General features: G+C 37.6%; 2 protein-coding genes across 4 annotated transcripts; both read right to left on the bottom strand.

Moving 5' to 3' along the window:
- Positions 1-27,267: 27,267 nt before the first annotated feature.
- On the bottom strand, positions 27,268-36,298 carry GFI1 (growth factor independent 1 transcriptional repressor). The gene is made up of 7 exons (XM_035020139.1): positions 36,228-36,298; positions 35,874-36,080; positions 35,380-35,562; positions 33,124-33,611; positions 32,876-33,013; positions 31,665-31,830; positions 27,268-28,664 (listed from the first exon to the last, which is right to left on the bottom strand). The coding sequence occupies exons 2-7, from the start codon at positions 35,986-35,988 to the stop codon at positions 28,486-28,488; spliced, it is 1,269 nt and encodes a 422-aa protein (XP_034876030.1). The 5' UTR covers positions 35,989-36,080; positions 36,228-36,298; the 3' UTR covers positions 27,268-28,485.
- A 23,901-nt stretch (positions 36,299-60,199) lies between these two features.
- On the bottom strand, positions 60,200-261,142 carry EVI5 (ecotropic viral integration site 5). Of its 3 annotated transcripts, XM_035018029.1 has the most exons (21): positions 260,889-261,115; positions 247,353-247,426; positions 225,954-226,183; positions 201,369-201,558; positions 200,494-200,718; positions 199,644-199,718; positions 193,780-193,905; positions 191,373-191,516; positions 190,182-190,271; positions 189,981-190,078; positions 176,915-176,975; positions 167,657-167,710; positions 165,787-165,819; positions 165,077-165,223; positions 145,499-145,633; positions 142,663-142,803; positions 141,346-141,504; positions 130,597-130,743; positions 121,799-121,894; positions 91,045-91,140; positions 60,200-64,529 (listed from the first exon to the last, which is right to left on the bottom strand). In XM_035018029.1, the coding sequence occupies exons 3-21, from the start codon at positions 226,100-226,102 to the stop codon at positions 64,218-64,220; spliced, it is 2,478 nt and encodes an 825-aa protein (XP_034873920.1). In that variant the 5' UTR covers positions 226,103-226,183; positions 247,353-247,426; positions 260,889-261,115; the 3' UTR covers positions 60,200-64,217. The 3 variants fall into 3 exon arrangements, with proteins under 3 accessions (XP_034873920.1, XP_034873921.1, XP_034873922.1); XM_035018030.1 differs by lacking the exon at positions 247,353-247,426 and having other exon boundaries at positions 260,889-261,142; XM_035018031.1 differs by lacking the exons at positions 165,077-165,223; positions 165,787-165,819 and having other exon boundaries at positions 260,889-261,111.
- Between the last annotated feature and the right edge of the window lie 12,499 nt (positions 261,143-273,641).

Raw genomic sequence — 273,641 nt, 5'->3', positions numbered from 1 at the left:
AAATAAGGGTACTAGTTACTTGGGAACCGACAACTCCTTTCAGAAATGCTGCCGCTGTCTGAGCCACTTGTCAGTCCTGAGGTGTGGGCGAGACAATTCATACAGCTTAAGGTTGAGCAAGATGCTTACTATGCGCCTGGCACTGTGGTCAGCATTATTGGCCCGTTGTCTAGGAATTCTCACAACCAGAGCACACCCAGGATGAGTTATCATTAGCTAGCTCTGTTTTCCAGACGAGAATCAGCTTCAAAAACATTGAATGACTTATCCAAGATCTCCGGACTCATGAGTGGCAGAGCTGGGATTGGAACCCAGACAGTCTGACCCTCTGCTCTTTGCCTCCCCTTGAGAGCGCCAGTGATTGTGAAGTGCATCTCTGGTCTGTAGTTCTACAGATGAAGGGAATGAGATTCATGTTGCTGACTGGGGAGGTTTTATGTGTCTGTGGCCAAAGGTGACCTCTTAGGTTGATCCTCTTTGCTATCTCATGCGATACTAGGAAATGCTGCTTGTGAGGAAAGTAGAACTAAAAATAAATGTAACCAAAATAAACTTATATTAAAAAAAAAAACGTTAAAAAAAGAAGTCGATATTTTATCTCTTTTTCAAATGGAAAGAGAATACAAAGTATATGAAGGTGTGGACTCAACTGATAGAATCTTTGTCTCCCAAGGGCAGAAAAAACCTGAGGAGATAAATCGAGCACTTGATACCCATTACAGACTATGCCCGCTTGCTCCAACCTTCCTTAACCTACTCTTTAACTAGAATGGGTCTAAACACATGACATTTTAAAAGAGGTTACATTAATCAAATAGTTAACTTTGAGAACAACCGATTGTTTTTAATTGAACTAATCATTTTTTTCTAGATCTGATTCTGTGTTAACAGAAGCCATTTATCAAAATATAATTTCCAGCTTCCCAGTCACTTAGCCTAGAAACCTTCAAATTATCTTAGTCCCTGAATCCCCTTTGCTAGTCACATCCTCCTCAAAACTTTCAGTGGCTCCCCTCTGCATTGAGATGGCCACCTACCTCTAGCCTGGCGTTTTAGGCCCTCCTTGATCTGTCCCAGCATAACTGGAAGCTCAGTCGTGGGAGCCAAGAGAGCGCAAAGTCTAATTCCATCCCCACTACTGAATAACTGAGGGGATTTCCCTTTTCTGTAGGCCTTAGTGCCTTCATCTGGAAAATGAGGGTGTTGGGATAAATGACTCACTGGTCCTTACAATAGGAACATTCTTTGCATCTGCCCCTTGAGCCTTCTTTCCTGTGTATTCCCTTCATATACCGCATGCTTTAGCCCCCACTATACCCAGGACCCAGCACATGCCCTGCAGAGTCCTATCTCTGCCTTTCTGCCTTTATCAGGAATGTCCCTCCTCCTTCTTCTCCAGACGACCAAATCCTTCGCTTAAAGACTCACATATAATGCCAACTCCCTCGTGAAGCTTCCTTGATTTCCTTGTCGGGAAGTCACTTATTCAGTCTAGGAATTACATAACTTGGTATCTGACCCTCCTTTTGAGCACAGAACCATATTTGGATTATTTATATATCTTCAGGGCCCAGGTTATCTTTGTATCCTCCCCAATGCCAAGCAAAAAGAAGGCATTTAATTTAAAAGCAGCAGGTAATGAAATGAAATGTTAGCTGGTATTAACTACCAGCAAGTAGAAAATGCTTATTAAATGTGAGCTATTGTTTTTAATACCAATGATAATTATAGATGTTTATTGAATGAGTGGAATGAGTGAAATAAATTGCAAGCCAAAAAAACCCTATGAAAATATGCCAAGTTTTGTTAGGCTGGGTCTCAAGACAAAGTAAAAGGACATACACTCCTTAGTAACATCCAGGAAACTGAGGCAATATTTGGGGTCAACTTTTCTAGTTGTATGCAGGTAGACATGTTTAAAATTTAAAGAGCTACAGGAAACTTAAAGCTGTGAACAAGTAGTCTATATCAGATTTTAATCTCAGCACTTTGAAATTCTCAGTTGCAATAAATATCCTCACATATTGAGTACTTTTTAAAAATTTAAACTCTAAAGTAGAAAAAATAACATGACTTCTTTATCAACTTAACCAAAAATAACACATAAATAAATTTCAAATTTGGTGGTCAAATATTACAGTGAGCTAGCTCAAGTATTTTATTTTATTTTATTATTTTTTTAAAATATTTTATTTATTCATTTGAGACACAGAGATACAGAGAGAGAGAGAGCATGAGCAGGGAGAGAGGCAGAGGGAGAGGGAGAAGCAGGCTCCCCGCTGAGCCAGGAACCTGATGTGGGGCTCGATCCCAGGACCCCCGGGATCATGACCTTGAGCCGAAGGCAGACACTTAACCATCTGAGCCACCCAGGCGCCCCATAGCTCAAGTATTTTAATATGTTAATGCCTACAGGTACATGTCCTACTGAGAACAAACAGAGCATTACCAGTGAATGAAGGCAATGAGCTACTGTTGCAGGCTGTGGAATATCTGCAGCTAGGGAACGAAAATGTCTCTGTCTTGAGGAAAAACCATTTGACCATGAATGCAGCTCTGTACCAAAACCTCACCTTGGCTAATGAGAGGGTGCAACAGCAAGACCAGGGGGTCAGGAAATGGAGAAATGTCTCCCCATATTCCATCCCACTTCACCCCAACCCCAAATAATCATTGCTAACATTTTGGCATACGTTCCTCCTTTTTTTTCCCTGTATGTGCTAACTTTATTATTGTTACTATTGATTTTTCCAGAATAGGATCATAGTTTATATGCCGCATAGAGACTTGCTTTGCAATAAGTCAAAATCCTAGCATTATGCTATATGGATGTGCCCACAACTTTGCTGATGTGTGTTTACTGATAGTCCACAGTTTTAAACAATGCTTTGGTGAACATCCTTGTACACATATCCTTTTGCTACAACACTGCTTTCTGACAGGGCTGACCCCATCTTTAAGAGCTTCAGAGGAGGAACCTTAGTTCAGCAGTTTTTTTTATTGATAAAAGAGTCAATCAGCAGAGCAGTTTCAAGGCAGATTAGATAGAAACCATACTTGGGAACCGAAGGACTCACACCACACCCAAATTCAAAGGGTCTTCCCAGGAGGCTCTCTGCCCTTCTCCCTCAGCAGCTATCACACCTACCAGGTTTATCTTTGGAAGCTGAGCCAGTTATCTTCCATACCCAAGTTCCCTCTGCAACAAGTAGATCTGGAGGGCATTGATCACAACGTGTGTAAAATGCACAAAGCGTAGGCATTCGCATCTATGAATTAGAATTTATTTCATTCTACTCATTCGCATCTATGAATTAGAATTTATTTCATTCATTATTTCATTCATTCCACTCATTCAAGAAGTTTAATATTCAAGACATTCAGCTGAGAAGGGTGTATTTGAAAAGTCTTTGTGTAACTGGGGGAAAGGAGAGTGGGTTGGTTTGGCAGCTTACATACATACTGTCTAGCAGTGTGTTGGTGCAGAGCTCTGAGCCTGCCAATTCTTCCAAGAGCCTCTGGAATTCTTTCCACCCTGGCTGGGAAGGGTGTCTTCAACAAGTCTCCTCTGGGTGGAGGCTTTGCTTTGACCCTGCTCAGTGGCCTCCAAGTTTGTCAGGCTCTGGTATGAGCGAGAAGAGCCACTGCTTCCTATCTGGTGGGGCCTGAATTTATTGTGAGTTAAAGAGGGCAATAAACCATTTCTTTTTTTTTTTTTTTAAGATTTTATTTATTTATTTATTTATTGGAGAGAGAGAAGAGAGAGAGTGCGCGCGCTTGTGTGCATGCATGGGGGGGAGGGGCAGAAAGAAAGGGAGAAGCAGACTCCCTATTGAGGAGGGAGCCCTATGAGGGTCTTGATCCCAGGACCCTGAGATCATGACCTGAGCCGAAGGCAGATGCTTAACCGACTGAACCACCCAGGCGCCCCAGTTATTACTGTTACTTTTTTTCTCTTTCTTGCTTTATTTACCTTCTCTTGAATTGATTTTTTTTCTTTTTCTAATTCCATTTCTCTCTAATTGGCTGGAAAGTATGTGTGCTTGTATTTATTATTAAGAGAATTAAACTAGCTAGTTTAGCATGCTGATTTAACAAAAGCTGAAATTCATATCTTTACCTTATTCCTAAATAATCAAGAACCTTGTATGATTTTGGGGCGCCTGGGTGGCTCAGACGGTTAAGCGTCTGCCTTCAGCTCAGGTCATGATCTCAGGGTCCTGGGATCGAGTCCCGCATCGGGCTCCCTGCTCCTTGGGAGCCTGCTTCTCCCTCTGCCTCTCTCTCTGTCTCTCTGTCTCTCATGAATGAATAAATAAAATCTTTAAAAAAAAAAAAGAACCTTGTATGATTTTAATTCTAGTATAAGCCCAGTATTTTAATTCTATTTTCCCTTCAAAAATTAAGAGTATGTTGTTACATTATGTTGTTCCATAATCAGTGTTTGCTGAGATATGCCCTCATATTTACCAAAATGTTTTTGTTCAATGGCTTTTTTTTTTTTTTACATCTCAGGCTTTTCATTTTTTTATTCTGCTAAAGTATATCCTTTATGATTGCATTTAGTGATTGTCTTCAGGTGATGCATGCTCTCAAGTTATTGAAGGGGAGGAGTTGTTTTTATTGATTTTGTTTTGTTTGCCTGGAAAAAATATTCTTTATATGATCCTTTTTTTGGAATATAGCTTCGTTGAATGTGGAATTCTAAGTTGATGGCTATTTTCTCTAACACCTTGAGGAATATCTCACATATTCTCTTTCTTAACTGCTCTTATAAAATGAAATGTCAGTCTAATCGCCCTTTTTTATAGGTGGTTTTCTTTTCTCTTTGGCTGCTTTAAGATTGCTCCTGTTTCTCTCTCTGTCTCGCATAGATTTGTTTGTATTCTGCTGTTTCACTATGATGTATCTAGGAGAGAATTTCTTCTTACATATGTTGCTTGAGATTCACTGAATTTTCTGGATCTAAGAAACACTGGCTCTTTTACATTCTCATTCTTTTTTTTTTTTAAGATTTTTATTTATTTGAGACAGAGCGAGAGCGAGAGAGAGAGCACAAGCAGGGGGGAGGAGCAGAGAGAGAAGGGGAAGCAGACTCCCCACTGAGCAGGGAGCCCATGTAGGACTCCATCCCAGGACCCTGAGATCATGACCTGAGCCAAAAGCAGATGCTTAACTGACTGAGCCACCCAGGCACCCCTACATTCTCATTCTTATATCCTTCTGGAACTCTGTTGGAAATTCATATTTTAGTCTTTTTATAACATACCCCTTTTTTATCTCACTCTATTACATGTGGATAAGTTCTTTAGATCCATTTCTCTAATTCTTTCTTCAGCTATGTCTGGTTTCTTTTGAATACATTGATGTATTTTTATACAAATTTACTGAGGCATAATCAACATACAATACACAACACATATTCAAAGTATACACTTTGATAAATTCTGACACATACATACACACTCATGAAACCATCACTACAACCAATATAATAAATCCTTCACCCTTCAAAGTTTCTTCATGTCTTTTTTTTTTAAGATTTTATTTTTAAAGTAATCTCTATGCCCAATGTGGGGCTTAAACTCACAACTCCTTGGTGACACACTCCACCAAGTGGGCCAGCCAGGTGCCCCTCCTCATCTTTTTGTACTGCTTTTCTCCAGTTCTTCTCTACCACTACCCTTCACCAAGTAACCATTGGCTCACTTTCTATCATTATAGATTAACTTGAATTTTGTAGAATTGTATACATATGGAATGATATAGTATGGCTCCTTTTTTTTTTCTTGTCTGATTTCCTTCACTCAACAAAATTATTATGAGGTTCATCCATGAACATTGTTAGATCTATATATAGTTTATTTATTTTTATGGCTGAGTAGTACTCCATTGTATGGATATGCCACAGTTTTCTTACCTTGTCACTTGTCATTAGACATTTCCAGTTCATAGGTATTACAAATAAAGTTACCACAAACATTCATGTGCATCTTGTTATGGACATGTGCTTTCATTTTTCTCAGGTAAGTATTTAGGAATGGAATATCAGAATTATATGGTAAGTGTATATTTGACTTTTTTAAAGACACTGCCAAAGCGTTTTCTGAAGTGGTTGCACAATTTTACATTCCTATCAGCAGTGAATGAGAGTTCCAATTGTCTACATCCTTGCCTTTATATGGTATTATGAGGTTTTTTACTTGTGGCCATTCTATTAGCTATGTAGTTATATCACATTGTGGTTTTAATTAGCATTTCTCTAATGACTAATGCTGCTGAACATCTTTTCCTGTGCTTATTTGCTATCCATACATCTTTAGTGAAATGTCTGTTTAAATATTTTACCTAGGGGCGCCTGGGTAGCTCGGTCAGTTAAGCGCATCTGCCTTCAGCTCAGGTCATGATCCCAGGGTCCTGCTTAGCGTGGAGTCTGCTTCTCCCTCTACCTTGTCGCTTCCCCTGCTTGTTCTCTCTCTCTCTCGCAAAAATAAATAAAATCTTTAAAATAAATAAATAAATGTTTTACCTATTTTTAAATTGGGTTGTGTCTTTATTATTGAATTATTATAATTCTCTACATATTCTAGATAAAAGAATTTTGTCAGATACATATTTTGCAAATATCTTCTCCCAGTCTGTAGCTTATCTTTTCATTTTTAAAATTGTGTTCTTTGAATGCCAAAGCTTTTAATTTTTTTTGTTTTAATTGGTTATTTCTTTTTTAATTTCTTCTATTTTTAACTTTATTTTATTATGTTATGTTAATCACCATACATTACATCATTAATTTTTGATGTAGTGTTCCATGATTCATTGTTTGTGTATAACACCCAGTGCTCCATGCAGTACATGCCCTCTTTAATACCCATCACCAGGCTAACCCAAAGCTTTTAATTTGATGGAATCTAATTTATTGATGTTTTCTATTATAGTCATGATTTATGGGGGGTTTTTTTGAGATTTTTATTTATTTATTTGTCAGCGAGAGAATGAGAGCACGAGCAGGGGGAGTAGGCAGAGCAGGCAGAGGGAGAAGCAGGCTCCCCACTGAGCAGAGAGCCTGATGTGGGACTCGATCCCAGGATCCTGGGATCATGACCTGAGCTGAAGGCAGACGCTTAACCAACTGAGCCACCCGGGCAACCTATAGTCATGATTTTTGTGTCATATTTTTTAAAATCTTTGACAAAGCCAAGGTAAATAAGATTGTCTTGTATATTTTTATATAGAAAATCTATGTTTTAGTCAATAATACATTAATTTTTTTTATATGGTAGGATGGAGAGTCAAAGTTGGTATTTTTCCATAAGGCTACTCAATTTTTCCAACACTATTTGCTGAAAATATTATTCTCCTCCTCTCCTCCCCATTGAATTACATTGGTACCTTTGTTAAAAATCAATTAAACATATATGCCTGGGTCTCTTTCTTGATTCTATTATGTTATGTTCATTTGTTTGTCTAACTTTACACCAATACCGTACTGTCCTAATTGCTGTAGTTTTTTATTTTTATTTTTTTTAAAGATTTTATTTATTTATTTAAGAGAGAAAGAGAGCATGAGAGAGAGATCATGAGCAGGGGGAGGGGGAGAGGGAGAAGCAGACTCCCTGCTGAGCAGGGACCCCCACACACACACACCCTGCCCCGACACAAGGCTCAATCCCAGGACCCTAGGATCATGACCTGAGCTGAAGGCAGACACTTAACTGACTGTAATTGTGGATTTATCTATTTTCCTTGCAGTTTTGTCAGTTTTGCTTCATGTATTTTAAAGCTCTATTTTTAGTTGCATAATATTTATGATTGTGTCATTTTCTTGAGAAACTGTCTTCTTTATCTCTATGAAATGTCTCTATCTTTGGTAATATTTTTGCTCTGAAATCTGTTTGGTCTGACGTTAAAACAGGCACTCCAGCTTTCTTTTAATTAGTGTTATCATGGTATATCTCCTTCCATTCTTTTACTTTTAACCTATTTGGTTCTATATTTAAAATAGTTTTTTTTTTTTATTCAGCATATAATTAGAACTTGCTTTTTCTATCCATTCAGATAATCTGACTTTTTTAAAGATTTTGTTTATTTATTTGATAGAGAGAGAGAGAGAGAGCACAAGCAGGGGGAGGGGCAGAGGGAGAGAGAGAGGGAGAAGCAGACTCCCGGTGAGCGTGGAGCCCAATGTAGGGCTCCATCCTAGGACCCTGAGATCATGACCTGAGCGGAAGTCAGACACTTAAGTGACTGAGCCAGCCAGGCACCCTGATAATCTTTGACTTTTATTTTATTTTTTTTAAGATTTTGTTATTTATTTGACAGAGAGAGACACAGCGAGAGGGGGAACACAAGCAGGGGGAGTGGGAGAGGGAGAAGCAGGCTCCCCCCTGAGCAGGAGCCCAATGCGGAGCTCGATCCCAGGACCCTGGGATCATGACCTGAGCCTAAGGCAGACGCTTAACGACTGAGCCATCCAGGCGCCACCTGATAATCTCTGACTTTTAATTGGGATCTTTTCTTTTTTTATTTATTTTTATTTATTTATTTTTAAGGATTTTATTTATTTGACAGAGACACAGCGAGAGAGGGGACACAAGCAGGGGGAGTGAGAGAGTGAGGAGCAGGCTTCCCGCCGAGCAGGGAGCCCAATGCGGGGCTCCATCCCAGGACCTTGGGACCATGACCTGAGCCTAAGGCAGACGCTTAAAGACTGAGCCACCCAGGTGCCCCTCTTTTTCTTTTTTTAGAAAGAGAACACAAATGGAGGGGGAGGGGCAATGGGAGAGGGAGACAGATTGAATCTTAAGCAGGCTCCACACCGCCTGATGCAGGGCTTGATCTCACCACCCTGAGATCATGACCTGAGCCAAAATCAAGAGTCAGACGCTCAACCAACTGAGCCACCCAGGCTAGTAGTAGTCTAGTAGCCACTAGACATTTATGCCTGTTAACATTTAAAAATCAGTTCCTCAGGCACACTAGCCAAATTTCAAAAGCCACCTGCGGCTAGTAGCTGCTGTATTGGACAACACTGGTTTAAATCATTCACCTTTACATATAATGGAATTATTGATATGGTTAGGTTTGAGTCTCACATCTTGCTATTTGTTTTCTATTTATCCTATCTTTTCTTTGTTTTCTTTTTATTTCTGGAAGTTCTATTTGCTTTCAAATCTGCTTGGTCATTCTTTATTGTCATTATTCTCTGCTCATAATTTCAAATAGTCACTTAATTTCCTTAAATATATTAAACATAGGTATTTCATATTTTGTGTCAGTTCCAACATCTGAAATATTTGTGGGTCGCTATTTGCTGAAATTTGTTTCTGATGGTTCTCATTCATGGTGTCTTATTTTCTTTGTATATTTTGTGATTTTTTTTTAAAGTTGTCCATTTTAATTGGAACCAACCAGTAGGAATTCTTTTGAGATCTGAACTAAAGTTAAATTCCTCCTGAGAAATTTGCACTTGTTTCTATCAGTTTCCTGGGGTGATACCAATGTGGAACTATAATTAGATTAAAATTTTAACTTAAAATTCCCCATTTAAACTAAAATGAATCCTGACAGAAAACACCTGTGAGGACCAACTGGGTTTGTGAATTCTCAAGGGGGAATTCTGTACCTTCACCAAGGTGAAGATAGGCATTTCTTCATTATCTCCTGTGCAGTGTGATTTCTTATTCAACCTTGCACTGATGGTGTGATAAGGTGGCTTTCCTATCAGATTCTCCACCTCTGTCCTCCTACTTTAACTCTGGGCTCCATGCTCTGCTTCCTCCAGCTGTCAAGGAGGAAAGACTCTCTAGAGTTTGAAAAAAGCCTCAGGGTGATAGCTGGCTTGGCAGATTTCCTACTTTCATTACTGGTTTTGAAATCAACAAATTCTTTACTTTGGATGTATTTACAATTATTTAAAAATATTTTACCCACGGGGCACCTGGGTGGCTCAGTCGTTAAGCGACTGCCTTCGGCCCAGGTCATGATCCCAGGGTCCTGGGATTGAGCCCCGCATCAGGCTCCCTGCTTGGGCGGGAGGCCTGCTTCTCTCTCTCCCGCTCCCCCTGCTTGTGTTCCCTCTCTCGCTGTGTCTCTCTCTGTCAAATAAATAAATAAAATCTTTAAAAAATAAAAGATAAAATAAAATAAATAAAAATATTTTACCCAGAATTTTAGTTGCTTCAAACTGGAGGGCTGCTCAGGATATTTAATCCACAATACTACCACAAGAAATGGAAATTTCCAGCTCTATTATTTTTCAAATTGAGTGTTAGGTGATAAATTTCAGAGCTAATTGTTAACAATAATAGCGTAATAACTATTATATGTTTGATGCCTGCTCTGATTCAGGCATTTTGCACATATAATCTCCGATCTTCACAATAATCCTACAAGCAGGTATTATTCTTTTCATTTAACAGATAAAGCAACAAGGATTGAATTATCCAGTCACGCAACTAGTCAGCAAAAGAACTTGAACTCTGCTCTTTGCTCTTTTCACTCTGCAGAGTCTTTTTTCTTTTCTTTTTTTTTTTTTTAAAGATTTTATTTATTTATTTGAGACAGAGAGAATGAGAGACAGAGAGCATGAGAGGGAGGAGGGTCAGAGGGAGAAGCAGACTCCCTGCCGAGCAGGGAGACCGATGCGGGACTCGATCCAGGGACTCCAGGATCATGACCTGAGCCGAAGGCAGTCGCTTAACCGACTGAGCCACCCAGGCGCCCCTGCAGTCTTTTTTCTTAATATTGAAAATACACAGTGGCTTTTATATTTAACAGCAGGCGGTGAAAGCAGGTTGAGCAGAGAAGAGATTTTAAAGGATAAGATTTTCCCAATATCTAGGCTCCCATCATTTTACCCCATATCCCTGAAACTCTTCATCAGATTCAAAATGCTCTGCAGTGAAATGGTCATGCAGAAACTCACTTCATTACATTAGAAGCCAGAACACTCAGAACTCCCTATTCCCCTGCTATTTCCAAAGCTCCAAGTGATCTTTATTTGTGTGAGACACAAAACCAGTTCTTTCATCTGAATTCTGTTCTAGACCCCAATTTACCTAATAGGACTTTCTTATAACTGCAGCCTATAGATGTCATTTTTCTTCATTTTGGGGGGTTGGTGGCTTTTGTCCTTAGCAGCTGTGGCCTTTGACTCTATCTGGGTTTGCAATCAGGAAGCTGTGATACTTCCTGAGACTGTTCAGGGTACAATTTACACAATACAAATTGAGTTCACTTTCTTCACTTTGGAGTTGCCCTGGGATCCTGAAAGGGTTGACCATACTTTGTCCAGTTTTCTACAGGTTGAACCCAGCAGTTGGTGAGAACCAACCTCTGTGGTTTACAACCACTTTTATTTCCTGGGCAACATACGTAGAGAATTTGGAAAGAAGGCAATGATTAGGTTGGAGTCTAGAAAACCGTTAAGAAGGAGGAAGTTTATCAACTCAGTGGGAGTAAATCTCCAAACCACCTTCAGAATGCTAACACGCACACCCTGTTTCTCATTGCCATGCCCAATCAACAGGTTGTTGAAGAAACCAACCCAACACTAGAGGCAGAGAGAAGTTGGAGAAGAATCATCATTTTTAGATACTCAGATTCCTTGGCCAAAGAGAGTCAGGAATGGCATTGATTGGTGCTACTTTTTATATACAAGCTTCTTCATTTGTGAAATGCTCCCAAAGCTGTGACCATCATTCTGTATTTAAAAGTTGTTTCCCTGCCAGCTACATTTTAAAACTCTGTGATGAATTAACCTATTTTATATTTATTTACATAATATTTATACCAATTTTAAATAGTGTTAAAATTTTTGATTAATTATTCCAATGACTAAAAAGAAAGAAAAATTGTGTAACATGATAGAAGTACTAATTATCACTATAATGGCAATCATAGTACAATATATAAATGTATCAAATTAATATGTTGTACACTTCAAATTTATACAATGTTGTATGTCAAATATATTTAAATTTAAAATATCTTTATAAGCTTATTACTGAGTTTGTGTGCTAGGAGTCTTGTTTCTGGGCCTTCCTCCATAGGGTCCTATCTTTGTTCATTCTGGTGAGAAGACTGGGGTAGGAGAGGGGCAAAGACACAAGTCAGAGTCTGTGTGAGCAGATTTGGTAAAGAGAAATGGGTGAGCACAGGAGTGGCCTAAAGTTTGGGATCATGTCTGAATTAGAAGTGTTCAGCTTTGCTGGTCTCCACGAACAATGATGATCCAGAACTAAATGTCCACCATTCACTGCCTGACTACCAGAAAACATAGTGTTTTTGACAGTTATAGTGTCTGTCCTCTGAAATCCAAAATATTGCTTTCCTAAACCCCACAAAGTCCCTGTGAAGTGAATGAGTAGTATTGGTGTTCCCATTCCCACAGAGAAAGGGGTGGGGGTAGATATCTAGGCATGAGACTGCTGACTCTCATTAAGCTGAACTATCTCCTCACCCATCACACCCACAGAACACTAGGCTTCAAATCTTGACTCCAACACTTGGTACCTGTGTGACCCTGGGCAAGTACCTTTCTGAGTTTCAGTTTTCTCATCTATAACACAGACATAATGACAACTACCTAACAGGAATTTTGAGTTGGGAAAACACTGGCAAAAAACTCGACACATTATCAGCACTTAAGACATGTATGTCTCTTCCCTTCCCCCACAGTTCTCAGAGCCTAAGTTGTCATTGCATGTTTTCTATACTTGGAATGGGACAAAAGTATCTGAGTATCCCTGAGGCTGGCATATATGCAGTCAAGCCACACTCCATTGAAGACGTGCTAAACGAGGTATTTAAGAAAGTGACCACATGGGGGAATAAAAGAGACATTTATAATGGCAACCAAAACAGAAAAACCCACAAGGACACAATGAAAACTGAAACCACAATAATCTCTAAATAGAGAAGTAATAATTGTAGCCTATATTTAAGTGTACGGGAAGCAAGGGTTTGGGGAGGGGGGTGCCTGCCATGGAGATCATGCTTATTTTTTCCAAGTTTGTGGAGACAACTAGAGCTGATTTTTTTTTTAAGTCACAAAATGTTTCAGCTCTTTCTAGTCTTACCCCAAATGTATACAAATAAAAGAAGAACTAAAGCATGATGCTGAAGGGAATGTGCTAGGGCTAGGAGTATACAGGTAGAGTCAATGGTATTGATAAAATTCTAGTTTTTAAGCTTGGACTGGGATCATAGTTGTTCAGTTTTATTATTATACCTACAATTTACAATTTCATTACATATATTCTTTATGTAACAAATGTTACATAATAAAAATTTTAAAGTGAATTGGAAATTGCTCAGTGAGTTCCACAGCCATAAAAAAGAATAATCAATATCTACAAGGAGATTCTATCTGCAATCAAAATGATATGTGTAGTCCCACTTCCCAAATGCTGCCAGAAACATATTTGCATTTCTGATTTTAGAATCAGTAAGTTAGTGAGCAAAGAGAGTATAGCTTTACCTCTGGACACCAGTAAAGTGCTGGATCAGGTGTCTCATACAATTGTATTTATTCAGGGACACAGAGAAGCTTGGGTCTCCAACAGGTAGATGGAAATAACTCAGGTGATGGAATCAAAGGGCACCAGGCAGTGCAATAGTCTCAGGCTTGGGAAAGATGTCTGTAAATTGTAGCCCTCGGAAATGAGTGACTGATTTCTTAAATATCCTTGTGAATTGTTTGAAAGAAGAAATATACTTCTGTTAATTGAATGTTTGGGATTTAGTAAGTAAGATGATCAGGATTTCCAGAATAAAAATTTGTCATGATCTAATTGAGAAATAAAACCAATCAATGACATGAACTGGCCCCAGAGAAGGGTGCAAATCATCTGAGATCAGCCTTGAGAGCCGGATTACCTGGTTCTGTCTCTCTATACAGCCCTGATGAATATAACACTTCATAGGAATATTGTTAGGATTAAATGAGAAAATGTATGCAGAGAACTTAGCACAGTTCTTAGTAATCAGTAATTCTTTTTTTTTTTTTGAGAGAGAGAAAGAGAGAGAGTATGTGTGTGTGTGCGTGGGGGGGGGGGGGGGGGGGGAGGGCAGAGGGAGAGGGAGAGAGAGAATCTTAAGCAGGCTCCGTGCCCAGCGTGGGGTTCGATCTCATGACCCTGAGATCATGACCTGAGACGAAACCAAGAGTTGGTTGCTTAACTGACTGAGTCACCCAGCTGCACCTCAGACTAATTCTTAATAAGTGGCAGTTACTAATATTAGAACATATCAATAATGATAAAAATATTAATGATAATAGGACTATTTATTGAGGCCCTTCTCTGTACCAGGCTCTTGACATATATGATAATGATATTTTTGCTCTTTTTTTTCTTTTTGCTCTAGATTTACCTTATAAATGTGTTTAATTTATAAGGTGGGTGGTGAGTAAAGGAAACCAGATTTTTCGAAGAGATAATCATCACAGTGAAACTGAAAGCATAAGCTAAGGAGAGATCAATCACACCTTTTTCTCAGGGACAAAAAGAGCTTTTGGATATCCACATTGTATTTGATACACAAATAAGGAGTAAAGCTAATTCCTATACAACATGGGACTAAAAAAAAAGACAGCTACACTCTCTAGTTAAAAGATGGCTGCTCATACTCTGAAATTGGCCATCATCCCATGTGGATACAGCTTGGCACGTACTCTACTATGATAATGTGGAGAAAGTGCAGCTCAACCAAATGCTGACAGCAGATGCTCTGTGGCCTGGAGAAACAGTACTTGCACTCTTAATGTTAACCTTTCTGGGCTCCCACACTTAGGTTAAACCATGAGGGATAGGCTGTTCCTAGCCTCTTGCTCATTATTCTGAAGTTCTTAGTGTCGATAGTAGACTCAGGTAAGATTAAAACATTACTCAGTAGGTAAATACATGAATGTATTACTAACATACTTCCCCCAAGAAATTCCATTGGCCTAAACTTAGACTAAAACTTCAACAATTTTTAAGTAATATTTATTCATTCAAAAAAAGTATTTTCTATATGCTAGGCACTTCTATAGGCGCTGAGGATGCAGTAGTAAGTAAAACAGACATGATCACTGACTTCATAGAGTCTAAAATCCAATAGGGAGTCAGGTAATAAACAAGAAAACGAACAAATTGCAAGTCATCAGAAAATGCAGAAAAGAAGAAAACTTGTGAACATAATTACTCTGACACAGCTCAGCCTTTTGTGAAACCCTCTAGACTCTCTGGGGCTGAGTGTATATAGTCTGGGCCCCTCTGGTACTCTAGAATCTTAGGGAATGAGCCCAAGTGGTCATCACTTTTCACAGCATGAGAATTGGAAGAAGAGAAGATGAGGAAGAAGTTTCATAGCCAGGGTAATATTTGCATACACACCTGGTAAAATGGGGCTGGCACCATGACCTAGGGTAAGACTACACCCTGCGAGAGGTGGTCATCTTGATCTCTGGGAACTTTAGGAAGTGAATAGACTTCTTGGTGAATAAAATCCTCGGGGGCAACACCGATCACTGTTCTTCACTATTGGACTGTAAGAGATCCTCTCCAATCCAAGCTGGGTGTTTTCAGGGCTCAGCCAAGTGTTTTGATAGGATTACAGAATATAAATGGTCAGAGCTGGAAAGTCCCTTAGAGAGCACTCAGTCCATCCTCCTCACTGTACAAAGAAGGAAACAGGCTCAGAGAGGGGATAAGCCCAAGTTTAAAAGCTACTTAGGGCTCTGGCACAGACTGGCTAGATGCTCACCGGTCCCCATCTTCTCTTCCTTGGCACAAAGGAAGATTACATTTTCCAGCCTCCTTTGCTTGCTTTGATTGTGATCATGTATTGGTGTTCTGGCCAATGGAATGTGAACAGGAGTGACCTATCCCATTATCCGGTCTGTCTTTATAAAGTCCCCACATGATCTAAATCTCTAGCTTTATCGTCAGCCAGCCAAATGCAGATAATCCAGCAGAGGATCCCAAGAAATCCTTAGAAGATGGCAGCACCATTCGACAACCACAGATGGGGGTGGAGATCTCTCAATCACCTGTGAAGGCAGCAACCTGAACACACCCAAACCAATAAATAAACTTCATTGTGTAAGCCACTGAATTTTTGGAGTAGTTGTAGCAACTAGCGCTCCTTACTCTGACATATACATACACTGGCAGTTTAGAGACTGTGATGGTTAATTTCATGTCTCGGTTTAACTGGGCCATGAGGTGCCCAGACATTTGGTCAAGCATTATTCTGGACTGTCTGTGAGAGTTTTCTGGATGAGATTAACATTTGAATTGACAGACTGAGCAAAGCAGATTTTCATTCTTAATGTATATAGGTTTCACCCAATCAACCGAAGACCAAACCAAGTGAATAGAACCAAAAGACTCCAAGGGACCTTCGCCTGCCTGATGAGCTGGCACACTGGTCTTCTTCTGCCCTTGCACTAGAATATATAGCATCACCTCTCCCGGTTCTCAGGCCTTTGGAATCAGACTGGAGCTACAAGGGCTCTCCTTCCCAGGTCTCCACTGGCTGACTGCCAATCTTAGGACTTTTCAGCCTCTGTAATCCCATGAGACAATTTCTCATAATAAATAAATCTCGCAATCTCTCCCTCTCTCAGAGAGAGAGACAGAGAGATAATACTACCGGTTCTATTTCTCTAGAGAACCCTGATTTATACAGAGCCTGTACAGCAGACCTCTTGACTCCCGATTCAATGCTGTTTTTCACAAAACTATATGGCTTCTCTAAGCTAAAAGAGGGAAGATTCCCCAGGAAGCTTCATACCCACTTCCCATACTTGGAACCTCCCCGTCTTGGACCAACAGTGACCAGTGAAAAAGAAATCTCCATGTGGCTGCCAGGGGATCCCTAGGGATATACAAAGGATAAGTTCGTGGGTGCTCTGGGATCAGCTACCCCTTTAGCACTAGTGCGTGGACTGCACTGTGTCCTCCAGTCTACTGTTCACTCTTTCATGTGCCTGTTAAGAGCACATGTGCCCAACAGTCTGTCAGCTAGAGAACTCTATTTTATTTTTTTCTGAGAGAGAGAGAAAGCAGGAGAGATGGGCAGAGGGAGAAGGAGAGAGAGAATCTTAAACAGGCTCCATGCCCAGCATGGAGCCCGATGCAGGGCTTGATCTCATGATCTGAGCTGAAATCGAGAGTCCGACGCTTAAACGACTGAGCCACCCAGACGCCCCTAGAGAACTCTATCTTGATCAGTACTTCTGCATACCAATAATGACCTGAAGCTTGAATTGTGAACCAAGTAAAAATTCAGTAGTAAAGTTTTAGTGTAGTATAACTTCCTGTATTCTGATTTTCGTTAATGTAATAACCCATACATGGTACAAACATAGAACCACAGTCCATTAACACAAACTTATAAGCATCTACTGACGAGAATTCCTTATTGGAATATAAAATGGAATAATCTGGATCTCTTTTCCACAGCTCCCCGATGTTAACACTCTAAGGAGTGAAAGGACTTAGCTGGACATTCCTGAAATACACCTCTATAGCTGTCAGTTTAGATAAATCCTTAGAAAAAAAGGAAGGGCTTAAAAATCAGAGAACCTTTGGATTGGAAAAGTTTTAGAGTTCACTTGATTCTATCTTTATTTTTAAATTTTTATTTTAAATGTTCTTTTTTTCATTTTATTTACATATATTTTTCTTTTTAAAATTTAAATTCAATTAATATATAATGTTCTTTTATATAGTACCTAAACATGACACAACCAATGACCATGCAAAGATAAATCAGAAAGATGGTATGCAAAAATACGATACTGTTGTGGGATTCCCTTGGCTGAGTTAAGAACTTATTGTTCTTGCTTATTGGAGTCCTGTGAACAATTTTAGTGAAAGCAAAGAGGAAGTCGAGTTTGTGTGAAATCTCTGGGAATGTATGTCCAAGGGGTGAAATACAGACAAGTTTACCAAAAGGTAATAAAAGATTGGTTTCTGACTCTTCCAAAAAGTCATAGGAGTTATCCAGTTAGCCCTCCTTACCCTAAAAACAACTAAGGAATTGCAATTGCAGCAAAATCTTATAGAGGCATGCCATTCAGTTCTATTTCTCAGAAAGTGCAATCTAGAAGTTGTCTAATTCATGTTAAAAGACAGAATTGAAACTGCGCTTCCTATTTTACCAAAAATAAAAAAATTCTCAATGAAGTTCATAAAACTAACATCAAGAAGCAAATCTAACTTCCTGCTTTTGTTTCTCCTCTACAGTTACAACAAATTCAGGCTTAAAAAAACTGAAAATTGGGATTTTTTCCTTGAATACCAGAAAATGAACAGGCAGAGTAAAGCTGTATGTTACTCTTTTGGACAAAGTAATTGAGTACTTTTCTCTTCCAAATGTGTGTGTGATCAGAAGGACACACACACACGCATACACACGAGCCCACACACACAAAATCAAACAGTATCAGAAACCAAAGTTTTGATTGGAAATTATATTTTACTCATGTCTGAAAAATTTCAAAAAGTAAACAATATTTAGTTGATGCTTTTTACAAAGATACACACCTAAAGCATAAGGACAAAGAAAGCGTCAAAATAAAGGATCGGAAAAATACTACGTAAAAACCAACCAAAAGAAAGTTGGCATAACTATATTATCATTGGTAACTAGGAAACATACATTCTTTTCAAGCACACATTATCTATAAATATTGATCATGGATAAGCTTACAAAGTAAATCTCAACAAATATCAGAGATTAGTATCATACAGGTCATGTTCTCTGCTCAAGATGTAATTAAATTATAATTCACTAATAAAAAAATTACTGGAAAAAATGATTGGAAATTTTAAATGCACTTCTAAGTACTTCTCTGTCAAGTAAGAAATCTTATTGGATAAAACGTAAAAATAAATGACAAGAAAAATATGCTGTAAAAGACAATAAAATAGAGACGTTTGACAAAATTGGCAAGAAAAAGATAATGGCACAAATAAACAATATTACAATGAAGTATTGAACATAATTTTAGGTATAGAAGAGATTTTTTTGAAATCAAAGAATACTATGATTTTTTATAATATTTCATACAGTTGGGGTGCTTGGGTGGCTCAGTTGGCATCTGCCTTAGGCTCAGGTAGTGATCTAAGGTGTTGGGATCAAGCCCCGCATTGTTTAGGGCTCCCTGCTCAGCGGGAAGTCTGCTTCTCACTCTCCCTCTGCCCATGCCCCACCCCCACCCCAGCTTGTGCTCTCTCCCTCTCTCTCTCAAATAAATAAAATCTTAAAAAAATTTTTTTAAATAATAAAAAATAAAGCATATACTCTTTCATACTGTTTTCATACTGATTTTTAAATATAGTGGCAATTAATTTCTTAAAAGAAACAGAACTTCTCCTGAAATATGTAATCTATTATAGCTGGTTTAAGAAGAAAGCAAAAATCTAAATAGAACTATTGTCACTAAAGCTTAAAATATACGCTCCCCTTTCCCTTTACAGACACACACACACACAGACACACACACAGAGGCCCAGATGAGCTCTATCAAACATTCAAGGAACATATAATCTCAGTCTTTCACAAACTGTTCCAGAAAACAGAAAAAGAGGAAATGCCGTCCTACTCATTTTGAAATGAGTTAAACCTTAATATCAAAATCACTTATGGGTAGTATAAGAAAGAAAGATTAAAAGTCAATTTCACCAATAAGCATAAATGCAAAAATCCTAAATAAAGTTCAGCAAACGAAATCAGTAATGTAGATTTTCAAAATAACCAAGTTGAGGTTTGTTCCCCCCAGCAATACAAGGATAATTTAACATTAGAAAATCTATAAATGTCATTCACACACTGACAAAGTAAAGAATAAAAGCCATCAGATTTAGAAATTAAGTAACACACTTTTCTCAACAGATGCCTCAAAATTATACAATAAAATTAAATACCCAGGCACACAAGCAGAAGTTCTTACCAAATAGAAATAGAAATTCCTAACCTGATTTTTAAAAAGTTGTCTATTAAAACCTACCCAAAATATCACACTAAATTATGAAAAATTAAAAGCATTTCCCTGGAAGTTAGGAATAAGAAGGATGCCTCTTATTCTGCCTTTGTTCAATACAACCTTGTCTAGTGCAGCAAGTCAAGGAGAATATGTTAGAAAGGCCAAACAAAGCTACAAACATTTGCATATTTTATGACTATCTTACATAGAAAAATCTGAAATAATCTACAACAAGCTAAAAAGGAGGTTCAGCAAAGTTATAGGATACAAGGTCAATTTACAAAAAAATAACAATTTTGTTCCCATATACCAGCAGCAGATAGTTAGAAAACGCAGTTTTAAAAAAGAACTACAAGAGCAATGAACAAATAAAAAGAGAAAATTATGCCAAAAATTAGTAAATGTTAGTAAAAGACGTAAAAGAAGACTTAAATAAATGAGCAATATACCTTTTTTATGGACAGGAGGAATTAATATCAAATCGATTTCCATTCCCCCCTATTAAATAATAAATGAAGTGCAAATAAAAAATCCAACAGAGTTTTTCACAAGCAAGAGCCAAGATATTCCTGAAGAGAACAAAATAGGTCAGAGAGAAGCCTTCCTTACTAGCCACTAAGAGTTTATTATAAGTTAAGATGCTATGAAAAAAAAAAAAAAGAAGACACAATGGCTTTGGCATACAGATGGACAAAATGACCAATGGAACAGATAAGGAAGCCCAGAGATAGAACCATACAGAAATAGGAACTTGACATATGACAGAAATGGCTTTACAATTAGAGGGAAAAGAATGTAATCTGCAATAAATAATTTTGGAGTAATTGATTACCTATGTGGGAAATTTTTTTTAAATTAGATTCTATTTCATGTCATACACATAGAAGTAGATTAAAAAGCTAATGCTAGGGGCACCTGGGTGGTTCAGTCAGCTGAGTGTTCAACTCTTTGTTTCAGCTCAGGTCATGGTCTCAGGGTTGTGGGAGCCCTGGGTTTTGATATCTGCTTGCAATTCTCTTCCTCTCCCCCCTCCACTCTCACGCATAGGGGTGCCCATGCATGTGTGCACTCTCTCTCTCAAATAAATAAATAAATAAATAAATAAATAAATAAATAAAATCTTTTAAAAAATAAAAAGCTAATGTTATAAGCAAACATTTTAATGTTTTTAGAAGAAAATATAGGGAATGAGCTTATGACCACCAATCAGGGAAGAGTTTCCTAATTAGGATATAAAAAGCACAAACCACAACCTGAAGACTGATGTATCTGACTACATTAACACAAAAAATAAACAAACCCTTCCTTCAACCAAAACAAAAAGGCAAGCTACAGGCTGGGAGATGTGGGCAACACATTTAAACTAGCAGAACAGTGAGTACTTAAAATACATTTTTTATTTTATTTTATTTATTTATTTGAGACAGAGAGAATGAGAAAGAGAGAGCACATGAGAGGGAGGAGGGTCAGAGGCAGAAGCAGGCTCCCCGCCGAGCAGGGAGCCCGATGCGGGACTCGATCCAGGGACTCCAGGATCATGACCCGAGCCGAAGGCAGTCGCTTAACCAACTGAGCCACCCAGGCGCCCTAAAATACATTTTAAAATATAAATTGATATAGGGGCTACTGGGTGGCTCAGCTGGTTAAATGTTTGACTTCAGCTCAGGTCATGATGCCAGCATCCTGGGATGGAACCTCGTGTTGGGCTCCCTGCTCAGCGGGGAGTCTGCTTCCCCCACCCCACTCCCTGCACTCCCCCCCTCCCATTCCCTGCCTCCCTTTGCTCTTCCCCCAAACCCATGCTCTCTCTTTCTCTCAAATAAATAAATAAAATCTTTAAAAAATAAAATAAAATATAAATCGATGTAAAGCAAACAACCCAACTGAAAATGGACAAAGTACATGAACAGGCATCTCACAGGAAAGGAAACCTGTCAGGCCAATAAACTTATAAAAGGATACTCAACCTCACTAGGAATCAGGAAATCCAAATTACAATAACATTTCACATCCATCTGATTGGCAAACATTTTTTTTTTTTGATTGGCAAACATTTTTAAAGTCTGACAATACCAAATGTTGGTAAGGTGCAGAGAAATAGGAATTTTCCTACACTGTTGGTAGGAACGTAAATTGGTACAACCACTTTGGAAAGCAATTTGGTAATTTTAATCATTTCCACTCCCAGGAATATACTCTAAACAATCTTGCTCACAGGAGATATGTGAAAGATTGCTTGCTTCAGAATTGTCTGTAATAGGGAATATGGGAAATAACCAAAACTCTCCCAATAGGAGAATACAAAAATAATCACCAAGTATTAATACAATGGAATTCTTTATGCAGCAGTTAAATAAATGAACAAAACTGCATGTACCCAATGGACAAATCTCAAAAACAAAGTGTTGAGCGAAAAAAAAAAAAAAAAGATAAGGTGGCAGAAAGATACATACACTATGATACCATTTATGCTAAATAGTATTATATATAGTTTATGGTAATATGTGTAAGTAAAGGTATAAAAATAGTCATGGCAATGATATGTACCTATTTTGGTATAGTGGATGCCTCTGACGAGAGAAGAAAGGGAAAAGGGTTAAGGAGGAACATATTCCACAAGATATTCAATCATGTCTGTAATATTTTAAAATAAAACCTGAAGTAAATATGGCAGAATTATGTTTATTATATTATTTGTGATTTCTCATATGTTTGAAATGTTTTATTTAAAAAGTGACTAACTTCAAAGTAAAACCAGGAAATATATTATCTAAATGACTGATAAAATCCTAATAACTACTAAAATTCCAATAAAATTTAATCATTAAAATTGTCAAAATTCTCATTGTAAAATATAAAAATTTCAGTTTTAAGTAAGTGTCCATATTATAAATAAGTATGAGCTATCTAGACATAAACTGTAAATTACCCTGATCACAGGGTTTAAAATATAAAATATAAGTATACATACATGTAGGTAAAGATTGAAAAGCAGCACTAAAAATAAATTAACATAAACTTTTAAGCTAGAAGGGTTTGGGTGAAATTTCTTTAATTTTTTTTATTTTTAAAATCTGACTTAATAAAGGAAATGTTGCTAAAATAAATGTATTATGTACTTTCTGAAAAGTTTTTTCCATAGAAATAATATAGGGAGAAATGAAGGGGGGTAAATCAGTGGGGGAGACGAACCATGAGAGACTATGGACTCTGAGAAACAAACTGAGGGTTCTAGAGGGGAGGGGGGTGGGAGGATGGGTTAGCCTGGTGATGGGTATTAAAGAGGGCACGTTCTGCATGGAGCACTGGGTGTTATACGCAAACAATGAATCATGGAACACTACATCAAAAACTAATGATGTAATGTATGGTGATTAATATAACATAATAAAATTTAAAAAAAATAAAAAAATATGTACGGATAAAAACAAAACAAAACAAAACACCTCTACTAACCTTATGCCAGTAGAGTTAGGGACGTCTTAGGAATTATCAAGTCAACAACCCAATTTTATTTTAATGAACATGGGAGTAGAGTTTTGGCATTTATCGAACTTCCCACAAATATCATTTATTTCTCAAAAACAACCCCCCCCCCTTGAGGTAAAAAGTATTCTTAGCTTGATTTTTCAGAGGAGGAAATGAAGATCTTGAAAGATTTAAGTGATTGGCTCAAAGTCATGTAGTTAATTAGAGGAAAATTGGTACTAGCACTCAGATCTCTCACACCTGGCCCCATATTTTTCCATGTCTTTTTAAACAGAAATTTAAAGTACAGAAAACTTCAGAGAATATTACAAATGTTTAGCCACAAGTCAGAATTAACAAATGTTGAATTTTTGTCATTTTGCTTGAGAATATTTTTCTTTTAGATTAAAAAAAAATCAGACAGTTGAAATCCATTTTGTACCCCGAGGGCTCCTGAGAGATAATCAATATCAATTTGGTGGGTATCCTCCTGGTCCATACCTTTCCATTTTAACTTCGGATATGCATCCATAAATAAGTTGTTTTTGCAGGGTTTTTTTCACCCAACATGTTTTTTGAGCTCTATTAGGTTAATGCATTAAGTTCAGTCATCTTAATTGCTATGTGATATTCTGTTATATAAACATACAGTGCATTCTATTTATTCATTTCCATTCTCCTACTATATATATTTAGTGCTTACTCAATAAGCATATGGGGAAGTGTTCTGGGAGTTTTTATGTATTAGCTTCCTTAATCTTCATAACAAATCCATGTGGAAGGGTTGTTATAACCCCTGTTGTACACAATGACGAAACTAAAGGAACAGACAAGGAATGTGCCCAAGGTTTCACAGCCAATAAGCAACAGATCCAGAATTCAACCCCAGAGGAGTTGAATCCAGAGCCCCTACCCTTGACTTCTGGGCTACATTACTTGAGCCTACTGCTCAGGCATCTTTACCGTACAGCCATCCCTGTTGTACAAACACTGTCCCCAGAGCCCTGCCATCCCCTGGTAGGACTCTGCTTGAGTCTATGGCCAGCACGTGTTCTGACTGATTGGCGCCTGTACCTACTTTATGGCTAAGTATTTTGAAAAGCATGCCCATTCTTAATTGGCTAGACACTTAGGTTGTTTTCAATTCTTCACCCCTACAAACAAGAGAACCTAGAAATAGACATGCTGAGTCATAGATTATATGCATCCAAGGTTTTACTAAAAACTACTGATTGCTCTTGATCACTGGTTTTACTAATGAACTAATAAACTATATTAATACGCTTAAAAAAAAAAGAAATAATATAGCCACAGAGATTTAAACAAATAGTTCTCTAGAAATATATAGTACAAAGTAGTCAAGTCCTTTCAGGCCTTCCTCTAAATTCTTTTCTTTCTTTTTAAATGATCAGGTTAAACAAACAGGCACACAACAAAATGATGTGGGTCAAATCACTATCGCCACCCAATTTTCAAGGGCAATGGCAGTCAAGAATTCACCCAGAACTGATACTTTGCTATGCCTTTAATTAAATTTAAAACTCAATTGTTCCATTCGTGTCTCAAATCAATCAGATGAAATTCACCTTTTACGTGGCCTGAATCCTGATAGCTCGGCACACTTGATAGGTAATTTAATCATCTCTGGTGTAGATGAACGCAAACTCAAATTAGCTAGTGAAAGAGTTGGTCTTCTCTGAGATAGCTGTGCTTTTCCACTTTTATGCAAGAGCTGAGCTTCACCAACTGGCTAGCTGGAGGTGTTATTAAAAATTTAGTGAAAGAAACAAAGGTGTGCCCTGGTGTCTCTTGTTACCCTGTCTACTGTTACTCGGGCAGACAAAAGGCATAGAGCCTGCCTCATGAATAATGTGACATGGAATATTCACGATCTATTTTTAATGGAGTCAAGTAATAACATTAAAAGAGATATTTGCAATCTTCAAATTTCACACGGTAACAGTCACAGTAATTTGTTTTGATTCTGAACTGAGGATATCAAGATGTATTTTTTTTTCTCTAAAAAGGCATACTGTTAACATCAAAATTACAACTTCTCATTTATAGCATAAACAAGGATTACGAAAATGGCCCAAAAGTTCTAAATGTTGTAAGAGAAGGACAGGACAGATAACTAGATTTCAATCAGTCTACTTACCTCTCAATGCAACTTCTTTACTTTTCAAACCAGGATGGAAATAATCAACCAGTGTGCACAGTGAATTCTGTAAGGACATTTTGTGATCTTTATTCATTGGGAATTTTGTTTCCCAGGACACTAGGAAGAGGTTCCTGGATGCTATACCTGTTCACTCATCAGTTCAGGAAAATTATCTTAAACATTATAAACAAATTTAAATTTTGAATGACAGTAAAGTGACAGGGAAAGGCATGGTATTGAAAACCAGGTGAGCACAGCCAAGGACTGAGATTTGGAGAGACTGGAGAAAAGCAGTTTCAAAGCCCCTTTACCCACCAACTCCAGAGAGTCCTGTGTTCAATTGGTTTCCTTCAATTTCTCTTCCCATTGTGCTCTAGAAAGCAGAGCCAGTCAGGATGAAGCAGGGATTTTATTGTCTTTGCTTATTTACCTATTACGTCAGCAAATACCTATTGATCTCCTATTGTGTGCCAGGCACTGTTCTGGGAGCTGAAGATTCAGCAGTGACCCAATAAATAAAGCTCCACAGGACACTGTGCTCACTGCTGTGTCCCTACCACCTAGAACAGTGCCAGGCACATACTAGGTACTCATCAATATGTGTGAAGTTGATTTGAATTGAAAGGGACAATCTACTGGTGGTCACCATGAGCCAAGGCATACTTTGGCTGGGAGACGTTAGAATGAACCCAAGTAGTCGGGATTTAGGTCAGAACCTTATTCCCTTATTCTTGGTTTCATTCTCGTAAAGGACTGCTTCAAACCAGCAAGAAACTCCCACAGGTGGGATAGAGCCAGAAATAACCCAAATTCCAATTTTTACTGCCCCTGATGCGTCTTTAGATTGAGACTTGCCTTAGGTGAGGCAACTAACCAATATCACATACTTTCTCTCCCTTCCAGTCTCCACAGAATCAAATAGTCCGGGTTGGATTGGGATGACAGAACCATATCCACATTTTATGGTCAAGGAAACTGGAACCAGGGAAGCCAAAGAAGTTGTCTAAGTCACACAATATATTGGTGACAGAGCTGTGACTAACATTCAATTTCTGGACCTAAGACCTGTGATTTCTTTATTTATCTGGGAGCCTTCGGCCTATAAAAAAAAAACAAAAAACAAAAACCCACCCACCAACCAACCAAACTACAAAAACAACCCTGAAGTCCTCAGAAGTACCTATGTTCATGTGGGACCACTAGGGACCACTAGGGACTTTAGTTTTGTATACCTAGTTTTTCTGTTAAGAAAGAAGGATCTTTGAGGTATAGAAGGAAAAAGCAAATGAAAATCGGAGCAATTGCATTTTACTCTCTTCTGGATATTGGCTTGCCTGCTTTAGTTTTAATACCCCACAGTAGTTTCTTTCAGTGCCAACTCCCACTACAGACTAAAACAAAGGTCTTTCCCCAATTCCCTGCCTAAATGAAAAGCAATATGTCAGAGTCTTTTTTTTTTTAAAGACTTTATTTATTTATTTGACAGAGAGATAGAGAGAGAGCACAAGTAGGCAGAGTGGCAGGCAGAGGGAGAGGGAGAAGCAGGCTCTCCGCCAAGCAGGGAGCCAGACGTGGGGCTCGATTCCAGGACCCCGGGATCATGACCTGAGCTGAGGGCAGCCGCTTAACCGACTGAGCCACCCAGGCGCCCCAATAGGTCAGAGTCTTAATACTTTATTAACTTAAAACATCATTCTAATAAATATGTATTAACAAACATAATGCACTCCAGAAGATCTAAAAACATTTACAAACCTCATCAAAGTAAAAATACCACTTTTTCTTCTTTATAGTACACATGGAGGGTCACTTCACATGCCTGCTAGCTTAGACATCTTAAAAATATCAGCTTAACATTAAAAAACTGAATATACACATGAACCTTGGAAGTATCTGTTCAGCTATTTTGTTGTTGTTGTTGTTTATTCTTGATAAAATCCAAACGTGTCAGAAAAGAAGGGTCAAGATTTTGTTTCATCTTCTCTGAATTCCCTAGGAGGGAAAAAGCAGATCCAGCCACTTGGAGGAGGTGCAACTGTTAGCTTCTGAAGGGCAGCGGCCGTAACTTTAATCTCTGGCTCCCCCATACCTAGCATAGGCCTGGAACCTGGTGGTCAACAAACACCTGCTGAGTGAGGGGGTGGTATCTTGTCCAGAGGTGTTGCTCTGTCCTCCCAGCTCCTCAGAGGGAGCCTTCACAAGCCTCCTGCAGAAAGGACTCTCCTGTCCTCTCACCACCAAGTCCACGCGTCTTCTGCTCCTGCTTGGAGCAAGCTGGACGTGTATTTTGTAATTTCAAAAGCATGAAACTCCTTCCCCAAATCCGTTTCTGAACTAGTCTTCGAGTGGGAGAATTGATCCCTCCAAGATTTATAGGCAGCACCCAATAGAAAGGGGTTAACAGACTCCCCAGAAAGAAAAAAAAAAGTAACACTCATTTTTCATTCTAGATAAAAACATTAGCATGTGTCCACCTTGTAAATGGTGACCCCTCCTCTTCCACACAAGTATCTGGGGTGGGGCAAGAGGAGGGTAAAAACCTGAAGGATTTTCCTGTCTGTGGAGCAGGGCTGGGAATGTGAAGAACTGCAGGGCCCGAGATTTTAGCTGATCTCCCCTTGACTTCGAGTCTTCAGGTGTCGGGGAGCCTATTTGGCGTGTCCAAAGCCCAGTGAGTCATTTGGTTCCCACTCTGGGCTGAACTTTGAAAGGGTAACTTATCCCTTCTTGCAGTTCCCAGAAGTAAGGTGAAGGGGCTCACCCTGCTGGGAGTTTTGGACAGGACTGAAGGGCCTGAGAAGTCAGACGTGGATGGTGGCAAGTGGGGAGGCTGCCCTCCGTAGTGTTGTGTAACTCTGCTTGCAGCCAGTCAGGGCCTTCATTTGAGCCCATGCTGGGTCTCCCGGTGCCGCCTGAGGTCCACCTTCCTCTGGAAGCCCTTCCCACACAGGTCACAGCCAAAGGGTTTGAAGCCTGTGTGCTTGCGGCTGTGGGTGATGAGGTTGGAGCTCTGGCTGAACGCCTTCCCACACACCTGGCATTTGTGGGGCTTCTCACCTGCGAGGAGGGAGGAGGGGAGGGGAGGAAGTATGAGCTTATGATCAAGCTAGAGGGGATTCACTGTGACCCACATGCTCTTGGCAGCAGCTGGCTGCACCACAGTCTAAGGCCTTCAAGCAACTTGGAGGGTGACGTGTTGCAACGCAAGTCCTGGGAAGTCATGGGTGCACCAAGTGAAAGGGAGACTTTCTGAGTGGGGGTTCCCAGCAAAAGGCCTCAAACCGTTTCCTGCTAAACGGAAACAGCAAAGGCCACGTGCCCAGACTCACAGCTGAATCCACCCTGGCAAGACACCCCTGACTTTAGAAGCAGAGAGCTCCCACAGCAGATGTTCAATGTGGGGGTGGGGGCCATGTGACTCTGCTCTAATTCAGAGGAAGTTTTCAAATCTGAGTTTCCAAGTGGGTGTTGGTTTGTATGGACCAGTGAGCCTGCCTTCCTTCTTGCTTTTGAAGGACAATAGAATGTATCTGAAGCATAGACATGTCTCAAAGTCTTATTTTCAAAACTCCACATTTGGGTCACAAAGTATTTCTTAAATAGCGGATCCTTTCCAACTTGATTTTATTTTCTTTTTATAAGGATTCTTTATATCTTTGCAAGTCTTCACCATAAATTAATAAGTAACAAAGAGAAAAAGTGTCAGGGGCGCCTGGGTGGCTTAGTTGGTTGAGTGTCCGACTCTTGGTTTTGGCTCAGGTCATGATCTCAGGGTTGTGAGATCCAGCCCTCTGTCAGGCTCTGTCCTCAACACAGAGTCTGCTTGAGATTCTTTCCCTTTTCCTCTCCCTCCCCACACGCTCTCTCTCTCTCTTTCTCTCCCAAATAAATATCTTTTTCAGTGTTGCTGTTGTTTCCTTCTTTTTATAACCTTGTAGAGGAGAAAAAATATCTTTTACCTCTACTTTTCTAAGTTCTAGACTGGGACCCCTGTAAATAAATAAAAATCTTAAAAAAAAAAAAAAGAAAGTTTTGTCTTCCCCCCAATTCATGTGCTGTTTAATATTTGGGTAAATAACATGAATTTCCAAAGAGCCTCAGCATGTCATTATTGTCAGGGCTTGGTCTTGGAAAAGTGCACAAAATAGATGAGGTTTGTTTTTGAGGAAACTTCTGTCCCTCTTGCGGCACCCCTTTCTGCCTTCATGCTTCAGATTTCTTTAATAAGGAGCCACCCATCAAAATTTAGCCTATCCCTTTAGGGTCAAATAAATCTGAGAAACAAATTCTAGGTACGATGTGAATGTTTGATAAAGACTTAATGTTTCATTCAGTCAAGATCCTAGTTGTATTTTGGGCGCCTGGGTGGCTCAGTCGGTTAAGCGTCTGTCTTCAGCTCAGGTCATGATCCCAGGGTCCTGGGATTGAGCCCCGCATCGTGCTCCCTGCTCAGCGGAAAGCCTGCTTCTCCCTCTCCCTCTGCTTGCTGCTCTGCCTACTTGTGCTCTCTCTCTCTATCTCTCTGTCAAATAAATGAATAAAAGCTTTTTTAAAAAAAGTAAAAAAAAAAAATCCTAGTTGCATTTTGGTAAGGGTCTTGAATACCTTTACTCAAAAGGAGTGAGTTAACAGAAATTTCAGGTAAGGGGTCATGATTAAAGTAGGATATTTTTCTGGGTTTTCAGAAACAAATTTTCTGAAATTTGTTTTAAATCAGTATTCATATTCTGGAATAAAATAGTCAGAATTCTGGGTCTCTTGTTCATGTCTTATTTACTATTAAAGAAACTGCTCCTGGCATTAAAACTGCCACCGATATACAATCAAAATGTTAGGTAAAGATCCCAGGATTGGAATCCAGAGCATTCCATGGCCCCAAGATTTACTCTCAGTCTGACCTTCGGTAAATCATTTCATCACCCTGAGTTTCATCACCCTAAGGCTACTTACTCGGGTGGCAGTGAGGATCAAAAGAAGGGATGGGGCACCTGCATGGCTCAATCAGTTAAGCATCTGACTCAGGTCATGATCTCAAGGTCCTGGGATCAAGCCCCATGTCTGGCTCAGTGGGGAGTCTCCTTGTCCCTCTCCCTCTGCCCCTCCCACTCATGCCCTCTTTATCTCTCTCTCAAATAAATAACTAAAATCTTTTTTAAAAAGGGAGGGATAGATTTTTTTTTAAGAAGGGATAGGTTTGAAAGCAGTTTGTAAATTATGAAGTATTATAATAGGTGAAGATTTACCATTATTATGGCATGAACTTGCTGATATTTTGAAAAGGGCAGTAAGTGAATAGAAGCTTTCTATATCTACCAACCCTCATGACACTGAAAATAGAATACAGTAAACAGTGGTCAAGATAATAGACATTTGAAGTCAGGAATTTAAGTCCTGGCCCTGTTGCTTGCTATCAGGGCCCTGGACAAGTACCTGACCCTTCTGTGCCTCACTTGCCTCATCTCTAGAATGGGGATAAGGAATAGTCTCTACCTCCCAGAGTTCTTGTGAACATAAAATGAGATAATGCATTTAAAAAGTGCTTAGCAGACAGCTTAGTAATATTTACCATTGTTTTTTCCTCCTCAATCAGAATAAGCTCTTAGACTGCAAGAAATGCAGCCAAGAGACCACACATAAGGCTTCCTGCTTCCCTAAAAGGCTGGGTGGGAGCCCTGGAGAAAGAGCTCACTCTCTGGTGCTTAGTAGTTCACCCAGAGCAGGCAGCAGTTGGAGCAGCAGCTAAACTAGAGGAAAATAGTCTTTGCAAAGATAGAAAACCTGAGGTTGGCCAGCTGAGTGGTTCTTCAAATGCAGCCCCACACCGAGGCCCCTCTGGGGAGAACCTTGTATGTAAATGAATCTAAGAGAATCTGCCTCCTTGTTTTCTTGAACACACTGCAGTGATTAACTCCATCTAGAAGGCCTCATCTACCACTCACTCTGTAGCCAGAATATCAGAGCTAAGGTGAATTATACTGGCCTCAGGAGGAAGAACAATGCTCTTCCATGCCAGCCTTCCCCAGGTGTTTTCAGACAAGCCAAGGGCTTTCAGCTTACCAGTGTGGATGAAGGTGTGTTTCTTCATGTCTGACTTCTGGTGGAATCTCTTGCCACAGTACTGACAAGGGTAGGGCCGGGTGTCTGAGTGGATGAGCAAGTGTGTAGACAGCGTAGATGACCTCTTGAAGCTCTTGCCACAGATCTTACAGTCAAAGCTGCGTTCCTGTGGATAGAAAGATGTGGCATTCCTATTGTAGTCATATAGGCTGCCGTCTTCTTCACCACCAACCCGACCATAAAATCCCCCCAAACCAGGGCTCTCCCTTCCTTCAGGCTCCCCCTCCACTTAGCCTGCCCCATCATCCCTGGCTCCAGATTTATTTCCAACCTCCACCCTCCCTCCCCACCCCAGCCTCTTCCCCTTTAACACTTTTTCTACCCAAACACTTTTCACCCACAACCCTCCACACCCCATGGCAAAAATGTATCCCCACCCTGCTTTTTTGACACCCATTGACAAACACTTCACCCTCCTCAACAGGAGGCTTAGACCTCAGTCACTTGAGACCACTGCGCCCTCTAGCCCTTGTTGAGAGAGACTGGAGAATGGTACTCTTTTTAGTAAATAAGTTTCTGTAAGTAAGCATTCACTTGTCATAGTTACTTGTGTACTTAATTGCTTATCTACCCTCGTCACTCAGCTAAACTGAAAAATTCCGTGGGGGCATCCTGTCAGGGACCTGCTGTGTTACAGGATTCTCAAGAGCCTAGCAGCTGGAAGTTGGACAACAAATACTAATAAAGAAATGCATGAAATAACAGCAGGACAAATATGCTTCTGGATGCTCTCAATGAGTTGACATCCCTTCCTTTCAGTTGGGAGGGGTCAGTCAATACAGATTAAGTGACAGCCATTTGGTGAAAAGAAGTGAGGCAAAAAAACCCAAAGCTAATAAATCTGATATATCAGCAGCAAGGGCGCATAGAAACCCTCCTCAAACCCAAAGTAATGATCTGGATCACCCTCTGGAGGCTTACAATGATGTGACACCAAACTCTAGGGCTGCCTCGAAGCCTGAGCCGGCCACCTTTCCCTACACACCCACATCTGGGCAAAGGGACATGGTGGAGGAGACTGGGGGCAATCCGGTGAAGCCCAAGGGAAAAGCTGCCAGGAGGAGAGTGGCCGGTGCTGCACGGACAAGCAGAACATCCCCGAATGTGAAAACCTGAACAGGGCCGCGCGCGGCCATACGCCCCGCGCTTACCTGCGAGTGCACGGCTTTATGCTGCTCCAGGCTCACCGCGTGCCCGAAGGTCTTGCCGCACATTTCGCACGCAAAGGGTCTCGTGCCGCTGTGGGACCTGCGCACGTGCACCTCGAGCCCGTGCGGCGTGGAGAACACCTGAGGCGGGTGGGGCCGGGGAGAAGGCCGCTGAGAGGGGCCAAGGGGCATGGGCCGGGGGCGCGGGCGCGGGCGCGGGGCCGACGAAGCCAGGCGCGCGGGAGCCTCACCTTGCTGCACTTGATGCACTTGTAGGAGCCGCCGCCCAGTAGCAGGCGGGTGCACAGCAGCTCCGACTCCACCTTGACGCCGGCGCCCTTGTCCGCGTGCAGCCCGTGGCCGCGCTCCGCATACAGCCCTCCCGCCGCCGCCGTCGGCCGCTCGTACAGCCCCGCCGCCGCGGGCCCGAAGTCGCCGTAGAGCCCCAGGCCCGCGCCGCCCGCAGCGCCACCTCCTGCGCTGCCTCCCCCGGGCGCCCCGGCCCCCGCGCCGCCCGCAGCCCGCTCGGGGCCGTAGAGCGCCGCGGGGTGGCCTGGCTCCGGGGCGCGCTCGCAGAAGAGGCCCAGGCCGGCGCCGCGCTCCAGGGCCGCGCACGGCCGGTAGCTGTGCACCAAGTGCCGCAGGTCAGAACCCGCCAGGCCGCTCCAAGAGTACGGCTTGAAGGGGAGGGGCAACGGCTGGGCTTCGTCCAGCGAAGGGCACGCCGACTTCTCCGAGGCTGTGGAGGCACAAGGGGGCGTCGGGTTAGGCTTCACACGGCTGGGCGAAGGCCGCCCGGCGGCGTCTGCCAGTCGCCCGGCGCTGGGGGAGTCCTCCGTGCGCCAGACGCCGCACTAGGTGCCATGACGCCCCCAGGATAAAACGCGGACCCGGTCTCTGGGGCCTCGAGGATCACTGGAGGCGGCAGGGCGGCGAACGAATAGTTAAAATGACATCGGTCGAGGAGATGGGTAAATTTGGCGCCAGGGCAGCGGAAACGACGTTAAGAGGGTCCTTTCTGGCGGGACCCGAGCACTTCGCGGTCCCGCAGAGAAAAGCGCGCCAAGCTGTCTGTGCTGGAGAAATGTTCTGAGCTGAGCTAAGCGGGAGAACGTGGCCACAGTTAAGGTTTGGACAGCGCTCCTGCGCAGAGGGCCCAGCGCCCAGTGCCAACACTCTCCCGGCCCCTACAGGTTCCCCACTCCGTCCTTTTTCTTTCCGGGATAGATAAGGAGGGAGGGGAAAGGACCAGTAAGATGCGGCCTGGCCTACCGAAGACATCTGTTTGAAAAAAACGGGAAGGTGTTAACATTCCTAACAGTTATTAAATAGCCAGTGCAGGTAGCAAAGGGGCAGTGGGAAGAGGGTTTGGAGCTTGAACTGCCTGCCAAATACTCCTATTCTCATTCCTGTCATAGTTTTATGGGGGGGAAATCCAAATTTTTCATTAAGGTTTAGCCACCACCCTCCAGGGACATGGCTTTCCCATATTCGTGGCCTTCTGCACCCCCTGCACAACGTGAATTTTGCTAAAACCAAATACCCAACGTATCCTTTCTCCATTTGCATACGGATTTACAAATCTGTTCCCACCCTACACTCCAGGCTAACCGTTTCAGTGACAGGCTGCACCCCAAGTTTCAGTCGCAGAGATTCTGGAAGCACCCAGTCTTGCAGGGCCGTGTCCTGCACAGCCAAGAAGAATCCCCCACTCGCAGGCTCCCAGACACACTCGCTGGAGTTATGGCTTTAGCCAAGTCAACGCACTGAGTGTGGGATGGGGTTGGGGCTGTCTTTTAAAACTAGTGAATGCAATCTGGAAATGACAGGCACTTGGCAGAATCCGGCTAGTTTGCGTTCTCCTTCCCTGGCCCGAAGCCAAGGCTTGCTCCCACCCAACGTTTTCGCAAACCTCAATTGCTGTCTGGAAATTAAGCCCACGGACTGGTCCCCAAGACTAGGCCAACCCAGCAAAACGAAAACTGAAACAGGCCCCCCGATCCGCGCCTACGAAGACTCAGAGGAGGGCAGAGATTTTTCAGCCCCACCCGTCCCTCTTGCTTGGCACCCAGCTCTGCCAGGACCGTTGCTGCGGGAGCCAGAGGAAGTTTTAAAGACTGACCAGGTCTCCGTTTGAGACTCGGAGGTCTGATTTTGGGGATCCCAGCTCTTTCTAAACAGTGAGCTGATGAGAAAACGAAATGTCGAGGTTGCTGTCGGTCAAGACGACTCATTTATTTTCTCTCACCCACCATCTCTGCCAAACGAATCTTAACGAATGAACAAGCCGGGTCCAGCCGCCTCGGATCCAAGCAGCAGACCCTGTGAACAGGCTAACTCGGTCCCGGTTCAGAAGCCACATGCCTCCCCCATGGGCCCCCTTACCCCATAAACAAGCGCTCTCCTCTCGGAAAGACTCTCTGCCATCCATTTAGCATTTCTCCACCCAAAGCCGCCTCAGTTTATTCCTTGTCGCCTCGGCCCCAGAGCTCCCAACGGGTTCCTACCTGGAGACACAGAGGGCGACGGAGGCCTCCAGAAGTCCTCAAACTCTGAGCTCCGGTCGCAGACGCTGCCCTCACAGCTGCCCGGGGATGCGGAGGATCTCTCTGGAACCTCGGTCAACTGTGACTCGGGGGACAGACGACGCCGGGGCTCTGTCTTCGCCCCGTCTGCGCTCGAGGTGCTGTCTGCGGAGAGGAGGGAGGACAGGAGCTCAGGCTGGGCCTGATTGGGTTCTGAAGTGGCGCCCCCCAGACCGTGGCACCCTGGCGTCCTCCTCTTTTCCCAGACCTGGCTGGGAACCCTTCCGGATCCGAGGGCGGGAGCAAAGAGGCTGTGGCACCTAGGCGACAAGCCCGGAAGGGACCCGGACGGTAGGAAACAGAAAAGGCAGCAAAGGGGGCATCAGGGTCTCCCTGCCGGGTTCCTGGGGGATGGTGTGGTGGGGCTCAGAATCTACATCCCTGGGAGCCCCGCCCGGCCCCCGCGCACTCTGTACCTGCTCCGCCTGGCGCCAGGACATTCTCCAGGCGGAGGGAATAGTCGCGTCCCGGGGAGCGCGGCTGGTGGTAACTGTGAGCCTTCTTGCTCTTGACAAGGAACGAGCGCGGCATGGTGGTCGGGCGCGCTCTCCACTCCGCTCCCTGGAGCCGCAGTCAGCCCACTGTTACCCGGAGCGCTTGCTCAGCCCCAGCCAGGCGGAGACCTGCGAGAGGAGAAGAACCGGGTGGAAACGCGGGTCAGCACGCTCCGGGGCCCGGGACTGGGCAGCCGGGTGGAGAGAGAGCTCCGGCCGGGAGGAGGGAGGAAGGCCCACAGGAGGAGGGGCTTTGCCCCGCTGCGCCGCGCTCACCAGGTGGCACTCGGACAGGTGGCGCGAGCCCGCCGCCGCCGCCACAGCTGAGCGGTAAAACCCGTCCCGGGGCCCAGGCTCAGGCCTCTTCCTTCTGCCCTGCCCACACCCCTTGGCCCCTCCCCTTCCCTCGCAAAACTCGCTCTGGCAATCAAACTCTCCGGAGAGCCGATGTCCCCAACTGGCCAGTTACCCCCGCTCGACCACTCACTGCCTGCCTGGCCCTGTTTTCGGGCTGGGGAAGAGGGCAGGGACGCGCTGATCAATTTAAGGCCGAGGGATGTGTTCGCGCTCGAGGACCGGGAAGGGGCTAGAAGCCAAGCCCTTCTGGAGCCCGCTAGAAACTGGAGGGGGGTGGGAGGGGAGGGGCGCACTAGGCAGGCTGAGGAGCTGGGTCGGGTGACAGCAGCAGAGGAGCTGAGGGCAGCAGAAGCTGGAGAAAGAAAGGCAGGAGAGAAGAGGAACAGGAAGGTGGTGGGAGGGGGTATGACAGAGGACCGACCCCGGCCCCTGGTGGAACTCGCATCCCGGTGATCTCCCTCGCCCCTCACTCGTGCCTCACGCGAGGAAAAAGTTGGTCTGGAGACGCAAGTGCGGCGGAGGCAGGCAAAGTCTGGGGCAAGACACCCCAGACCATGGACACCTAACCTCGGAAACCAAGTCCTGGGAAAAAAGCACTTTTCGTTCTGCTCACCGAAAACCTTGTTTAGGGGAAGTCGAGCCCCATTCGCGCGCGCTGGCTGTGAACTGCGCTGTGGCTGGAGTCCGCGGAGAGCCAACAGTTCAGCGGCCGCGGAGAGCGCAGGGTGCTCTGCCGCGGCCAGAGCGCGGGGGTCCAGGCGCGGGAGGGAGCTAGCTGCCCGCGGCGCCGTTCTCATTAACCCCCAATCAGTTCACCTAATCCCGGGGTCGAAACCTGAGCCCGGCAGTGAGGCGGGGCAGCGCCTCCAGCTCGGCGCGGGGCTGCTGGGGGCGGAACCAGACGGGCTACTCGGTCTGGGGAAAACGAATTTGCCTTCCTCTCGATGGAGGTCAGGTTCACACGGGAGCTGCAGGCTCTTCGGGCACAGCAGCTCTCCAGGGTCTTGTCTAGTTCAGGAACAAGTGTGCTGGGGGACCACGGGCCGGAGCAAGACCCTCGTCCTTGGCCTTCGCGAGGCTTAGGCTGCCAGATTAGGAGCTGCGTGGCTCTCAGGGCAGGATGCAGGACACTAAGGCTGCCCGTTGGCGCTCCGAGCTCAAAACGAGTTCTCAGGGACTGGTTCCCTAGAGGGCATTCCACGTCCCACTGTGTCCCCCTCCCTGGGGGTGGAGCGGGGATAGGCTCGGGAGAAAAGACGGCTGGGGCATGTAGCGGAATCTCAGGAGAGCTTTCAGGAGTCCTAAGAGCCAGAAGGCCCCTAGGAGTGACGGTGCCACCTGCCCCCGTCTGAGTCCGCCCCTAAGGTCGGAGGTTTGGAGGTGCTGGGGCTGCCCCAGGACGCAGTTCTGCCACCACAGTTTTCCCTGGGCCTCTGCTTGCGCCGCCACTTCGGCCGTATAATTAGACACCACAAACGTAAAAACGAATTCCTTAGACAGCCATGAAACTCAGAGGTAAAGGAATACGGGGTGAAACGGTCTCGAGGGCCCTCGTGAGGCTTGGGTCTGCGTCGGCGCGAAGTCGGGCGGAGGTGGGGACAGAGGGGGAACTGTCCGCGCGGGCGCTGAGCCTCTGCTGGCTGGGACCGCGCGGAATCAGGAGGGCACCGAGGCGTCCTCTCCACCCAGGCCGAGCCCCGCGCCTCTCTCTCCTGCTGGCTGGCCCGGCCCGATCCTGGGAGAGCGGAATGGGTTGGGGGTGGCAGGGACGAGGGCTGAGCGCGTGGGAAGGCTACCTGGCGCAGCAGCTGGCGGCGGGAGGGCGGGGCGCCCCCCAGCGCACGCGGCCTGGGGCCTCTCTTCACGGTCTGGGCCCGGGAAGGCGGGAGTGGAGGCGCCGACGGGCAGCCTCCTGAGCCCAGCTGCCACCGCCTCCCCACCAGATGTTTCCTTCCCGGATGAATCCTGCTCCCCTGCGCCAAAATCCCTTGCGGATAGGGTTCTCGGGGCTCCCGCACAGGGGCCAGCAGCCGGGGGGGATCCCGGCAGCGCCCTCTGGTCGCCCCCGCAGTGGCGCTGCCCCGTTAGTCCCCGCGGCCGCCCCCACCAGGGGGGCAGGCGCAGAACAGGCGCAACAGACCTACCTGCGGGGTCAGGGCGCGGGCACTGCGCTCCGAGAGTTTTCAAACTGAGTTGCTTTCGGGAGAGACTGCGCTGTCTCTCTCTCTCTTTTTTTAATCTCCTTCCGAGCTCAGCCCCCAAAACCACAAGCTTCACTTCCTGAGCGTTAAGGAGTAGCTCTCTTAGCCCTCTCAGACCTGCCCCCCCCCAACCCCCAGTCTGGGCGCGCTCCTTTGCGCAAGGGGCTAGGAGGCGGACAGGGGCCCCGGCCTTTTCAGCCGTCCTCCCAGGAGGTCCTCGGCGTTTTTGCTCTGTGGGACTGCGGGGGTGGGGAGACCCGGAGGGCCCAACACCCAGGCCCTAGAAATGACTCGAAAGAAAATGAACCATTCTTGGCTCTTGGGAGACTTCCGCAGCGAGAAGAAGTCACAGATTCAGGACACAGATTGACTGGAGCGCCGGGGAGTGGGAGCGCCAGCTCGGAGGAGGTCTCCCCGCCCCTGTGGCCCGGGACGCCTCCACCCCCACCCCAACCCCGCCGCCTGCTTGGGCAGTGCCGCCCCCGGGTCGGGGCCGTGAATCACCACCCGCCAGCGGTGTCGCCGGCCTGGAGCCCGGCGAGTGGCCGCGGCGTCCGCAGAGCGAAACCTGCCCCGCTGCCCCGAAATAGCTTGTTGTGGAAACACTTCGGGATAAATACGCCCAACAAGGCTGAAAATACCTTGACACCCAATCCGAGAGGTTTGCTCATTTCCCTTCGGATTTAGGTAATGGTTAAATTTGGAAGAGGTGGGCGAGCGCCGAGCCCCCGGCGGAGAGGGCGCTGGCGGCGCGTCCCGCGGGCGCCCGGCTAGGCTGGCGGGCGCGCCCTCCCCACGCCGTGCTCCCCCGCGCTCTGCCGGGTCCCCTCCGCCCGCGGCTCATTTCCGGTGGTCGGAGCTGCGAAATTAAAGACTGCGCGGGAGGGAGAGCGCGGGGGCAGCGGCGGGGGCAGCGGCGGCGGCGGCTCGGCTGACCCCGCCCTGCCCGGGCCAGCCCGGGAGAGCGGTACCTCAGGCACCTGGTCCTGAGAGGAGCGATACAGCGCCATAAAGGCACCACCCCGACGACTATTGAAGAGTAAATCTTCGCTCGGATTGTGTGTTCCTTGAGGGTAGGCACGGATCTTCACTATTATCTCCCTGGTACGCTTTAAGAAACGTCTGTGGACTGAGTAAATGAATGAATGGAGTTAAGTAATTCTATTAATAGAACAGGGGGGAAAATGTAAGCCTCACCCATAAATAAACAAATGCAGCAACTTCCAACGCTAGATGTCTGCCATGATCCATAGAGTGTGGCCTGTTGTGTATGCTTAAACCTGAACCCTTTCCTGACGGGGGTGGATATCGTGATTACGTTACTTTCCTAAGTGAATTGAGTGAGATTTTGATCACTACTTCATGCACAGTTAAGTCTCCAGTGCCAGAAGGGAGAAGGGAGTGTTGCTCCTCATTTCTTGCAGAATAACGTACCATATTTTAGATTAAGCCAGCGTTATCATGGAAAAATAAGGTCCTTGTAGCCGTTTCGCTAGAGAGAAATATTTTTTAGAATGATTTTTGTTTGGTAAACCCGAAGATTTGCAGAAAATATTTGGGTACTATGGCAGTAGTTCAAGCATGTTTTAATAGATTAGACATTTTATATAACAATGGTCCTACACCTACTGTGTGCCAGGTGCTGGACTAGACACATCTTAATAGTCTGCTTAGCTATTCTCCTTACACTGCTGTTCATTTGTTCAACACCCCTTTCCTTATAAATTGGTTAGCACCCAGAAGTAAACAATCTTAACCAGAAGGATTACAAATATTGAATAAACTGAAGGGAAATTAAGGCATTTTGTATATAAGCTTTTAATTCTTATATGCTTTGTCCGGGCCTAAAGTATAAAAATTTCAAAGCAGTCCAAAACAGATCTTTCCCTTATTCCTTCTATCTTATGCAACAGTAGAAAAAGTTTTAAAAGAAAATTGTAAATGGAACAAAAGAAAATATTATCAACCAAGTTCTAGAGAAATGGTTGAACCATTTCCTTTACACATGAGCAAGTTCAAAGTCAAAATTTCTTGAAAAGGTGCTGTGACTAGTAGTTTAGTTGAGTGTTGCTGTTTGAAGTCTCAGAAAACTTGAGGGAGGCTATGAAGGGGACAAATAATCACCTTGTATAGTATCACTTTAGAATAAATCCCTTTCATTCAGATTAAACCTAGTCATCTTGCTTAGTTTGCCATTCACCTCCTCTGAATTTGCAAAATAAAACTGAGGACTGGAACAGGGACACCCAGAGAAAAGCAAGCGGGTGTGAGATGGCACAGAATTTCTCTTTATAATCTTTTAAGTTTTGAACCAAATGGGTGTATTACCAATTCAAATAAATACACATAAAAATATCTGACTAGAGAGATCAGGTCATTTCCCAGGTGTATAGTGTTGACTCCCACACTTAGGGGGAACAGAGGAGAAAATAAAAAGAGGGGTACCCAGAAAGGTTAAGAAACGTGCCAAGGAGCAGCTAAGAGCCAGCACTGGAAATGATGATACAATGAACTTGACTTCCCGCTACTTCAAACTACCTCTCATTTACCACTAAACGGAGAACGAAGAGAATAAGACTGCCCTGCCCCCAAAGTGCACATTTTCAAAAGCTAGAAAATATCCCTCCCCCAATGTGTTCCTTTGGAACTGAAATAGATCTAATGGTAAGCAGAATTAGGCTTAGAGCATAATTTTCTATATATACTGGTTTTCCAAAAAGAGGGTGTAAAATTTGCTATTTTGTCAGTAATTTATTAATTATTATTAAATAATAACATATCTGTAGATGCCAAAAGACAAATGATGTTCTTTATATCACAAACATTTCCAAGCCCTGGCCAGTGGCCCATTTATTTCAAGTAGCATCTCAAGATCAGAATTCCCCTACAACAAAAGATTTGAGACTTTTTAAAAAAAGAAAATTGTAACAGGTTATTGCCAGTTTCTTGTTTATATTTTCACAAAGCTTTACAGCTACCATCTCTGTTCTTTTTGGGGTAGGCATAAGAAGAGTGGGGATCTTGAAACCACAGAAAGGGGCAATGTCCCCCTTTCCAGCATACTTTTCTGTAGTGTTTGCCTCATTTGATGCTCACAGCAATGCTCCCAAGGAGGGGAAAGAGTCCAGGCTTTTTGCAGATAGTCCTTCATTGAAATGAGTCTGTTCTGCCAGTGAGTAGCCCTGTGAACTTGGGAAAGTTAGCTCAACCTTCCCAGCCCCAGTTTCTCACCTGTAAAGTCAGAATAACTACTTACCTTGCAAGACCATGGAGCAACCCTGTGATACCCGCTCTTCATGGGTTCCTCTGGGCCCCAAGAATGGACTAATTCTCCCAGTGAGGGTGTCTTGGGTTTAGCCTTCTTGTTCCACGTCCTGCTTCAATTTATTCAACTTTGCATAAGTAAACTTCATTATAGTAATTTGCAGGGGCTTGGATTTTTTTTTTTTTTAAATCAGAGGTCAGAAGAAAATTAATCAAGGATCAATTTCCATTTCTAGATATTCTGTAGACTTATTTAGGGCAAGTTAAGGGAGTAACTGTGTCAGGACTTAGTGTGCCCATCTTTAAAACAGGAGATGCCTCCCATGTGTCAAATACCCTGAGCTATTGGCTGAGAGTAGCTATGGAAGACATACTGAAAGTAAAATCAATGTTTAATAAACACAGTAAAAAAAAATCACAGGATGGGACTGGACATGAAGCTCCTTCATAAGCCAGACAAGAGATTTTTGTGTATAAGAAGGCAATGGTTTATTTTTTAAAAATATTTTTTACTATAAATTATCACATATTTAATTTGATAAAGAAAAAAAAGAAGAAACCCCAGTAAAACAACATTCTACTATTTTTGCTCTGCCTTAAAAAACCCCACATAATTATAACCATATCATAGCTACAAAAGCGTATTCTTTTTTCAGTGAATATTATAGTCATATTTCTATTCTCTTTATTTTTCAGATTTTCAGTAAAAATAACAAAATTATATAAATAAAAATCATAGCAATCATTTTCCTTGCTTTAATATTATCTTCCACCATTCTCTATTGCTAAAATAGGATTCTATAATCAAGATTACTATAATTCATGCAATCACTCCCATCTAAGTATTTAGCTTGTTTTCAGTTTTTACTATTTTAAATAATGTGATGGGAAGTTTTCCAGATATAGTTTTGCCCACATTTTAAATTGTTTCTTTAGGATATATTTTTAGGGGTGGAATTTCTGGATCTAACAATGAATATTTTTAAGGCTCTTGATACATACCAGAAAAAAGTGTTTTGGATAGCATATTTATGTAATGCATACACCAAAAGAATTCATATCACTTAACAAATAGTTAACAGATTATAAAAATCAACTATGGAAGAGTTAGACCTTGGTTAAAGACCAGACATTGAACAGGTCTTTATTTTGTACACAAGAAGCATTTGTTAGACAGTGGTCATACCCTGTCATATTGCCATGGTTTTTTCCTCTTGGTATTAAAAAATTATTTAACTTTTGTCTTTGGATTGGCTGTTTTGGTGAGTGTAGTCAGATAGAAATACAAGTTTTATATATTTTCTAAATTGTATGAGTTCAAAGAAAATAAATGCGGAGTGATAATTGTGTGATACCTAATTCAAGTGTTAGGTAATATAATTGTCTCCCTTCTACTCTTGTGAGTGGCAGGCTATCAAAATAAAATTCAAATGACACTGTAAGTCAGAATAAGATTAGATGGTATCATCATTTATGGAAAATGGGTAATGCTTTTTTACCAACATATGCAAAAATTGGGAAATGGGGTAAAGGAGAAATTTGGAGATAAACAAATTAATATAAGACTTACGCTATGAGTAAGACCCAATCTCGTATTAATATTTGGAACCTCTTCTAACAAAAAGAAAAACATTGTTTTCTTTTAATAAACATTTTGGGACTGATATATTTAAATGTTGTCACATTATAAAATATACTCTATTTCTATGAAAAATTTAAATTACACTTTTACATTAAGGATTTCAAACATCTGAAGACATAGAGGCGCTCAGCTTTGGTGTTCAGAGTTCAAATAAGAACGTTGTTAACCTCACCACATATATATTTTTACATTGTTCCTAAGAACAGATTGAATAAAGTGTCATCTTATGTGTGGGCTGTATGAGATGACTCTTCATAGAAACATACCCAGTGTGAACTTTTATGGAAAAAAAAAAGGAGTAGATTTTACTTGGTGAATGGAAAATGTAATGAGAGAGAAATGTAGAATTATTTTTCTTTTGAGTTTTTCATCATTTCCTCCAGGATGTTTGGTTATCATTTTACTCTACCCCAGATGAAACACTTCCCTTTAAAACAGTAGAGCCTCTATATTGTAACTTTTAAAAATTATTCACAAAACACAGCTCCCCTAGAGGCAATGTCTGACCCCATCCTAAAGGTAAGGTAGGAGCTGGGGATCCTGGAAACCTTAGGCCAGCTGTGAGGCAAATCCCTGGGCAGACCGCTAGAACCCACTGGGTGTTCTAGCCCTGCTGCAGCTTGCTGGCCTCATGGAGGAGTTGCGAAGGTTGAGAGTTCTCTGAGGCAGGCATTAGAGTCTCCTGTTTCCTGCATAAGGACACCAGTGTTTAAAAAGCCCAGGTTCGGGGCACCTGGGTGGCTCAGTTGTTAAGCATCTGCCTTCAGCTCAGGTCATGATCCCAGGGTCCTGGGATTGAGCCCCGCATCGGGCTTCCTGCTCGGCGGGAAGCCTGCTTCTCCCTCTCCCACTCCCCCTGCTTGTGTCCCCTCTCTTGGCTCTCTCTCTCTGTCAAATAAATAAATAAAATCTTAAAAAAAAAAAAAGTCCAGGTTCTGATAGCTACTAGCTTTTTTTTTTTTTTAAAGATTTTATTTATTTACTTGACAGAGAAGTAGTGAGAGAGCACAAGTAGGCAGAGCAGCAGGCAGAGGGAGAGGGAAGCAGGTCCCCTGCTAAGCAGGGACCCCGATGCAGGACTCGGTCCCAGGACCCTGGGATCATGACCTGAGCCAAAGGCAGACACTTAACCAAATGAGCCACCCAGGTGTCCCATAGCTATCAGCTTTTTAAAACCCAATCAAATCTGTTGATTCCAAATCTTGTCTCTTTCTACCAAACCACACTGAATCAGTAGATTGAGTAAAGAAGATTGCCCTCACCGTTAGCTGGCATCATCCAATCTACTGAAGGCCCTAATAGAACAAAAAGGTGGAAAAGAAGGGGGACTTCTCTCTCTGTCCATATCCATCTTTCTTATCTTGAGTTGGGACGTTCATCTTCTCTTGCCCTCCCGGTTCTGGGCCTTCAGGGTTCACGTATACCAGCAGTCCTCCAGTTCTCATGTGTAACTGGAGTTACATCATCAGCTACCCTGATTTCCAGGCATTTGGAGTGAGAATGAATTCTACCACTGGTTCTCTGGCTCTCTAGCTGGCAGAATGCGGCACTTCTTGACCTCCAATAACAGTGTAAGCCAATTCCTGTAATAAATCTCTTCTTATGTACAGGTATCCCCTGCTTTTCAAAAGTTTGCTTTATGCCACTTGCTGTTACAAAAGGCCTAGTTAGTACCTGTTTTTGCTAACAGAAAGGAATCTGAAGAGAATCTTGACTTGGGTGTATATCTATGTAAAAATTAACCAAGCTAGAGTCTTAAGATTTATGTCCTTTTACTGTATGTATAACATACATACATATATTCAGTTTATAAAAAAGAATAAAACACCAAAGACTTGACTTCTAGAGCTGTTTAAGAGGATATGAAAAAAGGCAAAAAAGTGAAAATAGTATTCAGCATATTTTGCATCAAGCACTTTTGGAGGATGCACTCATCCCTGAGCAGTGAGAGTGGTCCCACCAAGCTCCTTCCACAGGAACGGCACTCAGCATCTCAGCATTAAGTTGCCATAGCTTTTTTTTTTTTTCTTTTTGAAAGTTTATTTATTTATTTTAGAGAAAGAGGGCACGAGCAGGAGGGGCAGAGGGAGAGGGAGAAAGAATCTCAAGCAGACTCCCCGCTTAGCCCAGAGCCTGATGCAGGGCTCCATCTCATGACCCTGAGATCAAAACCTGAGCCAAAACCAAGAGTCAGAAGCTTAACTGACTGGGCCACCCAGGTGCCCCAAGCTGCCATAGCTTTGAACTGTGTCTGTGAGCATCTGTGCTTTTTCTGGACTGATTTTATTTATCTGTCAGCAAGATGCGTTCTAAGGTATTAGAAAAGCCTAAGAGAGGTTATTTTTGGGGTTGGGGAACACTCAAAAAATTTTCAATATAAATGAATGGTAATTGCTTTTTTGCTTTACACCATCTCAGCTTACAAAAGGTTTCATATGAATGCTCTACTTTAGGATAGTGGGGAAAACCTGTATGTCTATATATATCCTATTGATTCTGCTTCTCTGGAGAACCCTGACTAATACAACCTGTTGACACATTGCAGTTTGTGCTGCAAATCTGAGACTCGAGTAATATGAAGCAGGGGTTAGGATTTTGGAGCATCAAAATATTCTACCAGTTGCAGAAGAATGTGATCTACTTTTTGCATAAAGACATTTTTGCTTCTGCTTTGGGAAGTATTTTGCAGTTTGGATTGTAGAAAGGCATTGATTTTGGAATATTCTATGATACTTCTCTTACCAAAACTTAATGTCTTTGCTAGGAGTCTCTGAGGAAGGAGTCAGAGAGGGTAGGTGGAAATTTTCTTTCTCTTTCTTTCTTTCTTTCTTTCTTTCTTTCTTTCTTTCTTTCTTTCTTTCTCTCTCTCTCTTTCTCTCTCTCTTTCTTTCATTTTCTCTTTCTTTCTTAATTGCCAAGTTGAGATTAATACTATTAACTATTTTTGGTACCAAGATCAGATATATTTTTCCCTGGGGTCCTAAAAAATGGTTATTGTGTTTTCAGATATCCTTAAAATAGATGCAACAAAAGTTGCTGTGTCTCATAACACTTGATATACATTGTTGGCATCACACAGAAGTACAATTAGGTAAAAATTATACTTTGGGAAACTATGGCACTGTCTAGCAAGGTACCAGCTGTCTATTGATCTGGTTTAATCCATGGATATGTTTTAGCCTAGACTGTCTGAAAAAAATGCATAAGCTGATGTATACTTTGAATAATCCTCCCTGAAAATTGCTTCTCCCTACTGAGTTTTTAATAAATATTGGATGACAAAATGAGATTATACTCCCAGCTAAATCCTGGAATGTAGCTGTTCTGAGTTGTCAAAATTCAGACACATACACCTTAATAGACAATTCAGAGTAGAGTATGCCTTATTATGAAAGCTGAAGTATGAAGGATAGCTGGCTGTTTTAAAGGCTTTTCTCGCCTACAAGGGAAAACCAAAGTCAGGTGTAAGGTTTTCTCAAGGAAATTGTTTTAAGTCTGCCTATCACACAAATGAGACCCTAAAACATTACTTCCAAAGAACATGGCCAAAATAATATTCTTCCAATTTTATATTTTCATACAGAAAAGCTTAAAGAATAGTATAATGAACATCCAAATAATTTCAGCTAGATTCAGCATCAATATAATCTTAATATGAAAATACCTTTTAAAAATATTAACACCAAAATAAAATCTTAATTAAGCATGCCCAGGAGTCACAACTTGCTACATCCTGCCATACCCTATGGGATCAAGTATTTGTGATGTACACAGAGGTAATTAAACCAAATATAACATTGTTATATCATCATAAACTAGTTACAAGATGAGAAATATCTACCAAGTACCTACCAAATGTAAATTTATTTTGCAAATATCTAACTTTTCTGGCAGTGATTAGTCAAGAGAATTTTGTCAGGAGCTCTGAGTTTGAGATAGTAAGAATTATCTTATCTGCATATAGAATAGTGCTTGTCTTTCTGTTTTGACAACAGAAAGAGTTGCCTTGCTAATCTACAAAAACTATTTTGTTGCTCAGGTTCTTTCAGATTGAATATAAGTGTTAATAAGGGGCAGCAGAATAGAGTGTGTCTGTGTTGAACTTGTGTAGTTGGCCCCATAACCAATTCCTGCCAACAGACCCAACGGCTGAGAAAGTTCAAAGCAATAAATAGTAGAATGTTGGAATATAACAGAAAATTCCTATCTAAAGTCTACCTGGGGGGGCCTGGGGGGCTCAGTTGGGTAAGCATCTGCCTTTGGCTCAGGTCATGATCCTGGATCCCGGGATCAAGCCCCGCACCAGGCTCCCTGCTTCATGGGGAGCCTGCTTCTCCCTCTCCCTCTGCCACTCCCCCTGTTTGTGGGTGCGCTCTCTCTCTCAAATAAATAAATAAAATCTTTTTTAAAAATTAAACAAAACAAAACAAAACAAAAAGGCTGCCAAGCCCAACACGGGGCTTGATCCCAGGACTCCAAGATCATGACGTGAGCTGAAGGCAGACACTCAACCAACTGAGCCACTCAGGCACCCTAGTGCACCTGGTCCTTATGTATACATTAGCCTGATAAACCCAGGTTCGATATTTGTCAATCAAGCTAATAACTAATTTATATTTGTTGTTAACTATGAGATTGTGCCAAGTTCTTTCACCATTTCATCTCATTGAATACAACAACCCTTGAGATAGGCACTGTTATTATTATTCCTATTTTATGGGTAAGGAAATTTTGCCCAAAGTCATACAGTTATTTAATGGCTTTCAAACCTAAGTGATTTTAGGGCGCCTGGGTGGCTCAGTCGGTTAAGCGACTGCCTTCGGCTCAGGTCATGATCCTGGAGTCACTGGATCCAGTCCCGCATCTGGCTCCCTGCTCGGCAGGGAGTCTGCTTCTCCCTCTGACCCTCCCCCTCTCATGTGCTTGCTCCCTCTCATTCTCTCTCTCTCAAATAAATTAAAAATCTTTAAAAAAAAAAAAAAAACCTAAGTGATTTTGACATTAAAGCCCAGACTTTTAACTGGTTATGCTGTCCCCCTATAGTAAGCAAACACACTAAATGGTCTTTTGTTCAGGCTGGCTTTATAAAAGATAAGATAAATGATGCTATTCTGCTGGGTATGATCATGCTTGTAGATGGAACAGATAAGTAATACCACTTGTTTATAAGGATCAGAGCTTGTAATTTACAGTAATTCTTAAACAGCTCTAGAAATAGTCTTGGGTGCTTTATTCTCTTTTATAAACCTTTATTGATGTATAATTTACATACAAAAATATTGCATAAATCTTAAGAGTATAGCTTGGTTAATTTTTACTTAGATATATATCTAAGTCAAGATCTAAATTTCCAGCACATCAGGTGCTTTATTGAATTCATATTTTTAAAAGATTTATTTATGTATTTGAGAGAGAGAGAATGAACAGAGAGAGAGGAAAAGAACCCTCAAGCAGACTCCCTGCTGAGCATGGAGCTTGATGCAGGCTCCATCCCAGGACCCTGAGATCATGACCTGAGCCAAAATCAAGGGTCAGGAGCTTAACTGAGTGAGCCACCCAGGAGCCCCTGAATTCATATTTTTAATTTTTTTTCCAAATAATTTCAGCTAGATTCAGGTGCCCCTGAATTCATATTTTTTAATCAGTTGCTTCAAGTGAAAGACCGTTACTGAACTCCAATTAGAAACTGACTTGTGAGCTACAAAAATCTAGGCCATCGACTATGGTTTGTAGAGTTAGGTACAGTGAGCCTCCCATGAGCCAACTCACATCTGGGCTACAACCCTTCCTCTTGCCTCCAAGACTGTATTTAAATTTCCAAATCTAAAGACCTGAAACAGTTTCTCCCACATGTTCATAGAAAAGGTTTTATTTTTTGTGTGGGTTTTCTTGGGGGGAAATATCAAACATATATATAGGGAATAGTAAAATGTACCCTGTGTACCCACCATGGACTTCAACAGTAAATCTATGGCCAGACTTAAACATATCTCCCCTCTCCCTTCTCCCCTTCTTCACCTATTTTGAAGTAAATCCCAAATATCATACCATTTCTTCTGTAAATATTTCAGGATGCATCTATAAAGAATAAGGACACTTATTAGAAATAGCTTTTGAGGCAAAGAAAATTATAGAAATCTTTACTTTTATAGTGAGGTTAGGTGGTTATTCCAGATTTGGTTTTTGTTTTTTGTTTTGTTTTGTTTTGTTTTGTTTTTTATCACTAAGCCTACTAAGGTTTTCTTGGCTCTCTTCTAGTCCTTGACAAATCCTGTCTAGGAAGGTGATACCTTCATTTTGGTGAACACTGGTTATGAGTTTTCTATATCCAAAGCAGTTTATTTAAAATTCAGCTAATAATAATCAATGGAACAGAATAAAGAGCCCACAATAAATAAACCCACAATTACATGGTCAATTAATCTTCAACAAAGGAGGCAAGAATATGTAATGGTAAAAGACAGTTTCATCAACAAATGGTGTTGGAAAAACTGGATAGCTACATGCAAAAGAATGAAACTGGACCACTTTCTTAACCATGCACAAAAATAAACTCAAAATGGATTAAGGACCTAAATGTGAGACCTGAAACTATAAAAATCCTGGAAGAGAGCATAGGCAGTAATTTCTCTGATATTGGCCATAGCTGCATTTTTCTAGATATGTCTCCTGAGGCAAGGGAAACAAAAGGAAAAATAAACTATTGGGACTACATCAAGATAAAAAAACTTCTGCACAGCAAAGTAAACAATCACTAATAGACAACCTACAAAAGAGGAGAAGATATTTGTAAATGACATATCTGATAAAGGGTTAGTATCCAAAATATATAAAGAACTTATACAACTCAGCACCCAAAAGACAAATAATCCAATTAAAAAAATGGACAGAAGACATGAACAGACATTTCTCCAAAGAAGACATCCATATGGCCAAAAGATACATGAAAAGATGCTCAACAGCACTCATCATCAGCAACATACAAATCAAAACCACAATGAAATATTACCTCATATCTGTCAGAATGACTAAAATCAAAAACACAAGAAACAAGTGCTGGCGAGGATGTGGAGAAAAAGTAACCTTCGTGCACTTTAGTGGGAATGCAAACTGGTGCAGCCACTGTGGAAAAACAGTATAGAGGTTCCTCAAAAAATTAAAATTAGAACTACCTTAAGATCCAGTAATTTTACTACTGTGTATTTACCCAAAAATATAAAACCACTAATTGGAAAAGATATATGCACCCCTATGTTTATTGCAATAGCCAAATTATGGAAGCAGCTCAAGTGTCCATTGATAGATAAATGGATAAGGATGTGGTATACATGTATACCATGGAATATTACTCAGCCATCAAAAAGAATGAAATCATGCCATTTGCAACAACATGTATGGAGCTACAGAGTATAATGCTATGCGAAATAAGTCAGAGAAAGACAAATACCATATATCACTAATATATAGAATTTAAGAAACAAATGAACAAAGGAAAAAAGAGACAAAGGAAAAAACAGACTCTTTTTTTTTAAGTAGGCTCCATGCCCAACATGGGGCTTGAACTCACAACCCTGAGATCAAGAGTCACATGTTGTACCAACTGAGCCAGCCAGGTGCCCCACAAAAAGCAGACTCTTAACTTTAGAGAACAAACTGATGGTTATCAGAGGGTAGGTAGGTGGGGCAATGGGGTAAAGAGATGAAGGAGATTAAGAGTACACTTATGGTGATAAGCACTGAGTATAGAATTGTTGAATCACTATACTGTACACCTGAAACTAATATAACACTGTATGTTAACTATACTAGAATTAAAATTAAAAAATAAAATTCAGCTAATGGTAAATCACTGGGTGTTTGAAAGCTCTTGGCCACCTTACTCTTCTCAGTGCCTTGGCCATGCTAATCTAATGCCTCCGTATCACAGCTCTAGGACAAGGATGCTTTTCATTAAGCCAGAGAAAAGATAACTCTATGTATAATCCGAAGTATTTGTTCTAAGGATGGTTGGAAGCATAATAGTGTTAATATATGTTATAACTACAGTCTATGAAGCTATCTCTCAGATTAGATAGGAAAATTTCCCCTAAATATATTTAATACCACAAGCTTCCATTTATAATGAATATGTCTTCAGTTTTAAATTAGATTATTTGCTTCCAAAAGTATGTTCTATAAGGAAAATAAACATTTTTTTTTAAGACTTCATTTATTTGAGAGAGAGGGAATGAGGAGGGGCAGAGGGAGAGGGAGAAGCAGACTCCCTGCTGAGCAGGGAGCCTGAATTGGGGCTTGATCCCTGGGCCCTTTGATCATGACCTGAGCTGACTGAGCCACCCAGGTGCCCCAAAAATAATCATTCTTTTATATTACTAATGGAAATGTTAATTTGTGGAGGGTAATTGACATAATGTATCACAAAAAAGTATTCAAAATACCTAGGAATTCAGTTTTTAATAATATATCATAAGGAAATAAAGGTGTGTGTTACAACTTACTTTAAGCAGTTTCATGGCAATAATAGGGAAACATGCCCAACAATGAAACATTGGTTAAATAAATTTAAGATTGTTTATATGATGTACAGCCATTAAAATATGTAAAAAAAAGTTAAGTTAAAAAATCAGGTCACATAATAATGTGTACATATAGTCTCAATTCTGGAAAATGACTCACTAAATAAGGAAACCAGGAGAGAAAAAGACAGGCAAATTAGAGGATCAATCCTGGGGCCCCAACATCTCACTAAAAGAATGAGAAAGAAAATTATCACAGAAATAAGTAAAATGTTTCCAAATCTGAAGGACATAAGTCTTCCTATTGAAAGGATTCAGTAAGAGCCCAACACAATGAATGAAAAAAGCCCCCATACCAAGGGACAGCATTGTGAAAGAATGCAAAGACATCAGGGGACATTGGGCAGTCTCTGCCATACTGCCCAAACTGTCAATCACATAGAATAAAAACATTTTCAGGCAAGCAACATCACAACATTTAACTCCATGCACCTTCCTTGGGATGTAACTGGAGGATGTAGTATAATTTATCTATAATTTGGTATTGATGACAAAGATGAGAAAAATTCCATCACTTATTAGCTATATAACCTTGGGCAAGTGACTTTGGCTCTTTGTGCATTAATTTCCTCATCTGCAAAGTGAATTACACTATTGTGAGGATTAAATGACTTAACATAGAAAAAGGACTTAGCTAAATGCAATGTGGTGTCCTGAATTAGATCTTGGAATAGGAAAAAAAAGGACATTTGTAGAAAAACGGGGGATCTAAAAGCCTACAGTTTAGTTAAAACTATCATACCATTAATAATTTCTTATTTTGACAGATGTACAAAATTTATGTTAGACATTACATGAAGGTGGTTAAGGATTATAGGGGAACTCTGTACTATCTTTGCAACTTTTCTGTAAGTCTAAATTATTTCAAAATAAAGGTTTATATAAAAAAAGTACTTTACCCCTACCTCATATGATATACAAAATGGATCATCAATCTAAATTTAAGAGCTAAACTCTCAAACTCCTAGAAGAAAATATAGGGACCTTGAATTAGGCAATAGTTTCTTAAATATGACACCAAAAGTACAAGCAACCAAAGGAAAAATAGACAAAATGGATTTCGTCAATATTAAATACTTTTATGCATCAAAGGATACCATTTGGAAAGTGAAAAGACAGCTTATGGAATAAGGAGACAATATTTGCAAATCATACATGATAAGGGACTTGTATGCAGAATAAAGAATCTTACAACTCAACAACAACAAAAACCCCAACCCAATTAAAAAAAATGCATAAGGGCTTTGAATAGACATTTCTAAAAAAGATAAGGGCTGGTATCCAAGATCTATAAAGAATGTCTCAAACTCAACACCCAAAAAATAAATAATCCAGTCAAGAAATGGGCAGAAGACATGAACAGACACTTCTCCAAAGAAGACATACAAATGGCTAACTGACACATGAAAAAATGTTCAACATCACTGGCCATCAGGGAAATACAAAACAAAACCACAATGAGATACCACCTTGCACCAGTTAGAATGGCAAAAATTAACAAGACAGGAAACAACAAATGTTGGAGAGGATGTGGAGAAAGGGGAACCCTCTTACACTGTTGGTGGGAATGCAACTTGGTACAGCCGCTTTGGAAAACAGTGTGGAGGTTCATCAAGACATTAAAAATAGAGCTACCCTATGACCCAGCAATTGCACTAATATATATTTATCCCAAAGATAAAGATGTATGAAAAGAAGGGGCACATGCATCCCAGTGTTCATAGCAACAATGTCCACAATAGCCAAACTGTGGAAGGAGTCGAGATGCCCTTCAACAGATGAATGGATAAAGAAGATGTGGTGCATATATACAATAGAATATTATTCAGCCATCAGAAAGGATGAATACCCACCATTTGCATCAACATGGATGGGACTGGAGGGGATTATGCTAAGTGAAATAAGTCAAGCAGAGAAAGACAATTGTCATACGGTTTCACTCATATGTGGAATATAAGGAATAGCATGGAGGACCACAGGGAAAGGGAAGGACAACTAAATGGGAAGAAATCAGAGAGAGAGACAAACCATGAGAGACTCTGGACTCTGGGAAACAAACTGAAGGTGACAGAAGGAAGGGGGGTGGGGGGGAATGGGGTAACCGGGTGATGGGTATTAAGGAGGGCACATGTTGTAATGAACACTGGGTGTTATACACAACTAATGAATTGTTGAACACTACATCAAAAACTAATGATGTACTATATATTGGCTAATTGAACATAATAGAAAACAATCTAGACTCTTCCCCTCCACACACAAAAAGATACACAGAGTCATTAAGCACATGAAAAGATGCTCAACATCATTAGTCATCAGGGAAATGCAAATCAAAACCACTATGAGCTACCACTTCATACCTACTAGGATGCCTAAAATAAAAAGGACAGACAATAATAAGTGTTGATGAAGGTATGGAGAAATTGGAATCCTCATACATTGTTGGTGGAATTGTAAAATACGGCAGACACTTGAAACAATTCGGTAGTTCCTCAAAATGTTACCAAAAAGCAGAGTTACCATATGACCCAGAAATTCCACTTTTAAGTATGTACCCAAGAGAATTGAAAAACCTACATCCACACAGAAATGTATACACAAATGTTCATAGCAGCATCATTCATGATAGCAAAGAATTAGTAACAACCCAAATGTTTATCAAGTGATGAACAGATAAAAAAAACACTGGAATATTATTTGGGGTGGTGGGAGGAATGAGATACTGATACATGCTACAACATGAATGAGTCTCAAAAACACTATGCTAAGTGAATCCCACACAAAAGGTCATCTATTGTATCATTCCATGTATGTGAAATGTCTCAAATAGACAAATCTATAGAAACAAAGTAGACGGGCACCTGGGTGGCTCAGTTGGTTGGGCGACTGCCTTCGGCTCAGGTCATGATCCTGGAGTCCCGGGATCGAGTCCCGCATCGGGCTCCCTGCTCGGCAGGGAGTCTGCTTCTCCCTCTGACCCTCCCCCCTCTCATGCTCGCTCTCTCTCTCTCTCTCAAATAAATAAATAAAAAATCTTAAAAAAAAAAAAAAGAAACAAAGTAGACTAGTAATTGCCTAGTAATAGTAGGGACTAGGGGAAGAAGAGAATAGAGAGTGACCACTAATGAGTATGGGGTTTCTTTTTTGGGGTGATGAAAATTCTGAAATTGATATGAATATTCTGAAATTGGTAGGAGCCATTGTCATTAGTGATTGAATAACTGTGTGCATATACTAAAAATTATGTAATTTTATACTTTAAAGGGCCAAAAGTTTTGGTGTGTGACTTACAATAAAACTTTTTTTAAAATGTATTTAGAATAGTTAACAAAGTAAGCACCATGTTTCCAAATATTCACCGCTTCTCTCTGAGGGTGTCTGAATCATGTGACTTACCTTAGCCAATGAAATATGGCTGGAAGTGAAATATATCACTTCCTGGCAAAAGTTTTGGGAGCCAGCATGTTGTTCACCATATCACTTTTCCCTCTGCCCTAATCATCAGCAATGTTCAAAATAGAAGTGGCTTCACCAGCCCAGGTCCTAGAGTAAAAACAGTGGAGGGCAGAGCAGTGGGCAACTTTTGATGGACATGTAGCATGAGTCAGAAAAGATGCTGTAAGCCACTGAGATTTTAGGGTATGCAATAACAACAACAAAAACAAGAACAACAACTGGGATTATTACCACCACTGGCAGAGATAGGAAATAGAGACCGTCAGGCCAGCTCCCCAAACAGCATATTTATGTGGAAATATCATGTTGACACCAGGAATATGGAACTGAAATGCAATGAGAAGTCAAAGCAGGAGAAGGAACATTCAAATCAATAACCATTTTCTGAGTGGCCTGTATTGATTGGTTCTGGGGATTCAGAGACGCAATGCACAATCTCTTCTAGCAAACACTGAGCACTTAATCACTTACTACCTGCTAGCCCTTTTGGGTTTGGGCACGTGTGTTGTCTCCAGTCTCACCAAAGAGCAGTTTGGTGATGAACAAGAAGTTTCTCCAATTTTGACCCACAAATAGACAATTCTATTTTAGAGAAATTAGTGAAGCAAATGAAAGGCTGTGGGATACGTTTAAAATAGCTACAGATTGTTCAGGGCTGTGAGCCAGACCCAACAGCACACCTTCCCACACGCCCCACTTGGCCTTGTGATTACTCAAATCGCAGCACTGGCCCGGGCTGCTGCCTGCCAGGAACACCCCTCCCAAGGACAGAACTGGAAGGTAGTTTGCCAGGAAAGGGAAGAGTTGGACTGTACCTGGGGGGAAATGCATGACATTTACCTTTGTATTTATAAGTTTATGCTTCACGTCATGACCCCCCAGTTTGGTTTTCCACCTCCTCCCCTGGCAGTTTGCGGCACTGGCAGGAGCTCAGCCAGGCTGAGGAGGGGTTGGGGAGAGGGACCCGGCTCAGAGACTTCTTTAGGCTGAGCAGCCTAAACCGGACCAGAAGCTTATCTGGTAGTGGGAGGCTGCAGAGATGGACATTCATTCATGCACCAAAGCTTTTAAAGTTTTTGTAAATGGAGCGTGGTTGGTCCAATCCTGAGCTCTGGTGACAGGCACAGGGGCAGAAGCTGGACCTTGAGACCTACAACACAGAAGTGACAATGCAGGACCGTGGGGAGTGGATGCTATCTCTTCTACCCACAGGAAGAGTCAGCCTGGTCAAGGTTAGGCAGGCTCCCGCACAACTGTGTCTTGAAGGATGATGTACAGCAAACACCAAGAGGGGCATGTAGTCCAGTCCTGGGGTGGGTGCAGAGGTGACACCAGAGACCAGAAAAGCCTCTGCCTGAAGAGGAAGAAGAGCCCTTGGCCAGGGAGGAGACACCAGGTTCAAGGCTCGATGACTTGACTGCTCTGCTCCACTCTCTGTCCCACCCCCTGAAGCAGAGGCAGGGAACAGTTAGGGGCTCCCAGGTGCGTCTCAACTGCCACAGCATCTTTCAGCTTTGGAGTCTCTCATGTGTACAGTATGCATTTCCTTTAAAAAAAAAAATCAGAGAAACAACATCTTTAAAGTCAACTGGTTTTTTTCCACCTAGCCCTGATCTCTCCTATTACCGAGGACAGCCTCAGAGAAGATCCCGCACAGTCTCTGAACAAGTGGCCAGCCTGAGTGACAAGGGGGTGAGGACACAACAGCTGATAGATCTTACATGGACATGGTAGCAGCTACCTTGTGAGAGTCAATTCAGGACGATTTAGAATGGTTCTCTGGGCCTGAAATCCCCCATACTGGTTGAAGAGGCTTCATTTCTAGACATCCATGGTGAAATCTAGAATGCAGGAGGGATGTGGCCATGCACTCAAATCAGGAGATATTAGCACCCCTGTATGAGCAGGCCATTAGATAGGAGATAGTGGGGCACACCAGGCAGTTGTGACAGGAGTCATAGGCCCAGCCATGGGCAAATGGGGCTTCTGGATGGGCGAGGAGCAGGGGAAGCGGTCAAAGGAGACCATTCCCCTACACTAGACATAACCTTTGAATTCTCATGACATTGTATCTGTACACTTGCATCTCTCATTCCATGTGTGAGGACAGGAATTGGTCTGCCTCCTCTTTGGCCTCCTCATCAGTGCCTGCTGCATGTCTTATGCCAAAGCAGTGGTCAGGAATTAAGAGATCCTGGGAGCTAGGTTGGCTGCATTGGGATTCTGGGGTTTCCACTGACATTTTTATTTCCAAAGATGTTATTTAGCCCATTTTAATAGTAAACAAACTGAGGTAATGTGATTTATTCAACTATGCATTCATTCAACAAACATTTATTGTGAGCTAAAGCACTATTCTGAGTAACTGGGGATAGAGATGAAAATCATAAAGCTTTTAATCTAGAGTGGGTCGACAAAAACAAATGAAGACGTAAAATGTGTAGAATGTCAGACGGTCGTCAATGTTATGGAGAAAAATAAGTCTGGGAGGAGACTTAAAAAGGAATGGTCAGAAAAGTCCTCCCCTGGGGGTGATACCTGAGCAGAAACCAGGAGGAGGTGGGGAGCTAGCCTTGTGGGAACATGGCCAAACACCATTCCAGGACGGGGAAGGCTCTGGATGGGAGTGTGGTATTCAAGAAGCATCAAGGAGGCCATAGAATTACGTGATTTGTCCAGGTTTCATTAACACAAAGCTTGAGTCCCAGTCTAGTGTTAGAAATCTACATCTAGGGGCTCAGTTGTTAAGCATCTGGCTTCGGCTCAGGTCACGATCCCAGGGTCCTGGGATCGAGCCCTGCATTGGGCTCCCTGCTCAGCGGAAAGCCTGCTTCTCCCTCTCCCACTCCCCCTGCTTGTGTTCCCTCTCTCGCTGTCTCTTTCTGTCAAAAAATAAAATCTTAAAAAAAAAAAAATCTACATCAAAAAAAATTATTTTTCATGGGCCCCGTAAATTTTATAACTATTCAGATTTGTTTTTTCTCTCTTCTATATATCTTTATTTGAACGTATTTAATTATAAGCTGACTTTAAGTTATTAACATGCCTAATTTTTTTTACCGTTTTAATTTTTAAGTGTACAATTCAGCAGCATTAAATACATTCAGTGTCGTGCAACCATCACCACCAAAGTCCATTTTCAGAACTTTTCATTACCCCAAGCAGAAGCTCCTTATCCATTAAACAATAACTCCCCTACCCCCCCAAGCCCCTCTTCCCTTGTAACAGCTACTCTCTTTGAATTTGCTATTCTAGCTACTTCATATCAGCAGAACCATATTATGTGTTGAGCTTATTTTATTTAACATGTTTTTAAGGTTTATCCACATTGTGGTATGTATTAGAATTTCATTCTTAATAGTTGAGTAATAGTCCATTGTATGTATGCCACATTTTATTAACTCATTCACCTGTTACTGATGGTCATGTTGTTTCTATCTTTTGGCTATTGTGAATAATACTATTATGAACACTGGGGTACATATCTCTGTTTGAATCTCTTTTGAGTATATATCTAGAAGTGGAACTGCTGGATCATATGGTAATTCTATGTTTAACTATTTTGAGGAACTGCCAGATTTTTTCACATTGGCTGCACCATTTTACATTCCCAACAATGCATGAGTTCCAATTTTTCCATATCCTTGCCAACACTTTTTTTTCTTAATTCCCATCCTCATAAGTGTGAGGTGGCACCTCACTGTGGTTCAAATTTTACTTTTCTTACTATTAGAGTCAAATTTGCGATCTGTCTTTAATAGATGCATATATTTTTAGTTTTGGTCCTAGCAGCTTATTGTTTTTTGACCCACTTCTAAATTTATACCACAGATTCGCAACGAGGGGTGATTTCCATTCTCAGTCCTCCTTACTGGGGACACTGGCAACAACTGGAGACCTTTTGGGTTGTCACAACTGAAGAAGGGGTGGTACTGGCATCTAGTGGGTAGAAGCCATGGATGCTGCTGCACATCCCTACAACAGAAGGGAAAGCCTCCTGCCACAATTTGGCCTCAAATGCCAGTACTGCCAAGGCGGACAGACCCTGGGTTACAACTGTCTTGTCATATTTCATATGCCTTTGTAAAGTGTCTTCAATCCTTCAGGAACAAAGAATATATAGTGAACTACTGCTTCTGAAGTAAACAATGTTAACATTGTGATAAAGATGCAGAAAGCATAACTTTCTTTTCATAATAACATATTTAAATTATATATTTGAATATACTTATTAACTTAGTTGCTAATCGATTCAATCACCTAAAAGATAAAAATATCGCTATTAATACTTTCAAAAAGTTAGCATGTTCCCGAAAGAAATAATAAAGCTAGATATCTTGCCTTTCATTAAACTGAAAAATCTCATGTACCAGGCTCTCTGGCACTAATTATACATGGTGGACCAGATGGATATGGTCCCTGTACTCATGGAGCACAAACCTCATTCATGAATAGGTGATGTTAAGCCAAGCATTGTTTGTTTTTTTTTTTTATGATTTTATTTATTTATTTGACAGAGAGACACAGCGAGAGAGGGAACACAAGCAGGGGGAGTGGGAGAGGAAGAGGGAGAAGCGGGCTTCCCGCGGAGCAGGGAGCCTGATGCGGGACTCGATCCCAGGACCCTGGGATCATGACCTGAGCCAAATGCACGCTTAACGACTGAGCCACCCAGGTGCCCCAAGCCAAGTATTGTTAATAGTGTATTGATGCCTCTCCCCTTTTAAGGTGAATAGTTTAAGGAAACAGAAATTCTTATAAAATGAAAAACTTTAATAATTGTTTAAAGCAAAGGCACAAGTAGACATTTCAGGTTATCATACAATGTTACAATAAGAAATTCCAACAGTAAAATGAAAAACATTATAATTTTGCATCTCTATAGTATATCTAATGTATTATTCTATTATCTTTTCTTTGGAGTGAAAAGAGAGGATAGGTAGATCAATGGATGTGATGTAAAAAGTTGGATTATAAATAGCATTCACTCCACTTTTAACCAGGAATTTTAATTTCAGGAGAATGAATTAAATTAAAATTAATTCATTTTAAAAAACTTACTGTTTTGTTAATGATGGAGCAGCAGTAACTTTCAGGCTAAAGCACACTGTTTCAATAAAGTAAATCCTTGATTTCATAAAACACTAGCAGTTGACGTCTGGTACTACACAATCATTAAGCTGGCCATGAAAGGGCTTCACCGAAACACAATTCATATATTTATTTTACTTTAAATCTGAAAATGATAGTGTATTATGTAAAAAGATAAAGAAGAATATGGAACCAATTCATTTCTTATGATGTTAGAAATAAAATACTTAAAAAGGTCTAGACCTTGTTTTCAAAGGCACTATCTGGAGAGTAACAAGCTGCATCATGCTCAGAGCTGTTTTTTTTTTTTTCTTCCAAACTAGCTTGCCAGTTGAGACTTGTCGTCTCAATTAGTCATCAAACATTGAGTACCTAATATCTATCAATAGAAAGGGTAGAAATTGTGTAACATATATCTTTGACTGCTTTTTTCAGGAAGAAAAAAATTTACCTTTGATTCTTAAAAGGCTGTTGAAATATTGGTTTGATCTAAAAGTTCTGTTTCATCACCTCAGTGCGATTTCCATTTTATTCAGATCACCTGTAGCTTCTACTTGTAGCGTTTCAACCTAGATGGCAATAACACCAGGAAGGTAACTATCCTGAGAGAGAGAGAGAGAGAGAGAGAGAGAGAGAGAGAGAGAGAGAGTGTGTGTGTGTGTGTGTGTGTTTATTTTATTCACTTAATTCCTCCCTGAATATTGTCCAGCTCTAAGTGTTAAACTGAGTAACATTTAAATGACACAAAGTAATTGTGTCAGGGATTAAATAAAATCTATCAAGAGAACATTCTCCAATACCTCGAAAGTCTTAATTTGAAGGGCATAGCATCCTGGTTGCATCCTAAAAACCAGGAAGATTCTAAACCCTTCTAAGGAGTATTTGAATCAAAGTTCTTGAATGAGACGATTGTTGTTTCTAGTTTTTCCATTGTCCAAATTACAAGAATATCAATGGATTAAGGTTTACTTACCATGATTCTTTTAACACCCAATTCCTAACCAGAAAACAGTACTTAGGAAATTCTCTAAGAATATCTTTCAGATTCAGAATTCAAACATGGTTCTCGAAAGATGTTCTTATTTTAAAGTCAGATTATAACATCGGCTCATTGAAGCATACCTTAAAGGTCAACATGCCTGTTTGAAAGAGCCACAAATGCCAATAGTGCCAAGGCGGACAGACGCTGGGTCTGGGATTCTGGAATTCTTCCCTTTCTGTCTCCATTTCCAAAGGGAGAGATATCCTTCCAAATTTGTCTTTGGCATCAAACAGCGGGAATATTTTCCACTTTGAATAGCTGTGAGTTTAAGATCCACTAGGAAATTTTAGTCTTCCAAACCATTAGTTCAACAGCAAAAGCAAATCGTCTGATCTCCTGAGACAAACTTAAGACGCAAGCCTACATTTTAGAGGGTCTGCAAACTTTTTCTCTAAAGTGCCAAACGGTAGATATTCTGGGCTGTTTGTGCACTACAGTCTCCGTTGTCTCTACTCTGCCCTGGTACACGAAAGCAGCTGCAGACAATATGTAAGTGGATAAGCATGGGTAAGCTCCAATACCATAGTTTTATCAATACTGAATTTCAGAGGATTTTCATGTGACACAAAATATTATTCTTTTGATTTTTTCCCCCAACTATTTAAAAATTAAAAACCACTCTTAGCTGTGGGTCATGTAAAAACAGGAACCTGGCTGGAAGAGCCTTACGGCCTGTAGTTGCTGACCCTTGGTCTAGATCAATAGATTTCTTATTGTGGGGGTGAAACCAATCATGTGGCCATGACTCATCTTATTTTACCTGGGCATCAAGAGCTTCTAGGCTGATAGTAATGAACCCCAAAAGAGAATCCTAAAAGCACCAGACGATTCTAATAGACGATTCAAGTAGAGCTGTGCAGAGTTTGAGTGTTGATACATCTATACCCAGATACAAATCTATATATATTCAGGAAACACACTTAAATCACATTAATTGTCAGAAAAGCAGAGAATTGAGAAATTCATTAGCTGAACCTTTTCAGCTTGGTGTCAGAGAGATCTTGATTAAAACTTTGGCTCTGCTACTTACTAAATTGTAACCACAGGTAAATTACTTAACCACTAAAATTTAACCTGGTGATATGGACACAACAGGCCTATTTTCAATCTTGTTTCTCAAGCAAATAGCGACAAAGGGCTTGCTAGAAAAGCCTAGTTTATCATGTACCATAAAGTTTAACTTCTGGCTTTAGACACAAAACGATTTTGTCTCTTCTACTCCATTCTGTCATGTAAAGTTCTTTTTCTGCAGGCACCATGTTGTACAAAAGTGTACCTTCATATATACTGAATTCTACTTTCCTCTTATCCTTGAAGGCTATTGTTGTCCACAGGCTGCTGATGAAAATGGAAGTGGAAAGCATCCAGTCAACACACTCTTGTTATCTTTACGTACTCTAAGTGTAATTTGGTGCTTCCACCAATTTATCAAAGACAGGCATTCAGGTTTCCAGGGAAAAAAGTCTAGATGATAAAAAGGAAGAATTGGTAGGAAAGAATTCTTATGGCTTTATCTATGGATTAACTAGAGAATCTGAAGATAACGTTCATAGATTATTTGCAGATACAATTTTTGTGTATCTTGGACCTCAGTCCATTGCTTAAATTATATTAAGTAGATATTAGCACTTAGTAATATGTGCTATAACCTCTTTAATCATGAAAAATTTATTGTTATATACACATGAAGCAAAATATGTCACCAGTAGTGTTTTTGAACAAGCATTAGTTCACTTATGAATCTGCTAGTGTTGAATGCTAAGCAAAATACTAAAGCTATTAAAATATTAGTGTTTGGTTTTATTTTCAATTTTCTTTTAACCTAGTATTTACAGAAGTCCTGTTAGAATGCTGAAGGCAGTCATTTGGCAACATGTACATTCTCCATATAAAATGATTTTCAATGTGGGTGATGTAAATTTATAAATATGTACAAAAACCCCATTTATCTGTAGTTAACCTACTACTCTGACCAGTAGGCAACACATGGAAGCATCATATGCACAAAAAAATTAAAACAAAACTTAAAACTCTCAAGACAGATGACCATTCATTTGTGTTTGTAAAATTATATGGGGAAAAAAAGGCATTGTATTTGGGAGCTTTCAGTGGCCCACTACTAAAGCAGTAATTTTAACTGAAAAACAAAAAACAAAAAACAAAGAACCCAGAAACACTCCCCCAACACAAAAACACAAGATAAATTAGATGTATATCTTGGTCAAATGTTTGTAGACAGCTGCCCTGAAAACAAACTAATAAATATGCAATTTGTTGAATGAGCATGAAATATTGCACTAGAGCAGTTTTGTCTGAAGAAAATTCAATTTTCCATAGTCCTGAACTCCAAAATGCTTCCCACATATAAACTGCATTTTCTAAACAAGAAACATTAATATTCAGTAATACTGTTAGAACCTTATTTTTCCCATTAACCATATTCCAGTCTACTTTATGGCAATGGTAAGTCAGTGGTGAAGATTTGGCAAAGATAAAAAGGCAGATAAGACTGTAAAATATATATATATATGTATATGTATATACGTATGTACATATGAAACAGGTATGTTCCAAAAACCCTTAATCATATGATAACTGATCCCTTAAAAAACCCCACAGTCTAGGTCACAGTGATGGTCAGACAGTGGTTGAGTACGACTCTCTTCTTGGGGGCTGCTCCTTTCGAGCCATTTGGTTGCTGTCTCTTGTCTCCAACACACTGTCTTCTGTTTCGCTTTCACTACCATCTGCCACAGTGGGGTCCAAAGACATCGGGCCAGATTTTCTGTGCAAAGGAAAACCAACACCACTTTCCCGTAAGGAATTATCCATAAAATCTTCATCAGAGGAATGGAATGATTCATCATCTCCTATTAAATGGTTGACAATGTGGATTCCATCAAAAGGAGGCTGGCCTGAGAAGACCCTCTGGCCTTTTAGGCACCTGAGCTGTCAAAACAAAATCCAAGTTAATATACTCAACTAGGGGAAACACATACACCAAGAAAGCAAATGTTTCATGTTTAAGAAAGAAGATACCTTGTCTTTTTTTTTTTTTTTGCCATTTGTAGATAAAATAGTAACTATCAATTTTTATGTGCCTCCTATGTGTTATGTAATAGGCACGTAACTTGTTATTTTAATTGAATTATCACAAGAGTCCTGTGTGGTAGATTTTATCATCCTCATTAGAAATTAGGAAATGGAAACTCAGGTAGAGATACTTGCTGTGGACACATAGCTAATAGCAAAATTTAGATTCAAATTGAACCTTCATTATATTACAGATAATATAATGAACTCCATGCACCCATCACCTAATTTCAACAACTAACATCATGGACAATCCTGTTACACTATACCTCTCCTGTCCCTGGATTACTTTGAGGTGAATCCCAGACATTCTATCAGTTTTACGTAAATATTTCAGCATGCATATCTAGAAGATGTGGACTTTAAGACCATACTCTGAACTATCACACACATTGCCTCAAGAGCATGTCCCCATAATAATGAAAATCAGTTACAAACACTGAAAACTTGCTATGAATCTCCATCCTATTATAATATTCCAAAGACCACCAAACCACTATCAGTTACTCTGGGCAGGAATGCGTCTTCCTACTAATGAGATTTCTCTCTGCATGGGAGGAATGAGTAGTATATAATTTTGCCTTCCCTCCCCTACTCCTCCCCAGGGAGAACGAGCAACTTCTCTCGTGAGGGAATAGGGGAGAGAAATGGCATGTATTGCTCAGCTATTTCTCTTCTCTTTCCACCTTTCAGAACCAGATTCTGGCTATCCCAGGAGCTTCACATGGCCAGACCTTCATGTGGACATCACATGCTACCTGTTACTGGGTGGGCAAGTCTGACTAATTCTAGAGCTCAGCAATGAAAAATCCATTGTTGTCACCAATCTAAACCACATTCTCCAAAACCAGCTTTTTCAGGATTAAAGGTGACTTCTTTCTATCATCTCCTATTTCTTTGCCTAAGTTACCTTAAACTCCCAAACCTGCCGCCATGGATATTACCACTTCTACCACCATATAATTGAGACGTCAGCCCTGTCGTCCTCAAGAGCTTAGGTTTTAAATAGGAAATTTAATTTTGATAAGGTCACTTGTTTAATTTCTCCCACACACCATGAATTTTCTCCTACAATAGAGCAGAAGAGCTAAAAACAAAACAACCAAAACAATAATTGAAAAAAACTAATTACCAAAATCTCCCTTGACTTGCAAGAATTTGGCTGAAATAGGTCCCATGCCTCCTACCCTTCTCATTACTATTAACCTTCAACTTTGTTTCTCAGGGACAAATTCCTGGTCACTCACTATCTTTCAAATCTTAAGATAAAGCCTGTGTGAAATATTCAGGAAATATTACATATACTTTCAAAACTAACGGTTCTGAGAGTAAAGACACTACAGCCTTGCCATACACCTGCCAGCTCTCCTGACAGACTTCCGGGAAGAAGTGAAGAAACATCAGCACTTCCCTGCTGGGCTGTGAACAACGGGAAACAAGAAGGATGCTGAGACTCCGGACAGTGATGTCTGCCTCAGACCTTCAACCCTAAAGAAATCCCTATGCCCTGGGCCAAGAGAATAAAATTACAGTGAGGTACGAGGTACTTTAAGTAACACCGTCTCCCTTGGCAGGGCAGAAAGGATCTAACCTCGGAGTTGAAGTTTTAGGGAAAGGGCACAGAGCGCCACAAGGACCTCTCGATAGCTGTCATACCCACTGCCTTACTACAACTGTCACGTGCTGATGCAACATCCTATCACCACGTTGCAATACACAATTCGGAGCTCCAAGTGTTAGATTAAGTCAGTTAATCTCCTCCTTTCTTTTCTTCCCAGACCCTTTTGAAGAAATAATCTGGAACACGTGTCTTCCTTTTCCCTGGCTGTTACCAAAGGAGTACGGCAGGGGAACCACAACTTCCCAATTGTTTGGAAAGCTGTAGCTCTAACAGATTTTATTGCAACTAAAAAACTGCAGCCTCTCATCAGATGTAATAAGTCACCTCAAAATATTACATAAAACTCACTCTAGGTGGAGGGGTCATTTCCTCAACGTCAAAGGGGATGCAACTAAAGCTTCTTTATTTGAGAACTGCTAATAAAGAATAGCAATAGCATAAAGGAATTTTGGAGAAGAAAAAGGTGAAGGCAAGGGATTCTCTGGTAAAACTGAAGCTATCCCTTCATTATCTCTCAGACCCAGGAGTGTGCTCACTGGTTCTGAGAGGAAGGAGGACAATTGCACAGGAACTCCAGGGTACTAAGTACCTGTAATGTGCCCTAGAAGGGGCTGAACTTCAGGTGAGGATGTGCTGTGAAGAGGGGTTTGGCTAGAGGAAGGCCAGAGCTGGGCCCTCTAACGTGCAGTCTTGGGTGTCTGGATCTAAGAGCTGTACTGCTGATCCTATTACTAGACTTTTAGACTTGACAGTTTTCTCAACCCTACATACCTGCTTCCACAGATGTTATTACTGGTAGCACACTTAGATTAGCATATCTCAAAATATGGTCCACTGACCATCTCCATCAGGATAACCAAAGACGATTATTAAAAATGCAGAATCCATACCCAGATCTAAGGAATCAAAATCCGGAGAGTAAAACATTTTTTTTTTTAAAGTTTATTATTTGTTTAAATAATCTCCACACTCAGCGTGGGGCTCGAACTCACAACCCTGAGATCAAGAGTCACAGGCTGCACTGCCTGAGCCAGCCAGGCGCCCTGAGAGTGAAACAATCTTACAAGCATCTCAGGAGATTGTGATAGCTCGGTTTGAGAAATCACTGTGGTAGATATTCTGTTCAAATCAAATGAGGCTGAGTCAGAAAGGAGTTGATTTACCTGAAATGGTAATTCTTATTCACAATAAAAGTGCTTCTGAACAAAGAACAACTGCCTGTGTGTGTCTGGTATACAGAAATGGATGCAATCTTTCAGTAGTACAACCAACCTGTTCGCAGCCAAATCCACTACCTGGTGGGTGAAACAAGGGGCAGCCTGTTTAAATGCGTTTTCCTGAAACTTTCTCCTGGTATAGGGTAGGACCCAGGAATGTATATGTTCAAAAGACCTGAATAATTTTGATGCACATCCCAGGGTAAGGACCACTACTTAGGCAATGTTTTGTCTGTTTGGTTGGCTTTGTTTGGTATCTCCTTTGAATCAATCATAGGATCAGGAATCTGACAAAAGCTACTGACTCTCTTTCTTGAGAAGTACATATATATACTTTAGCATACCCTTCTGCAGCCCCCTGTCTTTTCTAATTTTTGGTGAAAGACTGTTGGGACATCTTTATGAAGCAACAACAAAACAACTAAACTTTGTGAAATGCCAGTAACACACTCATATCATGAAAAAGATTTAAAAAGTATTATTTTTCTAGGTGAAATTAGACACAGGTTTTAAAGTCACTGAATGTGAATGGAAGTACTTTTGAGATTCACCAAGAAAACAGAGGGACCAGGATTCTTTGGAATTTTAAGCAAAGGGACTCTTCTCTGGTGAATCTTGGGATTTCCCCCAAAGAAGTGTCTCAGCTAGATCATAGTCAACAAACCCTATCCAGGCATTCAGAACTTCCTGCCAGCTCTTTAAGTTCTCCACGCCTAAAGTTTGAGCAGGGAGTCAAATATTTGAAAAAAGCACCTAAGAGATGCTAGGAAAAAAAAAAAAAAGGCAACTAGGAGGAAACAGACTATTGGTGAAAAGAATCTTTAAAAATCATTTATTTCCTCTGAAGAAACTGCATCCATGTGTAAAAAAAACAAAAACAAAAACAAAAAAACCAGAATGCTCTAAAAGAGGTTTCAGACATAAATTTCTCTGACCTGAAAGACATGAGCTTTGAGACTGAAAAAGCCTATCAAGTATCCATCATGATGGATAAAAGTAGACTTATACGATGGTACCTCACAGTGAAATTTCAGGACACTGGGAATAAGAAAAGATAAAGCATCCAGCCAAAAACAAAAACATGTTGTATATAAAAGATTAAGAATCACGATAGGGGTACCTGGATGGCTCAGTCCATTAAGCCTCTGCCTTCGGCTCAGGTCATGATCTCAGGGTCCTGGCTCCCTGCTCAGCAGGGGGCCTGCTTCTCCCTCTCCCTCTGCCCCTCTGCCCTGCTTGTGTGCTCTCTGGCTCTATCTCAAATAAATAAATAAAATCTTAAAAAAAAAAAAAGAATCACAATGATATTAGACTTCTCAACTCTAAAGAGAGTAGAGCAAGGCCTTCAAAATTCTGAGAAAAAATTTCCAACATACATTTAAAAAACTGTAATTACAGGGGATAATTTAGTGGATTCCTGTGTTGTCATCACCTAGCTATTTGGAAGCAAATGAAAAAGGATTTTTATGTTTTTTTCTCTTAATAAATACGATCACATTTATTTTCAATAGCTTTTATTCTGCCACCAGGAATATTTGAGCATGCCTATTATATCCAGCCTTGGCCAGCATGACCATTACATATTTTTCTTCATTATAATATGCACTATTATTGTCACTTGGTTTCTTTGATTACTGCTGGGATGGTTGAGAGTTTCTTTTGTTTTCTTTTTATCCCAGTATAGTTAACATATAGTATTATATTAGTTGCAGGTGTACAATATAGTGATTCAACACTTCCATACATCATCCAATGCTCATCACAAGTGCCCTTTTTAATCCCCATCACCTATTTCACCCATCCTCCTGCTCACCTCCCTCTGTTAACCATCAGTTTGTTCTCTATAGTTTAAGAGTCTATTTCTTGGTTTCTCTCTCTCTTGAAATGCAGTTTTTAGGGCGCCTGGGTGGCTCAGATGGTTATGCGTCTGCCTTCGGCTCAGGTCATGATCTCAGGGTCCTGGGATTGAGTCCCGCATCGGGCTCCCTGCTCCTTGGGAGCCTGCTTCTCCCTCTGCCTTTCTCTCTCGCTCTGTCTCTCATGAATAAAAAAAAAAAAAATCTTTAAAAAAGAAATACAGTTTTTAAATAATGTTAGCCTATTGTACTAGAAGAGGTCTTAGAAAAATATAACACATAATCTAATTCTGGAGTCCTTACTTTTGGGAGAATGTTGATGATGTTTAACAGCACCCTTTGACTTCCTAATTCTCCAGATCAACAATTAATAAACTGTGTTATATATAAGAACCACCTGAGATTTATTTTAAAAATATATAGATTTTTGGGCCCTCCTCTCAGACACCTGGATTCAGCAGGCAGGACTCAGGAATCTGTATTTTAAACAAGTACTCCAGGTAGTTCTTTTTTTTTTTTTTTTTTAAAGATTTTATTCATTCATTTGACAGAGCAAAAGCATAAGCAGGGGGAGCTACAGAGGGAGAGGGAGAAGCAGGCTCCCCACTGAGCAAGGACTCCAATGAGGGGCTTGATCCCAGGACCCTGGGATCATGACCTGAGCTGAAGGGAGAGGCTTAACCAACTGAGCCACCCAGGCGTCCCTCCAGGTAGTTCTGAATAGGATGATCCATAGATCACATTCTGAGAGACACTGCTCTAAATGGGTCATATTTAGGGATTTACTATATCAGGATCATGTTAAGAAAATTTGGTAAGGGTAAATAAATTTGAACTTAAGATGTTCTTGTTAATTTATCCCTGCCATTATCACTGTCATATTTTAAAAATACAATGGCCTAATGTGGACACACAACTAACTTGGGGGGAATAAATGAAAATACAAAGAACTAGAAGGCTAATAAATATTTTAAGATATGACACCTTCACCATCTAGTTTCAAATCTAGTTCCCATGGGGTAAGTGTTTCAGAGGATTCATCACTGAGGAACACCATCCAGTTTTAGACATCTCAACATCTCAGTTTATAACAAAGTGAGAGAACATGTGTGTTTATAAAACAGAGTCAGAGCCTTCTCTCCTCCTCCTCCTATCAAATGTCAACCTTCAAATTCAAACTTTATTCTGAGGATCAGCTTCATATTCAGGTGACAGACTATACCTTTTAAAGGATAACATGTCTAACTTTAGGAGTACAGTTCTAGCTTTACAGCCCTTGATTTTCTTAAAGATTTATTTATTTATTTCATAGGATGGGGAGGAAAGAGGGAGAGAGAAACTCAGCCTCTGTGCTGAGCCTGATGCAGGGCTCCCTCTCAAGACCCCAAGATCAGGACCCAGCCAAAGCCAAGAGCCGGTTGCTTAACCAACTGTGCCACCCAGGCGCCCATAAGCAGCCTGATATTAAAGAGTATATTCTGTATGATTCCATTTAAATAGTTTAAAAAAATAATTTAAAAACAAGAAAAAAAAGGAGAAAAATTTGGAGTTCAGTAATAGATAACACAAAGTTCATTAAACTTACTCTCCTTGCATTTGTGAACATTTGAAAATTTCCATAATAAAAACCATGCACATTAAAAAAATAAGGTCATCAATAAAATCTCTCAAAAACATTTCCAAGTTCATTTGTAGCTGACCATTTGATAAGCAGTTACACTCACCATAACAAAACCCCAAATAATCCAATGACAAAAACCAAAAAAATAAAAACTGCTTCCTTTACATTTTAAAGGTATTTCTTTTTTGTTTTCTGGTATTATTTTGATATTAGTAGTTAAAATATTAGCATTTTAATAATTTTATAGCATATTTAATACACCAATAGGCATAAATATTTTCATAAACTTTAATACTGTATTGATTGACACATACATATATTTGAGTGTATTATTTATGGGTAAGTTTTTTCCAAGTTATAATGAATACTTAAAATCAGCACTGTCTGGACGGCTGCTGTACACACACACTACCACTTCTGTCAGCCTCTCCAGAGGCGGACTGTTTCTTAATCCTTTTTGTATCCTAGAACTCAGTACTCTGACTTGACAAGAGTGGGCACATAAGAAATATGGATGAACTACACTGAAAAGATAACAGGATTCTCGAGAAAGCCCTCCGGTACTAATTATTCATCTCACCCTTTTTGAAGAAGAAGAAGAAGAAGAAGACAGAGGGGAGTGCTAATATATGAGACCCCAATAAATGCACTGTTTCTTACCTGATATGGACTGCTTCATCATGTTAGGCATGAAGAGACACAGTAAAGAAATAAAAACACAGAATTTGTTTAAATAATACTTAAGATATGCTGACATACTCATTACAGCTTAAAAAGCTAACAAAATCTTAACCTCTCACTAGCTTCAAAGAGATTGGATTTTAAGATTTCTCTGCATGTATTCAACAATACTGACCCAAAGAAAGTATTTAGTAATTAGAAAAAGAAAGTGTTAAGATATTATACAACTTATGAAGAATATAGCACAAGAGGCAGTATAGCTAATAAGAAAACAGGAAACTGTCATGTTCATAGTCTGATGAACGTAGGTTTTGACAGGAAATAGCAGAGTTTCTAACTGCATGATAGTAAAAATTCAAACACTAAAAACTAGTATTAAAACTTATTACAGCTATTTCACATAAAGATTATCAGTAAAATTTGAAAGCAGGGAGAAAACCCTGCAGGAATGAATATTCTGAAGGCCCAAAGGACTTCATAATCATTAAAGATACACAAGTATTTAAAAAATTTCTCATTAGTCTACTTCATTAGCTAAACCTCTAGAGGTTAAGATAGAAGTTTCTTTTGTAAAACAGAGAAATGTTATAGCTTTAAAGATTTGTAGCCTTTAAATATAACTTCCTAATAAATAATAGAGAAATCTGTGCTGAGAAATTTGATCACCTGGGCTAGTGTCCATGTGGATAGAGTACACATGTTCTCTATGTGTCTGCTTTCTTCTAGTAATTTTAGAACACTGGTAACTTGAAAAGGTTTGGGTTGATTTTTGCAGTTGATTTTAAAGAGACACAACAGATTATTCTTCCTCAATTTTAATGTGTAGGGGTAATAAAATTAATAATAAACTCATATTTATATGAGGTTTTACAGTTAAAAGTGCTTCCATGCATATTATTTATTTCAAGTTATTTCAAGTTAAGAAAATTTCCCCCGTGTGTGACTGGAGGCTGAATTGTACAGACAACTACCACTTTCTGAGATTCAAAAGAATAAGAAGGGCTGCACTGAATATTCTGAAAGACAATCAGTCCACAACAAAGTGGAAAAAAGTCATCCACACACCAAAAAAACCCCTAACCAAATGAACTTTGATCACTACCAGACAGGGTTTAAACCATTTAAGTGAGTCATGTGATACCAAGCGAACTGCAAAACAGATGCAGTTAAGTTTCCAAGACTGAGTCATATCAGATTATAAAAGCTCCTATTTGTACATTTGGGTTTATATAATCAATCTTTGTAAAACACTGAACTATCCTTGTTAATGCTAAATGTAACATTTCTGTAAGTGATGTATAAGATATAAAATTTTATATGAGAAGATGGACATAAAGTTCAATAATCACAAAGATTTGTATTTCTAAGTTCTAGAGGCTTTGCTTTCTTTCTCCAAAGCATAATCGGTAATTTTGTTGAAATCCTTACATAATAGTTTAATAGTGTTCTCAGTTTTCAAAATGTAAAAGGGAAATGATGTGCTAGATTAATTCTCAATTATCAGCTTCTTTCAAAAATGAATTGGACACATGACAAAGATTAACTAGCCATAAGCACCCAAACCAAAAGATTTCCAGTGAATCAGAACAGGAAACCAATAAAAGCAATCAATTGGAGGTCATGACTTTTTGATCATTGTATTACGTAGACAGGAGCAAAAATTCAGACCTAGGGAGTACTTAAAAGTAGATTAAGTTGAAAAACTCAAGAATTTTTTTGAAATAATACAAAATAGACAATGTTGAAAGTGGTTCTGGCTTTAAGCCAAGTAAATTATTTTTAAAAACCAGATAAAGCACTTAAAATTTAAAAAACATACAGATTCTGTGTTAAATGTATAAAATGCAATAGTTAAAACTCATGCTTTTAAAAGCAAAGAAAATATATGTACCCACAATAATAAGTGAAAAAGGTGGGAAGGAAAGTCTGGCACTGAAGAAATTTATATTGTGCATTTGTTACCAGAGAAGGAGAGAGGGGGAAGAGTTAAGTCATTTAGAAAGAACTCTTAGTCTTTCTATAGTGTATACTTAGATTTATCCAGTATACTACGGCAAACAAAATGAAACTGCTTGGTACTCTTCCTGGCAGCTGACACATCTTGATAAAATTGAAACCATTAACATTATTTAGAAGGTACTATAATGTCAATGGTGATGAGGTTAGGAATATATGAGCTTCTATGTAAATTTATGACCAATTACAGGAAATAAATCACTTCACACTTGTTTCACTCTGAACTTTTAAAGCTACATCAAAGTACATTTCATTTGATTTAACCTTCAGCTGAAGCACTGAAAAAATTCAAATGTTTAGTAAAACATCCTCATCAAAACAAAGTACTTCTTTTCTATCTGGATTGAACCATTAAGAGGAATCATTCTTCTCTAAGCTAAGATCATAGGTTTTCTCAGTCTCTCTTATTCAAATTTTAATCACTTATCTGATAAGGGACTTATATCTAAAGTATATAAAGAACTCTTACAACTCAATTATAAAAAGACAACCCAATTACAAAATGGGCAAAGGATCTGAGTAAATATTTTTCTAAAGAAGATATAGATGGCTAATAAGCATATGACAAGATGCCCAATATCATTAGCCACCAGACCAGGAAAACACAAATCAAAACCAAAATGAGATGACATTCATAGTTACTAGGATGGCTGTAACAAAAAGGAGAGATAATATCAAGTATTGGCAAGCATGTGGAGAAATTGGAACCCTCATACACAGCTGGTAGAAATGTAAAATGGTACAGCTGCTTTGGAAAACAGTATGGCAGTTCTTCAAACGATTAAACAGAGTGACAATATGACCCAGCAATTCCACTAGTAACATTCAAGACAAATGAAAACATATGGTCACAATGAAATTTGTACATTGAATGCTCACAACAGCATCATCTATAAGAGCCAAGAGGTGAAAACAACCCAAATGTCCATCAACCAATAAATGGATAAACAGAATGTGGTATACCCATTTGATACAATATTACAAGGTAATAAAAAGGAATGAAGTACTGATACATGCTACAACATGAATGAACCTCGAAAACATTATGCTAATAAAGAAACCAGTCACAGATGACCATATATTGTATAATTCCATTTACATGAAATGTCCAGAATCGGGAAATTTGTAGAGCCAGAAAGTAGATCAGTGGTTGCCTAGGGCTGGGGGAAGGGAGCATGGGGGAAATGAGGAATGACTGCTAATGGGAGTGGTATTAGTTTTTGGAGTGATAAAAACATTCTAAAATTGTGATAATGGCTGCACAACTCTGTGAATATACTAAAAATTACTGAATTGTACACTTAAAATGGATGAACTGTACTATATGTGAATTATATCTCAAATAAACCTATTTTAAATATATACATTTTGTGGGTATGTTTCCAATGGAGATTTGCCACATTGAAAATAAATAATTTTCTATTTAGGAAATGTAGAAAATCTGATTTAAAAAAATTCACCAACAATGTTTAATCTTCAACATCCAATTTTTTCCTCAAGAGAAAAAATGAAGTGGTGGCTACCTTCTCCAGCTTCATTTTAATAGGCAGAAAATATTTGCAGTAAAAATATTCTGCTTTAGACAGAAGTATTAAGTAAAAGATGAATGCATTTGTAACATTCAGTTTTTTCCAGAAACTAAAATTAACTCCTGATGGAAAAATAATTTTAAAAATACATAATATACATGTATAGCCACAGACTTACACTATTTTGTCACTGAACACAAAATGAGTTTTCAAACAGAAAAGGTTAGTATCCCTCTCTTCCTCATTCTGGGGTGCTCATAGGCTGCTTAGTTAAGATTGGGCACTTGTAAACCACATGACCTCATGAATGCTATCTTATCATATCACAGGTTCCTCAGACTGACCACAACAACTTAAATCAGACAGGCAGCAAAGTAGCACTAAGTCTTGACACATATTATTGGTATGACATTTTAGCTGTCCAGTTCGTGGGGAGTGAAAATCTGATTATCTCAAGTCCAACTGCATCTGTGAGATAGGGTCCATGAAAGGCACATGATTTACTGCACTAAAGACTTCCAACCACAATTTAAAATTTTTAGTTTTTGTAAATCTGAGGGAGCTAGCTCATCTTTTATCAATTCTCCTTTAGTTGACACTTAGTTAAGTTTGTAGAACACATTTACAAACATTCCTAGTTTGAAAAACTGTCAATACAATGTTTTTGTTTCTTTTAAAAACTAGCATTTTAAAACTGAATTACTTGTTGCAAAAGAAAACAAGGTTTTAAAAATGATTGGCTATATTTCAAAATCTTGGCATAGCTGAAGAAACTGGACTTTTAGATTTAAGAATATATAACACTAAAAAACAAGTGTGAAGTATTGGGTAGCTTGAATAATAGGAAGAGAATATCTAAATTAAACTGAATAGATTCAAACTCACTCTCAAATGCACTGTTTGGGCCAAGGTCTTAAAGAGAATATAATTCAAAGCATAATCAAGGAAGAAGACTCTATTTTATGGATTTCCTCTCGTTTGATTAAGAAAGCTTTACCCTCAGCCATCAGATCAATCTCTCTGAAAGCTATTTTCAGAACCACACACGACAAACTGATCAGGCTAAGCCTCTGGTTTCAGAAGTGTCCGTCTCTACTGATTTCCCTGTTATTTTTATAGCTGCTCCTTCTCTCTCTCTTGAGCTCGTTATTTGCCTCCAAACCTTTGCATATGATGGCCTCTCTACCTAAATACTCTTCTACTCTCCTTTTTCTGGCTATCTTCTTTTTTTTTATTATTATTATGTTATGTTAATCACCATACAGTACATCATTAGTTTTTGATGTAGTGTTCCATGATTCATTATTTGCGTATAGCACCCAGTGCTCCATGCAGAACGTGCCCTCTTTAATACCCATCACCAGGCTAACCCATCCTCCCACCCCCCACCCCCCTCCCCTCTAGAACCCTCAGTTTGTTTTTCAAAGAGTCCATCATCTCATGGTTTGTCTCCCCCTCCAATTCCCCCCCCTTCATTCTTCCCCTCCTGCTATCCTCTTCTTCTTCTTTTTTTTTTTTTTTAACATATAATGTATTATTTGTTTCAGAGGTACAGATCTGTGATTCAACAGTCTTGCATGTCCTGGCTATCTTCTATTCCTCCTTCGACATAGTTTAGGTAGCTCCACGCCCAGAGACTTTGGACACATTTCTAGGCCACGGTGCCACGTGGTTCTACCACAGCACTGTCCATACAGACTGTTCTCCCTACCAGTCTGAATTCCTTCACAATTGGGACAATGACTTCTAGATAACTAGCCCAGGATGGGGATGGAAAGCACTTTAAAGATTATTTAGCATGACTTCTTTAGGATGCAGTAAATGAGACAAGGCCTGAGGCATGCTTGGGAGCTAAATGATATCCAAATGCTCACTGACTGAATGAATATATGAAGTAAATTGGCATCCTAAGGGCACACAGTTAATCAGTGGTAGAACTAGGCCTAGAATTCAGGTCTCCTGACTCTAAGCTCAATGTTCCAAAACTGATAGTTTCTCAACCATGTGTAGTAAGTTCTTTTTGGAGAACAAAGACACAAAATTCAGAAACAAAACTAAACATCAAATTAAAAAAACAAACAAAATAATCCGGAACTGTTATTAAGAATTTGATAAATTACACATATATCTATAATTTTTCCTCTCTTCTCCCTTTTATGGATGTGTTTAGAAATACTGGCATGATAATGAACGGAGAAAGTAAGAGTTAGATGAAGAGTAGGGATAATTAGTTTTTTTTTTTTTAAGTTGGCTCCCATCCAGCTGGAGCCCAACAGAGGGCTTGAACTCATGACCCTGAGATCAAGACCTGAGCTGAGATCAAGAGTTAGACGCTTAACCAACTGAGCCACCCAGGAGCCCCAGGATAATCAGGATAATCAGCTTTTGAATAAGTGAAAAAATTTAAAAATGAATACACAAGTCTTGAAACCTGAGTATACGAGTAAGTTCACTGGACTTTAAAACTGTAGCTCATTTGGTTGCTCACATCAGGCTGAATGAAATCTTTAAGCATATCCTATTAGTTTCACTTAAATGTTAACAAGTACATCTAATTCTGTAGTCATGTTAAAATCTTACTGGTATTGGGGCGCCTGGGTGGCTCAGTTGGTTAAGCGACTGCCTTCAGCTCAGGTCATGATCCTGGAGTCCCGGGATCGAGTTCCGCATCGGGCTCCCTGCTCAGCGGGGGGTCTGCTTCTCCCTCTGACTCTCTTCCCTCTCGTGCTCTCTGTCTCTCATTCTCTCTCAAATAAATAAATAAAATCTTTAAAAAAAAAAAATCTTATTGGTATTATACATATTACTGAAATGTTTTTTTTTTAATTATATGGTTTATTTGTGTGTGGTCTAAGTCAACTATTAACCATGTAATTCATTGCAGGGGAGAGAGACAATCTTAAGTAGGATCCACGCCCAGTGCTGAGCCCAATACCGGGTTCAATCTCACAACCCGGAGATCATGACCTGAGCTGAAATGAAAAATCGGAGGCTTAACTGACTGAGCCACCGAGGTACGCCTGAAATAGTTTTAAGCATTTGTATCTTATTTTTCTCATGTCTAAGATAGAAGAATATGCTATTAGATGGTGTTTTCATGGGAATGCTAATGGAATAAGTCTCTTCTATCCTTAGTCAATGAAATCTATTTAAGAACTGCTTTATAAGCAACTAAAAAACCTGTCACTACAGGTGTTATAGTTAGTTCTAGTTTCTTTAAGAAATGCTTATTATTGGGGCACTTAGGGCACTTAGGTGGCTCAGTTGGTTAAGTGGCCAACTCTTGATTTCAGCTCAGGTCATGATCTCAGGGTCCTGGGATCAAGCCCTGAGTCGGGTTCCACGTTCAGTGAGGAATCTGCTTAAGGATTTTCCCTCTTCCTCTTCCTCTGCCCCTCCCCTCATTTGCCCTCTCCCACTCTCTATCTCCCTAAAATCAATCAATATTAAAAAAAAAGAAAAAAGGAAACGCTTATTATCATCTGCCTTTACTTCTCATAACCTAAGTGGTATCTGACATCCAGTTTCCCTTAAGTGGTTTTTTATGACTTCCATTTCCAATCTAATTGTTGGAACCACTTATTAAGCAATTTATAGATTAGTACTAATAGACATTGTCTCACTACAATGCATTTGAAAATCTAGCTATTCTCGTTTACTGTAAAGTACTATTTAAAAACTTGCCACTTAGTGGGGCGCCTGGGTGGCTCAGTCGGTTAAGCATCTGCCTTCGGCTCAGGTCATGATCCCAGGGTCCTGGGGGGGATCGAGCCCTGCATCGGGCTCCCTGCTCGGCAAGGAGCCTGCTTCTCCCTCTCCTCCCCGCTCCTGCTTGCTTGTGCTATTGCTATCTTTGTGTCTCTCTCTCTCAAATAAATAAATAAAATCTTAAAAAAAACCCCAAAAACCAAAAACCAAAAATAACCTTGCCACTTAGTACCAGAAAACACAGAAGTGCTCAAAGACTAATGGGGTTGTAGAAAAAATAGATACTAGTTGAAGAAAGAAGAGAAAAGAAAAGAAAAGAAAAGAAAAGAAAAGAAAAGAAAAGAGCAAGAGAGAGAGAAAAAAAGATAGAGATACTTGAAAGAGTTTCTACTGGTCAGATTCAGGACAATTTGAATACCAAGAGAACTGACTGAATCCATGAGTTCATAGCACTGTGTTAGGATTTTTGAAAGACTCTAAGAAATATAAGGCTGAATAAGGCACAATCTTTGCCATCAAGGAACTCACAGTTTAGCTTGTCCCTAAGCATCAAGGACAGTACAACAACTCTTAATCAAAATAAACAAAATTATGTGCTGTGTTATCTCCCATTTCTGAACTATTAAGTACTCACTATCAGTATCAACCATACAGTCTTTGTTAAATTAACTGTTCCACTTTTCCCCTTCAGATTGTAAATTCCTTGAGAGTAAGACTACACTGTACTTTGCATAGCATCTGGCACAATATCAGAAAAATATCCCATCTGACACAGCTTTGTATCCAAGTCTGACTTTACAATTCTAACTGGTCTTGTTCCTTGGCCAGTGGAACATTGTCTCTTAAGGTTATTTATTTGGCCCTTTAATTCTGAGTACCAGATTCAAATCCCTCATTTCTGATTGATTCTATAGTCTCTAAATTGGCTGTTTACCCAGATTTCATCCTAAAAATCTCTTAACTCTTTTGAGGCTTATCCTTCCCTAGTCAATACCCCTAAGAGGCTTCTTTCCTGGGTATCTCATCCTCTCTAGGGTCTAATTCCCTTTCTTACTTTGTTTTTTATTTTTAATTTTCCTTTTTTAAGTGATTTCATTATCTCACCTTACCGTCCTCTACCAGACCCATCTTTTTTGTCATGTTTGAGGATTCAACTCTAGTTCTTCAATGAAATTGTCATCATCAGAAACACATATTTTCATCAGCAAATTTAAACATCTTTTTTTACCTATAGTAGGAATAGGATACATGCATAGAGGCATGTAATTGGGTCGAACACCACCCCCTTCTATGAATACAGCATAAAACTGGAAAGTGGTCTAAAAGTCTTGAATAAAAAGTAAGGTACCCTGTGCACCCTGATGTTTATAGCAGCAATGTCCACAATAGCCAAACTGTGGAAAGAGCCAAGATGTCCATCGACAGATGAATGGATAAAGAAGATGTGGTATATATACACAATGGAATATTATGCAGCCATCAAAAGGAATGAGATCTTGCCATTTGCAACGACGTGGATGGAACTGGAGGGTATTATGTTGAGTGAAATAAGTCAAAGAGAAAGACATGTATCATATGATCTCACTGATATGAGGAATTCTTAATTGCAGGAAACAAACTGAGGGTTGCTGGAGTGGGGGGTGGGGTGGGAGGGATGGGGTGACTGGGTGATAGACACTGGGGAGGGTATGTGCTCTGGTAAGCGCTGTGAATTGTGCAAGACTGTTGAATCTCAGATCTGTACCTCTGAAACAAACAATGCAATATATGTTAAGAAAAAAAGAAGAAGAAGAAGGTAGGGGAGGGGAAGAATGAAGCGGGGGAAATCGGAGGGGTAGACGAACCATGAGAGACGATGGACTCTGAAAAACAAACTGAGGGTTCTAGAGGGGAGGGGGGGGGGTTAGCCTGGTGGTGGGTATTGAGGAGGGCACATTCTGCATGGAGCACTGGGTGTTATGCACAAACAATGAATCATGGATCACTACATCTAAAACTAATGATGTAATGTATGGGGATTAACATAAGAATAAAAAAAATTAAAAAATTAAAAAAGTAAGGTACCCTGCGTGGGATTATTATAGTTTTTTCTCTGTGTTATATATTCTTTTTGGAGGCAAAGAATAAATGGAAAGATGTACAGCCTTGGAGATTTTAAAAAATTAATCTAGAAACAATTCCTGGAAGTTTGGTCACAACTTAAATAATAAACTCTTGCAACAGAATGTATTGAATAGCTGATCTGATTTATGTCCTTGGGTAAACTTGTATTTCTTAAATAATAGGTATATATGAAATTGGGTTAACTATTTTTATCTAGTTCTATGTTTCTGGGAATGTCAAATTTGGCTAGAAAATCTCAGTTGCCTCTGTTTTCAGAAAATCATCTGATATTTAAAAGTTAAGATTTTAGTAGCACCTACTGGAAACTGAGGCAGAATCTAAAGGGTCAAGTCACATCAATTCTCCAGTTTCAGATGGAAGAGAAATCCAGAAACTGATGCTGGAAGAAAAGTAAAGAATACTAGGTGGTAGTAAAGTTCTACTAACCAGACATTAGGTTCCCATCTGAAAGAAGTAATTAATTTAATTAAACCATTGTGGAACTCCTCCTACATCTCACATGTGACAGTTCAGTGAGTCGGCAGGACTGTGGCAGGGCAGAGGGATGTAGCAGATCAGTCCGAATGCCTGGGCAGTAGTTCCGTCTCTGCCACCAACTAGCTGTGTAACTTCGGGTAAGTCCCTTAACTCTTATGCCCTCAGCTTCCTCATTTAGCAAGTGAAAAACTAGATAAACTTTAAGAACATGTCTGGCTTAAAAAAATGTGAATCTGAAATCTCAGCTTTATGTCTTCTACACAGTGATATTATTGTAGACATTAAATATTGTACACTGTACAGTTTTATCTTATGACTTCAAATAAGATAAACTAATTATCTGAGATTAAATGGAACATATAAGAGGAATAGGAATAACAACCCCCATTTAAAGAAGTCATTAAGAATGGATTTTTAATCTATAAATGGAGGTTGTAAATTTTAAAAACAGTGCTAAACATTTTTTAAAAGATTTTATTTATTTATTTGAAAGAGCGAGCACAAGCAGGGGGAGTAGCAGGCTCCCATGGAGCAGGGAGCCCGATACAGGACTTGATCCCAGGACCCCGGATCATGACCTGAGCCAGAGGCAGACACTTAAACGACTGAGCCACCCAGGTGCCCAGAGCTAAACATTTAATTTGAAGAGCCTTTTTTTTTTTTTAATTTTATTTATTTCTCAGAGAGAGAGAGAGCACAAGCAGGGGGAGCGGCAGGCAGAGGGAGAAGCAGACTCCCCACTGAGCAGGGAGCCTGATGTGGGGCTCCAGCCGAGGACCCTGGGATCATGACCTGAGCCGAAGGCAGATGCTTAATCAACTGAGCCACCCGGGTGTCCCTAATTTGAAGAGCCTTAAAGCAATTTCCATAGGAGTACAAATATGATCTCTCATTATCTACATAAGACCTTTTGGCAGCAGAAAAAAACCAATTTTCCTGTAGTGAGGCTTTTGTGAGCTCCTGCATGATACTTTACATTGCTTTAACTAGAGAAAAAACAAATTTAAGGGAATATGTTTTTTTATTAAGAAGTTGCCACATTGGGAAACTGGACACTTTTTACTGTAACAATATGCATGAAAGCTTATAACTCCATGTATTGAAACTTTTTTAAACAATAATTCTAAAATTAAGATTCAATTATCAACAGACATCAATACAAAAGATTATTTCTGCCTCCACCAGTACACTGTCACTATCAATGCAGTTTGTAAAAATGTCAATTCTTTTTTAGGTTATCCTCTGTGAACTAGGTAATATACTTGGGGTTTTGCAAGATTTAAAAGGAAATAAAGACTGGTAGAAACAGTCAATACAGAATAAGCATACAGTTAAAAAACCAAAAATATTACTATTCAGTTTGAAATAAAGAGAAAAAAATAGCTGCCAATAATTAGAGCCAAATTACTAAGTTCTTTTCTACCGTTAATATTCTGATTTTAATGCTAGATGAAGATCAATGTTAAATGAATCTTTAAGCTCCTTTAAAAAAATTCAAGTTCGGGGCACCTGGTGGCTCAGGTGGGTTAAAGCGTCAGCCTTGGCTCAGGTCATGATCCTGAGATCAAGCCCCGCCTGGGGCTCTGCTTCTCCCTCTCCTCTCTGTTTGTGCTCTCTCTTGCTATCTCTATCTCTCTCAAATAAATAAAATCTTAAAAATAAAATAAAATATATTCAAGTTCAAGTGATTTTATTAACTACTTTTAAACTGGGAATGTAGAACAAGGGAAAAAAGATTCACAGTTACAAAAGGGTAGTCTGTCATTTGATTCCGAAAGTTCCTCATTTCAAAAATTCTAGTTTAATAACAAGTCAGTATACACATTAAATATACTAATAATGGACAGGGCATTCAAAATACTTTTTGGTAGATATTTTACTAAATCTATAGCTCAAGCATACATAAACAGTTATCAGAATTTAAAAGAGTACTTACGTATAAATATTTTCTAAGTCAAACTTCAGAATGGGCTTTCTTTAGATTTCCTTTTATTTATTCAAACTCCTAATTTTGTATTTGGCTGGTAGAAATAAAAGAAGATTCTTGGGGCACCTGGGTGGCTCAGTTGTTAAGCGTCCGCCTTCAGCTCAGGTCATGATCCCAGGGTCCTGGGATTGAGCCCCGCATCGGGCTCCCTGCCCGGCGGGGAGCCTGCTTCTCCCTCCCCCACTCCCCCTGCTTGTGTTCCCTCTCTCACTGTGTTTCTGTCAAATAAATAAATAAAATCTTTAAAAAAAAAAAAAAGAAGATTCTTGGAACATATGATAACTTAAAAAACTGTCTCCTCAACAAAGAAAACAGGATGACAGAAGACCTGGGTAACTGGGAATGAGCACAAAGGCTATCCTTAAAATGAAAGTTGGCTTCATCTACCTGGGTTGTATGTTATTTATAGCATCCTATAATAGTGTTTTATGTTGCTTTGTTTTTTGGACAGCTTTGTCCTGAAACAGCTTACATTTCTTTAAGTTCTTCAGGAAGGGGGGGGTCTCAGTACTTGTTCAGTGACAATTCCTCTTGTCAAGTTTTTTTCATAAATCATCCATCATTGTCTGATAAATGGTAAAAAAAAAAATGCTGAAGATATCTTTCCTAATACATTCATTCTTCAGCAGGACCAGGGAAGTTTATAATCTAATTAAAATAACTATGTTGAGGGTGCCTGGGTGGCTCAGATGGCTAAGCGTCTGCCTTCAGCTCAGGTCATGATCCCAGGGTCCTGGGATCGAGTCTTGCATCAGGCTTCCTGCTAGGCGGGGAGCCTGCTTCTCCCTCTGCCTCTCTCTCTCTCTGACTCTCATGAATAAATAAATAAAACATTAAAAAAAATAACTATGTTGAAATGCTCCCTTCTTGAAATTCCCCTTTCTGGGGCTCCTGTATCCACAGTCGCTTGTTTCCCCCCTATCCCACTGGTAGTTTTGATCTCCTTTATTGGCTCTCTTGATCTTATAGGTCAGGAGTGCCACAAATTTGCTCCTAGAACCCCTTCCCTTTACCTATGAATAAGATTTATATGCCAATAACTACTATACCTATTTTTAGCCCCAACATCTTTTTAGAACCTCATACATATCCATTGACCACCTCGTATTTTCATTTTAATGTTCAATAGGAATCTCAATTTTAACATAAACTGTAAAACAGAGCTCTTGATATTCTACCCTTCCCAAGTTCAGTAAATGGCACCAATCACTCAGATGTCAAGCCAAAAATCTCTGGAGTCACTGACTGTTTTATCTTATGTCCCTCATGCAATCCATCAGCAAGTTCTCAACCTCTAAAACTTATCTTTAATACATTCCACTTCTTCCATCCTTCTAAGCCACCTTTGCTCTTACCTAGACTATATTAACAGCCTCCATTTTCCTGTTTCTAGTCTTGCTCTCCTACAATCAATTCACCATATAGCAGGCAGGACAAATCAGATCACATCACTCTTTGCTTAAAACCATCCAAAGGCTTCCCACTGAACCAAGAATAAACCACAGTCTATTTATCCTGGCAAAAAAGCACTATATAGGATTTGACCTCAACTATCTCTTTAATCTTATCTCATACCATTTTTTTCCCCACCCTCCACTATACTGTACCCGCCACATTAGTATGATTTCTCATGAAGTCCACTACATTCCCCCCAAGGTCTTTGTGCTAGTTGTTTCTTCTGCCTGGAATGTTCTTTCCACTGATTTTTTTTTTTTTTTTATGATTTTATTTATTTGACAGAGAGAGACACAGCGAGAGAGGGAACCCAAGCAGGGGGAGTGGGAGCGGGAGAAGCAGACTTCCTGCTGAGCAGAGAGCCTGATGTAGGGCTTGATCCCAGGACCCTGGGATCATAACCTGAGCCAAAGGCAGACGCTTAACGACTGAGCCACCCAGGCGCCCCTCCACTGATTTGTGCACATCAGGAAGCTTCTTAGCATTCCTATCACAGCTTTTATGTTACCTTATTAGCAAAGCCTTTTGAAATCATTTATTTGTTAAATTCTTTTTCCCATGGAGTATCTATTACAGGGCAACGTTGTTCTAGGTGCTGGGGGAAAAGTTACCCAAGTACACATTAAAACCATAATGGGAAACCTCTTCCCAGACAAAGAATGACTAAAATTAGATAAAGACAGACAATCCTACATGTTGATGAGGATGTAGAATAAGAACTGTCTTCAATGCTCATGGAGTGTAAAATGGCATAATCACTTGCAGCAATGTTCTTAACAGACCAAACTGGAAATAATTCTAATGTTCACCAACAAAAAGATAAATAAATTGTAGTATATTTATACAAAGGAAAATTACACAGTGATGAGAATGAATAACCTATAGCAACAACATGATTAAATTTCACAATTTAAAGCCAAAGAAGCAAGACACAAAATATATACTATAAGCAGCCATTTATATAAAATTCAAAAACCTAAACTATTGTATTAAAGTTGAGATCATGGTTATCTTTGAAGAGGAGGGAGTGAGTAGTGGTTGCAAGAGAGTATATATGGGGCTTTGAGTCTATTTCTTGGACCTGGGTGGAAGTTACATGGGTGTGATCACTTTGTGATAATTTATTGAGCTCTAAACTTGTCACCTGAGCACTTTCCGCCATGTTGTACTTCTATCAAAAGTCTTTAAAGAGTTTGTTCTTTAAATTGTTCAATTTTTATGATTATGAACACATTCTACTATAGAATATTAAGGATAACAGCTGGTCTATAATAGTTGATCATACTCGAAGGTTTCGTTCACAGATAAGCAATGAAGAAACTGTTGTTTGATCTCACCATCAGAAATAGTTGTGGCTCTCCTAACAATTGGTCTGTTTTCATTATACATTCTCTCTGACATATTTAAAGTGACTAGGTTTCCCCCTTTTTTGTGTTGACTGCTGAAAACCTTAGAGCCAAGCTTGAGGTCCACTTATAAGAAATAGATACTCTTGTGGTATGCATTTTTGTATGGGTCTTATTCATGGCTTCGTATTACACTCCTACAGTTTTCTTTCCTTTGTCTCACAAAATGTCTGCATCATTTACAAACTTGTTTCATTATGTCTAGAACAAGGCAGGGTATTTATTAATGAACAAAAATGCTCTAAAGGTTTTTTTTCTTTCTTTTAAAAAAAAGTATAGTTTGTTTTGGTTTTACTTCATTCTAAGTTTAATACATCGCAGTCAAATGAAAGTCCTGCTTCAAGCTTCTGCTACTTATTGATCATGTGACTGTGGACATGTTATTTAGCCTCTCTGAGACTATAAAATGGGAATAATAATTTTCACAGGATAATTGTGAAGATTAAAATAATCATCCAAAGTATCTACACCCAGTTTAGCAACTACCATTAGAAAGCTTAATGAAAAAAGGGAAAACTTCCTCTATGTAGAAAACTTACTAAGCAAATAGGACCAGAATTACTTTTGTGAGATTTTAAGGACATAAAGCATATTAAAACTAATATGACATTATAAAAATTCAGCAAAGCTGTTTAATAAAAAAGTATTTAATTTTTAGCATAAATGAATTATCTTTAGACTGGAATAAATTTACCTATTCCTACAACATCCACCAGAACATATCACATCAAGAACAAGTGAAAACATAACCTATATCCAAAAACATTTTCAAATCAGCTGTTTAGTATGCATTTTCCTATAAAATAATACTGTAAATGGCAGCAAGGCTCCAAAGGGCCCAGAGAAGCCTAGTCAACTGGTAAGTTGGCTGAACCATAAAATTATACTTCTCAGTATGTCTATACCTACATGAGTCCTGAGTATATTTCTTTTAGCTTCTAAATGAGAATAACTTTCTACTTTCTTCTAGCTCCCTTTCCCAGCATTTAGAAAATAGTCATTGCCTTCAGTGGTCAGTAGCTATAAGAAGACAGACCTATGTTGCAAAGTACATGGCTTATTCATTCCTAGAACCTACAATTTTGGTTTATGTATCTGACTTACATGTTCCTGATGCCCAATCTGCGTGACAAATTTCTTCTCATTTTTCAAAACCCAACCCAGATGCTGTTACCATTTTATTCCTATATGTTTCAAAGGAGGCATAGCATATGGTAGTTAAGTGCATGAATGGGCTTGGAGTCCTATAGTCTGAACTAACATCCTACTTCTACTACTAACTACTGTATGACCATGGGGAGTTATTTAATACCCCAGAACCTTAGTTTTATTACATGTAAAACATGAATAATAATGATGCTACCTACTTCAAGGAATGTTGTGAAGAAACAATGTAAGTATAACATTTAGGACAGTGTCTGGCACAGAGTGACTATTAAATGAATGGTAACCACTATAATGTAATATTTTTCATTATGTATTACAATTCGTTTATTTGTATACCGGTCTCTGCTGTTAGTCTGTGAGCCCCTTGAGGGACTGTTTCAATCTTTATTTGTAGTTCTAAACACAGTGCCTAGGAGGTGCTATGATGATAGATGTTTGGAAGGGCAGGAGGTGGGGAAGATGGAATAAGGAAAGACTTGAACTGGGATCCAGTTTCTTTTCTATGTATGCCATGAGGACAGGATGTACAGATACAGGAGGATTTAACCAAGGCTCTTGCCAGATCTGGGGCAGCAAGGGTTTCCGCAGTGGCTTCTATGAAGGTCTTGGCAGGGTATGAGAGGTTCCAAGTTAAAACATTCCTATGTGAAGTAGGTAAAATTAGGAGCATAATTAGTTAGGTGGTGACAGCAGGAACTGCAGGGGTTGGGAGTCAGAGAAGGCACTTGGATGGATCACAGTAAACTGCAGGAAGTGAAGATAAATCTCCATTTGCTATGCTAACAGGGAAGGAGAGGGAGCTCCCACGGCTAGGTCAACTGAAGAATTCACTTACTGGATGTATGCAAATTAATGTTTCAGGGAGGAACAACATAGTTAAAATACTGTCATTAATTGCCATTCTTTAAATTTTTAAATATTGATGACATGTTTTCTAATCTAATGTCTGTAAACAGCACAGAAAAGGATAGGCCAAATTTGATTCAATCCTGGCTCAACCATTTACTGCTTGTATAACCCCGGCAAGTTACTTAATTATTGTGAGTCTGTTTTCATATTTATTCAACTGAGAATACTACCATCATGTGGGATTATTATGAGGGTTAATAATAATAAATATGAAGTATCTGACACAATGCTTGACCAATAGAGGGTACTCAATAAATAGTAACTACTATTGTTATTTTATAGATCTGCAGTTTCTGTCAACATTTCCCTCAGCATTTTGAGAAGTATAAAAATCAGCTAGTAGAGTGACTACTAACAGTCACATGTTCACATATAACATTAATATTTGAAAGTTAATTTTATGGTGAAAGCTAAAGATTCTGGCAAACTAACACACAAGGCAAAAATTAATTTGGAGAGATTAGACTGACTTTGGTTACAGGCTTTTTTCCTCATTGTGAAGTGCTATAGCACAAGAATGAAAATCACTAGAGTAATAAAGTGATACCTTATGTAACCCTCTTAAGAAGCTGGTCCAACCAATAGTAATGTGTATAGTCAGTGCACTCGTAACTATTACCTTGGTTTAAAATTTCACTTGTTTTCACTTAACCTTTCTTTAGTTGTAAAACTTTGAAACAGGTGAATGTATTAAAATCTGCTCCGAAAACATAATGAAAAGGAACCTTTAACTGAAGACCTATAATGGTTTCATTTTATCTAGTAAATTTAATCTCTTCTAGCTTTGAAGATTCACCATAAGCTGGTTCTATTCAATCTGCCCTTACCTCCCACAACTTAATCACATTAATTCTTAATCGAGTCTGGCCTCTAAATCCCACACCCATGCTGGCTCACTCTCACCTCTGCACTCTTGTGTGGTCCCCAGCTGCACTATACTCACCCTCTTCTCTACACATTTTCTCACTGGGGCCTGCTTAAGCCCAGGACCTGCGTACTTTGAATAACACAATTAGCATCTCATCACAAACTGTTCTAGTTTGTAATTTACACAATATAGCTCTTTATTTTAACGGTAGAAAATTTTACTCAATTAATTTTCTTTCCATGTTTGTGCAAGACAAACAATTACTTTCACAGGCCACACAAAAAAAGTGACATTAAAGTGAGACCTCTCATGAACTGTTTTCTGCCAGTCCTGATGAGGAGATTATCATTATTTTTAGTTAAGGTACATGACAGGCAAAATTAATGTTGGCTGATTTTTAGACGAGTCTTGGAAATAAAGTCAATCCCTATACAATTTTCTTAATTCAGCAACATTAAAGCTTTCTAATCACTCTAAGTCAAAATTATAAAGGGAAGATGGCTTTATTTTAGTCAAAATTTCCTTTTGAGAAAAGCTTTTGAACACAAGGAATAATTCCTAGGGTTCTCAAAACAATAAGAATTTCCAGAACATCTTATTTGTAACTTGTTCTTTCACACATGGCTATTAGATCAGAAGAGATTATAAAAACTGTACACAAATAGGTAAAGATTATACACAATCTTGAATCCCTTAAATGCCATCATGGTTGAACATCAGAGGAATGACCCCCCAAATTTCAGGATAAGTTAAATTAAACCACATTTAAGATTTATCATTTTTGTTAATGTTTTGTTTCTCCATTCAGAATTTACTTAGATTGACTACCTCCAGGAGGTATTACCCAAAACACTCAGACCTTAACTGAAGGGTGTAATACCAGGAAAGAGTAATGTCCAAACTTTTTCCTTTGAGGTTTAAATTAATTTAGTGGTCAAAATGAGTTTCTTTCTTAACAAATGAGGTTATGTTACCTACCCAAATCTTTTCAATGTGAATAAACCTTATTGTACAAATAATTCAAGATAAGAAACATGCTTTTATATTCATGTTTAGATAAGTACTTATCATTAGAAAATAATAAAGGACAAGGAAATTGACCTAGAGCTACATTAACAAAAAGTATCCCTCTAATCAAACACATTAATTTAAATTACTTAGTAGAGTACTTAATAATACTATCTGAAAGTTTCATGAATCGAATCTCACAGATTCAAGGTACTGCCAGTTTAAAAAGTGTTTAGATACTAAGAAATCTGTTAACTGATATTAGGCAAGTATCCTTTTTTGCAATCTCAGTAACACCACCATGAAGGGAGTAAGAAGACAAGAGTAAAAAGACTTCCCTCTATCCACAACGGTAAATAACACTGATCTATTTTAAAGGTATAAAGAAAACTTTAGTTTAATTGAAGTAACTTATGACACCTGGACAAACTATCAAAGATTTTTAGATCACAATAAAAAAAAAATTTGCCATGCAAATATTAATTGAGCATTTTAGATCATGATAAAAAGGTTTGAGGAAAATTAATTCTCAGTATTGGAACAGAACAATTCTTACTAAAAAGACAATTTTCTAAAGTATTATTAATCATAAACAGGGATTCATAGAAAATATTTATCATGAAAGAGTCAGTCATAGCCGGTAATAAACCAGTAATACAGTGTTGTTACAATACAGAGGAAGGAAGAAAGAAATATGTGAAGATCAAAATTCATCACTTACCTCATGATTCAGCTCTGCTATCTGATCTTTCAGTTCCCTAATATACTGGTTAGAATCAGACTTGTTAAGCTGTCCTTGAAGCTTTCCTTCTTCCTTCTGTTTTGTGACAATAAAACAAACCAAAAACAAGAGACAACTTTCACAGCATGTACTCAAATATTTGAAGATATAGGACAGCATAAGGGCATATCCTTTAACTGGCTAAATTCTGAACTAATCTGTTCTCCAACTATCTCTGGAAAGTAATTTATAGTAAACTACACTGAATATTTCCAAATAATGCTTAGTGGAAGTTGTTTACAACACATACAGCTTATAAAATGTACCTTTTGAGGTAGGTTTTTAGAAAGTAGGTTTTAAAATGTGCTGTAGGTCCTGTAAAATTACCTTGAGAGTAATGGGTTGTACTGTAGAGCACGTTCCAACATGGAGATCTCTATTGCTATCTTTTCATCCCCAGTAAGGGACCCTGGACATCGTCTGGTGTGGCCTTCTAATTGCAGCCAAATACACGCTCTACTTTCCTTCTATATACCTTCTCCTAACATCCTTGGCAGGAAGAATGAACTAGAACTGCTCCAGTAACAGAATGGGTGGCTCCCCTATAAAGTCAGGGTACCATTCCAACAGAACTGCTCTTCTGCATTAACTGTCCTTCCCACCTGGATTGCATTCTCATATACCCTTCCTCTGTTCTTCAAATCCTATCGCATTAGTCTTACAAGCCCACTCTTTTTGTTTTTCTGTTCTTCTCTTTGTGGCAACCTGCCTTAAAAGTCTTTTCTAGAATATGGCCTGCTGAAGCAGTTTAACTAATAATTGTGTAGAGATAAAAGAACAACTATAGTTCCTACAGGCTTTAAAACATTTCTTATATATTTGAACACATGAATATCACATATAATCACCTAAGTGCAAAAAAGTTCTAATTTAGGGGCACGTGGCGGGCTCAGTCAGTGGAGCATGTGGCTCTTGATCTTGGGGTTGTGAGTTCGAGATGCACGCTGGGTGTGGAGATCGCTTAAAAATAAAACCCTATGTAAAAAATTAAGGGGGGGGTGCCTGGGCAGCTCAGTCGATTAAGCGTCTGCCTTCGGCTCAGGTCATGATCCCAGGGTCCTGGGATCAAGTCCCACATCGGGCTCCCTGCTCAGCGGGAAGCCTGCTTCTCCCTCTCCCTCTGCCCACTGCTTCCCCAGCTTGTGCTCTCTCTCTCTGTCAAATAAATAAATAAAATCTTAAAAAAAAAAAACTGTCTAATTTAACAACTATATTCCAAAGGTTCTAGGCTTCTTAAACATATTCAACAGACACCTTATGATTTTTAGCTATAAGCCTATATTTAAGAAAAAAAATTTTTTTCTGAAAATTTAGTTAAAATATTGGTTTGAGCCAAAGCAATCCTGAGAAAGAACAAAGCAGGAGGTATCACAATACCAGATTTCGAGATACACTACAAAACTGCAGTGGTCAAAACAGTATGTTACTGGCAAAAAAAAAAAAATAGACACATAGATCAATGGAACCCCAGAAATAAACCCATGATTATACAGTCAATTAATCTATGACAAAGGAAGCAAGGATATACAATGGGGAAAAAACAGTCTCTTCAATAAATGGTGCTGGGAAAACTGTATAGCTACAAGCAAAGGAATGAAACTGAACCACCTTTCTTACACCATACATTAAAAAAACCCGCAAAATGAATTAAAGACCTAAATGGGACACCTGAAACCATAAACATCATAGAAGAGAGCACAGAGAGTAATTTCTCTGACATTGGTTGTAGGAAAATTTTTTCTACATGTTGTCACCTAAGGAAAGGGAAACAAAAGCAAAAATAAGCTGCTGGAACTACACCAAAATAAAGAACTTTCTGCACAGCAAAGGAAATCATCAACAAAACAAAAAAGCAACAAAACAAAAAGGCAACCTCTGAATGGGAGAAGATATTTGCAAATGACATATCCAATAAGGAATTAATATCCAAAAAACCAAATTAATCTAATTAAAAAATGGGGAAAGGACTTGAGTAGACATTTTTGTAAAGAAGACATATAAATGGCCAACAGACATGTGAAGAGATGCTCAACATCACTCATCATCAGGAAAATGCAAATCAAAACCATGTGAGATATCACCTCACACTTGTCAGAATGAGGGCTAGAATCAAAAAGACAAGAAGTAACAAGTGTTGATGAGGATGTGAAGTACAAGGAATCCTCATGACCTGTTGGCGGAATGTAAATTGGTGCAGCTACTGTGGAAAATAGTATGGAGGTTCTTCAAAAAATTAATATTTCCACTACCGGGTATTAACCCAGAGGAAACAAAAACACTAATTCAAAAAGATATATGCACCCCTATGTTTATTGCAGCATTATTTGTAATAGCCAGGAAGGAAGCAACCTAAGTGTCCATCAACAGACGAACAGATAAGGAAGATGTGATTTATACACAATAATTATATATCCATAAAAAAGGATAAGATCATGTCATTTGAGACAACATGGATGGATGGACCTAGAAGGTATTATGCTAAATGAAATAACTCAGATTGAGAAAGACAACTACCATGTGATTTCACTTGTAAGTGGAATCTTAAAAAAAAAAAAAGGAAAAAATGAATAAACACACAAAAAGCAGATTCAGACATGTAAATACAGAGAACAAACTGATGGTTGCTAGAGGGGAAAGGGGTGTGGGTTTGGGCAAAATGTGTGAAGTGGAGAGGGAGATACAGGCTTCCCGTTATGGCATGAATAAATCACAGGAATAAAAAACAGAGCGTAAGGAATATAGCCAATGATACTGTAATAGCAATGTAACGGGACAGATGGTAGCTACATTTGTGGTGAACATAATGTATAAACTTGTCAAATCACTAAGTTGTACAACTAAAACTAATGTGGCATTATGTATCAGTTATACTCAATTAAAAAAAGTAAAAAAGGAGAAATATTAATTTGGCCAGAGAAAGGTAGAACCAAAACAGCAGAGACACTGACTCAGAGTCCTAATCATCTCTGAAGCCTTAGGTATCTGTTTTTTCATTTATGTGAACGAATAAAGTCCCTTTATTATTTAAACCAGTTTAAATATGGGTTTCTGTTACTTGCAACCAAAGTAGTAATAGCTAACATGTCTTGAGAACTTACCAGACTTTCTCAATTGAGATTCCCCCAAGTAATTAAGCCCTAACACCAAAGCATCGTACGCAATGAATTAACTTCTCTCCTATGCATCTAAATTGGTACTATGTATCATCCTCAGAAGAATTGAGAAAATAGTTACTCAAACTATTTTCTGTAAGACTTAATTTCTCTTGTGCAACACTGGTAGAGAGAGACTGGGGCTAACAATATGCTAGGAACTGTTCTGTGCCCTTTACATGTAATCATCACAGCAATGCTGTGTAATAGATATTATTATTATTTCTAATTGAATGAACCAACAATTGCCTAAGAATTACATAAACAGTTGATACATTTTTCTCTCTAGCATTCTAAACATGAGAAACACTGAAACAGGCAAGAATATATGGTGATTTATGCAAAGGACCAAACAAATTAGTTTTCTTGGATTTATTTAAAATCTCATGTCTTCCTTGAATATTTATTTTAGCCCCATTATTTAAATGGGAATCACAATATAAAAAGAAATGAAGATAAAATGCTACAGCATACTTTCATTTATGGCCCTAAACTAATGACTCATATTATCAATTTATAGTTGTCTAATACTATTTACATGTAATTATGCCTACACCTGATTTTTAATCACTCCCCATTTTAAATATTTCAGAAACTCAGAAAAAGAACAAAAGAATAATATAATAAAGACTAATAAACCCATCACCCAAATTCAGTCTGTTTTATGACTACCTTATTCCATGATTTCCCTTGGTTCTAGACTTATTCCATCTCAGTCCTGTATATTCTCAAAGTAGGAAAAGATTATGTCAAGCAGAAGGGAATAAGTAGTGAGTGAGTCAAGAAGGAAGAAAAGGAAGAATGTGGAAAAGAGAAAAAAAAAGGAGAGAATATTCGCCGACATAAAGGAAGCCATTATTTTTATAGAATGTATTTTCCAACTCCCATATGTGATATGAGGAATGGCAGCCACAACTGAGTAGGTAGATATATTTCCAAAGGGGACAAATTTGATGAGAAGCACTCCTTTGAGTTATGTGTTCAGCTGTCCTCTTTGATGGCTTTTGAGTCTAATTTTAGCATCATGCCATATTAATTGCCTTGAAATATCTGATTAAATGGAAAGTGCAATCAACTACTAGGAAGAAATCCTTGTGGATGAGATGGAAAGGCCAGATATTTGTGGTTTGGAATCAGATTTAGAAAAATTACCTTTAAATCTGGTCCCCAGTGAAGGCGAAGTTCTTGAGGATTTTGGATATCCCATAGCAAGAATATCATGCAGGACAAAATAAAATTCTCAGGGTGAATAAAATTACAAAGTCCAAGGTAAGTTCTAATGTTGTGAGATAGAAGTTCAAGAATGCAAAATACTTTAGGTTTGAAAGGCTGTCAAATGACCAATAACCATAATTAATACCAATTCTTTCCTATAGGGAAACCTGTATGAAAGAAAAGTTTGGCATGATAAGAATCATTAAATCTGCTTTACAAAAAGTGACTAAGTGACTCCAAAGATCTGTTTCCTCCAAAGGTGGGTCTTAGTAAGGTTTAGCCAAAACTTTTACACCTAGATTTCTTTAGAGGAAAGGCAGTATTTAATAAAAAACAGAGCAACTGAGAAATTTTACAATAAAGAAATGGAATGTTTTAATTTAGGGGGGAAAAAAAAGATTCCTGAAAGATATTTGTGAAAATCAAAGAAGCCCTCTTAAAGACTTTCTGACTAAAAAAACCCATGTGTTCCTTGAATTTCTATTCATTGTAGAAAAAAGGTAGAATTTCAAAGAGAAAAACTTTATATATTTGATGAAACACAATTGCATATAATTGTTCCTTTATATTTAAATATTACTGTATATAAGTTTAATGTTAGGTTTCTTCTGAAAAGCTGTTACATACAGAAAGTCAAAAGTTTACCAAAAAAAAAAAAAAATCTCCGATGCCCATTAAACCATTATTTCTGTAGACACACACAAACACACATATACCCAAGTAACAACTTGTAAGGCACACTGACTAAACTGAGGGCAAAGGAAGGGTAAATAAGCAGCTCTGCACTCTAGCAGTTGACCCCATCCCAGCACAGTTGTCACACATTAGTAGCAAGCATACCAGTGTGATAGACACACCAGTCCGAAAGCTCTGAGTTAGGTATTCTAACAGTCCGCTTTAAGGGAATTTGGCTGGTACTTCAAAAACTGGAGTAAACTGAGAGATGTCCTAAATGTTATTTAATAAATTAAAATATATAAATCACATTTTATCTAAAAGTCTGTGGTTTTCATGTTCTGCAAATGGGCTCTCATTTAAATATGCTGATTCGAAGCTCTTTAGGGTCCTCTTTAAAGGTAACTAAATACACATTTACAATGCCAAAAAAATTATCCAGTTAACTATTATATTCTAAAAAGTGGGCAATTTAATTTCACTTCTGATGTTTAAAATTCTTTTTTGCAAAAATTTTTATAGCCTTCTATTTTCAAGCAAGTCCACATGATTCTTTCTGATAAGCAGGTGGGAAAATGTCAGCTATACTAATAAATTTACCAGGAACCTGGATTTTTCTTGGACGTTTTCTTTTGGTCTAGCTGATAACAACAACAGATTGCCAGTTAAGTGGTTTCCTAAGCAAAACTAATTAGGTAAGTGACAAACTTAAAGAGCTCCAACACATCAACAAGTTTGGTAATTCTGTAATTTCACTGAACAGACCTTAAATGTACAACTTTTCATCTTGTGATAAAAGAAACTTTACATTAAGAGAACATAAAGTAATATTTATAAAAGGCTTAAATTCACTTTCACTCTTGGATCTTTCAGTAATTATTTTAGCAATTACCATCATGACGTCTATAATAATCTAATTCATATTAAAGCCTTAAGCTATAGAGTTCTATGTATGAGTCTCTTAGTCAAAAGGTCATCAAAAACCTAAAGATATGTATGTATGTTTAAGTGATTAGGGATAGAGTATAACAACTTTAACTTACTCTGAAATGTATCAAAAAATAAGATAGCTTGAGTGGTGGATGGATAAGTAACTAAGGAAGCAATGGATAAAAGAAATATATAAAAATATAATTCCAGGGGTGCCTGGGTGGCTCAGTCGTTAGGCGTCTGCCTTCGGCTTGGGTCATGATCCCAGGGTCCTGGGATCGAGCCCCGCATCGGGCTCCCCGCTCTGTGGGAAGCCTGCTTCTCCCTCTCCCACTCCCCCTGCTTGTGTTCCCTCTCTTGCTGTGTCTCTGTCAAATAAATAAAAAAAAATCTTTAAAAAAAAATATTAATTCCAGAATGGAGGTGGTGGATGTTCACTATACAACTCAACTTCCGTATGCTTGAAAATTTTCATTGTAAAACACTGGAAAAAGTCATCAATAAGAAACAGTACATACCTAACCCCTCCCCCCACTAGAAAGCAAGCACTTAGTCCATACTGTAGTTCATTTATATATATGAAGAGGTATTTATCTCCCACAGGTTACTTACTGATTCTTCATCTAAAATCTACCTGTTGCTCTAAGATTAGTACCTTCTTCATATTTTACTAGAAACTTAAGAAACTGAAAAACATTAAAATCAAATTAGTACTTCATTAAAACAATATAATTTTAGACTAGGCTTACAGTTCATCTCTACAGTATTTTAGAGTAGATTTTATGGTTACATCAAGATCTATTTTCTCTCCTTCATTATGTAGTGGTCCTAGGATAGGAATTATCTCCATCCTTAACCCCACAGGTAAGGCCCTGATTGGTAGGGTTGAAGCCAAACAGGATAATCACATCTGTCTGCACTGTAGCTGGTTCGGGTTTTGCTCAAATAGTGTGACTCTCAAAACTTTTACTGGAAATTATGGGTTATAGCTTCTTACTCCGGATATTATAATAAGTAGGTATAAGGCTCATTTGTTAGCCATTTTAACACAATGAGAAAAACCTCCTAAGGATAAAAAATGAGAAGGAGAAGGGCACCTGGGTGGCTCAGTCAGTTGAGTGGCTGACTCTGATTTCAACTCAGGTCACGATCTCAGAGTCCTGAGATCGAGCCCTGCATCTAGCTTTGTGCTCAGCGGGGAGTCTGCTTGAGGATTCCCTCTCTGACCCTACCCCTACTCTCACACACGCACGTTCACACGCACGTTCTCTCTCAAAAATGAATAAACCTTTATTTATTTATTTTAGATTTTTTACTTTTATTTTTAAAAACGAATAAATCTTTTTCAAAAATGACAAGCAGAGCAGAGCCTTCAGAATCATGCCTAATGCAACAAGCTGGAACCCAAATTAAACTTTTCCTGAAATATATCCTACTTCTGGACTTTTCAGGTACCTGAGCCAATAAATCCCCTTTATTATTTAAGCCATAAATAAAATCCAGAATGTAGTTTCCTGTTATCTGCAATAAAAACATCCTAACATATTTTTAAACATAAATAAAATCCAGAATGTAGTTTCCTGTTATCTGCAATAAAAACATCCTATCTAACATATTTTTTAAAATATGGCTAAGTAGGGGCGCCTGGGTGGCTCAGTTGGTTAAGCGACTGCCTTCAGCTCAGGTCATGATCCTGGAGTCCTGGGATCGGGTCCCGCATCGGGCTCCCTCTTTAGCAGGGAGTCTGCTTCTCCCTCTGACCCTCCCCTCTCTCATGCTCTCTATCTCAAATAAATAAATAAAATCTTAAAAAAAAAAAATATGGCAGGGTGCCTGGGTGGCTCAGTCATTAAGCGTCTGCCTTCGGCTCAGGTCATGATCCCCGGGTCCTGGGATCGAGCCCCGCATCGGGCTCCCTGCTCAGTGGGAAGCCTGCTTCTCCCTCTCCCACTCCCCCTGCCTGTGTTCCCTCTCTCGCTGTGTCTCTCTCTGTCAAATAAATTAAATCTTTAAAAAAATTTTAAAAAGTATGGCTAAGTAAATGAATACAATAATATAAACAACATAACCTAAGAAATGCTTAAAACAGTAATTCTCAAAGATGACTATGGCTGGGAGTTTTGTAAACGCACAGATTAAAGAATCTGTTTCTGACCTAATGAATTCTAATTATCTGTGAATGGGGTTTGAAAATCTGTACACTTTGAAAGCTACACAAGTGGTGGTTCTGATATAGCCAGTATGTAGACCTATACTTGAAAGATACTGGGTTTGTACCACCTTTGAAAATGAACTATTTTTTAAACACAAATTCAAAAATTTATATGCCAGTTATAAAATACTTTTACCTTTTAAGAATCTCAAATAATATTTTACAAGTCTAGACTCATTATAGAATTTACTTATTTTACACATAAAAAAGGGTTAATATTTCTTTTAACTACCACCACAATGGCAAATGTTGGTAAATGACCGAGACTCATAAACTTATTTACAAATAGTCTCTACATTTCAGAGTGAATATATTTTAAAACAAAGGAAAACTGGTAAGGTTTCTTAAATTAATTTCTTTCAATTCTGCTATCAGTTTCACTTCGTATTATTTCTATGTTAGTTTCAGCTGGTCAGTTCCCTGTCTACAAAGGGTGGTTCATTTTGAACTCAAATCCCTTTCTTGGTTAACCTAGCTCTCAAACAGAAGATATTGCTATTTTAAAGCTTAGTAATGTATGATGAGGAACTAAATAATGTTTAGGATCAGAAAAAATCCCATATATATGACCCCTATGACTGAATACTAAGATCACTCTTAAAAGAATAAAGAAAAACCAACGATTTGAGGACCAGCAGAATATTAAAAGTATCAACTTCTATGAGGGGATATGCCAATAAATAAGGGATCCAATTTTCTAAAGTTTTTTTTTAGGTAACAGGTTGATACAGTCAAAAAACTATGTTCTCTAACATAACCATAAATGTGTGTAGAGGAATATTTAGTAAAATATTTAGCAAAAAAGAGCACTGTTTGACTACCTTGACTGTTTTTTGTTTATTTTTATTTTTTTTAAGATTTTATTTATTTACTTAACAGACACAGCGAGAGAGGGACCACAAGCAGGGGGAGTGGTAGAGGGAGAAGCCCGCTTCCAGCTGAGCAGAGAGCCTGATGCATGGCTCGATCCCAGGACCCTGGGATCATGACCTGAGCCGAAGGCAGATGCTTAACGACTTGCACCACCCAGGCGCCCCCTACTTGGACTGTTTTTTAATGACCTTAGGTATACACATTCATCTGTTTTATCCCTGCAACCACTGGGAGCTGTAATCCAGGAAAGGAGGAGGTAGAGATGGAATGTGCCCAAGATGTGTCACATATTCTGTTGATTGGAAAATCAGTACATGCTATAGTCAGCGGGAAAAAAGTGAGTATTTATTTGTGCAATGTGTATACAGTCACAGTAGGAAGTGGACATTTTAATCAGAAATATCATCACCTACATCTACTGTACTCCAACATACTCTTTAAAAAGTTGAATAATTAAATGTGCTGGTGCATCGAGCTAGAAGAATTAAGTAAAAATGTGAAACGTTTTTTCTATAGCTCTAAGCAGCATGTTTTTCATGTGTCATATTGCAACAAAACTGAGATGAGTATGATGTTAACTTGCCTTGAACAACTGTTCAGAAGAAAAAGTAGCGTATAATATTAAAAAATATTGTGGAGGTGAGAGAAGAGGAGGCAGGGGCTCAGGTTTGTTTAAACTACAAATTAAGCCTCAATTTTTAAGTGAAATTATAATAGGTATGTCTAAGAGTCCATTCGTGTTTATTTCTTTATCTATGTTTTTAATGCTGGTTATAACTTACCCTATCTTGCCACAGGAAGGACACTTCCTTAGAGACAGGAAGATAGCAGATTTTAAAAGCTGTGTTTCAAGCCACTGGCTTTTTAATACTCTGTGCGACGGGATAATTTGCTTAGAAGTTTTTGGGTTTTCTTAGAGAGAATTTAACCAGTTAATACCCAGTTAATGTACTAGATGCATATTTGAGGTAGTTGAAAACACAAAACATAAAAGCACCTAGTCTATTATTTACATCCTGCTAAAGTTGCTTCTAGCTTTTCAGTTTTCAGAATTTTCATGTCTACATAGGAGTTGAAATAGTACGATACCCTTATACCCTTCAGCTATATTCACTGATTACTATTTTGCCACATTTGCTTTCATTCTTTCTCTTTATATGTATAGATATCTTCTGAACCATTTGAATGTAAAATGCAGATATGACATTTCACTACTATATATTTCAGCATGCATTTCCTAAGAAAAAGGAACTGTCCCACATAACTAAATGCCATTATCACACTTAAAGTAATAGTTTAGGGCGCCTGGGTGGCTCAGTCGTTAAGCGTCTGCCTTCAGCTCAGGTCATGATCCCAGCGTCCTGGGATCGAGTCCCACATCGGGCTCCCTGCTTGGCGGGAAGCCTGCTTCTCCCTCTCCCACTCCCCTTGCTTGTGTTCCTGCTCTCGCTATCTCTGTCTCTGTCAAATAAATAAATAATACCTTTTTTTTTTAAAATAATAGTTTAATTCCACAGTATCATTGAATATGTAGCTCTTTAAATTCCCTTAAAGGGGCCCCAAATGGATTATTACTGTCCAGAATCAAACCAAGGTTTATGGTTACATTTGGTTACTATAGCTCTTTACCCTCTTTTAATCTGTAATAGTCCCTCTGCTTTTTTTGTCATGACTTAGTTAATATTTTTAAGAGTCCAAGTCTAGAGACTGTATTATGCAAGGTAAAATACAAAAATTTCCCATTCCAACAAAACTCCAAGTACAGTTCTGTTTTTATTCCTTTTTTTCAAACCAAATAGGCAGCAGGATAAAACTAATATAGTGTATATTTAATGGCTGGTTAAGGGAGGAAGCATAGACGACAAGGGCACAGAAACTTAAATATCTGAAGCCAAAGACTAATATACAGGAACAGCACTAGAAGACTGCATTTTATATATTATATCAGTAAACACTTATTATATTATTTATAGATATTTGATAAAAAAGAAACATAATAAATATTAGTAGTTATATTTTTTGCCTCTTATTAAGAGACTAACCTGTGAGTTTAACTCTTCAATCCCTATGAGATCCAAAGAACTCTCTCCATACTTCACATCACTTTATTTTTTTTTTTAAAGATTTTATTTATTTGAGAGTGAGAGACAGAGATAGCGAGAGAGAACATGAGTGGGAAGGAGAGGGAGAAGCAGGCTCCCCACTGAGCAGAGGGCCCCATGCGGGGCTTGATCCCAGGACCCTGAGATCATGACCCAAGCCGAAGGCAGACACCCAACGACTGAGCCACCCAGGTGCCCCCACATCACTTTAAATACACAAAAGCCCTTTAGCTTTTTTGTCTCTGTGAAAATATTCTATGTTGTAGGTAGATGACTTTAAATTCTGGGAAAAGCACAGGGTTAGTCACAAAGAAATCACTAAGAAAGAGAGGACTTGTTATAAAAGGAAAGCATCAAACAGCCACTTAGTAAGCTTCACCTTGCTCAGTGAGACAGTGCTCACAGCTGGAGAATACTGTAGCTGAAAAAAATGTGATTCATCTTCTGGATGGCTGGAACTGTCATATTTTAATATCCTCATATTCCATGTCATGAGGGTTTATCATCTCAGTGAAAGATTCATCTCTGCTTTTGTTTCTTGGCTTTGTGTTTTGTTTTTGTTTTTAATACCACAAAGTTAAATACCAAATAGGTGCTCTTGTGCAGTATAAAGCAGCTTTTATCTTGCTCTTTTGCTTATGAAGAAAGGATATATGATGATATCCTGTTCACTAACGATAAACACTGGGAGTGTTTTCATCAGTGAGATGATACTGAGAGACTTGGGATACTGAGACTTTTGAAGAATTAGTTTCAAAAAGCCTTTCTAAATCTAAGCAAACATTATTTCATCTTCTTGCCTGTCATTCTACGACCCAGCATTGTTATTTCTCAAGATCCTCTTCTGTTAGCTTAAAGACCATTATGCTCTAGACCTATTATTTTCATACTCTGGATTCTTATCACCACTTCTTTCTCTTAGGATTTTCCCCAGATTGATAAATTAATAAGCTGTCCTCTTTTTTGGCATGGCCCCTGTACCTGTGCATTATCCTCACAGGTGGCTTGACCTAAGTGTGGCCTAGATCCAATAGCACTAGAGGACTAAACAGACTCAGTAGCTAACTTATCAAGGATCACATGGAAAAAGCCAGGGGTAGAAATCAGGTTTCACTCTTATTTCCATATTTGTGAGACAAACCACAGCAGGATATGTGTTAGAATTGTTTTTCTAAAAATTGTGTTGATAATTTTATGTTTGATTCATGTATCTTTTCCTGGACCCTCCATAAAGAGTGATAGTAAGCCAAAGTTGGGGAGTACAATCCTTAGCTGTCAAAGTTTGTCATGTCTTCCTTAGCATCAGATGACTAGACAGCTTCCTATATATTCATCTCACTGATAAAACATGCTCTTCTCTCATTTTTCCCCCCAAATTTATTTAAATTCCAGTTAGTTAACATATAGTGCTATACTGGCTTCAGGTGTATAATTTATGAAATGATTCATCACTTACATATAACACCCAGTGCTCATCATAACAAGAGCCCTCCTTAATGCCCATCACCCATTTAACCCATCCCCAACCTACCTTCCTCCATCAACCCTGTTTGTTCTCTATCATTAAGAGTCTCATGGTTTGCTTCCCTCTTTTTCCTTCCCATATGTTCATCCATTCTGTTTCTTAAATTCTACGTATGAGTGAAATCATATGGTATTTGTCTTTCTCTGACTTATTTCACTTAGCATAATACACTTTAGCTTCATCTACGTTGTTGCAAATGGCAAGATTTCTTTTTCTTTTTTGATGGCTGAGTAATATTTCATTGTATTCACAGTGACTATTGTTAGATATGAATTTAGTGCCATTGTTAATGCTGGTGTTTCTGGTGATGTTCTCTGTTCCTTTCTAGTTTTTATTGCTTTTGGTCTTTTTTTTCCCCAAAGAGTCCCCTTTAATATTTCTTGCAGGGCTGGTTTAGTGGTCATGAACTGCTTTAGTTTTTGTTTGTCTGGGAAAGTCTTTATCTCTTTCTATTCTGAATGACAGCCTTGTTGGATAGAGTATTCTTGACTACATATTTCTTTTCTCATTTGTTTAAAAGAAACATAAAGAGCTGACTTTGTCAACAAGAAGTTTTATCAACTTATTAGATTATTATAGTCCTGGAATTTGATAGGGAGCCAGCCATTTTTATCAAGTATAGGAGAAGGCCAGCATGAAAAACCAAATTACAATTATTTATCAATTCAGTAACTCCTTCCCATATGAAGTCAAGGGAGAACAAGGTATAAAATCAAAGACAGCCCATATAAAGATAGTATCAATAATATTTTATACATTTGAGATTATTAACTCATACTATAAAATTAATTTCCTCTCAACAATTTCAACAAGATGGTTTGGCCTGGCTGTGAATAATAGTTATTGAGTCATTTTTTCCCCTGCATATGCTCCTCCATCAAACATTCATCACCTTTAGCTTATGATTTGGAGTTCACCTGTTATATAGAGGAATTTAAAGGCCTGAGGGGAAAAAAGTAGAGAAAAACAATTTTAATGATCAATGTTAACATCCTGGAATACATATAGCCAGCTTTTTTAAAAAAGGGAAATAATTGTTTCTGTAAAATTATACATGTTTACCTTAAATAATTCACACAAAGGAAAAATATAAAGATGAATATTAAATCTTGAATTTTAGCTGAAATTGATAGAAAATACAAGGAACATGAGTCAGGTTTCCATCTAAATCTGTATACCTTGAATTGCAATCCTAATTGCCCAAATAAATGCCCAAACATGAGGCTACTGAGCTAGTATGGCTGAGGGACTGATTTTAATTTTGTTTAATTTAAATCAATTTAAATTTAAAGCACCATTATGTGGCTCGTGCCTATCTTACTGGAGTGCAGCATAGCCACTGCTCCATTGGTTTCTGGCATTGACTATGCTGTGAGAACTCTGGATAAGAAGTCTTAATCTGCCCATACAACTTTGTGCATAATCTGCTTTAAGTGTTTATGCAGTATTCTATGTCAAATTTTCCTAGAACACAGGGTATTCTTTTGATTTGTATATTTGGATCTTTCTGAATTTTAAGGACTACTTCTTATTTATATATTTTTTTAGTTGAAGTGTAATTAGCAAACAGTGTTGTATTAGTTTCAGGTGTATAATACAGTGATTCAACAAGTCTATATATTACTCAGTGCTCATGAAGTTAATCCTCTTTATTTCATCCATTCCCCCACCTATCTCCCCACTGGTAACTACCAGTTTGCTCTCTGTATTTAAGTCTGGGTTTTTTGGTCTCTTTTTTCTTTCTTTGGTTTATTTATTTATTTACATAATCTCTACACCCAACATAGGGCTTGAATTTATGACCCCAAGATCAAGGGCTGCACACTCTTCTGACTGAGCCAGCCAGGTGCCCCTGTTTTGCTCTTAAATTCCACATATGCGGGCGCCTGGGTGGCTCAGTTGGTTAAGCGACTGCCTTCGGCTCAGGTCATGATCCTGGAGTCCCTGGATCGAGTCCCACATCAGGCCCTGCTCGGCAGGGAGTCTGCTTCTCCCTCTGACCCTACCCCCTCTCATGTACTCGCTCTCTCTCATTCTCTCTCTCAAATAAATAAAATCTTAAAAAAAAAAATTCCACATATGCAAGAAATCATGTGGTATATATACCCAATAGAATATTAGTCATAAAAAAAGAATGAGAGCCTGCCATTTACAACGACACAATGGACCTAAAGAGTATAATGCTAAATAAAATAAGTCGGTCAAGGAAAAACAAGTACCACGATTTTACTCATATGTGGAATTGTTCATATTTTTGAATATATCTTCTTTCCATTTGTTGTGGGACACCAGTTATCTTTAGTGTTAGATTACCTATCTTTCATCCATACCTGCTAGGAAATACTTGTTTTACATTCTTAATCCCTGCATTCACTATGACCATCTCAAGCTTTTCTTCTATGCCAGTATTCCACTTTTCAGCATTGTTTACTGAATAGACTATTCTTTTGTTGTTTCTGCAATGATGTACTGGGTTTCAATTTGTTTCCTTAGCAGTACAATCTTAATTCTTACCTCATTTTTTAAAATCATTTTATCTTTTGATTTCTTAATTTTATTGAATTCATGTTTGTTTTATAGTGAGAAGCAATTGTAATTCCTTTCTTAACCTTGATTTACCTTTCTTCTTAGCTAGGATCTTTTTTGAATGGTATTTTTCTCTTTCTCCACTATAATAATATAAACCAAGTTGCCTTGCCATTTCTTCTCTTCATAGCTAGGTGAGTGCCCAGATATTCCTAATGCTTTAAGAATATGGGTTACTTATTAACTCCCCTTCCACCACATTTAAAATCTATTTTCTTTGCCCTCCAAGCTCAAGTTTGTTCTGACTTTTCTATAGCCTGAGGGATAGCAAAGGGAAGGGAAGAACCTGGCTAAACAAGGGCTCTGTTTATTCTTCGAAGATTTTATTAAATATCTGTATTACCTAACTGGGGGGATATATGTCAAAACCTGGGTTTAGGATTCATATAGTTCCCCAAATTCAGTGTGTTGTCCCCAAGGTCTTCACTTAAGTTAAAATTCAGATGTTCACTTTTTAATCTTTGACTAGGTTTTTCCTTCCAGAAATTTTTTCAATTCTTCAGTCAGAAAATACTCATTTTCTTTCTCTCCACATTTGGGATATGATGAATTGATTCCTCTGGGGATTTTGCTGACTTACCTATATAGCTTGGTGAGTAGGATAGGAGAAGGAGACAGTTGAGGTTAGAAGCCAAGCCCTGCTAGGCCTCTTTGCTCTAGTCTAGTCTATTTCTTTCCTTAGCTGTCATGTTTAAAGTTTATCGCACTAAGTTTTGCTCCTTTTCCTCTCAGGCTGCTTTTAGTAGAAAAGTATTTGCCTTTAAAAAAAAAAAACAAAACCCTATTATTTACTATTTTGTTAGATGGTTGGATAGGAAATTATAGGATCAATTTCAATCTACTTCTGTGGCAGCATTTATTTAAATAAATTAAATCTTTACATATACAGTCCTTAGAACATTCTACTACCTCTTATGGCATAGAATATCAAACTCCCTTATACATGACTGTTTTCTGCCCCCTAAAATTCATCCTGCAATTATTTTTTGAGTACCTGTTATATGCCAGCCAAAAGGCATACTGCAGTAAATAAGATAAACAGGTTCTAATATATTCTATGTAGGAGTGAATTAATTCTTAAGGTGAAGATAATTAAAGGCCCTGACAAGAGTCATAAATAATATAAAACATGATAATAAAATAGAGAGTAACAGTGTGAGGGACCAATTTTACAAAGGTGGTCAGGGAAAATCCCTATGAGTGGGTGACTTCTAAGTTGAGATAAAAATGATGAGACGGTATCTCAATGTGGTTTGAATTTTGAGACAGCACCTTACACCAGTTAGAATGGCAAAAATTGACAAGGCAAGAAACAACAAATGTTGGAGAGGTTGTGGAGAAAGAGGAACCCTCTTACACTGTTGATGGGGATGCAAGTTGGTACAGCCACTTTGGAAAACAGTGCGGAGGTGCCCCCCAAAATTAAAAATAGAGCTACCCTATGACCCAGCAATTGCACTCCTGGGTATTTACCCCAAAGACACAGATGTAGTGAAAAGAAGGGCCATATGCACCCCAATGCTCACAGCAGCAATGTCCACAATAGCCAAACTGTGGAAAGAGCCGAGGCCCTTCAACAGACGAATGGATAAAGAAGATGTGGTCCATATATACAATGGACTATTACTCAGCCATCAGAAAGGATGAATACCCAACTTTCACATCAACATGGATGGGACTGGAGGAGATTATGCTAAGTGAAATAAGTCAAGCAGAGAAAGTCAATTATCATATGGTTTCACTTATTTGTGGAACATAAGGAATAGCATGGAGGACATTAGGAGAAGGAAGGGCAAAATGAAGGGGGACGGGAATTGGAGGGAGAGATGAACCAGGAGAGACTATGGACTCTGAGAAACAAACTGAGGGTTCTAGAGGGGAGGGGGGTGGGGGGATGGGTTAGCCGGGTGATGGGTATTAAGAAGGGCACGTACTGCATGGAGCACTGGGTGTTATACGAAGAAAACAATGAACCGTGTATCACTACATCAAAAACTAATGATGTATGGTGACTAACATAATAAAATAAAATTAAGAAAAAAAATGATGAGAAGGAACCACCAGGGGAAGCTCAGGGAGCATAGTGTTCCAAATGTAGGGTAGAGCAAGAGCAAAAGCCTTAAATTAGGAATGAATAACCTTGGTTCAAGAAATGAAAAGAAGGATGGTGTTGCTAGAGCATAATACGTGAAGTGGAGTGTGATGATAATGTAGTCAGAAAAGTAGGCAAGAGCCAGAAAACTCAGGGACTTCAAGGCCACAGAATAAGCGTGGCACTTTTGCTAGATGGACCAAGTTGTCTTTGTGGCTATTTTCCTATGACTATTTGGAAGTTCTAATTCTTATCTCCATTCTAGCAATGATTACCTTAAAAGCTATTTAAATGTATATTCGTTTAAAAAATTACAATAAGTTCATATAGTGTAAAAAGTGAATTCCTGCCCCTTACTCTTTTGCACCAAGCCCTTTACTCTCCCCAGAGGGAACATTGTCAACAGCTTTGATAGGTATGACAGCAGACATTCTAATGTATTTAAATATATGTAAAACAAGTAATACACACACATATACTTTTAAAAACACACACATGGAATTATGATCTACATTCTGTCTATAATTTGTTTTTCTCATTTAATATGTCTTGCAGATCTTTATTCTTTCTTAAAGATAGAGACTATTCCAAGTATGATTTACTATGGCTTAACAATTCTACTATTGATGAGTAGTTACCAATATTTCTAAATAATAAAAATGATGTTGGATTTAGGCATCCATCTTAAGAAGTATCACAAAGAACACAAAATAAGTCTAAAATGGAAGGAAATAGTAAAAACAAGAACAGCAAAAAAACAGAAAAAAAAGTGGCTTATCATTAAATTTGCATTTGCTTATTAGTATTCTCCTGGCCAGTGGTATCAGAAGTATTGGCTACTGGAGTACTATTGCTTCTTCCTCTCTTGAAATGTTCTACAGATGTTTAATATACCACCCAATTCTCAACTGAAACTTAGAGTTATTACATTTTTATAGCTTTAGAATAGGAAATCAGTACTTAATATAGTTTAACATTTTAAGCCTCACATATTAAAACTTAAAACATGGTTTACAAATAGACATCACACCCTTAAAGGAAATAACAGAAACAATTAGTAATCTCTCTATGCTCTCTTCATAGAGATTTCAAAATAAATCTAAGGTTATACATAGGATGTGGGTTTTTCACTGGGAGTAGTATTACAGAAAGTTTGTGGTATTAGAAGGGTCATGACACAATGCAGGTTGCTTAGTCTCAAATGCAAGTGTAAAGCTTACATTTTAAAAATATTTTAAATTACACTCACAGATGAAAAATGTAACACAAAGAGTGACTATGGTAAAGATATATCCAAGCTCTCTTTCTCTCCTTTGTAAAAGTTAAACTATTTCAGAGACCATAAGAAGGCAATATCTTGACTGTTTTTAAGGTTAAATAATACTTTTTTTTCAAGGCTATATTATGAAACTATGTTCAACGGTCACAGAAGCAACCATATTAACTTGCAGCAGGGGGACAATTTTTAAGTCCTAATTTGGTATTTTCAATGCATATATTAAAGCAAAATGTATTAAGCAAATTATAACTGCATATGAAATTACTATAGTAGAAGAAAACCCAATGATTTGAGTAAATCCCTGACAGTTGGTAAGTAATCACTGTGATTAATCAACATAACCTTACTGAAACATCAATAGCAATCACTAAGCTTTAGTAAGTTATTACTGATTTGTACTTTGCCCTAAGAAAAATTAATCATAATAGTAAATGTGGTAAATGGTAGCCTCTCTGTGACTTCAAGGTGACTCATTTGACAGATCTAAAAACAAATCATACTCATATCATGTACCATTCTAAGTTTCTAAAACAGTTTCCTGTAATTTAAAGTCATGGACAAAAAGGTTTGAATATTTTTTAAGGTTTAGTAACTAGGAAAAAAAGTACATATAAATACTTTTAAGAAAATAATAAGGTAATCTGAAAAGTATGGAAGGGAGAAAATAAATTCAAAAATATTTTAATGCTAAGACTGATTTAATTCCATTTGAGAAGAGAAATATGCACACAAATACACAAACATTTTAAAGTGATTTTTCTCATAGGACCAACTACATGCCCACATGAAAAATCAGCATTTGCACAAGGTCCAAAAGCTAGAAAATATTTCTTTAAATCATAGTTTAATTAGAAACAAAGCAATTTTGTGACAAATACTTAAATTTGTATAATTCCAGGGGTCCCTAAAAACCATGAAATTACATAAACTATTTTTTACAACAGACTTTTTATAGAACAGCTTTGGATTTACAGAAAAAATGAGAAGACAGAGAGTTCCCATATACCTCTTGCACTCAATTTCTCCTATTAATAACATCTTCCATTAGTATGGTAAATTTGTTACAATTAATGAATTAATATTGATACCTTATTACTAACCAAAGTCTAAAGTTAATTCAAATTTCCTTAGTTTTTTTGTTTGTTTTTAAGCTAATGTCCTTCTTCTGTCCCAGGATCCTATTATGTAGACTACCATATTACATTACATTCTGCTATCACGTCTCCTTAGGTTCCTCTTGGCTGTGATAGTTTCTCAGACTTTACTTGTTTTTGATGAGCTCTGAGGAGCGCTGGTTAAGTATTTTGTAGAATGCCCCACCATCAAAAATTGTCAGATATTTCTTCTCATGTTAAGATTGGGGTTTAAGGGTTACTGGAAGACTACAGAACTACCATTTTCATCACACCATAGTACATACTATCAGTATGATTGATAACTACTGATTGACCTTGATTATCTGTGTGAGGCAGTGTCTGTCAAGTTTCTCCACTGTAAAGTTACTCTTTTCTTTCCTGCCCTTTCCATACTGTACCCTTGGAGGGAAGTCATTGTGCAGAGTCCATACTTATGGAAAAGGACTTCTTCCTCTCCTCAGGAATAGAATATCTACAATTATTTGGAATTCTTCTGCATAGACATTTATCTCTTCTTCCCCACTTATTAATTTATTTAATCATTATTTATATCAGTGAACTCATGGGTATTTATTTTATACCGTGAGTTAAAATCTACTATGACTTTAAACATTTTTTCCTCATTTGTTCTACCTTTGGCCATCAGGAACTCTTTCTGTTGGTTCTTCTGCCCCTTTAATGTGGGGCTTTGTTTTGTTTTTAAGCCCTTCCTTTCTCTAGTATTACAAGGTGTCTGGGCTCATCTTTGTCCTTACTATATTTCCTATCCCAGTTGTGGAATCAGTTATTTCTCTGAGGAGCCTTGGTTTCCTTCATTAGAGAATGGTATGAGAAACCAAGATGTACATGCTAGGTGTACATCAATTAACTTTTATTAACACCAAGAGATTGCTGATATTATGGTATTTAAGGGTCTAATCCTCCTTCACTAATTCTTCAGATGCTACTATGAGCTCATCTTGGGTATCTGAATGATATTCTTCATTTCTAAATACAGCAATACCTTAAAAACCTCTAGGTACCTAATTTCTTTATATTTAACTGCATACTAAATTTGGATACCAAAGAATCTAAGCACTTAAGTAAATAAAGTTTTCACTGAATTTTATCATCCTTAATGACTACATAGCAAGCTGAATAAAATATCTTACATACCTAACTTCTTCTGTTGAGAACTACTGTTAAAACTAGATAAAATTACAGAGTAGCCATTTTTTAAATTTAAAAATGCTTAAAATTTTGAGAAAATCATTTAAGAAAAATGAAAAATACTTTAATATTTGAGTAAGTTGCTCAAAACGGAAACCATTGTACTTCAAGGGGGAAAAGAAATCTTCCAAAAAGAAGTTTGTTAGCCAAGAGTTGGCATATAAACTACCACCTGTTGTGAAACTATTAACAAATTAGCTCAGGAAATTGAAAAGCACAAACTGATCACAAAGCTTTATGATAAACTCCATTATTTAGTAATGTCACTGCAATTTAACATTATTATAAAACATGTATTTTAAAATTCAGTGATAAAGATTTTATCACTTCCTCTCCATCTCTGCCAAAATGGCATACTGATCTGGGCACACTGATTTAAACCTAACTCACTCATTTTAGGTCAGAACAGAATTTTGAGTGGGTGTTTCTTAAGCCAAGAGTGGTTGGGGTATTGCCCATCTGAGGCATCCCTAGAGGTTATTTGCTGGGCAAACTAACAAAAGTGGGTAAATGTTACTGGGTACCAGGAAAAGAAAAAAAAGTTGGATTTGAGTAGAACTACCCTGTTTTAAATTAAAAATTTTCCATTACTTATAACAAAGCAGCATTAATTTTATAGATGTGCTTGACCCACAGAAGTTTTTAATATGGTTATGACAAATTAATATGCTTATCTTTATAATAACCAAAATACAAACTTAATTCCAGGTTAAATATCAGAGAGCTTGAGTTTAATTCCCACCTATTTTCTTCAATCATCTGAGCAAAAATTAACTTTTCTGTGTTTTGTTCCACCACCAGCAAAGTAGAGCAAGTTTTATTTAGTGTGAATATAAAAATAAAGCCCTGGACTAATAAATAACATTTGGATCAATAGAATAAAGGTGGAAAATTCCACTAAGAGGAGGAAATACTTTTTAACCACCATTTCCTCCCTCCCAAATACTATGAATTACTCTTAAAAGCATTTTTTTTTCCTGAATCAAGTTCAATTAAATTTTTTTAATAGGTTAAATGTCTACTAATTGATCACTCCTATGCTCAAAACCCTCTAATGACTTTCCATTTTACTCAGACAAAGGCCAAAGTTCTTAGGCCCTACATAATCTGCCCTATTTACCTCACAGACTTCCTCTACTTCCCCTCTTACTTCACGCAGGGACTCTACTCAGACAAGCTCCTGGCCTTAGGCTCTCTGCCCTTACTAGTTCCTTAGCAGAGAATTCTTTCCCCAAATCTGCATGACTTACAAATGCTTTCTCATTTAATACCAACAATTCTAAAGCAGAAAACTTTCAGATCCTTAGTTCTGAATGAATAAATAAAAAGATAGGTTAAGTAACTTGTCAAAGATACTTAGTAAGTAGTTTGACTTCAAGATCTTAAATTCTTAACAAATACAGTATCTCTAGCAATTATAAGAAAACAAAAAGACAAAAAGTTGTGACCACAGAGTCATTTAGGATTTAAAATTCTCTTGCTCTTAATAATAATTAAATTTCTTGAAGCTTTTTATTCTGATCAGGTTCTATCATATTTAATTTTGCAGCTACTTAAACAACGAAGCCAGAAAATCAGCTAGTAAAGTATATGGGCTGATAGGAAGAAAAAAACAAAAATTCTCCCTTAAAAGGTAACAACTTGCATCACCTCAGATGTAACTGAAGCCATTGACACCAACAATAAACATACATGAATTTTCAGAGTTTTAAATTCTATTCAACAACCTTTCAAAGAAGAGACCCGCATTCAGTCACTCCTTATGTAAGATGATAAATGCATTTAGACAGAGTCTGAAATCATTCTATCATCCTCATCAGTGACCTAATGATAAAAAGTGTATGCAAATTGATGCATTTGTGAATACAGTGATAATCTCTGAATTTTAAAAATTTGAATACTCAAAGTATATACAGTAAAAATCACTTGCAGAAACAGCAGATGAGCGAATTATTGTATTAATTTAACATCTAATACAAATAATTGAGTGATGATTATGTACCAAGCATTATATACCAAGCGCTGAGGAATACAGCAATTGAATGTCTGGCCAAAAATTCCTCTCACTGAGCTTCCATTATGGTGGAGAATGTGGACAGCAAGAATAACAAGAAATGTATATTTTATGGCAAGAAATAATTGTTTTGATCAAACGTGAAGTGGCAGAAGAGCACAGTGATTTGAATAGTATTATTATTTTGAATAGAAATTTGGCCAAAGGAGCTTTATCTAATAAAATCATAAAGATCTGAATGAAATGAAAGGATTATATAGTATTTAAAATTCATAATGGCAACTCTGAATGGTCAAAAGATATTAAAATGATATACATGGTATAATTTTTATATTTAATGAAACCTTAGAGTTTAACCTCTTAATTTTATAGGTGTGTATCTGCTCGAGACAAGCATTATAATAGAATGGTGACTAAAATCCATCTGTAAAGTGGCATTCTCTTTGAGAAGGAGGAAACCTAGCTAATAACTTTCTCAAAGAGTTCTAAGAAAATGGCTAAAATTTGAAAATTGCTACACTTACAAAAGGCTAAATTCACTATGAGACACTAATATAAAACAGCTCCTCCAAAGACAAGGGGGAAAAGCATTATTATAAAAATCTTAAGTATATTACAGATGCAGATATCTCAAATAATAACATAGGGAAAGATTATAAACTTTAAATCAGACCGAACGTTTCAAGATGACTAAAGAATCTTTGAAATCAAATTTAATAAACTTTAGTCTCACAAGTGTATCTACCACTGAATGCTAGTGTTTATAAAAATGAGTATTTGTTCATCTAATGTATTTCCTTATCTAAATATGACACTTATAAAAGTATACTTTTCATAAATACTTTAAAAAGCAGGTCTTAATTATATCAATAGATTACATAATAACATGATTTATTAAATGAAGAGTTTGAGAAAAATTGGTTTATAGGAAAAAAATTTATTCAAAAGAGAGTAACATTAATTGGAAGAGTTGATCTGAAGAGATTGAAGTACAAAATATTTGACAGAGTTCTCCCCCTAGTGGAACTTGCAAAGGATCTAAAATATTTTCATAACTAAGAATAACCTAAAATGTATTATTCTTATAATTGAGAAAGGAGTTTCAGATTTTAGCAAGAGATCTATTATGGATCTATTCTGGATCTGCATGTAATAAGTAAATGAATGAAAGCTGAATCATCAAGATGTTTACTGAAAACACATTTACTAAATGTATTAATAGCAAGCTAGCCAAGCACAACTCAGCAAGAACAAATACTTTAAAAGCAGAGGACTAGGGGGTACAGAGAAACACAATTTAGGAAGACACAGTGGCTTGTAGAATGGTACAGAATTTTGAGAGAATGTGAAAATTCTGAAAAGTGTGTGTGTGTGTGTGTGGGTAAGGGGTAGGGAGGGAGGATGAGGAGATAATGCTGAGAGATGAGATGGGAAATGCAGGTTTGGGCAACAATGAAAAGGTAAGCATTTTATGCTAAGGAATTTTGATATGATTTGCTAGTAAAAGGCAGTCAGTAAAAGTTTTTATTTTTCACAAAGCTAACTCAGATAGCTCTGTGGAAGAGCTGAGGCTGGAGAAGAGAGAACTGACTAGGAAGTTACTGCAATAGTTCAGGTAAGGCTGGGGACAGAAGAATTCAGGGAATGGCCCGGAGAATAGAAAGGCTAAGAGAGATTAAAAGAAAAGTTTCTGAAATTAAAATTACCTTTGATTTAGTTTTAGATTTATTCAGTACTTTTCTCTTTTGAAGTCCCAAACTGTGCCCAACTGAGGAGTTGGGCAAGATACTTCAGTCTTTATGAGTTATTAAAAATTATCTGAAAGCAAAACTACAAGAGTAGGTGAGAAGGTAAAATGCTGGTAATGTTAACTAGCACAAGCACTTTGTAAAAGAATCTGGTATTATCTAGTAAAGTTGAAAGTTTACATACTCTCTCTATATAGCCTTGATGTAGAGGGTTAAGAAAGGCTTAAGTGAAGTTCCTACTAGGTTGAATAATCCATTAAGAGATGATACCACTGATCAAGACTAGAGATACAAAAAGAAAAAAAATTTTGGATGAAATAGGAACACATAATTTTATTTTAAAGATTTTTTATTTATTTGATACAGAGAGAGAGGGGGAGAGCCGGAGAGAGCAAGCACAAGCAGGGGGAGCAGCAAGCAGGGGAGAAGCAGGCGTCTCACTGAGCAAGGAGCCCGATGTGGGGCTCGATCCCAAGACCCTGGGATCATGACCTGAGCCGAAGGCAGACACTTAACTGACTGAGCCACCCAGGCGCCCCTAGGAACACATAATTTTAAACATGTTGAATGTGAAGTGCCTGTGAAACTTCAGGTGGAGTGGTTTACTGTCATTAAAACTACTGGTCTACTCATCAAAAGACACAGTAAGTTTAAAAACAACAAAAGACAAGTCAGAGTGGAAAGAGGTATGTGTAAAACATAACATCAATAAATAAAGAACTACACATCCAAAGAAAAAGAAAAAACCTAATAGAAAAATACATACAAAGAGACTTTAGCAGACCTTTACAAAAGAGGAAATCCAAATGGCCAGCCTCATTAGTAATCAGCAAATGGAAATTAAAGCCACACTGAAGTATCACTGCATACCTACCAGAATGGCACAAGTTAAAACATCTGACACCACTAAGTGTTGAGGAGGCTATGGAACAAGCAAGAACTTTCATATGCTGCTCTTGGGAGTTTAAACTGGTACAAGCACTTTGGAAAATAAAGTTGAAGATTTGCATGCTCTATGACACAAACATTCCACGCTAGAGAAACATGTACACATGGTCAGTATAGTGCACAAGATTGCTCATAACCACAGCACTGTTCAAAACAGTCCCAATCCACAAACTCCCAAATGACCAATAATATTAGAGTGGATAGATACATTGTGATATATTCATAAAATGGAATATGTACAACAATAAAAATGATTACTCTTACTAAAATAACGTTGAACAAAAGAAAGAAGAGACAAAGATATTCAAGAACGCTCTATTCAAAGTTCAGAAACAGGGAAAACTAAACTGTACAGATCAGAGAGGCAAACGAAGACGACACAATTATAAGGAAAAGCAAAGGAATGACTACCACAAAACTCAGGACAAGGGAGTCAGGTGTGATTGGGTAGACTTCTGGGTACAGGCACATTCTGTATCTTGACCTGAGCCATGATTATATGGGTAATGTGTTTACCCATATTATAATGTAGCTCTGTTATTATGAACTTCTTGGTATATTGTGCTAATAATTTTAAAAATAATTTTTAAAAAGGTTTAAAAATTATTGGTTGCGGAAACATGCAAGGGCTAGAGTTACATTAGGATCTGTTGTTGTACAGATGCCTCCTAAAGCCATGTAAGTGAGACCCTTCATTTGAATACAGCTTTTAAAAAGCCAAAAACTTGGGATTCTCAGAGGAATACAAACATTCAGAAATGATAAGACTAAAACAATAAACAAGAAAGAAGAGAGGCAAAAGTGAGTGGTGCTGGGAAAGCTATGGGAGGAGAGAACATAAAGAGGATGACTGGCCAACAATGACAAATGAGATAAACTCAAGCATGATAAAGACCGAAAAAATACCAATGAATTTAGCAATTAGGATTCCAGTGATTATTTAATCAGGAGCCACTTGAGGCCAACATATTCCTGATAGTAAAAATTTCATGCATTTTCTATTTTCAGAAACAATATTAACATGTTATATTTCACTTTAAACAAAACATGCAGCAGATCAGGCTCTTCACTTTAATAAGTATTTCAGAATAAATAAAAACAATAATATAAATCTTGCTGTTTGTGACTAACATGTAAAGAAATGTAGCAAAATTTCATAATTTTCTTGATGTTAGAAAACTACAGGCTTAAACTAGAATTGCATATGATAGCATGATTTAAATTGCTGATTACAAATATGTCATGCAGTCAATTCATGTCTGAAGTTTTTCTGAATATGTGCTACCTTACAGGGAATATTACCAACAGAACATAAAGGCTATTTTTTTTATAAACATATACAAATCATATGTGTTATGATTACTTTCAACCCAGATCAAAAGATGAGGCTATAATATATATGTCTTAGAAATTAACCAGATTTTAAATTGAAATTTAATTCAAAGGATATTTCAAGTGGGAAGAAAATTCTAGATGTTGCAGCAAAAACTGTATTATGGCTTGGAATAGAATATAACACATTTTGAAAGAAATAAGATTTTCAACATAATATTTTTCCCATATTAATAAGAAATAGGACATAGAATGACAAAATGTTTAGTTTTGAATCTTCTTTTGAAAATTGCTTTGGCAATGTACAAATATGGTAAACTATCACTCAAACATGGACTTAGAGCAGAGGCAACAAAAGAAAAATAGGTTAAGTTGTACTTCAACAAAAATATAAACTTTTGTGCATCAAAAAACAGCAAAAACTGTTTGCCAACTATCAATCTGATAAGGGATTGACATCAAGAATATATAAGGAACTTTCACAACTCAACAACCTGATTTAAAAAATGAGCAAACATGGATCGGAAGAATAAACACTGTTAAAATGTCAATGCTACCCAGAGCAATCTATACCTTCAATGCCATCCCGATCAAAATTCCAATGACATTTTTCAAAGTGCTGAAACAAACAACCCTAAAATTTGTATGGAATCAGAAAAGACCCTGAATCACACCAAGGGAACGTTGAAAAAGAAAAACAAAGCTGGGGGCATCACGTTGCCTGATTTCAAGCTGTATTACAAAGCAGTGATCACCAGCACAGCATGGTACTGGCACAAAAACAGACATATAGACCAATGGAACAGAATAGAGAACCCAGATATGGACCCTCAACTCTATGGTCAAATAATCTTCGACAAAGCAGGAAAAAATATGCAATGGAAAAAAGACAGTCTCTTCAATAAATGGTGCTGGGAAAATTGGACAGCTATATACAGAAGAATGAAACTCGACCATTCTCTAACACCATACACAAAGATAAACTCAAAACAGATGAAAGACCTCAATATGAGACAGGAATCCATCAAAATCCTAGAGGAGAACATAGGCAGTAACCTCTTTGACATCGGCCACAGCAACTTCTTTCAAGATTCATCTCCAAAGGCTAGTGAAACAAAAGCAAAAATGAACTTTTGGGACTTCATCAAGATAAAAAGCTTCTGCACAGCAAAGGAAACAGTCAACAAAACAAAGAGGCAACACACAGAATGGGAGAAGATTTTTGCAAATGACACTACAGATAAAGGGCTGGTATCCAAGATCTATAAAGAACTTCTCAAACTCAACACCCCAAAAAACAAATAATCAAGTCAAAAAATGGGCAGAAGACATGAACAGACACTTCTTCAAAGAAGACATACAAATGGCTAACAGACACATGAAAAAACATTCATCATCATTAGCCATGAGGGAAATTCAAATCAAAACCACACTGAGATACCTCCTTACACCAGTTAGAATGGCAAAAATTGACAAGGCAAGAAACAACAAATGTTGGAGAGGTTGTGGAGAAAGAGGAACCCTCTTACACTGTTGATGGGGATGCAAGTTGGTACAGCCACTTTGGAAAACAGTGCGGAGGTGCCCCCAAAAATTAAAAATAGAGCTACCCTATGACCCAGCAATTGCACTCCTGGGTATTTACCCCAAAGACACAGATGTAGTGAAAAGAAGGGCCATATGCACCCCAATGTTCATAGCAGCAATGTCCGCAATAGCCAAACTGTGGAAAGAGCCGAGGCCCTTCAACAGACGAATGGATAAAGAAGATGTGGTCCATATATACAATGGACTATTACTCAGCCATCAGAAAGGATGAATACCCAACTTTCACATCAACATGGATGGGACTGGAGGAGATTATGCTAAGTGAAATAAGTCAAGCAGAGAAAGTCAATTATCATATGGTTTCACTTATTTGTGGAACATAAGGAATAGCATGGAGGACATTAGGAGAAGGAAGGGCAAAATGAAGGGGGACGGGAATTGGAGGGAGAGATGAACCAGGAGAGACTATGGACTCTGAGAAACAAACTGAGGGTTCTAGAGGGGAGGGGGTTGGGGGGATGGGTTAGCCGGGTGATGGGTATTAAGAAGGGCACGTACTGCATGGAGCACTGGGTGTTATACGAAGAAAACAATGAACCGTGTATCACTACATCAAAAACTAATGATGTATGGTGACTAACATAATAAAATAAAATTAAGAAAAAATTTAAAAATTTAAAAAAAATGAGCAAAGGACTCATATAGATATTTCTATAAAGAAGGTATACAAATAGCAAATAAGCAAATGAAAAGATGGTCAACATCACTAATCATTAGGGAAATGCGAATCAAAACCACAATGAGCTACTACTTTACACTGATTAGGATGGCTACTATAAAAAAACAAACAATAACAACAAAAAACCCAGAAAATTAACAAGTGTTGGAGAGGACGTGGACAGAAATAAGAGCCCTTGTGCAATGGCTAGCAAAAATGTAAAATGGTGCAGCTGCTATGGAAAATAGAACAGCAATTCCTCAAATAATTAAACACAGAATTACTATATGATCTATCAATGCCACTTCTGGGTAAATCCCAAAGAAATGAAAGCAGGGATTCAAAGAGATTTGTACAACTATGTTCACGGCAGCATTATTCACAATAGCCAAAAGGTGGAAGCAACCCAAGTGTTTACCAATGGATAAATAAACAAAATGTGGTATACACATACAATGGAATATTACTCAGTCTTAAAAAGGAAGGAAATTTTTTCACACATTACAACATGGATAAACCTTAATGACATTATGCTAAGTGAAAAGAGCCAGTCATAAAAAGACAAATACTGGGGCATCTGCGTGGCTCAGTTAAAGTGGCCAACACTTGATTTCGGCTCAGGTCATGATCTCGGGGTCCTGGGACTGAGCCCTGCAGTGGGTAGGTGGGTTAGTCTGTGGTTCAGTCTGTCAGGCTCCCTGCTCAGTGGGGAGTCTGCTTTCCCTCTTTTTCTCTCTCTCTTTCCCTCTGCCCCTCCCCCCACTTGTGCACTCTCTTTCTCTAGAATGAATAAATAAATCTTAAAAAAAAAAAAAAAAAGAGATGCCTGGGTGGCTCAGTCAGTTAAATGTCTGCCTTCGGCTCAGGTCATGATCCCAGGGTCTTGGGATGGAGTCCTGCATCGGGCTCCTTGCTCAGCGGGGAGTCTGCTTCTCCTTCTGCCTGCCACTCTCCCTGCTTGTGTGCACGCTCTCTCTCTAGCTGACAAATAATTAAATAAAATCTTAAAAAAAAAGACAAATACTATATCATTTTACTTATATGAGGTACCTAGAGTAGTCTAATTCAGAGATAAAAAGTGGAATGGTGGTTTCCAGGGGCTTGGGGAAGATGGGCATGAGGAGATGTTCAATAAGCAGACTTTCAGTTTTGCAAGATGAAAAGAGTTTTGGAGACTGGTTGTACAACAATGTGAATGCACTTAATGTCACAGAACTGTACACTTTAAAATGGTCAATTTTATATGTATTTTACCACCAAAAAAAGGGCTTGGAAATGAATATGTGTTGAAAATAGAAGCACAGTCAATAGGAGGAAGATATAAATCAGTCCTTGGGTGCAGAAGGAAAGAGAAACTATAGCATTATTTTCATGTGTACTTTATTATTTTCGTATGGTACCTGGATTTCCAGCTCAGCAATGTGCTGCTGTAATTCAGCCACAGCAGCTATGCTATCGGCTTCCCGGAGTCTCACAGCCATCACTTCTTCCTTGTTCTAGGGCGGCAAACAAAACAAACCAAAAAGAAACCATGTAATATATCAAAAATAGAACCTGCTTCAAATTTTGAAAACAAATAGATCTATGATGAAAGGAGAGAAAAAAGTGCCAGTATTTCCTGAACTTGATATAAAATGAAGACCGAATATACAGAACATATATAGACCGAGTATACAGAATAGCATTCCATCTTTAAGCATTAAGAGACACCACTCATATAAATAAATGTTGCATAAGAAGTTAAAATTAAAATGCACTTAACTAAAACAATTCAAATCACTGGTGACCGTGAAAGCTGCTCATTTTTTATGCAAGAACAAATATTGAGAACTTTCAAACAACAGATTAACAGACAATATGGATACTAAGAGAGTTTATTAGCTAGATAATATTTGAAAAATTATATTCTTTCTGAAGCAATAAATGTTAATGAATATTTATATTATACTACAAAAGAGAATAGAAATTAGATTATATCATAATTCTAACCTTCCTAGGAAAAGCATAGTACTTAATTCTACCACCTCAAAATTTCACAAAGAAAAACCCCAAAACTGTATTCTACAGTATCCTTGCCAATTAATACTGAACCAGAAATAACAAAATATGAAGAAAATATGTTAGAGAAAAGTAGGGTATGTAAAAATATTTTTCTCCTCCATTAACTTCAGTTGAAATTTAGCAATCATTTGTATCAAAATTGTACAGCATGGTGACCTTAGGAGAAATTTAGCACCTGACAGTACTATAATACCAAAATTTCTAAAAATAACGAATTTAGTAGGAGTTTAATAATTAAACTTCCAAATAAAAAACTGTACTTATTCTTGTATCTCAGATATGATATTGCTGCTTCACTTTAAGCAAATACTGCTTTAAATATTTTGCCAATTTGCATATGGCCACATGTGTACCCAGTGCTGTGCTAGTAAATGTCTAATAATCAGGGGCACCTGGGTGGCTCAGTGGTTAAGCATCTGCCTTCAGCGCAAGTCATGATCCCAGGGTCCTGCGACTAAGCCCCATGTCAGACTCCCTGCTTAGTGGGGAGCCTGCTGCTCCCCCTGCTTGTGCCTCACCCCCATCAAGTAAATAAATAAAATCTTAAAAAAAAAAAGTCTAGCAATCAGCTTTCTCCTAGGGGTGTGTGTGTGTGTGTGAGAGAGTTCGTGTGTGTGTACACATATGTGTTCATGCATAAGTTTATTATATTTTTTAACATAAACCGATATAGAGGATATACAGAACACAACATATAGATAATAAGATATACAATACTCATTGCCCATTCTGTGTAGTCGCTATATTCTCACAGAATGCTTTCACTGATTTTTTTCTAAACTACTGTATCCATAAGCCATGGTTGAAACTGGGGAAAAAGTGAAGTTTTGATATAAATGTTGATTGAATATTTTTGTTAAAAGATGAAAGTGAAACAAAGACAACTTATGTTAGAATTTCACTCATTTGTTAATAATGTGAGCAAGTTTTTTGTTGATTCTGGTAATAGTAATTAAATACTGAAAGAAAATTTCCTTAAAAATTTTGTGCTATTCATAATGTATAGGCTGAAGATACAACACACTTTTAAAGTTTAATCTGCATTAAAAATCAAGCACAGGTATCAAAAGCTTTTCCTTAAAAGGCCAGAGAGTAAATATTTTAGCCTTGTGGGCCATACAATGTATCGTAAGTATTCTACCTGCCACCACTGCAGTGTGAAAGTGGCCACGGACAATACATAAACAAACAGGCAAGGCTATATTCCAATAAAACTTTACTTCCACCACTCCAGCAACCCTCAGTTTGTTTCCTGAGATTAAGAATTCCTCATATCAGTGAGATCATATGATACATGTCTTTCTCTGATTTGTAAGACTGTTGAATCACAGACCTGTACCTACCTCTGAAACAAATAATACATTATATGTTAAAAAAAAAGAAGATACTAGGAAGGGTAAAATGAAGGGGGGAAATTGGAGGGGGAGACGAACCATGAGAGACTATGGACTCTGAGAAACAAACTGAGGGTTCTAGAAGGGAGGGGGGTGGGGGGGTGGGCTAGCCTGGTGATGGGTATTAAAGAGGGCACGTATCGAATGGAGCACTGGGTGTTATATGCAAACAATCATGGAACACTACATCAAAAACTAAAGATGTAATGTATGGTGATTAACACAATAAAATTTTTTTAAAAATGAAAAAAAAACAACAACAACTTTACTTCCAAAAATAGGCAACCAGACAGATTTGGGCTATAGGCTACAGTCTGCCAACATCTGGTCTAGATAATCAACAAAAAAATAAATCCAGCCCTGATTTGTAGTTTGACAACTTATGTGATGTAAATCCTCCCATCATGGCTCCTTTCAAGCTACCAACGTTAACATTACTGAACACTTAGTTGGGAAGAAATGTGCAGTAGAACACTATTATATTGTATTTCCACCATACAGATACAAGGGGTATAAATAACCTCAAAAGCACAGATAGTAGTAAAATGGAAAAATAAGTAGTAAATGATGAAGTTTGAGTACTTATTACCTTTGTTCTATCACAACTTAATTGTGTTATATAACTTAACTGTTAATATGGCTGTTTTAACAAGTGACTCACAAAATTCCTGAAAATTTAACAATTGGTTTTTGCAAGCCTTTACTGGCTGGCTCCAGCACACCACTGTGCCTCTATTTCATAAAATTCAAATCTCATTTGGTCACTCCTTTATTTTAAACACTTTATGGCACTCCACAGATCTTGAGATAATGACTCAGGTCCTTATACTGGTGTCCTAGATTCTGTATGATTTCGTTCCCTATTCACTGCTCTATCCTCATATCTTACCAGTATTACTCATGATACTTACCTCTGGCTACAATGAACTTCTTTTAGTTCAAGCAACCTCTTGTTCCTCTCATTTTTACTCTTCACATATGCTATTCCCTCTATCCAGTGAACTCTATTTATTGTCTTTCCTTAACTCCTATATAGCTTTAATGTCTTAGCTTAATCATTCCTCAGTTAGCCTTCCTTGAACCATTACCCTAATGCTAAACTCCCATTAGAGTGTCCTATAGACCTCCTCAATCATAGCACTACTCATATTGCATTGTGCTTGTTTGTATACTTGTCTAAATCCTTTACTAAGAGAAATCCCCTTGAGGCCAGTGATGTCTCCAACAGTCAGCACTAACTTTCAACCTTGTGAGAGAGCCACAATAATATCCTTTATTAAAGGATAAAGCACCTTATCCTTTAACTCCAGTTAAGCCTTCAGATGACTGCAGCCTCATAAGAGACTCTAAACCAGAACCACTTGGCTAAGCTGCTCTTGAATTTCTGACCCACAAAAACTCTAGGATACTGGTGCTTATTGCTATTTTAAGCTACTAAGTTTTAGAGGTAATTTTAAAAATAGTAAGATAACATACATTTATAGTCTACTAATTTTAGTTAACTGTATAAAAATTATATTAATAAAATAAAATTATTTATATAAATTATATATAAGTTGAATTATATAAATTCATACCTACAAATGTATATATTACAAATTATACAAAATTATGTTAATCAAGTAAAAAAACCCAAATTCCCCCTAATTTTCCCCCTCTTCAATCTAATCACCAAATCTTGGTTCTGTGCAAAAACAGATAGTGAATTTATCTACTTCTCTTTATTTAAATGCCAATACCTGAGCCCAAGCTAGTACCTCTATCTTGTACTACTTCCTGATGATCTCGTAACAAATCTCTCTCCAACCCCACCTCAAACCTATCTCCATACACAGTGGTGTGTGTGTTCTTTTAAAAAATAATTATATTAATTGCTACGAGCAATATCCCCTAACAAAAGCTAAAATTAGTTGCTGGAACTTTAAGGATATTTGCATGGCCTCAAAATAGTTCCCCCCAAATATTTATTAATTACTGTGGTGATTTTAATATATGTCCACAAGTTCTTTGATACTTAACACTCCTTAACACCCTGCCTGCTATGGCCTGGACTTAGTAACTTGCTTTAATGAACAGAGTTTGAGAGGAAAAAAGTTCTGTAGTGGAAAAAGTTGGCAGACACCAACTTAAATGATCAAGGTTAACAGCACTAACCATAAGACGTATGGTTACAATATGTCTTCTTACATCATGTGCTGAGAAGGACACTTCAACTCTGTATTCTTTCCTAAAATACATTATCTCAGTCTAGTCATGAGAAAACATACAATCCCAAACTGAGGGATAGTCTACAAAGTATCTGCCCAGTATTCTTCAATAATCAAGGTAAGAAAAGATAAGAAAACATTAAGAAACTTGTCCCATATTGGAGGAGACAGAGACATAATGGGGAGATCTGAATAAAGTCTGCAGTTTAGCAATAACATTGTATCATCATTCATTTCTTAGTACTGATAAATGTATCATGGTTATGTAAGATGTTAACATTAGGAAAAGCTGATGATGTAATGTATGGTGATTAACATAACAATAAAAAATAAAAAAGTAAAAAAAATCCATTAAAAAAATTCAAAATTAAAAGGAAAAAAAAAACTGAAGCAAATATAGCAAAACAGAAAAAAAGTCATAGTTGATTTCCTGTTTAAAACCTTTCAATAGCCTCCCACAGCACTTAAGAGTAAAACCCAAACTCATTAGTATGGGCCCTAAAATTTTGTATGGTAAGAAGTGGAGTCCCAACCTACTTCCCTGGTTTTATTTCATTAGCTTTTTACTTTATACAAGACTCAGCAACCAACTTCTTTCCTGCTTTTGTATCTTGAACTCTGCCCTTTTCACACCGGGATCTTCCCCCGGCTCTTCATATGGCTGCTTCTTTCCTATTCTTCACATCTCAGCTTTGATAGCACCTCCTGGCACTCCATCTTAATCACCACTTCCCCTCACCTCTCACTTTATAGTACATCATTAGTAACAATCTTATGTAATTTTTACTTATTGCCTCACTAAACCCAGTGCTCACCTTCTTCACTACTGAATCCCCAGAGCCTACAAGACTAACAAATAAAAGCTGCCCAAATATCTGACGAATATGTAAAAAGATACCATCATTCTTTGAAGTCTCATAATCTCACCTCCTCCCATCCCTATTTGAGAATCACTGTCCTAAAATATGCAAGTTACATCTATTTAAAATGAAAAGGTTTGACTATACACTTTGTAAGTAACACAATGGAGAAACAGATACTATCATGTCCTCTTGGTCAGAGTACAGAATGGTATAACCCTAAGGAGTGTCATCTGACAAAACTGTATAAAGTACAAATGCGTTTACCCGTTTCAAACAATCTAAGAGAACGTGCAGATATACCTCTACAGGAATGTAGATATAACTCTATATGTCTGAAATTATATATGTACAAGGTTATTCACTATACTGTGGCAGCAAAACACTGGGAACTATCCATGTGCCCATCAACAAGGATCTAGTTTGGTATACTACCGTACATCCATGCAATGGAAAACAATGTACCTTAGAAACTAATAAGAAGACTCTTGAAGCATTGATACTGAAAGCTCTACAAAACATGATGACATAAAAGAAAACCACCATAGTGACAAAAAAAGCAAAGAGAAGAACATACAATATGTTAACTTCTATGTAAGAAAGTGAAAAGAAAAATTATGTACTTTTACTTGCTTGTATTTGCCTAAAAGAAACTCTGAAAGAGGGGCAGCTGGGTGGCTCAGTCGGTTAAGCGTCTGCCTTCATCTCAGGTCATGATCCCAGGGTCCTGGGATCGAGTCCTGCATCAGGTTCCCTGCTCAGTAGGAAGTCTGTTTCCCTCTCTCCCCCTGCCCCTCCACCCCCTCATGCTCTCTCTCACTCACACTCTCGCAAATAAATAAAATCTTAAAAAAAAAAAAAAATTCTGAAAGGACATATCAGAAAATAATAAAAGCAGTTACTTAGCAAAAAATAAAAGAAGGGGTATGTGGTAGAGTCAGGAAGAGAATGAGATAAAAGGGGAAAGAGTGTGAACAATGCTTTCATTTATACTCAGTTAAAAAATCAAAGCATGAAAAAATGCATATGTATTAAGCTATTAAAGTTTATATTATATATAAGCACCAGGTTTATTTTCTTCCTGTTTCTTTCCTGTCATTACTCCATAGATGCACAATGTTACAATCATAGTAAAATACTCTGACTTTCCTCACTTAAAATTACTTATCATACAATTTTACAAGTTTATATATGAATTAATATACCTTTTCTCATGGATATATATATCTATATTGGTATCTTTCTCTATATATGTAGAACTAGATAATAGAATACCTTTTATAATCTTCAAATTTAGATTTATGTAGGAAATCCCACAATCTCATTACTAAAATCTTGGGGGCTAGGTATGTCATAGAATTTACGATTTTTTAGATTTTAGAAAAATAATAAGGTACATAAACCATACATTAGTATTATCCAGTGGCTGCATCCATAATGAAGTACTATGCTCAGTGCTAGACACAATGAAACTGTAAAGTATAAATATTCACACCAAGCAGTATAAAATGAAAATTATAAATGGCCATCCCAATGAATGTGTGAAATTTATGAGAAAACATTTGGGTTTCAGAGTGTTTTGAATTTTCATATTGGAGATCACAGACTTATACTATTTTTATCTTTAAGTGGGAACATTCAAATTCAGTTGTAGAGGGAAAATAACAATATTAAAAACAGTATCCTGATATATTACATAAGTGAAAAGTAAAATGAAATTTAATAATTATTTATCAACAAATTACAAGCTATAATCATATAAAACTAAATGAGGGACGCCTGGGTGACTCAGTGGATTAAGTGTCTGCCTTCAGCTCAGGTTCATGATCCTGGGGTCCTGAGATTGAGCCCACCCAGAGTCCAGCTCCTGGCTCAGCGGAGAGTCTGCGTCTTCCTCTTCCTCTGCCCTTCCACCCAACTCGTGCACATACCCGCATGTGCGCTCTCTTGCTCTCAAATAAATAAAGTCTTAAAAAAAAAAAACTAAATGAAAATGAATCCAACTTCTATAATTGAAGGCCTAGCTTCCTTGAAAAAGTCAGGGTTTGTTCCTGAACTGTTCCAGCATAACACGATAAAATATATACACTTAATTACAATGTACTAGGTGCTATGGTAACAACACACTGGTCATTCTCAAAATCTACAAAAGGTATTACAAAACATTGAATAAATCAATATACAGGGTAAACACACAAGCAGATATCAGAATTAGCAACTGTAACAAATTTCACAGTATTATACTGAACACTTAAAAATTAAATAAAATCTCATATTGGTTCTTAAAATTTTCTAAAATTCTGAGTCTGAGCCTATTACTTAAATTAAAAAATATATATATATATTTTCATCAGCAAATCCCAAAAATTATTTCCAACGAACACCTTACATTGCTTAAAAGGTGCCAAGGCATTTGAGGAACAATATTAAATCCAATAACAGTGTTATCAACCTATGTTTAAGGAAAACTTACACCAATAATGAAAAAAGATTAAGTTTAGCTCTTTATTAAAAATAAGGCAGCACAGACAATACGGCATCATAAAATTTAATCACATATTATAAAGACAAATCAAAATGATATAACCTCATGTCACATCATTTTATTTTATTTTTAAATTGGTCTACTCATATCCTTGTAGAGGGACTAATTTTAAGTTAGTACAAATTTCAGTACTGCCTACAGATTTCTGTCAGTGTAAACTGCAACAGCCATGCATATTTATTAGGATGTAATTTCATCTCTGGATTTCAGTGACACTGATAAACCACTCAAGCTTCACTCTTGGTTTTTAATGACACCAGAACAAGTTGATGGAATTACAGCTTCATATGTACCATTGAAAGTCTTTTTCTTATCATAGAATAATAAGGCTGGACTCTTTAAAGGGCATCATTCCTGCTATCTCACCATGGAAAGATGGATGCCTAGTTTATTTTTAAAATCCCATAACTTGTCCTCAGTAATCTATTCTAATGCTCAGACCACAGTCATCTCTTTAGTTATTTCTCTCTCTTTCTCTCACACTCACTCTCTCTCCTTCTACCCCCCTCCTCATCCACCCCACTCTTCATCCCCTCACTCTCTCACTACTGTTGTACTGTAAATTGATTTCAGGAAAACATTTACTTGCATTCAAATACTTTTTGATGCTTTATAAATCCAAACACTTCACACACAAAAAATGGAAAAACCAATTAAAATAATGGGAAATGTACACAATTTTCCCAATCCATGGGCAAACACACTTCTTTTGCTCTCTACCCAGAAAACATGTATCAATATTGAGTGCCTACCGATACCATACCGATCAAAGCAGAGTTGCCCTAACCTCTCTAAATTACCATTTTTTTGGTTCTGATTTTAAAAGCTTTGGTTTTAAAGGGCTACAAGTCAAAAGAAAAATTATAAAGAGATATCAATTTTCAACCACTTGATTATCTTAATTTCCTAAACTGGCATTTAACCAATGGGTGAAAATAAGGTTTCCTGCCTGAAATCCACCTCACAGCAAGATGAGCTAACCCTGTCTGAAAGCAACCACCAAACCAAGTTCAGGAAAAGTGGGAAATAAAACTACCTCTTTTTGGTTTTATTTGGTTTTAAAATAATGAAGAGACAAAACAAAAAGGCATTATTATATTGACAAAAACATTAGGTAGCTGATATATTTACCTTGCATTCAATCTCTGCTTGTTTGCGCTTTGCTTCACTTAATTGAGTAAGTAGTCCTTTGTTCTGTGCCGAAAGATATTGCACCTTCTCGTGTAGACTAATCACCTCTTGTTCTGCTCTTCGAAGATGGTTACTATTGATCTGATTCTAATTATTAAAAATATAAATACTCAGACATTAAAGATCCCAAAAAACCTACAAATTTCTACCTCCCCATTTTATACCTCAATAACATTATATATAATGCTATTATTAGTTACAGGTGGATTTTATTTAAGTAGTTAAATGTTAAAAAAAAATTTATAAACGTGCTTTAAAAAAATCGAGTCATCCAAAAGAATACTTAGGTCCATATTAGAAACTCTTCCTAATTTTCTCTGTTTATACAATAAATATCTACAAACTTTAAGAATGTTTACACAGACCTTGAAGGTATTAACTTCTGAAACAGGCAGTGTTACACAAATGAGTAGATACAGAAATATGATGACTTTAACTCCTCTTTCCCATTCCCAAAAGAAAGCACAGACTGCCTGAAAAGTTCTATCATCATTTACTGGACTGTAAAATCCTTGATGTCATGAAATGTGTCATATGCACTTCCATATTCTTCCAATATACAGCACAGTCTTTTTATGGAACATGAACTGGTTGTGAATTCTGACTTGTTATTTGGTGATTAAGCAAACTAGTTATAATATTTCTATTTCATCATTTGAAAAATGCACACAAAAATACTCCTTATTTCTCATTCGGTTCTCTTCAGTATTAAATGAGAGATTACATGGAACAGGGCTTAACCTATAGAAAGAACTCAATAAACGGTGGTGCTTAATGTATTACAACTATAGAACATGTTAAAAAATATATATACACCTTAAATTGATTGACATGAGGTAGTTCCCCCATGTCTGATTTCTCTTAACCTCATTTTACAGTTCTTCACCCTTGCTAAACTCATCTAATCCCATCAAATTCCAGCACACGGGTACAAGCATAGATATTACCATCCGACTTTAAAGGCTGTGCTGTAAGAATCGTATGACAAAAGAAAATCATATGAGTAAGAATCATTTGAGAAAAAAAGCTCACGTAATGTCTGAAATTAAACAGATACTTAATAAACCCTTGGTTGTTACTGTTATTTCATCTATTCGACCTCACTCAATACAAATGACCCTGCCCTCCAGCTTTATTTAAAAATCTGCATCGTGTAATAGATTTAAGCTCCAAAACTTTCTACCATTTCTGAGTTTCTTCATTTTTACTTTTACTCCTCTTCCTGACTCACTATCTGTCTACAAAATAGTAAACTTCTTAGTACTCAAGTACTTAGTACTTAGATTCAAAATGTTCCACAACCTCTTTTTACTGTCTTCCCTCCTACCACCGAACAAATAACTACACTTCAGAGGGACATACCTTCAACATAAGCTGCAAAGAATTCTCACAGACAGAAATCCTCCCTCCACCCCTCAATACAAGTCCATGATCCAAAATTATAAAACTCCACACATAAGCAAAATCGAAAATTGATGAGTAAGAAATTGTAGACAAAAGGATAACAAGAACAGATTTTTTAAAAACTCTAGATAGTAATCATGTGAGGACTTTATATAAAATAATTTATTTAAAATTATTAGACATAAAAAGAGGAAGCAGGGCGCCTGGGTGGCTCAGTTGGTTGAGCGACTGCCTTCAGCTCAGGTCATGATCCCAGGGTCCTAGGATCGAGTCCCGCATCGGGCTCCCTGCTTGGCGGGAGGCCTGCTTCTCCCTCTCCCACTCCCCCTGCTTGTGTTCCCTCTCTCGCTGTGTCTCTCTGTCAAATAAATAAATAAAAATCTTTAAAAAGAAAAAAAAAAAAAAAAGAGGAAGCAAAACATAAGCAAAGAACAAGTAACTATCAAAAAACATTTAGCAAATTTGGGGGCGCCTGGGTAGTTCAGTTGGTTAAGCATCCAATTCCTGATTTCGGCTCATCTCATGAGCTCAGGGTCGTGGGATGAAGCCCAGTGCCTGGCTCAGCGCAGAGGCTGCTTGTCCCTCTCCTTCTGCTCCTCCCTCAATTCATATATGTGCTCTCCCTCTCTCTCTCTCAAATAAATAACTGAATAATCTTTTTTTTAAAAAAAACACATTTAGCAAATTTGAAAAATAACCAAATACAACTTCTTGAAGTTAATATAGCCAATAATGTTAAAAATTAATTAAAGGGTTAAACAGGAGATTAGCTACACTGAAGAAATAGTGTTCCAGAAGGGCGCCTGAGTGGCTTAGTCATTAGGCTTCTGCCCTCAGTTCAGGTCATGATCTCAGGGTCCTGGGATCAAGCCCCACATTGGGCTCCCTGCTCAGTGGGGAGGACTGCTTCTCCCTCTCCCACTCCCCCTGCTTGTTTTCCCTCTCTCACTGTGTTTCTCTATGTCAAATAAATAAATAAAAGAAAAGAAAAGAAAAGAAAAGAAAAGAAAAGAAAAGAAAGAAATAGTGTTCCAGAAGAGGTCAAGAGACATAGAAGAGACTTAGGAGGTACAAAATACACCTAATGGGGGTTGCAATATAAAACAGAAAACAAAGAAAAAAGTGAGATATGATAGTCTAAGAGATAACAATACTTGAGAATTTTTACAACTGTAAAAAATATATATATGAATCCAAATTTCAGGAAACACAACTAGTTCTAGACAGGATAAATACAAATAAACCCTCGCTAAGATACATTTTAAGAAAACAGAATGCTGGGGCGCCTGGGTGGCTCAGTTGGTTGGGCGACTGCCTTCAGCTCAGGTCATGATCCTGGAGTCCCGGGATCGAGTCCCGCATCGGGCTCCCTGCTCGGCGGGGAGTCTGCTTCGTCCTCTGACCCTATCCCCTCTCATGTGCTCTCTCTCTCATTCTCTCTGTCTCAAATAAATAAATAAAATCTTTAAAAAAAAAAAAGAAAACAGAATGCTAACGAAAAGAAGAGACAAATCAAGGGCAAAACCAGGTCTCTGTTAAGGGGGAAAGTGAAATACGCAGCAGACATCTCAACAGGAAAACTTTGTAGTGCTTCAAAAAATAAATTTCGGGGCGCCTGAGTGGCTCAGTCGTTAAGCGTCTGCCTTTGGCTCAGGTCATGGTCCCAGGGTCCTGGGATCAAGCCCCGCATCGGGCTCCCTGCTCCGTGGGAAGCCTGCTTCTCCTCTCCCACTCCCCCTGCTTGTGTTCCTGCTCTCGCTATCTCTCTCTCTGTCAAATAAATAAATAAAATCTTTAAATAAATAAATAAATAAATAAATAAATAAATTTCATCCTACAATCGTATATTCAGCTAAACTATCATATAACAGTGAGAAAAAGTACATTTACCTTTAAGAAAGTGAGAGTTTACTACTCATGACTGAAATCAGAAACTGTTAAATAACAGTAACAGAGAGCAAAAAGTGTGCAAATAGACAAATCCAAATAAGCACTGACTCCATAAAAAAAAATAATGTCTAGTAATTTGGAGATATAAAAAAGATGTACAATAATAGTAAGATATAAGATTGGAAGATGGAAGAAGAGCACATGAAGATCTTCCAAGGCCCTTATACAGTTTAGAAGGAAGATGGAGATAATTATCAACATCAAACTTTGTTCAGTCAGATGAGCATTTTTAATTTTTTTCAGGTAATAAACACTAATAGAAAAGGAATTATAAAAGTCAAACCAGTAGCAGAAAAAGAAACATCTAAATTAATCCAATAAAAAAGCAAGAAAGGAGGGGAAAAATAGAAAAAGGGAGGAAATAAATTGAAAAAAGAAAATAATTTTAAGTATATCATAATAAAGAGTTTTGATTCCTGATGGGGTTGTAGAATAGAAAGAGCATTACTCTCACTCTTTCAATTAAAAAAAAAAAAAAAAGCCAGCCAAACTCTTAAATTCACGACTTTTGTTGAAACCAGACAGGTGAGGTGACAAGGCAACCAACTATCCCCAAATCTAAGGACAGACAGGGCAGATGAAGCCAGAAGCTGTTAAGAATAATTCAGCCAGGGGAGGGGGGTGGGGGGATGGGTTAGCCTGGTGATGGGTATTAAAGAGGGTACGTATTGGGGGAAAAAAAAAAAAAGAATAATTCAGCCAGAATATTATCAAATTGGTTGCGGCCAAGTGTTGGCTGACAAGAGAGTGTGGAGCCTAAGGGGAACAGCAGAGTTCGCAAGCTCTTACATACTTTTTCTTCATGGACCCCAAGAGGTACACACAAAACAGACTGATGAGAGTCTTGAGAAAGAGATCTCCACAGCACAGGCTTGAGGAAAGAGAAGAGCAGGCAATACAGAAGGAGCACTAAACCTTGCTTGTCTCCTCTAGGGAATAAAAGGTTTCATAGGCTTCCCAGGCCAAGAAACATTGTTGCCCCTGGAGCACTGGGGAAATCACTACATCTGAGGAAGGGACAGGACTATATTGTGGGCCTAGGACTACAGCTGGTGGTTGGGCAGGAGCACTAAGAAAGTCAAACACTCCAGATCCAGGGACACAATGCAGCCTAAGACTGAAGGTTTATCAGAAAAATGGGGAAGACTTCTGCCCCTCCAACTTCCTGTAACAAGTAACAGTGGAACACTCTGGAGACTGACTCTCTCTGAAGTGCTGTGTAAATGGAAGACCTAAAGATGCTGAGAAAACCTGTTGGCAAACCAGCCCCCAATCTAAAAATAAGATAGTGCTAGAGGAATTTGAAGCCTGTGGTGCAATGAGGGTAACCACAGAAACAACAAACCTCAAACCCAGCCCAACTCCTGACTATATTAACTCAAATACCCCACATTAAAGGCCTCGCAGAGGAAAAGGTATGCCCATTTCCAGGCATAAAAACTACTTACCTTAGTCTACTGTCCTACTCAAGATATTCAGTTTTCAACAAAAAATTACAAAGCAGAGGAACAGGTAAGAAAAAACAAAATATTACCAAGAGACAAAGCAATCAACAGAATCAGCCTCACATATGACACAGATATTAAAATTACCTGAAGGGAATTTACAATAACTGTGATTAATATGCTAAAGGCTCTAAAAGAAAAGTGAAAAACATGCAAGATCACATAGAGAAATAAAAACTAAAAGAATCAAATGGACACACTAGAAATGAAAAACACAGTAACAGATGTGAAGAATGCTTTCAATGGCTCATCAGACAACTCACAAAGTGGAAGAAAGAATCAGTGAACTTAATGATAAGTCAATAGAAATATTTAAGTCAACAGAAACTGAAACACAAAGAGAAGAAATAATGAGGGGGGAAAAAAGAACAGAACATCCAAGAGTTACTATCAATATCAAATAATCTAACGTATGTGTAATGGGAGTCCCAGGAGGAAAAAAGAGTATGGTGGGACAGAACAAATATCTGAAGAAAGAATAACCAAGAATTTTCCAAATTTCATGGTAGACACAAATCCAGAGGGCCAAGAAACTCAGAGGAAAAAAAACAAAGCAAAAAAGTACATCAAGTCATTTTATCTTCAAACTGCTAAAAACAAGAGAGAAAACCTTAAGGGTAAGCAGAGGGACAAACACATTACAGGCAGATGAACAAAAACAGAATGACAACAGAATTTTAGCTTGCGTGGTTTCTGACAAGAAAAACTTAAAGCGTTGAAGACAACAACAACAAAAAGACCCAGAATACAATATCCAGCAAATATGTATTTTAAAATTGGAGACTTTCCCAAAGAAACAAAATTAAGGATCCACTGCCAGCTGACCATCAGTAAAAGAAAAGTTAAAGGAAGTTCTTCAAGCACAAGGAATACAACATCAGACAGAAACATGGATCTATAAAAAACAAAATAAAAAAAACAGAACGCCAAAAATGAATGGAAGGGAAAAAAAACTTCATTAAAAATTTTTAAAATTACTCTGAAAGGTAACTGATTAAAGCAAAATTAGTAGCACATATGACATGTTTGTACTCTATGTAAAAATAAAATATATAACAATAGCACAAAGGAAGAGGGAAGAACTGAGAATATACTGTTGTAAGGTCCTTATACTATATGTGAAGGGTACAATATTATTTGAAGACAAGCTCTGATTAGATGTATACTGAAAATCCTAGAGCAACCAGTAAAAACAAACAAACAAACAAACAAAAATAACCCAAAAAGTTAAGGAGTATAAATAAGTCAATTGTGGAGATAAAATTGAATTCTAATAAATGCCTCAAATCCAAGAGAAAGAAGAAAAAAGAAAGAACAGATGGAAAAGAGAATAGCTAACAAGGTGATAGATACTAATCCAAATTGAATCATTAAACATGGACTACATATGACACCTAAAAGAGACTGAGACTGCATTTTTATAGCTTTATGGAGATATACACATCATAAAATTCACCTACTTAAAGTATACCTAGACTTCAGTGGTTTTAGTATATTCACGGAGTTGTACAACCATTTGTGAGATTGGATTTTTAAAAATATCCACTTATATGCAGTTTATCAGAGATGTAATAGGTTGAAATTAAAAAGATGGAAAAAGATATGTAAGGCAAATACTAAACAATAAACAGCTTAGATAACTGTATTAAGACAAATAGACTAAATCAAAATGCATCCTGAAGGATAAAGAGGGTCAGTACATAATAAGATTCATTTTATCACGAAAGAAATAACAATTATACATTTGTATGTCCCTCTAAAAGGTGCTCAGAATATTTTAAGCCAAAGAAATTATCGTAATTCTAAGGAAAAATAAACAGATCCACAATCACAATAGAAGATATCTACTATTTAGCATTTGAAAGATAAGGTGACACACACAAAAACTAGAAAGGATATAGAAGATCAAACAATACATTAAATACATTAAGATACATTAAATAATTAAGAAGTTTGATCTAGGGACACCTGGGTGGCTCAGTCAGTTAAACGTCTGCCTTCGGCTCAGGTCACGATCCCAGGGTCCTGGGATCGAGTCCCACATCGGGCTCCCTGCTCAGCAGGGAGCCTGCTTCTCCCTCTGCCTGCTGTTCCCGCTGCTTGTGCTCTCTCTCTCTCTGATATATAAATAAATAAAATCTTAAAAAAAAAAAAAGTTTGATCTAATATCAATAAGACTCTACAGACTACATTCTGTGACCACGAAGCAGTTTAGTTAAAATAATGATATAAACTACTAATGAACCAGAAATCTATACATCTGGAAAAATAAAAGACACTTGTAAACAACTCTTGAGTCAAAGAAGCAATCAACGAGAAAGTCAAAAAGTATGGAACTGAAGAACAAAAAATATACTTATATTAGAAAAGAAAACATAGTAGGTAGGAGTACAAAGAAAGGGGGAAAAGATGAAACCCAAGCAACACATATTTAAAGGATATAATAAAGAACAGAACTAAATTATACAGAAACAATGGTACAACATGGAGGACCAACAAAAATTAAAAACCCAGTCTTTAGAAATATTAATAACAATGGCAGGCCTCTAAAAAATTGGCAAACTTCTGCAAAACTTGACAAGAAAATTTTAAAAAGGCACAAATAAACACTATTAGAAATTTAAAAAGAGACAAATATTGATCCAGTAAAAAGAAAAGATACTTCTTAAAAAATTACTCTGAACAACCCTAAGTGATAAATTTGAAAATTCAGATGAAATGGACAGTCTCCTAGGGAAACGTATTTTACCAAACTAGACTCAAGAAAAAACAGGAAACCTGTAAAGATCTATAACCTTCAAAAAGTAGGATCAATAGTTACTATTCCCACAGAATGAAACAAAAAGATAACACTGTTTAAAGGAATGGATTCCAGCAAATATTCAAGTAAGAGGTAATTCTAATCTTACATAAAATTTCATAGAACAACAACAAAAAAAGATAAAATACAACCAAACTCATTCCATGAGCTTATTATAACCTTGTTCTGAAACTAGGTAAGAGTCTCCCCCAAAAGAAAAACTATAGTACATTTTAACTTAGGTACGAAAAATCCCAAATATTAAAAACCTGAATCCTGGGGCGCCTGGGTGGCTCAGGCAGTTAAGCGTCTGCCTTTGGCTCAGGTCAGGATCCCAGGGTCCTGGGATCGAGCCCCACGTTGGGTTCCTGCTCAGCGGGAGCCTGCTTCTCTCCTTCCTGCTTGTGCTCTCTCTCGCTATCTCTGTCACTATCTGTCTCTCTCTCTCAAATAAATAAAATCTTAAAACAAAAAAACAACCCTGAATCTAGCCATGTGAATGTGTTGTGTATGTCTCTGTATGTGTGCTATATCGTACACTTGTTTGTTTTTCAGTATTTTGAGAACTGTACTACAATATAACTGGTTTGCTTTGCAATCTTACATATTTTACTTTATGCATTAAAAAACATTATTTTGAGAAAGGTCCAGAGGCTTCACACTGCCAAAGGAGTTCATGGTATAAAAAAAAGATAAGAGGGGCGCCTGGGTGGCTCAGTCGTTAAGCGTCTGCCTTCGGCTCAGGTCATGATCCCAGGGTCCTGGGATCGAGCCCCACATCGGGCTCCCTGCTCTGCGGGAAGCCTGCTTCTCCCTCTCCCACTCCCCCTGCTTGTGTTCCCTCTCTGGCTATGTCTCTGTCAAATAAATAAAATATTAAAAAAAAAAAGATAAGAATCCCTGTCCTGAAGAAATTCTTAGAGCTAGTCACAAGGAAACATGTGCAAGAATGTTCCGAGCAGCACTATCTGTAAGAGCAAAAACTGGTACACAGAAAGAAGAGTGTGGCTCAATAAACTAAGGTGTACTTCCTAGGTGGTATTTTCTGAAAGGCACTAAAATGAAGGAACTGAAAAATATCAACAAGGACAAATCTCTTAATCTGGATGCGCGATATGGACCATCATCAGTTCAAGCACTGGCATTTAGGGAAAAGTGCCGTATGCCATTCCTCTTCCAGCAAAATCCATCCAAAATCACACTTAATCAGGTACAATTCAAAATACAAACTCCTTAGGAAGTCTTTCTCTAAACCATCTAGTTGGAATTAATTTTGCCCTCCCATTTTCCACAGCAGTTTTCATTGAACTCTTTAATTACCAATTTCTGAATTATACATTTTTTCAATTTTATTGAGATATAATTGATATACAGCACTGTGTAAGTCTAAGGTGTACAGCATAATGACTTGACTTACATATAATATAAAATGATTAGTTAATAACCATCATGTCATATAGTGAATTATATTAAATGTAGTTTTGTGCACGCCTGATTTCTCAGGTATTAAGTTCTCTGATGGCTGGACAGTGCTTTGTATTCAAAAGCTCTCAAAATGATGTTTGTGAATTTGATTCATTCATCACTCTTAAATAAAATCTGGGGGCGGCTAGGATAGAGCCCCTTGTGGGGCTCCCTGCTCAGCAGGGACCCTGCTTCTCCCTCTCCCTATGCCCCTCCCCCTGCTTGTGCTGTCTCAGCTCTCTCTCTCTCAAATAAGTAGATAAAGTCTTAAAAAAAAAAAAAAAAGAAAGAAATCCTGAACATTGGCTTAAAAGCTGTGTTTGCATCTTTAATAAGTACACGAAGATAAAATCTGTTATAAAATAAAACTTCCCATTAAAAAAACTAGATTTCTACTTTTCATAATCTTACTGTTATTTTTAATTACAATGAAAAATATAAGAATGTAACTTTGAACAATGTAAAGCAAGATATATTTAAACTAAAGGATTTACAGATTCGTGTTGTCATGTTCAAGTTTGGATGATCATTTTGCACATAGGTATACAGAATGATACATGAGTTAACTATGCCCCCTACTGACTAAATATTTTGAAAACCAAATAACATTACAGAGAATACAGAATATGGTCCACACAAATGTACCACATAAAAATCAAATGTGGTTTATAATGCAAATGAGTTCCATACAAAGGGTTTTGCAGATCTTAAATCAAGTGTATTTAAGGTAGAATTCATTACAGAAAGGGGAGACTTGAGAAGAAAGAAGTATAATTTTGGAATTAAGTGCTCAGAGTCACCAAATTACACATAAGGAAGCATCATTCACATTACAGTCTACAGTAATTGTTCTCAACCAGGGCAATTCTACTCCAAGGGGACATTGGCAATGTGTGGAGATGCTTTTGGTCATCACAACCTGGGGTGGGGAGTACAGTGATACTGGGATCTAGTGGGTAGAGGACAGGGATGCTGGTAAACATCCTACAATGTACAGGCCAGTCCCCCAAATAAAGAATTACCTGGTTCAAAATCTTAATAGAGTCAAGGTTAAGAAATTTTGCTCTACATGAATATTTCCTCTCAAGTTGTGCAACAAGGCAACAGAGTTAAATGTAGTTTTATGACTTGCTTAAACTTTGCTGAATGGGTCAAAGAAGACATTAAATCTCTGATGTCAAAGACTATAATTTTTAGCCCTTTTTCTTTGTGCTAGGAAATTACAATCTAGACAGTTCCATATATCCATCTCTTAGCTCTATTCTAGGGTGATATAATCTGTGCATAAACTTTTGATCTGTTAATGATTTTTTTTTTTTTTTAGAGAGAGTGAGTGTGTGTGAGGGGGGTGGGAGGGGCAGAGTGAGAGAGAGGGAGAGAGAGAATCTTAAGCAGACTCCACACCCTGCATGGAACCCAATGTGGGGGTTGATCTCATAACCCTGAGATCATGACCTGAGATCATGACCTGAGCCAATATCAAGAATCCAGTATTTAACCAATTGAGCCACCCAGGTGCTCCATGCTAATGGTATTTTTTAAAGCTACTGGGCTTTCCCATCATACCTGTGTTTCCATTTCCATCATCCTTTGTTTTATTTCTCTTATTTCTGCCTGAGTTTCAGCTTCTCTAAGTCGAATGGTCATCAGTTCATCCTGTAACTCATTCACAGCATTTTTCTTAGGTGGGTCTTTCCACCTCCCAGTAGTACGAGCTAAGTGGCGCTAAAAGATAAAAAAATTTATATTGCAACAAATACTCCCAGTATCAAAATAAGAGCTAACTTTCCTGGCACTTATTTCATGCCCAGTACCATATTTAGCACTGTATATACATTATTTTATTTAATCCCCAGAAAACCTTAAAAGTTAGGCACTATTATTGCCATTATACAGGTCAGAAAATGGAAATGGTGGTGGTTAAGCAACTTCAGAAAGGTCAATATAGCCAATAAGTGGCAGATTTGGAATACAAGCTCAGATATAGTTCAAATCAGTTTATACTGTGGATTATTGTAAAGAATGCAATTTTCACCCTAAATTTATTATGAGATATTTCCACATTTTTAATGAAATCCCAAGAAAAGAAAAAATGGGGCCATTCATGAATTAAGGAAGCAATATTAGGAATGTTCTCAAAATATCCATGGTGAAGCATCAGTTTTGTTTTGTTTTTAATTTCCAGTTTATTGCTGCCTGACACTTCTGGGGGCAAAAAAAAAAAAAGGTGTGGCAATGTTAAGGACTAATTTCAGTCTTTGCTAGATGTAGCCCCACCCCAAATTCAAACCAAAGTCACTATTCTGAAATGGTATGTAGTGTTTTTTTCTTTCCTCTCTCCCTTCTTGATCTGTCTCTTCTAGATTCTGGGTTTTTTTGTTTTGTTTTGTTTTGGTTTTTTTGGTTCCTTGCAACACTTTCCCTCATACGTGAATAAATTTGCAGGCATATAAATGCCTGATTTTGTGAGATAACCAATTTTCAAAAGAGTTTACAAATGTATAGACAAATTTATGTTAGTGTCACCCTTCTACTGTTTCATACTAACTAATGGATTTAATACCAACAGAAGAAATACGTCCTATATAAAAGGAAATTTTCTTTTCATTCTTTAGAAGAAGTTACATAAATCACAATGATACAATAACAAAAACATGACTTGATCTCTATTTTATCTTTTTTTTTAATTAAATGAATTAAAAAGGGAGAAACAGCTTAAAGGTACTTTCAACTTATAAATGCTCTCAGATTTTTACATTTAAAGAGTCTTTCTCATTTTAAACTCAAATCCTAGTTTTGATCATCAGCTACTTCAAACTCACACAAATTGGATATTCAGGCTTCACCTGCTTTTTAAAAAATATACAAAATATAATGATATACCTGCCAGTGTTCCTCTAAATCCTTGACTTGTTGTCTAAGTTCTTTCAATCCCATAATAGCTTCTGCTTCTCTCAGTTTCACAGCAATGAGCTCTTCCTGAAGCCTTGCAATGTTATTCTCATCAGGAAAGGAGTTGTTTCTCTAAAGCAAGAGAAAATATAATTTAGAATTTTTTAATTTAAAGAATAAAATAAAATAAAACATATGTAGTAAGAGCTATTTTGTCCCATATGTAATTATACTTAATTTTACACAGTTTTACTGAGATATAAATCACAAACCATAAAACTTACCCTTTTAATGTACACTAGTCAATGGTTTTAAGAGTATTCACAGGGTTGTACAACCATCATCACAATCTAATTTCAGAACATTTTAATTGCCCCAAAATGAAACTCTATACCCATTAGCAGTCACTCCACATTTCCCCTCCCCCAGCCCCTGACAACCACTAGTCTACTTTCTGTCTCTGTGGATTTGTCTATTCTGGACATTTCATATCAGTGGAATCACATGATATGTGGCCTTTTATGACTAGCTTCTTTCACCTAGCATGTTTTCAAGATTCATCCCTTTTTATTGACGAGTAATATTCCATTGTGTGTACATGCTAAATTTTTTTTTAATTTATCCATTCATTAGCTGACAGAAATTTGGGTTGTTTCCACTTTTTTGCTATTATGAAAATGCTATGAACATTTGTGTAAAAATGTTTGTGTGGACCTATATTTTTAATTCTCTTGAGTTTATACTAAGGAGCAGAATTGCTGGATCAGATGCTAATTCTGCACTTAACTTTTAAGAAACTGTCAAGCTTTTCCAAAGCAGACTTACTGTTTTACATTTCTACCAGGAATGTATGAGGGTACTTGTACTTAATTTTGAGGACACAAAAAGTCTAACTGTGCTTTGCTTAATAAAACAGTAATCAGAGTTTTAAAGCAACATGATTAAAATGTTTTTCAACACGGCAATAAGCTTACTAACCTCTGATTAGGACTCCAAACAAAGCATGGACATAATTTATATTTTAAAGATTTATGGAAAAGAATAGTCCAAAGACTGTTTTGTTATATTTTTTCAGCATGTCACTTTGGAAAGGAGTATAAAATCTTTAAACATTAGTTATTATTTATATCAGGATTAAGAGATTAACACCAAGGTGATCTAAATATTTGCTGAAAGAAGTACAAGATTTAGACTAATCTCCTATCCTACTGAAAAACCCACCTTAGGACAAAGGGTAGCCCTTATTACACTGCCCTGGGCCATGACCAAGAGATCCTAAATTATGCCCTAGTAAAAGCTCCTTGGGTCAACTGAGGTACTACTGAGATTTCAAGTATTGAATCTATGAAATTTTATAACTCTAAAATATTTCATGGTAGGACATGAAGATTTTAACCCCACAGAGATCATGAATAAAGTTATTCTTGCCAACTACACATTTTTATTATGGACTAAATATTTTCTCAGTTGAATACCAGAAATTTACTGCATATGCATAAAAAGAGAATCCTGCATGAAGAAATTAACCACAGGAAGCATGAAGCCTTCTAATTTCCTTTCTACTCTATAACAGAAATACCAAAAATGCTATTTAAGAAATGGCAATTTTTAAACTGGATCCAAGGACATTTCTTTCTACCAAATATTCACTGAAAAATCAAGATTCTTATCTACATTATGGTACCCAAAGTATTTCTAACTTAGAAACCAAATATTCTTTTTTTTTTTTTTTTTGATTTTTGATTTATTTATTTGACAGAGAGAGAGAGACACACAGCGAGAGCGGGAACACAAGCAAGGGGAGTGGGAGAGGGAGAAGCAGGTTTCCCTCCGGGCAGGGAGCCCAATGCGGGGCTCGATCCCAGGACCCCGGGATGATGACCCGAGCTGAAGGCAGACACTAAACGACTGAGCCACCCGGGCACCCCAGAAACCAAATATTCTGTTATGCATTTTTTTATAGTATTCTTGCTGGCTTTTTCTCAACAAATAGGAGAATAAATTCTCCAAAAATAATATAAAAATAGCAAGCATATTTCTAGCAAAATTATTCCACTATTGATGGTAGTTACACCCTGCTTGATTTCATTAAGAAATATGAACTTGAGGCTGTCATGTTCATTATTTCTAAGGCTTTGATTCAATAGCTAGATACTACCTAATAGTGAAAAGAACAAACTTAACATAGAGCCCAAGCCACCAATAATTTCATAGATGACAAAAAAAGATATTCAGAGTTTGTGATCGAGAACATAGACTCTCAAGTTTGAGAACTGTTAAGAAACCTAAAATCATTTCTTATCTGATCCTTAAAGTTCTTTAGTCACCTTGAAAAGAAGTAAATTAGCTTCTGTAAGTATACTTTAGGCTAAGATCTTCCCACATCCTGAGGTGGCTTACAGTAGCTTGGAAAGTTTTAACAGTAACAGATTAATTTTTTTCTGAAATGTTTATGTATTAGTCATATCCTACCTCTTACAGATGAAGATATAATATTTGAAGACAACCATTATTATGTATCCCCTAAGTTTCTCTTCTTCAATAATTAAATATTATTCGTATCAAAATTACCCTGGTTATCTCCCTCTAAAAGGGCTCTAATCCTTTTTTTTCTTTTTTTTTTTTTACCCTTAAAAATGGGGCTTTGAGTAGTATGACAACAATAAATAATTAAGAATCTTATATCCTTTCTCCTTTCCTCTCTTAGTAACTAATATATAAGATATCCAATGTATAAAAACACCAAGTCCAATTTAACTGTTCAATAAGCACATCCATCAAAATGTCCCCTCTAATTTGGGAATGACAGTATTTATATTGTCCTCACCTTCTCTATATCCAGGACTTTATCCTGCATCTCCTTTAGTGCACACTGAGACTCAGCTTCACTCAGACGGGCTTGGACCAATTCCTTCTCTAGTTGCAGCACAAAATCTTCATTGTAGTTGGAATTGCATTTATGCTACAAGTTATAGACATATAGTGAAATTTCGTACAAGTATGAACATGTACATATAATATAAATAAATGCAATTACACAATACAGTTGTTAAGGGCAACCAAATGTAAAAGTTCCATCTACCCACTACTCCTAGTTTATCTACTCCAAATAACTTTCCAAAGAATAAAAAAGTCCAGGCTTGGTATCTATTGATGCCACACATTATTCTATGTTGGTAACTAGTCATTATACTAATCAAATCCAATTCACAGAGGATAAATATCTCCTTTTATCTTTCCATCCATCCAGATACTAAGAATTTATTCTGACTCTATAGACATGCCCTGTACAACAGTGTAGCCATTAGCCACATGTGGCTACCCCACACTTGACATGTTGCTAGTCCAAATGAGAAAGGATGTAAGTGTAAATACAAACTGAATTTTGAAGACAATATGAAATAAAAAGGCAAAATATCTCATTAATAATTTTTATATTGATTACAGGATGAAATAATATTTTACACACACTTAGTTTAAGAATACTAATTTCACCTGTAATTATTACTCCTTTTAACATGGCATTTTAAAATGCATATGTGGCTCACATTCTATTGCTATGGGACAGCACTGTCATACAATATGGAAATACGCATTTACTGAAAATTTTATTTTCAAATACAAATTTTTAAATAAAAATAAGGCATCCACAATAATGTAAACCATCCTAAATCCCAACAGAATAAAAATGCCTTTGCTCTTAGAAATGTAGAACTCTTCAAGGATATGCATGAAAATCACTGCTGGAAACGGAAAAAGAAGATGCTGCACAAAGAAATTAACGACGGAAGCACAAAACCTTTCCATTTCCTTTCTCCTCTTTAATATGAATACCAATGCAGCCACTTAAGAAATCCCTTTTTAAACTAGTTCCTATAAAAAGCTGTTCTAAAAAAGCAAAAAGACATCTAATTCACCATTATGTAAGACTTCCTAAAAGAAACTATCAGTTCACATTTAATTCACACAGTAAAGAAAAGAAACAACTCAAAATTCCAAAATAGTCACAGAGAATCATCTCCTACTGAACTACCTTGAGTAAAGAATAGTTCCTTTCACTCTTTAATACATTAGGAATAAGACCAATGTCAAAATAAAACTTTATTTAAAAACCATTAAATGTTTAATTAAAACATGATACTCCCTTGCCCCAGCTACCCCAAAAGACGATTTTTTAAATGAATATTTATGAAACAAATGAGGATGTTTTAATTCAATGTAGTACACATTATCTCTCCTAGGAATTTTCTGGTACTATTAAAACAGTATTTCTATACAAGGAGTATATCTGCAACAGGTATATCACTTTAGTAAATACTTACCTTACTAAACAGGAAAAAGGCACTCTTTTGGAATGACCACATCCAAAGTGCAGGTGCCATAATTTTTATTTAATGATCATGCTTATTTCATGAGTAATACTAGAATTTTCTGTCCTAGTGTCAAGCCTGACACCTGTAGTCCAGGTTTGTTTGCCAAGATTCTATATTAGGAGATCCCCAGGAAAACATCAAGCCCAGATGGCCCATTTGAGAATGGAATCACGTGATCTAGTATAAACCAACGGATATAACTAAGCACCAAAGAAATCTCCCAAAAACTGTACTAATATTGGGAACACATTTTTATAAATAAAATTTACAAAATTTCTAATTGCCCTCTATTGTTCAAGGGATAAATTCTAAATTCCATAGTTTACACATATTATTTCTTCTTTCATACTTCCCATTGATTTGAGGGTTCCTCAATCCACTGTAAACTAGCGTTAGTTCTCAACCATTTGGAACTGCTCTCATCACTAACAACATCAATATGCACTAATGATATAAAAACTCAATGGTAAGTCAGTCCTTTTATTCAGCTCTTACTTTCACTAGACAGTCTATGGAATTTAACACAACTGACCAGGCTTAAAACTTTTTACTTAGATTTTGAGGTGCTACTCCTCCATAGTTCTACTACTTGTCTTCCCTGCTGCCTCTGCCAATTCTACTACTTCATATAGGTATGTATGACTATATGTACATGTGTATGTGTCTATCAGTCCCCAGGGTTTCAATACTGTGTTTTCTGTTTTCTTATTTTGTAGATTCATCCTATGTAAAGGCATAAAGTATCCACAATGAGTCTAACTCCACTAAGTCAACTTCACCCAATTATCAATTTTCTAAATGGCAATTAGCCCTGTCCAATTATAGTCATATGCATTTTTACTGGACAAAATGTACTTTCATGGGAATCAGTTCTTAATATTCACAAAGGCTCACTAAAAAGAGATTCTGCATTTAGTGTTACAACTTAGGGAGTTAGAAAAGGTTCTAGCATTTGTTTGGTTGGCTGAAACATGGACCAAAAGGTGGCCCACAGTGAGTGAACTGGAAATGCCAGACATGCCTTGGTTTAATGTAGAGGAAGGGAAAAGTGGTGACAAAGAAATCATGGAAGATGTAGACAGACCTCTCTGAATGGGCTAAAAAACATGAAGACATTTATTTGTGCCCTATGGGAATGCTCACCAAAGGGTGACCTCCGCAGAGGATTTTAAAAATCAATTGGATAGGATGACCCATTTTGTGGATACCAGTCAGCCTCTTTCCTCAGCCACCAATAGGCTTATGAAGAAAGCAGCCACAGTGGGAGGGATGGAGGTTATGTGTGGGCTCAGCAACACAGACTTCCATTCACCGAGGTTATGGCCACTGCTGAAGAGTCCAATCTGCCAGCAGCAAAGACCAACCCTGAGCCCCTGACGTGACCTCATTCCCTGGGGTGACTAGCCAGCTATCTGGTGGTGGGTTGCTTACACTGAACTGCTTTCATCATGGAAGGGGCAGCATTTTATTCTTACTGGAATACTTTGGATATGGATTTGCCCTCCCTGCACATAAATGCTTTTGTCAAAACTACTACCTACGGACTTACAGAGTGCCTTATTCATTGTCATGGTATTCCACAAAGCATTGCTTCTGATCAAAAAATTCACCTAATATCAAAAGAAGTGCAAAAATGGGCCCATGCTCATGGAATTCACTAGTCTTGCCATGTTTCCTAAGATTCTGAAGCAGATGACTTGATAGAATGGTGGAATGACCTTTTGAAGACTAAATTACAGTGCAAATGGCAGTATCTTGCAGGGCTGGGGCAAGGTTCTCCAGAATGATGAATGTGCTCTGAATCAGTGTCCAATATATGGTGCCTTTTCTCCCATAATCAAAATTCACAAATCCAGGAATCAAGAGGTGGAAATGAAGAATATATATGGAACACAGAAGATCCTTTAGAGTGTCTCTTGGTATTGTCATGCCCTGTGATTAAGGTCAATGAAAAATTAGGAAGGATTACTAATGGCCCAGATTCCTCAGGAATGAAGGTCTGGGTTACCTCACCAGACAAAGAATCACAATCAGCTGAAGTGCTTGTTGAAAGCAAAGGGAATAGAGTGGGTAGTGGAAGATGGCAGTTATAAATAGTAGTTATGAGCACATGACAGAAATGTAGACTGTAACTGTCATGAGTATTTCCTTCTTATTTTGCTATGAATATGTGTATGTGTGTTTTCTTTCCTATTTCCTTATATAAGATGCATTGACTTTATATCAAAGTATTTAACAATTGTTAATTTTACATCATAGTATTTAAGTTATAAGACATCAAGAAAACATCACTGAAAGACTTTAACTTCTGTTCTGGGGAAGGCATTAGTGCATTTTCAGTTGTGCACAGGCTAATCGTATCATGTTAGGCAGAATTATGACCTTGTTGTCCTCACGTGGAGACTAAGTATGGTTTAAGGAGATGCACATGGTTGTCAAGTTGTCAAAGGTTAGACTTATGATGGTTAATTTTATGTGTTAACTTATTTTTTTTAAGATTTTATTTATTTATTTGAGAGAGAGAATAAGAGAGAGAGAGAGCACATGAGGGGGGGAGGGTCAGAGGGAGAAGCAGTCTCCCTGCTGAGCAGGGAGCCCGATGCGGGACTCGATCCTGGGACTCCAGGATCATGACCTGAGCCGAAGGCAGTCACTTAACCAACTGAGCCACCCAGGCGCCCTTATGTGTTAACTTGACTAGGCCATGGGCCCAGATTAAACATTACTTCTGGGTGTGTCTGAGGGTGTTTCCAGATGACTCAGTAGATTGCCCTCCCAATGTGAGTGGACATCATCCAATCCATTGAGGGCCAGAATAGAACAAAAAGTGGAGGAAGGGAGGATTCACTCCCTGCCTGCCTGCCTGCTTGAGCTGGGATATGGGTCTTCTCCTACCTTTGGACTGGAATTTATACCATCAGCTTCCCTGGCTCTTAGGCCTTTGAACTTTAACTAGAATTATGCCACTGGCTTTCCCAGGTCTCCAGACTGCAGACGGCAGACATGGGACTTCTCAGCCTTCATAATGGCATGAGCCATTTACTCTCAATAAAACTCTTTGTGTGTGTGTTTGTGTATATGTGTATGTTTCCCCTACTGATTCTGTCTCTGGAGAACCCTGAGTAATGTACGATAAATTTTACAAATAAGATTAAATTTAGTAATTTAGAAGTTTTATTATTGTCTGAGTTTTGGTCCATTTCAAATATGACCCATTAGAGCTTCTGTAATTGAATCCATTTTTGGTCATTATTTCTACCATTTCCAATTTTCTTGGTTCAAAATTTTTTTCTTGGTTCAAATTTTTGCAGATCTAAATAGGAAAGTGATACTTCTGTCAACGTTTAGTCTATTAAAAATTTTGCCATGTCAGTTTTAGCTCTAAGCTTTGATTTTGTTAGTAGCAGCCTATGACATTTGCCAAGCAAGCTGGTAGAAAAATAATAATGGAATAATGTTAATACTAATCCTAATAATAGGTATACCATTTATTGAGCATTCACTATGTGCCAGGCATTACCCTAGAGTACCAACTCCCTCAAGTCTTAACAACCCTCTATTATACACAGGACAAACTATAGCACAAAGAAGTTAAGTAACTTGTCTAAGTACACACAACCAGTGAGTGGAAGAACTGGCATCAAAGTGACAATGTCAAAAAATGCTGTTGTGGACTATACACTACCCATTTCCATTTTTTTTTTTTTAATTTTACACAGGAAAAAAGAAAGTGTTATTTATAAAACAGGGTGTTTTTTTGTTGTTTTTATGAAGCTGTTTAACTCACTCACAGTGGAAAAAGAGATGTCAGGAAAAGTGACTGGTACCACAAAGCCTGAAAAAAACCTGCAGCACAGGAGGGCACTGCCAGTTCCTTACCAGGACGAAGTGCCAGGAGGGGCAGGGGTGTGAAACAGGTGAACATTGAGGAGCAAAAATTCCCAGTTCCATGTCTATTTAGGAGAACTGAGCATGGCTGGTCTACCTCTTTTTATAGTTTTTCCAGACAAAATAGACAAAAAAACAAAAACAAAACAATCAAAATCCTGAAACCAACATTATAGCAAAAAATTAAATACAAACCAAAACAAAAACTGGGCTTTTATGAGGTTGACTTGAGGTCAGGAAAAGAATGAGAAACTTTGGAGAGGAAGAAAGAAAACCATCAAAGCCAGGAGAAGCTCAGAGATTTAATAGCAGGTATCTCACTGCGCCCAAACCTCTACCATTCCCGATGCTGCTGTTTTAAGATGTTCCTGTTCCACTCACTATAAAACAATTTTTTTTTTAAGTTTATGATGATAATGACGATGATGATAGCAACTAATATCTACTGAGTCTTCATTACGTGGCCGGCACATGCTAAGTGCTTTGTATTCTCATTCAACATTCACCACAATTTCCTCTGTACTAATAAGGAAACTAAAAAGACCTAGCAAAGTCACACAGCAATTGGCACCTCTGTTAATTGGAGTATGGACTACAGAGCCCATGTTTTTAAACTTTTAAGCCACATAAGGATTGAAATATTATTTTTTAAGAGATTAATATACTGTTTTAATATGTACTGTTCTAAGAATTAATGGCATAGTATTAAAAATCTAAGCATCTAAAAATAATCTAAATATCTCACATAACATTCTTATAATAAATTCTTAGAAAAGTTTATTTCATATTCACATTAGTAACCTGGACAAATACATGACTTATCAAATGAAAACTGCTACAATTACGATGGCTAATAAGCCAGCAAGGGACAATTTATTCAAAAGTCTATAAATAATGAATGACTTCCCTACACTTAATATCAAATTCACTTGAGTCAATGAATCTCTCTCTTTTTAAAAAAGATTTTATTTATTTATTTGACAGAGAGATACACAGCGAGAGAGGGAACACAAGCAGGGGGAGTGGGAGAGGGAGAAGCAGGCTTCCCACCAAGCAGGGAGCCAGATGTAGGGCTCGATCCCAGGACCCTGAGATCATGACCTGAGCCGAAGGCAGATGCTTAACGACTGAGCCACCCAGGTGCCCCAAGTCAATGAATCTCTTAATGTTTCTGTGTTACCAGCAATCCCATTCCAATGTAATAGAAATTGTTTTAAGTAGGTGAAGTCTCTGCCTTTCAATCCCATATGCTTTTCTGGTGTTACAAAAGTTACAAAGGCAAGATGAATAATGGTAAAACCCTTAGTAATCTTTCTTGCTTGTGTCTTGAGTAAAACAAAAAAATAAATTCTCACATTCAATATTTGAAAGATACATGAGTGATACAGTGAAAAGCAAAAATTTGGATTTGGAGAGGTTTCCTGTATTATGAAGTGAAAAAAAAATCCAACTGGAAAAAAGGATTGTCTACACAGATGTATCAGATAGTCCCTGAATTTAGGGGTGCCTGGGTGGCTCAGTCGTTAAGCATCTGCCTTCCGCTCAGGTCATGATCCCAGGGTCCTGGGATCGAGCCCCGCATTGGGCTCCCTGCTCGGTGGGAAGCCTGCTTCTCCCTCTCCCTCTCCCCCTGCTTGTGTTCCCTCTCTCGCTGTGTCTCTGTCAAATAAATAAATAAATAAAATCATTAAAAAAAAAGATATTCCCTGAATTTAATTATAAATTAAGCAACTAAGTTCAAAACCTGATAATTATATGTCCTATTCAGGAACCCACACATTTCATGGAACTCTATATTCTCTTTTGTAGTATTTATCACAACTCTAATTAAATAATTAACCGTGCAATTAATTTTTAAAATATCTGTCTCTATATATACAAGCAATGCCAGAAAGTTTGGCTGATTTGCTACTGTACTGTCAGAACTAAACTGTGCTTTTCATAGTAAGTGAGCAAACAATTATTTGCTGAATAAATTAGCTGGTCAACTCTTGGTTCAAAAAACAACAATATGGGGTGCCTGGGTGGCTCAGTCAGTTAAGCATCCGACTTTTTTTTTTTGTAAGATTTTATTTATTTATTTGACAGAGAGAGATAAAGTGAGAGAGGGAACACAAGCAGGGGGAGTGGGAGAAGGAGAAGCCGGCTTCCTGCCGAGCAGGGAGCCCAATGCGGGGTTCAATCCCAGGACCCTGGGACCATGAACTGAGCAGAAGGCAGATGCTTAACGACTGAGCCACCCAGGTGCCCCTCAGTCAGTTAAGCATCCGACTCTTGATTTTGGCTCAGGTCATGATCTCAGGGTCATGAGCCTGAGCTCCACGTCAGGCTCCATGCTGGGCGTGGAGACTGCTTAAGATTCTCTCTCTCTCCCTTTCCTCTGTCCCTCCCCCACCAAAAAAAGGAAAGAAAAAACAATATGAAAGTACAGTACAGGGAATACAGTCAATAATAATAACTTTGTATGGTGACAGATGATAACTACACTTATTGTAGTGAGCATAGTGCATAGAATTTTCGAATCATTATGTTGTACACCTGAAACTAATGTCAACTATGCTTTGATTAAATAACAACAACACCCCCTCTATTATATACTGTATATTAAGCATAGGTAGTGGTAAGTAAATGTTGCAAAAATAACCTATAAAATCTATTTGTTTCAAAAATAAAGTTTTTAATAGTATGGAAATATGGTATATATCTATTGTCACATCTAAAGCACTTGAAAAAACTATTATTACACAAGGCAAGTAGTCCAGACTAGGATTCTGTACCACAAAATAAAATCATAGCAGAAAAAAATTAAGTAAAAAATTGTATCTTACAACAACAACAGTAGCAACAAAGAGAGAAACAGACTCATAAATATGAGTGGTTGTCAAAGGTTGGGGGGAGAGGTGGGATGTGTGAAATAGGTAAAGGGGATTAAGCAGTACAAAACTCCCAGTTTTAAAATAAACAAGTCACAGGATGAAAAGCACAGCATAAGGAATACAGTCAATAATATCGTAACACACTTTTATTGTGATGAGCATTTTGTAATGTATAGAATCACCGAAACACTATTGTACATCTGAAGCTAACTTAATATTATATGTCAACTGTACTTCAATTAAAAAGTTATATCTTGCTCTCAGCCTCAGCATATGACCCCAAAATATGTCTGTAATCCTCCGTACCACATGCTCCAAATAGCTATTTTAAAAAAAAAAATCCAAGCAATATGGATGTACTATTTAAAGATGTACCACAGTGAATTTTTTTTTTAAATTGGTATATCCTTTTAAAATGATTTGTTCCCAACATCTTAAAATATATATATATCCTATAAGGCAGAGGTTTGGTTCTGCTTATTTATATACTCAAACTGCAAGATTTTTTTTTAATGCTGAAGAAAATGTTAAGAAAACAATTACTTCCATTAAAGTGAACGCTCGTATACTTAAGCTGATAAGAAAAGATGACTACATATGAATGTAAAACATTTAATTTTAGACTAATGTCAAAATTAGTTTTGGAAGAAAATTTCTGTCCAGATTTATAGGCATATTGATGAACACTGTTAAAGAGTTTACAAAATATGTAAAATCATTACTCAATTTGAATTTTTAGAAAGACTTATGTAAACTTACCAATAATTACAAATTAAATGGCTTTTTCTTGAAATGTCACTTAAGTAGAGCTAAAGGTTTAGAATGCAGGAGGATATGTTAAACATTAACTTCCATATTTATAAAGACAAGCAAATGCACTAGGTAAATCAGGTGTGGGGTAATTCCTAATGCTGCTGAACACTTTTTCTAAAATAAATTATCTAGATTTCACAACTTCCACTGAGAAATTGGTTTTTTTTGGTTTATTAACCTTTACTTGTATGTTCATTTTAAGATTAGTTTTTATTCCTCGTATCAAATCCTCGGTGTTTTTTCTTTTTTTTAAGATTTTATTTATTTGAGAGAGAGCGAGCCAGTGAGCAAGCGCAAGCAGTAGGGAGGGGCAGAGAGAGAAGCAGACTCCCCGCTAACCAGGGAGCCCAACGTGGGGCTTGATCCCAGGACCCAGAGATCATGGTCTGAGCCGATGGCAGATGCTTAACTGAGCCACCCAGGTGCCCCAAACCCTTGGTTCTTAAAAGTATCACATAATTCTTTCATGTTTTCTTCTGGAATTATAGGAAAAGGAAGGAATGTCAGAAGAAATCTTTTCTAGCCTCCCTTTAAGTACTTCCTAGTACAAAGGTCCGGAGAACTTCAAAAGGCAGTCATTTCAGCACTCAGCAGCTTTAACTTAAAATTCTTGTTTATGCTTAATCCTAGCCAACAAACTGCGGGACAAACTGCTTATTCAGAATAACCCGAATAAGCACTCATGTTATACACGGCAAAAAAACTTTTATTAAATACATCAAGCAAGACTCAAAGACAGTTACCAGGAAATATTGTCTAAAAATATATTCATGTCCCACCACACTAAAAAGGGTCAGAGTCAAACATGCAACTACATGAAATATCATTGGATCATTTCTACTTCTGCGGGATTCATGGAAAATGTAAAACAAATACAGGAAGTTTAATCTTAATGCTTGGTTTTATCTTATGGCTAGTTTAATATTTAATATTTACTGTAATACTACTAAATACTAAGTAGTAATTTTTATTTAGTGTACTAAATACTAAATTTGCTAATAAATTTACTAGATCATTTTTGAAAACCAACAATATCAGGTTCAAGCTATCAAGGTCAGCATAAAACGAAATCAATGACCTGTCAAACACAATCATTATTTGTGACTGCAGAAATGCTTTTTAGGGGTGCCTGGGTGGCTCAGTCAATTGAGTGTCCAACTCTTGGTTTCGGTGCAGGTCATGATCTTGGGGTTGTGAGATCAAGCCCCAAGTCAGCTTCTCCCTCAGTGCAGAGTCTGCTTGAGATTCTTTCCCCTTCCTCTCCCTCACCCTCTGCTCCTCCCCCTACTTGTGTGCATGTGTGCTCTCTCAAAAATAATTTTTAAGAAAAGATTTTATTTATTTGAGAGAGACAGAGATAGCGAGAGAAAGCACAAGTGGGGAAAAGAGAGAGAAGTAGGCTCCGTGCTGAGCAGGGAGCCCGATGTGGGGCTTGATCCCAGGACCCCGAGATCATGACCTGAGCTGAAGGCAGACGCTTAACCGACTGAGCTGCCCGGGCACCCCTCTAAAATAATCTTCAAAGAAAAAAAAAAAAGGAAATGCCTTAAAGAACATCAATGATCAAAAGTAATTAAAAATAAAAATTTACCTTTCAAAAACTGCTGCTCAAAAGTTAAATATATTATTGTGAAATAAGTATGGCCTATCACTGTAACAACAGCATTAAAAATCATTAAAAATTATGGAACATTATACAAACATAAGTCCATGAATCTGGAGTGATATGAGAGTCCACAGTGAGTGAGTATAAGAAATTAAAGAGGAAAAAAGAGAAAGGTCTCTTTAGAGAGGAACATTAGCTAGTATGGGTAGAAAAAATGAGAAAATATGAAAATCACCATTTTGGAAACCCAGTCAGTGGATGCTAAAACCATTAGGTAAAAGGTGAATAGAGGACAAGATATTTATTTGATACAAAAGTATTTCCCAATAGATTACTTAATAGTTGCATAGAAGAAACCTTATCTTTACAAGGCAGAGAGGCTGTGGTAACTAAACTCAGCATGGTAATCAAACTCAGTATTACTATAGTGGGAACAACTTATGTTATGTGCTTCCTGATTTAAAGCAAAATAAAATTCACAACATTATCCATCATCTAGATGTTAAAAATTTTTAACTGAATCTAATTTACAGGAAATATAACACCATGAAGAACAAACTCCAGAAAATGAGACTTGGCTCCATCTGTCAGAAGTCAAAGTCATCCCTGACATTGGTTACTGTTTCTTCTCTCTTCAGTCAGTCTAGACAGAAGTTTATCAACTTTATTAATGATTTCAAAGAACCAGCATTTGTTTCATGGATTTTCTCTATTTCTGTTTGTTTTGTTTTTTAGATTTTATTTATTTGACAGAGAAATCATGCGAACACAAGCAGGGGGAGAGGGAGAGGGAGAAGCAGGCTCCCCCCTGAGCAGGGAGCCCGAAGCTGGGCTTGATCCCAGGACCCTGGTATCATGACCTGAGCCAAAGGCAGACCCTTAACTGACTGAGCCCACCCAGGTGCCCCTCTATTTTTGTTTTGTACTGTTTTCAATTTCACTGATTGCTACTTTTTATTTCTTATTCCTTCTACCTGCTTTAGGTTGAATTTCCTCTTATATGTCTAGTTTCTTAACTTTAGAATATTGGTTTTAGACTTCTTTCTTTTCCTAATATAAGCATTCAGTGCTATAAATTTTCCACTACATACTGCTTTAGGTGAATCCTACAAATTTTGATAATGTTGTGTCTTCATTTAATTCAATATATTCTAATTTCCTTTGAGATTTTTCTCTTTGATACATGGATAAAAATGCATTAATTTCCAAATATTTGGGGGATTTTTTTCAGATACCTATTATTAATTTCTAACTGAATGCTGTTAGAGTCAAAGAAGATACTTTGTATGATTTCGATTACTTTAAATTTGGTAACATTTTATGGCCCAAAATATGATCTTTGTAAGTGTTCTATGTGCACTTGAAAAGAATATGTATTCTGCTGTTACTAGGTAAAGTGTTGCATCAATGGCCAAGCAGGTCAAGTTGGTTGATAACATTGCACAGGTCTTCTACATCTATAATGATTTTCCAACTACTTGTTTCATTCGTTACTGAGACAGGGATGTATTGAAGATTCCAACCATAACTGTGGATTTGTCTATTTCACCTTCCAGTTCTATCAGTTCAGCTTCACACTCCTCTATTGTTAGGAGCACACACATTTAGAGACATATTCCTAAATACATACAATCCTAAATAAGACAGTTAGATCTTCTTTGTGAACTGACCCTATTACTATCACGATTTTCTCTATTCTAGGAACTATTCTTTGTTCTGAAATATACTTTATGTTATTAATACAGATACTCCAGCCTTCTGCTTAGTGTTTGCATAGTGTATCTTTTTTCCATCTTTTTCCATTTTTTCCTGAATTATAACTAGTATGTTGTATCCAGCAGTTACAGGCAGACCACCTTGACCCTTTAGTCCTGAAAATTCACTGTGAGGGAGTCACCCTCATTAGCTACTATGCTATCCAAATTTCTAATATTCATCTCAATGTGACCACAATTAAGACATGCCCAGCCCCAGCCCTGAGGAAGCTCCCATTCTTCTCAGGCTCTTCATACAAAGCTAGCTCACTTGCTTCTGGTCCTACCCTGACCTTAACCAATGGGGTCCAGCACTGTGATGTAATATATTCTCCCTTATTCCCACCTCCTACTGCAATCAAACTAAATGTGTTATTTCCTTGAGCCTTATACATACCTTCATTCCTTCATTTCTGTAGTCTTTTTCTTTAAACAATTTATTGAGGCAAAATTCAAATAATCATTTTAAAGTGAACAATTAGGTGGCATTTAGGATATTCAAAATGTTGTGCTACTACCAATTCTACCTAGTTCTAAAACATTTCCCTCAGTCCAAGGAAAACCTCTTCCATGTTAAGCAGTTTCTCACCCCTTTCCCACCTCAACCTTTGGCAAACACCAATCTGCTGTCTGTATGGATTTACCATTCTGGATACTTCATATAAATAGAAGCCTATAATATGTGATTTCTGTGTCTGGCTTCTTTCACTTAGCTTAAGGTTTTGGAGATTCATCCATAGTAAAGCACGTGTAAGTATTTCAATCCTTTTTGCGGCTGAATAATACGTCATTGTATGCATATACCACAATTTGTTTATCCATTCTTCCACTGATAAGACTTTTGGGCTATGTCCACTTTTTCGTGGATGATGTTGCTACAAACGTGTGTACACATACTTGTTTGAATACCAGTTTTCCATTCTTTTGGGTACACACCTGGAAGATGAATTGCAGGTCATGTGATAATTCTATGTTTAACTTTTTGAGGAGCCACTAATTTCCACAGCAGCTGACCATTTTATATTTCCACCAGCAGTATACAATGGTTCCAATTTCTCTATCTCCTTGCCAACACTTGTTATTATTTTTTATTATTATAGCTATCCTAGTGAGTGTGAATTGGTACCTCATCGTGATCTGCATTTCCCTAATGACTAATGATGCTGAGTGTCTTTTCATATACTTGTTGTCCATTTGTATATCCTCTTTGGAGAAATGTCTATTCAAGTCCTTCATTAAAAAAAAATTTTTGAGGCCAATTGACATACAATATATTAGTTTCAGGTATAAAATGTAAAGATTCAGTGTTTGTTTATATTGTGACATGATCACCACATTAAGTCTGGTTAACATGTCACCATAAGGTTACAAAATTTTTCTTGTGATGAGAACTTTTAAGATCTACTCTCTTATCTTTTAAATATGCAATACAGTAACTACAGTTGTCATGCTGTACATTAAATCCCCATGACTTATCTGTAACTGGGAATTTGTACCTTTTGATTCCTCTTCATCTCATTTCACCTCCCCCTCCATATCTCTGGCAATCACCAATCTGTTCTCTAGGAGTTGTTTTTTTTTAGATTTCACATATAAGTGAGATCATATGGTATTTGTCTTTCTCTGATTTATTTCAGTTAGTATAATGCTCTCAAGGTCCATCCATGTTGTTGCAAATGGCAAGATTTCATTCTTTGTGGCTGAGTAGTACTCCAGTGTGTGTGTGTGTGTGTGTGTGTGTGTGTGTGTGTAACCCCCCCATCTTTATCCATTCAGCATTAGACACTTTAGGTTGTTTCCATGTCTTGGTTACTGTAAAGAATGCAGCAATCCTTTGCACATTTTTAAATTGTGTTGTCTTTTTGTTGAGTTTGAAGAGTTCTCTTTATATATTCTGGATGCTAAGCTCCTATCAAATATGTAATATGCAAATATTTTCTATCATTTTGTAAGTTGCCTTTTCATCTTCTAGATAATGCCCTCTGATGCCCAAAAGGTTTTAATTTTGATGAAGTCCAATTTACCTGTTTCTTTTTGTTGCCCATGCTTTTGGTGTGAAAGAACCCATATCCAAGAATCCATTGCCAAATCCAAGGTCATGAAGATATATCCATGTGTTCTAAGAATGCTATATGACTTTAAAACCATAAAACAGTTATTTTAAAACTATAAAATGTCTATTTAGATCCATTTTGAGTTAATTTTTGTATATGATATATGGTAAGGGTCCCAGTTCATTCTTTTTCATAAGGATATACAGTTTTCCCAGCACCATTTGTCAAAGAGATTATTCTTTCCTCATCGAATGGTCTTGGCACCCACATCAAAAATCAACTGGCCACAGATATATGGGTTTATTTCTGGACTCTCAAAATTTCTACTCCATTGATCTGTATGTCTATCTTCATGACAGTATCATATTGTTTTGATTACTCTAGCACTGTCATAAGTTTTCAAATTGGGGAAGCATGATTTCCTCAACTCTGTTCTTCTAAGATTGTTTTTAATATTTAGGGCCCCTTGCAATTCCATATAAATTTCAGAATCAGCTTTCCCGTTTTTGCAAAAGTTAAAATTTTGTAGATCATATTGGGTAGTGTTGATATATTAACAATATTAAGTCTTCCAATCCGTAAACACAGGCTGTCTTTCCATTTATTTATGCCTTCTTTAATTTCTTTCATCAAGAGATGAATAAACAATGATTCACAGTCTTCAGTGCAAGTCTTTCACCTTCTTGGTTAAATTTATTCCTAGGTACCACAATGAAATATCATCTCCAATTTCTGAATGGCTATTGCTACAAAACAAGAAATAAAACCCCCCCAAAACAGAAAATAACAAGAGTTGGTGAGGAATAAAGAAATTTATTAGAACCCTTGTACATTGCTGGTGGGAATGTAAAATGGTGCAGCCACTGTGGAAAACAGTTTAGTGATTCCTCAAAAAGTTAAACAGAATTACCATATGATCAAGCAACTCCACTTCTAGGTATATATGCCAAAGAATTAAAAACAGGGATTCAAACAGATCCTTGTATGTTAATGATCACAGCAGCATTATTCATAATAGCCAAAAGGCAGAAAACCAAAATGACCATCAATGGATGAACAGATAAACAAAATTGGTATAAGCATAAAACACAGTATTGTTCAACTACCATAAAAACTAACTAAATTATTTTTTTTAAAGATTTTTATTTATTTATTTGAGAGAGAGAATGAGATAGAGAGAGAGAGCATGAGAAGGGGGAGGGTCAGAGGGAGAAGCAGAACCCCCGCTGAGCAGGGAGCCCGATGCAGGACTCGATCCCGGGACTCCAGGATCATGACCTGAGCCGAAGGCAGTCGCTTAACCAACTGAGCCACCCAGGCGCCCAAAACTAACTAAATTATTATAAATGCTACAACAGGGATGAGCCTGAAGATATTACGCTAAGCGAAATAAGCCAGACACAAAAGGACAAATATTGTATGATTCCACTTATATGAGTTACCTAGAAGAGGCAAATTCATACGAGTGACAGAAAGTAGAATAGAGATTATCAGGGGAAGGAGAAAGGGGGAACTATTTTTTAATAGGTACAAAGCTTTTGTTTGGGATGATGAAAAAGTTCAAGAAATAAATGGTGGTTATTGTTCAGAGCATTGTCAATGTACTTAGTGTCATGCACTATGCATTTAAATGGTAAACTTATGTTGTATCTATTTTACCACAATTAAGAATAAAATTGCCAAAAAGAAAAAAAGTGAGTGAATATGCTAACTGAAAGAAGCCAGACACAAAAGCCTCATACCTTAATGATTCCATTTATATGAAATTCTAATAAAGGCAAAACTACAGTGACAGAAAGCAGAATGGTTGCTGGAAGTGGAGAGGTGAACTGCAAAGGGACATGATGAAAATTTTGGGGGTGATAGAAATACTCTGTATTTTGATTGTGGTGATGGTTATACAACTAGATACATTTGTTAAAACACATCAAACTATACACTTAAATTTGATGAATTTTATTGCATGTAAATTATACTTCAATAAAGTTCACTTAAATAGAGACTTGAGATGGTCTAGCCCTATGTAATCATTTTAGAGAAAAAAAACTGAATCCTTGAATATCAAAAGTCACACAATTAGCAAAACAGTCTGACTAGAATTCAGTCCCACAAATGAAATCCAAAGCTCTTTATATCATATAAAATGACACTACTGGCAATAGAGGGTGATGGTGGTGGATGATTATATTGGTAATTCAATACCTCCTCCTGGAATAGAGGTTTGAAACCTTTATTCTGAGTTCTGAAGAATTCATGTGGTTATATTGGAAGGCTGAAATCAAAACATGTAGCAACAGATGTTCACTTCCTACCACTCGTATGCTCACTACTCTGCAAAGCAACTAGTCCAATTGTCAAAATTCCAATGAATAAGATTTTGTATCCTTGGACCTTAAACACATTCTGCCCTCTGAAGCAATATCAAAAAAGGCTAATCACTTTTCCATAAGATCACTTCTCAAATATTTGTAAATGACTATATCTATGATGTTCTCATAAAGTCTTCTTTAGTACAGTCTAAAAATATCCAGAGCTGCCACAGTCTTTCCTACACTGGCCATAATACAGTGGGTAAACAATTCAAATGAGTTTTGGTTTTCAAACAAGAAACAAGACTACAAATTTTCTGCAAGCTACTTAGAATTAAATTGGATCATTATACTTCTAGGAAGATTACTTGGGGTGGGGGGAGGAGGGTAAACTGTATTGCATTATTGGCTAATTCCTGATTTCCTGCCAATTAAAATTTCTAGGTCTTTGTTACATAAAGCACCACTAAGACAGCTCTCTGAATTTGAAAATTAAGGGCAAGGCTATAGATTTATTTCTGTAAAATAACCTTTTATTTTAGTTTCTTATTCTGAATATACTTTAAAAATATTTTGGAATCTTTATTCATTATGCAACATATTAGCTACATTTCTGAAATATTTCATGTATAAAATTCTTAAACATACCTTGTATATAAGAGTTTAATAACATTAAAACAGGTTTAGGGGACAAAGACATCTCTGACATCTCTTTACTTCAACATGGATAAACTCTTGATATAGTTAATCATATATAAAACCACTTAAGTTTACTACTTTCATCTATATTTCTCTACCTTAACTAGAAAGGTACCATGAGAGTGCCTAACAAATAACTTTTAAAATTTCACTTATGGCACAGTTTTTGTTTACTGCAGAAATAAAGTCAGTTTGTTTTGACTTATACATAGTAAATTCCCTTTTAAAGAGTAAAAGTTATTTTCTAATTGTTCACAAACCAGATGTTCTAGGAATTTTTAATGAAATATCAAACTCACTGGTTTTCTTTTCAGATATTCAACCATTATTACCTAAAGAGCTATGTTTTGCCCACCTCAAAGTCTTTAGGATCTCTTATTTTCTAAAATCCTTTAAAGACAATAATATTCCTGTATTTTGCAAATTATTTTATTATCTAGAGATAGGCATTTTGAAGTTGGAAATTTAACCAAGGCTCTGTTACTTTCACCTGTTTTGTACATCACTGCTTCATATATTTGTTTTACATTTTATTCCAGTTTAGAAGAATGTGTGCCAAGTGAGAAAAAAATGTAAGCAAAATCAAAGTAGAGATCTGCATTCTACTTGTTATATTTTAGCTCCACAATGTGAGTCTATCTTGTCCTTGAAACAGCACAGAGGTTCTTTTGTTATATTTTATTTTCAAAAGCTTCAGTTCATTCCCATTTTCCCATCCATTTTACTTTTTTCATTATAAATGAACATTCTTATTTTTATGTCCTATTGGTCTCAATATTTGAAAAACTACACAAAAAAACTAATAATTCATGATTCTAATGGATTATTACTGTAGCTCATGCTAAATGCAAACATAATACTGTCTTTCCCTATAACAAAATCACATTACACTGGTAACTCAGTTTAACCTAATCCCCAATAGGAATCCCCAATTCTGTTTCGTCTATTTTTTATGCTTTGATATTGACACTTCATACAAAGGCAGGACAAAATATTTGAGTTCCCAACGTTTTAGTATTCTTTTACTACCTTTCTATTCATTTTTCGTAATGATCTTCATTTACTTAATAGAAAAAAATAAATCTATTTTATGGTTTTTTCAATTGTCAATTTCTTCTTTTTGCTTTCAGTTTCTGATATCTGTAGCCAGCTTATGATGGTATTTCTTAATTTTACTGAATAAAAGTAATGTCCAATTTGAAGTCATTCTATTTGCCTTCCTGACCTATATGGAGTTCTAGATTTAACATAACCTTTTCTGCCTACCGTTACAATCTAACTCCTGAGAACAGAAAACTGAAACAAGAAATAGTATCTTTTTAAAAATAAACAGTTGGCTTTTCTTTTTAGCCCTCATATCCTTGATTAAGATTACACTAGTCTGAATTTGCCAATGGAAAATGGTGTCTAAGTTGCAAAAGATATCTGAGAACAGCTGTTTAGTAACTTGAATTAGTTAACATAGTTTTTTAAAAGTTTTGAAATTTCTCCCTTCTTGAAAAAAATGTAAGCATATATCTTAAACCATAATTTGACATCTTGATGTAGGAAGTTAAGGCTGTAGTTTTTCACAAGACATAAATCCCCACATTATCGAAACATTAGTGAGATAATTACATATATTCTCTATGTTGGATATAATATTTTATCTGCACAATTAACAAGAACTAGCTGGAGTTAAGACTCAAAAATTACCCATGGCAAAATACCAATATGAAACAGATTTCTAAAACCTAAAAAGCAGGTCTGACAAACATCACTTATTTTTTGTGACTTAAAATATAATGTAAGAAAAGAAAATATTACCTATTTCTAACAAAACTGTGTGGACAGAGAAAGAATGTTAGAATGAAGAGTCTTTAGACCACAGTAAGACCCCTAAGTATTACAGAACATAAAGCAGATTAAGAATTCAATTAAAGTAGAAAACAAAATTACTTAAAACAAAAGCACAGAAGTTGTGCTTAAAAAAAAAAAAAGTTTAAAGGAAGGGGGATGAGAAAGGTGAGAAAAAACACTACCAGACTCCTTACCCATTGTTGTTGGTGCTGGAGCTTCCTGATGGTATTTTCAGCTTGCTCCAGTTTAGCACTGGCCTCATCACTCTGCTGTTTGATGGTGGCCAACTCCCGTTTTATGAGGTAGTTTTCCTCAGCCTCCTGGGCTCTTGTCACTTGTCCCTTAGGACATAATTTATGTGTGTGTAAAGCAATTGAGGATAGATTCAAGAAAGACTGCCTTTGTAAGGTTTAGTTATTTACTGTGACATGTTAAAAAAAAAAAAATCACCTCAGAGAACAGAACAGCCTAAGTAATTATTAACCAGCAGCTCATTATCGCTCCAGCAAATTTTGGGAAACTAAATTAAAAAATTTATCTGATAATCTTAAGAACAGTTCTTCGTTCAGTCAATAAAAATTCAATTCATGCAATATTACTGAGTTGTACATGCAGGACTAAAATTTTCAATGTATAGTAGTTAATTTCGCAGAATCCATTGATTGACATTTTGGAACAAATACTTTAAGGTTAGCTTTAAAACGTGCAAAAGATGTTTAATAAACCAAGATAACACACTGTTATCAAAAATTAAGTTTACACGCATATATATCAGCCCAAAAAATTATTTCTAGGAAAATGCATGTAAAATTGCATGCGTTAAAATGTGAATTTCTAGGTTTACGACTTTCCTTAGAAGTAAGTTAGAGAAAATGCTAAAAAAACAAAAACAAAAAAACTATACCTGTATCAATCTATCTGCCAAGGAAGCACTTTCCTACAAAAGGAAAAATTCAGATAGAAATTTAAGAGAAAGAAATAAAATAAAAGTGCATAAAATTAGGAATAAGAAGAAACAAAGCATACCCAAATTCCATCTACTTTTCATTGTAATTAAAATAGACATTTAGATTTGGTTTTATGGCTATTTACTGTGTTTGTTATTATTCTTAACCCTTACGAAAAATATATCAAAATAAGGATAAACTGCAGAAAATCATATGCTTCTAGAAGACCAAACACAAATTCCAAGAGGTTTTTCATCATTTGAGACAAGCAAATAGCTTCTTTTTAAAGCATTCTTTAAGTCTTCATGTTTGGAGTCAGCCATATTGTCAAACCACTTATAGGAAAGGGAGAAGGAATTTGAGTAAGCAATTCCACTTATAAAGTGTGACAGCAATTTGTACAACAGCAACTTCCAAAGAAGCAAAGCAAGGAAAATATGACAAATGAAATTAATGAGCTCAACGTAATAAACTCTAGCAATAACTCAATAAGTAAATATTTTGGTTACAGAATTTAACTGATATATAAGTATTTATAGAATTCTAAGTGCTAAAGGACAGACCTAGGCTATGTAAGCCAGGAGAAAGGTACTTAATTTTCTAGAAGTAAAATCCAAACTTAACACTTTCCTACGGCACCTTTATCTTTCTGATGGTTCAGTGAAATAAAAATACTTTCTCTGTGAAAATATCTCATTCCAAAGATAAAAGACCACCTAAGACAGATATTATAAACAGTATTTAGTGGAAAAAAAATATGCAATTAGAACAACTTAAAAACTAAATTAAGCTCAACCTTTTTGCAGAGTCACCAAAAAAGTAGAATTATCCTCAAAGCAACTCTAATAAGATGTAGGAAATACAGGAAAACTGTTTTTGACTTAATGTACCTGAAATTATTACACAACCAAAAGACATGAAATAAACATCTTATCCTTGTGTGTGGTGTGATGCTTTCAAACAAAAGACAAATATCCGAACTACCCATATCTTCACGTTTTCTTTCTTGATTATTGATCTGTAGATTTTCAGGGAAGATTTTAAGATACTTCGCAACATCATTTATTAACCGACTTACTCTCATCTTTTGTTTAAAAAAAAAAAAAAAAAGCCCTTCCAAACACCAAAAGACTTTGTGAATTCAGGTTTTTCTTTTAATAAACCAAAACTCTTAGACTATACTTTTATTACTCAATATATTCTTTTAGCATCGAACAAGACTACAGAAGACATTACATCAAAAGCACAGTATTAAAAATAATGCAAAACTTTCCAGATTTGCCCAGTTATTTTATATGAAACAGGAAGAAAGAGATAATAAGTAGCATCAAAATAAGTTTGAGAACCAAATGTTTAAGTATAATTCCCCCGTGTTGAAAATCAACACCATGGTGAATTTTTATATAAGAAATCAGCCAGTCATTCTGACTAAATTTAAAGGAATCCTAGGCCTTAAAGGAGTCACTGACACATTTAATATGTGGCTAGAAAGGGCAACATTTGAAAGTCATTTTTAAAATACTATACAGAATGAATTCTCAATTAGGTTACCTCTAAAGAACGTACTTTTTAGAGATTATATGTAAAGAAAACAAATGATATCAATGTTACTCTAGTAAAAACCTTAATTAAAACTTTAACCTTAAATTTCAAGGACTCATAGTGATCAATTTTTATTAATGACAAGTTACTTAGTTAAGTAGTAAGCTAGGCAAGCTAAGCAGTTAATACCACAACTTTGGAGACGTGATAGATTTCTTGAACCTTTAAATAAATAGAAAATACTATGCATTCAACGGAAGCTTGCATAAGTAGTTATTTACTTACTTTTTCTAATGTTTCAATGCGCTGTTTTAAAAGTCTATTTTCTGTGCGTAACCTCTGCAAAAAAAAAAAAGAAAAAGAAGAAAAAGAAACAACAAAAAAAGAGGTTTTGTTTGCAAGCATTCCTGAGGAAAAGATACCTAAATCATAGTCCTTAAAATGTACCACCTTTTATAAATAGGAAAGGTCTAAGGAATGGTTACATTATTGTCTGTCAAACTCTTATAGGTTCAGAGTAGGAAATACAGAGTAAAGGAAATGACATTTATCACTCTAGCTGTGACTGAATTTTAAATATAAGCTACAGTACATACAGAAATAACCCCTTTCTTTAAAGTACCAACCATGACTCATAATCAGTATTTTCTTATCTGTCTTAACATCCCCATTAGATAGGAAAGACTCTAACTCATTTACCTCCTACAAAGACTATCTACACAAATAGTATTCAAATGTTTATCAAAGAAACAAATAAGAAATCTGAAAAATGCAGCTCATAGGATAAATACCAAATTGTCAGTTCAGAACTAGACCAGCCTTCATCTCTGCCTTACATATGCAAAGCTGCAAAATTCCTTACATTCTGAAAATATAAAGATTGAGTTGTTTTCATCCAATTAATTATTTATGAGTTGTTCTGAACTTAAAAAAATGGAGGCACCTTGCTGACTCAGTCGGTAGAGTATCTGACTCCATCTCAGGGTCGTCAGTTCAAGCTCCACGTTGGGCATGGAGCCTACTCAAAAAAAGATTAAAAACTTAAAAAAAAATACCAAACTTAAAAAAAAATGAACAGCTCTGATTACTAGCATTTTCCTATAGTTCAAAAGCAAAACCAGATTTGGGGTGCCTGGGTAGCACAGTTGGTTAAGAGACTGAATCTTGGTTTTGGCTCAGGGCCTGATCTCAGGGTCCTGAGATGAAGCACTGTGTTGGATTCCGCACTCAGCACAGAGTCTGCTTAAGACTCTCTTCTCCCTCTGCCTCTCCCCACCTCCCGCATACACACTCTCTCTCTAATAAAATAAATCTTTAATAAAAACAAAAAAGTAAAACCAGATTAAAAAAAAAATCTTCACCTAACCATTCAATACCTGACTCCCCAAATCCTATCAAATTACTGTTAAGTATTAAAACTAAAACACTCTACATAAAAAAATCATCTTTCTGTATATTCCATCCACAAATTTTCATATGAAACCTGATATAAGTTATCCCTTCATCTTAGAATCCTTCAACTTACTTCTTCATTTTGCCATCATTAGAATTTCAAATTCCCCTTACCTTTTATACAAATTTACCCCAGAACTTAATCTAGCCTTATTCCAACCCTACCATCCTCTAAATTCCTGCTTTTAAAAATGTTTTCCTCAGAAATTTCTATTAATTCAATCTATCATTTTTCCAGTAAAGACTAAAATATAGTTTATATAACATATAAAGTCTCAGACCAAGGAAATAAAGATTCTATGAATTATTATATCTTAAGTGAACCACAAATCGGAACAAATAAATCTTAGAGTTATTAGATTTGCAAATTAGATTTTTCTTGTTCTATTTATTTAGAATTATTTAAATGATTTGAAATCGATTATTACTTTATGTGTGACTTCAGACTACAAAAAAGCTTGAATTCGGGAAGAAAATGTTTCTCATTTCTTGGCCATTCGTATTATGTGTAGCACAGTGGTCTAGACAAATAAGCAATTATTAAATGCTTTTAAAATCTGCAAATCCAAAGAAACAAATGTGACTCTCAAAATGTTCTCAACATATTTCATCAAAAAAAAAAATAAATTTTTTTTTATCCTAAAAGACTTATTAGAAAGTTCAACCAGACAACTGAGGGAATATAGTTAATGTTACAATAGAAATGATGCTAAAATATTATAAAATTCAGAACTAAAAACATTTACCTGGGTTTCCCTCTCCATCCCCTTTAAATCTTCTAAAATTTTGCTATAAATAAAAATTGAAATTGATTTCTTCCCCAAACATCTACCCAAATGTTTGAATACCACTTTTTAAATAAACAAATTCTTCATTTATGTGACATCTATTTCATTATAAATTGATAAATATAATAGACTTTATCAGTTATTAAGGGCTATTTCAGGATTACCTATTAAATTTCAAGTGTTTCTGTCTTTTTATTGGATTAGCACCACAGTATTTTGGTAATTATAGCTTTGTAATCCCCTTTAATGTCTGGTGGATCTAATTTCCCCCATCCTTATATTGTTTTGTTTATCCTCCCCAAACCCTAAGTACTAGTATACTAAATTAGTTGAGAGAGTGGGTTTTGGAGTTAGGTAGGTTTAGGTTCAAATTCTCACTTCAAAATTAACACCTGTGCATGTTACTCAATATCTTAGATTATTCATTTCCTCATCTAGAAAATTAGAGTAATAAAACCTACAATGATATGGGAAAAATTAATGAGACAGCATAATGCCAAAAACTTGATTAATGATAAGCATTGCTCATAATATTCTTGAAGTCAGGCATGAATACTATTTTATAATTTTTGTCTTTTGTTTACAACCCTTCTTTAGATTTTTTTAATGCTCTGCAAAATCACAAGGAATTAAATGACTGGATTTGTTAATGTGTATTTGATGGGGGAAACAGTAACTTTAACATAGAGTTCTTTTCGTCTCTCCCCTTTATTCATCCTTTAAATGTCTTTATGCAAAGCTTTTCAGTGATAATTTGTTAGGTTCTATCCTATTTTTCATTTAGGTGATCCTAGATGCTGTTATTCTTATTTTAAGTGGAATTTCTTTTTCTAAGATATTTTTGAAATGTTTATTGCTGATATATAGGAAAATTAATGACTAAAATCTATCACTTGATTGAATTCTCATTATTTTTGAGTACCTGTCTTTTTAATTACATTTGCCAGAGTGAATGAAGAGTGTTTTCTAAACTTTAAAGTGAAAACCATAAAGAGAAAGACAGATACATACACTTAAAAAAAAAGAGGGAGAGACTTTTGACCTATCAAATTAGAAAAGAGAAAAAAAAAATTAGAAAAGAGAATACGAGATGAAGAGTGACAGCAAAAATGAAATATCTAATGTAGGCAAGGTGTTAGTGGAATGGAAACTCGCTGCCAAAAAGAAGATACCCTGCAAGTACTCTTTAGGAAATTTACTTAGTGCATATCAAAAGTCTGAAAAATACTAATATCCTATAATTCAATAATTCTACTCTTTACAACTGGCTAAGAAAATATAAGGTACTAAAAACTTTATATACAGGGCACCTGGGTAGCTCAGGTGGTTAAGCGACTGCCTTCAGCTCAGGTCATGATCCTGTAGTCCCGGGATCGAGTCCCGCATCGGGCTCCCTGCTCAGCAGGGAGTCTGCTTCTCCCTCTGACCCTCCCCCCTCTCATGCTCTCTCTATCTCATTGTCTCTCTCAAATAAATAAATAAAATCTTTAAAAAAAATTTTTTTTAAAACTTTATATACAAACATGCTAACTATACGTGCTATTTTTAATCATGAAAAATGATTAGGGGTGCCTGGATGGCTCAGTCGTTAAGCGTCTGCCTTCGGCTCAGGTCATGATCCCAGGGTCCTGGGATAGAGTCCCACATCAGGCTCCCTGCTCCACGGGAAGCCTGCTTCTCCCACTCCCGCTGCTTGTCCCCCCTCTCTCACTGTGTCTCTCTCTGTCAAATAAATAAAATCTTTAAAAATTTTTAAAAAAAAGGAAGAAAAATGATTAAAAACCCTAAATATCCCCAAATGGGGGAATTTCAGTTTCTAACAACTCACTTTATTCTTGCCATTTTATTCTTACTCATTTTATGAAATAACCCAAACTCAATAATCTTCCTCATTGGGATAATCCATTGATCTTATCAACTTTTCATTGTCCCTCACTCTGATGTGCTCTCGTCCCTCTTTACAAAATTTAATTTCCAATCATTATAAATGTTCCCTGGCTTTTATCCTCCCCTCTGCCCTTTCTCCCTTATGAGTTAGCATACTTGCCTGGTAAAACCACTACTCTGGGTTAACACACTGACAACTCTGGGTCTGCACCTATGTTGGTAAATATGACTGAAAAAAAATAAATCAATAAAGTTTGTTTAAATTAACAATCACTAAATTCAGTTGGACTACTAATGCACTCTAACAGCAATAATGTATTTCCTTAGGCCATTCCTTCTCTCACCCTCTCAGATTCCTATTTCATACTTGCTCCTCTTTCTTTAAACCAGGAACCCTTCAAATGATAATCTTGTTTCCAATTTCACTAAAGAACTGAAGCATTAAGAACAAAACTTTGCAAGCTCCCACAACCATCCTACCTCTTACCTACATTTTTTCCCATATATTTTAGATTCTCTCTTGTTCTTATGGATTAACTATCCATGCCAGGAGATCAAATCTCCCACCATGTGCTAAATCCTAAACCGTGCTGACCCTAGCAATTACCCCCTGCCATTCACACATCATCAGTTTTTCCTACTTGGTTATCACCATTAAAACGTGGTTATTTCTCCCATCTTAATAAAAAGTAAAGAAAAACCAAAATCCCCTCAACATCATGATCCTCTCAGCTATTGTCCCATTTCTCTCTTCTTTATAGCAAATTCCCTGAAAGATATCTATACTCCCTATCTCCAATTTTTTCTAGTTCATTCAAGTTTACTTCTCTGCTCTTTTCCAGCTTATCTCCATGCTGACAAATTCATTATTTCTCCATCCTCATCTCACAAGAACACTCTTTAGCACTGACACAGTAAAATCCTTCTCTTTCTGAAACTCTCTTTTCTCTTGGCTTTAGGACACTTATACTTCCCTAGTGTTCTCCTGCTTTGTTCTCATCTTCTAAATGTTGGCTTATGATCCGGTTCAATTCTTGAACTCTCTTCTCTCATCTACACTTATTCCCCAGGTAATCTCATCCACTCTAAAGGCTTTTACTATCATCATTCTGCCAATAACTGCAAAATTTATATTTTGAGCCTGCCCTCTCTTAAATTCAACTCTGAATATTCAAGGCCCTACGTGAACATCTCCTAGGGATCTGATACTTAAAATACCTCCAACTAGGCTCCTGATATTCCTCCCCAAACCAGGTCCTCCTGCAGACGTCCCCATCTCAGGTACTGAGAACGCTATTTTTCTCCATACTAAAGCCCAAATGCTTAATTCCTATCCCTCTCATACCTCCACAATCACCTTGTCAGCTTTCTCTTTAAAATCTATTCAGAATCCAATCATTTCTTACCACCTCAGTCCAAGCCACCATCATCTGTTGCCTGCAGTACTTCATCAGCCTCTATTAGTCTTCCTGTCCCCTGCAATATACTCAACATACCTTCTCCTCCACTGAAAACCCAAATGGCTTTCCAGGTTCAAAGTCAAAGTCTTTACATGTTCAACAACACCCTACTCCTGTCACTTTCCTCATCATGTATACTGTCCCATCCACATGGTTTCCTTACTATTTCTCCCTGGGCACACTCCTGACTGGATTCTGCTCTCCTTCCAGATATCTATGTATCTAGCTCTTTCACTTCCTTCAGGTATTTATTCAAAAGTAATCTAGTCAAGTTCTCTAAATTTTCAATCCAAACACTACCATTTTACTCTCCCTTCCCTGATGTGTTCTTTTCTCTATTTAACACTTATCCTCATCAAAATATTATGTATTTTACTTTTCTGTTTATTGCCTGACTCCCATACTAGAATGTAAGTTCGATGAGGGCAGAAATTGGTCTATTTCATAAACACATTTCAAGTGCCTAGAATAGTGTTTGGACATGTAGTAGGTTCTACAAATACCTGTTAAATGGATGACTTCTTGAATAAATTATGTTATTGTAACCCCCAGTAGATATTATTATATAGCCATTAATTTTTTAATGAAAGTTTGTGATGCCACAGAAAAACAGGCATCTGAATCCTTCTTACATCACAATGCATTAAGTCTCTTTTGGAAAACAGCACACTTAAGAATATATATGGGTCTTAGAAAAACATAAATCAGATTTCAAATCCTTGACTTCCACCATTTTCTAGCAATGTGACCACTAGCATATTTTTTGAGCTTTCTGAAGCTCAAAAGGACAAGGATAAGAACCCTCTCATAAGGTTATGAGAAGAATAAAAGTATATGATGTGTGTAAATGACCCTTCACGTATTAAGTGTTAAATAAATGTGTCAACACTAACACTTCACACTGACTGTTAAATATAACTCCTGAATGACTCAGATAACATTTGTCATGTTTTCCTTTTTTATGCCAGGCAGTGAATACACAAGTGTTTTTATATTATTCTGTTTTTCAACGTATCTGGAATACTTCATAATTTTTAAATTAAAAAAAAAAAGAACTTCTGGCTAAAAACCAGTCAGAATCTCTAACTTTTCTCATTTGCAGGGCTCAAATCTCTACATCCCAAAGCACAAAATTTAAATACGAATATTAGATAATCAGCTCAAATGTCAGCCTTAAATAGAATGGGGGAATAAAGGTTTTTCTTTTTTAAGGATTTGTGAGGTAACCTAATATAAACTAGAATTTTAATATTTCTTACCTCCTCCCCCTCAGGTGGAAGATCAATAGATTGGAAGAAGATACTGAGAAAGCTGTTTCTATTAATAAAAAATTTCACACAATAAAATGTAAGATTCTCCATACGAAACAATTATTATCAAAAACTTCTGTAACACTTTCAGAAAAGGGGTGGAAAATACTTAGAAGTTACACCTTCTTCAGGGAGCTTCCACATATAATTCTTAGACAAAAAGGTCCACAACCCAAAGGTCTTAGAATTTTAAGTAAAACAAAAGAAAGGAAACTTGATCAATGGCTGATTTTTTTACTTCCACATCAAAACATTAATTAATTTGATGATCATACCATTTGCTTGTATAAAAAACAGTTTAATATTATCTCTCTGAAGGCTTTTGAGGAGGACTAAGGCAAGAAAGCATTAATTTAAGAGACTCATTCCCTTGTAAAAGGGACCTTGGGGAGAAGGAGAGAGAGTGTGACTAAGGAAGTGGCACTTCCCATTTTAGAGAAAGCCTCCAATAATACATGGCTAACTAAACTATCCATAAATGCCGTGGTCATCTGATTATGACTGAGATGAGCTGCCAGGTCCAAGTCAAAAATCAGACATACCCAAGTTTATACAAAGTAAAAAAAGGTGCAGTCCCACAAAAATGGTCATGGCTTTGTCCTTTTTGGTGGCAGGAGGAGTAAAGAAAGAAATGAAAATGGTTTGAGAGTAAGAAAAAACTATGTGGAAACAAAATTGTATAAAAGGAACAAACTAGGGGGCACCTGGGTGGCTCAGTCGTTAAGCGTCTGCCTTCAGCTCAGGTCATGATCTCAGAGTCCTGGGATTGAGCCCCGCATCAGGCTCCCTGCTCCACGGGGAGCCTGCTTCTCCCTCCCACTCCCCCTGCTTGTGTTCCCTCTCTCCCTGTGTCTCTATCAAATAAATAAAATCTTTAAAAAAAAAAAAAAAAAAAGGAACAAACTACCTTGGAGATCAGCAGATTTTATTTACCCCCATGTGTTACTAACTTTTTGAACTTTCATTCTGACCCACCCCCCATTTCCTCTCTATAAACACTTTGTGCCATCTGTTTTCCCCTAAGACACATGGAGCTGGCATTCAAAAATACTCTGTGAGGTATATTAACTGTAAGTTTCCCCCAAAACTGAAGTTTGAGAAAAACTATAAATACAAGCTAAATTGTGCTAAAGATCTTTCTGAAAAGGCCTCTTGGTATTCCTACTGTTGATTTAATTTTAGAAGAAACTTCTTTAAGAGCAAAGATTGTTCACAGAACTGTGATTTTTTTTTTTTGCAATAACATAGCATGGTGAAATGAACAGGATGGCTTCCCATCCTCAGATTCTTGATTTGCAGTTCCGAATATTCGTGGTATGCGATAACCCATACTCTCTCCCCACTCATCAGGTTGACGTACTTTTCCACTTTCAGTAGGTTGAAGTGGAGGGTATGATTTAATGTTACTCTTACTCATGGTACCTAAAAGAAAAGCAAATGGTAGAGCAGCAGTTGGGTGACAGAATTTTTAAAAAGGAGGGAAAAACATCCACAAGGGTCTTTTCTTTCTCTCTGAAAAATGTAGAAGTATCTATTTCCAATCAATAGGGAATACTGATAAAAATGAAAATAAAACATCTAAAAAAGGAGACAGACGAGATAAAGGTCACACAGAAACAAAGGAGAGGTTGTCTCCGAGGAGGCTTTTGAGAAGGACCATGGCAAGAAAGAATACCAATTTCATAAAACTCATTCCCTTACTTCTAAAAAGGGCCCACGGATGTGAGTAGTGAAGAGGTACTTTACAGCAAAGGTGAATTAAGACACGGCTAAATAATCATAAGTAAGGTGGTCATCTAACGTCTTGCCCGGTTCAAGTCAAAACTCAGACACATCCAAATGTAGAATTTAAAAAAAGGGGGGAGTCACTCAAAACTTGTTTTATTTTTGTTTTTTTGTGGGGTTTTTTTTTTTTGGAAGGGGGAGCATAGACAAAGAGATAAGAAACTGGATCACCAAGTCACTGAGTTTCTTCACTAACTCCTGCTTCTACTCATTATCCCCATCCTGAAATATCATCATAAAACCTATAGAACTTTTCTTAATTCTGAACAATGCCAAAGATCATCAACTTAGGAACTTCTGGCCTACAGAGGGTACAAATAAGATTTTTAAGGTATACATAGGAATTTATATATCCCTTAAAATTGGCAATCTACCTGTTCCTGTGGAGAGTTCAAAAGTATAACCTTTGCTTAGAGATGAGAAAACTGAATTAGCCAAAGTTTCCTGCAGCTCTAAGGCAGCCATAATTAGTGCTGGTGCAATGATGTGCTCTATTTGGTACACCTCAGACTACACTGCTGTTAGTCTATGCATGTTACAGATTGACTTCTCTGCATTTTTAAAAATATGCTTAAATGAAGTGGTAATTATCTTCCCCATACAAGTATTTTCTCCTGATGACCCACCAACAAATCTAGAAACAGAGCTGTTCTCACACTAGAATGAAAACTACTTGTTGCATTATTCTGGTTTTTGAAATGTCTATTTTTAACTATTACCTAGTGGGATGGTAAATTTATCAGTAAGTAATAACAAACATCACTGCTAAATTTGTTACAGGAAATAGATATATCAACATAACCAAATGACTGACTTTAATAAATTTATGTTTGGCACTTTTAAAAGTTCTGAGATGCTTACTTTAATTTCAACTTGCTCTTCCATTTCTTTAGTTTTTATTGTAGTATATTCCTTTTCAAGTCTAAGAAGGAAAAAAAAAATTAAAGATATGTTTTTACTCAGAAGTAGTTATTAAATTATAAACCTTAAAACTACTTACTTATTAACACAAAATAGAATTCCAGTAGATTCTCCCAACTTATAACTTCAGATACTTGATATCAGAAAAATCATCTGAATAGTTACATGGATACTTACCTAAAAAACTATTTCACAAATAACAAAAATGAGAACCACACAAAAATAAACTTTAGAAAGTGAAATATACAGGCATCAAAGAACTGAGTTTACAAATTCTATTTAGCCCTAAACTTATAAAAAGAACTATCTATCATTCTTCTTCAGATTAAAATACAATGGTAGTACTAAAAATTGTGTAAAATTTATAATGGGGGAAAAGGAACAACTCTTTTTTATTTTTAAAGATTTTATTTATTTATTTGGGAGAGTGAGAGAGAACAAGCAGGGGGAGCAGCATAGGGAGAGGGAGAAGCAGGCTCCCCGATGAGCAGGGAGCCCGACGTGGGGCTCGATCCCAGGACCCTGCGATCATGACTGAGCTGAAGGCAGACACTTAACTGACTGAGCCACCCAGGCGCCCTGAAACAACTCTTTCTAACAAAATTTTTCCTAAACATAGAAAGAATGAGGCAAATATAAAAATCACCATTAAATAATAATAATAATAAATAAAAATAAAATAAATAAATTAAAAATTACCATTAGAACTCCCCCACAGGCAAGAAAAATCAATAGACACTAAAATTAGTGAGTAAAAACTAAGCAGAGTCTTAAAGTATCTCTCTCAAAATATTTAGATATTACCAAGGGAAAAATAGTAAATTTGTACTACAGTATCCTGACAGCACCTGAGCCAACTGATCAAGGTTAACACCACCAATAATACATGCTGACATCATGCACTATTAAGATTTACTAAGAAGGGTACCTCACCTCCATGATATCTTTCCCAAGAATGTACATCCTCAGTCTAATCAAGAGAAATCATCAAACTCAAACCAGCAAACCCATTGACTGGCTCACTTCAGAAGTATCAAGGTCATAAAAGATAAAGACTGAAGAATTGTCACTAATTGTAGGAGAGTAAGAAATGACAAACAAATACGTACTATGTTTGTAACTCTACTTTAAGTGTAAGATTATCTTTACAAAAATTTATAGGCCATACAAAAGTTACTCCCACCAAGTTATTTTCAGATCTTACTCTGGGCCAAAAATGTTAATAACAAGTTTACTCCTAATACTAACAAACCTAGGCCCCCCCAAAACTTACAGCTGCCGTCAAAAATCAAATTCTCCCTCAAAGGAGAAAAACCTATTTTTTAGTATATATAAAATGTCATTTAACTCACAATAACTTTTTTTTTTTTTACTGTGATACAATACACAGAGCAAAATTTACCATCTTAACCATTTTTGGTATACAGTTCAGTGGTATTAAATACATTTATAATGTTGTGCAGCCATCACCACCATCATGTCCACTGTTCTGTTCTTTTCATCTTATGAAACTGAAATTCTATACCCTTAAATAAGAAAACCCCATTCCGGGCGCCTGGGTGGCTCAGTCGTTAAGCGTCTGCTTTCGGCTCAGGTCATGATCCCAGGGTCCTGGGATCGAGTCCCGCATCGGGCTCCCTGCTCAGCAGGGAGCCTGCTTCTCCCTCTGCCTCTGCCTCTCTCTCTCTCTCTCCCCCTGTCTCTCATGAATAAATAAATAAAATCTTAAAAAAAAAAAAAAAGAAAAGAAAATCCCATTCCCCTCAGCAGGTCCTGGCAACAACCATTTTACATTTTGTCTCTATAATTTTGACATATATATGGAATCACAAAGTATTTGTCCCATTGTGACTGGCTTATTTTACCTAGCATAAAGTCCTGCAGGTTCATCTATATTACAACTATGTTGAGCATCTTTTTATGTGCTTATTGGTCATTTGTATCTCTTCTTTGGAGAAATGTCTATTCAAGTCCTTTGCCAATTTTTGAATCCAGTTGTGTTTTTTGCTGCTGAGTTTTAGGGGTTCTCAATACACTGCGGATATTAATCATTTATCCAGTACATGCTTTGCAAGTATCTTCTTCCACTTTTGAGAGTGTCTTAGATGTGCAAAATTTTTAAATTTTCATGAAGTTCAATTTGTCTATTTTGTCTTTTGTTACTTGAGCCTTTGGTGTCAAATCCAAAAAGTCACTGTCAAATCCAATTCCAAGCTTTTGTCCAATGTTTTCATCTAAGAGTTTTACAGTTTTAGTTCTTACATTTAAATTTTTGATCCATTCTGACTTATATTTTGCATATGGTATTAAATAAGGGTCCAACCTTATATACAGTTTTCCCAGCATCATATGTTGAAAAGATAAGCTTTTCCCTACAGAATGGTCTTAGCACCCTTGTCAAAAATCATTTGACCGTGTATGTGAGGGCTTATTTCTTGGAGTGCTATTCTATTCCATTGGTCTAGATGTCTATTTTTATTCTAGTACCCTGTTTTGATTATGATAGCTTTGTAGTAAGTTTGGAAATCAGGAAGTATGAGTGTTCCAGCTTTATAGTTCTTTTTCAAGACGGTTTTAACTATTTGGGTCCTTTGAGTTTATTTATGAAGTTTAGGATGGAGTTTTCTATTTCTGCAAAAAATATCATTGGTATTTTAAGAGAGACTTCAGTTAACTCTGTAGATCACATTGGGTAATACTGATGTGTTAACAATATTATATTGTCTTCCACTCAATGAACATAGAATATGCTTTTACTCATGTCTTCTCTAATATCTTTCAGAAATGTTCTGCAGTTTTCATTGTATATATCTTTCACTTCCTCAGTTAATTCTTACATATTTTATTCTTTTTGATGCTATTGTAAATGGAATAGCTTTCTTTTTTTTTTTTAAAGATTTTATTTATTTATTTGACAGAGAGAGACACAGTGAGAGAGGGAACGGAAGCAGGGGGAGTGGGAGAGGGAGAGGGAGAAGCAGGCTTCCCGCCAAGCAGGGAGCCCGATGTGGGGCTCGATCCCAGGACCCTGGGATCATGACCTGAGCTGAAGGCAGACGCTTAACGACTGAGCCACCCAGGCGCCCCTGGAATAGCTTTCTTAATTTCCTTTTCATTGTTAAGGTATAGCAATGCAATTAATTTTTTGTGGGTTGACTTTGTAATCTGCTACTTTGCTGCATTCGTTTATTAGCTGTTTTTGTAGAAGGGTTTTTCTACATATAAGATCATGCTGTCAACCGAGATAATTTTTTCTTTTCCAATTTGGATGACTTTTATTTCTTTTCCTCTTTATTTCTTTTGCTACTTCCAGTACTATGTTGAATAGAAATGGCAATATCAACGATTCTTGCCTTGTTCCTGATCTTAGAGGAAAAGTTTTTAGTCTTTTACCACCAAGTATGATGTTTGCTGTGGGTTTTTCATATATGGATGGCTTTTATTATGTTGAGGTAGTTGCCTTCTTTTCCTACTCTGTTGAGTGTTTCAATCATGAAAGGATACCGAATTTTGTCAAATACATTTTCTGTATCAACTGAGATGATCCTGTGTTTTTTTTCCCTTCATTCTGTTAATGTGGTATATTACATTGATCAATTTTTGTATGTTGAACTATCCTTGCATTCTAGGAATAAATCCCATTTGGTAGTGGTATATATATATAGTCTTTTTAGTACACTGCTGAATTTGGTTTACCAGTATTTTGTTGAGGACTTTTGCATCAATGTTTATAAGGGATATTTATCTAGTGTGTCCTTACCTGGTTTTCCTATCAGAGTAATAATGCTGGCCTCACAGAATGAGTTAGGAAGTATTCCCTCCTATTTTTTGAAAAAGTTTAAAAAGATATTAGTTCTTTAAATGTGTAGTAGAATTCAGCAGTAAAGTCAACAAGTTCAGGGATTTTCTTCTCAAGTGACTTTTGATTACTGATTTGATCACTTTACTAGTTATAGACCTATTCTGATTTTCCATTTCTTTGTGATTTAGTTTTGTATGCATGTGCACTGGTCATAATCACTTTTTGAGATATTTTAAAAATGTTTAAAATTTTAACTCCAGTGTAGTTAACATACAGTGTTATATTAGCTTCAGGTATACAGTATCTACTCTTAAATTATGTAGAAAACAAGATTTGGAGTTACAAACAAAAATTACATTAATACTAGCTTTTAGACCAGTAATTGTTCTTTTTTTAATATTTCATTTATTTATTTGAGAGGGAGAGACAGAGAGAAAGTGAGCGAGCAGGGGGAGGCACAGAGGGGGAGAAGGGGAGAGGGAGAGCATCTCAAGTACACTCCGTGCCCAAGCACAGAGCCCGATATGGGGCTCAGTCCCTGAGATCATGACCTGAGGCAAAATCAAGAGTCAGACACTCAACTGAGTCACCCAGACACCCCAGTTTTCTTTAACGTATTAGTCTTAATTTATGTAGAAAACAAAAAGTGGAGTTACAACCCACTGTTACAATAATAGGTTTTATAATTGCCCATGTGTTTACCTTAATTAGAATCTTTATTTCTTTATACAACTTTGAATTATTGTCTAGTGTCCTTTCCTTTCACCCTACATGAACAAGCATTTCTTGCAACGCAGGTCTAGTGGTAATGAGCTCCCTCAATCTTTGTCTGAAAATGTCTTTATTATTTTTCCTCACTTTTTTTTTTTTTTAAGATTTTATTTACTTATTTGACAGAGACACAGCGAGAGAGGGAACACAAGCAGGGGCAGAGGGAGAGGGAGAAGCAGGCCTCCCGCCCCGGAGCAGGGAGCCCAATGTGGGGCTCGATCCCAGGACCCCGGGATCATGACCTGAGCCGAAGGCAGACACCCAACAACTGAGCCACCCAGGTGCCCCATTTTTCCTCACTTTTGAGGGACAGTTTTGCCAGATTTGGATTCTTGGTTGACAATTTTTTTCTTTTAGCACTTTGAATATATTGGCCCACTGTTTTTTGGACTCAAAAGTTTATGATGAGAACTCTGTTTGTAGTCTTGTAGTCTTATTAAGAACCTCTTTTATGTGGTGATTGGCTTCTCTTTTGCTGCTTTCAAGATTTTCTCTGTCTTTTGCAAGTGTGATTATAATGTATCTCAGTGTGGATCTCTTTGACTTCACATTATCTGGAGTTCACAGAGCTTCCTGGATGTTTATATTCATGTCTTTCAACAAATTTGGGAAGTTTTCAGCCATTATATCTTCAAATATTTTCTCTGACCCTTTCTCTCTTCTTCTGGGACTCTCGCAATGTGAATGTTGGTCCCCTTTGACTCTGTTCAGTTTTCTTTGATCTTTATTCTTTTTGTTCCTCAAATTCAGTAATTTCCAATATTCTATCTTCAAGTTCACTTATTCTTCTGCCTGCTGAAATCTGCTTTTTAATCACTCTATGAGTCTTTCATTTCATTACTGGACTTTGCAGATCCAGAAATTTTTTTTGTTTCCTTTTAGGTTTTCTATCTCTTTACTAATATTTCCATTTTGTTCATCTTTTTCTCAATCTTCCCCACTTCTTACTTTAGTTCTTTGAGCTTCTTTTAAAGTCTCTGTCTATTTTATCTACCATCAAGTCTCTTTCAGATAATAGTTTCTATTTACAGCTGACCCTTGAACAACATGAGAATCAGAAGTGCTGACACCCCTGGACAGTTGAAAATCTGTGTATAATTTCTGGCTCTCCAAAAACTTCACTACTGTTGACTGGAACCCTTACCAATAGCATAGTCAACATATATTCTGTATATACTATATACTATAATCTTATGATGAAAGTAGCTAGAGAAAAGAAAATGTTATTAAGAAAATTATAAGAGAAAATACATTTACAGTACTGTATTGCATTTATTGAAAACAATCTGCATATAAATGGATGAGCACAGTTCAAATCCATGTTGTTCAAGGGTCAATATTCTTTTCCTTTGGGCCATACTTTCCTTTTCTTCATACACCTTGTGATTTTTGTTAAAAACTAGACATTTGAATCTAGTAATGTGGTAACTCAGGAAATCAGTCTCCCCTCTTCCCAGAGCTTGCTGTTTTTTGTTATTGATTTTGTCTTTTTGATTGTTACAGGCTATCTTTGTGCTGAAGATCAACCTGAGCTGTAAGCTGTCTCAGGACTTTTCTGAGCCTTTCCCTGGGCACACACAGTCACTTTCTAATTTCCCCCACATATGCAGTTGTTTCTGAATGTCCTAGTCTTTCCTGTCTGGCTCCCAAAGGCGGGGAGAAAAGAAAAATAAAAGGAAGAGAAGGATGACGCCCTTTAAGTCTCTTGGTAGTTATTTCAGCCGGAGGAAGAGGGGACTTGCAACAATGGAAAGTGGTGCAACACCAATGGCTGCTCACTTTCCTGCACCTGTGATCAGAAACAGCACAGCAATCACTGATCAGAGCACACAGATCTCTGATATACAGAAGACAAGGTCATTTTTGCCCACCCTGGTTCCCACAAGCTGCATGAAAGTTGCTCCAGAAATACAAGCACAGCTGCTTACCATGTGGCTGAGGGGTACAGGATGGTGCTAAGGGGTGCTAATGTGCTAAGAGTTGAAACTGACCAAATTAACCACAATTCACCATCGCAGCCTTCTTCTAGAAGTTACAAGGCTTCAATAAGCCCCAGAGTTCCAAAAGAGTCACATCAGATACTGCCACAGCAATTGTTTTCTAGGTTGGAGACAGATTCCTGGTGCCTTCTACTCCATCTTCCCACAATCCTCCCACAAACCTGACTTTTTAATGCAGCTTGTTATGTCCATTTGGAGGCTTCGAAAGACTGAGAAACTTGCCTAAGGTCACAACCTTGACTGTATACTACCATGTCTCTTACTTTAGTATATCTAAAAGAATAGGATATCCAAAAGAATTTATAAAAGACTGCAAAGAGGTAAAAAATGTTTTGAACAATGGCTGCACTGTTGAAGTTTACAGTCTTCACAAGTGCCTACTTTGAAGTGAATATTTTGTTATGTGTTAGGTGATAAATGTTATCATTACTCACTCATGCACCTAAAACAAAACACTAGAAATTCTCATTTAATCCTTGCCTCCCAATTCAGTCACCAAGCACGTTCAATTCAACCTTCTTAACAATGCTCTAAAATATATTATTGCCTCTCCAACTGCACTGATAGTGGTTTTTTAATAAACTTTATTTTTGAGAAGAGTTTTAGATCTACAAAATAAGTGAGAAGAGCACAGAGTTCCCATATACCTTGTCCCCAGTTTCTCCTGTTTTACATTTTACATTAGTATAGAACATTTGTAACAATTAATGAACTAATATTGATACACTGTTAACTAAAGCCCATACTACATTCAGATTTCTAAATTTTTGTCTAATGTCCTTCTCCTATTCTAGGATCCCATCCAGGGAATCACATTACATTAAGTTGCCATGTCTTCTTAGGCTCCTCTTGGCTGTGACAATTTCTAAGACCTTCCATGTTTTTGATGACTTTGTTTGAGAAGTACTGGTCAGGTATTTTGAAGAATATTCCTCAATTGGGATTTCTCTTATGTTTGTTCATGATTGTATTGAGGTTATGGGTTTGGAGGAAGAAGACCACAGAAGTCAGTCCCATTTTCATCACATCATATCAAGGGTACAAATTATCACCAGGATATCACTATTGATATTGACCTTGATCAGCTGGCCAAGGTGTGCTTATAAGGTTTCTACAAAGCGACTTCAAAGTAACTACAGAGCTACATCATTCTTTTATTGGCAGCATTTTGGGGCCTTCATTATATCTTGCCTTAATTACTAAAGGAACCTTATCATTGTTCTCTCTACTGCCAGTTTCATAATTCAATCTCTTCCGCACACTATTACCAGGATGACATTTTTAGAATGTTGATTTGGATCATGCCACTCCCAGAGGCCAACTGCTTCAGTGTCTATCCATTACCTTCAGGCAACATTTTAAAAGCTTACTAAAAGAAATCAAGGCTCTTTGGAGAAATGACTTGCTCCTGTGCAGGAGAGTGGGTAAGAGACAAGATGAGCCTAGAGCTTTTTGTTGTCTTAAAATAAGGAAATTCTCAAAGAACCATGGGGACACGTCAAAAGGAAGCAACAGCCAGCTTGAAAGGACTCCTACTGGACAAAGCAGGGATAACTGGAAAATAATGAATTATAATTCACCAAATAAAAAAAGAGCCCACAAATTCACACTTATATAAATAAATGAATAAATATATTAGAGAAGAGGAAAAGCTCTTCCTTACAGTAGAATGCCAATTAATACAGAAGGAATGGGAGAGTGAGAAAATCATAAGTGGATGTAAATCTGGTGAAAGAAGGTGTGGTAAGGAACAGGATAGTATATAATCTCAAAGCATCTGGAAACAAATAATAATAGAAGACAAAATAATAACTTTATAGTAGTTAAACTTGGCAGACATCACCTTAACCCAATGATTAGAGATACCATCATCAATTCTGAGGTAAACCATTATCATGCACCCACTGCATGGTTAATTGAGAAGACACATCATTGGTATACCTGCCAAAAACGCACAATGTGAATCTACTCATGAGGAAATGCAAGAAAAACCCAAACTGTGGGATTTTCCAAAAAATAACTAGCTTGTACTCTTCAAATGTATCAAGGTCAAGACATACAAGAAGAGTGGAGGGAGTGTTTCAGATTAAAGGAGATTGATCTGACACAATTAATGCAATACATGATCCTGGAGTACTTAAAGTGCATCCAAAACCCAGGAGGTGAGGGGTAGGGAGTGGACAGGAGAGAGGATTAGGCAGGGGTCTGAAAGGGGGGACTTACAAAGAGTATTAACTGAGACAAGTGATAAAACTTGAACATGCTTTGGGAATTTGGTAATAGTACTGTATCTATGATAATTTCCTGATTTTGATTAACTGTTGGGTTCTGCTAAAAAAATAAAAGTCCTTGTTCTTAGGAAGTACACATTCATTCAAGTATTTAAGAAAAAAGGACACAGTATCTTAACTTACTCTCAAATGGATCCCCTAAAAATGGGTATGGGTTTTACTTACACACACACATATTATTTATAACTTTTTTAAAAGTTTAAAAGCACACCAAAATAAAAACTACAACAACAGGGGCACCTGGGTGGCTCAGTCGTTAAGCGTCTGCCTTCAGCTCAGCTCATGATCCCAGAGTCCTGGGATAGAGCCCCGCATCGGGCTCCCTGCTCAGCAGGAGGTCTGCTTTTCCCTCTCCCACTCCCCCTGCTTGTGTTCCCTCTCTCGCTGTCTGTCAAAAAATAAATAAAATCTTGGGGCGCCTGGATGGCTCAGATGGTTAAGCGTCTGCCTTTGGCTCAGGTCATGATCCCAGCATCCTGGGATCGAGCCCCGCATCGGGCTCCCTGCTCATCGGGGAGCCTGCTTCTCCCTCTCCCTCTGCCTCTCTCCCTGCTCATGCTCTCTGTATCCCTGTGTCTCAAATGAATAAATAAAATCTTTAAAAAATAAAAAAATAAAATAAAATCTTTATTTATTTATTTATTTATTTAAGATTTTATTTAATTATTTGACAGAGAGAGAGACAGCGAGACAGGGAACACAAGCAGGGGGAGTGGGAGAGGGAGAAGCGGCTTCCCGCCGAGCAGGGAGCCCGATGCAGGGCTCGATCCCAGGACCCGGGATCGTGACCTGAGCCAAAGGCAGATGCTTAACGACTGAGCCACCCAGGCGCCCCATAAATAAAATCTTAAAAAAAAAAAAAAAATACAACAAAACAACCTAAGAATAACTGCTTACAAATTTCTTGTCTTAAAGGAACCTCTGAGCCTTTGTACATACTACCTTTCTGCCTAAAATGCCTGCCTTCTCTTCACTTGGCCACTGCTACCTACTCTTCTAGACAGCAAAAAGTGAAATTTTGAAATAAGGTGATGTTACTTTTGTCAAAATTCTCTAATGGTTTCCCTTAGACTTAAAAATATAAGTCTGGTCCCTGAGGAGGCCAACATGTCCAACAGATCTTTACAACAGTGAAAATGTTTTAGATCTGTGCTGTCTAATATGGTAGCCACTAGCCAAATCTAAGTGACAATGAGCACTTGAAATGTGGCTAATATAACTGATGAATTAATCTTTAGTTTTTAAAATTTAAATAGCCACATGTAGGTAGTAACTACCTTATAAAACAGCCCAGCTTTAAATACCCCTTGCTCCCTACTATGTTTTGGATTTCATTGGCCAACACACTCCGATTTACCTCTGCTACAGTCACACTGGCTTTTTGCTATTCTTCAAACATATTGATCGCAAAAAAAAAAAAGAAAAATTTTTCAAAATTAAAAAAAAACCCAAAATGTATCGCTCACATTCTGGCCTTAGTCATTACATTTACTGTTCTCTCAGCATGGAATATTTTCACATGGTTTGCTCTCTCATTTCTCTCAGGTGTCTACTCAAATGGTACCTTATCAGTCTATGTGCTCTATCCTTGAGTGCTCTACCTAAAATAGCACCCCATCACTCTATGTCCTTCATCCTGCTTTACATACTGAATACTGAAGGAGTGAAATGTCATGAATTCTATAATTTACTTTCAAAAAATATATAATTTTATCCACTAAGAAAGTAGATGAAGTAAATGACAAAATATTAATGCTGAATCACTATATTGTATACCTGAAACTAATATAACACTGTGTGTTAACTATATTGGAATTAAAATTTTTAAAAAGATGAATATTAACTGTTTAATCTAGATGATAAGCATATGGATATTTCTTTATTATTCCAATGTCTCTCTGTATATTTGAAAAATGTCCCAAATGAAAAAAAAAAAATGGCAGATGAAATATGATCTGGAGCTAATGAGTAAACTATTCTTTCCTTCACAATTAAGTTTCATAAAAGGAGAATGAAATGCTATGTTGAGGTAGGTTTTGTTTTGTTGTTTTTAAGTCAGAACTCAAAAATACCTTTGTACATTGAAGAAAATGAAACAGAAGGAAGGGATGAAGATAAAACTAGAAAAAACTAGTGGAGCAAGGACCTGGAAGAGATGGAAATAACATCCTGAATTAGTACTGTGAAGGCATAGAAATACTATATTCTGAAAAGGGAAGAAAAGAAATATGGCTAACTCTATAAGCTGGAAATTATAGGAGAAAAAGTTCAGAGAGCTTGAAAAATGATGGCTGATGAATTAACAAGCAAAATAGCCTGCCAAAGAGTTAGTCACGGCAAAATGGGCACAGAATCTGGGAAAAATGGCAAAGTTTGAAATAATCACCATGGGGAATGGGATAATTAATCAAGGTCAATAAAAATACACATGAAGTGGCAATGCAGATACAACTTACTGCCAGTAATTTGTTTATGCAATGTTCTCTGACACTTGGCTACATGAACACAGGGTACAAAACATCAGATGAAGTACGCTTATTTGGATCAGAGGAAGGCTATTTAACATCAGAGTAGAGATCTTAAGTGGAACAGAGATATTGTATGAGTAAGAGAGTGAAAGAACTAGAGGGTCGTAAGTTTGATAAGTAAATAGCATAACCAGAATTTCAGAAATGGGATTATAATGGTGATAAATAAAATCTAAAAGGAAAATCAGTTATGTTGTTCTCTGTAATTAAAGTAAAATAAATTCTCTTTTTGGCTAGTGTGATTTAAATGTGGTTTTACCAAGAGCTGGAAGTTGACATGGCTCCTAAAGGTTTTATCAATTATAGAACAGAATTGCTTTTTGGTCAATAATGTCTCAACATCATGGTGTAATTTCACAAGTAATTTATTAATAATAATAGTGAAAGCTCAAAAATTGGCTTCTTTCTGTGAATTAGATCTGATTTTATTTATTTATAAGATTTTATTTATTTATTTGAGAGAGAGAGAGCAAGCACAAGCAGGGAGGAGGGTCAGAGGGAGACGGAAAAGCAAACTCCCCACTGAGCAGGGAGCCCGATGGGGGGCTCGATACCAGGACCCAAGATCATGACCTGAGCCGAAGGCAGACGCTTAACCTCAGACTGAGCCACCCAGGTGCCCCTAGCGCTAATTTTAATAACATAATTCTCACTCATATTCTAATATATTTCCTGGGTAGGAACATCCATGGGAGTATGTCATACATGTGAATGGAATTTTATGTTACAGCAGTGAAGATATTGAGAACTGTTAGCATATAGTATTGCTATTATTTTAAAGTATCTTGTACCACAGAAAATAGTGTCAGGAATGGTAATTATGACCTCTGGCTAAGATTTATTTAAATACCAGAAGCTGGAAGAACAAGAGCTGTCATTCTTAATACCTTTACCATATTTCAAAAAATCTTTGGGAGCCAAGACTGCTTACCTTGGACTTCCATTAAATATATAACAAGAAAAGTTTCATTAGAAAATAATACACAATTAAAAAAAAAAAAAAAACTTAGGGCGCTTGGGTGGCTCAGTCATTAAGCATCTGCCTTTGGCTCAGCATGGTCCTGGGGTCCTGGGATCGAGTCCCACATCGGGTTCCCAGCTCAGCAGGAAGCCTGTTTCTCCCTACCCCACTCCCCCTGCTTGTGTTCCCTCTCTTGCTGTGTCTCTCTCTATCAAAATAAAAATAAAATCTTTAAAAAAAAAAAACAAATTCTCAATCTATACCTCATGTCTACCTTGTTGGTTAGACTAATCCTGAACTTAAGTTACAGTCTGGAGTTGAGCAGAAAAGAATGTCAGTGAAGTTGGATCACACCACAGAAGTGGTTTTCAAAATAACAGCACACTCACAGGTTCCTAATTCCAGTCAATGTGAAATGGGAAAGGGGAGTTTCACAGGTAATATATAATGGTCATAAGCACCACTACTAAGAGATGTATGAAATTCCAACATTAATGTTATATTGAAACCAGTACCACCAAATAAAATGCTACAGTTCTATAAACTGAGGAAGAAAACTGCACTTATCATTGGACTGTTTTGACACTTCTATTTAATCTCCTATATGCTTCAACAAACACCCATGACTAAAAACCAAAATATAAAATACTTACTTTTTCATTTTTTTTGAGTTATATTTGACTTGGTAAGCTGCCTGGATTAATTTGTCTGGACCACCATCAAACTGATGTGGAATGACCTTCTGAAAGTGCTAATAAAACACAAGCAAAGTATAAGAACTACTTAGTGCTGTTTATTACTGACTAATTAAGAGTAAAATCTAAAGACACTCAAGAAATCATGAACTGACCTACCTGTAACATCCCTTCCATGTCAAGTTGCATCAGTTCTGCCTGATTCATTTGAAGAAGTGCTAATCCTACTCGAAACACTATTTCTAAACCCTGTGGAAACACATTTTTATAAAGCCAAACTTGTCTTACTCTTCCATTGACAAAAACTAATCATTCAAAAGAATACTAATATAAATATTTGTCTTACTGGAACTGGCAAACTTTTTTTGTAAAAAGTCAGATAGCAAATATTTTAGGCTTTGTAGGCTATGTGGTTACTGTCACAATTCAACTCTGCCACTAAGACCAAAAGCAGACGGAGATAACACAACAAATGGGCATGGCTATGTTCCAAGAAAACTATTTACAAAAATAAGTGGAAGGACAGCTTTAGTACCTGAACCAGTAGGGTCAGCATACAAATCAGTTTCCTGGCTCCAAACTAAACTAATTTAACTAGGTAATATAAGCTAATTTTCCCAAGATGTAATTAACAACAATTAACACTGGGTTTGATTAAGATATTCTATTCTTTTATTTATTTATTCATTCATTCATTCATTCATTCATTCATTCATTCATTCGTAAGTAAGTAAGTAAGCTCTATGACCCTGAGATCAAGAATCACATGCTCTCCCAGCTGAGCCACCCAGCCTTTATTAATACTGATTAATAACACTTTCAAGTGCTACCTACAATTTGTCACCTAACCTGCCTACCTTCTCATCCAAAATATAGAAAAAAAGACAAAAGATGACTACAACATGACAATGACAATTAAAACTGCAATATATTCACAGAATAGAAAAAATATATATTCATTACTTCTTGCTCTTTGGGTAACAGATGCAGAGCAATAATATTAACTGTAAGGCAAATTTCACTTCTCACTAATTCTCACTAAATCAATCAGGAGGTGATACAGAGGTTTGTTTAAGAGTGTGGGCTCCAGATTTCGACTGCCTGTATTTGAACGATGGTTACTACACTACTTACGTGCTGTGTGTCCACAGACAAGCTACTTAACCTTCCAGTAAGTCTCAGCTTCCTCATCTATCATCTATTAAATGTACTAACAGTACTTATAGGGTTATTACAGGTTTAAAGGAGAATATCAAAGTAAGTAGCTTAGTATGGAACACATGGCTCCTCACTGCTTTGCACTAATGATTAACCCAATGATTCCTTTGCTCAGCCTGCCCATTAGCTTACCTCGGACATAAAGATATCAAATATCCTTGTTGCAATTGGTAATGGAAAAGTTGTAAGAAAGATAGTCAGAAACCAGGATGATGCATACATTGAGGTATGAAAACTCTGAGACTGAAAATGCACAAAGAGCTCTGGAAGATGCTCCTAAAGAGAAGAAAAGAATTAATTAAAACACAGTAAAATTGAGCATTTCAAACCAGATTACTGTGTATACGAGATAAGCCTATATCAAACACAAAGATCAGGCATCACTTAGAAAAGTTAAGATGTGGGGCGCCTCGGTGGCTCAGTCATTAAGCGTCTGCCTTTGGCTTGGGTCATGATCCCAGGGTCCTGGGATGGAGCCCCGTGTCGGGCTCCCTGCTCCGCGGGAAGCCTGCTTCTCCCTCTCCCACTCTGCCTGCTTGTGTTCCCTCTCTCACTGTCTCTCTCTCTCTGTCAAATAAATAAATAAAATCTTTAAAAAAAAAAAAAGTTAAGATGTAGAAATTGATACATTCAGGATGATGGTTACTATCAGGGAAGGGAAGAAGGGGAAAAGGATGTGGAGTTAGAACTTAGGCTGTATCTGTAATATTTATTAATAAAAATAAGAAAACAAGTAAATAAAACTTTAATATTTGTTTAATCATGTTGATAGGAACATGGGTATCTGATATTCTCAATACTTTTCTATAAACTATAATAATTCCAAAAAAATTTTTTTAAAGGAAAGAAATGCTATACTGAAACACATTCATGTGCTATCTACCATTGATTACCTTCCTACCTTCTCACCTAAAATACAGATGCTTCCTCAATTCTAGTAATTCAAAACATAAATGACACACTAACTGAAAATAAACCACGAGAGATTAAGGTTGGTTAAAAACAAGCCTACGTGGGCCCCTGCGTGGCTCAAGTCAGTGTGATCTCCCAGTCCCACATTAAGCTCCCTGCTCAGCAGGGAGTCCACTTCTCCCTCTCCCTCTACCCCACCCCCCCATGCACACTCATGCTCTCTCTCTCAAATAAATAAATAAAATCTTTTTTAGAAAAGCCTACTATTTCAGAAAGAAAAATTTAACTAAGAATCATCTCAAGGCCTACTTTGTCTTCTTTAAAATGTGCCAACATTTTGCATATCCCTTTTTGTCCCCACCACACATACAAAAGAAAGCATTTTAAAATTCTTGTAGGTAAGGCTGCCAGGGAAAAGGAGACTTGTAAAAGTGGTTCTCATGTCAGGTGAATCATTAACCTATATTCTTAAGTTCTGCTTATCTAATTGAAATTTAAGTAAATGAAAATACACCATTATATTACCGGACAATACAGTAAACTAATTTATATATATATATATAGTTTACTATAGGGGCACCTGGGTGGCTCAGTCCGTTAAGAAGCTATCTTCGGCTCAGGTCATGATCCCAGGGTCCTGGGATCGAGCCCTTCGTCGGGCTCTCTGCTCTGCGGAGAGCCTACTTCTCCCTCTCCCTCTGCCTGCCACTCTGCCTATCTGTGCTCTCTCTTTCTGTCAAATAAATATAATCTTAAATATATATATATATAGCTTACTATATATATTATTAGTATATATTAGTTAATAATATATATATCTATTATATATATGTAAATTAACTCCAGAAAGTAAAATATTCCAAAATATATTTTTCACCTGATTTTGATTCCTCTCCTCTTCTATATACCCTCACACAGTCACTAGACTCTTGGCCTAGCAACATAAAAGCCTTATTTTAAGAAAAGATTAGGCTAGCAAAAGAGTGAGATAAAAAGGGAAAGGCAGGAGAAAGGACTGAAAGAACCAGAACAGCCAAGTCTCAAAGGAAATGAACCGATGTCAGTGTCATAATGTCATAAGCTCCTATGAGAGCATAGTCTATTTAACAACAGAATACAATAGGGCATAAAAAGGAAACTCATGCATTTAGGCAACGTGGTTGTGACAGACTTGGCACAAATGCTTAAAGTCTGAATATGAAAACTGCAGTCAAGTTCCAGACTGTGATCTACCTGTAAACAGTATCTAACTGGGAAGTAGGTCTAAACTGTGTTAACCAATGAACAAATGATCACATGCTTAAAACACTGATTTTTCAATTGCTATAATGCTTTTAACATTAAATTTGCTTAGTTGTCACTCAAACCAAGATGACACAAATATAAAGGCAATATGCCTTTTTGTTAATACTATAATTTTAGGGGTGCCTGGGTGGCTCAGTCGTCAAGCATCTGCCTTCGGCTCAGGTCATGATCCCAGGGTCCTGGGATCGAGCCCCTCATCGGGCTCCCTGCTCCGCGGAATTGCTTCTCCCTCTCCCTCTGCCCCTGCTTGTGTTCCCTCTCTCTCTGTGTCTCTGTCAAATAAATAAAATCTTAAAAAAAAAAAAACAAACTACAATTTTACCTGTATCATGCATTCAAACTGGTACATACAAAGGCCCAATTCTGCCATACTTGGTTTAAAAAGTTCACGAAGTCTATAATCTTGCATTAATTTAACAAATACACAGAAAGCTTCTTCTTCTGGCATCTACATTAGGAGGGGAAAAAAAGCAACATAGGTTAATGTTCTGTCATACCCAAATAAGCTATTTAAACTAAGTACCCATTCATCTATAAACACTGACTTCAGTGGCCATGTGATACAATGTTAAGTAGGAATCAAAAGGTTCCAATCTCCCATTCTCAGAATGAGAAGTTAAATCTTATAACCTCTGAGACTAACTGCCTCACTTGCCTAATTCATGAATTCAATCAACCAATATTCATCTAGAGCCAGATACTTCTGTTTTTCTGGGTATATACTAGTGAACAAAATAAACACTCTACCCTCATGGAACTTGAACATCCTACTGGGGGGAGACAGACAATAAATGTAATAAATCAATTAGTATGTATGCCAGATGGTTTTGAGTGCTACAGAAAGAAAACAGAGTAGGGTACAGGAAATGCTGGAAGATACACTGCTATTCTATGTAGGCAGATTAGGGAAAGTCCCTTGATAGGGGAGCATTTGAACAGAATACTGAAGAAATAAGGGAGCAACTGAGGAAAGAACAGTCCCGGGAGAATGAATAAACAAGGCCTTGAAGTAGAATCACAATTGGCATGCTAAAGGAACAGCAAATAGGATACTACTAATTAGGAGGAATTCTACAAGTGCAGTTAGGTTATGAAGGAGAAATACAGGGAACCAAATTATATAGAGTTTTAGAAGCCACTGTAAGGATGTGGACTTTTATCTTATGTGTGATGGGAAAACTTTCAACAGTTCTGAGCAGAAATGATAGGATACGGTATAGGTGTTAAACACACACACACACACACACAAACTTGTAAAATAAATTTTCAAAGAATCTGTAAGCAAGGTTTAAAAGTACCAATTTCACATTTTATGTGTAACTCACAAGAAAAACTATCAAGTAAGATAATGAATGTAAGAGCTACACAGATATTCAGAGTATTTTCTAATTTTCTAATGCTCATTCACTCACATTATAACAATGTGTTTTAAAAGAGGAAACTCAAAGGTTCTCTAGGTATTCTTCTTACTAAAGACTGCTTCTAATAACATTTTTCCTGGCCTTGACACAGCCATGGATAGAAGTCAAGTGTTACCGTTGGTAAAACCTGTACTTCCTTCCTCCCCACACACACAGCCACAGTTCTGCCTTGGAGACTATTCCTATCAATCCCTTCAAGCCCTACAGCCCCACTGCAAGAAGCCCAACAATCCAGAACTCTCATCCCATGTGGTTCTACTGCTCCTTAATCTAACCCTATATCCAGCCTTCCCTAAACCCTTTCCATAGCACTTTCTGGAACTCATAACCTGCCATCAACAAAATATCCTACTTACATCCTCAATCTCTCTACCAGATGTTCTTTCACCATTTTCCTCTAACTGAAACTTGTCTCCGCTAAGGTGGCTGTTTTCTCTCCCGTAGCACTGGAAGAAGCCAAGGATTAGAGAGGTATATGTCCTTCCCTGGACCTTACTGACTCGTTGTCATTGCATTAACTCCCCCTTCTCTCTGAAACAATACCCGTAGGTGTTACTTATGACTCTTCTTTTTTGTAGTATCTACAAACCTCTAGGTCACTGACCCAAACCCTACTCATTTTCATGAGGACTAATTCCCTGGCCTAGCAGATCTTTGCCTTCCTTTCCTCCAACGATCCTCATTCAGGCTCTAGAGCCACACCACTTAAGATTCAAATACCACTTAATAGAGTGGGAGAGACTACGCTATCCCTAACCCCTCCCAACTTGAAAGTATATAAGGGGCCACTCCTCATGACCCCAGTGCAACTCTTTCTGCCCATGGGTTCTGTTTCTGTGACCATCAGCAAATAGAGGTTACTCTCTATTGCTCAGTTTCAACATATATCAAATGGGTAAAATAACAGCACTTATTTCATAGGGTTGCAATGAAGATTAATACACACAGTATTTACAGCTATATGACTTTGCAAGCATATCAGTCATTTATAGCACACTACCTTTTTTCTGTTCCTGTGCTCTCTGCTACCTACCCTGTTACATTTATTCATTAACTTATATCTACAATTACTCTTGCCTCTCTCTCTCAGTAATAATTCCAACTCAAAAACTCCACCCTTGAATAAATCCAACTCTACAACTACATCTAGATAGCAGAAAGTGGCTGGGTAAAAACAAAACACTTAACCATGCTGGCTGGTCTCACTTTGAATTCAGGACCACTAATGTCAGTGGGTATTTAATGCTTCTGGTATATTTTATTTCCCTAATTCAATCACTCTCATTCTCCTAGGCCACCATTTCAAACTTCTCTGTCCTCAAGCTTCCATTACCTCCTTCCCACTCAACTCTAAGCTAATGATCTTATTTGGTATTTCAATTTTTTAAAAATTAGAAGCAATTAAAACACAATTTTCCCATTCTCACACCACCACAAATACCATCCTACCTGCATCTGTACCCATTTTATAACCCCTAGACTCTCTCTTCTATTGGCCTGAACCTTTAGTTCTCGTCTCATATTTTCAAATGCCCTACTTACATTTCCACTTGCATGTCCAAAAGACATCTCAAACCACTTGTAATTTCCTACCCTGCCATTCCTTGCCCAAACTTCCACTCAAAATCCATATGCATCATCACAATCTCCTTCCTCTTTTACTCCACATCTAATCTTTCAGTAACTCCTGTTGGCTCTAAATTCAAATTATTTCAAGAATCAACCACCTCCAACTATTCACAGCTAGTCCAAACCACCATCAAAAGAGCAGCCCATTGTCTGGACAACTCCACAAGGCTCTTCATTGATGTGAGAAACAAAAGCAGAAGAAAAGTCTCTCCATTCTGCTCCACTGACAAGACCGTGACACAGGCAGAATGATATTCCTCCAGGAACTCAGCTGCCTCGATGTTAATATTTTGCTAAGGACAAAAGGCAATCTTAGCCCAACCCCAGGAACCTGTAAGTCTACTTTAACATATAAAAATTCCTTTGGAAATTTCCTTTATCTCTACTCCCCAAGATACATGTTGGCAATCATCCCCCAAACATACGACCCACTGATATACATCTGAAGGGTCTCATGACTAAGCTTTTACTAGACAGGAATAAATGACCTTTACCCAACAATAGCTAGCCCCCTCAAGGTTCTGGAAACCTTGTTCCCAAAACTCCTTAGAGACTACGCTATCCCTAACCCCTCCCAACTTGAAAGTATATAATGGGCCACTCCTCATGACCACAGTACAACTCTTTCTGCCCATGGGTTCTGTTTCTGTGTTTTATTAAAAACCACCTTTTCCACCAAAGTCATCTCAAGAATTTTTTCCTGGCCATCGGCTTTGAACTCAATGTTTTTCCTACATCATTCATGGGTCACTCTGCCACCTCCCTGTGCTTTCTTCCTGTCTATTCCCTGTACAGCATGGAACTGCCAGAGTGATCCTTTCAAAGCATGAATTAGACCATTTCACTCTACGGCTCAAAACACTCTAGTGGCTTCTCATATCCTCAGTAAAAGCCAAAATCCTTACAAGATCCTACATTACATGACCCCTTACTACTTCTCTAACCTCTTCTCCTACCATTACCTTCCCCTTTGCATTCCACCCCTACCACCCCTCATTTTAGTCACAGTGGGAATGAATACATTTTTTGTCTTGTAAGAATTTCTTCTCTTCTGAACATATCAAAAAAAGTTTCATTGCCTTCTTCCTCTGCAATAGCATTGATATGGGAACTGACAATATTTTTTAAAAAGTGAGTTGAAATAATTGAATAAAAGACCCAAAAGAAAAAAATCAGTGGGCCCTTCTCAAAAAGACTGAAACAATGGTCACAAAATGAAAAAGTGTGACACCAAGTGAAATATAAATATGAAGAACAATCGCACTGCTACATACTTTCTCTATGACACTAACTTAAAGAGAATCCATGCCTTTTGCAAAGGTCTAACGGTGACAAAATCTACCTAATTTTATATGAGTATTAAGATACACACAAAACATATATCCAGCACTTTTAGCTATTTTAAAACAACACGTACTAATTAAGCTAACTTTGCAAAATTTTTTTCTCAGACTCTGAGTTGCATTGCCAAGCTAGTATGTGGGAGGCAAAAGAGCAACGGGTGTATCAGAATAAGCTTTAGAAACAAAGAGAGGGGGCTTTCTAGCTTATGGCCCTAGGCTAGAAAAATACTATTATGGTAATGTATTAGCTGCCATTGACAATACTAGCTAAGTAAATTAATCACTAAATAAAAGTACCACTACCAGACTACAGTATCCTGAAGGAAAATGTGATGGCCGCTTAGGATTCCTACAGAGCTAGGTCCGCTGTTAGGAGATTTCTAACTCAAGTAAGGAAAAGCTGCTCTTTAAATGCTCAATAGAAATGACTACTGAAAGGTTATTTTGGAACTAATATGAAAGTAAAAGGCATAGAATTATGAAAAAAAATTACTGGATTGATAATAGGAATGCTTGAGTTCAATAGTAAAAATCCTACCAATACTAATCAATTACAAATTAGGAAAAATCACAATCGTACAAAACCGTACACCTCGACATTAACAAAACTAGTTTTGTTTTTATTATTTACAAGCCAATGTCACCTAGAAATGGACAATTATCCTACAACAATTGGTAGTAGTTCTTATGTTATAAAACAAAATAAAAATCTATCACTTTTATTATAAACCAATGTCTCTGACATCAGGTTTTTGCTACTCAGAAAAGTAGTGTCACAGTTATAGAGCTTTAAAACTCAGGCAGAACTCTCAGGAAACTGAAGCAAAGAATGGGGAAACAGTCTCAGATTCCTATTCTGCTTTTATCTACCAAGAAAAGTGATCTTGGACAAGACACCGAACTTTTATTGCATGTCTACTATGTGGAAAACACCATGCTAGGTTTTTACATTTATTATCTCATATGACCTCACAATGAATCTGACAGTAGATAGTATTACCTAATTCAGGCTCAGAGAGAGACTAAATAATCTAGCCGACATTCACAGAATTCAGTGTAGTACTAAGATGCAAAAACCAGTATATATGACTCAAATCAAGCTATCTCCAAGGTTTCTCTTCAGATTACATTTTAGTCTGAGAATAATATAGAGTATGATGGACTTGAAAAAAAAATTTCAACAAAGGTGAAGAGAAAACACTATTTACCATTTCCCCTCAAAGATATAAATGATGATCCTGTCCCTGACTTCTGAAAACATCCCACCCGAACCCACTCCAAAATTATTCGCTGGTAATGGAAATACAGGTTATATCTCTGGGGCAGTAAGAATAACTGAGTACCTCTATTTTAGAGCCTATAACAAGGTAGGCGTAACAAGCACTCAACTCTATGACAACCAAAATTTCTGTGTAAATTTGCAAAGATGTATGATATTAATAAGATTTTCATATCAACACTTCAATCATGTCCTCCTTGGTTCGGAAAAGGTGAGTCTTTATTAAATACTGACATGTAAGTTAAGATTTAAAAGTAGATACAGGCTTTAGTGGAATATTATGGTCCAAATGTAGATACCAAGAAGTTGAAATTTTGTTTAGTGGCAGGATATTATTGCATATGTTATTTTCAACACATTTAATATTTTAAACTGCAAACTAAATATCCCTATTTAAATTATGCCTAGGGAAAAATTTCCAGTATCTAATGCTTAATAAAAACAAGGATGATTTTTTAATTCTCCAACTTCAATAAAGAACTTAATCAGACACTTAATACTTATACTAACTTACCTGCATAAGCAACAATCCAACTATAAAAGCACTTCCTTGACAGTAACCAACCTCACGATCCACTAAAGAATATGCCTAAAAAGTAAAAAAATGTTCAGAATACTTTAACATGATGTATTGTATCTTCCTTCTCTAAAAACCTAAAAATCGTGAGACAGTGGAGTAAAGACCATTTATTTTTTAGAAAAGCTTTTGCTTGTTATACAAGTTATCCTGTGTTTAAAAAGTAGGTGATTTATTATATAAAATTTTCTTCTGACAATTTCCCAATTAGAAACTGACAGCTCCTAAGGACAAGAAAATAAAGGAATTTGTACTCAGTGAAGTAACTAAGCTTAAAAAATGTTTATCTGAGATAAAACCAGAGTAAGGTTAGGGTAAAGCACTGGAAAAACTGAGATGGTTTAAGAAGAAATTAATATTTCACAGAGGTAGTTGAAAGGGAAAAGAATTATGAGAAGAAAAAAGGCAATATTGAAAGAAAAAATTACAATGGCACACACTTTTAAGGGCTAAGAACTTTTAACAGTGCTGGCCACAGTAAACAGAAAACTTTGTTCCTAGATTGTGAAACTCACAGAAGATAAATTATCCATTTTCATAAATGATCTTTCTATGGTGTATAGTGATTTATAGGTTGATTTCAACCAACTAGTACTAAGCAAAGTGATGAATTTTCTAAGTTCTCTAAACTAGACAGTAATGTAGCATCAAAAATAAAGCAGAAATTAGGCTAACAACAAATTTTTGCAGAAGAAACTGATTATTGTGCCGAGGATTCATGCTTCATTATATGTATAATTTCAATCTTCTGAGAATTCATTTCAAAAAATGAATAAATAGAACTTACCTTCATTACATTAAATAAAACCTCCTGTCCAAGGCTATCTTTTTCCTTAAAAAAATTGTGTTCAGGATAAGTTCTAGCAATGTCCCTTCGGATCAATTTTTCACATGGTGAGGTCATTTTCAGGAGTTCTGAATACTGATCCTTAATTGGCATACTTTGTGCACTGCATAAAAGTTGCCAAACTATTGCTCTAAAGTGGTGGGGTATCCCTTTATGAACAAGCTCCTAAAAATAAAAATAAAAGTAAAATAAAATTTTAAAAATGAACCAGTTAAGTCTCCTACCTTAAAAGCCAAAGAAGACTTAGGGGGGTTGGAATGGAGTAGAATACTCTATCAAATTTATAATTCACAAAGCTACTCTTAATACTAGGGAACCTTTTAACCAAGGCTAAGACTTGGCCCTTGGCTGTATCCTATTCTGTTCAGAGGGTTACAATGCCATGGATAAATTCTTGACATTTCTCCCAAAGTATGGCCTCTAAAGCTACTAAGGAAGTAATTGATAATCTGCAGAGCTGTGAATGAAAGCACAGTAACCATTATCTTTCAAAGGGGTGTTTTAGGCAAAAAAAGTTAAATACTGATAATTCAAAGATATCAGATGTTACAACTTCATTCCTGAGTCTATAAAATGTGAGGATTTAATTTCTAAAATAATTTTCAGCTATATATTTCTACCATTAGGATACCTCTATAAAAACTGATATGTACAAGTCAAAACTTTCATGGGCACAAATAAATGAAAACATAAAGCAGAGCTCTATTACAGCCCTTGGAAAGTACTAGAATCTGATTTTTTAAAATCTTCTATTAATCCATGCCTTGATGCCCCTTTGGGATAAGAGGAAGAACTTCAACAAAGAATACGAATACCTTAACTTGCTTTTCCTTCTTTTTGCGTACATCTTCCCATTCATTAACAATTCTTCCCCAAAGAATCCAAGAATCTTCTTCAAGGTGGCTGAGATTGCTAGAGGCTGATGAACTTGATACAAGGGAGGAGCCACTGTTTCTTCTTGACCCATTTACAGATCTTAAAGACTTACTATCCGTCTCTAACAATCTAAAACATAATTAAAAATTGCTCAAGATCTAATTTCACAGTGATACTTGATGAAGTAATGATGATACAGCTTCACTATAGCTGTGGTTTTAGAATATGCATAATTTCAATAATATCTGATTGGCATCTATAAAATTACTGCTATTTTTGTTATCTAAGCATAGCAATTTCAAAAAAATTTTAATATTTATTTGAGAGACAGAGAGAGCAGGGGGAGAGGCAGAGGGGTAAGGAGAGGGAGGGGAAAAGAATCTCAAGCTGACTCTGCACTGAGCACAGAGCCTGCCACAGGGCTTGATCTCACATCCCTGAGATCATGAACTGAGCTGAAACCAAGAGTTGGATGCTTAACTGACTGAGCCACCAGGTGCCCCACAATTTCAGAACTTGATGGTAAATTATGTTAAATATTTTAGTGCTATTAGTCCCATTATAATTTCCCTTCATCTCCACTAAAAATTTGTATTTTTACAAATCTGGTGAGAAAAATAGTTGGGAGGGCTTCAGGAAAAAAGAAACTACAGTTGGAACAGGTATAACAAATTCTATGAAAGAACTAATCCTAATATGTTTAGAATATGTCCTGGGCTAGAAAAAAGCAAGGCAAAGCCATACAAATCATCCAAATCCCTTCTCTTTTTTAATTTTTCTCTACCCATGTATAAATCTGCCCAAAGTGTTTTGTTTGGTCATGCAGTGTTTGTATAAATTGAACAATTATTAATATTAAAATTGGAAGATTTTACTTATTTGTTTATATACACATATATTTATATTTATTTACAATTCTGGGGTTCTCTTGAAAAATAAAAAGATAGGGCAAAACCAGGCCCATATTTCTGCATAGGAACAACAAGGTGTAGCAGAGTAAGAGCTTCTCTTACTAAATGGAGGACTTTAATCCACTCAATCTCCATAATCCCTACTATCTCCCAAAAACTCAGGCCAACTAACAGCTGTTATTTATCACTGGGTTTACACTCTCAAACAAAGACCTCTTCACTCTTAAGGACCTGTAGCCTTTGTGTTTCCTTATCTGTTGAAAGATGAATTAAGATAATTTCAGAGATCAATTCCATGACTCATCACAACATCAAATCCATTATTTCTTTTATAAAGAAACAGACTATTAAAAAAAGGTTGGAGGGGCGCCTGGGTGGCTCAGTTGGTTAAGTGACTGCCTTCGGCTCAGGTCATGATCCTGAAGTCCCGGGATCGAGTCCCGCATCGGGCTCCCTGCTCGGCGGGGAGTCTGCTTCTCCCTCTGACCCTCCCCCCTCTCATGTGTTTGCTCTCCCTCATTCTCTCTCTCTCTCAAATAAATAAATAAAATCTTTAAAAAAAAAAAAAAAAGGTTGGAAAATGTGGCTCCATCACTATAAAGATGTAAATTACATGTCATTCAAATAAGGGTCCTAAAAGAGCTATTTGTGTTTTTAACATGGCTTCTATTTACTTCCAGTAATTTCTTGAGTAAGTCATCTGCTTAGGATATAAGAAATGCTCCCGGTAGTAATTTAAGATAAATAAAAACTAATAAAGGAAAGAAACGTATGTGTCAAACCCTACTGAACAGACTACAGAAACATCCTTTATATTTATAATTTACTCATCCTTATATCCCTGACAGCATTTAACTCAGTACAAAGTACATTAAATATTGACTGAGATGAAATAAAATCAAAATTCCCATATTAAAAAAAACTTCAAATCCCAAATATGTCATATTTAATAATACAACACAATAACACAAATTGAACAAATTCTATCCTTATTCATGGGATAATTTAATACATTTCCATTTCAACATAATTTTATATAAAATATCCCAAATATTGCTAGAAACAGGAAAATTTATACAACCAGGCAAATTAAGGGTCAACTATTTGCTATAAATAGTCTTTATTAGAAAAAATAATGATGATGTTTTACTTAAATACTGTTTTTTCTACAGATATTATTTCAGTAAGTCCACAATATATCCTATGGAAAAATTAGTAAACATATGTAAATACTTTTATGTATGAGTCTAATCCTTCAGAATTCTAAATGGAATAGAGAAACAAACTTTACTGAAACAACTTGAACCTAAGTCCTGTATTTCAGTTCATTATTCATTGAGTGCTTGCTATTGGGCCAAGTAACTAAACTACAGCACTACCAGCAATAGAGAGACATGGAGTTAAAAAGAAAATAATGGTATTTCCTAAGTTAAATGTAAGTTTGAGATATAATGGAAATATAGATGAAAAAGTGCCTAAACAGAAGGCTTTTTTTAGAGAGTCAGAAAGGTCTCAGAGATTGCCAAGTTATAACTTCTGGTATAAGCAGCAATGCCAAGTGCAATCATGGGTGAGTCAGAGAACAGGGTAAAGCAGTTTATCTTCAGAGGACAGTGAAATAACATAAACAAATACACAGAACTGTAAGAAAAAATGTATAAATGAAGTATTCCAAATAAAGATACTACATTATTTAAAATATTCAAAATACTGTCCCTGGGGCGCCTGGGTGGCTCAGTCGTAAAGCGTCTGCCTTAGGCTCAGGTCATGATCCCAGGGTCCTGGGATCGAGCCCCACATCGGACTCCCTGCTGTGCAGGAGACCTGCTTTTCCCTCTCCCACTCCCACCCCCCTGCTTGTGTTCCCTCTCTCGCTGTGTCTCTCTGTCAAATAAATAAATAAGATCTTTAAAAAATAAAATAAAATAAAACAGGGGCACCTGGGTGGCTCAGTCACTGGGCATCTGCCTTCGGCTCAGGTCATGAGCCCAGGGTCCTGGGATTGAGCCCTGCATCAGGCTCCCTGCTGCGCAGGAAGCCTGCTTCTCCTTCTCCCACTCCCCCTGCTTGTGTTCCCTCTCTCTGTGTGTCTCTCTCTGTCAAATAAATAAATAAAATCTTTAAAAAAATAAAATAAAATAAAATACTGTCCCTGCCTTAACTACCATGACATATAAAAATGACACAAATGGACAACAGCCATGAATATAAAAGTTAAAACTATTAAAACTCCTTGAAGAAAACAGGAAAAAGCCTTTACCCCTGGAGGAGGCAAAATGTGTTAACAAGACACAAGGAAACACTAACCATAAAAGAGAAGATTGATTAAAAAATAAAATGGACTTGGGGCGCCTGGGTGGCTCAGGCGTTAAGCGTCTGCCTTCGGCTCAGGTCATGATCCCAGGGTCCTGGGATCGAGCCCCGCCTCAGGCTCCCTGCTCCTCAGGGAAGCCTGCTTCTCCTTCTCCTACTCCCTCTGCTTGTGTTCCCTCTCTCGCTGTGTCTCTCTCTGTCAAACAAATAAATAAAATCTTTAAAATAAATAAATAAATAAATAAAAAATAAAATGAACTTCATCAAACTTTAAAACTCTGCTCTTCAAAAGATACCGCTGAGAAAATGAAAAGGTAAGCCATAGTCTGAGAACAAAATGTTCTCAACATATGTATCTGACAAAAGATTAGTATCCAGAATATACTAAGAACTCTTAAAATCAATAATTAAGAAAGCAAACAACACAGCTGTTTAAATGAGTAACGGACTAAAACTGACACTTTACAAAAAAAGATAATCAAGTGGCCAATAAGCAATCGGAAAACACTTAACATCTTTAGTCATCAGAGAAATGCAAGTTAAAATCAAACTATGTATACATTAAAATGGCTACAATTTTAAAGATTGACCATACCAAGTGTTGCCTGGGATGGAAGTACTTGTAACTGTCATATAGTGATGTCATACTTCAACCTCTTTGAAGAACTAAATACATTTTCATATGACTCAACAAGAGAAAGACTTGAAGAAAGTTCATAGAAGCTTTATTCGTAATAGTTAAAACCTAGAAACAACTCAAATATCTAGAAAAAATAAGTGATCAAATTGTGATATATTCATTCATTGCAATATTACTCTGCAATAAAAAGCAATAAACTGCTGATACATATAACATAGATGAACCTTATAAATGTTAGGTCGAGTGAAAGAAGTCAGATGCAAAAAAGCATATACTACATGATTCCACATATATGAAGTTCAAGAACAAGTATAGTATAGAAGAAAATATAGGAGTAAGTCCTCATGACTCAGGGTTAGGTAAAGCCTTCTTAAAAATGACACCAAAAGCACAAGTGACTAAATAAATAAATACACACAAACACACATACACACAAATTGAACTCATCAAAATTAAAAATGTTTCATACCTTCCTGGATGCCATCAAGAAAGGGAAAAGAAAACTCACAGAATGGGAAAAAATATTTGCAAGCCAGAAGACCTATATCTAGAATATGTAAGAAACTCTTACAACTCAATGGTAAAGACAAACAACCCAATTAAAAAATGGGCAAAGAACCAGAATAGACATTTTTCAAAAAACAGATATACAAATGGCCAATAAGCACATGAAAAGTTGTTCAACATCACTAATCACTTGGGAAATGCAAACCAAAACCATAGTAAGACACCACTTCACAACCACTAGGATGGCTGTAATCGAAAAGACATAATAAATGTTGATGAAGAAATGGAGGCATAGGAACCCTTAGACACTACTTGTGGGAATGTAAAATGGCAAAACCACTTTGGAAAACAATATGGTAATTCTTCAAACGATTAAACAAAGAATTATCATGTGAACCAGCAATTCCAGTCCTAGGTATATAACCAAGATAAATGAAAATCTATGCCCAAGAAGGGACAGGAGGTGACTGCTAATGAATGTCAGTTCCCTGTGGTGACAGCTGCACAAAATTTACATAACAAATGCTCATGGCAGCATTACTCATACTAGCCAAAAAAGTGGAAACAATCCAAATGTCCATCAACTGTTAAATGGATTAAAAAAACACTGGTATAGCCATATAATGGAATATTATTCGGTCATGAAAAGGACTGAAATATTGGTACATGGACAAACCTTGAAAACATTATGCTAAGTGAAAGAAGTCACAAAAGGAAACATATTGGATGATTCCACCTATATAAAATATCTAGAACTCAGAAAGTAGATTTGTTGTTGCTGAGAACTGGAGAAGTGAAAGGAGCAAGAAGGAATGGACAGTGACTGCTAATGAACACGTGCTTTCTTGTGATGATTATACAACTCTGAATACATGAAAAAACACTGAATTGTATACTTTAAACTGGTGAATTGTATGTATATGAGTTATAGCTCAAAAAAGCGTTATATAAAAAAGAACAGGTAAAATATATCGATGACAATAAAAATCAGAAGAGAGATTTCAGGGGGGTGAGGTTGCTAGAAAGGGCACAAGGGAATTTTCTGGGATGATAGGAATTTTCTACCATGATAGAAATCATCTGTGTTAATGGGCATGTGGGTTATACACAAATTTGTCCAAAATCAAACTATACTTAAGAACTGAGCATTTATTTCTCTGATTGCAAATTATATATCAACTTTATAAAAATTTATAGAAAATACTGTCTGTGGTTAATGACACTAGAAGTAGTGACAATTAGGTGAGAAACTACTGCTTTCTATTGTTGAAAGCCCTTTAAAACTTTTTTTATAATAATGACTATTACTTAGTAAAGGACTATTTTTTATACATTAAATGTATCTATTTTGTTTTATTGTTTTTTTAAAGATTTATTTATTTGAGAGAGAGAGACAGAATGAGCAAGAGGGGCATAGGGAGAAGGAGATCCCAAGCAGACTCCATGCTGAGCACAGATCCTGATGCAGGGCTGGATCCCAGGACCCCAAGATCATACCTGAGCTGAAACCAAAAGTCAGACTTTTAACTGACTACACCACCCAGGTGCCCCTAAATGTATCTATTTTGTAAAAAAAGGAAAATATGAACATTATTCCATTTTTTCCTTTTCTAATTGTTAGTCATTCTAGCAAATTTCAGACTTTTCTAAAGATAAACTTTAGAATTTTTTTCAATGTTATAGGTATAATGAAGAAGTCTTTTCTGTTGGAGAGTTGGAACATTTTCCACAAGTAATACTTGAACTGATACTGTTAAGACCCTCCCCACTGAGCTTCTAAGTCATGGTACACAGGAAAAGAATTTACACACTCATTAAGAAAATGTAGACTTGGGGCACCTGGGTGGCTCTTTTGGTTAAATCTGCCTTCAGCTCAGGTGATGATCTTAGGGTCCTGGCACTGAGCCCTGCATTAGGCTCCTGCTCAGTGATGAGTCTGCTTCTGCCTCAACCTCTGCCTCCTTGCCCCTGCTTATGCTCTGTCTCTCTCTCTCAAATAAATAAGTAAAATCTTTAAAAAAAAAAAAAAAAAAAGAAAGAAAGAAAGCAAATGTAGACTTTATAGAATGTGTAGTTAGAAACAAGTATTTTTTTTTTTAAAGATTTTTATTTATTTATTTGACAGAGAGAGTTAGCAAGAGCAGGAACACAAGCAGGAGGAGTGGGAGAGGGAGAAGCAGGCTTCCCGCTGAGCAGGGAGCCTGATGTGGGGCTTGATCCCAGGACCTTGGGATCATGACCTGAGCTGAAGGCAGACGCTTAATGACTGAGCCACCCAGGCGCCCCAGAATCAAGTATTCTTATCTCAGGAAGACTCCTACTAAACAGGCTGCCACCTAGTTTCAATATAATTAAAGTATTCTGACATGGTAATAGAGGATGTATACTACCTGAAAATGTCAACAATTTCCAAAGATTTGAGGCCAGCAACTAGTAAAATGGTAATATGGCATTACTCATAGGTCCTTGGACTATTGAGAAGTCTATTCAAAATGTACTTATTTCCCTGTTTCCAGAGCATGTGGGTTCACTGCCTTGCACAGATTTATTGCAAAAAAAGGAAACTACCTTTCTATCCCATCGTAAGTTCCATATGACTAATATAAGAAGAAATTTATCAGATTCAAGGAAAAGAATACTGGCCCAGCAGGAATACTGTATGCTACAATCAAAGGCATGCCCCACAGGTTTGGGTGGCCTCTTGGACCTTTTTTATCTGCCACTGCTATACAGTAATTCACAAGCCCAAATCTATTCATCCCCAGAATGCTGCCAGACTAAGACATCAGAGGTTGGATCTTTATTGACTGGAGAATACATAATCTTTAGTTTAAGTAAGCAACTCCAAGTTTTTGTTAGGGCAGCTCCAGCTCTAAGGACAGCATTCAAAATGGCTATAGCCCCACATTATCGGAGATGGGGGTGCTAAAGCTAATTTTCAGTTGGACTTCACTTCAAGTAGCATCAAGGATGGAGAAAGTCTAGGTTTGGCTGCTTCCAGAAGCTTTAAAGAGTTGGCAGAGAAAAAGCATTTCCAGTTCCCTGGAACCCAGTTTGACTAAACTGAGAACAAGGGAATATGTCAACACAGAGAGTAGTTTCAGTTTTATTTTATTAGGCAGATTACCTTCACCATAACTTTGCTACTGAGAACTGAACCTCATCCTCACCAAGGGGTCACCTACCTAAGGAAAAACAGCACAGTGTGTACTACTTCATGATGGGCATATGAGAAAAAAAGAGTAGCTCGTGTGTGGCAGTGCACACTTGATGAACATCAAAGAAAAAGCCTCTCACAATAATACCATGATTGAAAAACGCAATGGAGGAGAAGGAAAACAAGGGGTTCTCTTTTGGGTATTTGGAGTATGAAGACCTTGGGGGACATCAATGTAGGTAAGAAGCACAGCAATGGAAAAGACAAGTCTGAACCGTAGAATAGAGGTGAAGCCCACAAGTAGAAATCTGGCAATTATTGTAGTCCCCCCTTATCCGCAGCTTCACTTTCTGCAGTTTCAGTTACCCACAATCAACTGTGGTCCATTAGCAGATGATTCTCCTTCTGACATATGGTCAGCAGGTCAACAGTGGCCTAATGCTATGTCACAATGCCTACGTCACTCACCTCACTTCATAGGTAGGCATCTTACCATCTCACATCATTATAAGAGAACAGTACATTAAGATATTTTGAGAGAAACCTCACTCACACAACTTTTATTAGACTATATGGCTGTAATTGTTCTATTGTATTGTTAGTTATTGTTGTTAACCTCTTACTATGCCCAATTTATAAATTAAACTTTATCACAGGTAGGTAGGTATAGAAAAAACAATACATACAGAGTTCAGTACTATCTACAGTTTCAGACATCCACTGGCATTCTTGGAATGTATCCTCCACAGACAATGGGAAACTACCATATTTGCGAAGGGTTGACAGTAAACTTTTTGAATACCCTATTGTACTCAGCATAATACTTTCCTATGGGTACCAGAGCTAAAAGATCAGGATACAACAGCAACAGGTCATCATGCCATTTGAAAATGTGTCAACTGCTAAGATAATTTACAAAGAGCTAACAAAAGACCTAGAAAAGCAAAGGTAAAAAAACTGCTATATAAGAAAAACACTTGGAAAGCTAAATACACTGGCACTTACCGCAGGGGAATCCACTTTGCAAACAGGGATTCAAATATCTCTTGTAATGTTACATCAAAGAAACAGGATATGAATGTACTGGGAGAAAAACAGCAACTAGCAAGCTAGAAGAACAGCAAACCAGTAGCAGCAAAATACTTGCCTGACTCACAGAGTAGTCACCCCCTTCACATCAACATCATCAAGCATAAATTCAAGTCTCAGAGCAAGAGAAACAAAAAAGGGGAGAATTAAGAGAAAACCCAAGGAATTAGCACAGGAAACAATTCAGAGACAACTCACAGTGGGGTGCCTACGTGACAGCAATCTCTCCAGTTCTGAAAGCATGGGGGTTTTTATTTTGCTTCTGTTTCTTTAAGATGAGGTCTCAGAGAAGGCAAACACAGGAGACTTGCACCTCCCTCCCAAATATCCTGGCCAGAAACTGATGGTTTGGGGATTACTTTTATATAGACATTCCAGACAGACAAGCATAACAAACTTAACTTCTAAGATTTCTTAATTTAAAACACAATGTGAAGCTAAGCTAGTTGCAACAGAAAAAGTAGTTCAATAAATTCTCTTAATTACATCATCAAATTCCTTAGGAAATCAACTAATAAAAAATGCAAAATAATCCTCAATGAAAAGAAAAAGAATAAAGAGTTTGTGTGAAGATCTTAAAGGCCTCTCCTATGATTGAAAATACATGAATTTTTTACAGAGAGACTTGAAAAAATTGGTTTTGCTCCCAAGCTTTTTAATTCCTTAATATTCTTGGTTGTGTTATAGAGAGTATTCTCAGGAAAACAAGGTAATGCTTTAGTAGTAAAATTATAAACATAAGATGAAAGTTGGATCATCTAGATCAGCCTTGTCCAACAGAAATATAATGCAAGCCCCTTATATCAGTTTAAATGTTCTACTAGCCACATATAAAGTAAAAAAAAAGTATAATTAATTTTAATAATTTTACCAAATATAGTCAAAATACCATCTTAGCATGTAATAAAAATTTAATTAATGAGATATTCTTTTTTTCAAATCAACTCTTCAAAATCTGGTATACATTTTACTCTTATAGCACATAACAATTCAGACCAGCCACAGGTGCTCAACTGCCACATCTGGCTTGTGGCTACCATACTGGACAGTATAGATCCAGATGTTGGTAAGATAAAGATATATAAATTAAGGTTTCAAGGATTCCTGCTTACTATATTTAAAAATATATAAAATACATTTATTTTATTTTAAAAGAACCCTTATCCATTTTCCTTATTCTCATATCTCACCGCCCAAAAATCTGTTAAAAAGCAAAGAATGTAAAAGGAAATAAACACTGTTCAATGCTAAACTTTTAGACCACACGAATAATGGCCCATTAAAAATTTAAATTAGCAACATTCCCTTCCTTAATTAAAATGCACTGCTATCACACTTGAACCTTACCTTCCTAAATTCATCTCTGCCAAAGCCTTTGTATTTTTAAAACGAAAAACACATTTAACACATAGGAAAAAAATAGCTGTCCCATTTCAACTTTAAGGCTATCAATTATTAACTTTCATCAAACAGATCTTTGACATTGTATTGAACCATTTCTTCACATCTTTCTGGGGTTGCCACATGCACTGATACTTTAAAAGTTATAATTGCAGTAAAACTATGGGGAGGAAAAACAGTTTGTTTGATATTTGATATTTTCATGTTTCTTAAATTATCATTTTCTGAAATATTGCCATTTTAATACTTTACTGAATTAAAGAGAGTTAAGTAACATAACCAGAGACTCATCTATATTTGGAGAAGAGAACAAAATATCCTAAATAAAAGCATTTTCCTTATATCCCTCATTACAAATAGTAATTGTGTCTCATAATTTTTACTTTAGTTATGTAACTTACATATCTACATTATAAAACACAGAAGTGGTCAAAGAAAATTTATTATTCTTATAATTTTTCCTTGGACTTAATATGTTGGCAGGATAGTAGGGCAGAAGAGGGGGAGGAAAAGTTAAACCTAGTGTTTGCCATTTTATTTTTTGTTAGAGTCAGAAATGTGTTTTTCCACCAGGATTGTTCTAAGGCAAAAACAAGATGTCATTACATTCAAACATTCTCTACACTCAAAATCCTTCCCATGGATTTTGAGTTTTAATGACAAAAAAAACACAAAGAGACAGAGAAAGAGAAAATGAAAGTCTCAAAATGTGAACTCGAAAGGAGTACAGATTTTGAGTAATCCACACAAGAACAAGGGTGACAACCTTCTGCTCCTTTTATTTCTTGAAATTCTTACTTGTCAAAACCTCTTTTCTGAGCATCTTTAAACTCTAGTAATTATTCTTTAGATATTAACATATACACAGGGCACATCTGGTATTCCCAAATAAACTGTGAATTACTTGGGAAAAAGTTCATCTATATCCATACCTTACTCACAATAATTTTTAATATAGTGGTTTGTATATTTTAGTTGTACAATAATTATTGATCACAACCATAAAAATAAATTCAACTCTGGTCACTTAAAACTCAGCACCAAAAGTTATCTTTTGTGCAAACTACTTTTCCATGTAAGAACCAAGTCAAAACTTACAAATACTTTATACCCTTTAGCACTATCTATAAGTGCTTATTAGGCTATTAAAATTTACTGTGACTAGATTTCTGTATGTTTAAAACTTAAGTACTTAAGACATACAAACAACACTTGGCTCCAACTTCTAGAGATGAACCACAATGTGAGATGAAAAACACACTGGATGGGATTAATGGCCAATTAGACATGGCAGAAAGAAGTATCAGTGAACTTGAATACACAGCAGTAGAAATTTTCCAAAATATGAACAAAGTCTCACTGAGCTGTGGAATAACTTCAAGAGGGTTTAATATTTGTGTAATTAGAATCTCTGAAGAGGAGGAAAGCAACAAAAAAATTTTGAGATAAAAATGGTCAAAAAGTTTCCAAATTTGAAGAAAACTGTAAATCTACAAGAAGTTCAACAAAACCCCAATATAAGAAACAAGAAGAAAAGTACAGGGGCGCCTGGGTGGCTCAGTCGGTTGAGCATCCAATTTTTGGTTTCGGCTCAGATAATGATCTCAGGGTCCTGGGACTGAGCCCCACTTTCGGCTCCCTGCTCAGCAGGGAGTCTGCTTGTTTCCCTCTCCCTCTGCCCCTCCCCTCGCTCACACGCTCTCTAAATATATTAATTTAAAAAAGAAAAGTACAATAAGGCATCTCTCAGAATTAAACTGCATAAACCAGAGATAAAGAAAAAAAAAACTATTAAAAAGAGACAGGCAAAAAAAAGGTACATTATATACACAGGAACAAAGATAAGGAAAGGATCAGATTTCCCAATGAAAACAATGCAAGACAGAAGTCAATGAAACATCATTAAAGTACTGTGATGGTGGGGGGAAGAACTGCCAACCTATACACAGAAAAAGTATCTTTAAAAATCAAAAGAGGGGTGCCTGGGTGGCTCAGTCACAGTTGAGTGTCCACCTTCAGCTTGGGTTGTGATCCCGGGGTCCTGGGATCAAGCCTGGCATCAGGCTCCTTGCTCAGTGGGAAGCCTGCTTCTCCCTCTCCCTCTGCTTTCTGCTCCCCCAGCTTATGCGTGCACACTCTCTCTCTCTCTCTCTCTGTCAAATAAATAAATAATAAAATCTTATAAAAAAAAAAAAAGAAAAAAACAAAAACAAAGACTCAAACATGTAAGAGCAGCCCCACACTACATCAACTTTTAAAGAAAGTCCTTCAGACAGAAGGAAAATTGTATCAGTTGGAAATCTAGAGCTAAAGAAAGAACCAAAGAGCTCCAGAGATGGAAACTATATATGTAAATACATGAGATTTTTTCTTATTATTTCAATCTCTTTAAAAGATAATTGGCTTGGGACGCCTGAGTGGCTCTGTCAGTTAAGTATCTGACTTCAGCTCAGGTCATGGTCCCAGGGTCCTGGGATCGAGTCCCACATAGGGTTCCTTGCTTGCGGAGAGCCTGCTTCTCCCTCTGCCTGCCTCTCTCTCTCTGACAATTAAATAAATAAAATCTTTATTAAAAAAAAGATAATTGGCTTGAAGCAAACATCATAATATAGCATGGGGTTTACAATATATATAAACGTAAAACGCTTGACAAACCTACCATGAAGGACTGGAGAGGAGAAATGGAAATGTACTATTCTAAGTACTTACACAACGTGTGAAATACTATGAGATCCCTTTAAGGCAGACAGCGATAAATTAAAGATATCTACTACAAACCTTAAAGAAACCAGTAAAGGGCGCCTGGGTGGCTCAGTCGTTAGGCGTCTGCCTTCGGCTCAGGTCATGATCCCAGGGTCCTGGGATGGAGTCCCACATCGGGCTCCCTGCTCGGCGGGAAGCCTGCTTCTCCCTCTCCCACTCCCCCTGCTTGTGTTCCTGCTCTTGCTATCTCTCTCTCTGTCAAATAAATAAATAGAAATCTTAAAAAAATTAAAAAAAAAAAAGAAACCAGTAAAAAAAAAAAACAAAAAACAGTTATAGCTAATAAATCAACAAAGAAAATAGACTCATTAAAAAATATTCCATTATGGGGCGCCTGGGTGGCTCAGTCTTTAAGCGCCTGCCTTCAGCTCAGGTCATGATCCCAGGCTCCTGGGATCAAGCCCCACATCGGGCTCCCTGCTCAGTGGGAAGCCTGCTTCTCCCTCTCCTACTCCCCCTGCTTGTGTTCCCTCTCTCACTGTGTCTCTGTCAAATAAATAAATAAAATCTTAAAAAAAAAAAATTCCATTAAGTCAAAAGCAGGCAGAAAAATAAAAAGGAAACAATATAAAACAAAATGACCGATGTAAATATAAGCCTACCAATAATCACATTAAATATAAATTATCTATTTTCCTTAAAACCCAGAAAACACTATGTTAAATGAAAGGAGCCAGTCACAAAAGACCACCTATTGTATGATTCCATAATGAAATGTCCAGAATAGGCAAACCCATAGTGATAGAAAGTAGATTGGCAATTACCAGTGGCTGGAAGGTAAAAAGGGGAGACTAATGGATACTTTCTTCTGGGGGGGTGATTAAAGTGTTCTGAAATAGGATAGTAGTAATGGATACACAACTTTGTAAATATACCAAAACCCACTATATTTGTACACTTTAAAATGGTGAATTTTAAACTTATAGAATAAGTTAAAAATACAGTAACAATACGATGAAAATACAGGGAAAAAAAACAGATGAAATATTAATAATAAATCCATCCCTGCAAGAAGATTGTAATTCCCACATCACTCCATGAGGTCTGGGTACGTGATTTGCTTTGCCCAATAAAATCTAAGTAGAAGTTATGTGGATCACTCCCTAACCGACACTTTAAGGTATTTCCACTCTTTCTCTTTTCCATTTGCTGCAAGTCTGGTTGTTCCTGGATAGGGGCAGGTCATTGGTCCTGGAATGAAGAAGTGTGGAACAAAGATGTACTCAACCTGTAGCTTGAGATGAACATGAAATGTGAGGAAGAAATAAAGATTTGTTGGGGCGCCTGGGTGGCTCAGTTGTTAAGCATCTGCCTTCTGCTCAGGTCATGATCCCAGGATCCTGGGATCGAGCCCCACGTCGGGCTCCCTGCTTGGCGGGGAGCCTGCTTCTCCCTCTCCCCACTCCCCCTGCTTGTGTTCCCTCTCTCGCTGTGTCTCTCTCTTCAAATAAATAAAATCTTTAAAAAAAAAAGAAAGAAAGATTTGTTGGTGTAATTTTTTTGAAAGTAAATGGTCTAAACATTCCAATTAAAAGGCAAAGATCGTTGGTTTATATTTTAAAAAGCAACACCCAACTATATGCTGCCTAATGGACAAACTTTAAGGATGAAGAAAAAAGAAAGGATGGAAAAATATATAAAATTTTAACACTATTCAAAAGAAAGCTACAATGACTATATGAGATAAAGTAGATTTCCTTTCATAAGATTTATTTATCTTTCTTTTAGAGAGAGAGAGAGAGTGTGCAAATGAGAGCATGGGTGAGGTAGTGGGGAGGGAGAGAGACAGAGACAGGCTCAAGCAGACTTCCTGCTGAGCCCAACATGGGGCTCAATCTCATTACTCCAAATCACGACCTGAGCCAAAACCAAGAGTTGGACCTCCAACTGACTGTGTCACCCAGGTGCACTGAGATAAAGACAATTTCTTTTCTTCTCTCTCTTTTTTTTTTAGGATTTCCTGTAAGGAATTTTATTATTTTCTTTATTTAAATTCAATTACTTAACATATAATGTATTACTAGTTTCAGAGGTAGAGGTCAGTGATTCATTAGTCCTATATAATAACCAGTGCTCACTACATCACATGCCCTCCTTGACATCCATCCCCCAGTTACCCCATCCTCCCACCCCTCTGCCCTCCAGCAACCCTCAATTTGTTTCCCATGATTAAGAATCTCTTATAGTTGAGCACAGGCTGCTGGGAAGATGGCAGAGTAACAGGACCCTGGCTCACCTCTTGCCATGTGGCTACCTTAGAAAACACCCACATCAGCATAAATAACCCAGAAAGCAACCCAGACTGGCAGAACAGGCTCTCCATAGCCAGATGTGGACAAGAGGCCACAGTGAAGCAATTCCACTCCCTCCAACTGCTCTTGGCAAGATCCCATCAAAGCACTGCCACATGCCTGGCAGTGTACAAACAGCCCAGACAAGGGTCAACACCACTCCAAAGTGAGTCCTGCTCCAAGGAGAGGAGAATATAACCACACACCAGTCTGACTGTGATGACAACAGTGGGTTGGGAACAGGCAGCTGGTCTGACTGCAGGCCCCACCCACCAAAAGCTTCTCAGGGCACAACACAGGGAAAGTGTCCTGCAGTTTGATGCTACTTCATCTCTGGCAAACACCTGGTCTTACTCAACTCCAAGCCCAAAGCAGCCCTGGATGAGCCCACTAACAACAGAGGCACCAGACTCTGTCCACAACAGGCAGAAAGCCATCGCAGACTGAACTGAAGGCAAACAGAGCTCCACTGCGATGGCAGGACACCCCTATAGCAACACACAAAGGAGATACCCCTGAAGCACCATTTTCTGGTGAAAAGGAGACATGGTACTACAGGGCACTACAGGACCTCTTCATAAAGCCACTACTTTCAAGTGCGGGAGATGTAGCTGACTTTCCTAACACATAGAAACAGACACAGCAATAGACAAAATGAGGAGATAGAGGAATATGTCCCAAATGAAAGAGCAGAACAAAATCATAGCAAGAGACCTACACAAAATGGAGATAAGTAATATGTCTGATAGCAAATTTAAAGTCATGCTCATCAAGAATGCAGCGGAGAAGTCAGCAGAGAAAAAAACAATTGTATCCATAACTTAGGAACTAAAATTTCTGGAGGAAAATGAAACATGAGCATGTCCTCATATGTTTTTCTATCTTTAGTTATCACTTTGCAAACATAGTCCTGGTGAGTTACCTAGAACCTTTTTTTTTTCTCTTTCCAAAATAAAACTCTATGTCCTAAATTCCATTGGCTCTCCCATAAAGCAGAGGAGCTTGGCATATTCAAGATTCTCGGTTGCAAGTGACAGAAAACCCTGTACCGACTGGCTTTAAATAAAAAGGAATTATACAGGTTTGCTTCACCAGAGCATCCAAGAGGTGGCACTAGTTTCAAACACAGCTTTTTGGGCGCTCAAATGCCTCCAGGTCCTGGTGTCTCCATCCCTCTTTGCCTCCTCTAACCCACAGCAGCTGCCGCAACTCCAGGCGTACATCTCCTCGCTCGGAGATCCCAGTGGAAAAGAGCTTATTAGCATAAGCCCATAGCAAAGTCTGGGTCTGTCTCTGATTTCACAGTCATGATGTGCTATAACAGTCAGGACACTTGGTTCTAGTTCTGACACTATTCCTAGAATTTGTACAATGATGTTGGGAAGTCATTTGCTCCTCCCATGCCTCAATTGTCTCATTTGCCAAATAAAGGGATAAGATCTCAAAAATAAATAAATAAAATAAAGTTATGTCATAAAGATACTTGCTAGAATTGAGAAAGGAGTGCAGGACCTCCATGACACCCTCCACCAAGAGACAGGGAACCTAAAAAAGAACCAATTAGAGTTACTGAACTCACTAAATGAAAATTAAAAAGGACTACCTGGGGGCGCCTGGGTGGCTCAGTCATTAAGCATCTGCCTTCAGCTCAGGTCATGATCCCAGGGTCCTGGGATCAAGTCCCACATTGGGCTCCCTGCTCAGCGGGAAGCCTGCTTCTCCCTCTCCCACTCCCCCTGCTTGTGTTCCTGCTCTCGCTGTCTCTCTCTGTCAAATAATAAAAAAAAAATCTTTAAAAAAGGACCACCTGGAATAAAGAGCAAACAAGAGGAAGTAGAAGAACGGATCAGCAACCTGGAGGACAGAGGAATGGAAAGTAATCAAGCTGAGCAGATGAGAGGGGGAAAAATCCTCAAAATGAGAATAGACCAAAGGAACTGAGCAACACTGTCAAGCATAACAGTTGCATGATAGGGATCCCAGAAGGAGAAGAGCGAGAAAAGGGGGCAGAAGATTTATTTGAAGGGGTGTCTGGGTGGCTCAGATGGTTAAGCATCTGCCTTCAGCTCAGGTCATGATCCCAGGGTCCTGGGATCGAGCCCCACATTGGGCTCTCAGCTCAGCGGGGAGCCTGCTTCTCCTTCTCCCACTCCCCCTGCTAGTGCTTTCTCTGTGTCTCAAATGAATAAATAAAATCTTAAAAAAAAAAAAAAAAAGATTTATTTGAAGAAGTAATAGCTGAAAACTTTCTGAATCTGGGGAAGGAAAGAGAAATCCAGATCCAGGAGGCACAGAGAGGCCCCAACAAAACCAACCCAAAGAGGTCTGCACCAAGACACAAAGTAAATAAGATGGCCAAAAGTAGTGATCAAGAGAGAATTTTAAAAGCAGCAAGAGAGAGGAAAGCAGTTATGTACAAGGGAAACCCCATAAGGCTATCAGTGAGTTTTTCAGCAGAAACTTGGCAGGCCAGAAGAAAGTGGCATGATATATTCAAAGTGCTAAAAGGAAAAAAATCTACAGCCAAGAATACTCTATCCAGCAAGGCTTTCATTCAGAATAGGAGAGAGAGTTTCCCAGAAAAACAAAAGTTAAAAGCAAAACCAGCCACGTCCCTGTCACACACAATGCCATCGGCCTGTGGGTCCCAAATCCACAATCCAGCCATCCTCCTGCCTCAGTCAGCATGCATGGCCTGCCAGCTGCTCAAGGCTAAGTCAATACATCTTCACCACAGATTGACAAGGATTCAAACTCTTCCCCTCAAATTCCAGCCCCTGTTCAAGTTTGTGCACAAAAGTGGGCATAATTATAACAGTAGAATGAAGCAATCCAAATAGTGACACTAATTCTGTGGAATATATAATGGATAAAAGGAGTGTGCTAGGCTGAGAATATCTCCAACAAGCACGTCAAAGAACAATACATACAGCATGATTCTCGTTAGTAAAAGAAACAAACACGGGAAGAATAGAACAAGACCAAATCAGAAAGGGAGACACCCCATAAGAGACTCTTAATCACAGGAAACAAACTGACGGTTGCTGGAGGGAAGGGGGCGGGGGATGGGTAACTGGGTGATGGGCATTAAGGAGAGCACTGGATGCAATGAGTACTGGGTATTATATAAGACTGATAAATCACTGAACCCTACCTCTGAAACTAATAATATATTATATGTTAATTAATTGAATTTAAATTTAAAAAAAGAAACCCCCCCAAAAAAGAAGAGTCTCTTATGGTTTATCTCCCAATCTCTGATTTCATCTTGTTTTATTTTTTCCTCTCTTCCCCATGATCCTGTTTTGTTTCTTAAATTCCACATATCAGTGAGATCATATGATAATTGTCTTTCTCTGATTGACTTATTTCACTTAGCATAATACCCTCTAGTTCCATCCATGTTGTTGCAAATGGCAAGATTTCTTTTTTTTTTTTTTGATGGCTGAGTAGTATTCCATTGTATATATACCACATCTTCTTTATCCATTCATCTGTCGATGGACATCAGGGCTCTTTCCATAGTTTGGCTATTGTGGACCTTGCTGCTATCAACATCAGGGTGCAGGTGTCCCTTCGGATCACTACATTTGTATCTTTGGGGTAAATACCCAGTAGTGCAATTGCTGGGCCATAGGGTAGCTCTATTTTCAACTTTTTGAGGAACCTCCATACTGTTTTCCGGAGTGGCTACACCAGCTTGCATTCCCACCAACAGTATAGGACAGTTCCCCTTTCTCCGCATCCTCACCAACATCTGTCATTTCCTGACTTGTTAATTTTAGCCATTCTGACTGGTGTGAGGTGGTATCTCATTGTGGTTTTGATTTGTATTTCCCTGATGCTGAGTGACGTTGAGCATTTTTTCATGTATCTCTTGGTCATATGAATGTCTTCTTTGGAGAAATGTCTGTTCATGTCTTCTATTTCTTGACTGGATTATTTGTTCTTTGGGTGTTGAATTTGATAAGTTCTTTATAGATTTTAGATACTAACCCTATATTTGATAAGACATTTGCAAAAATCTTCTCCATTCTGTCAGCTGTCTTTTGGTTTTGTCAATTGTTTCTTTTGCTGTGCAAAAGCTTTTTATCTTGATGAAGTCCCAATAGTCCCAATTTTTGCCTTTGTTTCCCTTGTCTTTGGAGAAGGGTCTAGCAAGAAGCTGCTGTGGCCAAGGTCACAGAGGTTGCTGCCTGTGTTCTCCTCTAGGATTTTGATGGATTCCTGTCTCACATTTAGGCCTTTCATCTATTTTGAGTCTATTTTTGTGTATGGTGTAAGGAAATGATCCAGTTTCATTCTTCTGCATGTGGCTGTCCAATTTTCCCAGTACCATTTGTTGAAGAGACTGTCTTTTTTTTTCATTGGACACTGTTCCCTGCTTTGTCAAAGATTAGTTGACCACAGAGTTGAGGGTTCATTTCTGGGCTCTCTGTTCTGTTCCACTGATCAATGTGTCTGTTTTTGTACCAGTACCATACTGTCTTGATGATTACAGCTTTGTAATAGAGCTTGAAGTCCGGGATTGTGATGCCACCAATTTTGTTTTGTTTTGTTTTTAATAATCCTTTGGCTATCAGGAGTCTTTTCTGGTTCCATATTAATTTTAGGATTATTTGTTCCAGCTCTGTGGAAAAAAGTTGATGGTATTTTGATAGGGATTGCATTGAATGTATAGATTGCTCTGGGTAGCATAGACATTTTAACAATATTTGTTCTTTGTATCTTCCTCAATTTCTTTCTTTCTTTTTTTCTTTCTTTCTTTGTATCTTTCCTCAAATATTTTAAAAGCATAGTCTTCTGAGTATAGGTCCTTTGCCTCTTTGGTTAGGTTTATTCCTAGGTATCTCATGGTTTTTGGTGCAATTGTAAATGGGATCGACTCCTTAATTTCTCTTTCTTTTGTCTCATTGTTAGTGTATAGAAATGCAACTAATTTCTGTGCATTGATTTTATATCCTGCCACATTGCTGAATTCCTGTATGAGTCTAGCAATTTGGGGTTGGAGTCTTTTGGGGTTTTCCACACAGTGTATCATGTCATCTGTCAAGAGTGAGAGTCTGACTTCTTCCTTGATTTGGATGCCTTTGATTTCTTTTTGTTGTTGTCTGATTGCTGAGGCTAGGACTTCTGTGTACTATGTTGAACAACAGTGGTGACAACAGACATCCCTGCGGTGTTCCTGACCTTAGAGGAAAAGCTCTTAGTTCTTCCCCACTGAGAATGATATTCGCTGTGGGCTTTTTGTATATAGCTTTTATGATTATTGGGGTATGTTCCCTCTATCCCTACACTGTGAAGAGTTTTAATCAAGAAAGAATCCTGTACTTTGTCAAATGCTTTTTCTGCATCTATTGAGAGGATCATATGGTTCTTGTCCTTCTGTCCTTTCTTTTACTGATGTATTGTATCACACTGATTGACTGCAGATGTTGAACCACCTTTGCAGCCCAGGAATAAATCCCACTTGCTTATGGTGAATAATCCTTTTAATGTACTGTAGGATCCTATTGACTACTATCTTGGTGAGAATTATTACATCCATGTTCATCAGTGATATTGGTCTATAATTCTCCTTTTTGGTGGGGTCTTTGTCTGGTTTTGGGATCAAGGTAATACTGGCCTCAAAGAAAGAGTCTGAAAGTTTTCCTTCCATTTATATTTTTTGAAACAGCTTCAAAAGAACAGGTATTAATTCTATAAAGTCAATTTCTAAGCAAACAATATTACCAGGGATGAAGGCATTTCAGAGGGCATAACAATCCAAATGTTTATATACTTAATAATACAACTTCAAATTACACGAAACAAAGACTAAAAGAATTTAAAGAGAAACAGACAAATCCACAGTTATAGTTGGAGGTTTCAGTACTCCTCCGTCAATATCTGATATCACAAGTAAATAGAAAAGAGCAAAGATATAGAAGACTTAAACATTATCAATCAAATTTAATTGATCAACATTAACAGAATACTCCACCAAACAACAGCTGAATATACCTTCTTCTCAAATTCACATAAAATGTTTACCAAAATAAGACCATATTCAGGACCGTAAAACAAGTCTCAATAAATTTAAACAGCTATTGCTAAAGCAGGGCTTGAAAATAAATGTACAGCACCAAACATTTATATTAGAAAAGACAATACGAGGACAGAGATATTACATAAAAATGTCAAAAATCCCAAGACAACTACAGATCAAATCCACTATGACCATAGATAAAAAATTCTAAATACAATTTTAGATCGAATCCAACAATATCTTATAATATGGAGCAAAATATTGTCTTATAAAGACAATATATCATGACCAAGTGGGTTTATCCCCAGAACGCAAAGTTGGTTTAACATTCAAAAATCAATGTAATTCACCATATTGGACTATAAGAGGAATACCAAATGATCATTTCAATAAATGCAGGAAAAGCATTTGACAAAATCCAACACCTATTTTTTTTAAACTCGAAGAAAACAAGGAAGAAAAAGGAACTTCCTCAATCTGATAAAAGCCATCTACAAAAACCTACAGTTAACATATTTAATGCTTTATCCCTAAGATCAGGAAAACAAGAATGTATGTTCACCACTTATATTCAAATTTGTACTCAAGGTACTGGCCAGTTGCAGTAAGGTAAGAAAAAGAAATAAAGGCACCCAGATTGGAAAGGAAGAAGTAAAAGTGCTTTATTCACAGATGACATGCTCATCCACATACAAAATCTCATGGAATCTAAAAACAACATAACCTACCAGAACAACAAGTTTAGCAAGGCAGCAGGATACATAAGGCAATATAGTTCCAATCAAAATCTTAAGAAGTATTTTTGTGGAAATTAAGAACTTGATATAAAATTCACATGGGAATGCTAGGTTCCAAAGTAGCCAAAATGGGAGAACTAAGTTGGAGGATTAACACTACCTGATTTCAAGATATAAAGTCACAGTAATCAAGACAGTACTGTATGGGCATTAAGTGAGAAAACAGATCAATGGAACAGAATAAGTCTAGAAATAGGACTATACATACAATAACCACTAATTTTTGACCAAAGCTCAAAAGTACTTAAGTGAAGAAAGGATAGCCTTTTCAACAAATGGTACAGGAACAATTAAATATGCATATTCAGAAAATGAATTTTGATCTATACTTTGCTCCATATACAAAACTAACTCAAAATGGATCAGACCTAAACATAAAACTTAAAACTATAAAACTTTTGTAAGAACATATGAGTCAAGCTGTGTGACCTTGAGTCATCAAAATTACAAACCATAAAAGAACAATTTCAAATTGGACTTCATCAAAATTTAAAACTTACGTTCTTCAAAAGATACTATTAAGAGAATATTAAGCTGCAGACTGGGGAAAAAATATTTTAAAAGCATATATCTGATAAAGAACTATATCCCAAATATACAAAGAACTCTTCAAATACAATGGTAAGAAAGCAAACAACGTAATTTTTAATGGGCAAAAATTTCAAACAGAGAAGATATGTCAATGGCAAATAAGCACATGAAAAGATGCTCAACACCATTAGAAAATGCAAATTAAAAATACAAGATACCAATACCTGTTAGAATGGCTAAGATTAAAGACTAACCATACCAAGTATCAGCAAGGATGCAGATGAACTAAAAATTTCATATACTGATGGTGGGAATGTGATAAAGTATAGGCTCTTTGACAGTCTGACAGTTAAATGTGTACCTATCATATAAACCAGCCATTCCAATCCTAGGTATCTGCCCAGAAGAAATGAAGTATACATCTATGTACACAAAGGCTTGTATACATAAATAATGTTTATAGCATTTCATAACAAAAAGTGAATAAACTACAATATAACCATACAATAGAATATGACTAAGCAATTAAAAATGAACTATTCATACACACTACAACATGGATGAATCTCAAAATAATTATTCTGACTAAAATGCTCCGTTTAAAAAAAATACATATTATTCCATTTCTATAAAATTCTAGAAAATGCAAACTAATCTAGATCAATGGCTGCCTGGGGATGGGAAAGGGGATAACAGATATGTTCATTTTCTTGACTTTGGTGATTATTTCACAGATATATACATATGTCAAAACCTATCAAGCTGTACACCTTAAGTATGTGTACTTTATTATGTCAATTACATGTGAAAAAAGCTATTAGAAGTTGTCTCTGTAGGAAGCCTGGGTAGCTCAGTTGGTTAAGCGTCTGCCTTCGGCTCAGGTCATGATCCCAGGGTCCTGGGATCAAGCCCCGCATCAGGCTCCCTGCTGTGCAGGAAGACTGCTTCTCCCTCTCCCTCTGCCCGCTGCTCCCCCTGCTTGTGCTCTCTCTGTCAAATAAATAAATAAAAATCTTAAAAAAAAAAAAAAAAGAAGTTGTCTCTGTTATTACCCTTAAAGCCAGTGGTAGTATATATCTTGACTGAACATAAAAGGGGACTCTTCCAATAATTCTTTTGTAGCTGATGGCTGAAAGAGCTTCTGATAATAATATAGTGAAGGGCACACAGGGTCTAGAGTATACATTCTCAACAAACAACTATTCTATTTCATTTCCATTAAGAGAGAAGGATACTTCACCTTCTATGAATAAACTGAAGAGATTTCCCACTCTAAACCATAAATCAGGTATCTATCCTAAATTAAATTACTTTACAAATTAACCAAAGGGGACTAGTTTGAGAGTTTAAATCAAAAATGGTAGTTTTAGGGGCACCTGGGTGGCTCAGTTGGTTAAGCATCTCCCTTCAGCCCAGGTCATGATCGCAGGGTCCTAGGATCAAGCTCCATGTCTTGTCAGGCTCCTTGCTCAACAGGCGGTCTGCTTCTCCCTCTCCCACTGTCCTTCCCTCTCCGCGCCCCCCCAACCCCAGCTTGTGCTCTCTCTCAAATAAATAAAATCTTAAAAAAAAAAAAAAAAAAGATAGCACCTGGGTGGCTCAGTTGGTTAAGCAGCTGCCTTCGGCTCAGGTCATGATCCTGGAGTTCCGGGATTGAGTCCCACATCGGGCTCCCTGCTCAGTGGGGAGTCTGCTTCTCCCTCTGACCCTCCTCCCTCTCATGCTCTCTGTCTCTCATTCTCTCTCTCTCTCAAATAAATAAATAAAATCTTTAAAAAAAAAAAGAAAAAGAAATGGTAGTTCTATTTGCCTTAAAAAAATTCTAAAATTCAGGAAAAATTTAGGGAATTTGCTATATTAAGAAAACAAAGCTCTAAAGCTATCTGAGCCAGAAGAAAATTTTAGTACAACTTTAAGACCAACTCCTCCAAAAAAGACTTGAATACTTTTGTTAAGTAATTTTCATAAACAAGGAGCCAAAGACTAGAAAATAAATATTCTTAATATGAGTAAATTTTGATTATGGCACATATACATAAATGAATGGCTGAGCTCATATAACTACAGAGAAAGAAAAGCCGAGCAACCTCACTCACCTATTTTGTTCCTCCAGTTTAGCCAGGAGTTCTAAGTCGTCTGGACTCAACTGTGAAGGAGAAGATGGTGAAAGGGCTGGCGTGGATAGTGTGGTAGATGAGGATGTAGTATGTAATGAGGCAGATGGACTTGCCACCTGACTGGCCATCTGACTGACTGTATGTGATACTGTGTTCTTCACCCATGAGAGAGTAGAACTCAGCTTTTCTGCAACCTTGTCTGTCGCCACCTATGGATAAAAATGAAAGTTGAATACATTTTAGTTTTACTGCATTCATTACCAAGAACGTGATAACCCTATTTTTAATTAATAGCCACCATCACAATAGTTTCTTTGAGGTGATACAGGTAAAACCTACTTTCTCAACAATTATCCTAACACCTGGCTTTTGGAAAATATTTCAGTTCTGCAACATGAACAAACGAAAACAGTGTTTTCCAAACTACAGGCTAAAATCCATCAGGGAGTAATAAAATCAATATGACAAGGAATGCTAGCATTTTTAAAAATGAAAAAGAATAGAAAATATCAGTGTAAATATATACTGTCTTATGAAATCGTTGTTTCAGTTACATATATGTATTAAAACTATGTACTACCTGTACATATATCTACGGGTATATTTAGTTGGAATGTAAAATGTATTCTCTAGTCAAAAACATTTGAAAGCAAAGGTATTAAAACATGTCCACTGGGTGATGAGGATAGGGAAATGCTGTAACAGGATTAATAATTCAACAAAAACTGGGGTTGCTTAGCCTAAGTAAGATGTAAGGAGATCCATGATACCTATCTCCAAACAGCTAAAGAGTATTTTTATAGAAAAGGGACTTTTTCTACAGGAACAAAATTATGATAAATGGTTGAGTTAGTAGAGTGGGAGAGATTCAAGACACAATTTTCACATAGCTGGAAATATTCAGAAATAGAATGGGAGGCCTAGAAAGAGTAGACATCCTCACCAATGGCTATAATAAAGCAGCTATTAGAAGAGCCAAATGTCAGAAGTTGAAGATAACTTTCTGTTTTAAGTGGGCAACCAGAATTTAAAAAACCCTTAAGATCCCGCCTATCTCTAAGATTAAGTGAATGACACATATGTCCATAAAGTCATCATAAATTATATCCAGGGGCGCCTGGGTGGCTCAGTCGTTAAGCGTCTGCCTTCGGCTCAGGTCATGATCCCAGGGTCCTGGGATCGAGCCCCGCATCAGGCTCCCTGCTCCGCGGGAAGCCTGCTTCTCCCACTCCCCCTGCTTGTGTTCCCTCTCTCGCTGTATCTCTCTCTGTCAAATAAATAAATAAAATCTTAAAAAAGATAATTAAAAAAAAATAAATTATATCCCTCTCCTAAGCAGATACATATACAAATGCAGCTGAAAAATAAAATATACATAAATAATATTCAAACATGGCATTATCATTTACTAATGAAAAACATAATAGCCATATTTGAATACCTATATAAAACTAAACATTCTTAATGATACGAGTTTACAAAATAAGGTGTTAATAGGCTTTTTAAGGGACTGTATTTTCTAAAAACTATCATGAAAAGAGCTTCTTGATTGTGAAGTACTTAGATATATAAAAGCTAGAAACTATGACATGCTTTCATGAGCTTTGAGAAGATCTTAAATTTTATGTCATAGGTAAATGGCTAAAGCATTGTAAATTATTTTCCGATTCAGCATACTCTCAGCTAATCTTAGTTATATATAGCAATTTATACACACAGAAATTAAAATACCAAGGCATACAATCCCATCGAGACTATTTTAGCAAACACTATTCTCCTCATGGGTTGCCCAAGACTTTTTTTCTCACCTCAGTACATAGATGACTCTCTATCCCTCTGTGCCCAGTTCCTCCATCTCAACCCAGCAGGATACTTTGATATAAGCAAAGGATAAAATGGAAAAGGGATTCTAAGGCCATAGTTAAGCAACTCAATATGAGGCTGGAACTTCTAAGACAAAAATTTGATTATAAGTGCTGAAAGGGCCAAAAGTTTTATTAACCTCTCATTTTCAGGAACTCATTTTAGAATTTACTTCTCTTGGAAACAGTAGTATAAAAGGGATAAGGGGACCCTTACTGTTGGGGGAAGAATCCCCAAGAAAGACAAGCAGGCTACAGTATGGGACCCAAGGAAAAGAAGCCAGGGGCAGACCATTTAGGCTTCCAGGCAAAAGAAGTCCTCGCCAATGCACAGACCAGCAGCACAGCTCCTCAGGGCAAAAAGCCAGAAAGGAACCAAAGAATAGGAGCCATAGTAGACCACAAGATAGCCTATTGTGATTTGTTATCCTATTGATCTTTTCTACATAATTACAACCACAAATTCAATTATCAAGATGGCACTAATTTGCATCCCCAAATCACAGTAAATAGAAAACCTAACACATAAAATGACAGAAAAATGTTACCCCTTATTAATACCAACCATTAATTTCAGATATGCTTACAACTTCCAAAAATTAACACTTCACATTTCCATTATATAAAAGTTCCTTACTAGAGTTAACTGTAGGAAAGGCAAAAGATTCCTATTATTTGCTTTCATTTATTAAAACAAATTTATCATACCCCTTCCGCACACTGTAGCAACAGGCTTCCATTTAAAGAGTTTGGAATAACGAAGAGCACAATCCTGACATCCTTTCAATTTTGCTGAAATTCAGCTGATATGAGATTCAATCTAGAACTACTGAAGGCTCACTAACTCATCTTCATATGTTAAATACTGAAATATAACCAGAGTATTTAATTGCAGTTGCATTTTAATAAAGTTTAATATTCATGGTTCTAGAAATCCCATAGGATTTTTTCATGTATCATGACATGTTCTATTTTTCCTTTAACTCTACAGTACTTTTCCAAATCTCCACCCTGTCACGTCTAAATCTCCTTCCCTCATCCTATGGTAAACTGAGGTCATGAAGACATAGTAAATCTGACAATGACATCACAAAGTTCCTGTCTACCTCATAGAGGGGTTATACATTTATTTTTAAATATGAACATACTTTGAAAAGATCAAAACCATTATTAAAAATGCTTAGTAATCAGGGGCACCTGGGTGGCTCAGTCAGTTGAGCATCTGCCTTCGGCTCAGGTCATGATCTCAGGGTCCCGGGATCGGGTCCCACATCGGGCTCCCTGCTCAGCGGAGAGTCTGCTTCTCCCTCTCTTCCCCACTTGTGCTCTCTCTCGCTATCACCTTCACTATCTCTCAAATAAATAAATAAAATCTTTCAAAAAAAAAATGCTTAGTAATCAGGCACAAATGACCACATATTGTAGGACTCCACTTATATAAAATGTCCAGAATAGGCAAACCCAGAGACAGAAAGTAGATCAGTGGCTTCAAGGACCTAAGGGAATGACTGCTAATGTGCATGGGATTTCTTTTTGGAGTGACAAAAATGTTCTGGGTTTGGACTGTGGTGATGGTTACACAACCTTGTGAATATACTAAATGCCACTGAACTGCACACTTTAAATGAGTGGATGGATTTATGGTATGTGAATTATTATCTCAGTTGTAAAAGGGCTTAGTCAATCTCAGGAAACTACATAATATATGATTCCAACCATACAAAAAAGGCAAAACAATGGAGACAGTAAAAAGATCAATAGTTGCTAGGGGTTGGGAATACGGGAGAGATGAATCCTCTGCCTAGAGCACACAGGATTTTTAGGATAGTAAAAATATTCTGTGTAATACCATCATGATGGATATGTGTCATTACACATTTGACCAAATCCATACAATGCACAACCAACACTAAGAGTGAACCCTAATGTAAACTACGGATTTTGGGTGATTATAACTGTCAATGTAGGTACATCAATGGTAACACATGTACCACTCTGGTGGGGAATGCATGTTGGGGGGCAGGGAGTATATGGGAAATCTCTGTACTTTCCACTCAATCTTGCTATGAATCTAAAACTGTTCTAAAAAAGTAAAATTTTAATAAAATAATAAAGGTTAGTAGGAATCTTAGATATGACTACAATATTTGAATAGGATTTCCCATGAAAAACAATCATGGTTTCTCTACTGCTCTGTATTTTATAGTAAGTTATAAGGATGGTTTTAACTTCCAAAAATGACTATTTTTATTTCTATTTTAATTTTATTTTAATTCCAGTGTAGTTAACCCACAGTGCTATATTAGTTTCAGGTGTATGATATAGTGATTTAACAATTCTGTGTATTAGTGCTTACCAAGACAAGTGTACTCTTAATCCCCTTTACCTATTTCACCCACCCCTCAACCACCTCCCCTCTGGTAACTATCAGTTTGTTCTCTATAGTTAAGAGTCTGTTTTTGGGGGGCATCTGGCTGGTTCACTCAGTAGAGCATGTAACACTCAATCTCAGGGTCATGAGTTCAAGCCCCATGTTGGGCACAGAACCCTACTTAAAAAAAAAAAAAAGTCTTTTTTGTTTTGTCTCCCTTTTTTCCTGTTTGTTTCTTAAATTCCACATGAGTGAAATCATATGGTATTTGTCTTTCTCTGAGTTATTTTGCTTAGCATTATACTCTCTAGCTCCATCCATGTTGTTGCAAATGGCAAGTTTTCTTTTTATGGCTGAATAATATTACATATATATGTAATATTATGTAAATATATGTGTATACATGTAATTTATATAATATATGTGATTTACATCATATATTTTTACATTAATTATATAATATATGTATAATACGTGCTGCTGGTCTGTGCATTGGCAAGGACTTCTTTCGCCTGGAAGCCTAAATGGTCTGCCCCTGGCTTCTTTTCCTTGGGTCCCATACTGTAGCCTGCTTGTCTTTCTTGGGGATTCTTCCCTCAACAGTAAGGGTTTTATTATAAATAATAAAAATATTTTACATTAATTACATAATATATAATGTAATTACATTAATTACATAATATATGTGATTTACATTATATATTTTTACTTAAATACATAATATATGTAAAACATTAATTGCATTATATATATATATAAATCACCTCTACTTTATCCATTCATCTATCAATGGACACTTGGGCTGCTTCCATAATTATTGTCTATTATAAATAATGCTGCAATCAACACAAGGGTGCATATATCCTTTTCAGTTAGTGTTTTCGTATTCTTTAGTGCAATTAATGGATCATATGAATTCTAATTTTTGAAGAACCTTCATACTGTTTTCCATAGTGGCTACACCAGTTTGCATTTCCATCCATACTGCAAAAGGGTTCCTTTTTCTCCACATCCTTGCTAACACTTGTTTCTTGTGTTTTTGATGTTAGCCACTCTGACAGGTATGAGATAAAATCTCACTGTGGTTTTGATTTGCATTTCCCTGATGATGGGTGATGTTGAGCACCTTTCAATTTGTCTGTTGGCCATCTGTATGTCTTCCTTGGAGAAATGTCTGTTCGTGTCTTCTGCTCATTTTTAATTGTATTACATGTTATCTGGGTGCTAAGTTGTGCAAGTTCTTTATATATTTTGGATACTAACCCTTTATTGGATATGTCATTTGCAAATATCTTCTCCCATTCTGTCAGTTGTCTTTTAGTTTTGTTGTTTGGTTCCTTTGCAGTGCAGAAGTTTTTATTTTTATATAGTCCCAATAAGTTTATTTTGCTTTTGTTTCCCTTGCCTCAGGAGACATATCTAGAAAAATACTGCTATAGCCAATGTCAGAGAAATTACTGCCTGTGCTCTCTTCTAGGATTTTTATGGTTTTAGGTCTCACATTTAGATTCTTAATTCTATTTTTGTGTATGTTGTAAGAAAGTGGTCCAGTTTCATTCTTTTCCATGTAGCTGTCCAGTTTTCCCAACATTATTTGCTGAAGAGACTTTTTCTTGACATATATTCTTGCCTCCTTTGTCACGGATTAATTGACCACATAATCATGGATTTATCTCTGGGCTCTCAATTCTGTTCCATTGTTCTATGTGTCTATATTTTGTGCCAATACCATACTATTTTGATTACTATAACTTTGTATATCTTAAAATCTGGGATTGTGACATGTCTAGCTTTTTCTTTTTCAACACTGCTGTGGCTATTTGGGGTCTTTTGTGGTTCCAAATTTTAAGATTGTTTATTCTAGTTCTGTGAAAAATGCTGTTGGTATCTTGATAGAGATTGCACTGTATCTGTAGATTGCTTTGGGTAATATGGACATTTATCAGTATCTTCCAATTCGTGAGTATGGAATGTCTTTCCATTTGTTTATCTCATCTTTAATTTCTTTCATCGATGTTTTACAGTTCTCAGAGTACAGGTTGTTCACCTCCTTGGTTAAATTTATTCCTAAGTATTTTACTATTATTGGTACAATTATAAATGGATTGTTTTCCTAATTTCTCTTTCTTTCTTTTTTTTTTTTTTAAAGATTTTATTTATTTATTTGACAGAGAGAGACACAGCGAGAGAGGGAACACAAGCAGGGGGAGTGGGAGAGGGAGAAGCAGGCCTCCCGCGGAGCAGGGAGCCGGATGCGGGGCTCGATCCCAGGACCCTGAGATCACGACCTGAGCCGAAGGCAGACGCTTAACGACTGAGCCACCCAGGCGCCCCCTAATTTCTCTTTCTGTTGCTTCATTATTCATGTATAGAAATGCAAAGGATTTCTAAATATTGATCTTATATCCTGCAACCTTACTGAATTCATTTATCAGTTCTGGTAGTTTTTTGGTGGGATCTTTAGGGTGTTCTATATATAGTATCATGTCATCTGCAAATAGTGACAGTTTTACTTCTTCCTTACCAATTTGAATGCCTTTTATTCCTTTTTTCATGTCTGATGCTGCTACAACTTCCACTACTGGACTGAAAAAAAGTGATGAGTGGGGGTGCCTGCCTGGCTCAGTCGGTACAGCATGGAACTCTTTATCTCAGGGTTGTAAGTTCAAGCCCCACACTGGGTCTGTTCAAATTTTCTATTTCTTCCTGATTCAGTTTTGGGAGGTTGTAGGTTTCTAGAAATGTATCCATTTCTTCTAGATTGTCCAATATGTTGGCATTAATTTTTCATAATACTCTCTTATAATCCTTCTATTTCTGTCATATCGGTTATTTCTTTTATTTCATTTCTGATGTCTTTTTTTTTTTTTTTAATGAGTCTAGCTAAAGGCTTATCAATTTTGTTCAAAGAACAAGCTCCTGGTTTCATTTACCTGTTATACTGGTCTTTTTTTTTTTTTTCTTTAATCCATTGCATCACCCTGTATCTTTTGATTGGAGCATTAAGTCCATTTACATTCAGAGTAATGATTGATAGCTATGTATTTATTGCCATTTTGTTACTTGCTTTATGGTTGTTTTTTGTAGTTCTGTTTCTCTCTTCCCTTACTCTCTTCTCTCATGATTAGTTGGCTTTCTTTAGTGATATACTTGGGTTCCTTTCTCTTCTTTTTTTTCATACCTATTACTGGTTTTTAATTTGCGGTTACCATTCAGTTTGTATATAACATCTTCTGCATATAGCAGTCTATATTAAGTTGATGACCACTTAAGTTTGAACCCATTCTTTACTCTTCTCCCTCCCAACCCCCACCATGTTTTAGGTATATGGTGTCATACTTTTATTTTGTGAATCCCTTGACTGATTTTTACAGATATACTTATCGTTACTGCTTTTGTGCTTCCTACTTTTCTTACTTACTTATGGTCTTTCCTTTCCACTCAGAGAGTCCCATTTAACATTTCTTGTAGAGCTGGTTTAGTGGTCAGGAACTCCCTTAGCTTTTGTTTGTCTGGGAAACTCTTGATCTCTCCTTCTATTCTAAATGATAGCCTTGCTGGATAGAGTATTCTTGGCTGCAGATTTTCTCCTTTCAGCACTTTTTTTTTTTAATCAGACTGGGTTTTCTAAAATTCCAATACATATTATTTTTTTTAAAGATTTTATTTATTTATTTGACAGAGGGAGACAAAGCGAGAGAAGGAACACAAGCAGGGAGGGTAGGAGAGGGAGAAGCAGGCTTCCTGCTGAGCAGGGAGCCCGATACAGGCCTCGATCCTAGGACCCTGGGATTATGACCTGAGCCGAAGGCAGACGCTTAACGAATGACTGAGCCACCCAGGCGCCTCCTCCTTTCAGCGCTATGAATATATCGAGCCACTTCCATCTGGCTTGCAAAGTTTTTTCTGAAAAATCTGCTGATAGTATTATGGGGTTTCCCTTGTATGTAACTGTTTTCTTTTGCAAATTTTAAATCTCTCTATTTACCACTATTTTTTGCCATTTTAAGTATTATGTGTCTTGGTTTGGACCTCCTTGGGTTGATTTTTAACTGCCTCAACCAATGATGTATATCAAAAATGATTACTGAGACTCACTTTTGGAACCCAGCCACCAAGGTGTTGAGAAACCTAAACTAGCCCACACAGGGACACAAGGAGAAGTCAAGTACAGGCATTCTGGCCTATAGCTGGGGTCCCAGTATCAGCCACTGGACAGGAATGTGAATACACCATCAAATGATTCTAGACCCCAGATGAAGAATCAACCTCAGCCTCTGAGTCTTCCCAGCTTCTCTGCTTCACAGGCATTTTGAAGCAGAGACAAGCCCTTCTCCTAATGCTCTGTCCAAATTCCTGATCCACAGAAACCATGGACATACTAAAGCAATTATTTTAAGCCATTAAGTTTTATGGTGGTTTTTTATACAGCTATAGTACCTGGAACAGTATCATATTATCTCACAAAATTAAAGTATTTAACAATACTTGAAATGAAATGAAACCACGAAATTAAAGTAGAAATTATTAGTAAAGACATCATTCTGAACTTGTTTTTGAGGGGATCGAGGGCTCACATAGTTGAGAAACAACATCTTTTTACATACCTGTAGGGTGATATAAGTAGATACAAGACAGTACACTAAGAATATATAAGTAGACATTAGAACCAGAGAATTAGATTAATGCTTCAGAGGCCTGAGAGAACAGCATTTAATTCAGTTAGGAAAATTTATCATTGATTTATGGCTCAGAGTCAAATGCATTTAAACCACATCATTTCTTTTCCACTGCTATTAAAATGGCATTTTGATTAGCATGCTAAAGCAATGCCAAGAAATAAGAATTTCAAGGAACCCTTTTGTTTAACAAGTAGGCTATTTTCTTAAAGTAAGAATCTTATTTTGGGGGGCATGTGGGTGGCTCAGTCAGTTAAGTGTCTGCCTTCAACTCAGGTCATGATCCCAGGGTCTTGGAATCAAGCCCCACATGGGGCTCTCTGCTCAGTGGGGAGCCTGCTTCTCCCTCTCCCTCTGCCTGCTGCTTTGCCTACTTGTGCCCTTTCCCTGACAAATAAATAAATTAAAAAAAAAAAAAATCTTGTTTCCTGAGTGATACAGGATATAATTAATTAGAAGACTTTATTATAAATATTTATATTTTCACCACAAGACTAAAATAAAGTAGAAACATTTCAGTAAAGATATACAAAAGAGCTTAGTTCAATGGCAAAGCAGTTTGTAATTAAATTTACATTTTAAAAACTTGGGTCACAGCTATAAAAAGGAATGCAGTACTGACACATTCTTTAACATGGATAATCTTGAAAACGTTATGCTAAGTCAAAGAAGCCAGTCACGAAATACCACATATGATTCCATTTATAAGAAATGTCCAGAATAGGCATTATCTATAGACAAAAAGTTGATTAGTGATTGCTTAGGACTGCGGAAGTGGAGGGACAGGGAGCTATAAAGGGTTCAAGGTTTCTTTTTGAGGTAATGAAAAACCACTGACTAATGAAAAACCACTTTACATGGGAAATTGTATAGTATGTGAATTATATATCAAGGAAGCTTTTAAAAATTTAGGTATGAACAAATTTCTCCATAAAATAACAGAGCAGATTACAATGCAGGGAGTCCTTGACAACCCTCTTCATCTCTAATCAGGTTTGTGTTTTTGAACATGCCCACTTTAAAACCCTCTGACCTGCTCCCCTCTGGACTGGTTGCTGTCTGCTCCTGGTGCTCAACTGTCACCTGGGGATCTCCCTTTACTGTGATCCAGGTATTTCCTTCACCTCTCTTTGGGTCGGATAATGTTTCCTAAACCCCTTGTCTTTCTTTTTCTTGATACATTCTCTCATTTTGGTGGGATACCTCCTCTCATAGCTTCCTGAAAGGTAAACTTAAGACACTGCGTATGTGAAAATATCTGTATTCTACTGTAACACTTGAAAATTTGGCTGCATTATAAACCAAATTAGAAATAATTTTCCCTCAGATTTTTGAAGATATTGCCTCCAGTTGTCTTTTACCTTCCATTATTTTTGTTGAAGAGTCTGAAACCACTCTAATTATATTAATTATCCTATTTCCCTTCACCTCCGGGAAATTCTCCCTCTTCTCTTTGGTCCCTTAATTGTTAAAGTTTGCAATGAAATGCCTTGATGCAAATATCTTTTTATTTTATTTTAGTTAGCACTTTGATGGGCTCTTTTAACTTAGAAACTCATGTCCTTCAGTTCTGGGAAGTTTTCCTGATTTATTTCTTTGATTATATACTCCTTAGATTTCTTCTCTTTCTTAAATTCTTATTATTCAACTATTATATTTCTTGGGCTGGCTTTCTGATTTTACCTTTCCTCCCAATTTAATCACTACTTTCCATAAATGCTCATCTCACACAGCCTTACTTGATATTGTTACAATGCAGGACCCCTCAGTGGTTGAGCATTGGGCTTTCACATTAGAGACCTGGTTTAACTCCAGCATCTCTACTTACTGCTGATATTAAGCCTCAGCTTCTTATTTGTAAAATAGAGATAATAATAATAAAATGTACACGAAGTACTTGGCATATACGTAGCACACAAATTCAGCTATTTTCCTACTATCATTTTTTCTTCTCTTATTCTCTTCTCCTGGCTTTTCTAACATGTTCTTAGGGTTTTCCTTCTACTTCTCAAGAATCTTCTTTGTTGGATCCTTTCTATGCTTTATCGGATATTGTCCTCCACAAATCTATCTTTGGCCACTTTTTTTTTTATTCTAGGCTGGATCAATATGAACTCCGTACCCAGGTTCTAGTCATCTCTACCACTTACTAGCTGTGTAACCTTAGGCAATTTATTTAACAAACTGATGCCTCAATCCCTCATCTGAAAAAAGTGGATTAATAAGCATATCAATTGGGGTGCCTGGGTGGCTCAATGGGTTAAGTGTCTGCCTTGGTTCAGATCAAGATCCCAGGGTCCAGGGATAGAGCCCCCGCCTGGGGGCGCGCACGCGCTCTCTCTCTCTCTCTCTCACTCTCTCAAACGAATAAAATCTTAAAAAAAAAAAAAAAAAAAAAGCATATCAATCCCCTATGCTTTACATGAAAATTAAACATTTTATGACACTTAGAACACTACCTAGCATAGTAAGCACTCAAATGTTTGCCGTTATTACATTACTACTACCTCTACTGCCTCTGCTACTACTACTATTACTACTACTACTACTAGGATTACCATTAAAAAGGCCCATCCACGTGCTCCCAACAGATCTCCTAAGCGTCTTCAGAGACTATACTAGACTATACATTTCTATTCTACTATATAGACTAGAACTATACATTTCAAAATTATATTTGGAATCTTGCTTGTTTCTTGTCCCCATCTCTAACAGTTTACAAAGAATTATCTTCCTACTCCTCCTCCAAACCTGTTGTTACTGATGGTCTCATAATCAGTATGTTACCAACTATGTTAGTCACCCTTTGTTTTTATTTGGGGGGAGAGGGGCCCGACAGCAAAGTTTATTGAGTGATAGTAAAGTGATAGCACCAAGCTCCTGAAGAGGGAGGGGACCCAAGAGGGTCGCCCTCACCCTTTGTTTTCTTTTTTTTTTTTAAGATTTTATTTATTTATTTGACAGAGAGAGAGAGAACACAAGTAGGCAGAGTGGCAGGCGGAGGGAGAGGGAGAAGCAGGCTCTCGGCGTAGCAGGGAGCCGGACGTGGGACTCCATCCTAAGACCCCAGGATCATGACCTGAGCCGAAGGCAGCTGCTTAACCGACTGAGCCATCCAGGCGCCCCGCACCCTTTGCTTTCTTTAATACAAATGCACAGCTGTGTAACTACTGAAGGAAAAATAAAAATCCAAACTTATCTTTTTGACAAGCATCCTTCCTATAAAGGTAATTTCTTAAAGAATTTCACTCATAACTTAAGCAAGAGATACCTGAATACTGACTAGCATAATGAGCCGTACTCTGATAACCTCAGGACATTAAGGAATTGCCAAGAAAAATATACTGCCAAAACTGAAGGAATGGGTTCATTTACAGTATTTTAGCACCTGTTACTTGAGGTCTGATACTATTTAAAATACCTAACTATCCCTACAAAGAAAAAAGGAATAGTATAGAAAAAAACTCCTGAAGGAAAGGAACAGAGGTAATGCTTTTTAAAGATTATTTACAAAACACAACTTTCAAAACTCTAGGTGATATAATACATGAGTAGTGTGTCAAACTACTAGATGCAAAGTTTGAAGAACACACTGAAATGCAGGCTAAATTCATAGATTTTGCTTCATCCAATTAAATCTTGATTTCCAGGCATATACAACCAATTTCTTCAGCTTTTCTGCATATAAATAAAATTGGTACAACCCTTTATAGTTTATAAAATACTTTCACATAGTTGATCCTTAAAACAGATCTGAGAAGAAGATAGTCCAGTGTTATTCATTTGACAAGTATTTATTTATTCAGAACCTATTCTGAAAGAGTACTTTACTCGGTGTTGAATACATAGGAACATACAGTCATATACAAAATAGACATGTTCTTTCTCCTCATGGAGCTAGTTAAAAAGTAAAAGACTGAACAAATGCAGAGAAAGATATATGACCTACGGGCAACCAACAATAACAATTTGACAGAGTGGTTAAGGACTGTCTTTCTCAAGAGGCAATATTCAACTTAAGATCTAGAAGATGAGCAAGAAGCAGCCAGCTGTGCAAAGAGCTAGGCAAAAAAAAGGGGGGGGGCGGGGAGACAGCATGTACAAAGGCCATGAGGAATTTAAAAGCTTGGTGGGTTAGAGAAGGGCTCCCCAATACAAATACAAGGTGAACCACAAATATAAACCACATTAGTTACTTTAAATTTTCTAGGAGCTATACTTTAGAAAGTAAAAAGAAAGTTAAGTTATATTTCTTATTTAACGCAAACATATCCAAAATATTATTTCAACAGATAATATTTAATGAAATATTTTACGTTCTTTCTTTAATATTAAGTCTGAAATTCAGTGTATATTTTACACTTACAGCACATCTCAATTTAGACTAGCTACAGTTCAAGTGTTCAATAGTTACATGTGGCTAGTGGCCTCCATATTGAACAACACAGGTAAGAAAAACTAAGAGAAGACCATTATGGCTAACACATAGTAATTTAAAGGGAAGTGTAGAAAGATGAAAAGTCAATGGATGCCCCATCATTAAGGGTCCTACAAGAAAGAAATATGGAATCTATTTGGAGTACAATTGGAAGTCACGAGGGTTTTAAACATGCAAAGAAAAATCTGATCTTTTCTGTTTTACAAAAAGAGTACTCTGGGACACCTGGGTGGCTCAGTCGGTTAAGCGTCTGCCTTCAGCTCAGGTCATGATCCCAGGGTCCTGGATTGAGTCCTGCATCGGGCTCCTTGCTCAGCAGGGAGTTTGCTTCTCCCTCTGCCTGCCACTCCCCCTGCATGAGTGCTCTCTCTCATTCGCTCTCTTTCTCTGACAAATTAAAATAAAATAAAATAAAAAAATAAAATTAAATAAAATAAATAAAATAAAATAAATAAAATAAAATAAAAAAATAAAAAAATAAAATAAAATAAATAAAATAAATAAAATAAAATAAATAAAAATAATAAAAAAATAAAATAAAAATAAAAATAATAAAAAAAATAAAAATAAAATAAAATAAAATAAAATAAAATAAAATAGTACTCTTCTCTTTAAACAAATTACAGAGAATAAAAGCAGAGGTAGGGAGACTAGGCAGAAGACTTATAGAAGTCTAGGTGAGAAATAGGCAGAAGACTTACAGAAGTCTAGGTGAGAAATAATTAAGGTTTAGGGTATTGTGGGGGCAGGAGAGAAAAAGAAAATAGATGCATGCAAGATATTATGAAAGTCAAAACAAGGGGCGCCTGGGTGGCTCAGTCGTTAAGCGTCTGCCTTCGGCTCAGGTCATGATCCCAGGGTCCTGGGATCGAGCCCCACATCGGGCTCCCTGCTTGGCGGGGAGTCTGTTTCTCCTTCTCCCTCTGCCTGTCGCTCCCCCCGCTTGTGCTCTGTCAGAATAAATAAATAAATAAAATCTTAAAAAAAAAAGTCAAAACTAATTAACTTTTTGATTAAGTGAATGTAGAGAATGAGGGAGAAAGAAAAATCATGAGTGTAATCTACTCTGACTTGAGCAACCAGTCGTGCCATTTCTGTGACTGGAGGAACTAGCATTCTGTTGTTATCTGGCAGGGGATGCTGGAGTTGATGGAACGGAATCAAGAATTTTTCCAAATAGAAAAGGAGTTCAGGGGCGCCTGGGTGGCTCAGTCGTTAAGCGTCTGCCTTCAGCTCAGGTCATGGTCCCGGGGTCCCTGCTCCCTGCTCCGCGGGAGGCCTGCTTCTCCCTCTCCCACTCCCCCTGCTTGTGTTCCCTCTCTCATGTGTCTGTCAAATAAATAAATTAAATCTTTAAAAAAATAAAATAAAATAAAATAAATAAAAGAAAAAAGAAAAAGAAAATGAGTTCAGAGAGGCTCACACTTACTAATAAATACTAAAAGTAAGACTCAAACCCAGATATTCTAAAATTAGATATAATACCCTCTTGCTGGTAATATATTATCTTTCCATAATTCAAAAACAAAAATAATCCATTAGGATATGGGTAAGTAATGCCTCCTGTACATACACCAGTGAAGTTCTCAATTAAAAGGGTTATAGGTCTTTTATAATTCTTTCATATTTTGAAAAATGAAAAGAAAAAACTTAGATTTAGTTAATATCCCTAGGAATCTAAAATTAAAATCTACAGATAACATTTTCTAACCCAAGCTCCAAAGAACAACAGCAAAGTAGAAGTCAAATATCAGAGTGCCTGGGTGCCTCGGTTAAGGGACCGACTCTTGATTTCGGCTCAGATCGTGATCTTAGGATTGTGATAATGGGCTGTACATGGGGCTCTGCATGGAGCCTGCTTAAGATTCTCTCTCCTTCTCCCTCTGTCCCTCCCTCACCCTCTCTCTCCCTCTCTTTAAAAAAAAAAAAAAAGCAGCCAAATATCATGACTTCAAAATCAGTGCCAAACTCCTACAGCCAAAGTAGCAGTAGTAATTCGGAAGTTGACCATAACTACTCTTCAGAAGAAACAAGGTGGTCTTTACATGCTATCTGACAATGACTCAAAAATCTGGCTACCTCAGCTTCAGGGATTTAATATTCCCTCTAAGTTCTTTACTTCCAATACAACTCTATCAATTTCACTCAACAAATACTTAGTAAGGGTAAGTGCAGGGGCAGGCATTGAGTGGGATGATGAGTAAGACACACAGTTCCTTCCTGTCCTATCCTCAAGTACCTCATCACTAATGGAGTGTGAGGAGACAAACATGGAAACAATTACAATACAATATGACAAATGCCACAAAAAAGGATATACAGTTGACCCTTGAGCAACACAGGGATTAGGGGGTGCCAAGCCTCCCACTCCCTGTGCAGGCAAAAATCCACTTACAATTGACCCTTTAACAACTCAGATCTGTGGGTGCACTTTATACACATTTACAATACAGTACAATATATGTATTTTCTCTTATGACTTTCTTAATCACATCTTTTATCCAGCTTATGTTACGTAGTATATAATATATATAACATATAAAATATGTTAATCAACTGTTTATGTTAACGGTAAGGCTTCCTCCAGTCAACAGTAGGCTATCAGTAGTTAAGTTTTTGGGGAGTCAAAAGTAACACATGGATTTTCAACAGTGCAGGGGTTCCGCACTCCGTAGCCCCCATGTTGTTGAAGGGTCAACTATACTGTCATTCTTTCTGGTCACCCAACATCTGAATCCCCATTAGTGTTCTGGGATTTCCCACCTAAGTCTACAAAGTACCATATACTCATTCTCCTGGTCTCCCTTGAAAATAATTCACAAGGATGGAAACTAAGGTTCCCACATCTACCTATTTATTTCTCTTTCTTTCATCTGTTACCCTCAAATCTAGTAGCTTAATACACCAAATATTTATTATCTCACAGTTTCTGCGTGTCAGGAATTAAGCTATAGTTTAACTGAGTGATCCTACTCAGGATCTATCATAAAGTTGCAGACAAGATCTTGGCCAGTGCTATCATCTTTGAAGGTTTGACTGGGGCTGGAAGATCTGCTTCAAGATGTCTCCTGCACATGGTTATTGCCAGAAGGCTTCAGTTCCTCACATGAGAACCTCTCTAGAAAGCTGATGAGTATCCTCACAATGTGGCAGCTGGCTTCCCCCAGAACAAATGAGCAAAACAGAAGATGTAATAACTTATACGACCTTGCATCGTAAGTCACACACTTTCATTTTTGCAATAACCTAATTATTCCATAAGTCAGTTCTATTTAGTGTGGAAGGAAACTATATAGAATGTAAATCAGGAGGTGGGGTTATCAGGAACCATGCTAACTACCCTACATAACATATTATGGCTGTATGTTGTATTGTTTATAAATACATACATATTCATGAGTGTAAAAATGTTATGTTTGGAAGGAGAGGGAGCACTATGGTTACAAGTGCATTTGTAATGTTTTATTTGTTAAGGTGGGTGGTAGGAATATAGGCATTTATTACACTTTTCTTTATACCTTCTGAGTTAGAAATATTTCATTATGAAAAAATCAATGCTCTGCATAAAGTGAGTATTTTCAAACACATTATTGTGAGCACATATATTAGTAGAGCTGTTTTGAAGGACTATTTGGAAATATATATAACAAAACTTACATATACATAAGCTGACTCAGGAATCTGTCTGAAAGAATTATTTGCCCAAATAAACAAGGACGTATGTACTAAAATTAATCACAGAACTATTTCTAACAGCAAACAACTAGTGATAACCCCAATGCCCATCAAAGAATGAGCAAATAAGTTATGACACCACTATACAACAGAATGCAGCCATTAAAAAAAATGAAATTCCCACTATGATGGAACCAATCAGTTTTTGGTGAAGAATAGGATATGCAGTAGAATTCCATTTTTTGATGGGCTATATATCCAACTATTTACAACTACCTCAAGAGAGTGAAAGTTTAGCAAGGGAAATAAAAGCAGAGAAAGAAAACTTTCTTTTTGTGCTTTAAAGACCTCCATTCTCAAAAATTTTTACTATCCTCTATCGGCATACCTCAGAGATATTGTGGGTTCAGTTCCAGACCACTGCAATAAAGTGAATGCTGCAATAAAGAGTCAAATAAATTTTTTGGTTTCCCAGTGCTTATAAAAGTTGTTTACACTATAATTGTAGTCTATTAAGTGTGTAAAAGCATGTCTGAGAAAACAATGCATATACCTAATTAAAAAATATTTTATTGCCAAAAAATGCTCACCATCATCTGAACTTTAGGCGAGTTGTAATCACTGATCACAGATCACCATGACAAATATAATGAAAAGGTTTGAAATACTGTGACAATCACCAAAATGTGACAGATACACGAAGTAATAAGCAAATGCTATTGGAAAAATGGTGCCAATAGACTTGCTTAGCCAGGGTTACCACAAACCTTCAATTTGTAAAAAACAGTACCTGCAAGCACAATGAAGCAAAGCACAATAAAATGAGGCATGCCTATACTGTTATAATTTCTGTGGTCGTTTTGGTTTTGTGTTAAATAGACTTTATTTTTTAGAATACTTTCAGGTTCACAGCAAAACTGAGCAGAAGGTACAGAGATTTCCCAAATACCCCCTCGCACTTACACATACATAGCCTCCAATACCAACATATCCCACCAGATAGAATATTTGCTACCACTGATGAAACTAATGACACACCATTATCACCCAAAGTCCATCACTTACATTAGGGTACACTCTTGGCGTTCTACATTCTATAGTTTTGGGGAAATGTGTAATGACAAGTATTCATCATCATAATACCATACAGAGTAGATGCACTGCCCTAAAAATCCTTCTGTGCTCTGCCTCTCCTCCCCTCAACTCCTGGCAACCACTGATCTTTTCACTGTCTCCATAGTTTCACCTTTTTCAGAATGTCATATAAATGGAATCACCTTGTGTCTAACCTTTCCAGACTGGCTTCTTTCACTTAGAAATAAGCATTTAATGGGAGCCTGGGTGGCTCAGTTAAGTGTCTGACTCCTGATCTCAGGGCTGTGAGTTCAAACCCTGTACTGGGCTCCACACTGGGTAGAGCCTACTAAAAAAAAAAAAAAAAAAAAAAAACAAAAGGAAAGGAAGGAATGGGGAATTTAAGTATCCTCCCATGTCTTTTTATGGCTTGATGGCTCACTCTGTCTTAGCACTGAATATTATTCCACTGTCTTGATGTACCAATTTCTTTATCCATTCAACTACTGAAAGATATCTTGGTTGAGTTCAAGTTTTAGCAATTAGGAATAAAGCAGGTTTTTGTGTGGACATAAGTTTTTCAAATTTAGGTAGGTAAGTACCAAGAAGCATGACTTCTAAATTGCATTCATATAAACTTCTGAATTTAGTTTATAAGAAATTGCCAAACTGTATTCCAAACTGAGTGTAGCATTTTGCATTCCCACCAATAATGAATGAGAGCTCCTGTGGCTCTACATCCTCACCAGCATTTGGTGTTTTCAGTGTTCTGGATTTTGGCCATTCATTCCACTAGGAGTGTAGTGGTATCTCATCATTGTTTTAATCTGCATTTCCCTTATGACACATTATGTGGAGCATCTTTTCATGTGCTTATTTGCCATCTGCAGATCTTATTTAGTGAGGTATCTGTTAAGATCTTTGGTCTGTTTTTAAATCATGTTGTGTTCTCAATGTTGAGTTTTAAAAGTTCTCTGAATATTGTGGATAACAGTATGCTATCAGATACGTCTTCTGAAAATATTTTCTCCCAGTCTGTAGCTTGGGAGACATTTTTAATTTTAATGAAGTCCAGGTATCAATTCTTTTATGGATCACGTCTTTGATGTTGCATCTAATAAGTCATCACCAACCCAAGGTCACCTAGATTTTCTACTGTTATCTCCTAGGAGTTTTATAGTTTTGCATTTTACATTTTTGTGTTGGATCCATTTTGAATTAATTTTTGTGAAGGATGTAAAGTCTATACCTAGATTCATTTTTGTGCATGCGGAAGCCTAATTGCTCCAGCACCATTTGTTGAAAAGATAGTCTTTTATGCATTGTATTGCCTTTGCTCCTTTGTTGAAAATCAGTTGACTATATTTATATGGGTCTATTTCTGGGCTTTCTACTCTGTTCCATTGATCCATTTGTCTATTCTTTCACCAATATCCTATTGTCTTGATTATTGTAGCTTAAGAATATATCTTGAAGTCAAGTAGCATCAGTCTTCCACCTTTCTTCTTCTCCTTCAAAACTGTTGACTATTCTGGGTCTTTTGCATCTCCGTATTAATTTTAGAATCAGTTTGTCAATAGCCACAAAATAATTTGCTGGGATTTTGACTGGAATTGTACTGAATCTACAATAGTTGGGAAGAACTGACTTTTTTATATATTGAGTATTCCTATCTATAAACATGGAATAATTCTCCATTTATTTAGTAGTTCTTTGATTTCATTCACCAGAGTTTTATAGTTTTCCTCACACAGAACTTGTACCTATTTCATTAGATTTATGTCAGACCTCAAACAGATTTCATTAGATTTATATATAAGTATTTCATTTTTTGAGATGTTACTTTAAGTGGTATTGTGTTTTTAATTTCAAATCCCACTTGTTCATTCCTATATACATAAGAAATCAGTTGACTTTGTGTGTTAACATTTTTTCTTTAACTCTACAGTCCCTGACTTACAATGGCTTGATTTACAATTTTTCAACTTTCTGACGGTGTGAAAGTGATACACATTCAGTAGAAACTGTATTTTGAATTCTACATTTTGATCTTTTCCCAGGCTACCAACATGTGGTACAAATGCTCTTGTGAAGCTGGGCAGAGGCAGTGAGCCACAGCTGCCCGTCATACGCACATAAGTAACAACAACTGATTAACTTAAAACCATTCAGTACCCATACAACTATTCTGTTTTTCACTTTCACTGCAGTATTCAATAAACTACATGAAATCTTCAACACTTTATTATAAAATAGGCTTTGTGTCATTATGCATATGTAAAATCTTCTGCAGTTGTCCCACAGTTACTGAATATTCTGTTCCATTCTTCCATCTTTTTTCTTTCCTTTCCAGTTTTAGCAGTTTCTATTGATATCCTCACGCTCAGAGATTCTTTCCTCAGCCATCAGTAGTCCAGTCTACTAATAAGCCCACCAAATGGTTACCATGTGTTTTCTGTTACAATACTACAATGTCTTTGATCTCTAGCATTTCTTTTTGGTGCTTTCTTAGAATTTCGATCTCTCTTCTAACATTGCCCATCTTTTCTTATATGCTGTCTACTTTATCCATTTAGAGCCCTTAGCATTTTCATCATAGTTATTTTAAATTATTTCTTGGTGTGATAATTCCAATATCCCTACCATATCTAAGTCTAGATCTGATGTTTGCTCTAGCTCTTCAAACTGTGCTTTTTGTCTTTTAGTATGTCTTATAATTTTTCTTGATAATTGGATATGATGTACTAGGTAAAAAGAACTGTTGTAAATTGGCTTTCATTAATGTGGTGGTAAGATGTAGGGGGAAGAGAAAATACATTAAAATTAAAACCTGTTCTGACCAAAGAGAAGGACAAATCTATAGATATCCAAGCTCTTCCACCTACATCTTATTTTTTAAATTATTTATACTGCTAGTCTGAAATTGATTATTTCAAGCATCTCAAGTTTCACTGTAAGTTTCATAAGAATCCATAAATTCACAGAGAAACTGGGAGGTAGGTGAATGAGAGGATATTGTATTTCTGGGATCATTACTTAAACTACAACCCTGTTCATACAGGATTACAAATTCCAGAACTCACCAACTTCTAGCACCATCCTTTTTTAGTAGGTTTTTGTATAAGTGCTTGTAATGCCAAATGGATCCAGGGAGGTCTTTTCTTATTTGCTTCCAAAATAAACAGCAATGTATCCAACTTAGAAGTACATTCTAAAATGTTTGCTCAAATTTCAAAATAGTCTATGTCAATGTAAACATAAAAAATCATCAACTTTTACCTGTATACATTGTTACTTCTCTTCATTCTTCAAAGTTCTGGAGATTCTGAGCCCATGAAAAACTTGATATTCAACTGAATAAATGTGTGAAAAGAAAAAAAAAATTATTTATACTCAACCTTGTTCCAGTAGGATTTAAGGCTGGTACAAATGTAATATACATCTTCAATCTTTTAAGCAGGTTATAAGAAAGTATTGTTCCAGGGGCTCAGTCGGGTAAGTGTCCGACTCTCGATTTCGGCTCAGGTCATGATTTAGGGGTCCTCAGATCAAGCCCTGTGTCGGGCTCCATGCTCAGTGCAGAGTTTGCTTGGGATTCTCTCTCCCCTTCCCTCTGCCCCTCCCCCCTGCTTGCGTTTTCTCTCTCTCTCAAATAAATATATATTTTTAAAGATTTTATTTATTTATTTGACAGAGAGAGAGAGACAGTGAGAGAGGGAACACAAGCAGGGGGAGTGGGAGAGGGAGAAGCAGGCTCCCCGCTGAGCAAGGAGCCCGATGTGGGACTCAATCCCAGGACCCTAGGATCATGATCTGAACCGAAGGCAGATACTTAACCAACTGAGCCACCCAGGCATCCCTAAATTAAAATCTTTTTTTTTTTTTAATTTATTTATTTGACAGAGAGAGACACAGTGAGAGAGGGAACACAAGAAGGCGGAGTGGGAGAAGGAGAAGCAGGCTCTCTGCAGAGCAGGGAGCCCGATGCGGGGCTTGATCCCAAGACCCCAGGATCATGACCCGAGCCGAAGGCAGACGCTTAACGACTGAGCCACCCAGGCGCCCCCTAAAATAAAATCTTTAAAAAAATAAAAATCAGGGGTGCCTGGGTGGCTCAGTCGTTAGGCATCTGCCTTTGGTTCAGGTCATGGTCCCAGGGTCCTGGGATCAAGCCCCACGTCAGGCTCTCTGCTCGGCAGGAAGCCTGCTTCTCCCTCTCCCACTGCCCCCGCTTGTGTCCCCTCTCTTGCTGTGTCTCTGTCAGATAAATAAAATCTTTAAAAATAAATAAATAAATAAAAATCAGATCATGTCATAAAAAAAGTATTTTTCCAACTCCTTAAGCAGGGAAATAAATATTATAAATAGCAATATCTTGCACATTTTGAATATTATCAATAAATATAGGGCATAGATTTTAAAACACAGCTTGTAAATATCCACAAAGTATCAAACTATGTCCTTCATTTATGTAAGTTAACAGATGTCAAAGAGAGATGGAAGAAGGGAAGATACAGAGCACTGGCTTCAACAGGAATCAAAAAATAGAGCAGATATTACACTGAAAGGGAAAAAAACAGGAAATAAGAGCAACATTGCTGACAAGTATCCTTCCTTTAAATGTGTACATGACAAATTTCCAAGTTAATTTATGTTCTGTAGGCATACAGTGCATTTCCATCTCTCTCTAATCCCTCCTACCTCTAGAGCTAAATTTCAAAAAAGCGAAATTTGTATACAATGATATACTACTTACTACTGTTGCCACCACCATCATCTACTATATACTTTACTATGTACCAAGCACTGTCACAAGATTTACATCCATTATCTTATTCAATCCTCACAATAACCCTAATATAGGTTTTACTGATGTTTGTGGTGGTTAAACAACTTGTCCAAGATCCATTAGCTAATAAATGATGGAGCCAGGATACTAACCATTTGGCCCCAAAACAAAAATATCTTGACAAGTGTAAATCACCGAGCTAAACCTAACTGTAGAACATAAAAGTAAAAAAATAGTATATCTGAACATGTCATGAGCCTGAGGATTTTGACAGAACAGGGCCTGCCCAAAACCAATCTGATTACCAATTTAACAAGTTAACTAAAATACTGAGATGGAAATTATATTTGAAAATGAAATTGTCAACATATCACATGAAAATTCCTACCTCCTTTGTAAATAGCCTATTACAGACTGTATGTAATCTTTTTTTAATCCATGTAATACTAGAGTGAAAAGTCTCAAACTATCAATAAAAACCTCTTTTATAATTTTTTATATTAACTGGACAGATCTGCATGACAGATCTGAAGAAACATTTGTCATTTTCCTGACTTTAACATTATCCACAAAAGGAAACCTTCCCACTTTGTAAACTACAGCAATAGTTTCTAAAGAAAAAAGAAGAAAATGAACAGAGAATAGAAACTAATGGCCACCGCATCATAATTCCATGCCTACGTTGCAGGAAAATGGAATTTTACCAAGGCTACCAACTCCAACTAACCTGTTTACCAGACTTAAGTTTTTTTTTTTCAAAAAATCTTCTAAATATAAAATGTCAGTTTGTTGCTAATGTTTTATATTTAATGCTCCAATAATACGAGTTTATGATTTAATAGTTGCAAATCTGTATTTATAGTCACTGTTAAAGGACTTTACTAAAGGGCACCACGTGCACTGCTCTCTAGTTAACTAAATTCACTTAATTCTACTGGACTGAGACAGCTCAGAAATACCTTAAGCTACATATAAAGTTACCACACACACACACACACACACACGCACATTCCTCCAGCCCACTCCGAACATCTGTGTATTGCTGATACAGGTTATGTGATTGGAACACTTCAAGTGAATGAAGTACTATTCAGTTCTAGCATTTTAAATATTTAAAGTATCTGAAACTGTACTAGATATAACATGCAATTACCCTGAGGAATTAGCATTCACTTAGCGCTTAAAACCTAAGAGCTATACAAGTTCAATTATATTCAAAAATTTAATGAAATATTTTAACTGGCCACTTCAACTATTACCCAGTATTAAAATATTTTTCATGTTTATAAATTCATATATTAATTACAGGTTACACTTATTTCTTAAGAAATAGTGCCCCTTTAAACCATCTTGATCAAATAACAAAAATTACCATGAGCTATGGATCTGAATTAAGTTTTGTTCATGCTAAAAAAATGAAGTCTTATTTAATGCTATACACTTCGGCAACAAATCCATAAAAGATATTACACAAACCTAGAATCTCTCCTGCTACTATGCCAACCTAAACCATCCAAAGAACAAGATAATATTTTTAAGCACACACAATACATCAAATAACTATCATTGGGTAGATATTATCATTTATCACACTAACATATGAGAAAATTATCTTATAGGTAGTTTTAGTAATCCACTTAGCTATTTTGGTAATTCAAAACTGAATACAAAACTGAAACTCATCTTGCTATCAGACAGATTTTCCTTATGTATTACCTTCCATATAAATTCCATTTGTCCTTCCTGCATTTTTTCATCTTCTTTTAATAACATCATAATCACAAAATAACAGCTGCTATTTATACTGAACATAAAACCCACGCCAGCTACTGCTCCAAGTTCTTTACATCTATTATTTGCATTCCTCATCACCATGCACAGTAAATATGAACACACATTTTCTGGTAAAGAAACAGACCCAGAGAGGTTAAGTAACAATGAAAATGACAAGGCAAAATGCTTGTTCTACTACATCATGCCACATTTTTTTTTTCCAGCCATCAATTCTTATAATGAAATTATTTATACAGAATTTTACTAGATTCTCAACAAAAACTAAGGTTGTTTTCCTTCACAGAAGGGGAAATTATTATTCTGTAAAATATTTTATTGTATTACCATATTACTGATGTAATTTCCCCAAAAACACTTTTGTATTAAGACTGGGAGGAGAGAATGCTGTCTAAAGTACACTGAGTAAGGGGCGCGTGGGTGGCTCAGTCGGTTGAGCATCTGCCTTTGGCTCAGGTCATGATCCCAGGGTCCTGGGATTGAGCCCCACGTCGGGCTCCCTGCTCAGAGGGAAGCCTGCTTCTCCCTCTCCCACTCCCCCTGCTTGTGTTCCTGCTCTCACTATCTCTTTCCCTGTCAAATAAATAAATAAAAGCTTTAAAAAAAAAAAATAAAGTACACTGAGTAAGAGTACTAGCTAACTAAAATTTGATCCTTTGAGCTGCACCTAAAATTGCTATAGCTGAGGTGCTGAAGTTCACGGGTAAGAAACTAAGTCTGTTCCCTGACCTCAACCTTCCATTGTTACAAACACAAAACTATAAAAAAAAAAAAAAAGGGATATATCCGCATACACAATTTTTTCCTGGCAGCAGCAAGAGTATGTACTAAAATACCAGTTTCCCTATGTTTCAATCTAGTCTGAAAAAAGCACAAATTCAGAACAAGTACCTCCTAAAATATATCATATATTACATGAATTTTTTATTTAGTATACAAAATATATCAAGCATTATGTCAAGAAGTATGTTAATGGGTGGCTCAGTTGGTTGCTCAGTCAATTAAGTGTCCGACTCTTTATTTCAGCTCAGATCATGGTCTCAGAGTTGTGAGGTTGAGCCCTGTGTGGGTTCCACACTGGGCGTGGAATCTGCTTAATATTCCCTCTCTCTCTCTGCCTCTCCCCCCACCTGCTTATGTGCTCTCTCACCCTCTCTCTTAAAAAAAAAAAAGGATATTAAGTGCTGTCACTCCATACCCAATGTGAAATAAAAATGGGGTGCCTGGGTGGCTCAGTTGGTTGAGCGACTGCCTTCGGCTCAGGTCATGATCCTGGAGTCCCGGGATCGAGTCCCGCATCGGGCTCCCTGCTCGGCGGGGAGTCTGCTTCTCCCTCTGACCCTCCCCCCTCTCATGTTCTCTCTATCTCATTCTCTCTCTCAAATAAATAAATAAAATCTTTAAAAAAAAAAAACTGGATAGAAGAATACATATGAAAAATCAGGAAATTCTGGCACAATGGTAAGTATCAATGAAATAATTTTTTAAAAGGTCCTCAGCATCTCAGCAAGGTAAAAGTACCAGGTTCTATTTACAAGATACATGTGGCCTCCACAAATTACTTAAGCTCCTCAAAAGTTATTTAAGCTCTTTTTCCTTGTCAGGAACTTGAAAAAAGGTTGAAGTGAATGTTATCTCCAATGCTTTCCTGTTGTAACATTCTAGAGTCAAAAGAGAAAATTGATACAAGATTATTTAAGCAGATTTTTTTTAAAGATTTTATTTATTTATTTGAGAGAGAGAATGAGATAGAGAGAGAGAGCATGAGAGGGGGGAGGGTTAGAGGGAGAAGCAGACTCCCCGCTGAGCAGGGAGCCCAATGCGGGACTCAATCCCGGGACTCCAGGATCACGACCTGAGCCAAAGGCAGTTGCCTAACCAACTGAGCCACCCAGGCGCCCTATAAGCAGATTTTTTTAATGCAATAGTTTCAATAACAGAAAAAAATCCCAAAATGTTGCACCTAGAAAACTAAGGTCTTACTCCCTGAAACTCATATGCTAGGCTACAGAAACAATCAGAAGTTTTGGGGACAAACCAAAACAATGAGAGTATATTAGCAAGACTAAATTTACGTAGTTACACAATAACCTTAGACTTTCAGAAGATGCCAAAGAAGCATGTAGGATTTTTTAAAAATCTGATAATATTGAATAAAACTAAAATATTATAAACTTAACTACTATGCATAGCCACACCTCTCTAGGTCTCACCTGCCATAAGCAAGTGGATCTTCAGCTTAATCAAGTCAGAAGACCTTAGGCCTCAGGCTCTTTGAATTACCATGAATTCAGGCAATCTCTCTCTTCCTCCCAGTTTCAGCTCTCAACTTTCAAACATGCTGCTCTGTCATATTTAAAAATCTCACTGGATCTTATTTATCCCTCTAAGTATCCCTGGTCTCACAGCATCCTGCCACCCCTCATAACTAAGCAACTGGAAAGATGTGTTTATCTTTTCATTCTTCCCTTTCTCACCTCCCACTTTTTCACTGCAATCTGGCTTCTACCCTACCATTTTACTGAAACCACACTTATCAAGGGTCGCTCACCAAGAGCCTCTTTGTTTATCTCTCTGCAACATGTGACCCTGTATAATACTCTATCCTTTTATTTATTGTGATTTTTCTGATTAGAAAATACATGTTAAGAATTGAAATATCACAGAAAAAAATTAAAAGTTTAAATACTCTGTAATCCTACTCTCAAAGACTGCCTGTTAGCAGTACAGTGTATCTCCATCAAGATTTCTTTTCTTTTTTTTTCCTTAAGTTTTATTTATTTATTTATTTGACAGAGAGAAAGCACAAGCAGGAGGAGCGGCAGGCAGAGGGAGAGGGAGAAGCAGGCTCCCTGATGTGGGGCTCAATACCAGGACCCTGGGATCATGACCTGAGCCGAAGGCAGACGCTTAACAACTGAGCCACTCAGATGCCCCACAAGATTTCTTTTCTAAAAAAAAATTCTATACATACACTAACATTTAAGAATATATGTATTTTTTAACTTACAGATTAGATCATACTATATATATTTTTCTTTGAGAATTTATTTAATGCACCTTGATCTTCTGTCCTTGTTAGTATTATTTAGTAGCTTGATTAATGGCCTCCTAGAGAGCTCTTCATCATAATACCCAGAACCTATGAATGTTACCTTAAATGGCAAAAGAGGTTTGGCAGATTAAGTCAAGGATTTTGTGATGAGGAAGTTATCCGGATTATCTGGGTTGGGCACATCTGAAGATGCTAAACTGTTGGCTTAGAAGATGGAGGAAGGGGCCACAAAATGCATGCAGGAAATACAAGGAATGCAATTCCAACAACTGGAAAAAGCAAGAAAACAGATTCTACCCTTGAAAACAGCCTTGCCAATAACTTGACTTTAGCCCAGTGAAACATTTCAGACTTCTGGCCTCCATAACTGTAAGAGACTAAGTTTTTGTTTTAAGCTGCTAAGTCTGTTAATTCGTTATAGCAGCAATAGGAAATATAGCATATACACACATCATATTACATTAGCTGTATAATTTTCTATCATAAGAATGTACCATATTTTATTTAGCAATCCTTTATTGATGGCTACTTGGGTTGTTTTCAACTTTTTATTATTATATACTAGGTGCCATGAATACCCCTAAACACATCTTTCTACCTTTCTGTTTCTCCAAGGAGTTATTCCATAGAGTACACCTATGAGATTAAGAAATGTGAAATTTCAGCATGCCTGGCTGGCTCATTCGGTAGAACGAGCAGTTCTTGATCTCGGGGTTGTAAGTTCGAGCCCCACATTGGTTGTAAAGGTTACTTAAAAAAGAAAAAGATAAAAAGAAATATGGGCCGCCTGGGTGGCTCAGTGGGTTAAGCATCTGACTCTTGATTTCGGCTCAGGCCGAAATCATGATCAAGCCCTGTATCAGGCTCTGCACTGGGCGTGGAGCCTGCTTGGGATTCCCTCTCTCCCACACCCCCTCACCACCCACCCTGGCCCCCCACCCCCACCATGCATGGGCGCACATGCGCTCACTCTCTCAAAAAAATAGTGATATTTTAATATTTAACAGATATATATATACACATATATATATATTAACCTCCAAAAAGGCTCTACTTATTTTTTACTCACAGTAACAACATTCAAGCCCTTCTCTCCTTCTTCAAAGTTCTCAACTTCTGTTAAATCAGTTTCCTGATTTATATTTCCTTCTCTAGTGGCTACTACTTCTGTTCTTTTGCAGACTCCTCTTCATCAGCTCACTTCTCTAATGTCAATGGCTCCCAAAGTTCTCATTCCAACCTGGCTCTCTCCTCACTACACACACTTTCCAGAGCTATCTCATCTACTTCCTTTTACCCCTAATTACTACTTACAAACAAAACAGAATTATTACCCTCTTTTCCCTCCAAAATCTACTCTTCAACTGTGTTCCCTCTATTAATGACTGCCAGATCAATATCTAGCAGCCTATGACATACATATCCTCACCCCACATACCATAGCTCTAGAATCCCTAAGATTCTCTCCTTCCTATCAATTTCTTGAAACAGGAATACATCAATTTTCAACTATATTACTTTACTGTGTGTTTTCCCTATCTTATGTCCTGTGCCCCACTGTACCAGAATAATCTTTCTGAAACTCAATTCTGATTTGTCACTTAAGTAGACCTTTCACAGACTGCTTATTGCACTGTAGAATGGTATAACCACTTGGGAAAACTGTATGGCAATGTCTTCTAAAGTTAAACATATATGTGCCCCATGACCCAGTAATTTCACCCCTAGTTATTTATCTAAGAGAAATGAAAATGTATGTCTATAAAGAGACCAGTAATCAAGCATTCATGACAGCTTTATTCATAATAGCCAAATGGGAGAATGGATAAACTGTGTTATCGTTATACAATGGATTACACACCAACTAAAAAGAACTATTGGTATGTGCAAAACTGTTAAATCAGTTAAATCAAACTGTTAAAACAGCTGAATTTCAGAAACATTATGTTGGACAAAAGAAGCCAAGCAGAAAAGAATACACACTAATTTATTCTATTTTTATGTGAAGTTCAAGAACAAAGAAAACTAATCTGTGGTAAAAAATAAATAAATAAATAAATAACAGAACAGGAACTAAAAGAACCCTTGGGGGGGGAGGGAGAGAGATTCACAAAGGCATATACATTTATCAAAACTCACTGCATTGTATAGTTAAGTTCTATGCATTTCACTATATATAAATTTACCCCAAAAACTTTTTTTTAAGATTTTATGTATTTATTTGACAGAGAGAGACACAGCGAGAGAGGGAACACAAGCAGGGGGAGTGGGAGAGGGAGAAGCAGGCTTCCCACTGAGCAGGAAGCCAGGTGCTGGGCTCGATCCAATCCCAGGACCCTCGGATCATGACCCAAGGTGAAGGCAGACGCTTAACGACTGAGCCACCCAGGTGCCCCTGAAGTAGGTTTTAAATCTTAATATTTGCTTTAAAAGTTTTTGGGGTGGGGCGCCTACTTCACTCAGCATTTTCCCTTACTAGTTAAAAAAGCCTCAAGATTTAAGACAAATTAATCACTTAATTACCCCCCTTTTTTTTACAAAATTATCACCTCATTCAGAAACAATATATCAACTGTGCCTTCCCCTAGTTTTTAAATTTTGTGACAGCAAGGATTTTATCTATGTAGAATAGATCACCTTTATCTTTCCAATACCTATCACTATGTTTGACACACAGGAGATGCTAAATATGTGTTATCTTTGGTGGTTCTTAATGACTTATGGATAATTTTATAACTTCTTTAAAATTCTAGATCACTTACTTATTCATTTTTCCAATCTTGTATGTTACATGTAAATGTACTATCATGCTTGACAACCTTTATAAACCTTGCTCACCTGACACTAGAAAAGAAGCTTCTCCACATTTTCAAAAAGGCAGTAGTCTTTAACTTTGTGTTCATCTCTTACATGTATTTCAGATAAATATTCAAAGGCATTAGACTTCTCATGGGCTTATTCCCTTAAATTCATTTTCAATTTACTTAAAGCTCTATCTTCTCACCACCATGTCTTCTAAACTATCCTGATTTCTGGTATACCTGAAGATAAATTTTTCTTCTTTCTCTCATGTATCTCATTTAAACATCATATTATACAATTGTTCATTAAAGCTTTACTTTTATCCAGTATCTATTAACATTACTACCATAATTTATGAGAATGCTGGATTCATTTTTGACATAATAAAAGATCTGTACCAGGCCAAAAAAGACAGCTATTAATCATTTAAACACCAACTCAAAGTTAGACAAAATCCCCATCTTCACTTTTACATCAGTGCTTGCACTTTCCTATGAAAAACAAAAAAGAGCAATGATCAATAATAAAGCCAGGTCTGTTCCTATCTCTCATCAAGGTCCCTTCCAAGAACACAAGAACCATCAGTTCCTCAAGGAGAGAGCCCTCATCATGAACCCACAAGACAATGAAGACCCAGATAATAGCCAGTTTGACCAGCTTTAGGGAACACTTTTCAGAGTACAACTGTCAGGGTTGAATTAGTACAAAGAACAATTAACAAGCACTAAACCCACATTATCTTTGGTCACTTAAAGGATAAACTGCAAACAGCACAGGCAGGGGAAAGCTCTTCAAGTACAGATACAATTAAAACAAGAGCTGGAAATGGCAATAAACACCAGGCAATCTGAAATGAGAAATGGGATGATCCTTTCTGAGCAAATACGTATGTCAACAGGTTCTATCTACAAAACATTAGTTAACCTCCATGTTTCCAAGAGGAAGGACTAGCAAACCACCAAGATAGATAGTAATAACTGCCAATGTTATCTTTTATTTATATTTTAATTTTATATGCAAACAAAAGGAAAATAATTGGTAGAGGAGCAGAAAGGCCACTGAGAATTGTGGGCAGTGTTAAGCAGACTTTTATAAATTTCACAAAACTTGTCAAAAATTAATTTGAAGGGCAAAATGGGCTGGCAGCTTTCTAGGTTGTCAAATAAGGACATTACAGAAAACAACAAACAAAAAAAACCATAATGTTCGTATGAAAAAGGACATTTTAGCAGAGAAAAGGATGGACATAATTTAAAGGTGAATACTTTAAAATGTATAAATTTAGCCTAAGAGAAAACAAAGAGATTTAAAAGATATAACCCTCCAAGGAGGAGACAACAGTGAACAGCAGATGCCAACACATTTTTGTAAAAGGAAAGCAGATGATGGACTTCCAGGTTAAGTTGGCAGACTGAACACACACAACTAATTTTTCTCCCTCCCCAAAACTCTACTAAAACAAGCATAAAGAAAATGTTGTTGTGTTCTGTTTTTAGCTCATAAACCACAAGGACAGAAGAAAGGAGGAAGAGATAACAGCAATAAAATTTTGGAAGCTGCAAAGAAGATGGAGGAGTGGTAAATGACTTTGTAAAAACAGCCAAATTACAAACCAGCAGTGCTGGCAACTTAGAACAAGCCCAATTTATACCATACAATCCTCAAAAAGCTCAGGGATGCCAGAACAAAGAGGGGGAGGGGAGACTAAAGCAAGAAAGGATCAGGTGAAAGCTGTGAACAGTTAGAAACCTGGACCCCATTCCTCCTCCACGCTACTGAGTGGCCCATCCTCAATGCAGCGGCTGATTGGAGATTTATTCTCTCAAGAGGATAAACCATACATGGTAGAAGACACAGGTATCCCAACAAAAAGAGGCAAATTATGTGGCCTTATATACTAAATGTTGTACCGCTCATTATTCAGCCCTCTTTCTTGAGTTCTCAGATCACTGGCAACCAAACTTCTATTCTCCAAGCACAAAACTGGAAGAGACTCTCTGGGAAATCTGACCAGACCAAAAGGAAAGACAGAGACACTGGAATAGCTTCAAACAGTCCACCTGAACCAATGGCTTCAATCTTGGCCACACAAGGGAATCACCTGGACGACTTTAGAAAATACTGATGTTAATCTATGGGGATAGAAATCAGAATAGTGGTTGCCTCTGGGCAGGGGGTGGGGAAGACAGAACAAAGGATATAAAGGAATTTTCTAAGGTTTTCACAATAGTCTGTATCCTGTGTTGGTGACACGGGAGTATAAATGACAAAAATCAAACTACACTTAAAATGTGTGTATCTTACCGTATGCAATTGACAAGCAGAATCTGAAATTTATACAGAAATGCTAAGAGCCACGAACTGCCCAGTGTTAAAAAACAAAGTTGGAGGCCTTATACTATCACATTATCAAGGCTTATTATACAGTTACATTAATTAATACAGTGATACTGGTGCAAGGATAACAAACAGACCAATAAAACAGAATAGAGTATCCAGAAACAGATACACTCTTAAACAGTCACCTGATTTATGAGAAAGTGCCACACAGTGCAGAGGGACAAGTATGGTATTTTTTAAAAAATGATGCTGGGTCAAAAAGATATCCACCTGGTTAAAAGTGAATCTTGACCCCTTACAATCCATCTGAAATTTACTGTAAATTTTACACCTTAAATGTGAAAAGTAAAATAAAATAAAACTTCTATAAGGTAACATAGGAAAATATCTTCATATTCTTAGGCTAGGCAAGATTTCTTAAATAGGGCACAGAAAGCAGTACTCATAAAGAAAAATAGTAAATATATTTCATTAAAATCAACAATGTCCATCTGTCAAAAAAACACCATTAAAAGAGTGAAGGACAGAATGGAATAAGATAAATTATGTACAGTTTATAGATAGGGGTGTGTGTGTGTGTACACCTCCCAGAAAGGACTCATACCCAAAAAATTATAAATAAAAAAATAAGACTCAGACATCTCACAAAAGACATATAAATGGCCAATAAAAGATAAAACCACAACCATCAGGAAAATGCAAAATAAAACTACACTAATATATTACTGCACCTCTACCAGAATAGCAAAAATGTTTCCAACTGACAAGCATCAGCAAGAATGTGGGGTAATTGAATTACCATTCCCTGCTAATTAGCACAACCACTTCAAGAAAATGTTCAACAGTATCTAATACTAAAGTTTTATTATTCACATACCGCACAAACCAACAATTCCACTCCTAGGTATAAACCCCAACCTAGAAATATTCTGTTTCTTGACCTGTGATGGTATACTTAGTAAAAATTCTTTACCTGCACTCTTAGGATTGTGCACTTTTTCTGTGTATTATACTTCAATAAGTTTTCTAAGTTTCCTTGACACAAAGTTCTCAGAGACCTTAAGGCTAACATTTTAGAACAGAAAAGGAGTTTCAGGTAAACTCAAGAAAGTTTACTAATAAAATTTAAAAAAAAAACCCAAAAAACCAAAAAACTCTTCTAACACGTATCAGTCCAGAACAAAGGTAAGTTTTTCTTGAACTTCAAGAAGCACTGGATTTCTTTCGGCGAAGAAAGGAGTTTATTATTCTACACTGTAAACCAAAGAAAAGATATCTTTGCAAGAAAATGCTGCTTTTCAAAGTCACCTCTAACAGCAATGGATAGGAGAAAAGCAAAGGAAACCATTGCAAAAGTTCTGGTTAACTCTTCGGTGAAAGGATGACAACTGACTTGATCTAAGACGCCCAAAAAACAGACAGACACAAAGAAATCACGGCAATTCTAAAGCAAACATCAACACCACAATCCAATCTACCGGAAATTCTGCGGTTACTTTGAGGCTTGCCCCGCTAGTCACAAGGTGATTCAGTGATGGTTACAAACGCTCTCCAAGTGCATCCCTGGGAGTCACCTAGCACACCTGGCTAGCCCATCACCTGCCTGGGGACTCTGCCTTGCGCAGAATCCCGGAGGCCAAATCGAGACGCCAACTTTGCAAGTAAGAGGAGCGGCGGTCTCACTCCATCAGGACACCCAGAGAGAACGGACTGCTGGCCTCGAGGGCAGGGGTGAAAGGTCAGTATCCCCCACAGGATTTGTGAGGAAGCACCCCCCAAGCTGCCCGGTCCCTCCACCTCCCTGGGACTCCACTGGAAGACCCGCTGGCGAGTTTCCTCCCCCGCGCCCACGGGAGGAGGGTCCCGGCCTCAGGGAACGTAGGCCCCGGCGAGGCCGGGCACGCCCGCCCCGCTCGCGCCGCAAGTTTGGTGGCGGCCCCCACTCGCCGCGCCTCGGCCCCGTCGTGCGCCCCGCAGAACCCGGGCTCGCGGCCCGTGCAGCCTCCGGGCCCGCCCGGCCTGGCGCGGCGCCCCTCACCTTGGAAACGTTGGGTGGACTCCACCGTAAACATTAACTTCCCATCCAGCCGGCAGCCTCGCCGCCGCGTCTCAGCGCCTCGGCCCCGCTCCGGCTCCGCGGGCCGCCTCCCCGCCCTCTCTCGAGCGTCGCGCTCGTTCGACAGCTCAGAGCCGCCACCGACCCTCACCCACCCTTCCGGGCGCCGCCGCTGCTTTAACTACTGCCCGACCCCTACCCTGCCCGCCCGCTGGCTCCTCCAGGGTCCGGCCGGCCGCGTCAGGAAAGCCCAAGGCGCAGGCGCGGCAGGGCCTTAAAGAGACCGGCCGCCTCTACCGCATAATGGGTTCGAGCAGGTTAGGGGCCGGGCGGCCGGTCGAGAAAAGGAGAAGCCGAAGGGATTGGGCCGTGGGGAACGGGGGCGGGGAAATCCCGCTCCCTCCTCCGCCTCTCTTTCAAAGCGCCGGCCCTCGGCCTTACGGATTGCAGACTTCCCCAGTCTCTTGGACCGCCCCTTGCATGTAAGAGCTGTTCAGGACACACCCCCTCAGGGGCCCGAGAAGACCCCCAGCTTGGAGCTGCGGGCCTCACGCTACCGCATCGCTCACGCGACTCTCAGGCCGCGGGAACGCGGCGCCGACGCACCGGCTTCCGAAAGGCTCTCCGAGCTCCCCGAGAGGTGACCTAGGTCACTCTCAAAAACAATAATCAATGTGCAAATAGCACTAGTGATTGCAAATCCCTCTACCTTCAGTCGTCTCGACGCACTGGGTTTATGCAGAGTCCGGCAGGGGGCAGAGCATGGGCACAAATATATGAAGTCCAGCCAGGCAACCATCCAAAGTCAACGAAAAAATTCTTAGAAGTACTTAGTTTGGGACAGAAACTACTAATTCCGGCCCAACTCCAAGAAAAACGGGCAAGAAAAATAACAAAGGTAATATAAATTACTTTCGTTATACATTTATAAATTACAAAATGACAGTAATTATCAGCACAAAAAACTCCCAAGATTGTTTGCCTAGAAATTAGATAGCCCCTGGTTATTTTCTGATGTAAATTTGCAATCTCCAGAAGGGACTCCACTGTAGTAAGCATTTCAGAAAAAGAAAAACTCTCCATTTTTTTAAAACAGGCTCAGGAATTTTATGAGACAAAATTTTTCGTGACTTTTAGGTCATGCTGTTATTTGAAGTTAATTTCAATCAACAATTTTATTGAAACTGAATCCATTTTGTATAGGAAAGTTAAGGGACGTCTTGAAAATCTACTTTTCCCTCCTATATTACATCTATCAGCAAATCCTGTTGATTTTACCTCTGAAATTTTCCTTGAATCTGTTCTCTTGTATCTCCATCACCACTCTTGTCCAAGCTACCTGGGTGAGGGTGAAGGAGTGCCTAACCTACTCTTCTAAATGGCTTACCCATATGCACCCTAGCTCCTCTCTCATCTCTTCTCCACACAGAAGGCTATGTGACCCCGTCACTTCCCGGGTAAACCATTTTAATAACTTCCCATTCTCTTAGACAAAACCCTTAACTAACCCAGCCCTGCAGGTCAGGTGCCTTGCCCATCTCTTCTCTCCATTTCTTCTCACTGCTCAGACTACTGCTGTCTCTTCCATCCTGCTGTCTCTGTTCCAGCCACACTGGCCTCGTCCAATCCCTCAAAACTTCCTCCCTCCACAGAGCTTGTGCATATGCTTTGCTCAGTGCCTAGAAAGCTTTTCCAGCCTTCATCCTTCTGACCTCAGTCGGCTCTTGTCTCTACCTCTGAGAAGCTCCTTCTGACCTCCTCCCTTTGGTCCCTTCCTGTCACACAGTGCTGAAACTGTAGTTTTATGATTATTTTGTTGAATTTTTATTCCTCCCCCCCACCACTGGACTATTATTACATCCATAAGTCCAGGAGCTTGGTTTTCTTTGGATCATGGTTGCATTTCCATGTTTGTTCAGTATGTATTTGTTTAACTGTTGAGTGAAAATCACAGAATGTTAGAACTTGAACTAGATGTGCCTTAAAGATTACCTAAGTCATAGAAAGGTAAAATGTCACAATTTGACATTTGAGATCAGAATCTAAAAGAACTCCAATTATTTTTAAAACTAATTTTTTATTGTTTTACCTGGGCTGTCACAATATTCTTTGGGTAACCATTAAAATGGAGTTCTCAGAGCTCCTGGTATAAACCCCTGTGTTAATGATAGCTACGGGACAGGCCCACATGGAACTAATAATAACATTGGTTGCTTCAAGAGAGAAAAACTGGGTGCCTGGGAGACAGGACTTTTGACTGCCCTTTTGTACCTTTTCAATTTCCAACCATGTGAATATATTATCTGTTTAAAAAGAAACAACACAATAGAGTGCTTACTGTATGATTTTATTTATTTGAAGCTCCAGAAAAGGTAAAACTCAATCTGTGGTAAAAAAAAAAAAAAAAAAAAAACATAACTGGTTGCCTCTGGCAGGGCATTTACTTGGAAGATACATGAGAGAAATTTCTGGGTGATAAAAATGGTTTAAATCAGGGCGCCTGGGTGGCTCAGTTGTTAAGCGTCTGCCTTTGGCTCAGGTCATGATCCCAGAGTCCTGGGATCGAGCCCCGCATCAGGCTCCCTGCTCCGCGGGAAGCCTGCTTCTCCCTCTCCCACTCCCCCTGCTTGTGTTCCCTCTCTCGCTGTGTCTCTCTCTGTCAAATAAATAAATAAAATCTTAAAAAAAAAAATGGTTTAAATCTTGATAGGGATGTGAGTTACAGAGGTGTGTTCATTTTGTCAAAAAATGGACAGTTAACATTTCATTATGTGAATTTTACCTAAGAAACTATATAAAAATAAATGAAACTTACTAATTAAAAAATAAGCTAACACACGATTGAGTACTCTCTGGGTATGAGTATTGGCAAGGGCTGTACATATGTAATTTCTTTTAATCTTCGTAGTATGGTCATGAAGCAGGTATTATTATAACCGCCTTGCATATGAGAAAACTGAGAGTTAGTAAATACCAAGTAACTTGCCCCTATGTATACAACTGGAGAATGGTGAGGTAGGGCTTTGAACCCAGTCAGTCTAATGCCAGAAAGTGGTTTATGTATATTGTCCACTAGATCAAGAGCTTGGCAATGATTGAAATCATATTCTGTCTTAGGCTTCTCAGTAGCCCCAGTACTTTGCATAGTAGCTGTTCAGTGTATTTTGAATGAATGATAAAGAACAACCTTGGTGTTGATTTTATTGTACAAATTATATTTTTTAATTGGAACCATATATATACATATATATGATGTACATACTTATATGTATATATAAGTATACAAGATATCTACTTCCTATATATATATACATAATGTACACACACATATTCCAAATAATCTAACTAATCACTGCTGTGTTAAATGCCTGAGATATTTTATCTTAAATGGCCCAAGGAGAGATGCTTATATACCATTACCTCTGACCCTCTAGCAATCTCCTGGTTTACTCCTTTCCTTCACTCAATTTATTTGATGAAAGAGCTTACACTTTAACTTTTCACTGAAATAGCTCAATCCAACCAGAGAAGTAGCTAATTCTGATCTTTCACAAGTGCTTGAGCACTTGCGTAAGCGAAATTCTGCTGTGTGAATTCCACACCAACACCACCTCTGCTCCAGCTCTCTACCTCTCCACTGTTCACACTCTGGAACTTCAAAACAGAGGAAGCATGGGTGCAGTGGACAGTGGCACCCTCCTTGGAGACAGTTAAATTTGAGGGAAATTCAGTTAGCAAATCAAAAGTTTTCTGTGTTCTAATGCTGTACACCCTTGGCATTGATTAGTGTCAACTGCACAGGAGAGGGCTTGAGCTCTAGTCTCTCTAAACCTGGCAAGGGTTAAATCTCAGAACACCATGCTCTCAACTGCCAAAGGTGTTTTATAAGTCAGCCATGTGAGTCATTGCTCCCAGAAAGGAAGAGGAAAGGAGGCATTCTCCTGAGAGGCAAAAACTACCCAGTATACGGAAGAGGAACTCACCAGTGGAGTCAACCCCATCTGTGAACAACACTCCACCCTTGCCCTGGGCAGCTCACATTTGGGGTTTCCTTAGAGAACCAGGGCATCTCAGTTACATTCTAGGATTGCACTCTCCCTTACAGCAGCCACTAGCCGCATGTGATTGTTTACATTTAAACTTAAAATTTCAGGGGCGCCTGGGTGGCTCAGTTGGTTAAGCAACTGCCTTCGGCTCAGGTCATGATCCTGGAGTCCCGGGATCGAGTCCCGCATCGGGCTCCCTGCTCGGCGGGGAACCTGCTTCTCCCTCTGACCCTCCCCCATCTCGTGCTCTCTCTCTCTCTGTCTCATTCTCTCTCTCAAATAAATAAATAAAATCTTTAAACTTAAAATTTCAGTTTCCCATTGGCACGCACACATTTCAAGTGCTCAGCAATAGCCATATGTGGCTACTGGCTACTATCTTGGACAGCACAGTTAGAGAACATTTCCATCTCTCAGAAAGTTCTGGCAGCACTCTTCTAGAAAAAGGAGAAACAACACTCCATTGAGACTCCCAGCTAAAGTTCAAAATATCTTGCTTTGGAAAAATGAAGGCTCATAATGAAATAGGGAAAGCCTATTTTACTCGGCTTACTGCTTTCCACAACATGAATCCAAATTCACTGAAGCACCGAAGTTGTGGCCTCTCAATGTATTGAGGTTGTAAGAATGGCTTTAACCTCACTTCTACCACATTCCATTGTTTGCAAGGCACGGTATCTTAGAAAAGAACATTGTTAAGAGGCACAACTCTATTGCCATCTCTTGGCTCTTTGTGCACAGGTAAAAACTAGATCTGCCACAGGTGTGGTAAAAAACCAGCTCTCTGGCTTGAGAGTCTGGATATCATTTTTATATGTGATATTAGACATTCACACTATCAATCCAACAACAGCTTTTTTTTTTTTTTAAGATTTTATTTATTTTTTTGACACAGAGAGAGACAGCAAAAGAGGGAACACAAGCAGGGGGAGTGGGGGAGGGAGAAGCAGGCTTCCCGCTGAGCAGGGAGCCTGATGTGGGGCTCCATCTCAGGACCCTGAGATCATGACCTGAGCCGAAGGCAGACGCTTAACAACTGAGCCACCTAGGCACCCCCAATAACAGCTTTTAAAATTGAGCCACCAAGGGGCACCTGGTGCAGCTAAAATAGTAATTCCACATAAACTATCCAATTATCTGGGAATTAGTAAGTTCTACATTCATGCAAGTGACTAGACTGTGACTAAAATTTCAGCATGCTTGCCAAATATGTGCTTTAACCTCTTTGAGATCCAATGTTCTCATCTATAAACTGGAAATAATGATAATCATACATGCTTAAGCACTGAAGTGACAAATGAAATAATATATGCAAGGCACATAAGCGTTCAACAAATGGTAGCTATTGTAATTGCTACTGTCCAAAGCCACAAAGCACCAAGGTGCAAAAATAGAAAGATTAAAGATTTTTTAAAAGACTCTGAATTAGACAAATCCTGACTCTACCACCTGCTAATTGGCCTTTCTATAGGCTTCAGTTCTTCATCAGGCAAATAAGAGTTGCCAAAGACTGATGTACTTTAAGATATGTTATTTCATGTGAAAATGATCTAACAGTAAACTACAAACTTTAGCTAATGTTAATTAACACTCTGCCCCCACCCCCACAAAAAAGGATGAGGAAACTACATTAGGAAGGTATTGCTTTACAATAAAATTAATTTAGCTTTTATTACAAACAAAAAGCGCTCCTTAACAACAGGGAAGCAACCACTGCTGAAGTCATCACTGAAATTCCACACAACCTTCAACATTGCCACCAAATGGAATTTGTGAATGAATACTATGGTAACCCAGTCATTTTTCTCAGCTACCACATGAGAAATTTGAAGCCTTTATGGACTCATCAGGTCTCCTCTGAGAATGTACATTCAAAAAAGATAACCAGTAGCCAATTACAGCAAGGTAAAGAAACACTATTGAATTACAAAAAGTCAGTTACTAAAATACCTTTCTTGCAGGTGTGAAATAAACCTAATGCTCCATAAATTCTTGTTAATCCCTCGAATGGCCATAATACAGTAACATTCTTAAAATAAAACTGAAGAAGTGTTAACAAGCTGTTCCTGTGTTTCGAAAACTAAGCAAAGTATATAAGCCCTAACTCAGTAACAAAATATTTCCTGTTGCAGTGCTTACATTTTTATAAGTTTTGATATAAAATCAAACACTGCAGACATTGACCTGTTTCCCATTAGCGTTTCTAAAGGCAGCAATCATTTTGTGGTAACCATGATAAGTGGAGCAGACAGGGAGACTGGGGATTTGAACTGAATTTATAGCTGACTCATAGGGAGTGTTTACAACGACATTGCCACTGGGATCCACCCATTTAACACCCTTTCAGTTCCACCTTTTACATTTGTTAGGTAGGACCTCTAGGGGAAACTGGGAATGTGGAAGACTAGAAATGCAGTAACCAGTGCTTTTTGGTCTTTTGAGAAACTAATTGATTTTGTTTTTTTCCACCTTTCCTTCCTTCCTCCTTCCCTCCCCTCCTTCCTTTCTTCCTTACTCCTTCCTTCCTTAAATGGCTTGACTTGTCTCAGAATGACAGCTGTCTATGAACTGTTGTATTTGGGGTGCTGATTTTGAGACATGGGCTAGAAGCTGCTAAATATTAGGTGGTTTCAGCTCTTAGAATTTGACACTAGACAAAGTTATTAACCTGGTAGGATTTACTTTTTGGGTTATTTTTTAACTCTTTAGCTCTTGGAATACTGCAGGCTACTGTGTTCTATTAATAGATATTGCATTTCTATTATTCAGGGCTATTAATTGAGACTTTACTGTGAAATACAGAAGCAAGTGATATGCTTTGTGAGAGATATCTACATAGAGATATTCTATTCTCCATTATTCTCCCATTCTCTTGAAAGAGATCCAATATGATATGTTAATTTTAGAAAATTGGCTCTCTAAAATAATAGCTTATTTTTTAGAAGCCTTACCATGAGTTGGGCTTTGGAAGCAGTTTTCATCTATCATCTCACTTAAACTTCACCATAAGCCTATTGTGATCCTCATTTACAAGTGAACCCCAAGCAAGTCACTAAGAATGTTTCATTTATTTACTCATTCAGTCATTCATTCGTTCATTCACTCACAAACATAATAAGTATATACAATTGTGTCAGGCACTTTCCTAAGAAGAAGGACTACAGGGGCGCCTGGGTGGCTCAGTTGTTAAGCATCTGCCTTCGGCTCAGGTCATGTTCCCAGGGTCCTGGGATCGAGCCCCGCATCGGGCTCCTTGCTCTGTGGGGAGCCTGCTTCTCCCTCTTCCACTCCCCCTGCTTGTGTTCCCTCTCTTGCTGTGTCTCTCGCTGTCAAATAAATAAATAAAATCTTTACAAAATAAAATAAAATAAAATAAATAAAAAAAAAAAAAAGAAGAAGGACTACAACTAACACTCTCACTTCCTACATGTCAGCAATAACATTATGTGCTTCCACATGAGGCAGCCATCATTAGGCCCATTCACAATAGGAGGAAACTAAGGCTGATCCAAAGTCACAATGATAGTAAAAGGAAAAGCAAAAATGCAAGCATAAGTCTCTCTTCACTACAAAGCCTATGGAGTTACAAAAATGTAGTACTGGTGTTCAAGCTCTAGTGTAAGAACATATAGTCTAATGTAGAAGACAGACATATGAACAAATAAATGGACAATAACAATATATTCTATCATATGGAGATATGTTATGGTGGAAACATACAAAATGGGGAGTACCTAACCTGGCTGAAAGAGTCGTACTATTTTTATCTGCTCACACCCCTTTCCATCTTCTATTAACAGGTGTCGGTACCTGACACAAGCTAAACCAATCATGTTACCCCATGAACACACTGACTACATTAGGGGGTAGGCCTGAGAAGTTGTACCCTGGGATTTTTCAAACCAGACCTGGACAAGTAAAGGCCCTTTGCCTTCTCATTATGAAGCTCTAAGGATGTGAACACAGAGACCCTGGCCATATTCAGAGAAACAAAAACGAGATGGAGAACATCCTGAAGATACTAGAATCCCTGATTCCAGTCAACCCTGCTTTTCCTGAGCCTCATATATAATATATACTACTTATTAAAGCTGGTTATTTTGACAGGTGCTGTTCTAGATACATGTGATAGCCATCTTCCACTTTGGCCCAGTGATTTTTGCTGCCTGTTCTTCATGCACTGGTACAGACCCTTGCACAATGAATGAGGGCTGGTCTGAGTAACCACCTTGGAGGCTAGGTCATCAGGACATTGGAGTTTTTGCCTTGCTCTCTTAGACTGAAAGCTTCGGGGGAAGCCAGCCACCATGTGTGTGGAACTGTATGAAGAAAAAATCCCATCAGCACCCAGGACAAACCTGACAAAACTCACTGAGCCCCCGTGAAAGTGGATCCTTCAGCCCCCAGGGAACTTCTTCAAACAACATCTGTCTGAATCTCATGTGAAATCCCAAGCCAGGACCAGTCAGAAAGCTGTTCCCAAATTCCTGATTCATAGAAACTGTAAGAGAGGGGCACGTGGCTGGCTCAGCTGGTGGAGCGTATGACTCTTGATCTCGGGGTTATGAGTTTGAGCCCCACATTGGGTGTAAAGATTACTTAAAAATAAAATCTTAAAAAAAAAAGAAAGAAAGAAACTGTAAGAGATAATAAATGTTTATTGTTGTTTTATGGCACTAAATTTTGGGGTGAATTTTTTTTTTTACCACAAATAGCAATAAATAGAATAGCAATAGATAATTAGCCTATCAGTGACAAAAACAGACATAAACCCTGCCTGATGGAGCTTAAAATATAGTGGGAATAAGCAGACAATAAACAGATACGTGCTATAAGTAAAAAAAATATAAGGGTGCCTGGGTGGCTCAGTCATTAAGTGTCTGCCTTCAGCTCAGGTCATGGTCCCAGGGTCCTGGGATTGAGCCCCACATCAGGCTCCCTGCTCCGCGGGAAGCCTGCTTCTCCCTCTCCCATTCCCCCTGCTTGTGTTCCCTCTCTCGCTGCGTCTCTGTCAAATAAATAAATAAAATCTTTCTTAAAAATGCAGATAATGTAGATTGAACAAATCTGAACAGGGAGCCTAAGAGTTTGCATTTCTCATAATTGCCCAGGTGATGCCAATCCTGCTGGTCTCAGATCAGGAACAGGAAAAGAGAGAAGAAAAATAATCCTTTGCTGGGAGGTAGGAGATGAACTAATGAGCAAAGATATAGGTAAACATGTAGTTAGATCTAAAGAAATATCTGTTTAATGATAATTTGGAGGGTTAAGAAAAGGATAAAACTAAAAAACTGGAATAATAGCATTTAGGTTGGGATGACCAGAGTTAAAGTATTCAAAGTTCGTTATACTGTTTTGGAGGGCAGATACTAACTTTGGATATTGTTAAGAATGCTTTAAGGGTGATCACTGAAAGAACGGAAATAGACTATGCTATTTCTAAGCTAGTAGAGGGGAGAAAATGGAATATGATAATATATAAGTTAACGATTTTTTAAAACCTTAATGTAAAAAAATGAAAGGCGACAAGGAAAATAACATGAAAAAAGAAAAAGAAAAAATAGAATTGGAAACAAGTAGAAATGTTACTAATTCAGTAAATGTAAATGGGTTGAACTAGCCTGTTATAGATTGGATTAAAAAACAGAAATAAAATCCAAGATAAACTTTCCACAAGAGTCACACCTGAAACATAAGAACATGGAAAGGTTTAAAGTAAAGTGATACAAAAAAGGTAAATTATCAGTATTAGTAACCTGGTTGTGATATACTATAGTATTGCAAAATGTTATTATTACAAGAAACTGGGCAAAACATAGAAGGGATTTCTCTGCATTATTTCTTATAATTGCATTGCAATTATTGATTGAGATCAATAAAATTATACTTTAAAGCAAATTCATTTCACTTACAAATATTTTTAAAGATATATTTAGGGGTGCCTCGGTGGCTCAGTCAGTTAAGTGTCCGACTCTTGGTTTTGGCTCAGGTCATGATCTCAGGGTTGTGAGATCAAGCCCCACATCAGGCTCTGCGCTCAGCATAGAGTCTGCTGGAGATTCTCTCTCTCCCTCTCCCTCTGCCCCTCCCCCTGCTCGCTCTCTCTCTCAAATAAATAAATAAAATCTTAAAAATATATTTAAACAGGGCGCCTGGGTGGCTCAGTTGGTTAAGCGACTGCCTTCGGCTCAGGTCATGATCCTGGAGTCCCTGGATCAAGTCCCGCATCAGGCTCCCTGCTCGGCAGGGAGCCTGCTTCTCCCTCTGACCCTCCCCCCTCTCATGTGCTCTCTGTCTCTCTCATTCTCTCTGTCTCAAATAAATAAATAAAATCTTTAAATAAAAAAAAATATATATATATATATATTTAAACAGGGGCGCATGGGTGGCTGAGTCAGTTGGGTGTATGGCTCTTGATTTCGGCTCAGGTCATGATTTCAGGGTCCACAGATGGAGCCCCATGATGGGTTCCACGCTCAATGGGGAGTCCACTGGAGATCTCTTCTTCTCCTTCCTCTTCTGCTTCTCCCCCCACCCCATGTACACTCTCTCAAATAAATAAATCCTTAAAAATATATGTGTGTCTCTATTTAAACAAAGTAATTAAGAACCTTGATTTATTACAGAAAGATAGAAACCTATATCCAATAATTTGAGAATACTCATTCATCTCAAGCATACATGGACCATTTATAAAAATGGACATGGAACATTTCTAAAACCTGATCACTTTTCAGTCAATAAAGCATGTCTCAACAAATTTCAAACAATTGGTATTATATGGAATATTTTCTCTGAACAAAATGCAGTTAAATTAAAAGTTAACAACAAAAATTTTATCTTTCTATCTTAAAGATAAAAAGAGAAATCAATTTTAATCCCCAGAGATCTCAGTATTTGAATATAAACTTCTCAGTGACCTATTTTCCAGGGATAACTCTACAGCACGGAAGCATATGAACAGCTAGCCATCTGTGCCATACAGGTATACTGAATTACTGAGTAAAATGTACTCATTACTTGGGTTGCAGTGAAAAAAGCACAAAAGATATTGGCCTAGAAAAACCTGTACACTTGTGTATTGGGAGACAGTTTTGAGAAAGTTCATAGTAGCATTGTTAGTAATAGAAAAAACTAAAAACAAACCAAATATCCCCTGATAGGTGAATGTATATGGTATATTAACACAATAGGATATTATATAACAATGAAAATTACAGCTCCATACAACGTGGATGAACCTTAGAGACATAATACTGAGTTATGGAAGCAACTTACAGAAAACATGATAAGGTATGACGTTATTTCTAGGAAGTTCTAAAAACAACTAAATAATGTATTGTTTAAGAAAATATACATACCCAAAAAACCATTAAAATAGATACGGAAATGATAAATTTAGGTTAGTGTTCTTTTTCTCTGGGGAGACAGGCAGGCAAACAGGACAGGAAAGGAGTGGTGCAAATATGTGCAAAGGTATTGGTAATGTTTAGTAACCAAGTGAAGTTCCAGGTTCACGTCTGTCTATTTTAAACATTGAATTTCATTACACACAGATGTTCTTTTTTTTTTTTAAGAAATATTACGTAATAAAAAATTTTTTAAAGAAAAACTCTGATTTTGCAAACAAGAAGTAATACTATTGAAATTCCAATTTTGGGGAACAAAAGTAGTCGGTGACGTTTCATTCTGCTTCAAAGAAAATCCCAGAGTCTAAGATCCTTGATAGGATGGGATCCTTGAGCCTTTGGACGTTCCCATCGTCCTTCCCCAAGAGAAGGTCCCTCTCAGTCACTCAGCACCTAGGAAATATAATTAGGTCCCCTCCTGGACAGTGCAAGTCAGTTGGCATAACTTTTGTTGTCCGAGGCTTCTTTTCTCCCACCCTAAGGGAACAGTACTCTCATCAGTAAGTTACCTTAAATAAGACTCTGTGTAAATGGTATGAAGTGGCTTCAGATCTGCATGCTTCTCATTCTTTTCAAAGTGTTCTGATGCTTTGGGTGGGAGAAGACTGCTTTGAAGTTTATTGGGTGGGGTGTCTGGCTGGCTCAGTCGATAAAGCATGATCTCGGGGTTGTGAGTTTGAGCCCCACATTGGGTGTAGAGATTACTTAAAAATAAAATATTTAAATAATAATAACGATAATTTTAAAATACAATTTAAAAATAATAATAGAGTTTACTGGGTAAGTCTGCATCCCTCCGGCCATGAATCTTTTTTTTTACCTGATTACAGAAACATTACACATTAATTGTGTAAAATGTGATTACAGAAAAGCGGAGATTAAAGTCACTTGTAATCTCATGACCAAATGATATTCACCATTGGTTTTTTGGCCTATTTCCTTTCTGTCTCATTCCTGAGTGTATGAATACCTACCGTTTCTTTGTTTATTTTTAAAAATGAGACCAGACTTACTGATACTTTTAAAGCCATGAAATTGAGTTCAGGGAGTGAGTAGAGATGAAAAAGAGGAGAGGATCAAAGACCGACTCTTTGCTAGGGGAAAATTAAAGGTTGGGTATAAGAGGAACTAACGAGAGAGACTGAGAAAGGGCAGCCAGTGAAGTGGAAGGGAAACCAGGAGAGCATAGGTCTGGGAAGCCAAGAGAAAAAACAAAGTGTTTCAAAAATACTGAGTCAATTGCTATTGATGGGTCAAGAGAAATGACCATAGGATTTAGC

This window comes from Mirounga leonina, unplaced genomic scaffold (assembly GCF_011800145.1).
Source record: "Mirounga leonina isolate KUSES-001 unplaced genomic scaffold, KU_Mleo_1.0 Mir_173, whole genome shotgun sequence".
Lineage (NCBI taxonomy): Eukaryota > Metazoa > Chordata > Mammalia > Carnivora > Phocidae > Mirounga > Mirounga leonina.
This window is presented reverse-complemented; position numbering and strand designations above follow the sequence as displayed.

Excerpts from the sequence above, each read along its gene's own strand:
- GFI1 (XM_035020139.1), bottom strand. The coding sequence starts at position 35,988 with ATGCCGCGCTCGTTCCTTGTCAAGAGCAAGAAGGCTCACAGTTACCAC. Across the intron at positions 35,563-35,873 it reads CCTGGCGCCAGGCGGAGCAG|ACAGCACCTCGAGCGCAGAC; the intron begins GTACAGAGTGCG and ends TCCTCTCCGCAG. Across the intron at positions 33,612-35,379 it reads GTCGCCCTCTGTGTCTCCAG|CCTCGGAGAAGTCGGCGTGC; the intron begins GTAGGAACCCGT and ends GTGCCTCCACAG.
- EVI5 (XM_035018030.1), bottom strand. The coding sequence starts at position 226,102 with ATGGCCAGTCAGGTGGCAAGTCCATCTGCCTCATTACATACTACATCC. Across the intron at positions 142,804-145,498 it reads AAGTCCTGGATATAGAGAAG|AGAAACAACTCCTTTCCTGA; the intron begins GTGAGGACAATA and ends CTCTTGCTTTAG. Across the intron at positions 121,895-130,596 it reads AAGCAGAGATTGAATGCAAG|AACAAGGAAGAAGTGATGGC; the intron begins GTAAATATATCA and ends TTGCCGCCCTAG.